The sequence below is a fragment of the Stegostoma tigrinum genome, chromosome 3 (assembly GCF_030684315.1).
Source record: "Stegostoma tigrinum isolate sSteTig4 chromosome 3, sSteTig4.hap1, whole genome shotgun sequence".
Taxonomy (NCBI): Eukaryota; Metazoa; Chordata; class Chondrichthyes; order Orectolobiformes; family Stegostomatidae; genus Stegostoma; species Stegostoma tigrinum.
The window spans coordinates 35,140,301-35,428,658 of record NC_081356.1 but is presented as its reverse complement, the minus strand read 5'-3'; the positions used below and the strand labels follow the sequence as shown (position 1 = coordinate 35,428,658).

The window sequence follows — 288,358 nt, the reverse complement described above, 5'->3', positions numbered from 1 at the left end:
TGAGACGGACCTAAGGGGCAACTTTTTCACGCAGAGGGCAGTGCATATATGGAACGAGCTGTAAGAGGAAGTGGTGGAGGCGGGTATGATTACAACATTTAAAATGTATCTGGCTGGGTATATTGAATAAAAAGGGCTCAGAGGGATATGAGCAAAATGCTGGCAAATGGGACTAGATTTGTATAGGATATCTGGTCAGCATGGACAAGTTGGGCCGAAGGGTCTGTTTCCATGCTGTATATCTCTGAGTCTATCTCAGACCAATCTTAATGGGCTTGCTTGAAGCATGATGCTCTGCTGGAAGCTCGGTATTCATTGAAACTGAATAGCTTAATGTCATCCCAAACACAGAAGCACCTCTGAATAAAATATTTGTATATATTAGTGAGTTGTTATAAACATATGATGGCTTTTTCAATACCATGTTACACACATTGCAATTTCATATGTTTCAAGGGATACAACAAAACATTGTGACATTAGGTAATGGTAGCAAGCACATATCACAACTCCCCTAGAGAATGAGGAGAGAGGTTATGAGGGTTTCTTTATGCTTCAGGTTGTTGGATCATGAAGTTCTTTGCTCACATTTGAAGCTGGCACCATACAGACTCGTGGCTGCAGAGTGTTTAACTCTGCGCAGTGGATGTCAGAAATAGCACTGTCCAGCAATGACATCTTAACGGGCACCAAACACACTAAAAAAAAGATACATGCATGAAAACAACAGCTTATTGGTAAGAAACAAATGAGTTGTTGTATGATGTTGTGAATAGTAGGCATTCTTGCACTTACAAGGTTCCCTTTGTCTATTCCATTTACATGATTTTACTTCTTTTTAAGAAGTGAATAGCTCTGCAATTAAATAAAATTTAACATGGTGAGTGAATGGCTATCGACAAGGGAGATTTGTGGATTCAGAAGTTCCAACAGCATTTGGCAATACACAATACTTACTTTGGGCTTAGGTTGTCAACTCGACTAAGAAATATTCCTGGATGTTTCAGAAGTGACCTCTTACCTTCAAAACACCTGGCCATCGTACTCCCACAAGTCACCAAAAAAAAAATGCAGCTTCAAGCAGAACATCTATGTATGCCAATTAGAAAGCAAATAGACACTTTGGCTGGCATTTTATTGGGGTCTAAACAATGTGGCAAGAAATATAGCAGAATCATGTGAAAAGGCTAACAATGTTTATCTTGATATTGGAGAAAAACTCACTGTATTTTTTAACCACATTCTGGGCACAGAGGCATGCTTTTTTTGAGGCAATGGTGAGTTCCCTATTAAGAGGACTTATTGTATTATAACCTGATTAACTCTACAACTCCTATCATTAATGTGTAGCTTTCTATTGTGCTATCTGCCATGAGAAAGCTAGGCATCAAAAATTCTTGACATGGAAGTCAAATCAGGTCCATGACAATTTCAGCTCATCTCCTGCTCCACAGGACACTGGGCACCAACATCTCAGGACATGCTCCATGGGCACTAACTGCCCACATTCCACGTTGGTTAATATTAACATCCAACAATGTGCCACTACTTACATGCAATGGTAGTAGTTGTATTCAATATACAGGATGCAGTACACAACAACTGATCAAACATCCATCAAGAAGAAAATCACAATCTCCCCATCTAAATCAATAAAGGCAGCAGATGCGAGGAAACACCACCAGCTGCAAGTTCCCCTCAAAGCAACACACCATTCTAACTTGTAACTATACCTTCACTCCAGAACTGAAGATCTCCCATTCAAGCACCACCATTATTCAACCAATAAATTGACTGCAGTGGTACAAGGAAGCAGCTCACCTTCTCAAATGCCACTAGGGAGGGGCAACAAGGGCTGGACTGGCTCAAAATAATTATATCTAAACCTAATCTGTTGAAGAATTAAAAAAGAAATCCAAGAAGTCATCAGTCACGCTTATAAAACTGTCGGTCCTGTATTGATCCTAAAGAGATTGTGACATCTTACAGTTTGTGTTGCATGTTTCGCAAGAAATGTTTCTGCTGATTTATTTCTTTTGTTGGCTAGTTGAATGAATCAATTAGCATCAACAGATGAGATGAAATGTTGGTGTATTAGGATGTTGCCTGCAGGACACCCTTTCAAATATTCCTTCTATGTCTATATAATCATGCCTTTCAAAATCTGAGAATCGGGATTGCAAAGGTTGGGACACAATGGTGCATACTTGTGCCTTTCAGTGCTGATAAACCATAGTTTGTTGTGTCATGGGGATTCTTTTGGCAGAAGGCCATCAATCACAACATATCACAAAGATTACAACTTCATATGGCCTAAAATGCCTCTACTTATTCACCATCAATAACAGGTGTGTGCATGTGCCTGATTCTCTGAGTCTATCTTTTGTGTCCCTAGATGTGACAAATTGTCTAATTCTAGAAGTCTCTGCTCCCACATCTTCAGCACATAGTTGGGAGTATTTTCCTTTACAAGACAATTGTGAGACCACTGGATTTTGGAACTTATATGTTTGCACATGCGTGTAGAACTGTTATTTTGATAGCGCTATCTCCCTCAAACACATGCTAGCAGTAAGTCTGCAAAATTTCACTGTCACTGGACCCAAAATGTTAACTCTGGTTTGTCCTTCACAGATGCTGCCAGAGCTGCTGAGATTTTCCAGCAATTCCAGCAATTGGACTCAATAATGTGTTCGATAAATTTAGATTGTAACCTCTTCCACCACTTTGTTTCCTTTGTCTTTACTTCTTGCACCCTGCCTTTTTTGTTTAACCATTTCTGCACTTTTGACTGCCAAGTTATTATGGGTCCTGCCATTCCCACCTTCCTAGGCAGATTTTCTGCTTCATTGCTTGTCTAGTGAACACTCATTGTGGTCTTACACCATGAAACATTTTGTCATCCCACTATCCCCTCTATCATAGCCCTTTTGTTTTCTTTTATGACTGATTTTTCTCTAGCAAGTTTTGAGAAGATTTGTAGCTCAGGTTGAGGTTCTAGATGTGAGTTTGCTCGCTGAGCTGGAAGGTTAGTTTTCAGACGTTTCGTTACCATTCTAGGTAACATCATCAGTGAGCCTCCGACGAAGCACTGGTGTTATGTCCCGCTTTCTATATATCTGGTTAGGTTTCCTTGGGTTGGTGATGTCATTTCCTGCGTTGGTGATGGCATTTCCTGTTCTTTTTCTCAGAGGGTGGTAGATTGGTTCCAAATCAATGTGTTTGTTGATGGACTTCCGGTTGGAATGCCATGCTTCTAGGAATACTCGTGCGTGTCTCTCTTTGGCTTGTCCTAGGATGGATGTGTTGTCCCAATCAAAGTGCTGTCCTTCCTCATCTGTATGTCAGGATACGAGTGATAGTGGGTCATGTCGTTTTGTGGCTAGTTGATGTTCATTTCTCCTGGTGGCTAGTTTTCTGCCTGTTTGTCCAATGTACCGTTTGTCACAGTTCTTGCAAGGTATTTTGTAGATGACGTTCGTTTTGTTTGTTGTCTTTATAGGGTCTTTTAAGTACATTAGCTGCTGTTTTAGTATGTTGATGGGTTTGTGGACTACCCTGATGCCAAGAGGTCCGAGTAGTCTGGCAGTCTGATTTTCCTCTAGTTTTCTATGATGGCTAATTTGTAGGCGGAGCCTACAATCAGTCACCACTTTGACAGAGATTAAAGACAACCCCAGTAAGATTTGATTCTAAATGCCAGCGCAGTTGGATTAATAAGATTGTCCAAATACCACGTAGAGCCAATGTATCATTTTATACACAGGATGACTGTGCACAAGGCTTCAATGATTCCTCCTCCACAATATTAACAGCAAGTGATGTTTATCATTTTTCAGCAATGGTGATGGTGAGATTAATGGTCATCCCTTTCTAGGTATAAAATCTAAATGTTATTCACTTTTTGGTCCTTTTTTTTGCCAAATGAATGACGCTTGCTATTATTATGTGAAACATCCAAAACTTTGGGAAGAGAAACCATGTAAGCTGAGATGTACTGGGAGTTGTTGGAGAATTTTTGACTCTTGCTATAACATTCCATTTTAATTTACCTGTCCAACAAATTCATCCGCTCACTTAGTTTCTCTTTCTATCATTGCATTCATTAAAGGCATTTCCTCAACCTTTCCAGGAAAATAAATAGTTCCTCCGCCTTCTGGTGACACCCCCACATGACCATCCTTTTTTAACGGATCTATGATTGTGTTCCAACAGACAAGAAGTGAGCCTGATCCAGTCATCTCTCAATGAATTATCCAGTAGAGGGCAAAAGAGTTCCAAGAACATTCACTATTAGATTAAAAGCAAGTTTATAAACCCAGCATTGCTATAGAATTCACATCAGACCGGCAGACCATTCATACAATGTCCATCAGTAGGCTAAAGACCGTTTTGAGGCTAGAGAATCTGAGTACATTGTCACCAGCTGGAATAACATTACCATTTGATACATGTTTTTATTTTTTTTTAGTTTATTTTTGCATTCTCATTGATAAGAGGGCATTTCTGCGAATTTGATTTTCATTTGATGACACGATCATCTCAAGACATGTTTAACTGATTATGCCTTTCTGAACTACATTGGTACACTCTTAAATATGAGTTGTTATTGTTAGTTGAGCAAAGACAGGTCATCCAGCCCACCAAATTTTGAATGGTATAAATTGTGAAATTCAAGAAGAAAGGAAGGTTAGGCGTAATTCTGATAGGGTGAGTTAAGTTAAAGTAGGCCAGGAACAGAAACACCAGCACCAGTGTATTGACTGTGTAGTTATCATAGTATACATTCCATAAATAAGACTAATCAGACTTCTTGAAAATAGGCACTGGATTTAAAATTTGCTGCAAGGAGTCCAGTGACTATCCCTGTAGTTTCCCCTTGACCAAAAAGTCAAGCTAGTTGACATATTATCTCAACATCCATCACAAAGAGAGCCGTTTACAATTCAAGCAGCCCTTGGATAACATAATGGACCCTTTTAAAAGGTGTGGCAATTTAAAGGTTTAGAGGCTAAAAGATGAACAGGAGACTGGAAGCATCTAGGAAGGGAACTTGGCATAATTTGTTTTGTGGGACATAGTTTCATCAAGAGTTAACTTAGCAGCCATCTTTGTTCATTTTGCGCAGGACTATTTTAAAATAGAACAGCAAGGCCTCTGATACAAAATCAGAGAGACAGTTATTAGCTCAAGAGAGAAAGGCTTTTGGAATTCAACAACAGTTCTGCCAAAAGAGTCTAGACTGTGTACAAGTGCCATAACTGTTTAACCAGTGAGGAACAAGAAAATATTACTCTCTCACAAAGTCTGCTGTACCTCTATAAGCAATTCCCCCTGTGCATAAACTATTTAAATATGGAAGGGATCAATGTTGCTGAATTCTGACTTCATATGTGCAATCCCTCCGTTACCAGAAGGAGAATCTAGAAACAAGTAATAGGGCTTCAATTAAAAAAAGGGCTGATTTTTACTTTTACAGATAATGGGAACTGCAGATGCTGGAGAATATAAGATGACAAAGTGTGGAGCCGGATGAACACAGCAGGCCAAACAGCATCTTAGGAGCACAAAAGCTGACGCTTCAGGCCTAGGCCCTTCATCAGAGCTCTGATGAAGGGTCTAGGCCCAAAACATCAGCTTTTGCACTCCTAAGATGTTGCTTGGCCTGCTGTGTTCATCCAGCTCCACACTTTGTCATCTTGATTTTACTTTTAGCTTAGTATCAACTTCTAATCTTTGTTTCTGTATTTTAGCTAATAATTGCACAGTAATATTTAGTTAGCATATTTATAGCAGTAGGAATATCAGAGATCAATCTTTAATCATGCCTAAAGTTAAAGCTTTGCTGCTGGTTATTATTGCGTTAGAATGCTCAATCATAACTAAAAGGGGCAAGATAAGCTAAAATAAATTGACAGTTCACTAACCATGCTTTAAATGTACATGGCATGGTCACAACAGTCAGTGATTTCAATTTCCATCTCAACACGTTATATTCTCTCTCCTCTAAACGTACTGCCTTCTTATCCACTTTATACCTTTTTGTCCATTTCGATTCTCCAACCCACATTCACAGCCACTCCCTTAATGGTGCCATCTCTCACGCTCCAGCTACACATTTCAATAAAGCCAACTTTGTTTATTTGCTCCTAACACTCATCTCACACACATTGTCCTTGCACCAAACTCCACTCCTCCCCAAACAGACCTTTATCTGGACATCAATGCAAAAGGTCATCCTAACAGTTCACTTACTACAACACTTCCAAAATTCCAACTCCTGTCCTTTTGGCCATCACAGAATTCAGTGCATTTTTGTGGCTCCCAATCAGTTCAAACATCAGCCATTCACCAATATGATCCTCATTTCAGCTCCATTAAGTCAAAAGAAAGTAGATTTGAATGGGTATTGCAGATAACAGGTTTAAACGTTCACTGTCAGATCTGGATGGACTACATAAAGCAGCCCAGATTCTGTTATCATCTTCCAGCACGACTCACAATTCTAATATCCCCTGGAACATAAACAAAACACCAATTCCATTTGTCCACTGAAAACCATCTGAAAATCCCAATCTCTATGTCTTCATTTCCAACAATTGCCACAAAAAATGAGACCATCCAATCAACTGTCTCAGTTTCTACCTTACCCTTGTCTGCAGGGGGCCAAAATACTTCAAAAAAAACTCATCCACTCTAGTCCTGCATTCTCATCTTTATCTAGTTTTTCTCTTATTTCCTTTACGCCCTTTCTGAGCTCACCCTGTTCATGATACAATTTCCACTTCCTGCTTCCTCAAGCATATTCCCATTAAATTGCTGACCACCCATCAATCTTCCTGGTTTTAACGCCAATCTGCCTATATATACAAAGTATTTATTTGGCGCATAGAATTCTTGGTCCAAGACCCTGTGAGTATAAATTTCTTCAGTTATTTTGCTCCATCATACCCAAGATATTTCTGCATGTAAATGCATACAGTGTTAGGGGTGAAGTTCCTTGATGTTGATTAGGTTCATGAGGAATTGTAGTTGTTGCAGTTAAACATTTACAGTTTTAAGCCAACAAACCCACACAAGAAAGGCAGTTATACTGACTGTCACCAACAAACATGACTGAGGCAAGCAAGTGTGACTGAACTCAAAATTGAGCTCAAATCAAAAGGCCATCCTTTATGGTTGTGTTCTTGTCACATGAAAGCATTTGGTATCTGAGTTGTACGCACTCCTCATCTTGATGAAAGGTCAATGAGCTGAGCGTTTTAACTCATTTTATGTTTCTAAGTGTGAACCCTGGCAGATGTGCAAGAGTCAGTACCACTGCAGTGCCAGTAGTGCTGGTAGCTGCAATGGAGTGAGTGACATTGATTGTACATGAGCGACGTGATGGCGATGCCGAGCACCTGACCTCCTATGTGACTGCCCTGTGTATGGCAATCTTACAATGATAATGCATAGTCATAGGGATATGATGCAATGATTGGACAGTATTACATGCCCTAGATTAGCACAGCTGATCATTCACACTGGCACTGGAATCAGGTTCTCTTGAGCTGACCATAGGCACTGATCTACCTCTTCTATCCATCTCGCCTTCGTCAATCGGGATGGCCTCCTGTAGCCATGCCAAGGGAAAAGGACTTCTCTTGTGCATAGCTTTTGGGAGAACCTCTCAGGAAGCATTGCCGAAGCACAGCACCTCTTTTTGCTAGATTTCTGGTGTATCCAGGGGTGGGTAGGGTGATGAGCAGAGGTTGAAAAATGCTCCTGGGATGCATAAAGTGAAGAGCTAACCAGAAGCACTTTAAATATGTCACAAGGATGCTGGAACCTGAAGATCCTGGCAGGTTTTAGAACTTGCTGCCCACAAAATCTGATCTTTTAACTGTGCTTGCATGTGTAGTGAGTTGAGAAGAATCTTAGCATGTTAAGAAACCTGGTCTGTTCCCGAGAGGAAGCCTGTCTGCTTTTACTCTAGATCCCATCTTGACTCTTCTGCCAATTTTCCTAGTTTTTCCTTGTCAACATTGTCCAATTCCCTCATGATTTGGAACACCTCGATCAAATCTTCTCTCAACATCATCTTCCCTGAAGAGGACAACTGCATGTAACTAACAACCCTCAAATCATAAATTCCATTCTTATAAATCTTTTTTGGCCCTTTTCCCAATGCCATTTCATCCTTTCTAAATTGTGGCGCTTAGAATGCAACACAAAATGGCAGTTGAGGTTCAAGCAGATTAATTAATGCCCAGTCAAGGAATAATGACCAACTCATACTACACAATACAAGCTTCAACATTCAATCATGAAGGAACACATATCACACTAGGTCATGAAATATTAGCCTCAATTCATCAATAAAATCCTGCTTGAACCAAGTTCCCACCTTGCAAAAATTGTTGTCATTTAATTCCCACTTCACTCCGTGATGCAGCCTGTTCTCAAATGACGATCCCTAATGTGGAGTTTAGTGGAGGTACAGATGGGTCTCAGACATATGCCATGACGTAACTGTGACCTCAGTAGCATTGATAAAGGCTCTACCAGAGGATTGAAACTACAGCACCTCTAGACAGAAATGTCTGCTTCCATATCATCGTGTACGTATTGTTAATTCCTGTTTGAAGAAACATCTTGAGGTGTAGCTTGAGCTTAACTGAAGAATAAATGGAACATTACCAATAAACCTAAACATGAAGCATGTAATGTGCATATCAAATTTAATATTTAATGTATCTCTTCCTTTAAATAGCATTAGAAAGTATGAACAATTTAAAAAATAGTACACAATCAAGTTTTACTGTCTATTTTACAACGATTCGCCTGCCTATATTTTTTTCCATTTCATTAGAAACTCCCATGCCTGAGTGTAACCATACTATTTACCACTGGTGGAGCCATAAGACCTCCTTTAAGCGAGGCTGTTTGTTGCATTTTGACAAGTTCGAGCATGTGGCTTTTATTATAAAAGTAGCTTTAGGAATTTATAGGTTAAACAAATTCAGAGGAAATGCATTCAGAGGTAATATTTTATATTTACAAGTGTACTGTTGAATGTACAAGGCTGTTGTTTATTGCTTTCCACCACAATCATACTCTTCTAAAATTAGTTTCTGACACACTGAAGGATCAGATAGAACCACTTCCCTTTGGCTCACATGCACAGGAGGAGGCCACGTGGTCTCTTGAGTCTGGTCATCATTCAAGAAGATCATAGCTGGTCTCCATCTCCATTCAAACCAGTTACCCTTGACTAATAGGTTTAACATAGACAATTGCAATGACATACTTTTTTGAAATGGCTCAAGTTAGTCAGTGTAAGTCTGCTGAGAAAGGATCATAGGTGAATTAAGAAAAGCTGAGTTTATGAAAGAACTGAAAATAGTAACATTTAATGACAATTACAAAGGTTTAACTGTCTGAATGATTGTAATCATGTAAGACCTCCCAACACACACACACACGCGCTCGCGCGCACACACACACACACACTTGCACACGCACACACACACACAGCCAAGGCAGGGGTTACTCTTGTGCTAAATGCTTAGGCTCATGTGGCCATGTTTTTATTTCTTTCCCATCACTGGTTGTGATGAGGTTCTGTGTGCTATGTTTTTCTCGTTGTGGTGGAATGGGCATGAAGAAGAAATTGGTGGCGTTACTGAAGAACTGTGTAAAAAACATTAGAATCAAAGCAAAATAGGAAAAATATTGATCAAGGCTCAGGACTTTTTGCCAAAGCCTGCAAAGTAATTTTTAACATATATGCTGGAACTGTGAGAATATTGTTGGCTCATTGTTATATTTAGTATGTCTTCTTCACTCTGGTATTGAAGGAGATAAGTTGGGGAGACCACGTCCCAGATAGCTTTCTGTATTTAATCAGATATGGTCTTGAAGAAGGGGTGCAAAGAACATATAATTGGTGATGGCTTCAATCAATTAAGTGTCTGAAACCAGGTATTACCTTGTTGGGCACCAGCACAGCAAGGAAGGAATATAAAGAAGAGACTTGATACAAAACTCACTGCTGCAGACAAGTTTGGAAAGATTGGTCACTTGTTCCAGATGATGCGCCAGCATTGACCACCTCAGACTTGCACTGGCCCGCAGGATTTCTAAGCAAGCTTTATTGCTCAGCATTTTAATCAAGGTGTACCAAGTTAAGTAGAACCATGCCCTTAAGACACCAGAAGGGAATTTATACTTAATCCTACCTTGCTCAATTTGAATGCAACAGTTAACATATTTTTGTTAAAATGGATCAGATAGAAAATTAGGACAAGTATTAACTAATGCTTGAAGAATAGACAAGAGTGGAGGCAAACTCCAAACATTGTGCTGAGGGTTTTTATGTCGCACCAGTAATTACACTATTCATAAAGTGTTCGATGCTTCAAACAAATAAAGTAAATTCCATGTCCTTCTTTACCCATCATAAAGAAATTTATCATATCTCCCAAAGTGTACACATAATGGGATCAACCATTCAACTGTCAGAGTTGGCTGTGGCTCTTCCTCAGATCTGCTTTGAAAAGTAGCGGCCCAATGAAGCGCTTTGTGAGAGTGGTTAACCAGTGAAAGGTTGAGTTTGAAGCAAAATTCCTGGAGTCATTAAAGAAACAATTGGATGCCATTATACTTTACTATCTTGTAGGAAGGATGATTATGATGAGCTGAATGACCATCCTGATCTATGCTTATCTGTAGTCTGAAACTGTCAACCAGTGATGCTCTTATAGGGAACAGGAGCTTTTTCTCAATGATGCATTAAGATCTGAATAGAAATGAATATAAAAGTGCACTTTACAAATTTCTAAAACTTAGACTATTAAGCTATGGAGATTTAAATTATTGAGGAAGAACAGGACTGCATGAATATTCAGGTGGTGGCTGTATACAACCCAGAGAAGCCTGATTCACTGGTTACCTGTACCTTGTATAGTATGTAATGGTTGAATTTCTTGCTGGTTTTGCAACCTTAATTTTGCACCACCCAAATTCACACCTACAGCAGGACATCTGTTAGTGCAATCTTCCCAGAGGAAGACTCATACATGGTGGTGACTGTACTTGTCATTAATAATCAAGTAATCCTGCCTCAGAGCTGGAGAAAATCAATTCAGGTCCCTATTCACTGATGAGAATTTTCCAGTGGATTTAAGTATACCAGGGAGCCATGCTAATGCAGATCTCTGCTATTTTCCAGCTCCACCAACTCCAGATGAATCCCTTCCCCCCAACCTTCCTCTACCATTATCATCAAGCCCTACAGTGCAAGGCTCAGAATATTATATCCATAGTTTTGTTTCACAATCTTTCCTTTAGAATCTGAAATGTGGACGCATACTATAAAGATTAATAAACTTTATCAGAAAACATATTAATTCAAGTTTTCAAATGATACAAGTCAGATTGGACGAAGAAGGGTCACTAGACTTGACTCTGCTTTTGCTCCACAGAAACTACCAAACCTGCTGAGGTTCTCCACCAATTTCTGCTTTTGTCTGTTTCACACATCTTGGAAATGAGTCAATTAATTTCTGTAAGGGTTCCTGGGCCTGACGATACATGGCTCCTGCTTAATGTGATGGTCTCCTGGCCAATGTCCTCCTTTTCATTGGAAGACTGCTGTCATTCACCTAGCTCCTCAGCCTCCATAAAATTCCCTCTATGCCTGCTTCAGTTGTGCAAAAGTTAGCATGCCAGAAATATGCACACACTGTATCTGGAGTGTTCGGCAGGACCCTGCCACAATGATTCAAGCAACTGAAACTCATCCTGTGGAGCCTGCCATTTGTCCCATGATAGCCCTGATGGACAAAGTCAGAAGTCATATGACACCAGGTTTTAATCCAATAGGTTTGTTTGGAATCATGAACATTTGAGTGTACCCCTTTGTCAGGTGAAGTGAGAAAGAAGCACATAGAAAAAATTTATAGGCAGAGCCACCCAAGGGCAGAGAGATCAAAAGATCATACAAATGGTGTGAGTGAAGTGTTGAATAAAAAGTCTCATAACGGAGTTGGCCATTGATAAAGTGAAACAATCTTTACAATGAATTCAGCACATTATAATATGATACTAAAATGATGTGTGTGTTGTCTGTAGCATCCACCACCTGGGGAGAAGCCAGTTGGAGAATTCCATTGGCCATGCAGTAATGCTGACCTTGTCACGGGGAAAAGAGATGAAGTGGTGTGACTTTCCATAAATTGCAATTGTAACATTCTTGACACTTCTGAAGGTTGAGGATTGGGAGATCCACAGAGGACTTCAATGGATCCTTAACAGAAATTAAGTGCTGCTGTTACCTTGACATCAGCAGGAATGAGATGGCCAGTGATTCCTTCAGAGTGGAAGTCCAGCTGCAGCAGGAGATACAATTCTGCTGTGGTGTCCTGGGACAACTTCAGTCTGTGCCTTCACTGAGCTTCAGTCATCTAGAGAATAGGATAATGAGAATGATAGAGTCAAACTGTCTGAATCCTTTTCCGGGACCTTGTACTATGGCTTTTCTCTCTGAAGGCTGTGGTGTGTTGTTCCTGGACCTTCTAACACCTTTGTTACCACTGCCTTCTTCTGCAATGTTTGCACATGGCTACAACCATGCTGACTGCACCTGCCATTGTTAGATCATTTAAGGATGGATGTACTGATCCTGTATGGCAAATATTGGAAATAGATTAGCTTCTCAGTGACATGACTCTTGAGCACTCATAACAAATAGAAATGAGGGTTTAACAAAGGTTTCATTATACTAACAGGCAAAGCAGATGACATGGCACACTATAGCATGGATGTTTCCCAGATTGTGATGCTTCTACATGGACTTCTGACTTATTTCACCTTAAGGCAGATGTATGTAGCACAAACCATGTGGACAACAACATTTGGAAATTATAACTGTTCCATTGGTCAATGATTGAGCCGCGCATGCAAGAGTAATTTGATGACAGATGTGTGTTATAGAACATAGAACATTACAGCACAGTACAGGCTCTTCAGCCCTCGATGATGTGCTGACCTGTCATACCGATCTCAAGCCCATCTAACCTACACTATTCCATATACGTCCATATGCTTATCCAATGATGACTTAAATGTACCTAAAGTTGGCGAATCTACTACCGTTGCAGGCAAAGCATTCCATTCCCTTACTACTCTCTGAGTAAAGAAACTACCTCTGACATCTGTCCTATATCTTTCACCCCTCAATTTAAAGCTATGCCCCCTCGTGCTCGCCATCACCATCCTAGGAAAAAGGCCCTCCCTATCCACACTATCTAACCCTCTGATTATTTTATATGTTTCAATTAAGTCACCTCTCAACCTTCCTCTCTCTAATGAAAACAGCCTCAAGTCCCTTAGCCTTTCCTCGTAAGACCTTCCCTCCATACCAGGCAACATCCTAGTAAATCTCCTCTGCACCCTTTCCAAAGCTTCCACATCCTTCTTATAATGCGGTGACCAGAACTGTACACAATACTCCAAGTGCGGCCGCACCAGAGTTTTGTGCAGCTTCACCATAACCTCTTGGTTCCGGAACTCGATCCCTCTATTTATAGAAGCTAAAACACTGTATGCCTTCTTAACAGCCCTGTCAACCTGGGTGGCAACTTTCAAGGATCTGTGTACATGGACACCGAGATCTCTCTGCTCATCTACACTACCAAGAATCTTACCATTAGCCCAGTACTTTGCCTTCCGGTTACTCCTACCAAAATGCATCACCTCACACTTGTCTGTATAAATCTCCATTTGCCACCTCTCAGCCCAGCTCTGCAGCTTATCTATGTCTCTCTGCAACCTACAGCATCCTTCATCACTATCCACAACTCCACCGACCTTAGTGTCGTCTGCAAATTTACTAACCCATCCTTCTACGCCCTCATCCAGGTCATTTATAAAAATGACAAACAGCAGTGGACCCAACACCGACCCTTGCGGTACACCACGAGTAACTGGTCTCCAGGATGAACATTTCCCATCAACTACCACCCTCTGTCTTCTTTCAGCAAGCCAATTTCCGATCCAAACTGCTATATCTCTCACAATTCCATTCCTCCGCATTTTGTACAATAACCTATTGTGGGGAACCTTATCGAACGCCTTGCTGAAATCCATATACACCACATCAACCGGTTTACTCTCATCTACCTGTTTGGTCACCTGATTAATTCAGTTGTCTCTTGAAGGCCACACTGTGAAAAAAAAGTGTATCCTGCTCTTGCAGATGAAACAAAAAGAACTTATTCCACCTACTATGAAGAGTGCAGGCAGACATTTTTCATTCTTTTTAAGCAATTGAGATCTAGGTCGAAGAAAGCACTTTACCTGGCTCAAGCTACTGTGAGTGAAGGGTCGGCTTTGCCTGTTAGTCACAATTACCTCCATTGCCCCTGGCTTTTCATGTTTCATTTTATGTTACTATATCTGATAACGACTCTATTAGAGTGTTGGAACTAGAGCACCTCTAGACAGAAATGTTTGCTGCCATATTGTTATGTACATTTTGTTAATAATCCCTGTTTGAAGAAACACCTCGAGGTATAGCTTGAGCTAAACTGAAGAATAAATGGAACATTACCAAAAAATGCATGACAATAAGGTACTAATTATCAGTTAGTGCGATTCAGAACTAACCATTCAAATCTTAAAAAGAAAATCAAAGATTGTTTTCTTGACAGAATTTTCATTCCCAAATTGCTCTCCATTGGTTACAAAGCTCAAGGGCTAGAAATTTCTGCCCTATACATTTCCCATTGCTGCCTCTTTTGCATTAACATAATTCTTTTGTTTTTCTACTTTTATACTAAGCAGAAACTGTAGCGCTGAAATTCTTAAACTTATTTCTTTGTCTTTCGCTTTCTGTACCAAAGATTTTGTACTTTGTACCTAAGATGGCTTTGGGGATGGCAACATAGTACGCTTTTCACTGTACTCTTATGCCCTGTACTTGAGTATAAGTGACAATGAGCTTAAATCAAATTTCTTTATAATACCTTAAAATTTTAAACATTAAATTTTGGAAGTGAACACTGTGGCCAATTTCAACTTCCAGTTCCACCTCTTGTTCCTCTTTCTCAATTTCCATTGCCTATATCTCCCCACAATCTTTGACAACTATATTTTTTATTGTGACGTGCTGTACAGTTGTCTTTCAGAGTATATATCCTAAACTGCTGACCATCAATACCCACCTTAAGTTGGGTATAATGTATAATTCTACAGCTCTGTAGTTAGAACAGAGGGGCAGTCTGATGTCAGAATGTCCAGACAGCCCCTCAGTTACCATATATATCTGAACTCTTATCTTCAAATAAAGAATCTGATTTACCAACCTTTTTCTTCTGGTTGGTAACTTTGAAAGAATATAGTAATTATTAACCTAGGTACTTTTGGAGCATTTTTGTACCCAAGTTTAAAAAAAGCCATAGGGACTACCTCAGACCAGCGACTTGAGCAATGCTTCCTTGTGAGACACCATGGTATAGTCGTAAGGGAACACCACTTTTTTGGAAGCTTTATCTCACTTATCAACTCTCAATTATTAGTAAAGTGATGGAAGGTGTTGATAACAGAGCTGTCAAACAGCAAATACAGGCCACTTATCTGCTCGCCGATGGTCAGTTTGGGTTTCATGAGTTTGACCGAGCTCCGGATCTTGTTACAACCTTGTCACAAAAATGGTCCTCACAGGGGCTGAGGACACAAATGTCTGCCACCCCACTACACACCTTGGCTATTCCTGCCCCAATATGAGACATTTTCTTCAGAAATGTGAGAAAAGGAGGGATTGAGTGAGATGAAAGTGGCTGAAGGAATTGTTAGTACTAGCTCAAGAGCAGGAGAGGTGGTGAGTTGTACCACTAATAGTTTGGTAGGAATGAGAGAGTGCCGTGAGAGCTGATTAGTAGAAATTAGTAGTAGACAGTAGCAGGTTCTCCAGCATCAGCAGTTCCTGCTATATCAGAGAAAAGTCAAATGTCCCTGAAAACTATATCTGCAGGAACAGTGTCCAACTGCAGCTCATCTCAGGATGCATGGACTGGTTGGAGTGACAGTTGGACTCATTCAGGAGCATTCTGGAGGCAGAAAGGTTTTATAAATAGCAGTTTCAGGGATGTGGTTACATTGAATGTTCAGTCAGAAAGATTGGTGACCATCAGGAGGGGCAGGGAGGCAGTACAGGACTCCACTGTGGCGATTCCTCTTTCAAACAAGTATATGGTTTTGGACACTGTTGTGGGGGTGGCCTCTCAGGGGAATACGGTAGCAGCAGTCAGGTCAGCGGCACCACGACTGGCTCTGTTGTACTGCAGGGAGGATCGAAGCATAGGTAAGTGGTAGAGATAGGGGATTATATGGCCAGGGGCACACATAGGCATTTGTGAGACTGCAAGCAAGGCTTCGGGATGATATGTTGCCTCCCTGGTGCCAGCATCAAGGATGTCTCTGAGCAGGCACAGGACACTTTGAAAGAGAGGTTGAGCAGTCTGGGGTGATAGCCCATATAGGTACTAATAACATGGGCAAGAAAAGAGATGGGGTTTTCCAAAGACAGTTTAGGGAGTTAGGTAGAAAGTTGAAAAGCAGGACCACTAGGATTGTAATCTCGGGATTACTCGCTGTGCCACATGCTGGTGAGGCCAGAAATAGTAACATATACAATTAAATTCATGGCTAAAGAACTGGTGAAGGTGAGAGAATTTCAGAAATCTGGTTCATTGGAAACTCTTCCAGGACAGAAGGGACATGAACAAGAAGGACAGGTTGCACCAAAACTGGAGGGGGATTGGTATCTTTGCAAGGAGATTGTCTTGTGCTACTCAGGAGGGTTTAAACTAGTGCAGCTGGGGGTTGGGAACCAGAGCTGTCGGTCAGCATGTGTAGTGATTGAAGTAGGAATAGATTTTATTGCCAAGTGCCCTCAAGTAAAGGAATACAGGAGGACAGTGAAAAGTGTACAAAGACACCATTCTGCAGCCCCTTCTTGTTTACAAAAAGCAGAAATAAAAAACAGCAGAAATAGATGAAACAGAGTCAAAAGAGAAGAAAAATAGACAGATTTGAAGAAAGAAAAATGTCCGGATCTTAAAGTGCCATCTCAGTAAAGGTGTATGGAATGCTCAACCTCCAATACAGTGCCCAGGCCTAGCTGTGGCATATAGTTTTTTGCCGTTTCCGCTCTCATTGCCAGGAGGAGTTGCGAACATATTGCTGATTCCGATGGTGCTGCCACTGCCTCCGGTCACAGGGGAGAGATTTGCCGCCAAAACTCCCAATCACCAGGAGGGGGCATTGTCTTATCCTTGCTGCCACTGCCTCTGACTGCAAGGAAGCTGCTGCCATTCTGCAAACAGCCTACTCTCACTGCCGATGACTCCACTGCAAAAGGCTTTAGGGAAAACTAAATGGAAAGAAGGTAAAAAAGGAAAGCAGAATGAAGCAAACTAACCCTGGGCTCAGAAGTGCAATTGAGGAGAAGGTAGAGGTTAAGTCAAGTAAGTCTATAGGAAGAAGTGGCAAGACCAGTTTAGTGAACGTAGCAGGAATGGCAGCGTGCTGTACTTATTTTAATGTGAGAATTATAACAGGTGAATCAGAGGAGCTTAGAGCCTGGTGTAGTACATGGAATGGCAGGACTCACAGCTCAAAGCTCTAGGGTTTGAATGTTTCAGATGTGATAGAGAGTGATGTAATAAGTGTCGGGGTGATGCATTACTGGTCAAGGAGAATGCTACAGCTGTGCTGAGAAAGGACATCTTCAAGGGCTTAACCAGTGAGGCCATATGAGTGGAACTCAGGAAGAAGAAATGTGCAATTGCTCTGATGGGGTTACAACATAGGCCTCCCAATAGCCAGCAGGACATAGAGGAACCAATAAGTAGGCAATTACTAAAAAATTTAAAAATAACAGTGCTGTTGTGAATGATTTTAACTTCCCCCACATTGACCAGGACTCCCATAAGGGCCAGAGGTTTAGATGGGGTAGAATTTGTTAGGTGCTTTATCTACCTAATCAGTTCTCTTCAATATCTTGAAACTTGAATTGAATTGTCTCTTGATCTTCTAAATTAATACAAACTTAGTTTGAGTAATCTCTCATCACAATTTAATGCTTGGAATCTGATACATTTCTGCTGCATTCCTTCCATGGCCAATACATACTTCCTAAAGCGTGGTGCTCCGAAGTACTCTAAGCACTTCAGGTGCGATCTAACCAGGGTTTTGTACAGTTGAACCTAACATCTAGTCCTTTGTAAGCTAATTCTCTAAATATAAAATGCAACTTCTCTTGAGACCTTTTGATTATTTCTTGAACCTGTCTATAGAATTTTGACTCATGTAATCAGCATTGGACTGAAAATAGTTTTCATGTGTGGACCTCTCTCACTTTCCATCAGTAGACTCAGGTCATGAAAAGTAAGTGTAAAGACAAATGTCACCCAGAGAATGAACACTTTCTGTTTCCAAACACATTGCTTCTGTCATCGGAAGATTTCAAGAAGACAGTCTGATTGGGTAACTCCACTGTTGAAATAAATTAAAGCTAAGGGCCTTGGCTTGAGGTTTCAGCTTTGAACCGGAGTCAGTGGAATCAGGAAAGTAAAAGAACAAGTGTGACTTTCCACTGAATAGAGGGTGTGGTTGTGTTGTAATGATTCAGGAATAGTTTCAAGTGATTATTGGAGACATCTATATTCATCTGTACTTTGTGCATTCACTTTAATATTCTCATTAGGCAAGCACTGAATTAACCAACTTTCATTAATGACCAATCGAAAAAGGCATCCATTACTAATCGTTTTTCATATACTTTTCAAGGATCATGCTTTTTTGGCAAGCTGGCATGTTGTGTACACTTAATGATAATTTTTTTTAAGAAAATCTAGCTGACTGCTTACAATGTACAAATCATCAGTCACATTTTTGTCGAAATTGGAGTCAAAGAGCATAAATGTAAGATTACACTTTGTGTAGAGCTGGCAGTGCATCAGCCCACTTGAGAGGCTGAAAGTGCACAAATTACCTCAATAACTAAAGCAATATATGATACATCCTTGATTTTGCATGACTTTATAAAGCTGGGAATAAATTACTGCTTGGACAATATTGTATGAACTTGTATATGGAGTTTAGAAGAATGAGAGGTATGTTTAATCAATGCTTTTTGGGAATAGGTCGTGAGCGAACATGCCTGACCTTTAGAGTTCAAATCCCACACACAGATATTGGGAAATGACTTCTCCCAACTCTTCAATGATAACAACCCAGAGTGAAATGCGTTTAGCCAATCTCACTTTAACTCCCTGTTATTTTAATTCAAAATAATTAAACTGCCTTGAAATTCAACAATAATAAAGGAAAAGCTAAACAGCTAATCCAAGGTGGTCAGAGATCTGCACCCAAGGTAGATTGTCTGTCATCTTGGAACGCAGGAAAGATTACAACTGTAAGGACTTTGGTGAAGTCACTTTTGGAATACTGCGCACAGTTCCAGTTACACTGCTATAGGAAGGGTATTGTTAAATTGGAGAGAGAACAGAAAATATTTACTAGGATGTTACTGGGGCTGGAAAGTTTGAGTTATAGGCAGAAGTTGGATAGGCTGGGACTTTTTTCACTGGAGTGTCGGAAGTTGAGGGGTGACCCTATAGAGGTTTATAAAATCATGACGGAAATAGATAAGGTGAACAGCAAAGGTCTTTTCCCTGGGGTAGGGAGTTCAAAATTAGGGGGCACATTTTTATGTTGAGATGAGAAATATTTAAAAGGGAGCTGAGGAGCAACTTTTTCATAAGGAGGATAGTTCATAGATGGAATGAACTGCCCGTGGAAGTAGTAGATGCAGGTACAGCTACGATACTTAAACTTACGTTTGGACAGGTACACAAATATGAAAAGGCCAAACACAGGCAAATAGGAATAGTTTAGTTTGGGAAACTTGGTTGGCATGGATGAGTTGGACCAAGTAGTCTGTTTCTGTGCTGTGTGACTCTATGGCTGTAATAATGACACAACCCAGTTCTTAATCCTGAACAATGTGACATGCATCAGGTTCTTCTTGAAAATAACATCTGTCCCCACTGAAAAAGTTAAATTCTTCCCAATACCATTAAGATATCTACTTAGCACCTGCATTAAGTGCGTCACTGAATATGCAGAAGAACTTAAGAAGCGGCATGGTGGCTCAGTGGTTAGCAGTGCAGCCTCACAGCACCAGGGACCCGGGTTCGATTCCAGCCTCGGGTAACTGTCTGTGCGGAGTTTGCACATTCTCCCCGTGTCTACGTGGGTTCCTCCAGGTGCTCCGGTTTCCTCCCACAGTCCAAAGATGTGCAGGTTAGGTGGATTGGCCATGCTAAATTGTCTGCAGTGTTCAGGGGTGTGTGAGTTATAGGGGGATGGGTCTGGGTGGGATGCTTCAAGGGGTGGTGTGGACTTGTTGGGCCGAAGGGCCTGTTTCCACACAGTAGGGAATCTAATGTAATTCTAAGCGCAGCTAAAAGAGGCCACATGGTCTCTCAGCTGTTCCACCATTCAATAAAAATATGGCTAAGCATCTGCTTCAAATGCCCTAATCTCATATGCCTTGATTCACTCTTTCCCAAAGTATCTATCAGTCTCAGTCTTGAAATACTCATTGAATGAACAACTACACTCATCTGAGGTGAAGAATTCCAAAGGTTCAAAATGAAGAAACTATTTTTTCTTTGGAGTCTGAATTGAATAGTCCCTTACTCTGGTCTAAATCTGTATTCTGCAATCAGGGAGTACAACTTCTTCAGCACATCATAGAATCCCAGAATGTGTAAACAGGTCACTCAGCCCATCTAGACCGCACCGGCCCTCCAAAGAATATTCCACCCACTACCCTATTCCTGAAACCCTGCATTTCCCTTAGCCTATATATCTAACCTGCACATCTTTGGTCTGTAGGAGGAAACTGGAACTCCCAGGAAAAGCCCACACAGTCACCCAAGGGTGGAATCAAAGCTAGATCCCTGGCACTGTGAGCTGAGCCACTATTGCACGCACCCCTCCCCCCCAACACCTTCTAAAAGTATTATATCTTTGAATGAGATCACCTCTAATTCTTCTAAACTATAGAGGAGATTCATTTTATCCAAGCTCTCTGCATGCAACAGCCCCTTTGTGCTAAGAAGTAATTCAATGTATCTCCTCCAAATTAATGGGAACAAAACTGTAGAGAGTTCAGAATGTTTTGTAAGGCAAAAGCCTGAGGTAGAAAAATTTGTGGCAGTGATCGAAGGTGTTGCTGAAGAGATAGAAATTTTTAAAAAATTTCTCTGGACTTCTTTCAAGGGCTGATAGGTGTCTTTAAGCCTCAGCTGACTGGGGAAATGGAAGAGTTTTTATTTTCCTCAGAAAGGATAAAAATGATCTTCTAAGATTCTCAAAGGAGGTGTACATCTCCAAACACTGGATTCCTCTCACACCCAACTCCCCATTGCTGGATGCTAATCATGCACTTTTGCTTACTTTTACTGGCAGCGCAATTTTCCAAAAACCAGCTCTGTTTGCTGCCCTTATTCCACCCATTGGCTAATAGGTGGGAAGTTACTGAAATCACTAGGGTTCCCACTAAAACTGGCAGCGATTAAAATATTGCTCAGAGAGATTTCAATCCAAAAGTGAATTAATTTTCCCATTTGAGTTATGGAAAGTCTACGCAACTCTAATCATAAAAGGACAGCAAGTAAAAATAGCAGATTATGAACAAGCCCAAGTGCATACATAGCCTAAAGTCATTTATATTAAAAACAACATTGTCATACTTCTCAGAATAAAGCAAAAGGGTTAAATAAGGCTTTAATACTAACAGCAGTTTAGAGTTCAAAGCTTGGCGAAGCAAATCAAGGCACTGGAGAGCAGAGGGCAATCAAGTTATTAAGGCCTTGAGCACTTGTTTTAATGATTGGTGCCAAGGATCAGCTTTGGAAGAAACCAGAAGATAGGATGGACGGATGGTTTCCAAATTACAAAAGGATTTGATAGAGTCATTTGAAGAAATTCTGGGAAAAGTGTTGTCATTGTAGGATTAGAAGCCATGCATTTAAAATCTGAAGGCAAACAGTAAGGCTGAGTACACTAGAAAGTAGTTATTTTCGAAGAGAGCAATTTCCCTCTGGCACAAAATCATAATCATGTGGTGAGTGTGCTGTCATTATGGTCCTTTAATGGAGAACTTGACCGGCGCTAAAGATGACAAGCCTTCCAAATTATAAGGACTAAGTTGGTATGTAGTTGTGTTAGAGATTGGTCATTGAAAACCACAATCTCTCAGAGATTGCTTGATTGTTTTAAAGCATTGGACAGGAATGCTCCAGACTTTATCTGAATTGGCTGCAGGAGCTCATTTTTTTTGCCAGTCCTAGGAAATAGCGGGGTTAGGAAAAGAGTGGAAGATGTGAGGTTATGTTGTCAAATGGAAGGAGAAGACCTCTTGGATCTGATATCTTCTTTAGCCTCTTTTTACATCACATCAGTGGTACTTTTTCCATTATTTAAGCTCACTAAACAGTAGGTCAGAGCTGGATTCAAGTATCCACATCTTCACATGATCCTGCAGCTGAGTGAAGTTGTCTCAATTCCTGGAGTTAATAATTACATATAATTTAATAATTATACACAAATAAGATACAAAATCTTATAAGGCTTTACAAACCAGCTATTCTATGAAGGACAACTCATTTGAAGAGGGTTATCTGTTGATAAGGACCAAATATGGATAAACATTTTTTTGTCATTGAAGCCTTTTAAAATCTCATCTATATTTTTGCAAGGCACAGAACACAGGAAACTATGGACCACAGCGGATATGTTATTACGGTCTATGACTGGGAGAATTTTAATAGCTTGAGCAGAAGGAAATTCTTCAAAATTCTGCTCCGCTCTAAATGCTCACATCATAATTACAAAGTTTTAGTTTGAGGAAAGTCCATGAGTCTCTGTGCAGCACAATGTCCCAACTTTTGGCCAAGGTAACTGTATAAAGAAGCACATCACAACATGACTGACAAATACCATCTGAGATGGAAGGGGATCATGGTTTCAATTTTTCAATGGAATATGAATTGGGCAAAAGAGTCACATTGATACCATCTGGCTAGTGATATTGTCAAAAAGGCCAGGTACGTTTTTGGTGATTGATTGAGGTACCATCGTAAATTCTGTTTCTTGAAGACATCTGCTCGTTTGTGAAGTGGAATGGGTGGGGGAATGGTTGTTGGCAACTTATATGTTGGTGATAGTTTATTGGACGCTTCCTCTACAAGCTGAAGGAAGAATATTAATGGCAATATGTATTCTGTTTCTGTCATGTGAGGGAGATGATGGAGGAGAAGTGATGGCAAGGAAGGAAATTCTCTTTTCTTCTGATGGCAAACAGGTTCCCAGATAAGTCAGCCAACAGCCACGAAGCAAATCATGCGTACCTGTAGAAAAAGCCAAAACTCTGGTCTTTCATGGTCTGGTTAAGGGTAGAGAAAAACTCAACAATGTTAGCTAGTCTGCTAACTAAGAATAAACATGAACGTATGAGTTTCAAGGCATACCTGCCTTTTCTCCCTCAACTAAATCGATGGGCCACTACTGCATACTATCCTCCTCCAGAATGTGAAATAATGACTTTGTTTCCAAAGGAGCGCTCACACCTCATTGTGCAAATGCAAGTCATTCTCTCTCACCTTGGGCTATTGCTGAAATAGGGAAATTTTATACAATACCCGATAGCAAAATCCCTGTTTAAATTTGTATTTGAACCAGCTGCTTTAGAAATAACTATACATGTTGAATCAATGGGATTGAGGGAAGACATGCAACTATTTCTTAGTTTCTATTTGGCACCAGCAGAAATAAATGTTCCTCCTTTAAATACTATTTACTGATCAGTCCTGACTCCTGGATTAATTCTTGTTCAGAACAGTCCTCTTTTCTAAAATGTGTGTAGGAGTTTTAATTATCTTGAAATTGTTTTCGATCTTCTATCCGGAAATTCCATAGCCCTGCCTGGACATGATATCTTACAGAACAGGAATACACATGATATGAACAAATGCTGCTTAACTAGTGAGATTACTTTTTAATTTTAATCAAAACCACATGCAAGGCAATTACAGTAGAAATTAACCGAAAACACTGCTTGTAGCATGGATGGAACACCATTTTTTGATTTGACCTTTAATCCAAGTGCAGATCTTGAGGAACTGAATGGCCCATTTCTATAGTGACGAGCCTGCATGTTATCTCACAATGCCATCTGGGTTGGAAAGCATGCTCTGTTTCTCCATGGGTGCAATGAGGTATCCACAAAATCACTATTTCAGGTCCCTCATTTAATGACTTAAGCATTGTTACCTGGGAACATTAAAAAAGACTTTGCTTCGTTATTTCACTAGTGGTACAATCCATAGGTGAACAACCATCCACGGGAAAGCAGTAAACAGCAATAAGACAAATTAAAAACATCAAAACCTGTTATCCTGATATTTTTCCAGCTGAGGTTTTCAAAGCTGGTGGATGTTTGCCTACACCTTGATCCCAATCTCCCAGCCTAGAGATTTGAAAGGACTAAGAACTTCCCCAGATGGCAGGAATGTGAACAGTGTAAGAAGCTTCAAGTCATAAATCATGCTGTAGAAATTATAAAATTTTTCTCCTTGTCCTTAATAGGGAAAATTCTGACATGCATTTTCCTAAATCACCTATTTCCTGTGCATGAAGAATTTTTCTGAGAAACATGATATGGCTTAAGCCTTCCTTCCCTATCTCTGTAACCTCTTTCAGCCCCTACACTCCTTGTTTTCTCTCAGAGGAACCTCTAACAGCTCATTTGTGGACAACAGATCCAAAAGATAAAAATCAAGAACAACACCAGGAATTCTTCATCGGATTCATCAGTCTCACGAAAAGTATTTGACTCAGTAAATCAGGAGACTCTTGTAGAATCCCTACAATATGGAAGCATGCCATTTGGCCCAACGAGTCCACTCCAAATCTCCAATGCATGTTATGCCCAGGCCCACCCCGCCTTCCCCAATCCTGTATCTTTCTATTTCCCATTGTCTTCAGAGCCTGTACATCCGTGGACAATATGGGCAATTTAACATGGTCAATCCACCTTACGACACCTCTTTGGACTGTAGGAGAAAATTAGAACACCTGGAGGAAACCCATGCAGACACAGGAAGAAGGTGCAAACTCCAAGCAGACAGTCGCCTGAAGATGGAATCAAACCCTGTTTGTGTGAAGCAGCAATACTAACCACTGACCCATTATGCAATGTAATCAGGAAAACTCATTAAAATCCTGCAGTTGGCACATGATGGGATGGCTACAGATGTCTTCAGCATGAAACAGTCACCTGAAAAATTCAGACTGTTGTCAGGCAAGGCTATTTTATAGCTTCAATAATATCTACAATATATCTGAAAGTGGCTGTTCACCTCAAAGATCAGCTGTTCTCTGTCATGAGTTTCAAATTCCAGATAAAAAACTGACTTCTGTTACCTCTATGCCAAAGCTAATCCACCATTGACATAACTGATCTCCAATTTGCAGATGCTTGCAGTGGCAGTACTCACTCTCCACTAAATTTCCACCAAATTTTAGAACCATCCACGACCAGCTAATGGTAAAGATGGAACTTTGTCACTGATCCCCCTTTCTAAAATTATTTCAAAGACCTATCTGTCAAGAATGAATTACTTACCAAGTGAGTCTCAATAAGAAGAAGCGCATGTCTTAACAACGACGTGTAGTTTATTGCGTGATAATAGGTGCAAGTTATATTTGATAATAAAACATATATTACCAACACTATCAAAAACCACTGGCCACATATATGAACCAAATAGGCTGGCAAGCCAGACTTCTCTCTTCATCACACATTGAAAGGCATCATCAAATTGGCTGGAATTTAATGCAGTCTCCAACATTAACCTTTTCAGATTTATTACCTTTTAAACCACCTTTAGTCTTTTCAAGTCTACATTTGAGAAACTCAGCCAGTCCTTATATGCTGTCAAATCAAAACTCATATCAACTCATGCCTAGTCAGCTAAACACTTTACCTTGACAGTACACTCCATTTGGTGTTGGCAGAACTGGTGAGAAGATGGGCATCTGGTTGCCTCTTAGTGCTATGAAATAGAACTTGCTGTCCAGATAGGGACAAAGATAAATGCCTTAACTCCATATCCAAGCACTGAGAACACATGGGAAGAGCTGGCGGAAAGGTGCTCACCACCTTTATCTTTGAGAGATGTGGGGAAGGGTGGTTGGATGATGTAGGGACTCTAGTATCCTATTACATCCAACCTGCTAACACAAACTACTCACAGGCTTCTTCAGTTTGCAATATTTTGTACAAATAGGACTTAACAGAAAAATGAGGCACAGCAAATTAGATGGATCAATTCATGCACTCATAGTATTGAGCTACAGAAATCATGGCACAGATCAAAAATAGAATTTTCAGCACTTTTATGAACCACTTAGCCAACAGTAGCTGCTATAGCATCTCTCAAATCAATTCCCACCACCACCAAGAAAGACATTGGTAACAGTTGCACAGTAAAAGAACTTAAATTCCCCTCCAAACACACACCATTCCTACTTGAAAATGTATCATCATTCTTTCACTGTTCCTTGGTTAAAATTCCTCCCTAAGATTGTTATGGGTGTGTCCAGAGAGATGCAGACATCACCTGCTTAAGGTGTGCAATAAATTTAGGGATGGGCAATAAATAATTACTTTGCCAGGAATACTCACATTTGCTAAATGAATAAAACAAACCATTAGCTTGAAGAACAGTCCACACTGCAGGGCTGCAGGAGCAGGGATAGTGAGCTGGAGTAACTGCAAGAGGAAATGTAGGGGGCAGATTTGGAGTCTGATGCTGACTAACGACAGTGCAGATATTTTCATACCTGGCACTGAATGAAAGTTATGGACAAATGATCACAGCAAACACTATGTATATTTCTATATATTATCACATAATTATCTGATTATTGGTGGTAGTTTGTGAACTGCATTTTTAGTCCATAGCTTTCTGCAATTAAAATCAAAAGTGGGAGAACTAGATTAGTTATTTCACAATAAATTGCCTTGAAGGAGTTGGAACTCACAATTTTGATTTGCGTCATATTCACTGTGGCCAACTATACTCTCACAATATGTATTAATGCTTGTATAATTTGGCACCTCTCTTAATACTATTTAATTTAGTATGTGTTGTATCTGAATACCAAAGGTATGTGGCACTCTTACTGATATAATGATTGGACTGAGATATTTTGGGTAGTTTCAGTGTTGTCAATTCTTTTTGCTGGTTTCAATCTAAGCTACTGATAATGACATGGTGAAGGATCCATACATGATGATCTTGGCAGAAGACAGGCTTGGTGTGGATGAACAATAAACAGGTTTATTATATATGACTGAAAAACATCATAAGAGCTAAATTAAAAAATGAAGAACTGCAGATGCTGGAAAAAGCAACAGAAATTGCTGGAAAAGCTCAGCGGGTCTAGCAGTATCTGTGGAGAGAAATCAACGTTAGCGTTTCAGGTCGACTGACGCTTCGTCAGACACTTTACTTGAAAACTTCATTAGAAAACATATTAATCTAAGTTTTCAGATGATATAAGTTAGGTAGGAAGAAGAAGGGTCACTCGGCTTGAAAATGTTCACACTGCTTTCTCTGCACAGATGCTGCCAGACCTGCTGAGCTTTTCCAGCAATTTGTTTTTGTTACTTAATAGCCAATTACATTACATCTGAGACATATGATGGTCTGTTGTGATACATCAGGCTTAATTTTAGGGTAAGTTTACAAAATAATAGTATTGTTATGGGGTAGGAGGTTTTAACGTAGAAGGTGTTATTCAGCCGATCGTGTCTGCAAATGAATATTATGACGAGTGCCATTCTTCCTCCTTCGCTTGGTACCCTTCCCTATCATTCCTATTCCAATAATCATCTGATGCTTTCTTGAATGCCTCAGTTGACCCTGTCTCCACCACATTTCTAGACCCGAACTGTGTGGAGAAGTCTTTTTCTCCTCACACTTCATTTGCTTCTTTTGCAAATTACTTTAAATCTATGCCCACTCATTGTCAATTCTTTCAAGGGAGGAAACAATTTCTCCAGACCTATTCTGTCTGCCCCTTCATGGTTTTGATTTTTTTTAAATCAAGTCCTCTTTCTGCTTTCTCCTCTCCAAGAAATCTGCCCCAACTCCTTCAATCTGTCATAACTGAAATTTATCATTTCCAGAAACATTCTGTAAACCTCTTCTACACCTTCTCCATTGTGTTCCCATCCTTCGTAAAGTCTCTTGCCCAGAACTGTAAACAATATTCATGCTGTTACTGGCATTTCAGCTTTACTTTCTTGCTGTTGTACTGCAAACCCTGGTTAATAAAGCTCAGGAAATGGTATGCTTTATTACTTGATCTGCTATTTTTGCTGTGGAAAAAATATGTTTTCAAACATTTAAATATTGTTGAAATATGCAAAAATAAGGGGAAACTGCATTTTATACTTCCTCCCAAGATGGAGGGAAGACTAATATTTATGACATTCTCCTTTTGTTCTGTGTGATTTTCATGCCTTTTACAAGATTATGGTTGATTTGTATCTTTTCTGTTTTTCCTTCAGGCTTTCCACACCATTTTGCATTGGTGTTGTACAGATAACACTTTTTAATGAAACATTTTTTAAATAAACAATAAAAAGTTGTTCTAATTTACTGAATGATGTTTTCATAAACCCTTCTTTTGCTTGCAATCCTTCCATGACCTGTCATCAATTTATATTGCTGCTTTCCTAATTTTCTAAACAGTGTCATGTTTTACAAAGATTTTTAGTCATAGAGTCAAAAGGCCCTTTAGCCCATCTTGTACAATCTGGTCATCAGGTGTTTATCTATTCTAATCCCATTTTCCAACACTTGGCCCATGGCCTTGTACGCTACGATGTTTCAAATACTCATCGAAATGCATCTTAAATATCTTAAAGGTTCCTGCCTCTACCACCTTATTTGGCAGTGAATTCCAGATACCTTTCATGCTCTGGGTGAAAAATGTGCCTTAAATCCCCTCCAAACTTCTGCTACTTATCTAAAACTGCAGACCCTGGTTGATAACCTCTCTACCAAGGGGAAAAGAATTCTCCCTATCTAAGATAATGGGAACTGCAGATGCTGGAGAATCCAAGATATCTTGGATTCTCCCTATCTACCATACCTTTGTCCTTAAATTATTACGTCGATCTCAGTCAGGTCTTCCCCTCAGCCTTGTCTGCTCGAAGGAAAACAACCTCAACCTATCTAGTCTCTCTTCATAGCTCAATCATTCCTGAAGAATATCATCTGCACCTTCTCCAATGCAATCACATTCTTACTAGCATGTGTCCTAACTGATCTTACATACATCTCCATCATAATCTCACAATTATTGTATTCTGTGCTTTAATTAGTAAAAGCAAGTCTCTCGTGTACCTTCTCAACCACCTTATCTACCTGTCCTGTTGCTTTCAAGGATCTATGGATGCGCAAAGCAAGTTCCCTCTGATCCTCCGAACTTCCTAGGGATCTACTTCAACATGTGCTCCCTTGTCTTGTTAGTCCTTCCAAAGTGCAACACTTCACACTTTTCTCACTGCTTTTCCCCGTATTTCTTAAACAACTATAGCAATATTAATTTGCTTAGTATAGTTATTTAAAACTTATTTTATATTGTCCAATTAGAATTCTTCTTTTAATTAAACAAAGAACTGTGGATGCTAGAAATTTGATTCAGAACCACTGAAAAAGATCACTGGACTCCAGATATCGACTGTGGTTTCTCTCCACAGATGCTGCCAGACTTGCTGATGTTCTCCAGCAATTTTTGTTTTTGTTTAGAATTTCTCCTTAAATGCCAAAATATTTTCCCTTCCATTAAGGAAATTAACTTGCATTGGGTGTCTGATAGATAGTCTGTGTTTATGATCAAGATTTTTCCCTATTTAGTTCTGGTCAGACTCTCTGTAGGATACTCAGACATTTTCTTCACAATGTTATTCAGTATTTACAGCTATTTTAGGATTTTGCAAGCAGGCTTAGTACTGCTATCAGTACTGCCGATCTTTTAACAGCTTATTGCTGCATTCACAGAAGATGATAAGCACGAGGAGTTTGTAGACATGTTCGGCAAGCTGGTGAATTTGGTTGCAAACATTTCATCACCCTACTAGGTAACATCCTAACAGCCAGGCTTCATGGGGGGGGAGGGGGGTACTGACGATGCTACTGAGCAGGGTTATGAAACTTTAGCAACCAAATCCACCAGCTCAGCAAGCATGTCTACAACCTCATCCACAACCCCAGCTACACATCTCAAAAACTTTAGATGATAAGCACTTTTGAGCAACTGAATGGGCTAACCACACTTGGTGTTGAGTGTTGAAGCTGTTGATCCGTCCCTGTTAAATATCTGTCGTTCACAATCGACCAATCTCTCTGCTGAGCCTCCTTGTATGATTCAACCTCATCAGCCAGAGGGCATTGGTCCAGAAACAAATGGTTGTCATTGGACCAGGAACCAAAACTTTGTTGATCAGCCAGTCATATGACAACCATTAGAAGACTTCATTGCACTTCCCAAGTTCATGGCAGAACCTAGACAGAAGAATGAACATAGTGAGATTACTTATATTGTTGAAAGGCAGCCATTTAACATTGACAACACTGAGGAAGTCACTGACTTCACCATATTGGTGGAAATGTTCAATCCTTTAATTTCTAAAACAGAAATCAATGCTGAGATGACAGAGATTACAGAAGTCAACGACAGAAATACAGTGGAATGAGCAGCATTTTTTTCAGTGACAACTCTGACAGAGTTTTAAAAAAGTTATCCCATCAATTGAGCAACTACAATGAGCATCCAGTATCTGTACCAGCTCTCTGTGATGTTAGTAATTATGCCTAAGCAAATGTAGTTGCAATTTACCGCGATCACACAGTAAACCTTTTTATTAAATCCAAGAACAGCATTTCTTCTGTGCGTACTGCAAGGTAGTGTATCTACTGTCAGTAATCGCGAGATAGGCCCACTACAAAGCAAAGACAAAGGAGGATTATTGACAGTGTGTGAACTTAACTCCCCCTTGTTCTGCCAGCAAATTCAAATCCATTTTATTGTTCATTGCTCTGTTGGTCTCAGACCTCCCACAATTACACTTTAAAGGCAATAGGAAGTATAATTTACAGCAGACTGTCCAAAATATAAGTTGATTTAAGTTATGAGAAAGGTAAAAGACTGCTTTAGATCGGTCTACCGGCGGAACAGGCTGGTGTATACGGGATGTTCTGAACAAATTGTTTGCTCTGGCTTCTTACAACGTTGAACTGCCGCCGGAATAATGTGCACCTTTCACCTCCTTCCTCCATGCACGGGGTTACTCCCGGTCAAACAGCTCAGCAGTGTTCAGCTTGACTGCAGCTGTTAGCGCCGAGGTTACCGGAGTGCAATGCGAAAACACAATTCTTTCCCTTCCTCCCTCCAAGAAAATACATTCACTTGGCAGAAAAATAAAGATGTTGTTTATGTTTTTAAAAAACAGTGCAATTGGTTTATGAGGACCAAAAAAATCAAATTGTGTAATCAAATGCAACAATAATGTGGTTTCTGCTCTGGTTTCAGCTTCTCTGACTTTATTAAACATCGTCTTTTGTTTTGCAAAAAAAACACTTTCCAGCCCGCAGCAATATTTTTCATTTCTCATTTTAGCCACCAGTGCCATTCCCAACCATGTTTCCTAGAACCCAGGTTGAATAGATTTTTGCAGATTATGGAGAGGTGACTAACAGAGTGAAAACCACGACAATAATAAGTTTTATAATTTACTAGAACACGTCATGGACATCCGTGGAACGTAAAATGCTAAAAATAATTAATTTGACAACAGATAGAATGAAAATAGTAATATCTGCCACAAGAATTGTGAGCTAAATTTAATGATATGTGTGGTCAATGTCTAAAGTGATCCTTTTAATATTTAAACTGAAACATGTAAATACATTCTGATTTGTTTTCTATGTTAATTAGATTGCCGGCTTTGAATTATTTTAATAAAGGTGATTTATTTTCCACTTTACAGTCGCTCAGTGTCTGAAGGCTGTGTTAGCCTTGGCGTTAACGACACTTTGTGTTGAGTGTTGAAGCCGTTCGGTCCTTGTGAAAATACTGCTGGCTGCAAAAATAAAAAAAACCTGACTTCCCACTTTAAGTGGTTTTGATGACAGATGGTGATAAAGCACAAGGCGCCAAGCACAATGGGAAAACTCGATGGCTTGCAGGCTTACTGATGAAACCTTCGAACTGAAAACCTTCATTTCTCTCCTTATGCTGAGTTTAAGTTCTGTTTCATAAACTGCATTGATTTGGCACTTCACAGCCTTATGGATGCAAAAGTGAATTCAACATATGCGAAATACTTCAAATTCCTAGCCCCAGTATTGTACGTTTTTGTGAATTTTACATTACGTCATCTACAACTCGGTTTAACTTAAAATGTCCGCTGTGAATTAAGGTGTTGTGGGTTCAAGTGGACAATGGTCATTGTCCAGCAAACGGCAAATGACACTTTGTTTTTATAAAATAAAAGCAAAATATTAGAAATCTGACATTAAAAAAACAGTAAATGCTGGAAATCACGAGGAGGTTCACCAGTATGTGGAGAGAAAAGAGTCAAGTCCATGAATTTTGTCTCCCATTATATTTTTGCCCAGTGTTTCTGCTTGCTTTCATGTTTTTGCTTTCAGTCAGAGCTGACCTTTGTTCTACTCCAATCACTTACACTGAATCAATGATTTCTCCCTTCTCCAAACAATACCACTCCCTCTGCCTTTTGTTCTATAACACCCTTTGATCTCTAGTCTCCTTTATCCTCTCATTTTGCCAGGGCCTTCCCATATTTTCCACATTTTAAACATAAAGCTCATCACATTTCCAATTCCCTTCAGTTCCAAAGAGGAGTCACATTGGATTTAAATGTTAACTCTGTTTTTCTGTGTCCACAGATGCTGCCAGATCTGTTGAGTTGCAATTAAACTTTGTGCTTTTATTTCATATCTCCACTGAAGACCGTCTACATTATCTGCAATATTACTCTTCTCCTTATAAGCCATCCATTTTCCTTCTTGCTGCTGGCAAAGTGGAAAGCTAGCAAGAAGGTATAAGGCACAACACATTCTCAATTTGCCAGACATCCTATCTCCCAATCCGTCCCCAAACGCTAGTAAAATTCAGCCCATGGTTTCAGATTGATGGCCTTTCAGAAGTACAGGGCTGCTATCCCTGGTGTTTGAGCCAATATTTATTCTTCTTACCGTTTGATCATTATCATGCTATTGCAAGTGGGTTTTGTGGTTGCAAGTTGTCTGCATTGTTTCCAACAGATGTGCTGTAATACTTGCACTCAAAACATTGACTGCAAAGTGCTTTGGAATGTCCCAAGGGTTTGAAGGGTACTACACAAATGTTTTCTTCTTTATTTGTACAGTTAACACTAATCAGAACCCGACAGTTGGAAATCTGAAATAAAAGCAGTGAATGCTGGAGCCAGTCCAGGAGGCCAACTGATATCTGGCAAGAGAACAACTAATGATTAGGGGACAAAACCATTGTCAGAATATATCTTAAAACTTTATTCTTAGTCACGGGGTACAACTAGCAAGGCTCAGCATTTATTCCCTGTTACCAGTTGTCCTTGGCAAAGTGGTAAAGAGTTCCCCTTCTTGATGAACAGCTGCAATCACTGTGGTGACGATACACACCAGTGAAACCAAAGGGTATACTCATCATGGTTGGCAACATGGCAGAATTGAAAGTTGATCTCCTGGACACTGCTGCCTGGGAGTTAAATCAGTTCTGCCATATCATATAGATTGATAGTTCACCTTTGTTTCATGTAACTGAGGAGGAAGGAGTTTAAATGGAACTGTTTTCCTTCTGCAAGGTTAGTAACTCCCTGATAAGACAGGACGAGGCAGTGGCGCTTTAAAATGTTACTAGTATTGGTGAAAAACCTCAGGCAACCAATTCCAGGAGCTTTGTTGCTCTTACAGGTAGCCAGGTGTCCTCTCACCTCAAGCCCCACCCCCATCTCCGACTTACCAACCTCTTCCTGCCCCCTTGCCCTGTCCGTCCTCTCTGGACTGACCTATCTTCTCCCTACCCTCCCCACCTACACTCACCTTTGCTGGCTCCATCCCCGCCTCTTTGATTTTTCTGTCTCCTCTCCACCTATCTTCTCCACTATCCATCTTCTATCCGCCTCCCCCTCTCTCCCCGTTTATTTCAGAACCTCCTCCCTCGCCATCATTTCTGAAGAAGGGCCTGGCCTGCTGTGTTCATCCAGCTCTACACCTTGTTATCTCTTAATCTGGTAATTGACTATTCAGCTGCCATTGTCAACATTACGGGTAACATCCACTGCAATCTTTAACTATTTGCTCTTCCAGAACAATTCAGATGCTGATTTGTACTTGTTTTAGAAAATTATCTTATTGGACTCATCTGTTAATGGTAGTCCACATGTATATTTGTTGTGTGACTATTTTTTCATATATTTTGTAACCAATAAGCTCAATCATTTTGTTTATTCAAGAAAGCTTGGTTCTTTTTAAAACATCAGTACATTTGAGACTGGGTGAAAGGTATCCACAGCGGATGGGATTCTGTACAATTAACTTTTCTGCAACCCGCCAAACAGGATGGATGAATAAGCAAGGGGAGCCAGTTTGCTCCTCCCCACCTGGGGCCTTAACATTTCCTGTCTGCAACCATATTACATAGTAAACCTTGCTTTGGGACAGGTGATAATAAAAGGGAGAAAGGATTGTCACAAATCTCAGTTTTAAAGTTAAGCCTTGAATTCTCATTCTCAGCCCATCCTTCATTGTAAATACTGTATATTCACTCGTTTGCTGCAGAGTTTATACATTATATTTGCTTCAGATCAATGCAAAGATGACACTAACTCCTAATCAATGTTCCCTGAAATTCTTTTACCACTGTGCAGCCCTTGAGATTCATGCAAGGCAACTGACTATGGAAAAGGAAGCCAAGATGTTTGCACACAGATTGGCACATGGGGAACTTCCCAGTGGTCATGTAACTTAGAGGAAATGTTGTTTCTAACCGCTTTATTTACAACCGTTTTAAAATGACTTCACAATCACAAAATAAGTCTGCCCTCATGCTAACAGATTAGCTTCCAACAGCTTTAGAGATGTAGGAACTGCAGATGCTGGAGAATCTGAGATAACAAGGTGTAGAGCGAGATGAACACAGCAGGCCAAGCAGCATCATAGGAGATAATCTTTTCTGAAGAAGGGTCTCAGCCTAAAATGTCAACTTTCCTGCTCCTCTGATGCTGCTTGGCCTGCTGTGTTCATCCAGCTCTGCACGTTGTTATCTCAGCTTCTAACAGCTTCTGTGCTGACTGATTGCTTTATCCACACCCAGGTTTAACCAATCAACTACAGTCAGCCGAAATCCATGAACAGATTCATACAATCAAACACAGAATGTCAGCTTGAAAGCATGATCACAGACTCCTCATGAAATAGGGCTCATCCTTCATAAAGTAAAAGCAGTGGCACACAAATTGTAAGGACGTATCATATGATTAGGTCTGTTGCAAACACCCTCCAAGAATAGGTTCAATGATGTGGCAGCTCTACTGGAAATAGAATCAGAAAAAGTGGAGGGATGAAATACATGTTGGTGAAAATGATGTGACAGATCATCTTAGACAAATAATGAACAGAAATAGACATTAAAGAGGAAAGATGAATTAGTTGCATGAAGATGGAAGAAGCGTTGAGCTTTCCATATGCATCTAAAAATGGTTGTGTTTTTGGGGTTTGCTCATGTGACATTTGATCATTTAATGCTCCAGCACATGCAGTTCTATCACAAATGTTATTGCATTTATCTTTGCTGAGTATTTCAGCATTTTAGCATTCCTAAGATAACAAAAAATCATGCTACAAGATTTTTATTCAAAACTGGTCAAATAATTTGGACACAAATGATTTTGAGTTACATTGCAACCTGAAAAAGGATAAGACAGGAAGGTTAAGGGAGAAAAACAGACAAGGAAGATAATTATCAGGACTACTTAATGATCACAATCATTTTACTTCTAATGTGCAATAGCAATATGAGGCTGATATACACCTTCTCTTCAGCACAGATTGAATTCTTGGTGTCAACTGAACTGTTGGGTGCTAATGAATAAACAGTGGTTATCTGGAGCAGGTGAAGGACAATGTTGTGGAAAATCACCGTAATCTCATCGCATGCATGTCCCAGGATCTATCTATTTGTAAGCATTAGTAGAATCTCAGATTAACCTCTCTTGAACTGGGAAGTTTTCACAAAAGAAAGAGTGGAACAATATTTTTCGTCAGTATTCATACAGGAAAAAGACAATGTTGTCGAGGAGAATAATGAGATACAGGATAGAGGTTCATAAGGAGGAGGTGTTAGCAATTCTGGAAGGTGTGAAAATAGATAAGCCCCCTGGGCTGGATGGGATTTATCCTAGGATTCTCTGGGACCCTAGGGAGGAGATTGCAGAGCCCCTGGCTTTGATCTTTATGTCATCATTGTCCACAGGAATAGTGCCAGAAGACTGGAGGATAGCAAATGTTGTCCCCTTATTCAAGAAGGGGAGTAGCGACAACCCTGGTAATTATAGATTAGTGAGCCCTACTTTGGTTGTGGGTAAAGGGTTGGAGAGAATTATAAGAGATAGAATTTATAATCATCTAGAAAGGAATAATTTGTTTAAGGATAGTCAACACCGTTTTGTGAAGGTCGTGCCTCACAAACCTTACTGAGTTCTTTGAGAAGGTAATCAAACATGTGGATGAGGTTAAAACAGTTGATGTGGCATATATGGATTTCAGTAAAGCATTTGGTAATGTTCCCCACAGTAGGCCATTACAGAAAATACGGAGGCATGGAATTGAGGGTGATTTAGCAGTTTAGATCAGAAATTGGCTAGCTGTGAGAAACTGTGAGAAGAGGGTGGTGGTTGATGGGAAATGTTCATCCTGGGGTTCAGTTACTGATGGTGTACCGGAAGGATCTGTTTTGGGGCCACTGCTATCTGTCATTTTTATAAATGACCTGGATGAGGGCGTAGAAGGATGGGTTAGTAAATTTGCAGATAACACTAAAGTCAGTAGAATTGTGGGTAGTGTGGAAAAATGTTGTAGGTTACAGAGGGACATAGATAAACAAAGAACAAAGAACAAAGAAACCTACAGCACAGGAACAGGCCCTTTGGCCCTCCAAGCCTGCGCCGATCAAGATCCTCTGTCTTACCTGTCATCTATTTTCTAACAGTCTGTGTCCATTTGCTCGCTGCCCATCCATGTACCTGTCCAAATATATCTTAAAAGACGCGAACGTCTACCACCTCCACTGGCAACGCGTTCCAGGTACTCACCACCCTCTGTGTAAAGAACTTTCCACGCATATCTCCCTTAAACTTTCCTCCTCTCACTTTGAACTCATGACTGCTAGTAATTGAGTCCCGCACTCTGGGAAAAAGCTTTTTGCTATCCACCCTGTCTATACCCCTCATGATTTTGTAGACCTCAATCAGGTCCCCCCCTCAATCTCCATCTTTCGAATGAAAATAATCCTAATCTACTCAGCCACCACCCTCCATACCAGGCAACATCCTGGTGAACCTCATCTTCACCCTCTCCAAAGCATCCACATCCTTTTGGTAATGTGGTGACCAGAACTGCACACAGTAATTCAAATGTGGCTGAACCAAAGTCCTGTACAACTGCAACATGACTTGCCAACTCTTGTACTCAAGACCCCGCCCAATGAAGGAAAGAATGCCATATGCCTTCTTGACCCCACCCTATTGACCTGCATTGTCACCTTCAGGGATAAGTAGACCTGAACACCCAGGTCTCTCTGTTCATCGATTTTCCCTTGGACTTTTCCATTTACTGTATAGTTAGCCCTTGAATTTGATCTTCCAAAACGCATCACCTTGCATTTGCCCGGATTGATCTCCATCTGCCATTTATCTGCCCAACTCTCCAGTCTATCTATATTCTGCTATAATCTCTGACAGTCCCCTTCACTATCAGCTACTCCACCAATCTTAGTGTCATCAGAAAGCTCTTTGGAGACAAATCAGAATTAACATTTCTGGTCCAGTGAAACTTCAATGAACTGGGCCTGAAATGTTAGCTCTGATTTCTCCCCACAGAACCTGCCAGGCCTGCCGAACTTTTTCAGCAGTTTCTGTTTGTGTTGCCAAGTGGACTTGACAGGTTCTGTAAACTAGACTGGTTAGCAAAGTTAGAGCACATGGAATACAGGGAGAACCAAAACTGACTTGAAGGTATGTTACAGAGTGTGGTGGTGGAGTGTTGCCTCTCAGACTGGAGGATTGTGACCAGTGCTGTGTCACAAGGATTGGTGCTGGGCCCACTGCTTTTTGTCATTTAGAAAAATGATCTGGAAGTGAATATAGGAGGTGTGGTTAGTAAATTTGCATATTACATCAAAATTGGTGGTGTAGTAAACATTGAAGAAGGTTACCTCAGAGTACAACAGGCTGATGGAATAGCGTGTGGAGATTAATTTAGATTAATGTAAGGTATTGCATTTTGGAAAGGCAAATCAGGGCAGGACCAATACACATAATGGTAAGGTCCTGGGGAGTACTGCTGAACAAGAGACATTGGAGTACAGGTTCATTGTTCCCTGAAGGCAGAGTCACAGGTAGACAGGAAAGAGAAGAAGGCTTTCAGTACGATTTCCTTTATTAGTCAGTGCATTGAGTATAGGAGCTGGGAGGTCATGTTGCAGCTGTACAGGGCATTGGTTGGGCAACTTTTGGAATACTGCATTCAATTCTGAACTCCCTGCTATGGGAAAGGTGTTGTGAAACTTGAAAGGCTGCAGAAAAGATTTATAAAGTTGTTGCCAGGTTTGGAGGATTTGAGCTCTAGGGAGAAGCTGAATAGACTGGGGCTGTTTTCCCTCAAGCATCGGAATATGAAATATGACCTTGTAGAAGTTTATAAAACCATGAAGGGTGTGGATGGGGTGAACAGCCAAGGTCTTTTCTCGAGGGTGCGGGAGTAAAAAAATTAGACCGTATAGGTTTAAGGTGAGATGGGAAAGATATAAAAGGGACCTAAGTGGAAACTTTTTCATTCAGAGGGTGGTGAGTATATAGAGTGAGCTCCCTGAGGAAGTGGTGGAGCCTGGTACAATTGCAACTTTTAAAAGTGATCTGGAGATGGGTTCATGAACAGGGACGGTTTAGAGGGATATGGGCCAAGTACTGGCAAATGCACCTGGGCTAATTTAGGATATCTGGTTAGATAAGTTAGACCAATGGATCTGCTTCCATGCTTTACAACTCTATGACTATGACTTTATAATTACCGTAAATCTGCGCCCTTTGGTTATCAACCTTTATGCAATTGCAATTTATCCTTACTTTCTCAAAACTTTTCATTATTTTGAGCACATCTACTGTATATCCCTTTGAATTTATTTTCTGTAAAGAGAACAATCTCAGCTTTTCATACTACACACCAAATACCCCTGATAAAGAGATCCGCAGGTGATTCAGCATTTACTTGGTATTTGCCCAAGGAGCTTTGAAAGTAGGGGGATACTGAAGTGTTTTACACTTCACCCAATCAGCATATGCTGTGTTAAGACATTTTGCAGATTTTGAAAATCATCCGATTCTATTCCCAAACAGAAAACCTACAACCGGTCCATCAAGTCGACCAGATTTTTGTTCTCTGTTTCCAACATGTATTACAGTTACAACTAAATCGTTTCAAGGAAATAAAATGCACAATTATGTTCACATTGCTGGGTTTGACAAACATCTAGAGCCTTGAAGGTATGCTATGAAGCAACTACAACCTCAGTTTTAGTCTACTCAAGAGCTGTTCCAGGCAGTCATGCTTGCTGCTGACTCAACATATACATATTTTTAATTAAAACCATTGAAGAGGTGGTCAGAGTTGTGCCTGAACATGTTTGAAGAACCAAATACCAACACGGTATATATACATTCCATTTTATTTTGTCCCAGTTGCTCAGGGGAGTATCTACGCACTTATTGGTGAATTTCTAAAGATTCCAGCCCCAGCACTATTAGGTTGAATGACTTTCCACGTGCTTCCAATCTTTTCAGTTTTTGTATCTTATTAATCATAATCAATCATATTAATCATGACCTAAAGTGGCAAGTTATAAATAAATTTTGCAGCTTTGGCTATGTTTAAGAGTGACATCCAAATCAGTTTTGTTTTGTCAAAGTAAACATCACTTCCAAATTAGCATACACTTGTCTATGCTTGCTTATGGTACTGTCAAGACTCAACTGTTTGTAGGGCTCACTCATGAATGATTATTATTCCAGTAACAAAGTGTGCAACTACATGCAATGTGATGTTTAAGTATTTTTAACAGATGCTGTGCTGTTTGATAAAGAATAAAGAGCTGTGGTTTCTCACATGACAACAAATGCATCAATACAGGTTTCCAACAGCAACAACAAACTTTTGCCAAATCTACTTTTGTTCTGTTGAGGCATCTGCTGCTACATAACACATTGGGAGCTGTTGTTCCTCTTGAATAGAGTAGCAGGCATTATTCATACCAGGCAGTGTATCAATTGTGCTCAACCAGCCCTTACTAGTTCCAAGCTTCAGGACATATCCACAGCTAGATGTAATTCAGCTACTGGAATCCATTTATTAAATAATCCAGACTGTGCTAGGAAATACAAAGCTGAAGAGGTATCATATCATACTGGCAATGCTACCAGACTTGCTGAATTTCTCCAACGTTCTCTGCATTTGTTTCAGATTTCCAACATCTGCAGTATTTTGCTTGTATTGATAGTGTGCTGAATTTGTGCAAATTTAAAAAGACAAACATCACAGCCTCTCTCCAAGAGCTCTCCGCAGTAGGCCAGCACAAGGGGCGAACATGTGGTCTCACTGCTGACTGCTATCATGCTCTGCACAGGGCTGCTGATTGCTGACATCCCCACTTCAGACTCTCAATTGCCAACCTTGCTTCGGAGGACAGGAGTTTGAGGCCGAGAGAAGGGAAGAAAAGAGGGAGAAGGAAGGAAAAGGAGAAATATTAGGAGTTGACATCCTGGGCATCTGCTCCCAATCTCTTCTGTGAGTGAGCCTCCTCAAAATCAAGATTTCTCTCCTCATACATACCTCTACCTGTAATCCCTCCAGTGTTGTTATCCTGGAACACTTGCTAAATCCTAATTCTCTAATGGATTTTGATTTAATCTGATTTGATTTATTATTGTTACATACACCAAGATACAGTGAAAAGTATTGTTTTGTGTGCTAAGCAGACAAATTATAACTTGCATAAATACATCAGGCTAATCGAACAGAATGCAGAATATAGTATTACAGCTACAGAGAAGGTGCAGAGAAAGATCAACTTTAATATATGAGGGATTTATTCATATGTCTGATCATAGCCGAGAAGAAGCTGTTCTTAAATCTGTTGATGTATGCTTTCAAACTTCTGTATCTTCTGGCTGATGGAAGAGATAGAAGAGAGTATAACCAGTTTAGGGGGTGTCTTTGATTGTGTTGGCTATTTTCCTGAGGCAGTGGGAAATGTAGACACAATCAGCGGAAGAATGGTTGGTTTTCATGATGGACTGGGCTGCCTTCACAACTCTCTGTAATTTCTTGCAGTCTTGGACAGAGCAGTTGCCATATACCACACTGTGATATATCCAGACAGGATGCCTTCCACTGTGTATCTATAAAGATTCATAAGAATCATTGCAGACATGTGAAATTTCCTTAGCCATCTGAGGAGATAGAGGCTTTGATGTGCTTTCTTGAGTGTAATGTCGATGTGGATGGACCAGGATAGATTGTTGGCAATATTTATACCTATTACACAAATTATTTTGTAATTTCCAGGAGCATTATCAGATTAGCTTTACTTTTAGAGTAATAGCCTGTCATTAGGAAAAGTTGCTTGACCATACCACATGCTCTCAGTATACCAGCTTCCTGCCTGCTTCTGAGCACAAAGGCAGCAGTTGAAACACAATGCCAGAAATGAGAGACCTGCTCAATCCTCCACGAGAATTAGGTTCTGCAAACACCAAGTTTGCAAATTCACAAAATGGGGAGCATTAATTCTTACCCCATCATCTCACTGAAATTGTAACAGTTTCAAGATTTCAAAAAAGAACCTTGTAATTGTCTGAGATTTGTGACAAGCATTTTGTAAACATTCTCTCTCTCTATCTTTTCTTCAACACTGCAGAACTTGGAAAAGCACAGCCTCCATATTGTTGTGAGCATTATGAATGAATTAGCTTTATTGTCACATACACCCGAAAGAGTGTAACAAAAAGTTTGCAAAGTTGCCACTTACAGCACCATCTCAGGTGCAAGACACCTAGATATATGTATTTAAATATTTGCTATGAAATAGAGAAAAATAAAATTTTTTAAGAAGCATAAGAATAAAATGGAAAAAAAAACTACTCAATTTTCAGTCCTTCCACCCCAGTGCGTGCCAGGCCAAGCCTCCAGACCACAAGGGGCCTTACTTCCCCATGACTGCTTCCAGTCCAGGATCGCCTCTCTGACAGGCCGTCCATCCACAAGCCCAGTAGCAAGAAAGGGGAAAATGCTGCAAGGTTCCTGAAGGGTTCACATAATGAACTGTCAGAACAAATATGTTAGTGGGTTAAAGGATACCACAAGAATGTAGCTTGAACTTTACATGGAATAAAAGTGATGTCATTAAATCCATAAGGTGTAAGTGGTATGGCTACAGCGGATCAGCATTTCTTTTATTGACTCATGGAGAATGGATGTTACCAGCTGGCTAGCATTTGTTGCCCATTCCTAGTTCCCCTTGCAAAGGTGGTGGCCAACTTTCTTCTTAAACTACTGCAGTCCATATGAGACCTTACAAGTATCATGTCTAAGTTTAGCACAACCTCTCTGCTCTTGGCACTATGCTCTACTAATAAGGCCCTGAATACTGCATGTTGTATATTATGTAGACTACACTTAGTGTTGCTGAACATTTGTTTTGGATTATAAAATAAAAATATGTTAGACGTTCGTAATCTGAAATAAAAACAAAGTTTTGCTTTTAATTTATATAAATGATTTGGATGGGAATATATGAAGCATGGCTTGTAAAGTTGTGGATGACACCAAAATCGGTGGTATAATGGACAGTGAAGGTTATTTATGAGTACAATGGGATCTTGATCAGCTGGGCCATTAGGCCGAAAAGTCGGAGATGGCATTTAGTTTAGGTAAATGCGAGGTGTTGCATTTTGTTAAGAAAAACAAGGTCAAGACTCAACAATTAATGCTAGGGCCTTGGAGAGTGTTGCCGAACAGAGAGATCGAGAATTTCAGTACATAGTTCCTTGAAGTCAGTGGTAGGCAGGAAGGCACACTTACCTTCATCAGTCAGGACACTGAGTGAGATATCTTGTTGCAGCTGTACAGGACATTAGTGAGGCCACTTTTGGAGTACTGTGTACAGTTCTGGTTGCCCTACTGTAGGAAGAATATAATGAAATTGGAAAGATTTATGCAGATTTTACTGAGATTAGAGGTTTTGAGTTATAAGAAAAGGCTGGATAGGCTGGGACATTTTTCTCCTGGAGCGTAGGAAGTTGAGGAGTGACCTTATAGAGATTTATAAAATCTTGAGGGGCAAAAATAAGGTGAATGGCAAAGGTTTTTTCCCTAGGGTGGGGGAGATTAAAACTAGACAGCATAATTTGAAGGCCAGTGGGGTAAGATTTAAAACGGACGTAGGGGCAACATTTTCACACAGAGAGCAGTGCGTGCATGGAATGAACTGCCAGAGTAAGTTGTAGACGCTGGCAGAATTACAACATTTAAAAGTCATTTGGATAGGTACATGAATAGGAAAGTTTTGGAAGCATATGGGCCAAATGCAGCAACATCAGACTAGTTTAGTTTTGGAAACCTGGTCAGCACGGACGAGTTGGTTTGAAGGATCTGTTTCTGCGCTACTTGATTATATGCCTTTGTGACATGATCTGTCGTTGGTTGTCAGGATGGTGAGTGGCTTGGAGGGGAACTTGCAGGTGGTGGTGTTCCCAATTATCTGCTGCCCTTGCCTTTCTAGATGAAGGGGTCATTGGTTTGGAAGGCGCTGTCTAAGGACCTTTGGTGAATTTTTGCATTCCAACTTGTAAATAGTACACAGTGCTGCCACTGAGTGCCTGTGGTGGATGGAATGGATACTTGCGGATGTGCCAATCAAGAGGGGTGCTTTATGCTGGATGGTGTCCATCTTCCTGAGTGTTGTTGGAGTGGCACCCATCCAGACAAATGAGGGGTATTCCATCACACTCCTGACTTGTACCTAGTAGCTGGTGGACAGACATAACAAAGTGTGGAGCTGGATGAACACAGCAGGCCAAGCAGCATCTCAGGAGCACAAGATCTGATGTTTCGGGCCTCGACCCTTCATCAGAAAAGGGGGATGAGGAGAGTATTCTGAAATAAATAGGGAGAGGGGGGAGGCGGATCAAAGATGGATAGAGGAGAAGATAGGTGGAGAGGAGGGTATAGGTGGGGAGGTAGGGAGGGGATAGGCCTGGGGAGGACAGGCAGGTCAAGGGGGTGGGATGAGTTTAGTAGGTAGGAAATGGAGGTGCAGCTTGAGGTGGGAGGAGGGGATAGGTGAGAGGAAGAACAGGTTAGGGAGGCGGGGACGAGCTGAGCTGGTTTTGGGATGCAGTGGGGGGAGGGAAGATTTTGAAGCTTGTGAAGTCGACATTGATACCATTGGGCTGCAGGGTTCCCAAGCGGAATATGAGTTGCTGTTCCTGCAACCTTCGGGGGGCATCATTATGGCACTGCAGGAGGCCCAGGATGGGCATATTGTCTAAGGAATGGGAGGGGGAGTTGAAATGGTTTGCGACTGGGAGGTGCAGTTGTTTATTGCGAACCGAGCTAAGATGTTCTGCAAAGCGGTCCCCCAGCCTCCGCTTGGATTCTCCAATGTAGAGGAAGCCACACCGGGTACAGTGGATGCAGTATACCACATTGACAGATATGCAGGTGAACATCTGCTTGATGTGGAAAGTCATCTTGGGGCCTGGAATGAGGGTGAGTGTGGAGATGTGGGGGCAAGTGTAGTACTTCCTGCGGTTGCAGGGTAAGGTGCCGGGTGTGGTGGGGTTGGAGTGGAGTGTGGAGCGGATAAGGGAGTCACGGAGAGAGTGGTCTCTCCGGAAGGCAGATAAGGGTGGGTGTGGTGGGGTTGGATTGTAGATGGTGGAAGTGTCGGAGGATGATGTGTTGAATGCGGAGGTTGGTGGGGTGGTATGTGAGGATTAGGGGGAATTCTCTTTGGCGGTTACTGCAGGAGTGGGGTGTGAGGGATGAGTTGCAGGAAATGTGGGACACTCGGTCGAGGGCGTTCTCGAACAATGCGGGGTTGGAGGTTGTGGTCCTTAAAGAACGAGGTCATCTGGGATGTGCGCGAGTGGAATGCCTCATCATGGGAGCAGATGCAGCAGAAGCGAAGGAATTGGGAATAGGGGATGGAAGTTTTGCAGGAAGGTGGGTGGGAGGAGGTGTATTCTAGGTAGCTGTGGGAGTTGGTGGGCTTGAAATGAACATTGGTTTGTAGGTGGTTGCCTGAGATGGAGACAGAGAGGCCCAGGAAAGTGAGGGATGTGTTGGAGATGGTCCAAGTGAATTTGAGGTTGGAATAGAAGGTGTTGGTGAAGTGGATGAACTGTTTGAGCTCCTCTTGGGAGCCCGAGGCGGCGCTGATACCATCATCAATGTAACAGAGGAAGAGGTGGGGTTTGGGGCCAGTGTTGGTGCGGAAGAGGGACTGTTCCACGTAACCTACAAAGAGGCAGGCATAGTTTGGGGCCATGCAGGTACCCATGGCCACCCCCTTTTTCTGTAGTAAGTGGGAGGAATCGAAAGAGAAATTGTTGAGGGTGAAGACGAGTTTGGCCAGGCTGGTGAGGGTGTCGGTGGAAGGGGACTGGTTGGGTCTGCGGGACAGGAAGAAGTGGAGGGCCATGAGGCCATCTGCATGGGGAATGCAGGTGTATAGGGACTGAACGTCCATGGTGAAAATGAAGTGTTGGGGACCGGGGAATTGGAGGTTCTGGAGGAGGTGGAGGGTATGGGCGGTGTCACTGACGTAGGTAGGGACTTCCTGGACCAAGCGGGAGAAAATGGAGTCCAGGTAGGTGGATGTGAGTTTGGTGGGGCAGGAACAGGCAGGTTTGTGGGTTTTGGGAAGGAGATAGAAGCAGGCGGTGTGAGATTGGGGAACAATGAAGTTGGAGGCTGTCGGTGGGAGGTCACGTGAGGTGATGAGGTTGTGGATGGTTTGGGAGATGATGGTTTGGTGCTCGGGGGTGGGGTCATGATCCAAGGGGGCGGTGGGAGGAGGTGTCAGAGAGTTGGCGTCTGGCCTCAGTGATGTAGAGGTCAGTGCGCCATACTACAACTGCGCCTCCCTTGTCTGCAGGTTTGGGGACAGATTTTGGGGAGTCAGAGGGTGAGTTAATTGCCGCAGTAGCCCTAGTCTCTGACCTGCTCTTTTTGCCACTCTGTGTACAAGCTGAACCTAGTTGAGTTTCTGGTCGATGGTAACCCAAACGATGCTGATAGTGGAGTATTCAGTGATGGTAACACCATTGAATGTTAACGGGCATTGGTTAGATCATCTTCTTTTGGAGATGAGCATTGCCTAGCAATTGTGTCACGCATGGTTGCCTTCATTGCTCAGTACTTTGAGTATAGGAGTTGGGATATTATATTGAGGTTTGTATGTTGAGTATATTGGTAAGACCTTTTCTGGAATATTGCGTCCAATTCTGGTTGCTCTGCTGTAGAAAGGATATCATCAAGCTGGAAAGGGTTCAGAAGAGATTCACCAAGATGTTGCTGGATACGTAAAGGTTGAGTTAAAAAGAAAGGATGGATAGGCTGGGACTTTTTTCACTGGAGTGTAGGAGGTTGACAGGTGGCCTGAAAAAGATTTATAAAATAATGAGAGGTATAGATAGAGTTGATGGTAGGTGTCTTTTCCCTAAGATGGGGAATTTCAAGGCTAGAGAGTACATTTCTAAGGTGAGAGGAGAGAGATTTAAAAAAAGACATGAGGCAAATTTTTTACACAGATGGTGGTTCACGTGCGTAATGAACTTCCCGAGGAAGTAGTGGATGCGTGTTCAATTATAATGTTTAAAAGACATTTGGATGGATACATGAATAGGAAAGGTTTGGAGTGATGTGGACCAGGCGCAGATAGGCAGGACTAGTTGGTTGGGATTATGTTCAGCATGTTCTGGTTGGACTGTTCGATCTGTTTCCTTGCTGTATGACTCAATAACAATAAATTTTGTTTGCCACTTTGTCAGTCCAAGCCTGGATATGGACAACATCTTGCTATGTTTGAACATGGACTGTTTCAGTAAGTAAGGAGTCATGAATGGTGCTGGACATTGCACATTCATCAGTGAACAGCCCCACTTCTCACCTAATGATGCAGGCAAAGCCATTGATAAAGCAGCTAAAGATGGGTAGGCCTCCAACAATCATCCTCCTGTGTGCCAAGTATTAATCCACCCAGCAGAGAGTTTCCTGCTCATTCTCATTGACTCCAATTATGCTCAGGCTCCTTGCTACCACACTCAGATAAATGCAGCCTTGATGTCAAGGGCTGGCACTCTTACCTCACCTCTGGAATTCAACTCTTTTGTCCATGTTTGAACCAAAGCTGTAACGAGGTCAGGAGCTGAGTAGTCCTGGTAGAATCCAAACTGAGCATCACTGAGCAGGTGCTGCTTGGTACCACTGTTGATGACACCTTCTGTCAATTTATTGATAATCAAGAGTAGACTAACAGGCCTGCAACTGGTGTGTTGGATTTGTCCTGTTTTTTATGTGGAAGACACACTTGGGCAATTTTCCACATGGCAGATAGATGCCACTGTTGTAACTACAGTGGAACAGTTTGGTCTGGGGAGTAGCAAGTTCTGGAATAAAAGTCATCACAGCTATTGCTGGAATGTTGTCAGGGCCCACAGCATTTGCAGCGTCCAGTACCTCCAGCCATTTGTTGATATATTGTGGAGTGAATCAGTTTGGCTGAAGACTAGTATCTGTGATGCTGGGATCAATGGAGGAGATTGAGATGGACCATCCACCCGGCACTCTGGCTGAAGATTGCTGCTAATGCTTCAGCCTTGTCTTTTGCACTGTTATGTTGGGGTCTTCCATTATTGAGGATGGGAATATTTGTGGACTGAACTCCTCTAGTGAGTTTTTCGATTGCCCATTACCCATTATTCATGACTAGATTTGGCAAGACTGCAGAGTTAAGATCTGATCCATTGGTTATGGGGTCACTTAGCCTTAGCTATCACCGCTTACACTGTTTGGCACACAAGTAGTCCTGTTTTGTAGCTTCAACAGGTTACCACATCACTTTTAGGTATGCCTGGTATTGCTCCTGGCATAGCCTCCTGCAATCTTCATTGAACCATGTTTGTTCCCTAGATAGATGGCAATGGTTGAGTGTGGGATATGCAGGGCCACAAAGCTGCAGATTGTGCTGGAGTACAATTCTGCTGCTGTTGAAGGCCCACAGCACCTCATGGGTGCCCAGTCTTGAGTTGCTAGAACTGTTTGAAGGCTATCACATTTAGCATAGTGATCGTGCCAGACAACATAACGGAGCGGATTCTCACCATGAAGACGGGATTTTTGTCTCCACAAGGACTGTGCAGTAGTCATTCTTACTGATACTGTCATGGACAATTGTATCGGCAACCAGCAGATTGGTAAGGATGAGGTAAAGTATGGTTTTCCTTCTAATTGGTTCTGTCGCCACCTTCTACAGACCCAGTATAGCAGACGTATCTTTTAGGATCAGATCAACTCAATCAGTAGTGCTGCTGCTGGCTCACTCTTAGTTTTGGACGTTAAAATACCCCACCCAGAGTACATTTGCCATCCTTGCCACCCTCAGAGCTTTTCCCAAGTGTTGTTCAACATTGACGAGTAGTGTTCAATGGAGACAGGATGGTACGTGGTAATCAGCAGAATCTTTCTTGCCCATGTTTATTCTGAAGCCATGAAAATTCTTGGGGTTTGGAGTCAATGTTGAAGACTTCCAGGGAAACTCCCTGCCCACTGTATATTGCTGTGCCACTATTTCTGCTGCGTATCTCATGCTGCTGAAACAGGACATATATAGGGTTAGTGCTGGTGGTATCTGTGATATTGTTTGGAAGGTATGATTTCATGATTATAATTCTGCCATGCCTGACTAGTTTGTGAGACAGCTCTCCCAATTTTGTCACTAGCCTCCAGATGTTGGTAAGATGGACTTTCAAGGATTGACTGGACTGTTTCTGCCGTTATTTTTTCTAATGCTTGGATCAATGCTTCATATAAACAACGAAGATCTGTAAAAACTAAGAACATCATTGCCCACCCAAGACCCTGTCTTAAAATAATAGAAATTGAGCACCTGTGTATGGTTTGTCTTTTGTCTAACCAGCTTGAGACCTGAAAGAAATTAAGAACAACCCCCAACTCAACTCACTTAAAGTTTTGAATTATGAAATTTGCACCTGTATTGAGGAATTTATAGTTGATCCATGTGAAGTAGCAAGGACCAGAGACCAGAAAAAAAAACAAGAACAATGACAATGCCCACCCCAAACCCTGCTGAAATGTTTTAAAAATTAAAAAAGGTTCTGCACCTATCCAGCTGAGTCCATTGTAATGGTATATTCCACTTGACTAAGCAGTACAAACTGGAGATCTGAAAGAACTAAGAACAATGACATTACCCACCCCAAACCCGCTTAGAATGTTTTAGATATTAAATAAGGCACTACACTTGTCCTGTTAGGTCTGGTGTACTGATTATATTCCATTTAGCTTTTTGTAAGTTGAAATGAGCTTCAACACTTCTCGAAGCAGCACAAACATAGCAGCCTAAAAAACTAAACTTTGTATTTAGTACCTTCAGGAAGACTGTCCAGCATTGTATACCCACATGGAGCAAATGCTGGATGCAGGGACAACTAAGATTGCAATCCTAAACTTCACGGCAAAGTCTCAAGAACATGTCAGCATCTCCAAGTGTCTGGTTCCACTTGAACAGTGAGGGATTGGAGATCTGGAAGCACTAGAGAAATGTTGTTTGATAATCTTATCTCCATACCCATTACATGGATGAGCGATGAGCTCTTCAATTATAAATGAACATCCATCCCCTAAAACCTCAATACACCGAATCAAATGGTTGCATGTTTAAAATTACTTGAAATTTAGTGAATATAAAGTTTAAGAGCTTGTTGAAAATTTAATCTACAAATCTAGATCAATGGGTTAAACTATTGATGAATGTTATCAATTAATTTGCTTACCAGACTGATTTTTGGGTGTCCTTTCTTTGGCAGCACATTTAAACATGGAACTATTTTGTTTTTCCGAAATTCCCAACAGAAACAGGTGACAGGCTACCACTTCTACAGCATAGCTGTGCTAGAACTATTGGATGAAGGTGAAGGTACCTGGATCAGTTGCAAATTTTATGGCTCCAAACAGTTTCTAGTTATTCCTTGGACATCTGGAAAAGATGTCTAAACTTGCAGCACAGTGGCCCAATGGTTAGCACTGCTGCCTCAAAGCACTAGGGACCCAGGTTTGATTTCACCTTCAGGTCACTGTCTGTGTGTAGTTTGCACGTTTTCCCTGTGTCTGTGTGGGTTTCCTTCAGGTGCTCTGGTTTCCTCCGACAGTCCAAAAATGTGTAGGTTAGATAGGTTGGTCATGCTAAATTGTCCATAGTGTTCAGGGATGTGTAACTTAGGTGTGTCAAATGGGGATGGGTCTGGAAGGGTCAGTGTGGACTTGTTGGGCTGAAGGGCCTGTTTCCACACTGTAGGGATTCTATGATGAGCATCTACAATGCTGGGTGGTCCATCTGGTTTCATTTCTTTCTTTGTAGTAATTGATACAGCAAAGTGGCTTGCTCAGCCATTTCAGAGGGCAGTTGAGAGTCAACCATACTACTGTTGATCTGGAGTCACATGTAGGGCAGACTAGGTGAGGATGGTAGATTTCGTTCCCTGATGGTTTTTTTCCAACAATTGACAACAGTTTCATGGTTATCAGTAGGTTCTTAATTCCAGATTATTTTTGTATTGAATTCAAATTCCACCATCTGTTGTGCCAGGATTCAGATCCAAGTCCCCAGAACATTAGCTGAGTTTCTCTAATAATACTGCTAGGCCATCAAATGCATCCTAATGGGATTGGCCAGAGATCATGTGTTTTGTGCACAAACAGCGTGTACAGGATCTCAACTGAACAGCAGCCAAGGCAGACCAGTTGGTAATGTGATTGACGTTAATGAAGTGTAAAGCCTTTGTTTCTAACTGAATCAATGAGGTTATGTTCAGTTTGACTGGATACCTTCTCCCTGGCATATGCCTAAATGAAACCGGAGAACAAAAGAACTGGAATCTTGTTTGATCACCGCAGGATTAGGAGGGTGGAAAATCCTCCTTCTCGAGGAGGTGTATCAGTTACATACTATGCATTTGTGTGGATTTTATGTTCATCATACTTCCCACGTTGCAATACTTGATCAGGGTCTCCTGCAGTGCCACAATGATGCCACCCGAAGGTTGCAGGAACAGCAACTCATATTCTGCTTGGGAACCCTGAAGCCCAATGGTATCAATGTGGACTTCACAAGCTTCAAAATCTCCTTCTCCCCCACTGCATCCCAAAACCAGCCCAACTGTCCCCTCCCCCCACTGCATCCCAAAACCAGCCCAGCTCGTCCCCGCCTCCCTAACCTGTTCTTCCTCTCACCTATCCCCTCCTCCCACCTCAAGCCGCCTACTAACCTCATCCCGCCTCCTTGACCTGTCCGTCCTCCCCGGACTGACCTATCCCCTCCTCACCTTCCCACCTATACTCTCCTCTTCAGCTATCTTCTCCTCTATCCATCTTCAGTCCGCCTCCCCCTCTCTCCCTATTTATTTCAGAACCCTCTCCCCATCCCCCTCTCTGATGAAGGGTCCAGGCCCAAAACATCAGCTTTTGTGCTCCTGAGATGCTGCTTGGCCTGCTGTGTTCATCCAGCTTCACACTTTGTCATCTCAGTTCTTCACAAACTTATTATGTGCAAATTTCTTCTCAGTAATTTGGCTCATAATTTAAGTATTACAAAATTTATTTCAAAAGATGGAGAAAATCATGACAGGAGGTAACTCCTTCCTTATCATGGACGATATATCTGAACCCAAGAGTCATGTCAGTATTCTGTATTTAAAACCTCTGCGTACAATTTACATTTGCAAATTAATAACGTTTGTAAACTAAAGAACAATCAAAATTCTCATTGACCTCACCCTACACAATTCCTCCATCATGCCTTTAAATACTGCATTGTCTCATCATCCACAGTCCCCATATCATGTAATTAAAGCCTGACTGAATTTAGCATGCAAATTGACTTTATTTTGCAATGGGATTGGGCTGATCTCTTGCAACACAATTTCCCCATTATGCAATTATACTGTAGCTGAACTCACTGGCGTAGATCTCTCAAGAAACACGATGCTCTGATTGACCAGAATAAATCATATTTAAGGTTGCAACTTACATTTTACTGCTATGTGCAAGTTGCATTGACGCTTTGAGAGAGATTCTCGATTTGAGGTTCAGTGAGATTTCTCACCTTTATCATGCCAAATATGCCTCATTTATGACCTAACCCATCCCAATAGCATCCCTCATGTTAATTCTATCTTTATTTTACCATACACTGCCCCAGAATAACTAGCCACTCAACACATATCAGTTGAAAAACTTGAATCAATGCCATTTTTAAAAGGCCATTGTGCACCCCGGGTGAGCATTGACAATCCACTCTTAACCCTTATTGGCACAGCAGCCACAAAGCCATGCTGTTCATTACACATAGCTGGCATGCTTGACACTCACTCGCACATGTTCAACCACCAGGCAATAGCGTTTACATATCCTTAGCTGGATCACATTAAAACATTTTCTCTACGTCACTAATACCCCAATGCTCCCAGTGACCCGGTGCTTATCATTGTCCAGCCAGGGAACATTTCATACAGTGAAGCAGTCAGTCAATTCCAAACATGATCTTTTATCTACAGCTAGCGAAAGTGAACACAAATAAAACCAAGAGAAGCTGGCATTCACATGACCAGGGTCTCCTGCAGTGCCACAATGATGCCACCTGAAGGTAGCAGGAACAGCAACTCATATTCTGCTTGGGAACCCTGCAGCCCAATGGTATCAACGTGGACTTCACAAGCTTCAAAATCTCCCCCTCCCCCACTGCATCCCAAAACCAGCCCACCTGTCCCCTCCCCCCACTGCATCCCAAAACGAGCCCAGCTCGTCCTCGCCTCCCTAACCTGTTCTTCCTCTCACCTATCCCCTCCACCCACCTCAAGCCGCCTACAATGCAAACCAAATGTGGCATCATGATCAGTTACTGTTTCGCATTCCATGATAGTTTTCTGCACCCAGCTCTCATCTACTTGAACCTGGTGTCAATCAGCTCCTGTCTGGCTTGTGGTGCCTGACACAGCTGCGTTCATACATAAAGAGAACTTTCTATTCGCCCAGTGTCTTTGTCCTCCCCGAAAGACTGCTCCCATTCCTCTGGCTCGTCAGCACCTACCATATTACCTTGTTTCTTGTTCCAGTTGTGCAGAGCATAGCATGCCAGGAGGATACAAGGCATTTTGTTTGGACTGTACTGGAATATTCCCCCATACTGGTACAAATAATGGAACCACTTCTTCAAATGCGCTGCTGCCTACTCCACCACAGCTCTGGTCGTAGCAAGAGCACCAAACTGTTCAAGATTTGCATTATATCAGAAAGGGGCTGCCTGCCCTCCCCCACCCACCCGCATCCCATTGCAGATCCATCTGAACCATTCCAGTTTCCATTCCATTTATTGGAGTCTATGATCATACTTGCATGACTTGTGATACTTCGATGTTCCACTCATCCTACAGCTCCCTTGAAAGTTTCACAAGTGATGGGGCACTTTTGGTCTGTGTTTGCCTCCTTGAGTCATTGCTGCTAACTTCTGTATCATTGGGATGGCAAGTTCTGGTTTGTAAGCACCAACAGCAGAGGTGGCACATTCCACCTTTGACCAACACTCACATTCACTCTGCATGAATTGTAACTGGGTGAAGAAATGTTTGCAAATGAAGTGTAGATTGAGTTTGCAAAGCTGTTCTTCATGTCTTTGCCCTTTCAATGTCCTAGCGACCAGCAGATGTGGATTACACACGTTAGTCAATCAAAGTGGCATTCCCACAGGGAAGACAATATCCTAGTAACATTCTCGCTGAACTGTTAATCCAAACACTCAGGTAATGTTCTGGAGACCTGGGTTCAAATCTCACCATGACAGATGGTGGAATTTGAATTCAACAAATGTCTGGAATTAACAGTCCAATGATGACCATGAATGTCGTTGCCGATTATCAGATAAACCTGTCTGATACACTAATCATAGAATCCCCACAGTGTGGAAATGGAACATTCAGCCCAACAAGCCCACACCAAACCTCAGGCCATCCCACCTAGACCCATTCCCATGGAACCGACCTAATCTACACATCCCTGAACACTACGGGCAATTTAGCATGGCCAATTTACCTAACCTGCATATCTTTGGATTGTGAGAAGAAACTGGAGCACCCAGAGGAAAACCACAGACACGGGGAGAATGTGTAAACTGCAGACAGATAGTCACCTGAGGGTGGAATAAACCCAGGTTGCTGGTGCTGTGAGGCAGCAGTGCTAACCACTGAGCCACCGTGCTGCCCCTAATGTCCCTTAGGGAAGGAAACTACCATCCTTACCTGATCTGGCCTACATGTGACCACGAGACCCATAACAATGTGGTTGACACTTAACTACCCTCTACGTAATTAGGGATGTGCAGTAAATGCTGCCTGGCCAGTGACACCCTCATCTCATGAATGAACAAAGAATAAAAAACACACTCTGCCCACACTGGGCATTGTCCCAACCATCCTTCAATTTCACTGGACATCTAAAGAACAGCAAGTGATGGCAGAGAACACAGATCATGATGGATACTGTCAGCACAGGCTCTACTTGGTTATCATGTACTGCCCAAGACCTCAGTGTTCCCTTTCACCTCGATCTACCCCAACACAATTCTTCCCATTTCCCTAAGGGGAGACTCAGCACATTGAACTATCCATCCAATTGTCTTCACTGCCTCTGACCCTCAAAATTACATCTTAATAACACCTGCCCTGTTCCTCTGCACTGCACCACATGGGCCACACTGGTGATTACTATCAATAACCCCCCAACATAATATAAAAATTCATTCACACAATTTAGGCCAGCATTTATTACCAATCCCTAATTGCCCAGATGGCAGCTAAGTGTCAATCACATTGGTCTGGGTCTCAAATTACATTGATGCCAGACCAGGTAAGGATGATAGTTATCTTCACTAAAGGGCATTAATGAGTCAGATAGGTTTTTTTTCCTGACAATCAATGGTTTCATGGTCATCATTTGACTCCGAATTCCAGACATCTATTGAATTCAAATTTGACCATCTGCTATGGCAGGATTTGAACTCTAATCCCCAGAACAATATCAAGGTCCCCTGATTAATAGTCTAGCAATACCACTAGGCCATCACCTCCTCTAAAGCCTACTATGCCATCTGATTGAGTTCCAAATACCTATCACAAAGAACTTGAGATCCATCCCATCACTTGCCTTGTTCCCATCTCTATACATACCTACGCTACCCCAATAACACCTGTCTCACCCAAATCTAACCTCATCTTACCCCTTGCCGTACATAAAATAACCAGCTACTGTCTGGATCTCCCAGAATGAACTGGAATCCTGGACCTGGCAATCTTTAAACACCATTGTCCATCTGGGCAAACACTGTCAGTCTGGATGCACTATTGCTCCTGACATTTATTCTACACATGACACATAGGGGGAGTTTAGAGTTCTGCTTTATGGAGTTTCTGGAGAACTGAGTAGTGCAAACGTGGCATGTCCTCTTCTCCAGCACCAGCAATGGATGCCATGAAATCTGGTCTTCCCAGCCTGGCTGAAGGTTCCAAATGGGTCGATGCTATATTAGCCATCTGAAGGAATGCACAGAAACCTAAGAAGAAATCAATGACTCTCTCCACTCTGCCAGCATAATTCTCTTTCTCTGATATCTAACGCTCACTCAATCTCTGCCACTGAATTCATATCACCAAAGCTTATGATCTATCACTCTCACTATTGCCTGCAACATCTTCCCGTTCACTCTCATTCACCCCAGTACCCTGCATGTCCTCTGCTCTGCCTCTTCACTCACTTGGGATACCTCCACAATTGAAGCAAAAGTAAAAGCTGTGCCACCCACCTTCATATCCCCTAATACCCGTCTTTCTCTCATTCCAGGACGAAAACAACTCATAATAGGGGGGAAAAAAGTGTCTATATGGGTGACAGGATGTCTAACATTCAGCTCTTCACCGATTACGTGGAAAAGATCCTGTCTCTGTTCTCCCCAAGCAGCTGACCAACAATGCCAAAGCCCCTTGTTGTGATATCGGATGCTTTACTGACTGTGTCAGGATTCCCTGAGTAAAGGCTATCTCCTGTGAATTGCCTGAGACATGCAGACAGTAATGACAAGCTTAGAGAAAGTAGGAACTGCCGATGCTGAAGTCACAGCTAACATAGTGTGGAGCAGGAGGCACAAAGCAGGCCACACAGCATCAGAGGAGCAGGAAAGCTGATGTTTCGAATCAGGACCCTTCTTCAGAAATAGGGGAAGGGGAAGGGAGCTCTGAAATAAATAGAGAGGAAGGTTGGGGCTGGGCAATGTAGGTGGGATGGTGGTGGGGATTGGTTAGTAAGATTGGAGGAGCAGGTAGGTGGGAGAGAATACAGACCCCCACCCCCGGCCTCATCCCATGACCAACCGTCCCTCTTTTCCCCACCTCTTTGACCTGACACAACCTGTCTATCTTCTCTCTCACCTATCTGCTCCTCCCACTTCACTGACCAATCCCCACAACTGCCTACCCGCACTCCCTATCACCATCCCACCCAACTTTACCAGCCTCACCCATCCTCTCTCTATTTATTTCAGAGGTCCCTTACCCATTCCCAATTTTGAAAGAAGAGTCCTGACCCAAAACGTCAGCTTTCCTGCTTCTCTGATGCATCGCATCGACTCCCTCCACCACCTTCAAGTTCCCCTCTGGAGGTAGGAAGGTACACATTGTGAAGCCTCTTCTAGGGATGCCTAACCTGAAGAAGATACCCTCCTCCCTCCAGACAAACCTCAGGGGATCTATCCATCTTCGATCTGCCTCCCCCTCTCTCTCTATTTATTTCAGAACCCTCTCCCCCTCCTCTTTTCCTGATGAAGAGTCTAGATCCGAAACGTCAGATTTTGTACTCCGAAGATGCCACTTGGCCTGCTGTGTTCATCCAGCTCTACACTTTGTTATCCTGACCCAAAACGTCAACTTTCCTGCTCCTCTGATGCTGCCTGGCCTGGGTGTACAATGAGAGTTGGTGTTCCATCATGAGGTACAGGAGCATGTTTTAACTTGTTTGGTGATGTGCCATGAATTTTTGGATGCCAATGTCCCACACTGCTGTTGGGTGTGTGTGTGTGTGTGTGTGTGTGTGTGTGTGTGTGTGTGTGTGTGTGTGTGTGTGTGTGTTGTTCATCCTTAGTTTATCTTGAGGAGTTGATAGTCATGAGCTGCCGACTTGAATTACTGCTGTCCATGAGTTACATGGAGACCCACAATGCTGTTAGGCAGGAAATTCCAGGAGTTTTGAAGTGATGGAATGGTAATATATTTCCAAGTCAGGATGGTGAGTGGCTTGGAGGGGAACTTGAAGGTGGTGGTGTTCCCACATATCTGCTGCCTTTGCCCTTCTAGATGGAAGTGGCCATGGGTTTGGAGAGTGGTGTCTAATTATTGTTGAATTTCTGCAGTGCGTTGTGTAGATAAAACATACTCCTGCTACTGAACATCAGTGGTGGAGGGAGTCGGTGTGATGCCAATCAAGCAGGCTGCTTTGTCCTGGAGGATGTCAATGTTGAAGTCTTGTTGGAGTTGTGCCTATCCAGACAGGTGGAAAGTAGTCCATCACATTCCTGACATTATCTTGTAGATAGTGGCCAGGCTTTGTGAGGTAAATTACTCGCCGCAGTATTCCTAATCTCTGACCTGCTGTTGTAACTATTGTGCTTATGTGATTAATCCAGTTGAGTTTCCGGTCAATGGTAACCTCCAGAATGTTGATAGCGGGAGATTTAGAGATGGCAATACCATTGAATGTCAAGGAGTGGTGGTTAGATTATCTCTTATTGGAGATGGTCATTGCCTGGCATTTGCGTAATGCAAGTGATGCTTGCCTCTTGTCAGCCCATGCCTGAATGTTGTCCAGGCACGATTGCATTTGAACAAGGACTGCTTCAGAATCTGAGAAGTAGCAAATGGTGCTGAATGATGTGCAATCATCTGCAAAATTCCCCATTTTCAACCTTATGGTGGAAGGAAGGTCATTGATGAAGCAGCTGAAGTTGTTTGGGTCTGGAACATAACCCTGAGTAACTCCTGCAGTGATGTCCTGGAGCTGAGATAATTGGCCTCAGCAACAACAATTTCATCCTTTGTGCTAAGTATGACTCCAACCATTGGAGATTTTGGCACTGATTTGCATTGATTCCAGATTTGCTGGTAAATTGTAATGCTACAGTCGCTCAAATACAGCTTTGATATCGAGGGCTGTCACTTTTACTTCACCTCTGGAATTCAACTCAGTTTTCTATGTTTGAACAAAGGCTGTAATGAGGTGAGGAGCTGAGCAACTCTGGTGGGACGCGAGCTGGACATCAGTGATCAGCTTGTTTCTAAGCAGGCGCTGCTGATTAAATAGCACTGTAGATAACATCTTCTATCACTTTACAGATGATGGAGAGTAGACTGAGGGGCTGGCAACTAGCCATATTGGATTTGTCCTGTTTTTTGTTTCCAGGACACACACAGGCATTGTTGGGTAGATGCCAGTACTGATGTTGTCCTGGAAGAGCTTGGTTAGATGTGTGGTGTGGTTGGCACATCGAGATGTTGGTGCATGCTGTCCAAAATGGAGGTCTTTTTGGAGCAAACAACGAATTGAAGTCACCAGATACCTGCTCTGACTTCCATGTAGAGAATTCTTAGCATCGAGTTTTTTTCCGGGTGGGTGGTAGGATAGGAAATTGATTATTACTGAGGTGAAGTGTGCAATTAAGTTGGATCATTAACAAGCAATAGTCAAATTGCCATTGCCTAATGACAGTCTTGCTTCAACACCCAGACCCTAGCTCAAACTTGCAGACCAGCATTCCCAATTATGATAGGCTTTGCTGGACTTGGTTGAGCCATTTGTCTTGCCATAGGACATGTTGTTTGGACACCGAGAAGAGTTGCCTAAATAAAGGGAAAGCCAATCTTTTCCCACCAATGCTTCTGGCATTAATAAACCTATTCTGTCCCAAAGACAGGGGCCAGCTTGATATAAATGAAAACATTATTGTCAAGTGTTTGTCAAATTATTTGCCAGTTATAAAGGACAGTAATAGCTTTTTTGATTAGATTAAAAGTTTGATGATTAAAATTTGTGGTGCTTGGCATTGTTGCTGAAGGTGGTTAGCTCTTATCTTGTTTGTGGGATAGTGTGTCTGAAATACAAAACCACACAGTGGAAAAAGTTTCATTTCCCTGTCATGTGCGCCTGTGGTCTGTTCTGTTACCATTTGATGTCTAAACGTAGTCATCAGCAGTTAGCCTACATGTGTTTCATCCATGTAAACACATTTTTTGCTGACGCCTTGCATAAGAATAGGGGAAATGTAAATTCTTGCAACCGGGAGCATTGGGAAGGGTTTGAGATTGAACCAGGATGACGTGCTTGTTAACAAACACTTGCCACATCTGACTGCACTTGTTGTCATTGACTTAAACTTACTTCTGAACAATTATCTTTCAGATCAGTATTCATCAATACAGATTTGTGATATTTTTTGTGGGCTTCTTCCTGCTGTGTCAATTGTCACAATCTCGCACCGTCACCCAAATCCATGCGACAGTTCAAAATGAGTGGAAATCATCTGATGATGAATCTCCCCAGAAGTCCTCTAAATCCACTACTATATCTTCAACATACAATTTCTGGAATCTGGTGGAAACACAATCGATGCCATTTTTCCTGAGCTAGTAGGAACTGCTGATGCTGGAGAATCTGAGATAACACGGTGTGAAGCTGGATGAACACAGCAGGCCAAGCAGCATCAGAAGAGCAGGAAAGTTTGATGTTTCGGGTCGGGACCCTTCTTCAGAAATGGAGGAGGCGAAGGGGATTATGAAATAAATAAAGAGACAGGGGGAGGCGGATAGAAGATGGATAAAGGAGAAGATAGATGGAGAGGAGACAGACAGGTCAAAGAGACGGGGTTAGAGCCAGTGAAGGTAAATGTAGGTGGGGAGTTAGGGAGGGGATAGGTCAGTCCAAGGAAGATGGACAAGTCAAGGGGGTCGGATGAGGTTAGCGGGTAGGAGATGGGGGTGGGGCTTAAGGTGGGAGGAATGGTTAGGGAGGTGGGGACTAGCTGGGCTGGTTTTGGCATGTGGTTGGGGGAGGGGAGATTTTGAAGCTTGTTAAGTCCACATTGATACCCTTGGGCTGCAGGGTTCCCAAATGAAATATGAGATGCTGTTCCTCCACTCACCCACCTTTCTGTAAAAGGGCCATTCCCGATTCCAAATTCCTTTACCTCTGCCGCATTTGGTCCCAAAATGAGGCATTCCACTCCCAAACATCCCAGATGTCCTCTTTTTTCAAAAACCACAACTTCTCCTCCACAGTGATCGAAAATGCCTTCGACTGTGTCTCCGACATTTCCCTCAACTCACCCCTCACACTCCCTACCCGCAATAATAACCAAAACAGAATCCTCCTTGTCCTCATGTACCACCCCACCAACCTCCAAATCCATTGCATCATCCTCTGACATTTCCACCAGCTGCAATCTGACCCCATTACCAAACATATTTTCCCTCCCCGCCCTTATGTGCTTTCTGGAGGGACCACTCTCTCTGTGACTCCCTTGTCCACTCCACATTCCCCTCCAGCCTCACCACCCCCAGCACCTTTCCCTGCAACTGAAGCAAGTACTACACCTGCCCCTATACCTCCCCTCTTACCCCCATCCCAGGCCCGAAGAAGACTTCTCACATCAAACAGATGTTCACCTGCACATCTGTTAATGTGATATACTGTTTCCGCTGTCCCCGTTGTGGCCTCCTCTGCATTGGGGAAACCAAACGGAGTCTTGGGGACCGCATTACGGAACACCTGTGCTCAGTTCGCAACAACCAACTGCACCTCCCAGCTGCAAACAATTTCAACTCCCCCTCCCACTCCTCGGACGACATGTCTATCCTGGGAATCCTGCATTGCCACAATGACACCATCCAAAAGATGCAGGAACAGCATCTCATATTTCGCTTGGGAACCCTGCAGTCCAAGGCTATCAATGTGGGCTTCACAAGCTTCAAAATCTCTCCTCCCCTGACCACATGCCAAAGCCAGCCCAGCTAGTCCCCGCCTCCCTAACCATTCCTCCCACTTCAAGCCCCACCTCCATCTCCTACTCACTAACCTCATCCCGTCCCCTTGACCTGTCCCTCCTCCCTGGGTTGACTTTTCCCCTGCCTAACTCCCCACCTATATTCACCTTCACTAGTACTAACCCCACCTCTTTGACCTGTCTGTCTCCTCTCACCGTTTCGTCTCCTTTATCCATCTTCTACCTGCCTCCCCATCTCTCCCTATTTCAGAATCCCCTTCCCCTCCTCCATTTCTGAAGAAGGGTCCTGACCTGAAACATCAAACTTTCCTGCTCTTCTGATGCTGCTTGGCCTGCTGTGTTCATCCAGCTTCACACCATTTTTCCTGAAGCAATTCTTAATATGGTTAAGCAACTTATTAATCATCAACACAATGAGTTGTCAAATGTGAGAAACAAGACAAAATTTTCACTTCTAGAACTCTACTTTATTTGTACAATCCTACTTAACCCTGTAAGAGTCTTTACAATAGTGCGGTGTTGATTGTGTGACATTTATGACCATGTTTTATCTTTTAAATGACTTCAAACAGCAGGTATATTGTGTAGCCTTTTAAGACTCTTACATTTCATAAAATTGGTCAATTTTATATACCAGTAAGAAACAATCTAGCCCACAATTTAATTCCATCAGGTAGTTGAATAATGTATATAAAGGTGTGAATATGTTTTATAGTTTAATATGTGCCATATAAGTTGTTCATTTGCTAAATGGCATGTTCAACCGGCTCCAAATCTATATTTTCAAACAGTTTAAAGTATGAAAGCGTTGAAGGTAATTAGGGCTCATTTTGCGCGCTCATAAGTTACGAAATCCTGATCATTGAAGCTGCCTTTCTTTTACTCTGAAAGTGAGAGATAAAGGTAAGTTATTTTATATCTTTTTTTCCTTTACATATTTTGATACCTCTGGTGTTGTCACACCTTGTCTTTGTTACAAGACCCACGGGCAGTGTGTTCCCAAATTCCATTGCTCTTCTTACCACGGCGAGAAAATACAGGACAGACATTTGTGAAGGATCATTGTGTGGTTCGAATATCTCAAATTCTGGAAGAAGGATCAAGGGATAAATTCTGCAACTGGTGCTTCTAGGGAGGGTCAATGCTTGCAAAATTGTGCAAGTTGAAAATCTGCCACTCATTGTGAAATAACATTAGAGCCTGCAAATTTTCAAACTTCTTCTCTCACTAGTTCCTTGAAGTGGAGAGGATTTCACCATCAAATTCAGGAATCTGCACAGGGGTCTTTTAACAGGGGAAGACTGTCAACTTACAGATATAACATAGTTCAAATTGAAAGAGGACTCTCTCCCATTCTTTCTGCCTGCTATAGTCATATCAGCAGTGTTTTCACTGCTGATGAGGAGTCTATTTGGCCATATTATGAATGCACTTCATGAGGCTAGCAAATCCTGAAGCGGGTCTCTAACGCAAGGCTTCTCTCTCAGATGTAAAGATGTTCTCTGACTAAGCCATGAGACCTCCCTGCTTTGATTTAAATAGTCATGCCTTCCTCATTTTTTTTCATCTTTCCCAACAGAAACCAAGTAAATAATTCATGCAAGATAAATCAATAACTTGTGAACGTATAGAATAGGATGATGAGCAAATTCACTTTGTTCAAAGAATATGACTAATCTTCAAGTAATGATTGAAAATAAAGAATGCACCATATTTTCCTGCTTTAGTAGACAAGTTTACACAAGAAGAATAATGAATGGCCTGGTTAGACTGGATGTTGGGAAGCTGTTCTCATTTGTTGGAGAGACTAGGACCCAAGGGCACAAATTTAGAGTAAGGGGAAGACCTTTTAGAACAGAGATACGGAGAAATTTCTTCAGCTAGAGAGTGGTGAATCTATGGAATTCACTGCCACAGAAGGCTGTGGAGGCTAGGTCATTGAGTACATTGAAGACTCAGGTAGATAGGTTCTTGATTATCAAGGGGATCAAGGGTTATGGGGAGAAGCGGGAGAATGGAGTTGTCAAACTTATCAGCCATGATTGAATGGCGGAGCAGACTCGATCAGCCGAATTGCCGAATTTCTGCTCCTATGTCTCATGGTCTTATAAGACTTCTATGTTCCTCCTGCATTTAATGTGCGTGAAGGCCTTCTTTAATAACCTTATTGACTATGCAGTATCATATTTTTAAAAAATCGAACGCCAAATTTGTGTCCCAGTGCATGTGATATCTCCCTTCCAAAATAATTCCACGGAGACTGCTATCCTATCACTAAGTCACCCTTTATTTACACATGGAAAGTCCTTGACACTGTTCCAGCTCCCTCAGAGCCAGCAGTCAATGTGCCAGTATGTCTGATAGTCTTCTTTTTATCTGTCAATCAGGACTCTCCGATTGGACCAGATTTACAGCCCCCATCAGGGAACTCATATTCTATGAGTCCCACCTGGCTGACCTCATTACAGTCACCACACCCTTGTTCCTCTGAGTCTGAGGGCATAGACAGGCTGGTTCTTTTCCTTGTAGCGCCTCCTGGGGTATTTTAGCACCGGGTCAGGTTCCTCCAACTCTGTGTTAGATACAAGTGATGTGTAAAGCGCAGAAGCCTGCCTCTTGTGTCTGGAGCATCTCGGGAGAAATTGCCTTTGCTGCCAGAAGGAGAGAGTGAATGATGCAGCAAGATCTGCAACATCCATGTCACATTCAGAGGTCTCTTCAGCGCTTGATGGAGAGGAGGAGTCCACAGGTTCCGAGAGCCTTTCCATTGGTCCCAAGGAACAGGGCAAATTTTACTCCTGCACCATCTGTGAGTTCGCAGCTTTCATACGATCCACATGCTTGCTTAGGACCATCACTCCCACCCAAACTTTATGCAACATTAGTCCTGACCTGTCACCCATGCAAGGCCATTTTTCTTGTTCTTACACCAAACTTCATCCCCTGTAGTGAACTGTCTCTCTCACTTGGCAGAGTCTGGCATCCAACACTGGCATTGCTGATTGCCAATTCACCACCCCCTCCCCCATCCAGGTCTGGGAAGATCAGATTTAACATAGTGCAGAGCCTTGTCCCCATTAGCAATTCTGCTGGAGTTATCCCCGTAGTTGCATGATAGTCCTACAACCAAATCAAACCACGACAGTTTGGCATCTAGTAAAGCTGTAGGCTATTTCTTTAAACCTGTCTTCAAAGATTGGACTGTAAATTTCTGTCAGGCCATTGGATGATGGATGATATGTATCTGTTCTTATATGTCAAATCCGATTTGATTGTTGGAAATAGTCAAATTCCCTGCTGGTAAGTGACAACCCATTATCTGTGACCAACATTTCCAGAAGCCTGTGTATTGCAACTGATGTGTACAGTTTTTCTGTTCCCGTGTTTGACAAATTAACTCTAAATACTTCGAAACACTTTGAGTTCGTGTCTACAATGACTAAGAGCCTTGAGCCCATGAAAGGCTGATATGTAACTATGGTCAGGGTTTACCCAGCCATTCCCATGAAAGTGGGGGAGCAGCTGGCTGTAAATTTTGTCCTTATTGACACTCTGGACACTGCCCACCAATGTGGATATGTCTGCATCTAAATCTGGCCTTCAGACATACTACCTTGCCAACATTTTCATTTTGGAGACCTCTGGATGATGATTCAGCCAGTATCTGGTACGAACTTTGCTTGGACACTTACACTTGCTGCTCAGAATAATGTGCCATCTGAAATAACTCCACAGAAGTCGATATCCCATCACCAAGTTACCCTTTATTTACATGTGAAGAATCATTGACACTGATCCAGCTCCCTCAGAGTCGGCTCTCAGAGTGAACAGGATGTCTGAAAGTCCTCTTTTTATCTGTCAGCTAGGGATCCCTGATTGGACCAAATTAACAGACCCAATCAGGCGGATTTCATTACAATCACTACACGGGGAAAGTGCCACACTCTGTTCTCTGCTACCTTACACATACCTGTGTCCCTGCACCCACCTCCCACCAATGCTTATCCTCTGACAAACCCATTGTTGCATGCAACATCTTCCCTCACTCTCTCTAGTTACCCCCAATACTCAACACCACAAAACTTACATGCTCTGCTTATTGCCTCCTTCCACCCTGGGAACACCTCAACACATTTTCCCTACAAGCACCAATGCCAGCGACCATTCCACCCACCAATGTGCCCTCTAAGCTGCTGCAAGATTCCTCTCAGGCTCTGTACAGGTCAATTTTACTGCCATATGCAGATCTCAGAGATCTCTATGATTGAAAAAATAATAGAGGGAGCACTGCTCCCCTTTTGTCTGACTTATTTGGTATCTTTATGTCATGACACATAAAGACATTCCATAATAGGTGAAGGTGTCATACAACAGATGGGGAGGTCCCAGATATCTGTGTCCTCATCCCTTCTGTGGAAAGGATATTTGGCCTGGCAGGAGAAGAAGGGGGCTGCTCCTGTGGGGATGTGAAGATATCTCCTCTGAATGGCCATGTTAATAAAACTTGTCATCACACCCTAATGGACCCTTAATTAGGCATCTAATACCACTGCTGATCAAGTTGCAATGTCTTCTCCCTCTTATGTCTTACAGATTCACCCATTGCCAAACTTCCCTTCCTTCTACAGCTAAACATCTCTCTCATCCCATTTATCATCAATAATACTTGGTTCTACATCTCCTATGGCCCTATATTTTTCTTAGTGCTCTGTATTTATAAAATTCTTTTAGAGTTTACGCTACAGGCTAGGATTTCTTCAAGTATCTTCTTAGACCTTCAAATATATTTCTTTTTTAAGAACTCTTGTTAATGTTTCCAAGCCTCACATGATTTTTCTTTTCTTTGACCTATGATTTATTGTATACTGTTTTCTCATCTACATTTTCATTTCCATTTACAGCTCAGGCAATAGACTTCAGATATTGTTGCACCACCTCCACAGCTTGTGGGAAAATTCCTAATTAGGACCCTAATCAATGTTTCCCATTGTTTAAGCATCATCTTCACTGCCAGATCATTTTTCCATTTTATCTAGGTTTGTTCCTTTTAATCTAACTAAATTAAGCATTTTTTTGTCTTGGTTTCTCAGTCAAATTTCTCCTTGACTGTTCCTTTTCCACTTTAATAGTATTATTTTGATTATAGTTTTCCACTTTGACATGGCAAGTGTTTCATGCCATTTCCTAAAATGAGATCCAGTATTACCTATTTTCTTGTTGGCATGCAAGGATACTGATTTAAATAGCAAGATCAGACTCACTATAGAAATAACTTTCCTTCTTTAGTATTAATTTTAAGTAGATAATAAATGCATTACCTTGATTTCTTTATCAGCTTAAAATCTTTATCATTGTAATTTCTACTTAGCCTTGAATATTTTTATCCTGAAAACAGATGAAAGCTGTGCTGTCAATCTGCCATGAGGTGTGAAGAACTGAATGTAAAAACACTCCAGTTCAAGTTTAAACATTCCTGTTTTAATATTTAACTTTTTACTTGGAAATGGCTGTTTTCACCATTGGTAAAGGTTCCAACAATGAAATGTATTACTTTTTACATGCTTTGGCCACAGTTAGAATAATAGGTGAACTTGAACATGCTGCATTGTGAGTTCAATACCGGTTGAATTTAGTAATCAGAAAGTCTGTGGAACAAGCTAATCTTTTATTATGGTTAGTGAACTTGGCCTTCAGCCCCTCAAGCTTGATGCACTGGTCAACAAGATTGCAGCTGATTTGATCTCCAGATTGCCAATTGTACCTCATAGAGTCATACAGCTTTGGGGATGTATGGCATGGAAACAGACACTTCTGCCCAACTGGCCCATGTCAACAAGATATTCAAAACTAATCCAGTCCCATTTACCAGCATTGGGCCCACATCCCACGAAATCCTCCCTATTCAAGTACCCATAATTGCACCAGCCTTCACCACTTCCTCTGGCACCTCATTCCATACACACATCACCCTCTGCGTGAAAAAGTTGGCACTTAGGTCACTTTTAAATCTTTCCCCTCCCAATTTAAAACTATTCCTTCTAGTTTTAGATTCACCTACCCTGAGGAAATGACCTTGCCTATTCACTGTATACCTTGTCCCTCATGATTTTATAAACCTCTATAAGGTCACCCCTCACCTTTGATACTCTGGGGAAAACAGCCCCAGCCTATTCAGCCTCTCCCTATCGCTCAAGCCACCCAAAGCTGGCAGCATCTTTGGAAATCTTTGCTGAACTCTTTCAAGTTTCACAACATCCTTCCGATAGCAGGGAGACCAGAATTGGATGTGGTATAACCAAAAGCGACCTAACTAATGTCCCGTACAGCTGCAACATGACCTCCTAACTCCTGTATTCAATGCACTGAGCAATGAATGCGAGCATACCAAATGCCTACTTCAGTGCCCTGTCTATCTGAGACTCCACTTTCAATGAACTATGAACCCACACCATAAGGTCTCTTTGGTCTCAACTCTCGCCATCATCTTACGATTAAGTGTATAAATCCTGTCCTGATCTGCCTTACCAAAATGCAACACCTCACATTTATCAAAATTAAACTCCATCCGGCACTTCTCAGTTGATTCACCTATCTGATCAAGGTCCCATTGTACTCTAAGGTAACCTTCTTCACTGTCCACTACACCACCAATTTTGGTGTCATCTGCAAGCTTAGTAACCATTTCTCCTAAATTTATATCCAAACCATTTATATAAATGACAAAAAGCAATGGACCTACCACTGAGCCTCGCGACACATTGCTGGTCACAGGCCTCCAGTCTGAAAATCACTCCTCCACTACCACTCTCTGTCTCCTATCTTCAGGCCAATTTTGTATCCAAATGGATAGCTCTTCCATGTGAACTAATCTTGCTGACCAGTCTACCATGCAGAACCTTATCAAACGTCTTACTGAAGTCCATATAGAAAACATCCACCGTTCTGCCACCATCAGTCTTCTGCATCACTTTCTCAAAAAACTCAATCAACTCAAAATGTTATCAACCTGATAACATTTGTCAAGAATCAACTGATCACTGTCTTAAAAAAATATTCAGCATATCTACCTCCATTGCTCTGAATGAGCCATACTTTAATTTTAGAAACACAAATACATTATATATATAATATATATTATATATATATAATGTAAAATACAGAAACTTGACATATAAAGAAGTTATGGGTTTGTTAAAATCGGGAGTATGGATAACACTCTTGAGTTATTTCATGTAAAACTACCCCTACTGGAATGACACCAGTAATGTGGATAAAACTGAAACAGCTGAGAATGTTTTCCTTCAACCAGAAAGGAGAAAGGAAGATTAGTTGGTGATGTGTTCAAGAAGATAAGGAGTTATTACAATGCGCACATAGAGAAATTGTTTCCATTGGCAGAATGATTGCTAAGCTTGAGCACAGTCATTGAAGATAATTGGCAAAATTTAACTAGTGGGGAGCAGAGAAGACTTCTTTTGACACAAAGAGTTGCTGTGATTTGGAATTGAGGGCCGTAAAGATGATGTACAAAAATTAAAATTGCAAATATCCTTTTAAGGGAAAACTTAGTAGGGCTGCAGGGGATGAGCAGGAACTAATTCAATAGCTCTCAGGCAGTAAGCATATGTATTCTCAGCCAAATTGACTACTTCTGTGCTGCACGGTTCTATGGATTAAGAATATTATAGGAATAGGACATATTGATTCAGGAGCATTCACAGGATAGGGCATGCTTTGTTAACATGGTCACTCTCTAATTTTGGAAATAGGATGCTGGTGTTCGCAACATGATGTGTCTACAGTCTAAAGAGGCCTGCACATAGAATTTTATTCCGATGTATACAGCACAAGCCAGGCAGTGCAAATACAGTAGAATATTCTAACTAAAGTAGGATTATTGAGACATTCTCTCACACAGCCCCAACCCCCATAGGACGTAGGGAAGGCAACATTGCATCTAAAAGAATGTTGGCAAATGCTTACATTTAAAGCTGAGAGGAAATCAACTCCAAGTCTTCAAGTAGCTTCCTCGTGAAGACCTTGGATTATAGGTCATAGAATCCCTACAATGTGGAAACAAGCCCTTCGGCCCAACAAGTCCACACTGACCCTCAGACATCATACACAGACCCATCCCTCTATAACCCACTTAAACTCCACATCCCTGAATGCCACTGGCAATTTAGTACGGCCAATCTACCCAGCCTGCACATCTTTGGACTGTGGGAGGAAACCACAGCACCCTGAGGAAACCCACGCAGTCACTCAAAGGTGGAATCGAACCCGGGTTCCTGCTGCTGTGAGGCAGTAGTGCAAACCACTGAGCCACCGTGCTGCCATCTTTGAGAATTGTATTTAACCTATACTATCTAAGTATCTTCTTAATGCAGTCACCCTTGAAGAGTCTCATATGATTCACAACTAGAGCATGTGTGCTCAGGCGCAGAACAAAACATTTTTCCACCCACAATGGGCATGGCTGTAGCCATTTTTCAATGAAGAAGGAAGGCAAAACAGGTCACACTTTGCAAACTGAGTCACTGCCTCAGTCTGGTCATTTAGGTGACCCCCCCACAAACTCTTTCACTCAATTCTTCCTTACACTTCCTGTTGACACCATCAGTCCTCAGCTTCCACATGTTGCCACTTGACTCTTTTGTGTAAATCTTCATCACCCTATATTACTGCTGAGCATCTGGCTGTGTTAGTGCATGAAGAAGCTCAGGTAAAGATCAATCAATGACCTCAACTAATTTGTGATGCTCATTCTTTTTCTCCTCATCTGCATTTTCTTGCAAATTTTGTTGATTTTAGCTGATTCTTTTCAATGATCACAGGACTGTGATCCACTCCTGAAAATCTTGTGGAATCTGTGATAACACAAGGAATTATAAGATTTCTGGCCACCACATCACTGACTTGAGTCCGTGGTTTATGCCTGGTGAGCCATAAAATTGTCCAATGTATTTTTCCCAGGACGCTTTCCCAAAGGGAGTACACAGTGCGGATCTGGAGGAACACAGTAGGCCAGGCAGCATCAGAGGAGCAGGAAAGTTGACATGTCGGATCGGCACCAGGGAAACTGAAATAACTAGTCTTCTGTCATGTACTGGCATGTCATCTATGATTGTGAAAGCCTCCCATTATTGATCTTTCCCTATGTTTCTCTGCATACTTTGATCTATTGTTAAGTTCTTTCATTGTTCAGCAGCTGACCATCTGTATGAGTATCTTTTAAAGCCATAAGGTGGTCTAAACTGCAAATATCCAGAACTGCTCCTGTGGCCACGAGAATTCTCACAGTTGTTACCTGTTGCATGATATAGCTGAATTGAATTCAATTTTCACCCACAGATCACTATTTTGTATATTTTATGATGGCAACTGCTATATTCTTTGTTTGGGGTAGCTTGCTGTCACCAAGTGAGCCTTAATGAGAAAATGTAGATTATTGCATGACAGCAATCAGTAACAACTTACATTAGTAAGATCAATGTTGCTGCAAGGAAACCTGCCCAGTCTTCATTCAACAAGTTCCTAAGCCATTTTGAGTTAGCCCACCCAAGTCGATATGATGTAAAGAAACTGCCTGGAGGTTAATACTAATTATTAATATTAATAATCTGGAATATTAATTTTTTTCAGAACTACTACCTTATACAGCTGGTGCTTCCTCTAGCCGGAAACCACAACACACAGTCTCAGAATATGGAATAGGTCATTTGGGCCTGAAATTTGGAGGGATTTTTTAATCAGGAATGGAGAAATTTTGGAATTACCCATCCAGGAGGGCTATGGAAGTTCAGTCATTGAGTACCAACAGATTTCAATGGATATGGAGAAAGCAGGAGGAAATCAGTTACGATCTAATTGAAAGGTGGAGCAGATTTGTAAGGCAGAAAGGTCTGCTCCTGTTTGCTTTGCTCATATTTTCTTACTTACCTGACACAGCTGGTTCTTCATAGGAAGCAGAAAGTACATCCAGCTGTGATGCTCTTTCACAAACAAAACACATTCATGTAAAAATTCAACAATAGGTATATGTACAGATTAAAGTTTGAGAGGTACAAGCATACAAATTAAGCAGCAATATGTGCTGTTCAGCCCTCTAGAGCCTGCTCTATCATGCAGTAAGGTCATGGCTGATCTGATTTTCACTTCAAAATTGCTTTCCTGCTAAAACTGATTACCTTTCTCTTCTTGCTGAACAAGAAGGGGAAGTATTGGCTTCATGGCATTTTCACTGGACTGTTAATCCAGAAACTCGCCAATCTTCTGGGGGTGGAGGTGGTGGGGGAGGGGGGGGTGGTTCGAGCTTCAATCCTGCCACAGTATAGGTGGAATTTGAATTAAGATTAACAAATCTGGAATGAAGTGTTTAATCATGACAATTAATCCATTGCTTTTTGGTAGGAGAAACCCATCTGGTTCAACAATGTCCTTCAGGGAAGGAAAACTGCCATCCTTACCCGATCTATGTATATGTAATTTCAGACTCTTAACTGCCTTCTGGGCAATTAGGGACGGGCAATCCCATAAATGAATGAAAAAAAAATTTCAGACTCTCCTTAAAATTATTCAAAGGCTCTGCCTGCACCACCTTTTCGGGAAGAGAGTTCTAAAGACTCACAGCCTTCCAAGAAAGAAAAAAAATCACTTCATCTCTGTTTTATATGGGTGACCCTTTATTTTTAAATATGCCATTTGGATTCTAGATTTTCTCATGAGAAGAAACATTCTCTTAACACCTATCCTGTCAAGACCCCTCAGGAAGAAAAATTTCAGAAGTTATTGAACGGTAGAGTTAGGTTATATTTATGGCTCTGAAACATGTGGAGGTTTGTAATTGTTAAAAATTGTGAATATGTTTATCCTCAGAGGCATGATTCCAGAATTGACCAGGACAAATTATCTGCTTCAGTTTCTTTCTGACTTAATAATTTGAAACAAGTTGCAGGCTTAAAAATGCAGACTCCTGTGACAAGTTCCATTACAAAAAAGTTTTGTTTACAAGTGTTGTTGATGCAGATAAATCTTAATGGGAAGTCATTAACATCTCAGGGAGAAAAATGTGACATGTATAGAGCATAGAACATTACAGCACAGTATAGGCCCTTCGGCCCTCGATGTTGTGCCGACCTGCCATACCAATCTGAAGCCCATCTAACCTACACTATTCCATGCACGTCCATGTATATTAAACAAGGTTTGATCAAGGATCCCGCTGGTTAAGATTGAGAGTTATTGACCAACACAGTCAACTATTGTCCTTAAATTTAGGAATAAGAGTAGACATTCAGCCTCTTGACAAACAAATAATATAAAAACAGAAGTTAACAATTTTTCAGATATACAAAACGGAAGGAAGTGACCGAAGTGAACAAGGGCTCATTAGAAAATGGAGCTGGGAGATTATAATGGGGATCTAGTCGGAAAAAAAAGCCTTCACAGCAGAAGACACCATTAACAGTCCAAAAACATGAAATATTCAATTCGCAAAATAGGGGAGGAAATAATTACAATAACCATCACTTGAGAAAAATTATTAGGGAAACTAATGAGTTAAAGGCTGAAAAGTCTCCTGGACTTGATTGGTTGCAACCTAGGATATTAAAGGAAGTAGTTATTGAGACAGTGGATGCACTGGTAGTAATCTTCTAAGAATGCTTACATGTAAAAAATTCCCAGAAGATGGAAAACTGCTAAAGTAACACCTTTATTTAAAAATGGAGGGAACCAAAAGACAACAGGAACTTTGGGCCAGAGATAATGGGAACTGCAGATGCTGGAGAATCCAAGGTAACAAAGTGTGAAGCTGGATGAACACAGCAGGCCAAGCAGCATCTCAGGGGCACAAAAGCTGACGTTTCAGGCCTAGACCCTTCATTGCCCATTAGCTTAACATGGGAAAATGAGTATTAGAGTATTATAAAAGGTGTAATGGCAGAGCATTTTGAGAAACATAACAAAGTCAATCAGACTAAGCATGGTTTTATGAAGGAGAAATCATGCCTAGCAAATTTATTAAAATTTTTTGAGGAGGAAGAAAGAAAGATTGATAAAGGGAATCAATGGATTTCCAAAAGGCATTTAATAAGGTACCAATAAATCAAGCTCCTGAATAAGATAGAAGCCCACAGTTTTTGAGGTATGCACCAAGGCACCTTAGACAGCACCTTCCAAACCCATGACCAGTACCAATTAAAGAGTAAGCACAGCAAAGTACATGAGACAGCTGCAAGCTTCCTTCCATGGTACTCACTGTCCTGATTCGGAAGAAGAATCACTGTCATTACAGTGTTGTTGCAACAAAATCATGAAACTCTCTCCCTAAAATCCTTGCGGCTATACCAATATCAAATATACTGCAGTGACTTTCTGAGTGGCAGCTAGTGACAATAAATACTGGCTTGGCCAGCAAAGCCCGCAGCCCATGAGTGAATAAAAAAGTGATACAATTATCGATATTTTTGGTTTGTTTAATTTAGTTAACTTTAAAGGGGAACGCCAAGAGAACTTGGATTCATGATAGGTATAGGTTTCAACTTCGTGTTTCTGATCACTATTCACCAAAACATGGGTACTTTAGGTGGGTTCTAGATCATTATCAGATATGATACTCCAAATAGGTGGTCAACACTATTAATAAAACGTATTTCATAACATTGTTATTAAAGTACATTTTCAGTCTGATTAACATAATGAAAACTAAATGCATGTGATGGTGAATGCAGTACTTGGGTTATTGGGCAGTAGTTGAGGGTACGGTGGTGCAGTACTGAGGTTTGAGGAGACAGTTTTTAATGTGGAGAGATGAAGATGTCCCAAAGTTTGTGCCTTTCTGCTTGTGGTCTCTATCACAATCTTGTTAGTCACTTGTATAAGTGGTCTCATGCCTTTTGCATTTGGGTGATCTTTTGTGGTCTAATATTTAACCAGTGCATCCAGGAGTAGAATCTGATAGCGATCCATGAGGAACCCTTCTAATATGGACCAAAGTCTTTTTGAGCATGCCCCATCCAATTTCTTTGACAATTATATCATAGAATCGCTATAGTGCGGAAAGAGGCCATTGGCCCATTGAGTCTGCACTTGGAGCAGCGTGATGGCTCAGTCATTAGCACCGCTATCTCACAGCTTCATGGATCTGGGTTCGATTTCAGCTTCACTGCTTTTAGGGAGAGAGTTTTGGAATTTTGTTGCAGCGACACTGTAGTGACAATGATATATACTTCCGAATCAGGACAGTGAGTACCTGTGTGGAGTTTGCACATTCTCCCTGTGTCTGTGCAGGTTTCCTTTGGGTGCTCCAGTTTTCTCCCACAATCCAAAGATGTGCAGATTAGGTGAATTGGCCATGCTAAATTGCCCAGACTGTCCAGGGATGCGTAAGGTAGGTGAATTAGCCATGTGAAATGCTGGGTTTCTGGTACAGGATGGAATGCTCTTTGAAGAGTCTATGTGGATGTATTGGGCTGAATGGCCTGTTTCCACACTGCAGGGATTCTATGACCTATGATCGTCTGAAGAATATTCCACCCAGACTCAATTCCATCCCTGTAACCTCAATGTGTTTTTTTTTAAACCATGGCTACCCCACCTAACCTGTGCACCCCAGGGAACTACAGGACAATTTTTCCTTTAGCATGGCCAATCCACCTAACCAACATATCTTTGGACTGTGGGAGGAATTTGGAGCACCAAGAAGAAACACCCGCAGACATGGGGAGAACATGCAAAATCAACACAGACAGTTGCCCAAAGTTGCAATTGAACCCAGGTCCATGGCTTTGAGGCAGCAGTGCTAATCACTGTGCCAGTGTGTCACCAATGGATTGAGAAAATATTTGGTTAAATGAGATGTGAAACAAATGTTCAGCCATTTAGTTTCACAAAAAAAACCCCAGAACAGGTTATAATCAAAATTTCTTTGTTTGATTAGCAAGTCATGTTTCATGGACAAATAAAAAATAACACAATGAAAGCTGACATAACCTGTGATACACGTATCTCGTGAAAGGATGAAACAAAACACTGTACTTCCCTGCATGATTGCATTATGATGCTTGAGAGAAACAATAGCTTCGGTTTTACATTTTTGAGAAAGCAGTTTATCAGGCCAAGAGCCTCTTTGTGGGCAGACAACAAGAGAAAAAGGATTTCAAATTATTGGGAAGGATCTCACCAACTTAGTTTTTAAATACAGGCAGTGATCCCATTTTGCTGTGAGTATCACCTGCTAGTGAGCTCTTCCCAGAATTAGCATTAAGACGATACATCCAAGAACTCTATTCGTTAGGGATAGCAGCCAAGCAGGAGAGCCAAACAGTGCATAATATTGTAGGCAGCCAGCAATCCCACCAGGCCAGGGGGCACTACAATGGAGGAATAAATTAGGGAGCTGGCATTTGAAAATGGAGGTACCCTTGGAAGATCATTGGTAGTAGGAATGTGTCCGTCACTGCCAGCCCATCATTTTGAAGAGGAACCACAGGGTGAGGTGTAGGTTGCAATAGTTCAATCTGCTATTGGTAAGATAACAGGGGTGTGACCAGTCTGCTGGAGCAGAGCACCTCACCTCTCTCAATCTGCCTTCAGTAAGATCACTCGGAGGCTGGAATGTAGCAGATACTTGACTGATGAGCACCTTTCTGAAACTCTCCACTCCCACTACCTCTAAAAGCACATCGAACGGGCTGATAAGATCCAGTAAAAGGGAAGGAATGCATATTTTCAAAGTCACATGGTGCACCTAGTAAAGTCAGGGGAAGAAGGTAGTTAAACAGAAAGATGGTGAAGTAGCCAGAGCTGTCTTGGTCTACAAGGGATATCATAACAATGGAGAGGCTAAGTGAGATGCAATATCAAGGAAAATGCACCAGGGAAGGATGGTAAATTTAAGTTAAGGACAAAATTAGTTCAGAATAAAATAGCAGCTTTGTCAAAGGGGAGCAGCCAAAGAGAATTAAGGTGTAAATTAGGATTAGCAAGGATGAATGCTTATTTGAGACAACGTAAGGCAAAATGGAGGGCAGTGTGATAGCTTTGTTGATCTGAGTCATAAAAACATAAAGTGAGAACACACCATAAATTATCAGTAAATGGTGGAACAGGGAGGAGAATATAACTGAAAACTGGGGCAAAGGCCAAGGTACCCTGATGCATGAGGTGTAGGAAAAACAAAATATGAAAAGGCTGAGATTTCCTCGATTTAACTGACAGAGCAACATGTTTACAATCCTGCACAATCAGCATTCTAGCCAACAAAATGAGGCATGTGCTTGAATTACTCTTTCACTTTGCTATAGGCAGAAATTGTTCCAGATTTTAGAACTGAATATGAAATGTGAGTAAAAGTGTGAAGGAAGTATGTGGGAGCTTTAACAATATAGGAACTTAGGGGAAAAGTCAGAAACAGGAGGAGTCTTCAACTCCTCAAGCCTGTTCAACTATTCAATGATTTCTTGAGTGATCTTAACCCTCTTTCCCCATCTTAGCTATTAACATTGTCTAACAAAAATATGCAATTATTTTTACATAAGTTAATGATTCTGAAATAGTTAACTTTGAAGCTGCATAAAGCCTCAACCCGACCTGATGTCACACAGTCTCTGGGTGTATAAGAAATAGTCAAGCACTGATGAAAAGAAATGTTCATATCTGATGCTCAGTAGTCTTTATAGATATATCTAACCAGACTACGTTGTTTGTATCAATTGATATCAATGAGCATGTACCCTTTTCCTTTAAGACTAAGTAGTTATTTGACCTCTTCAGCTGCTTATTAAATAGATCAATGATTCAGCAAAGACAGGAGGATTGGTGGCAGGACTGTACCCCAACCAAAGCCCAGCAGTAGTTAGTGAGATGTACAATAAATCTGTTTCAAAAATATTCAATTTACTTAGACTTTCATAGGGGATAGAGTTTCATTCCTCTTCATGTAGAAAAGTGCATTTTGCGTCACCCCGAAAAAGTCTAGCCCAAATTTTAAGGTAAAATCCTTTGTTCTTGACATCTCCATAAAGCAATTTCAACTCCTTTCTTGTCCAATGGTGAAGACTGTCAATGAATCTCTAGTTGTTTGTGGTTTGTTTTGCTTCATTGGTATGAATACTTCTAGTTCCATTGCTTTATGTTTATTATCATAAGGCACTTGCCACCCTAAATATTTTGCTCATACAATAACTTTCAAAAACTTTGTTTACTGAAGTACTTTAGGATGATACTACTTCCAGTATGCTTTAAGAGAACTTTGTGGTTAGTATGCCTTGGGCTGTTTGTCCCTTCATAGATGTTATACTCTCTTGGTTCCCTAAGGCATTGGGTGTCCCCACTTCTGAAGGACGGTCTGTCTTATTAGGTTGCTACTGTTCTGTGTCCCTAGCACACCAAATCCATCATTATCCTAGAGTAAAACTTCACTGTCTTCAGTAGTGCAACACTCTTTACTTACACTGAGTCCCATACGTTACTTGTTGCAGCTTATGCACCATACTGTGCCTGCTCCATTACATTCTTCTTCCTAGATTCTGTTCAGGTCTCTTCTAAAGTCAGAGTATCATCATCATTTACATCATCATCATCAAATGTTATTAGTCCTGCTTCTTTGAAGATGCCCTAGGAATTACTAAATTAAGTTCTGAAGAAGAATCATAAAGGACTCAAAACATTAACTCGATTACTCTCTCCGCCGACTTATTGAATTTCTCCATTTTTATTTCAGGAGCTATTAAATGCTAGACCTGCACTGGAAATATAATGACTGTGTTTCTCACAAACTCCATCAATATAAATCTCAGATCAGAGAGAGCTTGAGAACTAAGAATTCTGTCATTACTGAGTGATCAACTTGTTTGCCAGAACTAAACTTCAAATTAAAGTGCTAGATAGCATAATGCTGGCTCATATGTCCCCCAGGATCTCATTGAAATTCAGAATAGGCTCCAGGAGCGAAATGGCATGCTTCCTGTTCAAAGAAATTGAAGCACAATGACATGGTATTGATACTTGACTTTCTACTTGTTGACACTGTACAAGATGACCTGACCAGTTTGACAATTCCTTTGGGATGAGTACAAGATAAAGTGTGCAGCACCAAATCTGGCCATGCAACCCAACTAGTTAATGCTTGTGTTTATGCTCCAAAGGAGGCTTTTCTAACACTTGTGAGCTAACGTCATCAACACCTAAATTACTAGTAACGTTAACTCTATTTCTCTCTCCACAGTTGCAGCCAGACCTGCTGGGTTTCACTAGCTTTCTCCTGTATGTGTTTATCCAGCTTCTTCAGAAGTATGTCTACTGCTTCAACCACTCCATTATAATGTGTGTTCCACATCCATATTCTAAACATCCTCTGGGGAAAGACATTCTCCCCCAATTACCTATTGGATTTCCTAGTGACTGCTTTATATCTATGGTCATTTGCTTCTTCAACTACAACTGAAAACATCTCAATAAAATCTTAAAGTCATTCAGCACAGAAACAGATCCGTCAGTCCAAACTGTCCATGCCGAACTTAATCCAAAACTAATCTAGTCCCATCTGCTGGCTCCTGGCTTATATCCCTCCAAACCTTTCCTATTCATGTAATTATCCAAATGTTTTTTTAAACATTGCAATTGTACCCACATCCATGACTTCCTCAGCAAGTTCACTCCACACGCAAAACATTTGCTTCTCATGTCTTTTTTAAATTTTTCTCCCCTCACCTTAAAAACCTGCCTGTGGTCTTAAAATCCCACATCTCAGGGAAAAGACAAGTACCATTAACTCTATCTATACCCCTCACTATTTTATAAACATCTATAAAGTCGCTTCTCAACCTCCTGCACTCCAGTGAAAAAAGCCCCAGTCTATCAAGCCTTCATAACTCAAACCTTCCATACCTGGCACCTTCCATACCTGGCACCATCCTGGTAAATCTCTTCTGAACTGTCTCCAGCTTAATAATATCCTTCCTATGACTGGGTGACCAGAACTGGACACAATATTCCAGAAGAGGCCTCATCAATATCCTGTACAACATTAACGTAACTTCCCAACTCCTATACGGAAAGGACTGAGTAAAGATGGCAAGCTTGCCAAATGCCTTTTAACTCAATATTCAAAGTACCTGCACCCCTAGGTTCCACTGTTCTACAACACTACCCAAAGCCCTACCATTAATTGTATAAATCCTACCCTTGTTTGTTGTACCAAAAGCAATACTTTGCATTTATGCGGATTGAACTCCATCTGTCATTTTCAGCCCATTGACTCATTTGATCAAGATCCTTCTGTAATCTTAGAAAGCCTTCTTTATTGTCTGCTCTGCCACAAATTTTGTTGTCATCTGCAAACTTATTAGCCATGCCCACGATATTCACATCCAAATCATTTATCATAAATGACAAACAAAAGAGAACCCAGAACCGATTCCTGTGCAACACCACTGGTGACAGGCTTCCAGTCTGAAAAGCAACCCTCCATCACCACTCGCTGTCTTCTGCCATTAAGTCAGCTATGTATTCAATTGGCAAGCTCACCCTGAATCCCAAATCACCTAAATTTACTCGTAAATCTACATGCAGAACCTTGTCGAAGGATTTACTAAAATCCGAGTCAACAAGATAACTTCCTCAAAAAACTCAATCAAGTTTGTGAGACATGATTTTCCTTGCACAAAACCATGCTGACTATGCCTAATCAATTTTGCCTCTCTAAATGTCCATAAGCCTTACTTATATAATCTCCTCCAACAATTTACCCACAACTGAAGTCAGACTCACATGAATTTAGTTCCTACGTTTCTCCTTACAACCTTCCTTAAACAAAGGTACAATGTTAGCTACCCTCCAGTCATCAGGTGTCTCACCTCTAGTTATAGATGATGCAAATATTTCTGCAAGGGCTCTTGCAATTTCCTCCCTTATATCCCACAATGTTCTGGATTACATTAGATCAGGTCCCAGAGATTGATCCACCTTTATATTCTCTAAGACCTCCTAAACTTCCTCTTCTGTTAACTGATTTTGAAATCTGCATTTTTTGGATTCCAATTCTTTCTTCATATAAAAAAACTGACACAAAATATTTATTTAGCATCTCTCCCACCTCCCTGGGTTTCAACACAGCAACAACCTCCTTGATCTTTAAGGGGCCCTACCCTCTCTCTAGTTACCCTCTTGCTTTTAAAGTCTCTGTAGAATCTCTTTTGATTATCCTTAACCTTACTTGCCAATGTTATCTCATATCTCCTCTTTGCCTTCCTGACTTCTTCCTTAAGAATGCTCCTACACTCTTTATGTTCATTAAGAAATTCAACTGAATGAAGTTGTTTACCTCTAAAATAAGATTCTCTTTAATTCTTGACTAGGTCAGAAATCACACAACACCAAGTTATAGCCCAACAAGTTTATTTGAAGACACCAAAATTAAGAACTGCATTCATTCGAAAGATTGATAATTTGAATGGTGACTGGTTGGTAGGAAGCACAGTGGCCTCTCTCCTTGCTCCACTTCTATTAGTTTCAGACAAAATTTGCAACAGCTTGGTCTTGGAAAGGTCAAGTTGGTTGAGGTTCAACAGCCCACAGGTGAAAACATACCGAAGAACATGGCTTTTAGCTGTTTTCATTCAGAGGGAACTGGCCACTTGGTTCAGGCAATCAGTTTTCAAACACCAATGACATGGGGTAGAAAAGTTTAGATTGAAGCTAATCTCTATGCAAAGACTTCATAAACAGTGTTATGCATCTCTGCTTCATCTGTTTTATAGAACTGCTTTTGCAGATGGCACAAAGGTCAAAGAGTCCATTTTGGTATTTCCTCTATACTGGAAACCAAACCATTAAAGGAGCAAACAATGTAAGGAAAAGGAAGCTGAGGGAGACCAACTCTGTGCAAGGAAAATTCTCCCTCTCTCATAGATACATCGGGATGGTGTTCAGTTGGGAGCGTGGAAAGTCTAAGCTCTTATCTGACAATCTAGACAAAGGAAACACTTCGTGGAAGTTTGCTGCATGCTTTGGAATGTTTTGCATTTGTATATAAATAATATTGAGACCTGTGCTCTCCTAGATCAAAAGTGTTGAGCTTTTGGCAGAACAACACAAGGTTGCACATTGAGAACACAGCATTCCAACAACTGAAGGCTGACAAATACAAATTTGGAAGGCACGTGGTGAGATGAGAAAACCAAAGAGATTTGTTAATATGATGATCATACTGACATGCAACCATGAGGTTCATCTATGGTCCAAAATGAAATCAACAGCTTCCCCTTCATTCATTGTACAGTGTTGCTCTTCTTAACAATAACAATGTCACCTGCAAATTTTAATCAAATCTTTAAGCACAAATTCACAGCAGCAGCTCCTGGCTATCTCCCAATACGCTGTGGTAGGATCCATGGGTGGACTAACATTGATGGGACGACTGCAATAAGAAATCAATGGATGTAAAACCACAAAGCTAGCTGCCACAGCGATATTACAGTGGAGTTCCTCAGAACAGATCGGCTTTTGCTCACATCCAGACTCCAAACATTCATCCTACAGATCTGGGAGAAGAAAAGAACACTACACCTTCCTCCAAACCATATGTCCTCATTCCGATCTGCAACCACTATCAGCACAGCGCTCGTCCACGCCATCTGCTTTTCATTCCTTCACCTTCCTCTCTCTTTCTCTCTGTTCTCATTTTCTTTCTTTTATCACTTACCTCTTGTTGAAGATCGCGCTCATGGCAACAGCGGTAGGGAGTGGGCCTGGCAGAGCAGACTCGTGCCAGCTGTGTCAGAGGCGGGTTTGCTCTCCCAGTGGCTTCTGCATCTTCAAGGCAATCCTGAGCACCGACTCACAGCTGCTGCAGTGAAGCCTGGTTTGGGTTCCAGGCGGCATCTGTGTCTGGTGCAGATTCATGGAGGTGGTGTCTAGGGCAACTTTGGGCCCAGTACGAGACCCAACTGCATCAGCAGTGGCTGCATTGGCGAGGTGGACCCTGAAGCGGACTCATGCCAGTGGAATTGAATTCAGACCAGTGCAGTACCCACTGGCATCAGTAGCATCGCATTGGGGAGGTCCATCAAGGGCTCGAGATGGTACTGAAGACTGGCAACGGTCATTTCAGTGGTGGCAGCTCGGCAAAGGGAACTCATGCCTGGCCACCAAGTCCATGACAGAGCACTTAACAAGGACTGTAAAGTTGGACGCATTTTGTTTATTTCTTCATCTTACTGCCTTTGTATTCTAAGTTTTGATTTATTCTTCTGTGTTTTAAGATGGCATCAGAGTGTGGTGACACTACACAACACTTTCCACTGTATTTTGTAACATAATACACGTGACAGTAAAATAAAACAAATCAACCACAACTCACCCAATTTCAGGAATGTAACTGTCTTCAAGAAAATGTTTAGATTATGTTGCGGAATCAATCAAGGTATGTTTCAATTATGTATAGCAGGGAAAATCGTGATATATAGTCTCCTGAATTGTTTATTCCCTGTTGTGGACGAAATCTTGTGAGAGATGTTGTGGGACTTCAGACCTCCCAGAAGTATGTCTAATATGGTCTTTGTTGCGAGATAAAATGAAGAAAATTTTGAAAACTAACAGCAGGATTGCTTTATGAACATTCCCTCTAAGCTATGAGGTTGTGCACAGATGCTGTAGTTCCATAGATCTGCCAATCCACATGGATCCCAAAGGACTGCACAGCTGGAAAGAAAACTAAAGGGAATGCTGGTCTTCACTGCAGTCATTGGCCTGTCAAAAATGGTTGACTAATTAAATCAAAGGATTTTTGGATTGTGTTCTAAAGTTATGTTTTTCAGATATTCGTGAAATTTTATCACAATCCTGCAAGTGCTTCATGATATGGCTACTATGTCTAAGCAGGAAAGTAGATCTGATATACTCACTTTCAAAATCTGGACTGAAGTCAACTAAGCCTGTGTGATGGCTATAATACTCATTTCTTTTTTATTGTCTAATCAATCTGTCCAGTTATGCTACCATTTACAATCTACCTGATAGTGGATCAGTGCAAACCCACATCAACCCACAAACCCATTTGGTCAGCCCAATCTTCCATCTCCCATTTACGTTGCTCTAAAAACACTCAAACTCAGCACAACCTAGGACAAAGCAGTCTACTTGATTGGCACCCCGTCCGAGGCCTTTAATGTGCACTTTCTCCATCATCAATTCACAGCAGCAGCAGTCTGTGCCATTTAGTAAGTTGCACTGCAGCAACGTGCCAAATCTACTTAAAAGCACCTTCCAAACCCATGGCCTCTACTACAATGGAGCAAATTTTTTGAGGGTGCATACATGAGGATCAATGGTCGTCACAACATCGTGGGCTGAAGGGCCTGTTCTGTGCTGTACTGTTCTATGTTCTATGTTCTATGTTCTAACACAACCACTTATAAATTTCCCTCCAACCCACACACCAGCCAGACTTGGAACAGTATTACGCTTCTTTCACTGTCACTTGATCAAATTCTTGAAATGCCCTTCCTGACAGCAATATAGAATTACAGATTCCCACAATGTAGATGGAGACCATCGGCACTGACTCTATGAAGAGCATCCCACCCTATCCCTGTAACTCTGCATTTACCACAGCTAATCCACTTAGCCTGCACCCTATGGGGTAATTTAAAACAGCCAATCCACCTAACCTGCTCATCTTTGGACTGTGGGAGGAAACCCACGCAGATACAGGGAGAACTTGCAAACTTCACACAGACAGTTGCCCAAGGGTGGAATCAAACCTTGGTCCCTGGTGCTGTGAGGTACAGGTATTGACCATTGTGCCACCCCTGTGTATCTAGATGACATGGGCTATACTGGATCAAGGAAGATATTTCTCACCGCATTCTTGAGAGCAATTGGGGTAGGCCAATAAATACTGGTCTACTCAGTGATATGCACATCTCATGAATTAATAAAAAAAAGTACATAAGGAGCCTTTTGGAAGTTGATACACATACTAATTGCTTTACTCTCATTGACAATCTCTGTTACCTGACTAAACAACATGATCAAGTTAATTACACTCAATTTGCTCTAGATTTTCTTTCTCACTATTCCTTTAATAACCCAAAGAACTCCGACTAGGTCTATTCTTTTATTGGATCCTCATAGAATGTATCATGTCTGAACTCTTGCGTAAAGACAATCCTTCTTCCAATACGGTTTTGCAGCCAGTTTTAGATTTCATTTTACATTAATTCAGACAAGAAATGTTCTCTGTTTGCAGATATAAGGACATATGGAGAGGATAACAAGAAGGCAAGTTAGGCCAATCTGGAGCATGCTTATCAGTTCTTCTACAGCATAGCTGATATGATCCCTCACCTTATTCATAGATCACAGAATCCCTACAGTGCGGAAACAGACCCTTCAGCCCAACAAGTCCACACTGAAACTCAGAGCATACCAATGAGGCAGACTCATTCCCCTGTAAATCAATTAATTTACACATTCCTAAACACTTTGGGCAATTTAGCATGGCCAATTCACCTAGCCTGCACATCTTTGGACTGTGGGAGGAAACCCACCCAGACACAGGGAGAATGTACAAACTCTACACAGACAGTTACCTGAGAGTGGAATTGAATCCAGGTCCATGGCATTGTGAGCAGCAGTGCTAATCACTGTACCACCATGCCACCCCATCCATTGTGATGCCCCTTTCACAGCTGAGTTGGAGGCAGCCTGCTAACTGCTATATCCTGGTAACGGTAATGACCTGTGATGGGTGTCCATGAGGGCTGAGACCTTAACAGTACTTCAGGTTTATCTGCAGGTTTGGAGTTCTTTCTCTTCCAGATACAAAAAGTAGAGTTCTTTTGAGTATCTCCACCACTCTACGGATAGGGCAATTCCAATCGCTTCCCTCCCATCCCCTGAGAGCACAAAGTCTTTTACATTAACTGATGCCCTCGTCTACTTCTGAGAATGGTTTGTCTGACTATGGCAACACCAGCCAGGGGAAAGATCTTTCCTTCCTCCACCTGCAGTGCCCATCCACTTTCTTCCTTCATCACTGAGACTGTGTCTCTGTTCTCTGCAATGTAGCAAAAGCAAACATCATTCTATTTTCTCTCACCTCATTCAACACAGCCACTCTCTCTGAAATCATTCTTGTGAGTATTGACCAGAAAACCTGACTGAAAGGTTTACATATTCTAGGTTATTGAGACGAGGATGAGGCGTACACATTGATTATGGTACAACAGAATAAAAATGGGTCAATGTAAAACCAGCATTGCATTCTGATGGGGGTAGAGTCCACTCCTTTCACTTCACCCAAGCAGGTCAGCACCTAATGTTGCAATGAGATGATAGCAAATTTTGTTTTTGAGAGTAAACTTCTATGCCATGCAAGTTAATGTAGAGAACACCACATAAATTGAATAAAGACCTGTTCATTCATGTGCCCTCAAACACTTGCTTTTTTCCTTTCCCTACCATTACATCTAGGTGGTGCTCTCAGAATCATAGAATCTCTACAGTGTGGAAGCAGACCGTTTGGCCCATCGAGTCCATACTACCTCTCCAAAGAGCATCATACCCAGACCCATTATATTCCTGCAACCCTGCATTTCCCATTGCTAACCTACCTATCCTAGTTACTATAGGTGATTTGGTTTGGTCAATCCACCTGCCTGCGCATCTTTGGACTGTGGGAGGAAACCCATGCAAACATGGTGAGAATGTGCAAACTCCACCCAGACAGTTGCCTGAGGGTGGAATCAAACCCAGGTCCCTGGCACCTTGTGGCAGCACTGCGAGGCAGCACTGCTAATCATTGTACCACTATGCCACCCCATCCATTGTGATGCCCCTTTTATAGCTGAGCTGAACTGCTATGTCCTGGTAACAGTAATGACTATGATGGGTGTCCATGAGGGCTTCAGCCAGGGAGTCAAGTGTATGTGCACCCTCTTTAGCCTGACTTGATAGAGGCAATTACATCTCTAACAGAGGGTAAGTGGAAAGGCAGGGGATCTCTGGAGTGCAACAAGATAAATTCTCAAGATTGCCAGGCTGGTGCTTCTCCTCTCAGGGGATATCGAATGGTACCTTCCTGATCCTTCAGGAGAAAGGGCACCATGAGAGAGGTCAAAATGGCTTGACTATCTCTTGCCTTGGCCTGCATCCATGGCTCCAGCAATGGAATGCAAGTCTGAGCACATATCTACCAATTTCTACGCTGTCCAATTGGACCTGAACCTTCAAGGAGGCCACCAACCTTTCCACGGAGGTAGCCAAGTACTTGCATGTCAGAGCAATCACAGGAAAAAAAACTTGGACTATCTCCTCCATCTTTCACTCTAATCTCATGAGAGTTCCTGCCATAACCATTTGATATTCCCTGCCTCTTTCTGCATGGCCTATATCTTGTTTACTGCACAGGTTAGGCCGGGGCTTTTCTGCCGTAGTCTTCTAGGTGACAGGTCTGAGCGTTGCATCCTTTCCAGGTCCAGGTTATTGTCATAATGTTCCCACCTAGAATGCACATCCCATCCCAAGGTGAATGTCTCTTTGCTAGTGGAGGATTCAAGTGAACGGCATGCTGGGTCCTCCCCTGAGGGTTGAGAAATGTCATTCTCCCAGATGATGGTGGCAATGATGAAGAAGCTAAAGACTGATTAGCAGGGGGGAGGGTGAGCTGTGACCAGGCAATTTCCTTTTGTTTACGTTCCTTTAGTTGCCAGAACCTGGAGTGAAGAGATAGAACTGGTTGATAAGTCCACACAGCCTCTGTGTGGATTGTCTATGCAATCCCCCAAACTATCTAATTTCTGACAACTGCTCGCTGATGCACCCTCATTGGCATTCCATAAGAGTCCTATCTTCCTAGTGGCACAGAGAACAGTCCTGGTCATCCCCTGCCAAATCTCTTGTCAGCTGCTTGAAACGGTTGAGGTTTTGTATACCTGGCACCCCTCTGTAGATATGGGTTCTCTGCCCTCTACTTTGGGCTCTTTTCTCTTGCAGGCAAAGAGGAGACTGAATATCACTGCAATGTATTCATGGGCATTTTACAAGATTATGGAAGCATGCCAGTTCCTTAGCACTTCCCAGCATGTATAAGATATTCACTGCCTAGGAACCAGGGGAACAGTGACCGCATGAAGTGACTTGCACCCATTCTGTGTGGTACTGAGGCTTGCGCCTGATTGCACTATTTGACATCTCTGCACAGACACTGACACTCACAGATTGAGTGATGCCCCGATTTGTTTGCAGAGACTAGATAATATGACATCCCCTTGTTCACTACAGGAAACCATCCATCCTCTTCCTGCACCAAATCCAGTTTCTTTTATTAGGTGCATGGGTTCTGTCCTGTGCTGCTGGTCTGGAGGACATCCTGCTTCCAATGACAAGGAAAAGCACATTCTCCTGCTTCCTAGTACTGCCTAGAGTGGAACCTGTGGTGTGGACTTGCTAACCCACAGAGTCAGCTTTCTGTTTGGTTCGTAGACATCTCCAGGGGTTTGGGAACAACCAACCTCAGCTGAGTGTTTCCTCCTGGATTGGAGTGAGTGAATGCTCACTCATATGCCCCTCGACATGACACTGGTCCTTTGACCCAAGAATGTCCCAGCGTGAGGGCAATAAGATTCAGTATTCCACTGGCACAGAAATGCCCAAGAGTCCATATTGAGGTGAGAACTAGGTGGTAATATGGGAAAACCAGACCTGTCTCCAAATGAGACACTCACTTCCCACACCTACCTCTGACTTGGACTCCACAAGGGGAGATGCTACACAATGTGCATGCAATCTCCCAGCAGCTCTCCCCACCAAAACAGTGTTTGTAACCCCTTAGAAAATGAGCTGCCCACCCACTTTATGAACCGTACCGGGCTTCAGCCCTTCAGATAGCAAAGGACGACAGTAAAGTAGGGAAAGGAAATAATTTATGTAAAAAAAACACGCAGCTCCGTCTATTTACAAGCTTTTGGTGCTTTTCTTTTCTTCGCAACAGTATCATTTCTTAGCATTTCCTGGATGTTAGACGGTAAACCATGGCACTATCAGAGATGTTTAATCTCTCCCTCACTGTCACGCACCCTGAATCCCAAACAGTTTCTAGCAAGGGATGTTGTTTGCTCTGTTAACTCAGTAGCACACCCCCATTTTTATCTCTGCTTCTCCCCGTGCTTCCTGGCGCCGATAGCGACATGTTATAGTTCAGCGACAAGCGAGAGAAAGCGAGGCGTGCATTTGACCGATAGTAACCTCGAGATTTCCATCAGCTGTATAAGAGCTACTGGAGGTTAAAAAAAACCTTCTCATACTTCCAACACGCACACAGAGACAACACCGAGCGCACAACCTGAAGTATTTTGCATGCTTTCTACTCTTTTACGAAAACTTGAGCCCCTTCACTGACAATTTACTGTCTTGAACAAAAACAGGTAAGGGAGCAGCATTTTTAATGTTTACAGTTTTCAGTGAAGTTTCCCGTTGGGTTGAAATGCACGCGGAGCTTGATCTTTTGTGTCTTAACATTAAATTCAGGGGGCGTAAACAGAATTGAATGTTCCCTTTAGGATTAAAATCTGTACTTTAATCTCCCTGTTTTACATGATGTAGATTTTTTTTAACGCATGGAAATGTCCTTATAGCTCTGTTTCATTTTTACTTATCGATATTTTGCCCACACACCTTTCTTTTATCCTTCTCCTTGAAATATATCTTAGTCGCAGGATACATTTTCTATAGATACAAAAGGTATCTTTTTAATCAGTTAGAGTGGAATGGACCATTATGAAGTGACTTAGGATCCTGAGAACGGGCAACTAATTTATCCCCTTAATATGAAGTGTATCCGGACCGGACCGAGTAGTTCCTTTCACTGCTACGCGTGCCTGTTTTTTCCTCTCGTTTCCCAGTCGGAGAGAGGGGCAATGCAATTAAGGGACTGAAAGTCAGGTCAAGTGGAGGGAAATCTCCTGACATCTTGACCGAGCTTTCCATAAAGCAGTGATGAGGCTAGCAACAAATAAGTTAAGGTTTTATGTTTCATTTAACCTTTTATGTTTCATTTAGAGAAAATAAAACGGATTCTGTTGAAGATAACTGGACTCAAATTAACCTATCTTTTATTTTATCCAAGGTCCTTTGTCTCCATTTGTCTTTCTGTAAGTGTGCTGCACACGTAATTAAGTGTGGCATGAAGGAAGAATTGGGGAGCTTCACTTTTAGAGTGTGTGTGTCAAACATGGATTTCATATCAGCTCACTCCTTTGAACAACATCAGTCTGCTATGATTTAATAATTAAATTCTTTGCGGGTTTTCGCACTTTTATGTCCCCCAGTCCCATCCATGACGAGAAACCAAGTTACTAATTTATATATACATAAGCGGGGTCGCTTCTTCGACTGTGTTGTCAAAGTACATAGAGGGCGACAGAGAGGGGGAGAAGGAAGGAGCTATAGTTGCAGGTGTTAGTGAAGCAATAGCAGTACCGAGAGCTGAGTTTTCTGTTCCCCATTGTATTGGGTGCCTACACACCACTAAAGTTTTACATCTTGGATGTATATCATTTTTGTCATTTAACATGTGAAAATTTCCTTGCGGTAGAGTATTTATCATTAAAAAAAGAACGTTGTGTATTTGAAATTAGAAAAGTTGTATAAAAAAAACTGACCACCAAAGTAACTGTAAAACTGGAAACAAAAATTGAATGTTCTAAGCATAATCTCAAAAAGTAATATAATTCATTTTCAATGATATAAAAAACATTTCAATTATTAAATATATTCTAAAAAGAAACTTGCATTTATACAGTGTCTTTCTCAACCTCACAATGTCACAAAGTGCTTTCAAGTAAATGAACCTTTTGAACTGTTGTCAGAGCTATAATGCAGGAAACTAATTTACAATCCAAATTATAGTCCGTAACACCAGTAAAGTTTGAGGGATAAATTTTGGTCATGCTCCTCTATTTGATAATGCCACGGAATCTTTTACATTGTTGTGAGAGAACAGAGGCGGCCTCAGTTTAGCATTTCATCAAAAAAATGGATTATATGTATTTGTGAGTAATATATGTATTATAAACTTGTGTTTATAAAATGCAGCATACACTGTCACTGAGGCTATTGAGCCGTTTGTGTGTGTGCTTTCTGTTTGAAAGAGCTAGTCAATTCTTTCCTGATAGCCCTGCAAATCTTTCCAAGTAATTATCCAACTTTCTTTTGCAAGTTACTGTTGAATCTGCTTTCAGAAAATGGAAAATCATAAGACAGGGTCAGGATAGGGTTAGGGATGGAGGTGGGGGTAGATATACAGTATGTCAGCACTCAGTAGGCAATAGAAGATTCCATCAAGTTAGTAAAGCACATGACAGAACCATATCTGATAAATTCCCAGGCCTTGATATAGATTGTGTACGGCTACATTAAATGCATCCTCATTCAACTAGAGTCGGTTTTTATTAATACCGTTTGTGATTTGCGCTATAGTTAAGAATGCTAAATTGGATACAATGGAAATCTAGTTAAGAGTAAGGGAACTTCAAACCTGCAGGTGCTGCTAGACCTGAAGACCTTTACCCCAGGAGGGTCTTAAAGAAATGGTACTATATTAAGTCCCCTTGACTTGAATATTTAACAACTCACTGAAACATGGATTGCCCTCATGGTTTGGAGGGACCCGAATGTAATGCCAAAAAATGAAAATGGTCACAAGTCAGGAGTTGGAAATTGGTGGAACATTATTTTCAGTTATTAAAATGTTGCTTGGGATGGTGATTAGAGATGTCCTGTCTGATAATCTGGACAGAGCTGGTGTTCAAGACTCCCAACCTGTTTCCCAGAGAGGAAGGTCATATTGCACCAACTGGATTAAAGTTTCTTGTTGGAGTTGTCAAAATAGTGGATGGAGTTGTCCAGGTCATCAAAGTTATATATTTGGCTTTCTAGAAAGATGACTTCACAATCAAGACTCTAGTCGGTTAGGAAGACTAATTTTTAATTGGATAGAGAATTCTGTTTCAGGTAATACAGGGTTATTTGTAATATAACTGGTTCTACATGGATACCAGTTAATAATGAAGCCTAACGGGACTGTTCCTGTTCCCAGTAATTAAAATGAATGAGCTGAAGATGCTTTGGGATATGTTGATTGTTTTAGAACCCTTGATGAGGAGAAAGATTTGATTGAGACATGATGCGTTAAATTCATAATTTATCAACAGCGTTCATTTATAAAATATTTCAAAATATTTACTGTTTTACAGCAACATTGTCAAGCAAAATTTTACACTGAGTCCGTAAGGGGTTATATTAGGACACGTGAGCAAAGTTTGATAGAAGGGGGATGTTTTAAGGAGTATGTTAAGGAGAAGGATTCCAAAGTGTAGGGTTTTGGCTGTTTTTGGCACAGCAGTCAATGGTTGAACAATGAAAACCAGACATGTGAATGAGACTAGATTTAGAGGAGCACAATGAATTTAGAATACTTAAGGGCTAGAGTAGGAAACGGTGATAAGTAGTAGTCATAAATTCTAGGATCTGTTACAGAGGTGAGTCACCAATATCTACTGATCTCTTGTTTGGATTGTGCCCTATCTGTGCATCAAGTCTCAATTAAATCTGTACATTAATTGCAGAAAGACAACCTACCTTAATTGGTGTATGTATTCTAAAAAGAACCATATGTTTTTGGTCAAACAGAAGGCCACATTGTGAGTATGGTGAGCACTTTTCATACTTGTGTCATAAATTGAGGCCTTGCAGATAATTTTGAAGGTGTACTACAACATTCAAACTAATATTAAAAGCCTTTATGTATCACAATAAGTTTAGGAAATGTTTTTAGTGCAGGAGGAAAAGACTTGATTTGAAAGCATTTAAAATGGTGAAATGACCATGTCTCTGTGGGCAGACAATTTAAATGAGATGGTTTACGGAAAACGAGCAGTCATCCATATAGAGAGCATAGGGATTCATCTGGGTAAAATGCCAGAAGAGTTTTGTTTACACGCAGGGTTATCGACATTGGGAAGAAACTACTGGATTGTGTGGTGAGTGTAGATTTGCTGGAACAGTTTAAAAAAACTGGATGATTTCCTTAATGTGGCTATTTCTGTTGTGTATGAATGCTAATTGGGGTGTTTGTGTTTCGTGCAATTTTCTTTGCTGGTTTTGATTGCCTGAGGGTGCAGTTCACAGTCTCAAAGAAGACTTCGCCTCCTATGTTGGCATAGAGTTCTGTTATCTATTTTTTTCACCTCTCTCGCGAGATTAGAAGAATATTAGCTCGTGGGATCACTGAAGAGTCATAGTACATTGTTGCATGGTGATTACATGATAATCAAGAACCAGGTAACCTTCTCTGGCTGCCTTTTTCTTTGTTGGGATGCATGTTTTCATACTTAAACTTTTGCCGCAATTTAGAAGAAAATTCTTTGGACAAGAAAATCAAAATGCGTTTTCAGAATAATTTATCCGCTTATTAATGAATAATTCCAGTAATTCAGTCATGTCATTAGAAACCTGTGCAATCATTTCCAAGCAACATTTTCAGAACAAAAAATGTATATGGTACCTTGTTTTATGTAGTTTTAACCTATTTTAATCAGATAAAGGCACAATGGTCCAAATGGCTCCTTTGGTACTGTATCTGTCTATGATTTTGTTTCTGTTGATGACAACAGGCATACTGGAAAACAACAGTAGGGTGTTTCTGTTATGTTCAGACTATTAGTTATGGCATAGTCAGTGCATTGAATTTATGGAGTGATAATCAACAGATGAATAGGAGGAAATAATATTTTTTAGCAGAAATACTAACAAGTTCAGAGATAGTAGGAACTGCCGATGCTGGAGAATCCAAGATAACAAGGTGTAGAGCTGGATGAATACAGCAGGCCAAGCAGCATCAGAGGAGCAGGAACCAGACCTTAAACCGCTCCCCCCCCCCCACCCCCGACACACACACACACACACACGCCTGAAGTGCAATTTTTGCAACAGTAATCCTGCACTGTCGGAGATATTCACGCAGGATGTTTCAGGCCTAGACCCTTTTTCAGAAAGGTAGTTGGTCATGTTATGTTACCAATCTATACTCAGCAAGGTGCCGCCATCAGCTCATGGATTAGCTAGGAGGTTAATCAGTTTTTGATGTTATCTATTGAGATCACCAGCGGGACCTTCTTGGGACACACTTGGGATGAGCAAAGGGAATGTGTGAACAGAGAAATAGGCATGAGGACAATCTGAGAAGTTTTTTTTAAAAACATGGCATCCTTAACTTTGAGTAGCAGCATGGAGCACAAAGCACTCATTTGAGGATAAACTGTCTGAAGTGATTGGTGTAGTCTGAAGGTTGCATTCAATTGTGTGTGTGTGTGTGTGTGTGTGATTTTATTCATACATTTTTGTTATGTTAGATTACTTTAATTTGTAAGTCTGCGAATCATGTAAGTAGACTATAATTTACAAGAGATAAATGAACAGCTTTGTCTGCAAGTGATTGTTGCATAATTGAAAGTTGATACCACAGCCGGTTTGCCAAGAAATTTATGCTTGGATCAGGATTTCGGTAGGTTTCATGAACAAAACAGTGCTAGCATGTTTGCAGATCATTATACTGTAGCCCATTGCATCATTTGTTCTTTCACTTCCCATAAGACCATTGCCTCTCTATCCTAAATAACTTTACACAAAACAGGATGATTTGTTTGAAATAGACTGACCAACATTTCATATTATGAAAATGAGGGATAGCATTTGAGGAACATTTTATGATTAGATCAGAATGTTAAATGATAGCAGTGTCTTTGTACACAGTGTTTGATCTAATACAAGAAAGTAATGTGTCTGGTACATGAAATGCTATACCTGTTCAATCTCTGATTGTGTTTGTATTATTGAATAATGAATTTTGGTAAAACCTAGTATTTATAGAGCACTTTGACATCACAAAGTGTTTTATAAATTAAATTAAGTACTTATTGAAAAGCACTTACTGCCTTATAGGATACGTGGCAACAAGTTCCCACTAATATCAATCATAACAGATAACCTGTTTTAGAGATGATGGGAACAACTCCTCAGCTCATCTTAAAAATAATGCCATGAGATTGTTTATAGGCAGACAGACCTCTTTCTAATGCCTCATCCAAACATGGCCTCTCCAATACTGCAGCACTTATCCAGTGCTGTGCTGGAGCATCTGCTTAGATTGCTAAAAAACTCCAGAAGGCTTTGAAAAACATTAGTCTGTGACACTACTTCTATGCTGCTTTCCCAGCGAGGATAGGAGTTCTCGCTAAGGAAATTGCAGGCTTATGGTATATCTCCTATTGTCATAGCGGCAGAAGAATTCTGCTCCATGATGCCATGGATGCGCACTTAGAGCGGGATGATCAGTGTGCACCCCTGGTGACTATAGACACAGCGATGTTTGAGGCTGTGATAATGAGAACTGCAGATGCTGGAGAATCCAAAATAATAAAATGTGAGGCTGGATGAACACAGCAGGCCCAGCAGCATCTCAGGAGCACAAAAGCTGACGTTTCGGGCCCAGACCCTTCATCAGAGAGGGGGATGGGGTGAGGGTTCTGGAATAAATAGGGAGAGAGGGGGAGGCGGACCGAAGATGGAGAGAAAAGAAGATAGGTGGAGAGGAGAGTATAGGTGGGGAGGTAGGGAGGGGATAGGTCAGTCCAGGGAAGACGGACAGGTCAAGGAGGTGGGATGAGGTTAGTAGGTAGGAGATGGAGGTGCGGCTTGGGGTGGGAGGAAGGGATGGGTGAGAGGAAGAACAGGTTAGGGAGGCAGAGACAGGTTGGACTGGTTTTGGGATGCAGTGGGTGGAGGGGAAGAGCTGGGCTGGTTGTGTGGTGCAGTGGGGGGAGGGGACAAACTGGGCTGGTTTTGGGATGCGGTGGGGGAAGGGGAGATTTTGAAGCTGGTGAAGTCCACATTGATACCATTGGGCTGCAGGGTTCCCAAGCGGAATATGAGTTGCTGTTGAGGCTACTGAGTTAAGGCATTTGTGTTGAACGTTATTGGGTGTGATATTTATGAAGCGTGTTAACTTTTTTTTCATTAATTGAACACGCTGCTCAAACCAGCCAAATTGTGCCATTTGTTATTTCATCTGACAAGTGCTATCATGATGAAAATGAGACTGGGCTCCTCTCCATGCCCAATTAAAAAAGATATTTTCATGAATATAGTTCAGCGAGAAGTAATTGCTTTTTGTTTCAATGTTGCTGATATTTTATTGCACAAGCAAAAGCACTGTTGTAAAGACAAGCAACCTCTTTGTTTAATAAAATAGCTTTAGTCAAGTGTTTCAAGGGGGAATACAGGTCACATGATGTTTTTGTGATTGCAAAGTTGTTTAAAATGCAGAGGCACTCTAATTTATGACAAATTGACACTCATGTGAATGACTATTTCAGTTGTCACCTTTGAAGAATAATTATCATTACAGTTAAAGCTTTTCTGTCTAGTTGTATTGCACATGGTGCTAAGAGTTAACTCGGAGACCAATTTAAGATTAAAATAACACAAAGAACCATGGATGCTGGAACTCAGAAACAAAAACAGGAATTGCAGGAAAAAAATCAACAGGTCTGGCAGCATCTGTGGAGACAAAGCAGAGTTAGGGTTTTGGATTATTTTCCCTTTCATCAAGTTTGTTTCTTGAGTCTTAATCAGTGAAGAACCAAAAGCTTTGCGTCTTGCCTTTGTTTTTAGCAATATTTAAGGTAGGTGTGAAAAGGACACGTAAAAGTCCTGCAGTCCTCTCATTTTTGAGAGAGTTAACCAGTGTTGGACCATTAGACATAATAGCTTGTTTGTAGTATTAGATTGGAGACAAATTGACACTGAATGTTTGATTTTAGAAAAATGTGCAGATGCTGGAAATCAGAAACAAAATTTGAAATTGCTGGAAAAACTCAGTAGGCCTGGCAGCATCTGTAGAGAGAAAGCAGAATTAATGTTTTAGGTCCAGTGACCCTTCTTCAGAGCTGAGTCTTTGATCCCTGTAAGATTGTGTGGTGCCATCTTCTAGATAATATCCCAAAAGTCAATGTCCAAACGTGTTACACTATTTTCTGAATTACTATAACTTCTGAAACAGTGAAATCAGCTTGCTGTTGCTGGGCTTTCTTGCTGTCTGCAACCAACCTCTCCTCTCCTACCTGTATTTTGGAGTAGATCTTTTGGGTGCAAATCAGCAATTTATTTATCTATTACAACAAATACCAAAGCACGAGGACTTTTATTTCACTTGACTCATTTAATAATGAGAAACACGTAGTCGTCAGGATTAGCAGAATTGTGACTGCAGTGAAAAAAGGAGAAAAGGCTCATCAGATTATTAGCCAGTCACAGAGACAGCATTGGCAGAAAGTAGGATGGATGAGTGGTATAAAGTGCTGTAATCAGTTTGCAGTTTCCTCTGGAGATATGGGTTAATGTCGCACTTCAGTTTTTTAGGTCATCACATATATGAAGCTATTTAATGAGACATAATTGCACTAAACAAGAGAAAAGACTTGAAGGGTTTACTGCTACTCCAGAAGGGATTCGGAAAGGGAGAGGAAATTATTAATTATAAATACACAAAAAACAGAGAAGAAAGGTTGATTGTGCTCCATACATACACTTGTTGTTGAATTTGTGTTATAAAACAAGAATGACCTGAACAGACACTTTCCAGAGAGGGGGTCACTGCATTGATGTTCGTTAGGGACCTTGATTAGTTTTATGTTTCCTCTCCAACTCTTGAGTCAAAGCACTTTGCCATTCTAACTTAGACCCACAGATAGGTTAGTTATTGCTCCGGTGTCTACAAATTACATCTCCATGGTGTATGGACATAAAGCTTTATTTAAAAAGTGGTAAGGTCGGACTGTAACAATGTCATTTTGTTCTCTAATGTTCTCAACAAATGTGATAGATGTAAACTCATTCTTCATGAAACCACCAATAGTGCTGTTCTGTAAAAACCATGTAGACAGTTATGCAGTACAGCTTCTAACTTCCTGCAAACAGCCAACAGCAGAGCAAATTGAAAAGTGCAGACCACCGACTCAAAGGCATAAAACTTGAGTGGGAAAGGAGTGTCCTTCTCCTCCTTGATAGTAGGAACTGCTGATGATGGAGAATTGGAGATAACAGAGTGTAGAGCTGGATGAACACAGCAGGCCAAGCAGCATCATAGGAGCAGAAAAGCTGACGTTTCGGGCCTGACCCTTCTTCTCCTTCTCCCCGCTGTCTTTTTTCCTCAGTGCTCTCATGTACGTTAAAAATAAGGTCCCATTGTGAATGGCATCTTTCCAGTACCTTTCTGCAAATGTCCATTCTCCGTGCCCAATTCCTGATGGTGACACACACAGTGGGATTTATTGCTTTCCTTGGGCCAGTCCCCTCTGCATACACGCATAGGCACTTTCCAGAAAGGGATCACTGCATTGATGTTCATTCAGAACCTTGGTTAATTTTATATTTCCTCTCCAACTCTGGAAGACAGTGGGAATAGCTGATAATATTCACCATTCCCACATTGCAGCTAATCTAACAAAAATGAGGTTAAATCTGGAGTTTTCTTGGTCTGTCAGACTAAGCAGTGCAAGTATGCCATTGGGCCAGCAAATATAACCATTATTTTCTTGCTGAGTTTGTCTTAACAAAAGCAGTTTGCTATCATGTAGAGATGAGTGAAGCAAAATAATAAAGGGAAGAGTTGCATTTTTGGGGTGCTTTTTGTGACCCCTAGTGTCTCAAGGCACTTTACAGATATGAATTGCTTCTGTAACATCATCAGCAAACTAATATTGGAGATGCAACAGCCAATTTTCACACAGTAACTTCTGACAAGCTGCTATGTTATAATGGTCAGATAGTTTGTATTGTGTCTTATTGATTGCAGGGTAAATGCTTGCCATGACACTAGGGATAATGCGCCTGGTCTCCTTCGTGGCATTGGTATGGAATCTCATCCACTTGAACAGACATGTTGGAGCCATCTGATTTAGAAACTAATCCAAATGATGGTACATCCAATAGTGCAGCACTATCTCAGTAATCCACTGGAATTTAAGTTTTAATTTTTATGCTTAAACCCTGCGATGCGCTCATAACCCAAAAATCCTGCAGCGAGATCGCTGCCAAGCAAGCCATTGCTGAGACTAATGATTATTAGATCTTACTTACTTACTCGTTATCATTCAAAAATTGAATTCTAATCAAGTCTCAAAAGTGATTTCATTTGAGTCATGCCATGAACTGTGTATGCGAGTGGGAACACAACAGGCTCTTGGAAATCCAGCTGATTCCTGAGACTGGCCCAAGTGGGAATTTTACTAGTTCCTCAAAAACCTGAGGCAAATACTGCTCACTTATGATGTTATGGTTAATAGCAGTTAAACGAGGAAAATACTCACACAAACAAGGTCATTTGAACTGATCATTAAAAGATGAGACAACAAGTAGATAACAACTGTGTCCAATTTTGGGCCGCACACCTCAGGAAGGACATACTAGCCCTGGAGCGTGTCCAGCAGAGATTCACACGCATGATCCCTGGAACGGTAGGTTTAACGTATGATGAACGGCTAAGGATCCTGGGATTGTACTCATTAGAGTTTAGAAGGTTGAGGGGAGATCTAATAGAAACTTACAAGATAATGTATGGTTTAGAGGGGTTGGACGCTAGGAAGTTGTTTTCATTAGGGGGGGAGACTAGGACCCATGGGCACAGCCTTAGAATTAGAGGGGGTAAATTTAAAACGGAAATGAGACATTTCTTCAGCCAGAGAGTGGTGGGCTTGTGGAATTCATTGCCGCAGAGTGCAGTGGAGGCCGGGACGTTGGATACCTTCAAGGCAGAGATCGACAAATTCTTGATCTCAAAAGGAATCAAGGGCTATGGGGAGGGTGCAGGGAAGTGGTGTTGAAATGCTCATCAACCATGATTTAAATGGCGGCGTGGACTTGATGGGCCAAATGGCCTTACTTCCACTCCTATGTCTCATGGTCTTATAGATATATCCATTTTAAAATCTCTTTTTGGGTGCCCATATGATCGTCTCTGTGAATTTGTTTAGTCAACATCAGAAATACTGTGCATGGCGTAGTGACAACTAGGGACTAGGGACAACTGGCTATCTGTGGTGCCTGAAGCTCCTGTACACTTACAACGTTTTTATTGATCCTGAGCTCCATGCTTTTACGAAGCACATTAAATTGAGTTTGTGGTGAAAGGCATGATGAAAGTGGAGCAGCAGTACGGTCTGATAATGTGTGCAAGGTATGTGTCCATTCTGTGCTAGACAATGATGCATTTACTCTGTGATCTGTTTTAAGTGATAGGGCTATAGTAGTAATTCATTGGAGAGAGAAAAGACATTTATAAATGAAGTCAGATTTCTGAGCTGATGATTTGAATTCCTTAGGGTGGATAATTGCTGAAATCACTTTTATTAAAACTTATTCTGCTTTGACATAACTGATCTTTTGTCTCAAATTGAAGTTCACTGCTCACTTCACATTTCGTCTATTCAATTGTGGATCATTATCTAAATAATGTCTTCAGATTAGTTAGTCTTGTTGGAGCCTGTTGACTGTGAAACCATCTAAATTCCCTTCCTCTTTCTCCCCTTCTCACAAGTTCATTTTTTCAGTTTCAATCTTGGGGTCTGTAAAGGCAACAGCAGAATGGGGCACGGTTTGTTTGTTGGAAGTTGGTTGATGGTACAGGAAGTGGTTTGGCACTCTTTCACAGAAATTACTCGTGTGTCAGTATTCAGCCAAGTGAGAGATCAGGATCCGGTGATTAAAATTCAATTGATTGGGCCTTTTCTTCCCCTCTATCATATGGGTTGAAAGAGGGATCAGTTGAAAGGTCCCATCTAAGACTTTGCTGCGGAAAATGATTCATTCTTAGCCAAACCATATTCTGAAGGGAATAAATTATGTAGGGAGTGTTTTCAAAGTGCAAGGGCACCCAGATGACATCAGGAACCATGAGGAGACTGTTTGATTACATTATACTTGAGTACTGGGAAATGCTTGGAGCTGATTTTGTTGATTTATCACATGTCTTTTGAAGCACACTATTTGCCATTGAGTTGGGGTTAGCAGGATATCAGGCAAGATTTGAAGTGGTCAGCCTTGCACTCCCGTGCAGAGGTATTGCTGTTAAGCCAAGACTCTGACAGTCTTCTCAGGTGCATGGAAAAATTATCATGTGACCTTATTCAAAGAAAACCAAAGGACTTCTCCCAGTGACCAGCGTAGCATTATTTGTAACAAAGAAGACATGTTTTATTCTGGTTGAATTTCCGTCAGGGTGCAATTCTACATGATTCTCTATACGGCAGTTTTGAATACAAGTTTCAGCAATCCATAATCTACCTTTTGAAAATGATAGTATTACACATATAGATAAGGTTGCTTTTTTACGTGGAAAGGTTCCAACTGTTAGCATTGAGATGAAATTGTTGCTTTCCTGTCATCTGTGTATTCAGTGTTACTGGACTGGAAATTTGCTGAAATTTGCAGCGAAATTCTTGGAAATTTGTGGCATTCACGATAGGAAAAGTTGATCTATAGTTTGGAAGATTGTTTTCACAGTCCAATATTGGTGCTTATTATTGTTAACAGAATGTTATTTATCTTTTGTATCAGAATTCAGTACATATTGTGGTCTTTAAATACGCTTTCCTTCCCAATCATTTGGGACAGAGATGAGTGGTTAACTAAACAGTGATTTTTTTTATTATTCAATTCGATGTACTCATTCCTGATTATATTCCTATTATCAGTTTCAGGGAGATGAGAATTAAGCAAAGTTCGCATAGACATCAGGTTGTATTGTTTAATTCCAATCAGGAGATAATATTTCTACTGTGTTGTCAAACACACAGGTAACTTATCAGAGCCATGTGATAGTGCCAGAGTCCAGAGTCTAGGACACATCTAAAGTTAACATTAAAGTTAAAGATTTGTTTCAATGTAAACGTAGTTATTACCCAAAAAAAGCATAGCATCAGCGTGCAGTGTTGATTTTTACATTCATCTTGTACTTCCATAGAATGGAAATTGTGCTTAGTGCATGACAGACAACAGTTTTAAGAATTTAATATCAACTGTTCAAGGCTAAAATGACATTTTATTTAAACTCTAATGAATGCTTACCTTCTTGATCCTGAACAGTTTGTTTTTCTAAAGCTATCGCTGTGTGAACTGGACCTAAGTTGCACAAATGGGTCAATAAGAATACCTGAGTGATCTTCTTTAAACCAACAAATCTGTACTCCGGCAGGAGCTGGGACAATCAGGAAAAAAGGTGCTGTGCAACGTGCTGCTGTGCGCAGAACTAGCTGACCTCATGAGACAACTTCCTCACTTGTAAAATGTCCTGACACCACTGGGACGTTGGTCATCATGTGTCAAAGACACATCTTTATGTGCCACCAGTTAAGGATGTTTATCGTGCGTACAAATTAGGTGCAGCAGTAGGCCTTCCATCTCCTTGAACTTACCGTACTATTTAATAAAACAATGGTGATTTTGGCCTCTGCTCAACTTCCTGTCTACTCCCTAAACCTGCTAACTGTATTACCAATCAAGAATCTGCTCAAAAATCTTCAATGACTCTGCCTCCATTGCGCTCTTTGGGACATTATTCCATAGACTAATGGCCCTTTGAGAGTAGAAATTACTCTTCATCTCCATCTAAGCCCCTATTTTTGAATTTTGTCTCATTGTTCTATTCCCCATTAAAGGGATATATTTAACATATATTGTAAAACTGATATTGTGTATAACTATGCAGTGTATTACATTGTTGTATCCTGGCATTGTACTCATGTAAGGCAGTAATGTCTGGGGAAAATCTGGACAGACCATCAATGTGTAAACTGCCTTACTAGACCGGAAGAGTTAGCAAGGAACCCTGATGCCCAAGTGCAGCCAACATCCTACTTTCAACTGGGTGGTGTCACTACCGAAGAAGGCTTGCTATAATCAACAGCAGGAGCTTTGAATTCACCATGTTGCAGTGTCATTGCTGTTGATACGTTTTCCAGCCAAAATAATCATAGCATCTCCAACATTTAACATCTCCCTTTGAGTTTCAATGGTGTTACCATCACAGAATCCCTGACTGTCAACATCCTGGGCATTACCATTGATCATAAACTGAATTGGGCCAGCTACAAAACTACTGTGGCTCTGAAAGCAGTAATTCAGTGGTGAGTAATTCATCTTTTTCACAAAGCCTGTCCACCATCATCAAGGCGTAACAGGAATTTGAAGGAATATTTCCCTCTTGTCTGGTTGGTTGAAGGTCCGATCTACAGCACTTGTGAAGGTTGACACCATGCAGGACAAAGCAACCCGCTAGATTGTCATTCCATCCACCACCTTCAACATTCGCTACTGTCTCCATCTATATAGTGGCAGCAATGTTTACCATCTAAAAGGTACACTGCAGTATCACACCAAGGCTCCCTTGACAGCACCTTCTAACTGCACAACCTCTGCACCTAGATGGATAGAGCAGCAGATGCATGGGAATATCACTATCTCCAAGTCCCTCTCCAAGCCTCTGAACATCCAGACTTGGAAATATATCACCATTCCTTTAGTGTTGCTGGGTCAAATTCCTGGAATTCCCTTCTTAACAGTACTGCAGGTGAACACTTACCATATGGACAGAACCTGTTCAAAATACACATAGAATGTGAACAGTGGGTGAAGCAGGCTATTTGGCCCATTGACCTCCCAAAGAGCATCCCACCAAGACCTACCCGAAACTATAAGCCTGCATTTACATCTTTGCACTGTGGGAAGAAACCAGAACACCTGGAGGAAACCCACGCAGACACTGGGAGAATGTGCAAACTCCACACAGACAGTCGACTTAGGCTGGAATTGAACCCAGGTTCCTGGCACAGTGAGGCAGCAGTGCTAACCACTGAGCTACCCCACTGATGTCGTAAGGGCAATTAGGGATGGGATTAGAACTAAATGCTGACGGTACCAATGACGCCCACATCCCATAAATAAATAAGCCAGGAAAATAACCCTCACATTATTACATTTGTTTGCAAAGCATCTGAGTATCCAAATGGTAACTTTGGTAAAGATGATTTCTGATTTGTTTTAAGTGGACTCTGTACTTTTGTATATCACGAGTCTAAATACAAACCCACGAACTTGTATGTTGCAATACTTTCACTTCAACCCTTCAATCAACTCTGCAACTTGTTCAGCAAGGTCCATTTCATGTTCAAGGATTTTGATATGGGTCTTTATCAGGGACTTTTTTATCGCAAGACTTACAATGCTGGGGGTCTGAGCACTAAAAGATCACAGTGTACTCCTTTCTATGTGAAATTCTATATAGCTTTAGGACTCTTTGGTAAAGACAGCCTTTCCCAGCCCTCCTTTTACAGCTTTGCATCAACAAACTTGAACTTGATAATCTCTTTGAACAGAGATAATAGGAACTGCAGATGCTGGAGAATCCGAGATAATTAGGTATGGAGCTGGATGAACACAGCAGGCCAAGCAGCATCCTAGGAGCAGGAAAGCTGACTCTTCAGGAAGGGTCTAGGCCTGAAATGTCAGCTTTCCTGCTCCTAAGATGCTGCTTGGCCTGCTGTGTTGATCCAGCTCCACACCTTGTAATCTCTTTGAACAACTGTGTTTCTTGTTCATGGTCACCTATGAATTGCACACACTGCACAATTCAGCTAAGGAATGTCCGTTTGTTTAATTGAGCAAATGAAAAAGGGAGTTAACTTTCATAACAAAGATGGCAGGGAGTGAAAGTGAGCGGATAACAAAGCTTATTAGAAGGATCAGATATATTTGAATATATTAAAGTTTATGTCACTGGTTTTTTAGAATAAATGTTGGATCAAGATTAGGCCATTCAGCCCCTCATAGGAGAATTGAGCTAGCATTCGGCAAGTGGGCACCATGAGAGTGTGGTATTTAGTTAAAAGGTGAATTTGGGATGATAATTGGGGGAAATACACAAAATTGTGTGGAGAAAACCTTTCATGAAAATTGATGATATCGACGGCTATGATGTGGTAAGATCAGTTTATATCATTCTCTCTGTACAAAAATGCTTCCTGATTTCCTTCCTGAATCAGCTTGTTTAAAAAATGAAATCTTTCATTCCTTCCTCATTAAGAGCAACATTGTTGTGTGATGTGTCACAGCTCATATGCAATGTACCATTAAGAGGCATGCTCATGATATCATAACGTATGACTTGGTGGTGTAAAGGTCTTAATTTCCATTTTATTGAGTCCTCTTGCAGCATGAGACAGTGAGGAAAGCCTGCTACAGTTTACATCTGAATTGCTTAGCTGTATCTTGGACACTCAGATGCCTCTGATTGCAAATATATAGATACTATGTGCTATTACAAAAGTCTATCGAATTCTTCAGTAACACGTCACTCATGTCTCATTCTTATGTTACACAAGTTAACAAAAGTTTCAATTTATAAAGTATAAGTACGCTGGTAAAAGGTAAAAGACTCTTCTATAGCAAATTAGGACGGCCGATGAACAACTGTGGCCTTTTGGAAACCAATTATCCCAATTATCTCATCAAACACACTGTATAACAATATTTTTGATGCCTGAAAGGGCTTGCAAGTTTCATCAACAAAATTGGTTAAGTGGATTATATTAATAAGTGCATTTCCCGAGATGGAGAGAAACAGAAAGCCCAATCTGATATGAATCCAACTGTGGCCTGGTAGAAACACTTAACATCAGTAATGTTAACTGAGTGATCAAAATACCTTGTATTTAATCTGTGTCAATGCTTATTGATATCATTTTCCACATTTCGTCAATGACATTTGAAAGAATTGCACAAGTGTCAGCAAAACTTGCTGATTTCCAAAAATCATTGGAATTGGGTGGAAAAATGTTTTTGCTTGTCAAATTGGCCATCTTGCATTTTCCTGAGAATATTTTTACAGATCATTATTGGTCACCAAATGCCAGTTGGTTAATCCAATTAAAACAGGAATTGACATACTCATGTGTCACATCTAAAACCTTCCATCACATATTACATTTAGGCAAGGTGTAGTAGCAGAGGCTTTGCTGGCATGCTCGTGCACATTTGTGAAATGACTGAAAGCAGTTAGAATGGTTGCTGCATTTGCAAGGATTATGAAGACAGGACGACAAATCGAGTGGAACACACTGGATTAGGATTTCCAATGGAAGAATAAGTTGTTGTGATGTCTTTGAAGAGTGGTGTACAATTACTCAGATTAAGGAGGCCATCAGAGACATGATAACAGCATAGGACTCAGAGCAGGTACAGAACATTTGACACTTCAAACCTGCCCTGCCATTCAAAAAAGTCATTGCTGTTCTGATTATGGTTTCACCACCACTTTCCTGTCTTCCCACACAATCCTTGGCTTGTTTGTATATCAAGCATGTATCCAACTTAGTCTTCAATAACCCAGCATCCACTGCTCTCTAGGAAAAGGAATTTCAACGAGTAATGACCCTCAAAGAGACAAAAAACATCTTGTCCTAGAGTCATTCAGCACAGGAACAGACCCTTCATTCCAATTTATCTGTGCTGACCTGACATTACATTCCAATCTGACCTAGTCTCATTTACCAGTATTTATGGATCTCATGCAGAGACAAACAAGCTGAGTAACCACCAGTAGTATAGTTCTAGCATTTGGATACAGATATAGCATACCGTTAGCAAGAGAATTACTGGGCAAATCTACCAGAAGAACAAAATAAATCAAAGGTACTTTCCTCTCCGAAGTGAATCTAAATATTGGGTTGCCAAAATGGTGGAAGACAACTGATTTGTATTTAACCAGAAGCTCCTCTGGACAGTCATCATGCTTTCAGACTTCGCATGAAAATGATAGTTAGCAACCTACCAAACCATATGTAGGCTGTGATTGGCATTGCATACTAATAAGACATTTTTTAAGGTGGGATTTTATGTGGATGGTGGTGGATTTGACACCTGGTGGCAAAATTAGAAACCCAATCTCTGGGTACCGGGTTGAGATAAAGGCCCTAATTCTGATTGGGGATCTTGGGTCATTTGATCTCACCAAGGTTTTTTAGTACTGTGCTGCCATGTGTGGGGGCAGATATCATTTGACATTACCTTCCAAGCCCACCTCATCTACAATCCAGAAGGATGAGGGTATAAGATACATGGGAACACCACAACTTACAAGTTCATCTCCAAGTTGCATATCAACCTGACCTCTTGCTGTTCATTCATTGTTACTGAATCAAAATCCTTGTCCTAATGTTGTATATCTCATGGACATCTCCGGATCATCTTCTTAGGAACAGTTAGTGATGGGCAACATTGATGATTTACCCCAGTGATTCCTGTCAAAAGGTGAATTTTAAAACATCTATCACAGTTGTGTATACATTTCAGAAGTAATGTATACTTATGTATACATTAGTATACATAAGTTATCAGCATTTGACTATAAAGGCATATAGGACATGGAAAGCAATAAATGCTAGAGATAACAAGATACAGAGCTGGATAAACACAGTAGGTCAAGCAACATCAGAGGAGCAGGACAGCTGATGTTTCGGGCCTAGACCCTTAACCTATCTGCAGTTCCTACTATCTCTGGAACTAAACGCTAGCCTTTCATTAAGAATGACAATAAAATTTTACTTTTCAAATTAGCTAGTAAAACTTGTTTGCTTTTACATTGACCAGAGCTTAAGAATCTAATAAAGCAGATTTCATTTCAGCGTGTATACACATCAGGATCTATTGATTTCTGCTAACGTTTAGGCACAGAGTGTCACAGTGTTCTACAGCGTGGAAGCAGACCCTTCAATCCAACTTGTCCACACCAACCAGATATCCTAAACTGATCTAGTCCCATTTGTCAGCATTTGGCCCGCAAATCGTTTCTATTCATGTACAGATCCAGGTGCCTTTTAAATGTTGTAAGTGTATCAGTCTCCACCACGTCCTCTGACAGCTTGTTCCATATATGCACCACCTTCTATATGAAAAAAAATTGACCCTCACATCCCTTTTAAATGTTTCCCCTCTCACCTTAAACCCGTATCCTCTATTTCTGGGCTCTCGTACCTTGGGGAAAAAAAAATAGGTATTCACCCTATCAAAGCCCGTCGTGATTTTATAAACTTTTATAAACCTCAGACTCTGATGTTTTGGGGAAAATACCCCCAGCCTAATCAGCCTCTCCCAACAGCTCAACCATCCAATCCCAGCAACAGCCTTGTAAATGTTTTCTGAGCTCTTTGAAGTTTAACTATATTAATGCAGAACTAACTTGATGACTCAATCTAACCCTTGCATACATTTTAATTGAAAATGTTGCTGTTTACGACTCATTTATTTTGTAAGGTTAGAAGGAATATTGCTGGACTTATAAAAGTTAGGAGAGCTTCAGTCACATTTTGAAATGACCTCCTGTTCTTTTCTTGTTCTTTCAGTTCATGACGAGAAGCAGCCTCTCTGCTCAATCAAGTGAAGGTGCTCTGAGAATATGGCTAGTTTCTGGGTGCAGCTGGGATTGCTGCTGTGGAAGAATTTTACATACAGGCGGAGACAGACAGTAAGTACTTTTTATTTTAAAGCTTTAATTAACATGAGTGGGTCAACAGAATGGAAGGAGAGACCTTATAAATGTTGTTTGTTGCAAACAAACATTCACGCAATGATGGATTGAAAAAGAAACCTTCTTGTCCCTTCAACCAGGCCTGAAATCAATCAATGTACTCCTTGAATTATTCACTCCCAGGTAGCCCAGGTAGAAACAATGCAATCTCCTGGGTATGGTGAAAAAACAGTGACAATCCTAGGGTCTCAACCCAAGATATCAGCTCTGCTGCTCCTCTGATGCTGCATGTCCTGCTGTGTTCATCCAGCTTCACACCATTTTTGTCTCCCAATCCCAGGTGGATTTGGGACAAAGGAATCTGTGGAATTCCATTCTAGGCCCTTTCAGAAGTTGAAGCTCATCCAGGAAATTGAACTGGTCTCGATAATTCCATCTGATACTGCCTCTTATAAGAGTTGATCTCTGCCGCAGTCAGGCCCAGTGCATTCCAAGGATTAAAGTTATGGTGATAAATAGGAGGGTCTGTTAAAATAAATCTGCATTTTATCAGACTGTTCCCATTTGGTTCATTGCATTGAAATCAAAGAATCACAAAATCGTAGAATGCTTGCAACCACACAAGGAGACTATTCACTCTACCATGTGCATACAGGCTGTGCAGATACTAGCTGTGCAGCTCACTAACTGACTATTTGCACTGGCCCTGTGAAACTGATTCCAGCCCACTCCCTTGACTGTAGTGACCCTGACCACACCTAGTGGGTGACTGACCATGCTCAAGCCCCTGAACCATGTGTGAATGATGCCCTTGACAGTTTGTACCAGGATTCCCAGACTGACCTACCTGACTTAATGGGAAATCTACGCCCCAGTTACTTTAAGGCTTAGCTATTTGAAGCACATTTAGTGTGTTTAAGTTGCAGCCTGCTAGCACATGGTGTAGGTGTGAGATTGACTGATGACTGCTGATAACTTTGACATGTTGCCTAGCTTTGCATCTGCACTGAGCAGCAAGGCAAGACAGATGTACTGTGAGTCTTTAAGGTGTGGTTAAGGATTGAAAAGACAGCAAAGACAGGGATACTGTGAGCGTTGTAGTAGGCACAAAGTGATTGAGTGCTAGGAGAGTGAGCAAGCATTCCTGAGTTGCAGCCTGGTTGCGTACATCATTATTCTGAGTTTTATTGTGTGTTATGGCCACTGAGCCAAGACTTGTGGTCTCCACAGGAGCTTCTGGAACCTCTTACATGAAATCCTGTCACTCTGAGGGAATCAGAAACCTGAAAAGGATCATGTGCACAGTTGGCCTTGGTACATAAATGAGCAGTGCGTCCGTCACCATTATATATCCTGGCAGATTTTCCTGATGATCAATCACCCATTTAACACATCTGACCATATTATATGTCAATCCCCTCTCTCAAATGCATGGATTTAAAATTCTGCTCTGCTGTTCAAAAATTAAAAGTCACCATCATCTTACCAGACCATGGTGGTGCTGTCCCATTGAGGAGACAACTGGTGATGGTTTAACTTGAGAGTCACCATACCACAGGCCAGATTGCGAAGAAGAATCTTCACAGTAACCTCAGTCAGTGAAGGAACTGAAACCACGCTATAGGTATCACTCTGCATCACAAACCAGCTGTCCAGCCAACTGAGCTAACCGACCCGTCAAGAATTAACATTAGTGAAAGAAACATTCTTATTCATGGAATTATTTCCATGCATGCAACACTCCAAAAACAGCTTGCTGAGGAGGGCAGTGGTGCTTCTTTGTGAAATTCACAGACATTGGTGATTGCTGTGTATGCTGCAATGGGATTTATTCCTGTTACAATCAGGAATACAAGCTATCATCAGCATTCTGTTCAGCTGAGGAATGAAATGACAAAGTCAAGCCAAATCCTTCAACTCTGTACCAACAACAGGAGTAACTTTAAACTCCAGTTACCATTCATTACACTTTGGTGAATTATGTCACATTTTTCTTCCTGAAGCCAACATTATGGGTAAATTATTGATATTGTCAAATTGTCTGAAATGTAGTTGGTTAGCTATAATTATCCTCACATTATGATCCACATGTGGAGTGAGAGTGGGGAATGAATGCTAGGGGGTGACTAACAGACCAAATAAGTTGCTTGGTGGCCTGCCAATCAGCTTATTAAGAGCTAACTGGCAAAGAAAAGTTGCCTTATTGCAGTTCTCAAAACTCAAGCATTTGTGGTCCTGTCACTGAAATGTCCATGCTCCCAATTCCTGTAAACTTGTGCCAGATTCAGGAGCAGGAATGCTCTGTACAGCTGCCCGCACATGAAATGGAAACCAAGCAGCCCTTTCGAAATTCAGTTGTTTCCATGCAAAGTTGTGATTTTCAAAAATGCAGAACTAAAAGAAAGTTGTGACTGGCCTTTGTTCTCTGATTGCATTTTTCTTCTTGCTCTTTTGAAGTTATTTTGCCCATCAAATTGTCTTCCTTCCCACCCTTTCCTATATCGTACATGCTGTCCATTTTTTCTGACACACTTTATGGCACTGATTCTGTGAAAATCTTGGATATAGCCTTAAAGGGAGAAAAATACATCTCATTTCAGGCTGTACTGTAACCACCAGCCCTTCCTCGTGATGATTAACATCTACTTTCCCCATATGAGAGAATCCAAAATTAATACTGTGCAGCCCATTCTGTTAAAAACTCTAAACTTGACTTTTAAAACTTCTCATCTTGTCTATTTTGCCTATCATCTTCAGTCTATGACCTCTGACTCCTGTGTTTCAGCCCATGGAACATTTTCCTTTAATTATTCTATTAAAATTCTTCATGATTTCATAAATCTTTATCTCCTCTGCTCTAAGGAGTATATTATTTTCACTAAGTTAGCCCCACTCCCAATATCCTACAACAAAAGACAGAATAATGTAATTGGATTGTTTAGTCTAACACAAGGAAACTCCATGTTTTTGCATGTAGTACTTGCCATTGTGAATTGTGTACATTGTGAGATCATACAAGGAATTGGATGCAATGTAGCAAGATATTCTTAGTGCTGTAGGCCCCCATAGAGGTACATTTCCCTTTTGTGTAAATTCCAGGAATGATTATTCTACTAAATACAAATACAAGTAATTTGTAATGCTGGAAAACACTACTTTTAAGGATGACCACTCTCCTCCTCGAAAGTGTTTGGTACCAGCTTGCCATATTTGTATTTAAACTCTTCACTTTGAAGTTGTTTAAACTTCATATTAAAACCCAAAAGCCCCACTTGATCTAGGAACATTTCTGCCTGTTTAACAAGTGTATCATTCTCAGTAACCCCTCATAAGAATCAGATTATAAGCATTGCCTGTTGTGCACTGAATAAGCTACTGCATGTGTTGCATCAAACCTCAATTTTCATAACAACTGCAAAAGAAGGAAAGATCTTTTACATGAAAAATCTTCTCAATAGCTTCTACCTCTCTGTCTTCCTTTTGTACTCCCCCACCCCGCGACTCTCTCCACCACCCTTCCCTCTGGCTCTCTCCCAGATCCCAGATATCCCACCACCCTCAGTTTCAATCTCTTTCCTTTGTCTCACCATTCAACACTAACCCTGAAATCAGCACAAGTGTGATTTGAAGCAGCAAACAGTGCACACGTGGCAATGTCAGCAAATGCAGTCAATGGGATATTCAAATCTGCACTACTTCTAGTTTCTGCTTGAATCAGTATGGATCCTTCATCCAAGCTTTGCTTGTCCCCTTCACACGGATTTCAGATTCCCTGAATAAGCTATTATGCTTCTTCAAACTATTTACTGCAAGTTACAGTCAAAACCCACAGAAGATCTCTGACTGGGTGTTAATGGAATGAATGACAAGTATCATTTGTTCACTGCTAACCACAGAATCAGGACTATTGCACGCATCGATTGAGTTCCCTCTAACTTTACTTTCTGAATGATTGTCTAGGGACTTGATGTGTACAAGTTACCAGTTTGCAACATGCACCATCAGAACTGTCACAAAGATAGGAACACTGATTTAAAGCTGACATCTACGGCATAGTGCTACCTAATGCCATCATGCAAGTGAGATGGGGAGCAGGTCAAACAACAAGAAATTAAATTAAACCACTAATAACCCAATTGACCTTAGTGGAATTCTCACCTTGGATTTGTTTCAGAACACAACAAAGTTAAAAACAATCTATTTTACTTGTAGCAGAATTGTACAGTCAGCTCTCAGATGGCCTTTTGAGTTCAGGTCTGACTGTTTATAATGGATAGAATATCATATTATAACTTCGGATGTTTTTGTTTGCTATTTTAGGAGCAAGAGCAAATTATTATCTGTTGAAATTCAGTTATTATTGCTGATCGATATTGCACTTAGAGATGTTATTTCGTTCTATGTAGAGAGGAATTAAAGGAGATTTGAATGTTCAATCAGATTTGCTAAATGTTACAAAAAACTACTTCACTTAGAATTGAATAGAATTATGTACAAGACACAGGGTAGTGTTGGAGAAAAATGTTGGGCATAACATATTTAATTTTATAATTGTATGTAACTATTTTAAGGGCACACATTCTTCACTTCATGCAATGAATAAGAGGTAGAGTAACATAGCATCAGAACGGACAACTGCTCATATATTGTTGGTACTCCTTGTCTTTGTTTCCTGGTTGCTGTCATTCATAAAAATAAACTTGTAAACAAGTGCAATTTCAGTTGAAAAATAATATGATTGTATATTTGATTCACTGATTAGTATTCTTGATATAATTGTGAGTAGGTAGATTATTGCATTATTACTACATAATACTTTCTGGTTTTTTCAATCAGTTTTTTTTATTAGGATCCTGTTTTGTTCACACCCAATCTATTACTTAATTTTTATTTTCTAAAATGGCAAAGTAGCAGATTTCAAAGGTTTTTCTTCTCATTTGCTTTAATTCTTCCAAAGACCTGCCATATTTAATCTTCATCAGATTTGCAATGGAGTACCATTTATCAAAATTTCACTGAGCCCACTAGCCAGTTGTCCGAATCAACTGACCCTCTAGGTGCGACCTATGTGCATAATATTACATATCACGTCTTGATATGAATTGATATTTATATCTTAGATTGAGCCATCTTCAGTTGCTTCACCAATGACCTTCCCTCCTTGTATGAGGTCAGAGGTGGGCATGTTTGCTGATGATTGCACCATTTGTGACTCCTCAGATATTGAAGCTTGCTGTGTGCAAAACGACCTGGACAACATCAGGACATGGTCTGACAAGTGGCAAGTAGCATTAATGCCAAATAAATTCAGGCAATGTATCAGAGATAATGGGAACTGCAGATGCTGGAGAATTCCAAGATAATAAAATGTGAGGCTGGATAAACACAGCAGGCCAAGCAGCATCTCAGCTTTTGTGCTCCTGAGATGCTGCTTGGCCTGCTGTGTTCATCCAGCCTCACATTTTATTATCTTTAAATGCAGGCAATGGTCATTTTCAGCAAGGGAAAATCCAACCATCACCTAATGACATTCAGTGGCAATGCCATTTCTGAATACACCATTATCAGCATCCAGGCGTTACCATTGACCAGAAATTGAACTGGACCTATCAGTATATGCACTGTGGCATGGGGGAATTTGGGAATTTTGTAGTGAATAACTTACCTCCTACTTCCTCAAAGCTTGTCTCCTGCATGTAAGTTTGCTCGCTGAGCTGGAAGGCTCGTTTTCAGACGTTTCATCACCATTCTAGGTAACATCATCAGTGAGCCTCCGGTGAAGCACTAGTGTTATGTCCTGCTTTCTATTTATCTGTTTAGGTTTCCTGGGGTTGGTGATGTCATTTCCTGTGTTGGTGATTTCATTTCCTGTTCTTTTTCTCAGAGGGTGGTAGATGGGCTCCAAATCAATGTGTTTGTTGATGGAGTTCTGGTTGGAATGCCATGCTTCTAGGAATTCTCGTGCATGTCTCTGTTTGGCTTGTCCTAGGATGGATGTGTTGTCCCAATCAAAGTGGTGTCCTTCCTCATCTGTATGTAAGGATACTAGTGATAATGGGTCATGTCTTTTTGTGGCTAGTTGATGTTCATGTAACCTGGTGGCTAGCTTTCTGCCTGTTTGTCCAATGTAGTATTTCAAAGAGAGCTGGATATATATTTGAAAGCAATGAATTTGGAGGATTGGACCAGCCATGCAGCTTTTTGGGGAATTAGTACAGAGACAATGGGCCGCGTCACCTCCTTCTGTAACATCCTATGATTCTGTGTACTGCAATAACTCATCAAGGCTTCAGTGACAGCATCTTTCAAACCCACAAAATGCACCACCTAGTTCAGGGCATACATAGAAGCACCACTGCCTGTGAGTTCCCATCCAAGCTGTTCATCATCTTCAACTCGGAAATATATTGCCATTTTTTTAATGTCACTGAGTGTGAAACTCCTTCTATAGTGGCATTTTTGACCCTCCTGCACCACATTGATTGCAGTGGTTCAGGAAGATGGCTCAACATCATCTTTTGAAAGTCAATTAGCTATGGGCATTAAATGCTGGCGTAATCAGTGACGCCATCGACATTAAAAAAAATACAATACTGGATTTGATGAATAGTTCAATGAACTTCCATGAATCATATTAAGAACGAAGGCTATTTTTAAGAGGAAGAGCATTGTGCAATAGAGGCAGAGAGTCATTGAGATGTACAGCACGGAAACAGAGCCTTTGGCCCAACTCATCCATGTTGATCAGATGTTCTAAACAAATCTAGTCTCATTCCCCAGTATTTGGCCCATATCCACCTAAACCCTTCCAGTTCATATACCCAACCAGAAGCATTTTAAATATTGTAATTGTACAGGGATTCTCATATAATAAATGTACCAACAACTCAAATTGGCTATCATGCGATTGACGAATGGGCAACGGTCTTTGTAAAGTGCGAACTTTGTGTTGGCTGTAATGCGATTCCAATGTCGACATCAGATGATTGGTTTGCAGGCTTTGTCCTGAGCTTGCGCTGAAAGAGTCATGAAAGAAGAAAAATGGCAAAGCAGAAAAAGCTGGATGTCTTTTTTTTAAGCCAACCCCCGAGAAGCAGTCAGAAGACAATGAACCATAGATATCCACTTCTGGATTAACTATACTTCACCCTAATCCTACAACCACAACTGCACCTTAAGGTGATGATGATGATGATGATGACAACCCTCAGGCCATGTATTAATGACAGAGGTACCTTTGAACCTCCTACCTTATCAAGTCATCTTGACATTTTATTCAAGGTGATAAATTTACTGTTATTTCATTATTACATGTGAATTAAATGTTTCTTCATCCTGTGCTATCCTTTGTGTTAAGCTTTTGAGAGATTTTTGAGTCATCTTGAGGAATTTATTTTTGTTGGTCTGCCCCAATCGCCACCCACTTTCCCAAGGCCCCATTATTTCTGTAGTGTGATTGTCTCTCACATGTTACTTCACAGGAATACATCAGTCGCTTTATAGCTGAAGCCCCTGTACCAGCCTCCACCACTTCTTCTGGCAGCTCATTCCATACACGCGCCACCCTCTGTGTGGAAAAAATTGCCCTGTAGGTCCCCTTTGAATCTTTCCCCTTTAGCTTTTAACTAATGCCCTTTACTTTAGAGTCACCCCTCCCAGGGAAAAGATCTTGTCTATTTACCCCTTCCTCGCCCCTCATTATTTTATAAATCTCTAAAAGGTCACCCCGCGGATGTTAAAGTATTCTCAAACTGACTACCTCAAATAAAGCACATTTGTGAAAGTGCGATTATATATTAAATCCTAATTAAAACCATAATGCATTAATCATAATGTCTCCAAAGGAACGCAATCTAGAACTGATTTCAAAATAGATGAGATGTTACTCGTTGTTACTTCAAGGAAATGCTGCCCTTTGGTTCTGGCCTGCTTGAGCAAGAACAAAGCAGTAAAATTGGCCTATATGTCTCTCAGGTGAAGTGTGAGAGTGACAATCTTTGACTTTTTTGCTCCTCCACAGTGGGACCAGTTGAAAACGTTTGCACATGGAAGAATGGTTTGAGTCCATTGTGTTGGCATTCTTCACTAAATTGCAAATTCTCAAATGTTCAAGCTCATGTGAAGTCTCGGTGCTTGGAAGAAATACTTTGTGAACTGTTGCCTCCCATGGGATCATCTCTAAGCAAGGCTTGTTCCCTTCAGAAGTTGACATGTAGGGAGAACAGCTCCCCACATGTCAACTTCTGAAGGGGACAACCCTTGCTTAGAGATGGTGGGAAAGGAGGGAAAATAGTATAATGTTTGTTAAGTAATTGCATAAGAAATTATGGTGAAAATGTTGCACAAGGGGTTTTGAAGAAACCATCTCTTCTACGGTTGTAATATTTGTCTCTTTTTTTCAGTTTCAGCTGCTGATAGAGGTGGCGTGGCCTCTCTTTCTGTTCTTCATATTGATCTCTGTGCGACTCTCCTATCCTCCATATGAGCAGCATGAGTGTGAGTATTAATCCCATTTTACTGCCTTGGCTGCTTGAATATTTTAAATCTGTGCTCTACAAGAACAGCTTGTTTACTTGTCGTACTCCAGTCGTGTGTTTTTCAATATTATTAAAACTTTTAACCTTAAGAAATGACACAGAAGCCGTGAATCCTCTAATGCCATCTCGTGGGATAATATTTGAGCAGTTTTTTGTCTTGTATTGTTATCTCCCTGTGAAATCAAATGGCAGTCGACAGGCACAATGCTGTTGCTACATGAAATCTGTTTCGGCTCCTGGTACGGATTGCAATAGAAAAATAATTTTCAGTTGTAACCGAATGGTTTTGGCTAAGAATTACCAAAATCTTTTTGGCCAGCAGATAACTGAAAGGAAAACTAATTTGATGTTAGCTTCTTCCCTTTAAGAAGGCAATGGCATAAGCTGTGCTTACCGCTGTTGTCACTATTCCTCAGGTAGAAATATCTGTACGAAGAGAGAGAGGTGTTGCCATAGCTGTAATGTCACTGACGAGGAATTCAGGTTCCCAGGCTATTCTTCTGGAGACACTGGTTCAAGTCCCATCGTGGCAGATTCACAAGGAAAACTTGGAAATTAAAAACTATCCTAATAATGGCAACGTAACCATTGTTGATGTGTAAAACCCTGTCTGGCCCACATTTAATTATTGACCATAGGCAATGTAGTTGAGTCTTAACTACCCCCTCCGAGCAACTAAGAATTTACAGTATGCGCTGGCCTAGCTAATGATGTCCACATCCCATGAAAAATGAGAGAAAGGGAATGTGGGATACAACACATGACATCACACGAGGAGACGTGCACCATGACCCAGCCATTTTCTGGTCTTTGATATGCTGTGTAAGGTCAAATCCTGAACAGTTTCAATGAGCCTTGAATTGGGTCAGAATGAACTTGGCCACCAGATTTTTGGCACCTTTGAGCTCTGATCATGATATGCTATCATGTGATTGTTCTATAAAGGACTGTGCAGGCACTTAACATCTAGCATAATTATACTTTTATGTCCAAAGGAACAATTTCCTTGTGAAAATTATTGTGTGGCTGACAACATATCCTCTTACTTTATAATTACTAGCTGTTGCTGACTTGATAGTTCTTGAGGTTAGACAGAAGCAATCAAACTCTTAATGGGACTTAAACCTGTTGGTACATAGAAATAGTTGTCCTGTTCAAGAAATAAGTAACACATTCCTATCACTTCCCATCTCGTTGTATTCACCCTCTAACGTGGTTACTTTTCCTGAGGTGAATGTTTTGTGATTTCAGTATCCATTTACTGGGGTATATTGGATACTGTAGAATCCATTTGTTGGAGTAAGAATTAACAAGGGGAAGAAGATACCAGTAGCGGTAGTCTGTAGGAATTGTTCTGTAGGACAGAGAATAAATAGGAGGTAATAAGACACGTAATAAAAAAGGCAATGTATCAATTTTTGGTGATTTTAATGCTCAAGTAAATTGGGAAAATCAAATAGGCAGAGGTAGCCATGAGGAAGGATTCATAATGTACATCTGGGATAGTTTCATGGAATGACATTTTGAGAGCCAACCAGGGATTGGACTGTTTGGTAAGGGTTATCGTAATGTGAGAAATTTTTTTAAAGTCTATACAAGGCACTAGTCAGATCACAGCTGGATTACTGAGAACAGTTTTCATTCTATCATCTCATGAAACAATAGTAGCATTGGAGGCAGTACAGAGATGGTTCATTAAATTGATCCCAGTGTGGGGGGATTTTCTTGTGAAGAAAACTTGTGTAGATTGGGTCTGTATTCATTGAAGTTTAGAAGAGTGAGTATGTGAAATGTGTGTGATTCTTGGGGGGTTTGATATGGTAAAAGCAGACACATTGTTTCTCCCTTGTGGAAAGTCTAGGAACAGAGGGCATAATCTCAGAGTAAGGAGTGACCTCTTTGAAGACAGAGGTGTGGAGGATTATTTTTTCTTTCTCAGGAAGTGGTTAGTCAGTGAAATTCTTTACTGCAGAGTACTGTTGAATGTGGGCCATTAAGTGCATTCAAGGCTGAGATTGTCAGGCTTTTAATTAATAAAGAAATTAAGGGTTATGGTGATAAGGTTATGATGATTTATTAGATCAGCCATGATGTTATTGAATGGCGGGGGGGATGTGATGCATCAAATGGTCTATTTTTGCTTCTATATCTTATGATCATCTTATGTCTTATATGGAACACTTTATTAATAAATTTTCCTGAGGAGAATTTGCTCCACTTGGGAGTAAATTCATATCAAAGTGGTGGATTTATTACCATGGCCTATTCTTTTGAGTGGTACCAAACAGTTCTTCTTTTCTCCCACTCCTCTCTGTAATAATGAATTTAATTCAAATTGGCCTTATAATCTTGTCACCAGTTCACGATGCAAGCATCTCAAACACTAGCAGTAACATCAAGCCAAGCTTATGGATTGAGCACGGCTATTGGTAGTTAGGGAGGTAGCAGAGAGGAAAGATCTGTCCCAGTTGCAGAGGATCTGGCTGATTTACTTCTGGCATCCACAAGGGACTTTGTCCTATGCAGACACAAAACTACGTCATTAAATTTAGTTGCTTCACTTTCCTCACTGCCTCCTCTCTGAAACAAAGCTTGTTAATACAATATTTATTTGTGGATTAGAGATTTTAGCAACCAAACTTTTAGTCCCTTCATTTAGCTTAGATTGGCAATGAGGGATAATCAAGATTTCATATTTGGCTACTCTGAGGGATTGTATAACAATGGCACCGTTGAGTCAACTTGATCTTATTTCATTCTTCTTTTTAAATTTTGAACTGCTTTTAACCCGAAGCCCATACTGACATCATTGGCTCTTGATGCATATGAGCTTGGTGAAGTTTGATTCTAGACCAGACAAGAATATAATGTGTGTAGGTGCATGTCATTGCATTTATCTGTACTCTAATGACCTATTTAGCATTAAGAATTAACTGTACCAGGGAACGCAGGAAAGTACTGTAGCAGGAGAATAAATTGTTCTTGGGTGGGGTTGCAGGCTGCTTCATTTCTGAAGCAGAGTCGCTGGACTTGAAACATTGACTCTGCTTTCTCTCTGCAAATGCTGCCAGACTTTCTGAGTTTTTAAAGCAATATCTGTTTTTGTTTTAGACCTTCAGCATCTACAGTTCTTTGTTTTATTTTAGCAGGATGATTGGCTGCTGTCTCAGTTCAATACTATTCCTGTGATTTTTTTGCCGTGTCTTCTGAAAATCCAACCTGAAGTCAACCATAACTTGGTTGGTAACACAACTTTCAGCTTTGAGTTAGGGAACTGTGGGTTAAACAGCTTTTCCAGAGACTCGAACATGAAGTCTAGGACAAGACTCCATTATTGTACACTATTGACTCTCCATTATTGTACACTATTGACTCTGGGCTACACTGTCACAGGAAGTGTTTTTTTTGATGAGATGATAAATTGCTGTTATGGTTACTCACACATGCACAAAAAAACCATGGCAGGATTTTGACAGAAGTTTGTAGATTCAGGTTCTATTTGAGGTACTTAAGCATAACATCTAGTCTGATGATCGAACATAGCACTAAAGAAGTGCTGCACCTTCAGAGGGGTCATCTTTTAGATGAAATATTAAATTAAACCCCAGCCTAACTCTTACATGGACATAAAGGATTCAAATGAGGTACCTTGGAGCAAAGCAGGTGAATAGTTTTGTGTCATGGTCAATACTTATTTTTGAGCTAAAATTTCATATGCTGTGATTATTGACACATTGCTGTTCCTGACACTGTGTTATATGCATATTGATCTGTATTTTGACATTACAACATTTTTGAATGTAATTGACTCACTGCAAAATCCTTTGGTATGTTCTAAGGTTGTGAAAGGGGTGATACAAAGGCAAGACTTTCTTTCTCAGTTAACATGTTTAGCTATTGCATGGGAACTGGCTACATGAAGCATCTGGTACTTGTCTTGCGTAGAAAACAGTGACTTAATTATTGTTTTGCTAAGTCAGTATTTCTACTTCATTTTAGATTGGGGCAGATGTGGTATGTAATATAATGATTCTGTCTTTATACCTTGTTCTCAGCACTGTGAAATCCGTGATATGAGTTTGATCTAGGTCTGAATTTATCAAAACAAACTGATGTGGTACAGATTACAAAGACGTAACTGATAGCCGATCTCAGCTACAAACTAGCGGTTATCAGAAACTGGCTAGGCAGACAGGAACATCTTATTTTAAACATCTTGCACCTCAATTCAGCATAATCACATCCCTTAGGAGAAAAACACAATTTTAAACTATCTGACATTTAAAAACCTGGACAAAGTGATTGTAGTTGTATGCCTTCCAGCGACACAGTGGTTACGTTAAAGGTCAAGACCATAAGACATAGGAGTGGAAGTAAGGCCATTTGGTCCATCGAGTCTACTCCGCCATTTTAATCATGGCTGATGGGCATTTCAACTCCACTTCCCTGCACTCTCCCTGGAGCCCTTGATTCCTTGTGAGATCAAGAATTTGTCGATCTCTGCCTTGAAGGCATCTAACGTCCCGGCCTCCACTGCACTCTGCGGCAATGAATTCCACAAGCCCACCACTCTCTGGCTAAAGAAATGTCGCCTCATTTCAGTTTTAAATTTACCCCCTCTAATTTTAAGGCTGTGCCCATGAATCCCAGTCTCCCCGCCTAATGGAAACAACTTCCCAGCACCCACCCTTTCTAAACCATACATTATCTTCTAAGTTTCTATTAGATCTCCCCTCAACCTTCAAAACTCTAATGAATACAATCCCAGGATCCTTAGCCGGTCATCGTACATTAAACCTACCATTCCAGGGATCATCCGTGTGAATCTCCGCTGGACACGCTCCAGTGCCAGTATGTCCTTCCTGAGTTGTGGGGCCCAAAATTGGACACAGTATTCTAAATGGGACCTAACTAGACCTTTATCATGTCTCAGAAGCACATCGCTGCTTTTATATTCCAACGCTCTTGAGATTAACAGCAGAGTTACTTCTCAATAATTGAATGATCCGAGTCACCAATAATTTCTCACTTTATCTCAAAGTTGAACTGATAATGATAAACTATTGGCAAGGGCTCAGTGACACAGTATAAATCTTCTCAAAAAGTTTTAAAAATTCAGTCAGATGTATCTGTATGAAGATAGCCTGATTTGCAAATATTGCAATTATTATTATATTGAGAGCCATGTCAGCCATGCATATGCTGGTGTAAATTGAAGATGGATTGAGTTAAACGTTGAAGTGAATAACTGCTGACATGTGGGTGTTTACAAGGACTTTCTTTCAATGAGCACCAGCCTTTCAAAAGTGTCATTTATTTCCAGCGGATAGTAGGAACTGCAGATGCTGGAGAATCTGAGATAACAAGGTGTAGAGCTGGATTAACACAGCAAGTCAAGCAGCATCAGAGGAGCAGGAAGGCTGATGTTTCGGGCCTAGACCCTTCTTCAGAAATGGGAGAGGGGAAGGGAGTTTTGAAATAAATAGGGAGACAGGGGGAGGCGGATAGAAGATGGATAGAGGAGAAGATAGGTGGAGAGGAGACAGACAGGTCAAAGAGGCAGGGATGGAGCCAGTAAAGGTGAGTGTAGGTGGGGAATTAGGGAGGAGATAGGCCAGTGCGGGGAGGACGGACAGGTCAAGGGGGAGGATTGAGGCTAGTAGGTGGGAGATAGGGCTGGGCTTGTGGTCGGAGGAGGGAACAGGTGGGAGGAAGGACAGGTTAGGGAGGCGGGGACAAGCTGGGCTGGATTTGGGATGCGGTAGGGGGAGGGGAGATTTTGAAGCCTGTGAAGTCCACATTGATATAATTGGGCTGCAGGGTTCGGAAGCGGAATATGAGCTGCTGTTCTTGCAACCTTTGGGTGGCATCATTATGGCACTGTAGGAGGCCCAGGATGGACATGTTGTCTGAAGAATGGAAGAGGGAGTTGAAATGGTTCACGACTGGGAGGTGCAGCTGTTTAGAGTGAACCCAGCGTAGGTGTTCTGTTGGTTTCCCCAATGTAGAGGAGGCCACAATGGGAACAGCAGATGCAATATACCACATTGGCGGATGTACAGGTACTCGATGTGGAAAGTCTTCATGAGGCCTGGGAAGGGAGTGACGGGTGATGTGTAGGGGCAGGTCTAGCACTTTCTGTGGTTGCAGGGAAAAGTGCCAGGTGTAGTGGGGCTGGAGGGGAGTGTGGAGTTGACAGGGAAGTCCCAGAGAGAGTGGTCCCTCTGGAAGGCAGATGAGGGTGGGGAGGGAAAAATGTCTTTGGTGGTGGGGTCGGATTGCAGATGGTGGAAGTGTCGGAGGATGATGCGTCGTATCCGGAGGTTGGTGGGGTGGTATGTGAGGATTCTGTTTTGGTTGTTATTGCGGGGAAGGGCTGTGATGGATGAGTTGTGGGAAATGTGGGAGACACGGTCGAGAGCGGTTCTCAATCACTGAAGTGGGGAAGTTGCGGTCCTTGAAAAACGAGGACATCTGAGATGCACGGGAGTGGAATACCTCATCCTGGGAGCAGATACGGTGGAGTCAAAGGAATTGGGAATAGGAGATGGCATTTTTGCAGGAAGATGGGAGGGAGGAGGTATATTCTAGGTAGCTGTGGGAGTCAGCGGGCTTGAAATGGATGTAAGTTTCTGAGTGGTTGCCAGAGATGGAAACAAAGAGGTCCAGGATGGAGAGAGAGGTATTAGAGATGATCCAGGTGAACCGAAGGTTGGGGTGCCTCCACAGCCAGCAACTGCAGAGGAGGCAATACCACCCAGCCCTGCCGAGTTTTCACCATCTTCCCCATTCCAGACCCTCCCCCCCCCCAGCTTACTGAGGACAAACGGTCAGTCCTCAGTAAAGGGCTCACCTTTGTCCCCATCCATCCATATGTCAACAAATATCGGTCACGCTTGGACATTGAACAGTTTTTCCGCCACCTCTGCCTCCACGCTTACTTCTTTAACCGTGAGCCTAACCCTCGCCCAACTGACCCCTTCCCCTGCATCCAACCCACCCCCTCCTGCTGGACACCACCCCAAGGCCTCCTACCCTCCCTCGACCTCTTCATCTCCAACTGCTGTCGAGACATCAATTGCCTCAACCTCTCCACCCCTCTCACCCACTCCAACCTCTCTCCCACAGAAAGTGCAGCCCTCTACTCCCTCCGCTCCAATCCCAACCTCACTACAAAAGCCGCGGACAAGGGAGAACAAGCTGACCAATTCCCACAGCTACCTAGAATATACCTCCTCCCACCCATCTTCCTGCAAAAATGCCATCCCCATTCCCAATTCCTTTGCCTCCGCCACATCTACTCCCAGGATGAAGCATTCCACTCCCGTACATCTCAGATGTCCTCGTTTTTCAAGGACTGCAACATTCCCCCCCCCCGCCTCAGTGGTCAAGAATGCCCTCGACCACGTCTCCCACATTTCCTGTCACTCATCCTTCACATCCCCTCCCCACAATAGCAGCCAAAACAGAATCCTCTTAGACTTAGAAAACTTCTTGTATCTAAAGCTGCATGAGGGGAGCAAAGCGTGTGCTTTTTCTGGAATGGCTGATTACCCTTGACCCAGATATTTTAGTTTGAGAGGTGTCACTCTACATCAAACATAGCCTTCTGGGAGTTTTTACAGTTCTCATTACCTGCCATTGGCATATTGGAAGGTTGATATTCAACCTGTTAGGCTGTCTAATGAATACGCCTTCTAAGGCACCAAGTCTTGGATGAGGACTTGAACTTAGGTTGTTTGACTTAGTAAGGGGCACTTCCACTATGTCACAAGATGTCCTAGCTCAATAATTGCTTTCATAGAAAATGCAGCAGAGAAATGGTCAGTTTGACTCTGGTAGCCTGTTGGCATTTCTCATTCATGTGAACAGAAGTTCCAATCTCCTATCTAATGAGGTGTAATATTCCTTTCTCTACTTTACCTTCAAATAACTGTCAAATCGCCATGCACTCCACTCTTGCTGAAAATATAGTTAGAGCCTCCACCAACATCACCACGCAGTGCCATATGGTCATTTAAGGCAATCAGCAAAAGATCCAGGGTAAGATGAGTTGAACATTTCCCCTGTGAGCTGTGATGATCAGGAACACGTGACTTGAAAGGGGGTGGGAATCATATTGAGTCAGAACTTTGTAAAGGAAGTTGAATACATATTTAAAGATAGATCATGCAGGGCAATGGGATATTGAATCTGTTAAGTAGCACTTTTATTGAGCTGACACAACATCATGATGTCAAAAGGTTTCTTCTGTACTGTTGTAATCAGTAATCGAAGTTAACATTTTGCCAATCTGAAGAAAACGGGAATATGGGAGTCGTTGTAGAAATGTCAGCAGTGGTGTGGAAGCTGCCACTGCCTAATAGATAACAAGGTGTAGAGCTGGATGAACGCAGCAGGCCAAGCAGCATCAGAGGAGCAGGAAAGCTGACGCTTTGGGCCTAGACCCAAAACATCAACTTTCCTGCTCCTCTGATGTTGCTTGGCTGCAGTCTTCATCCAGCTCTACACCTTGTTATCTCAGATTCGCTTGCATCTGCAGTTCCTACTATCACTGCCCAATAGATTATAGTCAGGCAAGTTGAAAGATTATTTCCACGGCTTTGAAATTATGCTGGAAATAGGGTGCTGGGAATTGCTGCACAAAAGGATCAATGTCCATTTAGTTCACCTTCTGCAACATTATCGTGGCTTGATTCAGTGATTGTGGAATTATTGACTAATCTTAGCAATTATTTTCTGTCAGATAGTTCACAGCAGATCTACACATGAGGCAAAGTAGCCCCCAATTGCAGACACCTTTGGGAACTTGAGGCCCAAAGTTACCTTTGCTTCTTATGCAATCTACACTTAGCATTCAACACCGGGATCATATGGTGGGCATTGTCTTAGGATGGCATGTAGGCAAAAGCATACTCATCCTGTTAATATTAATGGATTCAAATGAACTTACATTCAAATGAATTCTGCACAAAGTAAATAAGAGACTGCAATATCTTCTTTCTTCTGTCTTCTTCAGGCCACTTCCCAAACAAAGCAATGCCATCTGCTGGGACTCTGCCGTGGATTCAAGGCATTATTTGTAATGCAAACAACCCCTGTTTTCGCTATCCAACACCGGGTGAATCCCCAGGAGTGATTGGAAATTTTGATAAATCGATGTGAGTAAATTATTGTATTAGTCCATTGAGTTGCTCTTGGTTATACAGCATGGTATTTAGTGCATGCCATTGAAAGCCAATAGGTCTGAACATTAATGTGCTCTGAATAATCAGCAGCTTTTCTGCTTAATAAACATGCACTAAAACTAACACAACTGCGTAAGCAGGATAGCGACCCTGAAAGAACCCTTCCAGTGGGTACATAGCTGTGGCTGGTTGAGAGCTTGTTTAGCAACACAGAAGGAACTTAGATGAACATGAAACTTGTTCACAGGCTTAGTGATAATATATTACTTAATTGTGTGTTCTGTAAAGGTCTCTTACTTTGACATTTTACAGTTAAAATAATCTCATCAAGAACATGGATATTCTAAGGTGGATTATATCAGGAAAAGTAACATGTCTCTTTTGAGTAATTGAGCTGCATAACTCAGTATCACCATAAAATCAAGTTGCATGTCCTGTGCAGTTACCCATTTAAAGCAGTAATTTAATTGATTATGAATGAAGAAAATCGTGCATGTATGTTTTCAGAAACTCTACACTGTGATAATGGAGATTTGAGCAGAAAGTCGAGAATTGGAATAGGGTGAGAACGTAAAGGTTGGAAATGTGTTAGAGAAACTTGTGCTGCTGATCTGGGCTCGAAATTTTCACTCTTCCCACAATGTGTTAATTTGGTATCAGTTTATAGATGCCTGCTATTACTGCAATCACTTGGACACAATCATAATGTTTCATGGAATTGGGCTGACTTCAAAGCAGTTTAAAAATGGTGGATGGGATTTCATCATTTGAATCTGCAACATTCAGATATTACCAATGAGGTTGCAGAAGAAATGACTTATTTCAGCCACATTTGGATGTCAGTCAAGCAAAATAAACTCTCCAACAGGTTATCAAAACAGAAACACTGCTGAACCAGGCAACTGTCCTGGATCCTTGGAATTCAGCCAAACTTTCATAATGAGGGCATCTGGGAAGAGATTCAGCAGAAGTAGTTGCTTGGAAATTTGGGTATTAATAGTCATTATGAGTTAGTTTACCGTGATGATCTTTGTCAACGGTTGAATATTTATTTGGATTGGATTAAGATGTGCGAAGGCACTAGAGCTCTTGTTCCTGATACTGTGATTGCACTCTGACAATATTGTTGTAGATCTCACAGTGTTTTACAATGAAGATTTCTGAATGGGTTTTGTTTTTGTTCCCATCATTTCAATACTTGACAATGTTATTGCATGGATCATTACTTCTGTACTTACTACATGCCAACTAAAAGGACACCAGGAACGATTTGCAGGAGGTGAGGGGATGTGAACGGTTAGGGCTAGAGGACATAGCTCCATTTAATACAACAAAAATTCTCAGCGTTCCAAGGTGGGCCTTCTAACCAGCCCAATCCCCTTGCCACTCCAGCGTCTGCTTCTGGGATCAGCAGGCATGATGCAATCATGTCCCTATTAATTGCTATGTGCTGGATCTTGTTATTCAAAGATTTTGCTTTTTTTTTAAATGAGGTAAAGTGGTCAGTATGACTAAATTATGGTTCCGATCTATTGTAGCTCAAAGACAAGATTTGAATTTAGGGTCAGTTAAGTTGTATCAGAACGTGTTCTGACTTCATGTAAGAATATTTGAATGTATGAGGTAAACCAAAATTTAGCATACTTAGAAATTCTTGTTGGAGCATCTGCCTTGACTTGGTTACAATCTATCAGTGCTATTACTGGTGCTTTCTTTATAGGAAGCAAACACCACACTAGGCAATAGATTTTTGTTTTTGTATTAGTCTTTCTGACTCTGTAATTTCCATTCTTTGCAGAATCTCCCGTCTGTTTTATGATGCCAAGAAAATTCTTCTGTACAGCCAAACGGATGGCAACGTGGGATCCTTTCACAACCTGTTCGAAGCTCTAAAGAAATTCAGCAATTCAACTTCAGGTGTGTGCTTAATAATTATTCCTTCCTATTTGACTTAATCAACATTTTATTCTAATTTGCCTGCATTTGTCAATACCAACAGCATGTTGTATTTGCATAATGTCTCATGTTAACAGATCCCAAGGTGCAGGTACTCACAGGAATTTAACCAAGCAAAATTGGACAATGAATCAAATAATGAGACGTCAGGAGAAGGATGCAAAAACTAAGTCATGGCGGTGGTTTTAAGGGTCAATGTCAAAAAGAAGAAAGTTAGAGAAACAAAGAGATTTAGGAAGCAGTTTGAAAGTTGAATACCAGGCAGCTTGTATGGTTTTGATTTTAAGTTTACATTTTCTTTCATTTCCCTGTTTTTTTTACTATCTAGTTCTGTTTGGGCCATGCACCATCCTGTAGCTGTGAGTACAGAATGATAACCTCCACATTACCTTGGCCTAGGATATTCTGTAATCTGTAATGTCTGGTGGGAGGGTCCAGAGTTTGAGTTGACCTTTGACTTTTCATTACCTCTGCCTGGTGAACAACCTAGAGTTTATTAGTATCTCTCCAGTTGAGCCCAATAAAGAGCGATAACATTCCAGGTGAAGAACCATTGCTGTAAACCTGTATCCTGTTCTCTGGCGTCCAGAATCATCTGGTTGCACTGGTTAAATCTGGATCACTCTGCCTCATTTTTAATGGAAGTTAATTTGGGTATTGTTACAAAATAGTCCCAGGTGCCATACTGTGTCACTAGGAGGTTGCTTATCTGGTGAGTAGAAACACTATTATTGCCAACTCTTAAATCCGTAATATCAAACCTTCTTTAAATCACAGAAAGACGTCATTCAGCCATTGTGTTCCAGTCAACTCTCTTGTCCAGCTGTAAGTCACAACTGAGGTGATGTCATTTCTGAAGGCCTCAGAACAAAGAACAGGACAGCACAGTACAAGCCCTTTGGCCCACAATGTTGTGCCGACCTATTATCCTACTAAGATCAATCTACTGTGCATACCCTACATTTTACTATCCTCCATGTGCCTATCCAAGAGTTGTTTAAAATCCTCGAAAGTATCTGATTCCACTACCACTGCCGGCAGAGTATTTCACATGCCCACCACTCTGTGTGTGAAGAACCTGCCTCTGACATCTCCCCTGTACATTCCTCCAATCACCTTAAAATATTGTCCCCTCGTTATAGTCATTTCTGCCCTGGGAAAAAGTCTCTGACTATCCACTCTGTCTATGCCTGTCATCATCTTGTAAACCTCTGTCAAGTCACCTCTCATCCTTCTTCGCTCCAATGAAAAAAGCCCTAATTCCCTCAACCTTTCCTCATAAGACCCGCCCTACAGTCCAGGCAGTATCCTGGTAAATCTCCTCTGCACCCTCTCTAAAGCTTCCACACCTTCCCTGTAATGAGATGATCAGAACTGAACACAATATTCCAACTGAGATCTAACCAGGGTTTTATAGAGCTGCAGCATACCCTCACGGCTCTTAAACTCAATTCCGCTACCAATGAAGGCCAATGCAGCATACCGCTTTTTTACAACCCTATCAACTTGGGTTCTAACTTTGAGGGGATCTCTGAATGTGGACTCCAAGAGCCTTCTGTTCCTCCACATTGTCAAGAATCCTGCCATTAACCCCATATTCTGCATTCAGATTCGACCTTCCAAAATGAATCTCATCAAATGATTTCCCACCTCCAAATGATCCATATCCACAGTCCTGCCATTGGTTGACTGTCTTGTCCCTCACCTCAGAACACTGCTTCCCAAACCAATTCAAAACCTTTAGAGAATTTCCATGATCTGATTGGATAATGGTGAAATGGCCTCATTTGCCCCATTTCCCATTTTTCTAACCAAATTGAGGGTGCACTGGTAGTGTGCTTCCATTTGAGCTAAATAGTTCAGGGTCAAGCCCCACTTGCCTTACAATTGTATTATTTCTCACCTGAACTGGTTGATTAAAACTATTGAAAAACAATTCATAAAGAAAATTGATCAAAGGAACTGAAAAAAAACATTTTAGAGACACCAGTGATTAATTTTTTTCATCATTCTTCAGCTGGTGCTGTGTTCTAGAAATGAACTTTTTATTTTTTGGAGACTGCAGATCTATCCTTGAAAATTGCCAACCCTGCATGGTCTCCCTGCCTATTGAAATTTGAAAAGAAGGGGGAGGCCTCTGCCAGACACAAGAACGTTAAAATTAGGAGCAGGAACAGGCCATTCTTTGCCTCGAGCCTGTGCTTCTATTCCACAACTTCATGACTGTTGCCTCAACTCCACTTTCTTCCTTGTTCCTCCCACCCTCAAGTCTTAACTCCCTCGACTCTCATACTACACTGCAGTGAGGTAAGAAAATCTGTTATCAGCTTTGAATAGAAAGCCAGACTGTGCATAATGTGAAGCTTCAGGGAACGTTTGTGCACAACCATTTTCAACATATGGCTAAACGCTCCAATCACACAAGATTGTAGTAGTCAGATTTTGTACTGTTTGTCACATCAAAGAATTATTTTCTTGTAAAAAACCAAAAGAACTGGGGACTGTAGATGAGAATCAGAAACAGAAATTACTTGAAAAACTCTGCAGGTCAGGCAGCATCTGTTAAGAGAAATCAAAGTTAATGTTTCAGTCTGGTCACTCCTCCTCAAAACTGATGGTAGCTAGGAAATTTTCTGAAGAAGGGTCTAGGCCCGAAACATCAGCCTTCCTGCTCCTATGATGCTGCTTGGCCTGCTGTGTTCATCCAGTTCTACACCTTATTATCTATGGTAGCTAGGAAAATATTCATTTACATGAAGAAGATAGGGTGGAAGGGAGGGGTAAGGAGTAAACAGTAGGTAGGGATTGAGCCCAAAGAGAGAGAAGAACAGTTGGACAGACAAAGGGGTTGACAACAATCTTGCTGGGAGGATGAATAATTGTTAATAGAGACTGTTAGTGACTAACAATAGGTAGTGTGTAATGGCAGACTGTGCAAGAACAAAGCCTGGACTGTGTGGTAGGGGTTAGGATTTTGGGGAGTTTAGGCCCTAAGATTATTCAACTTGATATTGAGTCCAGAGCACTGAAGGTTCCCCAAGTGGAAAATGAAGCATTGTTCTTCCAGCTTGCGCTGAGATCCACTGCAGCACTACAGCACGATAGAGACAGAAATGTTGGCCAGGGAACAGGATGGTGTGTTAAAGTGACAGGCAACGGGGACCACAGGGTCTTTTTTGCGGGTAGAACGTAGATGTCCTGCAAAGCGGTCACCCATTCTGTCCCCAATGTAGACAGACCACCTTATGAGCACCATATGCGGTAGACTAGATTGTGAGAAGTTTAGGTAAAATGCTCCTTCACCTGGAAGGTATGTTTCAGCCCTTGGAAGCAGAGGATGGAGGAGGTAAATGTGTTACACCTTCTGTGTTTGAAGGGTAGGTGCCATGGGGCTGTGGGAGGGTGGTCAAGAGTGAAGGAAGAGTTGATCAGGGTGTCCCAGAAGGAACAGTCCCTGTGGAAGGCAGACAAGGGAAGGAACGGGACTTGTGGTGGAATCTCACTGAAGGTGATGGAAATGGCAGCTAATAATCTTCTGGATGTGGATGCTGGTGAGATGGCAGGTAAGGACAAGGGAAACCCTATCACTGTTGCAGGAGGGAGGCGAATGGGTGAGGGCAGAAGTGTTGGAGATGGGTCAGATGTGGTTGAGGGCCCTGTCGACCACGGTCCTGGGGAATTCTTGGCTGAGGAAGAAGCTGGGCATTTTGGAGGCTCCCTTGTCAAATTTGGCCTGATTGAAACATATATGACAGAGATGAAGGAGCTGGAAGAGTGGAATGGAGTCTTTATAAGAAACCAGGTGAGAAGATGTGTAGTCCAGGCAGCTGTGGGAGTTAGTGGGTTTATAGTGCCACTGATATATAATTATTTTCTTGTGGATATAATGATTTTCTTGTGTTCAGAGCCACCAAACAGTTAATCTTTTATTCCCCTGAAGTAATGCTTCTCAATCTTAAGACAACAAAGTGACACAGTTACAGAGTTTCAATTTTATTCAGGGAACTTTAGCCTGTTTAGGAATTTTTTTTGGATTTTGGCAATCGCAATGCAGTCTGATGGTTGGGATTAAGGGGTGAGGTCAATAAAGAACAGAGAGAATGTCAACCAGTGATTATCATGGGAATGAAAGAATGTGTTTATTTGATTTTGCTGTTTATTTGTGCAAATGCCAAATGGACTTGATCAGTTGTACAAGACGAAAAGTAGATGAAGAAGAGGAGGATAACACAGTGGCTCAGTAGTTACGCTGCTGCCCCAAAGCACTGGGGACCTGGGTTTGATTCCAACCCTGGACAACTGCCTGTGTGGAGTTTGCACATTTTCCCTGTGTCTGTGCATGTTTCCTCTGGGTGCTCTAGTTTCCTCCCACTGTGGGTTGGCCATACTAACTTGCCCATAGTGTCCAGGGATGTGTAGGTCAGGTGGATTAGCCATGGGAAATACAGGGTTACTGGGATGGAGTTGGTCTAGGTGGGATGATCTTCAGAAGGTTAGTGTGGACTTGATGGGGTAAATGGCCTGCTTCCATTCTGTAGGGATTTGGAGTTGTATGCTTCTGTGAATGCTGTATGACAATCCTCTTGTTTATCATCACAGAATGCATGATTGGATTGAATCATCAGATCAGTTCCTAATCCATGCTAAGGTTATTGATCTCTCCTAGCTTCAGGAACATCATAACTGGTTTCAACATTTTCTCCTTGAAAGGCAAGATCAGTTTTTTAAGCATTGTAAGTTGAGGTGGATACATTGGCCTGAACACTGTGGGGAGTTTTTATTTGAATTCTTCAAGGGCACATGCATAATACCGAAAGAATTGATTGGGCATAGGCTCATCAGCTACTAACCTGCGCAACTCACTGCCAGTTTTATGCCCATATATATATAGATATATATTATCAGTTTCCAGCTGTGGTTTCCTTCAGAAAGTGATAGGAGCAGATGGAATAAAAATCAACAATATTCTGCCCACAATGTCAACTACTAAGTCATGACCTGGTACATTGTGAGTTCCCACCTATGCGCACATTCTTCTCTTGATGAAGACTTAGGGTAGGTTTTAATTGCTGAACCATGCCTGCTGCTGAACAAAATGGCAGTTTTGGGTATTGCGCAGAAATTCCAGCCTTCCTAATTTCATTGTCCATTTAAATTAATGGAGAGTGATTGACCAATCAATAGTGGAAGTTAAGAACACCACATCGAGCCAACATGGTTCCAAAACTAACTGATAGCCTTACTTATCTCTTCCCAATGACCTTGTCCTTAAACCGTTTGCTGATTTGAGAGAGAAAGTTTGGGAAGTACACAGTGGCATGATTTTCATACACATCCAACTGCATCTGTTTCGTAACATTCAGTGTCAAATAAAGTACAGGATCCATGCGTTTAGTGGAGTTCACTCCAAAGTACTGTTGATCCAACTCAGATTTGAGGAGCTAGCCTCCAGGAAAATGCTGTGTTGTGAGTTCTGTTATCTTGAGTTTATGATTTCAGGACAGTAAACATAACAGTACAGAATAAATGCTGACCAGCCAGCAATGCCCACGTCTCATGAGCGAATTAAAAAAAAATCTGCTTTTGTGCCAAAAATAACACATTGGGCTACACTGTACTGTGCTGTTCACAAGCAAAGATTTTAATTCTGAATCTTTATCAGGAACACTGTGAATGAGTCATTGTAATTAAGAGCTTTGATTTCTCCCATGTCCTCCCTGACAACCAGTGGTAGGGTCTGACCTGCACCAGAGTGTGTAGTGCAATTGCCAGCCAGAGTCTAATTTCATCAGTCAGACTCCAGTTGGCATGCTGATTGGAGCTTGAACGTCTTCAGGAAGAGAAAGCATTTACTTTGAAGCCAGGTGGAGAGCATGAATCAGAGGAGCAGGAAAGTTGATGTATCGGGTTGAGACCCTTCTTCAGAAATGGGGGAGGGGAAGGGGATTCTGAAATAAATAGGGAGAGTGCGGGAGGCGGATAGAAGATGGATAAAGGAGAAGATAGGGTGAGAGGAGACAGACAGGTCAAAGAGGCTGGGTTAGAGCCAGTAAAGGTGAATGTAGGTGGGGACGGGATAGATCAGTCCAGTGAAGATAGACAAATCAAGGAGGCGGGATGAGGTTAGTGGGTAGGAGATGAGGGTGGGGCATGAGGTGGGAGGAACAGTTAGGGATACAGGGACTAGCTGGGCTGGTTTTGGGATGTGGTCCAGGGAGGGGAGATTTTGAAGCTTGTGAAGCCCACATTGATAGCCTTGGGCTTCAGGGTACCCAAGCGAAATATGAGATGCTGTTCCTGCATCTTTCGGGTGGCGTCAATGTGGCAATGCCGGAGGCCCAGGTTGGATATGCCGTCCAAGGAGTGGGAGTTGGGGGGTGTGCAGTGGAATTGCAATGGTTCGCGACTGGTACATGTAGTTATTTGTTGCGAACTGAACGTAGGTGTTCTACAAAGTGGTCCCCAAGCCTCCGCTTGGTTTCCCCAATGTGGAGGAGGTCACAACGGAAACAGCGGATACAGTACACATTAACAGATGTAACAAGAGGGACCACTGTCTCCATGACTCTCTTGTCCCCTCCACACTCCCCTCCAGCCCCACCACACCTGGCATGTTTCCCTGCAACTGAAGCAAGTCCTACACCTGCCCCTATACCTCCCCCCTTATCCCCATCCCAGGCCCTAAGAAGACCTTCCACATCAAACAGATGTTCACCTACACATCTGTTAATGCGATATACTGTATCCACCATTCCTGTTGTGGCCTGCTCTACATCGGGGAAACCAAGCAGAGGCTTGGGGTCCGCTTCGCAGAACACCTACACTCCGTTCGCAACAAACAATTACACCTCCCAGTTGCGAACCGTTTCAACTCCCCCTCCCACTCCTTGGACGGCATATCCATCCTGGGCCTCCTGCATTGCAACTTTGACGCCACCCGAAAGACGCAGGAACAGCATCTCATATGTCGCTTGGGAACCCTGCAGCCCAAGTCTATCGATGTGGGCTTCACAAGCTTCAAAATCTCCCCTCCCCCAACCACATCCCAAAACCAGCCCAGCTCGTCTCTGCCTCCCTAACCTTTCTTCCATCCTCAAGCCCCACCTCATCCTGCCTCCTTGCCCTGTCCATCCTTCCTGTAACGACATATCCCCTCCCTAAATCACCACCTACATTCACCTTCACTGGCTCTAACCCCGCCTCTTTGGCCTGTCTGTCTCCTCCTACCCCATCTTCTCCTTTATCCATCTTCTGTCTGTCTCCCCCGACTCCCTATTTATTTCAGAATCCCCTTCCCCTCTCGCATTTCTGAAGAAGGGCCTCAACCCGAAACGTTCAACTTTCCTGCTCCTCTGATGCTGCTTGGCCTGCTGTGTTCATCCAGCTTCACACCGTGTTATCTCAGAATTCTCCAGCATTGGCAGTTCCGACTATCTCGAAGAGCATGAATGTTCCTCTGAGCCCCATGAGAACGGTCTCAGCCTTTTCATACCAATGATTCAATACTTGTGAGAGTATATCTTATGTCTCACATCAATGCAGAAATGACATTACTTTTTACCTGTGTAACAAGTTTTTATTTAGCGTGCTTTAAAATGTCTGCTTCGGCTCTGCCTCTAGTAACTTCTGCGGTATCAGTTTTTGTTGCTTGGAGTCCACATCGTGCTTAACTAATCAAGTATAGTGAGCCTAGTACAATGCCCCTATAATCAAATACAGAACAATTGAGCACAGCATCTGCCTTTTCTTCCCACAAGGATCTTCCAAAAAGCCAACACTCTCCCCACCTTTACTTGGACAAATGAACAATTGCCATTCAGTTTTTTTTTACCGCTGTGTAGTCACACTGTGTCCTCTTGCTGTCTTCCGCATTTAATTGAGGGCTGGGAATAAAAAGTCCCTGAGTCTGAAGTTCTTCCCAGCATTTCTTACTTGCCCTTATTTCACCTCTGAGAAGTAACTGCTTCACGTTACAACTTAGTGTTACAGTCTAAAGGAAATTTACAGTTACTTTGCAAATTAAGTTTCCTCACCTTGCAAACTAAACTGTGACCATAGTCACAAATAACATTTTGAGGTAAGCATGTTACACGGGAGAATTTGAATGTCCATAAAATCAACATGTAGGGCTTTTTCAGATCAGCGTTGCCAGAACTCTTATCCATTGTGCTGACAATAAAGGGATGAAAACAAAAATGCTAGAGTTCATAATGGGTCAGGCACCATCCTTTTGAGTTCAGCAATGAGGAAGAGTCATCTAGACTCAAAATGTTAGCTTGCTTTCTCTCCATGGATGGTGCCTGACCCACTGTGATCTCCAGGATTTTTGTTTTCAGTTCAGATTCCAGCATCTGCAGTAATTTGCTCCTGATAGTAAAAGGGCTGCAGTTGAAAACTTTGTTCCAGCACTATTTGACTAGATCCTTATCCTGAGGGTCACCTTTGAAATTTATTCAAGCAAAACACTGCAGAAAAGGTGGTAGGAGAACCAAATTGGAAAGAAATTTCTGAGCATGTTCTTAATGAATGATTTTAAGTTTATTATAAATACCACTGGGTGTAACGTGGGCACATCTTGCACTCTAAAATTTCTTTTCTGCAAACGTGAATGCATGTCTCCTCTCACTATGAACACAGACTTTAAAAACATAAACTTTTTTTTAAACAATTGACAGTTGTTTAGTTGACCTTACACAGTGCCCCTTTGTTGATTTATCTTGGATAACAAAGACTGGAAACTGTAGAGCTATGAACAAAACATTGGGCAGAGGAGTGAAAGCATTAGGCTTGTGCATGAAGCATGAGTTTGGAAATAAGTGTCATCTCCCCGATGATGCAGCCTTGATATCTAAACCTTATGGACTGCATTATTAGGGGGTCCTAAAGTACTTTTTACCCCTTGAATTTTAAATTTAAATTTATTTGTGGTGCAAAAGTAAGCGGTGCAAACCTTCCCCAATAAATCAATAATTCTGCAGCTGCATTTTACTGGAGACTTTGCAGAATGATATCAAAGATGCTGAAGGCACTTCATTTCATTATTTCTGAAGTGAGGTGCTATATAAATGGATGCTGCCTTAGTCCCAGCAGCACAGTAGTTAGTCTCCAGCATACCTGATCAACTTTTACCTATGATTCTTAGTCTGTGTCACTTGATTATGGTGACAGAAAAATCAAGTTCTATTTTTATTGCATAAGATTGCAAGAATTGTGCCAGGGTCTGGAATTGAATTCTAGTGATCAAGTAGCCTCATTGCTGACTGCAAGTGAACAAGAATCTAACTTTGTTTTACCATTTTTGTGAATGTATACTTTCAAACAAGCACCTTTCAGAAACTTCTATTTTGTTGGTTCTTTGTGGGAAAGCTTTGACCTATACCAATGTGCCTGAGGTCAATCCAGCCCCACAGAGCCAGTGACCCTGCTAAAATAGGACACCTACAACAAGCAAAAATGTTTCATGTTTCTAACTCCTACTATAGATTATCGTATCTCCTGTCGGTTCTGACGTGCTGAACGAGGGGATCAATGTACAGTAAGCAAGAACACGGCTTTGCCTTGCTATAAATATAAAATGTTTATAATCTGTTTGTGTGGAATTTTGTGCATAATTTTTAACAGCTGTAAGATTTCAACTGAGTTCATGTCGATAGTAATATTGAAACCATGTTAAAATTTTCAATTCTCTGGCCAGTAATAACCACTAGTGAGACTAGCAGCTATTGCCCCATCCTGATCTGCTCTTGAAACATTGTTCGGGAGCTACAACAGCTTTCTGCTCCTAAGTGAGCCTTTCTTACTTAAGATAAAAGATATATCCTGTCCTCGTTTGTTTTACCAAAATGCAATACCTTGTATTTATCCAGATTAAACACACAGCGACTGATTGATTTCTTCCTGCTACTAACCATATACCGTACCATAGACCTGCTGTTGCATTTTTCTCAACTTCCCTGTTGGCTTTCTGTGGTTCTGATATGCCTCAAAGTCCACCACTCCTATCGCTGCTGAGAATATGTCCCCACATAGGCTTCAGATTCCGTGGCTGGTATTTTCTTTTTCCTGGGACAATATGCATTGGCAGTTACCATAGGCCCTAGTCATCTGCCTCTCTTTCCATGTATCTGGTCAACGTTGTCACCTTGTATAAATATGAGGTCCATAGTCTAATGGGTGAACGGCATTACACTTGATTAACATACCTAATATTTGAGGGATGGTAAGGAGAACCAAAAGGCTTGAGTTATCAGGAGAAGCTGGATAGAGTGGTGTGTGCGTGGAATGTGATGCCAGCAGTGTTAGTGGAGTTGTATACTTTAGAGACTTTTAAGCAACTCTTGGATAGGCGCATGGAGGATACTAAAATGTAGGGTATGCAGGGTAGATTTATCTTAGTAGGGTAATAGGTCGGCACAGCATCGTGCGCCGAGGGGCCTAGACTGTGCTCTGCTGTTCTATGTTCTATGTTCTATGTTCTATGCTTTATGTTCTACGGTCTATGTTCCACAGGCTGGGACTATTTTCCCTGGAGTGTAGGAGACTGAGGGGTGAGCTGGTTGAGTTCTATAAAATCACGAGAAGCATAGATAAGGTAAATAGCCAGTAGCTTTTCCCCAACGTAGGGGAGTCTAAAATTAAGGGGCACAGGTTTAAGGTGAGAGGGGAGGGGGGAGAGATACAAAAATGACTAGGGCATTTTTCACACAGAGGGTGGTGAGTGCCTGGAATGAGCTGCCAGAGGTAATGGTGGAGAGGAGTACAAATTTGTCATTTAAGAAATGTTTAGACAGGTACATGGATGGGATAGATGTGGAGGCATATGGACCAAACACAGGAAAATGGATCTAGTTTAATTGTGAAAACTGGATGGCATGGGTGAGTTGGGCTGAAGGGCCTGTTTCCATGCTGTAAACATCTATGACTCTATAACTGATCCCATTTTTATTTATAACTGGGCTTGAAAGTAAAGTTTGAAGCTTTTCAAAAGACCTCAAGAAGTCTTACCCGGCGAGAATTCTGCTGACACTTTGGAAGAGTAGAAATTAAAGGATTCACAGCATAGCTTAGGAACTACCACAGATCCTCCCTTGACCTGTGGGAGCGCTTTGGAGGATCTACCCATTAATTAAGGGAGGTAATGTGGAACTGTATAAAAAGTAGGTTAGGTCACATCAAGACTATTGTTTGAAGTTCTGAAATCCAAATTTTAGAAGGCATGTGATAATATTGGAGAGGATACAAAGGAGATTTACCAGGATGTTGCCTGGGTTGGCAAGTTATGGAGAGAGGTCGGATACACTGGAGTTATTTTCCTTTGAGCAGAGGAGATTGACAGGGGATATGACTTGACCAATAATCACCTAGCTGATTATTTTGTAAACATTGCAAACATTGTTATTTTGCAACGTGGTTTCTGGATCATAGATGAATGGTCATTGGAAAATATTGTTTTGAATTAGTGTTTGTGGTGGTGAGACTTTTTGGCATGTTAGATATTGGAATCTGAGTTTCAGCCTCTATTCTCATGCCCAACCTTCCCTCGTATCTATGTTGGGATAAGGAAATCCAAATAAATAGAAGATAGTGAAAGCATTTAGTAAATGATGCAACTTCTGTGTATTCAGAAGCAGATTTAACATTTCAGTTTGATGACCTCTCCTTAGAGTTGGAAGATGCTAATGAGTGATAGTATTGAAATGAATTTATGTTCTGGGGTAGAAAGTCAGGTTTAAAGAGAGAACAAATGTGAAATAGGGGAGATACGGGGGAGAAGAGAAGTGAGTAGGTGACAAACAAGATGCTGTGGTAATAGAAGATAACAAAGTGTGGAGCTGGATGAACACAGCAGGCCAAGCAGCACCTCAGGAGCACAAAAGCTGACGTTTCGGGCCTAGACCCTTCCTGCTGCTTTCATCCAGCTCCACACTTTGTTATCTTAGATTCTCCAGCATCTGCAGTTCCCATTATCACTGCTGTGGTAATAGGACAAGTTAAAACAAGCAAAAGATGTTTACTGAATGCTGTATGTTGGTGGATGACACTAGAATGGAAGATAAGAAATTTCGTCCAATTATCCTCCATGGGCAAAGAAGTGCACAAAGAGGATCAGGGAACAATGATGGAAAAAGCCGTGATAGTCATTACCTCTCAGCACAGTCTAACGGGTCTTAGACAGGTTCTGCTATTACGCTCATTGGGTTGTTGTTGGCAAAGTACTCACCAGCATTTACCCGTTACTCTTCTTTATCTGTTTGTGGTTCATGAACACAGCTTTTAAACTCTTAATAATTGAGCAATATTGGGGGCTGGCAGTAAGTTACAACATACTGAACGAGGGGAAATAAGTAATAGGAGATTTACCTAATTGAATGAATCAGTTAACATCAAAATAGATTTGAGTTTTACAATGTTGAGTTTTACAAACTTTTAGTTTAATCTGCATTTTTAGTTGCAGGGTGTCAGTAGTTGGTATTTATAATAGTGACAGTAAGTTGCAGTTCACTCTGGAAACTGAGTTGCATTTTCTACATGTACGTTGTTGTCTGGAGTTATGGATACTGGTGATAGGGGCTCCAATGTTCTTTCAACATACCACTGACCAGGAATCTCTCTGTTCTCGCTGCCTGCTGTTGACCTCTGTTGGGAGGATTTGGTGGTTGATAATCAACCTGTTTATGTGGAATATGAATACGGGTTCTTTAGCTGTAAAGTCTCGGAGTGGGAGTCTAAACCCAGAGATTCTGGCTCAGAGATATGAACACTACCCACTGCACTATGAGATGTCTATATTTAATGTTGATCGCAGTGTATTAATGCAGTGTTTAATGGATTTACTGAAGAGGTGATGCTTCTTTGCCACAACCCAGTCTCTTGTATGTCAGCTTGTAAATGACGACTGCAATATGCTTCATTATGAAGGCCTGTAATAACTTAATAATTTTCAAAATATATATGCTTTTAATGAAAGTCTGGAGTACTAAGGTGTCTTTTTGATTAATAGCGTTCATTGTCATTTGTCATGTAACATGGAGGTGAATTTTAGTTCCCAGTGCCTTCATCCTGGTGTTAGGCAGGTCCCTAAGAGGATTTTGAGGAGGTGGTCAAATCAGACACTGCTTCCAGGAGCTCATCTAATGAAGAGCCATAGGTTGGCTTTGCAACCAGAAAGGCCAGTTTGGGTGCCTGAGTCTCTGGCTGGCCAGCAGCCCCATGGCTCTGAAAGATAGTCAAACTTGAAATGTTAACCTTGTTTCTCTCTGCAGATGCCACCCGAGATCTGCTGAGTTTCTCTAGCATTCTCTTTATTTGCCTCATCAGAAATGGTAGTCACAGCAACAGTAGGCGGGGAAATACAAGAGTGCCTCGAGATGTAGATGTCTGAAGACTTATAAACGACGCAAAGTACTAAGTGGACACAGTTGCCAAGTGGAACCCCTCCACAGAATATTATGTGCTTAAAGCTGTGGCTGTCCATAGCCCAGAGAATCACACTGGCCTCACCACCCAAATGCCTCCCTTTATTTTTCCAAGGGGTTGCCATCATTTTATCCACTGGCTCCAACCCACAGCTGTGGTCCTTTTGATTACATGTGACACATGTCATGAGTTGCGAATTTAATAGACTTACTTAACTATCCGCTATTATCAGACTTCCTAAAAAAATAGGTTATAGGTAGGTCCATGCAGCAGACTGCCACGCCAGCCAGTTGTAAGAATTGCCAGTGCACCCATCTACAAACCAATCTTCTCCATGCGCGAAAGTGGTGCTCATGGAGTATACTGAATTGACAGTGCAGAGCCTCATACATGTATTTCTCATCACACCTCAAGTGTACTACACACTGAATATTATGTTGGTATCCTTTGGCTGTTTGTTCTGGAATTATGTCAGTGAACAACATATAATTGAAAATAACTTGCAAATGCCAACTGTTAGCCTGGGAGAAATATTGTGTGCAATGGGATCGGTTCCTTTTCAGAGTGTGTAGATTGACCCTGTCAATGTGAACCTTAATCATAAAGAACTGTGCATTTTGTTTCAAATTTAGAAGGTGGCAATTTGAATTTTGAATTAATGAAGTCATGCTGGAATTAACATTGGTTGAAAACTGCACTTTAAGTTGAGTGTTTCTGTCTGATTCATGATAGCAAAGTAATTAGTTAACTTGGCTCCAGGGCTCAACGTTTAGACTGTTATGTTTTCATTTTGTTTAATGCTGGTTCTGCTCGCTTGAAGTTGCATCTCTCCTGGACCAGAATAAAAATAAACAACTTTTATACATATACATTTTGATCATCTCTTTGACGAGCCAAACAAAGAGACTTAGGGGTGCATAGTCCCGTGAAAGAGGAGTCACAGGTAGACAGCCTAATGAAGAAGGTGTTGGCATGCTTGCCTTCATTGGTCAGATCATTGAGTATAGGATTTGGTACGTGATGTTGCAGCTAAATAGGACACTGGTGAGGCCACTTCTGGAATACTGTGCATAATTCTGGTCACATTTGTCCAGGAAGGAAGTTGTTAAACTTGAGAGGGTACAGAAAAGATTTACAAGGATGTTGCAGGGGTTGAAGGATTTGACCTGTAGGGAGAGGCTGAATAGTTTGGGGCTCTTTTTCGTGGTCCTTTGGAGACTGAGGGACACCTTTATAAAGGTTTCTAAAATCATGAGGGGCATTTTATAGAGTGAAAAGTCAAGGTCTTTTCCCATAGCTGGGGGAATCCAAAACTAGACAGCATAGGTTTTAAGGTGAGAGGAGAAAGGTTGAAACAGGACCTGAGGAACACAGAGTGTGGTGAGTGAATGGAATGAGCTGCCAAAGGAAGTGGTGGACGCTGGTACAAATACAACATTTCAAAGGCATCTGATTGGGTATATGAATAGGCAAGTTTCAGACAGATATGGGCCAAGTGCTGACAAATGGGACTAGGTCAGATTGAGATATCTAGTAGGCACGGACCAGTTGGCTATTTGCGTGCTGTGTGATTAAATGACTCTATGACTCAAAACATCTTACAACCAATGAAATATAATAATTGGTCAAAGTCATCTGTTTTTATGTGATTCCTCGCTTGCTTGTTGAAAAGATTGTGGGCCCCTCGAGCTAACTCCTCAGAGCAAGGTTTGTTGTGGATTCCTCCAAGTAGACAATTTAGAGGGCAACACTTTTTTTCTGAAGTCCAATGTCTCTGCAATGTCGTGCACAAGAGTTGCTGGCTAATTAGAAGCGGGAGCTCTTGTACTTGCTGAAGGGAAATGTGTGGCTGTTACCAGAAAGATGACCATGATGATGAGCACTAAGGTATCATGTTCACTAATGTCCTTTAGGGAAGGAAAGTTGCCATCCTTACCCAGTCTCGTCTACCTGTGACTCCAGACCCACAGCAATGTGGTTGACTCTCAACTGCCCTCTGGGCAATTAGATTGGGCAAAAAATATTGGCCTGGCCAGTGATGTCCACTTCCTGTGAATGAATAAAAAAAAAGGAGATATTGTTCTGAGGGGTGGTGACAGGGGCTTTTTGGGTTTAGGGAGGCAGCAATAGCTCTTCCAAAAGATATCATCTGTGACAAGACATGTACTGTGGGATGCTGGAGATCTGAAATAAAAATGAAAAGAGCTGGAGAAATTCAGCAGATTTAGCACACCGGGGAGAGAGATACAGAGTTAATGTTTCAAGTCAGTTGACTCTTCAAAAATCTTTACACTTTTTTCCATCTTTGACAACATTGAATTCCCTTAGTACTGCACTGCACTGGTTAGTTAACCCTCTGCTTCTGGATGCAGTCCAAGGAAAACCTTCTGGCATGTTTGTGTCCTCAATTTGTAAAGACCTAGGTGACTGGGAGGGAAGGAAGAAGAAAAAATAACCAAAACAAAATTTGTTCCATTGAAAAATCCAAAGTATTGAGCAAAGATTGCTGGGTTTTGAGAGAATTGGAACAGTTATAAATTACACGTCAGCAAGTGGATTCTCTGAATGCTTGGAGATCACAACAACATGAGTTGGAACACTCCATGTGTATTAGTATGTTAGATTCTGGAATGATGTTCAGCACTGCTACATGCAAACATTCACCAAGCATCCCTGAGACTTTATTACAATTTATTTCTCCCAACTAAATTCACTCTATTCACAATGAAAGGAATATCTTTTGCTGCACCTTTGTCTGGGTGCATTCCATCGCCTCTGTGTTCTGTTAAGTGTTTCTATACGAACAAGAGCAGGACACTCAGCCCTTCAAGGCCTGCTTCGCCATTCAGTAAAATCATGGCATATCATTTTTAAGTTGAACTGTACATTCCTGCTCACCCCTGACAATCTTTCACTCCCTTTGATAATCATTTACAAGTCTTCAATGAGCTACAGCCTGAACACTTGCATTGTGACAATGCTGATTGCAGTTTTTTCTAATGGCAGTCACATTTCTTTTGTCTATTGTGTGGACTGAAAGCAAGCAAATTTTTAAAAGCATTGACAACTAGTCAAAGTATAAAACCGCGGAACCTATGCAACAATTCAACTTTATTTGCCGTATGTTAACCCTGCGTTTATGACTCTTCAGCAAACACAGCCTCTACGTGGGCACAACACAAACCCGCATAGATAACACAGTGTGGAGTTGGAGGAGCACAGCAGGCCAGGCAGCATCAGAGGAGCAGGAAAGTCGGCGTTTCGGGTTGAGACCATGGGTCTTTGATGCTGCCTGGCTTGCTGTGCTCCTCCAGCTCCAAACTGTGTTATCTCTGAATCCAGCATCGGCAGTTCTTGCTATCTCTGACAAACTTGCATAGAATGCCCCAAACTTTCCAGAAGATGACCTACTGGGATTTTCAAGAGCGCTGTATCTCAGAAACAAAACTGCATTTCCAAAGGTCCTATTTATTTCAAGAGGACTGGATCACAAAAAGAGGGAACTGATGCTCCAGTTGTTCAGAAACCTCATCATATCCCACCTGGAGTACTGAATTCAGTCATTTACCAATAAATACTCTCATGTTTTATTAATGTTAGTTCCGCTGTTTCGAAGTGTGTGTGTTTGAGTCCATTCTTATTGGGTCCTTAACTCATCCCAAAACTGTATTGTACCTCAAGTTGGGAACATTGACTCTGGTGTCAATGCAGATTCATCAAATTGATACTGGCCTGAGAAAGGTTCACTTAGGATATGAAGGATTGGGCAGTGAATTGGCCAATGTAAAAAGTATTCCATGGAGGAGATGTATAAATGTTCCTTCGTCTTGGTTTTTTTGAGCCTCTCTGGTTTTTAGTGGTGGACGATACACCACTATAACGTATCTACAGAAGACACACTGTTGTGATAAAAATGATGTTTATTACATGATAGCAGTAAATACAACTGCATTTCATCAGACATAATTGCTCGGCGTTTAGGGAGTTGGTACAGATACACTGCTCCCTCTGAAAGCAATAGTAGAACCCCTTGTCTCCACCCACAGACTCAGAGTAACATTATTAGAATGGGTGATGCCAATGTAACATGAGCCACTGCTTTGTGTAAACATTGTAGTACTTTAATATTTTAGCCTGAAAAATAAACCGTAATATAGCTTTTAAACTTGGTTGTGGTCTCTGAGCTCCATCTTAGAGACGTGAGATAAGAATTCAGGTCAACACTCCAGTGAAATACCAAGAGAGTATCGCACTGTCAGAGGTGCTGTACTTTTTATAAGATGTTAAAACATGAGCCCATCAATTATCTCAAGTGAATTTACAATACCTCACTGCAGAAGAGGATTTCACCTGCTAGTTTAGCTAATAGTTTTGGTTAGTCAACAATCATTAGAACAGCAAAACTGATCATTATTGTGTAACTGTTTGTTGGAACTTGCTATGAGCAAGTTGGATGCTGAAACTCCTACAACAGTGACTACATTTCAAAAGAACTTCACTGGCTTAAAAGTGCCTATAATTATTGTTGTCACAATCTAGATAGAGAAAGGTGAACTGATGCGACTGGTGGTTATTGTGAGGAAGAAGATGTGGAGGCTGAAATCTGCAGCAGTTCTGGGGTTTATTGGAAGAGAGCATTCCTCTGATAATAAGCTGGTTTGCTCAGAACTTTCTGCTCCTGATCCATTCACACTGGGAAATTTTCATCATGTGGCAACATGAGGTCCAATGCAAATGATTTTTCATATTGTCTGGGAGTCATCATTTTCAGTTTTTTTGCAGTGCGATCCTGGAGGTTTCTTTCAAGACAATTTTGGAGTAAAATATATCCTGGCAAGTTTATGACCAGCTGCATACACCTCAAATATATATTCTGTAAATCCCCAAAATATTCCTACCAACTTGAAACAATCTTTGAATACAAATAGTTAAACGGTTAGAAACTCAACTTAATGTTCGCATATTCAATGGTGAGGTCAGTGGAAAAGACGGGAAAATAGATAGAAATTAGATCATTCTTCTTTTCAGTAATAATTTATACAGTTTTGGTTTAGAAAGTAAAATCCATGAAGCAATAGTAAGTTTTTGAGTTATAATCTTGCTGGGCTTTAAAGTAAACTCTACACTTTTTCACAGTAGCTAAACAGCATTAAAAACTTGCACTTATATCAGGCCTTTAGTATAATAAAATTAAAATAATGAATAAATATTTGAAATAAATAATACTTTGGCCTCCTATGCCATTTACTTCAATTTCTTTGGAATATAAGGATGATCCCTGGTTTTCTGACTGACCTCAGATTCCATCTGGAGCTGTGTTACCGCAGAAAATCGGAACATCAACTGCAAGTTCCACACTTGCTCAATGAATTAATTAAAGATTATTTGGCAGTATACAGAGAATGTGTAATGTAGTCATGCTGTATCTTCATAATAGCAGTGTTTCATTGCTAGTTCTCACACTGGACTGGATTTTATGAAAGGGTGAATGTACTATTAAATATACAAACTTTAAGATGCCTTTCCCTAGGCAGTAATGGGGTTCTCAAACATGCTGAGGGACAGACTTAGGCCTCAGTGGATAGGAAGTCCCCTCCCTGATTAGCTGATGGTCAATCTGAATGGCTAGCAATTTTTGCAGTCCCAGCAGTGCCAGAACTCAGAATGCGTTTCTGGGAACTCAAATGTCATCCATGAAGCCCAGTTATGAGAATCAGAGGTGGTTATGTCCTGGGCTTCTAGGGCAGGACAGGGTTAGTCACCAAAGGGAGGGGTTAGCTGTGAGGGAGGTGAGGATTTTGGAGGCCATGCAGTGTGTAACGAAGATGGCATGGTGGTACCCCCATTGTACATATAGGCCTGTGCCAATTAATGTGCCTCCCCACTTCTCTCTCTACCACAAACAAAAACAGAAATTGCTGGAAAAACTCAGCAGGTCTGGCAGAGAAGTGGAGAGAAGTTAGACTTAACATTTCAGGTCCAGTGACCCTTCTTTCCACTCTATTACTCACTCTCACACATCGCTTGACAGGAAATGAGGCTGGCCAAACATTGATCCCATCCTGCATCCCATCAAAGAATAATTTAAACATTTGCTTGCTCATTTTTGGAATCACAGAGCATATGGCCAAATGAAATATTGTAGTGGTCGAGCTCTTCATGGTTTGTGCAAGGGTTCAGCTCCATAGGTCCAAATGACCTTTTCAAGTTTTACACTTTACTCTGAAATCCACAGACATCCATTTTCAAGTTATCTACAAGACAATACTCTCTGCAGTATTTGGAAATGGTTCAAAGTTGGATTGGTTACACTTGCAAGTTGTACAGAATATCTGACTTCCTTGATGGCTTCTTCAGACCTGGATTCCTAAAAAATCAACCTCGAGAGGCCGGAATACTGTACTGTGGTTATTAATGCTGCAGTTTATCCCATCCTCCAGCAAGTGAGGCAAGATCCACTGCCCTTTCAAGATAAACACAGCACCCTTTTCTGGTTCCATTTCACTCAAACATTGTCAGAATGTTATCTTTTGGAACACAGTTATGCACAGTTGTATAATCAGCGTGCCCATATTTTTAGGGCTGAGCTCACAGAGGTTGAGGACAACTGTAAAGGTTACTGATTGTACTTGCTATAACATATGTTTGTTGCATGTGCTGTCAATGAGCACATGATGTCAGCTGACTCTTGTGTTCAGCACAAAAGGATGCTTGCTTTATCAGTGTTTTGTTAGAATAAGGGAAACTTGCCATACAGAGGAGGACATTTAGTCCATTTTTTTCTGACCTGTTGACATGGTAAACAGCAGTAGAGTTGCAAGGACAATCATTTGTAAGCAACATAAAATTGACTGTTTAGACTATTCTTCCTGGGAACGTATTTTCTTTGAAAGCACAGTTGTGTTTAGATCCGCATCCCCATATGTATTTTTGCCTCTCTTTAAGTTCCTCATCCTCAAGGACTTTTCAAAATGCTTTGTGGAGTGTTCCAGAAAAAGAGATTTGGTATCCATGCTTTCTGGCTAACTCTAGGCAGGAGACACAATCTCAAGAACACCAAATATCAAAGTAAGCAACAATTTGCACTTGCATTGTTAACTCCTATGCAATTTTGCATTTTTGAATCTGTCCTGAAGAATGCAAGATGAAAAGTATTTCTCTATTTAGCAATGATGAAGTTCTGTACTACCAAGTGCATATTTACAAAATGTTCCAGCTATGCAAGTAAAATTCAATGACCCATCTGTCTATGCTGGTGAATCAGCAAACGTTAAATCACCCAGGGGTTACTTGACTTGAAAGTTAATTTCCTAATCGTAAAAAAGAATGTTAGAAATCTACCTTTCCTTAACCACCAAAGTAGATATAAACTAACTGTTAATCTGATTTGAGTTTTGGGAGATTGCTAGCACAGGGTGGCTAGTATTCAGAGATATGTTGATGTGGTAAATTGCAATAGAGTTGCAAAGACAAACATTTGTAAGCAACATACTATTGGCTTTTCAGACTGTTCTTTCTGGGAATGTCTTTCCTCTGTCAGTGACACTAGATAGATGTAAGATATTATTTGCTCTTTCATTGATGACTTCAACAAACTGGAGAGATTTATATTTCAGACCTTTGTTATCAGATGACCATATAGCTTGTGTGTATTTTTCAATGCAACTGATCTGGCACAGAATTCCCACAGATGGGACTGTGAGATAAATGCATTTTGGAAAGGCAAATCAGGGCAGGATTTATACACTTAATGGTAGGGTCCTGGGCAACGTTGCCAAACAAAGAGACCTTATGGTGCAGGTTCATAGTTCCTTGAAGATGGAATGGTGGGTAGACAGAGTAGTGAAGATGTTTGGTATGCTTTCCTTTATTGGTCAGAACATTGACTATTTGAGTTTGGATGTCATGTTGCAGCCATACAGGACATTGTTTAGGCCATTTTTGGAATACTGCATTCAGTTCTGGTCTCCCTGTTGCAGGAAAAATGTTGTTGAACTTGAAAAGGTGCAAAGGTTTACAAGGATGTTGCTGGGAATGGAGGGTTTGAGTGATAGGGAGAGGCTGAATAAGTGGGGCTCTATTTCTTGGAGTTTTGGAGATTGAAGGGTGACATTATAGAGGTTTATAAAATCATGAGGGGCATGGATATGGTGAATAACCAAAGTCTTTTTCCTGGGGTGGGGGAAGTCCAAAACTAGAGGGCATAGGTTTAAAGCGAGAGGCAAAATGGGACCTAGGAAGCAACTTTTTCAGACAGAGGTGATGCATGTATAGAATGAGCTGTCAGAGGAAGTGGTGGAGGCTGGAATAATTACAACATTTAAAAGGCATCTGGATGGGTATATGAATAGGAAGGCCTTAGAGGTATATGAGCCAAATACTGGCGGACGGGACTGAATTAATTTAGGATTTCTCGTCAGCATGGACAATTTGGACCAAAAAATCTGTTTCCATGCTGTACCAGTCTATGACTCTATGAATCAGAAAATCAGATGAGGGAATCATGTACTTCTCATTCACATGTACTGTCAAGATGCAAATGGAACAGAGGAAAAGGACAAAAGGAGTGAAAATGGGAGACATTAATTAACAAAATGGATGATGGTGCAAAGCAAAAGAAATGAAAATGGGACAAGTATGGTAATATAGGCAAGTAGATGATGTAAATGATTGGAGCAGTGAGGGAGTGAAATGCGGGAAATGTGATCAAAGCCATGTCTCAGGACTGTGGTGGAGGAAAGGGAGCCAGGCCTTAAGTAGAAAAATAAGCTGCCAGTTAGTTCAGTTGGCTGGATAGCTGGTTAATAATGGAGAGGATCACCAACAGTGCAGGTTCAACTTCCACGCTAGCTGAGGTCATCATGAAAGGTTCTGCCCTCTCACCCTCACGTGAGACGTGGTGACCCTTAGATTAAACTCACCCTTGGTTGTGTCTCCCTAATGAGGGTGTAGTCTTCTGGGGGCCAATGGCGAATTTTGTAATGGAATCCAGCCAGGGCAGAAACAATGGGCAAGTTCTCGCTTCTTACGAAGCATAGTGGGTTGCTTTAGTGAGTAACAAAGATATGCAAACTCGTGGAAAAACGGACGAGGCAATAGCATTCAAATTTCTTGTGATCATAAGCATGGCTTTTGTTTTGTATGTTAATCCCTGAAGGAAGCTTCAACACTGGTTTGAACATACAAACAGTTAATGGTTCAACGATTTTCTGCTTGCTCGCACGGGAGCAGCAGTTCGGATAACAAAAGAATAATCCAGTTGCCTGGCAGAAAATTGAAGTGACTCCGATCACAACAGAGGCTCCCTCCAAGCAAAGGACAAAGCTGGCGTGTAATCCAATAGCCGCGAATGTAGGCTGGAGAGCAATGACCGATAATAACCTCCTGCCTCCGTCGTGCAGCCTGGCGGAATGAGCAGTGTTGCTTTTTTTTTCAATTAGCTGAACTGCGAAACCTATGAGTGTTGCCAAACCGTGCACTTACCAACAGCACAAAAGAAGTGCTGACTGGCTGAAGAAACCGTGTTCTAGTCATATGCTATATATATGGTGCTATTATACTTTTTCATAAATTATTCGGAACTGGAATGGCTGGATTTGATTATAAGACACATTTTTCTCTTTACCCTAAGTCTCGATTTCCTTCATTCTATCTTAGGTGGCTATTCCTTCAGTACCTCGGTCCTAAGATCTGAAATTCCCTCTTTATACACCAGTCAACCAGCCTGTCACCCGTCAGTATCAAAATTTCCCTGATGAGGACACAGGCACAGTTAGTGTTAAAAAAACATTCGGATAGGTACATGAACACGGAAGGCTTGGAGTAATATGGGCCAGGAGCAGGCGGGTGGGACTAATTGTGTTTGGGATAACTTGAACTGGAGTCTGTCTCTGTGCTGTGTGACAATCTAATGAGGTGCCTTGAAAATTGTTTGACTACATAAAGGTGCTATGCAAATGCACATCCTCGCTATTACGACTGTTAAAAATGAGCGCTGTGACGCCCTTTCAATTTACCAGAAGCAGATAAGGAAGTTTTTTTTAATCATGACTTCGTGTTATGTGCACGCCAGCTGCCATATGTCTGAGAGTTACGATGTTACTCTCCTGTGTTGTATCCTGTCTGATATTCTCCAACTAGCACTCTGGCAGGCAAAACACGGTGTGATGATTTTGTTCTGAGGTAATCTAATACCCCTGTATTATCAAGGATGCAAGAAATGCACAATAGGCAGCTAGCTGGCCAGACGCTCTTTGTATTTCCAGAGCATTTAGTGAAATGCTTCGCCCACTGATAATTTGAATATTTTGAAGCAACGCAATCAAAGGACGGTAGTGCATATAAAAATGCGCGAAAAATAATATGGGGCATTCCAATTTCGGAAGTTTGAGACTATGTTCAAAGGCAGGAATATGCAATGTTCTCGATAAAAGTAGCTCGAACCCTCGAGCGTGTACAGGCTTTGAGGTTACTATCGGTCAATTACAAGTCAAGACAAGTTACTGGAATACCGCTTACGCGTGGCTCCTCTGAATATTAACTTGATTCTGATTCAGCCCAGAGTCGGACTTAGCGTGTGAACTATATTAACCCTGCAAAATTATTCAGTACATGCGCACTTATCTCACTGGTTGGCATTGTGTCCCGATTTTTTTATGCATAGTTCTTCATTTGGTGGAAATCGAGCCGCGTTAGAGTACAGAGGAATGTGTTTTGTTTTAAAAACGTGCCAGGTTTTGTTTTAATTTTGATCAATTGCTGTGACCAAAGACTAAGAATTGGGTAAGGTGCAAATGTTTGTTGGAGAGAGGGAAACAGTGAACAGCTGCACAGTATTTTGCTAATGTTGAAGACCTTCTCCACCCGAGTGTAGCACAGTGGAATTACACTTGTGGGAAACTTACCTCATTCTCCTCCAAAACCACCTTTCTCCCCCACCTTAGTGATGGCCTGACCGCCAAAGCTCTTTAAAATATTGGGAAAAATTGAAAGAAGGCATTCTTATTTTAAAGTGCATTAGTTTTCCATTGCCTATATGCACTGTTCTTGTTCGAAAGAATCCGTAATTGAAGGCTGTTGTAGTGTTGTATCCCCACCTGGAGGCATGGGTTCAAGCCCTGCTTGTCCCAGAAGTATGTAATAATATCTCTGAACAAGTATATAGGAAAATATTTGGATCTGAAAGTCTGCGGTCAATTCCCACCTGCTATAGTGGTGTGTGATAATATGTACCACCTTTCATTGGACAACAAGCTGTCTTTCTGATCATTAATTGGCTGCCTTCGTGTGAAATCATAATGAAGGTGACTGTCCATGTGGGCTTCTGATCCCCAATTCAGCCTGCAGCTGGAATTCTAAATGAAAACCCAATTCTAAGTTATAAACTAAGTTGCAATTTTAGCAGTGATTTAGGTTGGTATAAACTGCTTATGGAACCATATTACATTGACAGAGAACATGCCCCTACTGTCTCCCTGAAAGAACTGTGAATTAACTCCACACCCCTGCACTTTAGCCAGAGTCATGCAATTTTCTTCTAATCTGTATTAAATCCACTCCTCTTACCTTTCCAGTTACCTTTTCATTTGAAACATTAATTGCCAAAAGCAGTTCATCTGCTTTTGAGAGTTTTTTTTATTTTGTGATGGTGTATGACCAGGGCAACAGTAGAACTCAATTATGCTTGAACTGTGTCATGGGACCTTGTTTTCATGTCATCCTGAACAGGCAGCTTAGTTCACAATCTCTTCTGAAGAATAATGCAAATCATGTGCCATGATCCCCCAAAATGTGCACATAAACAACTGACTGAAAACACAGCCTCCAAAGACAAGAAGCAAACTTGCTGTTATTGAGACAAGCTGCATCATTCAGCAAGCATTTCGCTATTGACCATAGATTTTTTTGATGGATGTATGATGCTAACATGTGTTGTTTCTAATTTCTGGTCCAGCTGAAGTTATTTAGTTGCTCACAATGTCATTTCTTGTACGCAGATCTCAGGGTCCGGGATTTCTTGGTCGAGAATGAGACATTGTCAGAATTTCTGTATCAGAACATGTCATTTGATCATGATACAGTGGAACAGATCCTGGATGCTAATGTAGATTTTGGAAAGGTAAGTAAGTAGGCACCAGTGTGGTATAATAATCGAAGCACAGGGTCTTGATCTTCCAACAGTTAGGAAAGCTTGCATATGTTTGCACTTCCTGATGGTTCATTCCTATTATCAATTTCCGATGCTCACAATTAAAATGGAAAATACTGATGTAGATTTGTCATTCAGTATTTGCAGCCTCCAGCAAGTGAAGGTGCAATGGTAGAATTACAATGGGAAGAACTCAAAGTTCACCACAAGCAGAAGAATTTATACACATAGTATGTGTACAGGAACACATTGGAGGGGATAGCAACTAATTTATTCACGTGTAATATGGACACAAAATATAATATTTCAGCAGTAGGCCAGATTATGCAGCACCAACTGTATAGGTACCATTCATGGTTGCACACATACTGCAAGCATTAAGCTATTTCAATATGCTATTTTGATACTTAACACCGAAAGAACTCCTTTTCAAAATTAGTCACTTATCATTTGGCCATTAATTGACTCAGGATACTTCACTGGTCCCTTGTGGCCACAAGTAGCATCTTTCTGAGGTGCAAGAGGGCTGCTATGCAATTCGCCCTGATTGCAACCTCCTGGGTCAAAAGCCTAGCTATCACCACACCCATTCTCCAATTGTACCATGATCCCACTTCAAAAATTTAACCAAATGCCAGTGCTCAGAGAAATGGCTAGAAACTGACTTCTGAGGAAGGACATATGGTGGCTTGACAGGGCTGGCAGCTTCAGTAGAAGTGAAGTCGTCTAGATATGAAAAGCAAGTAGTGTTAATGTAGTGGCAAGTCTATATGTAACAGCCACAATATTTCTTTCCTCAGTTTGAGGTTGAGTCACTTGAAGATTTGGAAACTGAAATGCATGCATTATTTTTTGGTAAGCGTATCAAGTGTTATAGTGGGATAGATGGAATTAATATAAGGATCAACAATTATCTAATTAAATAGCATTTCAGGCTTGAGGGGCTGATTGGACAACTCCCAGTTTAAAGGTTTGACTAGGTTAATCTATTCATTACATTTTACTTACTCCTCAATCCTCCAGACATGTTTCTCCCATTTTGGTTTAAGATGGACCAGAATGATTATGTAAATATTAATAGCTGTGATCCTTACTTATCGCCTAACCTATTGCTCAATGTTTCTTCCCACTTCAAACATGTTGCATCCAAGTTCATCTGGTATAGTGATTATAGCCCAGATTTATTTGTATTTTCCAAACATTTATGTAAATCACATTACAGGTGTTTCGAATGAGCTGCTTCCTTGTCCATTTAACTGCCTGCATTTTCTTTTTTAAGATTTACTAAAAGACATGAAAAATTTTTGAAAATTTTTACCTAAAATGTGAGTGTCAATGACTAGACCAACATTTATGACACAAATTGAAGTTCCCTCAAATATGATGCTGAGCTGCCTTCCTCAATAGGTGGAGTCTTTGAAAATACATCTGCAATGCTGTTTGATGTAGGAAATTGGACTTCATGACAATGAAGCAGTAGTGTTTAAGTTCCAGGTTAGGATGGTGTGGAGTCTGGAGGGGATCTTTCAGGTGCTGTTCCTGTACATCTGCCGTCATAGGCAGAAGAATTTGTAGGTTTGGGAGGTGCTTTTGAAAACATGTGAGTATAAACAGGTTTTGAACTCTCATATGCACCCTTAGTACAACACAAGAGAAAGATCTTACATTTATACAGTGCCTTTCACAACTGCAGCCCATCATGAAATACTTGGCAGCAGATTAAGTATTGTTTAAAGTATAATTTGTGCAGAATCCGGTCCCAAATCAGTACATTTTTGCCATTCGGTTGGTTGAAAGAAAAATTATGGCCACGATATGCCCATTATTCTTTCCATAAACTGCTCCAGAATCTTCTGTGAGAAGATAAATACGGAAATCTTTCAACGTTTCACCTGAGAAGCAGCCTCTCTGGCTGTGGAGGTCTATCCCAATCTGCACTGAAGCATCAGCATGTTTTCAACACCCAATACTGAATAGAAAAGTATACGATCAGTGCTGGTTAAATGTATAAAATATTTGCCACCTGAAATGTTAGATTCATTCCATTCTATATTCCTCTTTCTATCAAAATACTACGGGAGTATGAAGTCTACTCCAGTAAAATAGACAAGAATCAAGTCCTTGCTTGGATTAATTATGAGTTTATCTGATGTGGACATTTTTTAAACTTGTTTTTTGGTGAGTAACGTTAAGCCTGTAATCTAATTTTCAAGGTTAGAGTAGCAGTTGTCTACTTTTGAAACCAGCGTTCTTGATCTATGGTGTCATTTCAACCCGCTTGATGAGGTTGTAATAACCTCGTAACCAACACACATGTAATTTGTGTAATTATTACGTTTTAAAATTTGACCTAGTGCAATTTGCTTCAGGCAGTTGTGATTGGTTTTTACAAATTGTGTGAAAGCTAACTTGTGAGTAGAAATATTTATAGTACAATACATTTCAGTTTGATAGCACATTCTATTTGGCTGTTCATTTAGTCATTACAAATTTAAAAGATGACTCTCTTTTACTCTGTTCGGATATTAAAGGCTGGTGAGTGAATTTGTGGTACAAATCATCGCTGAACTGATTAAATTCAGGGATAGGTTAAATTTCTGTTCTTCGATTCCTAATAATGCAATTTTATTTCACTTATTGTTAAAACTACTTTGCATTCTTTTTATCTTGCTAACCTGACTTTATTGCACAGAACACCTATCACAATGATATTGTAAAGGCATAAATCACAAGTGATTAAAACGTTCTGTGCACCTCCAACACAGCATTCATTCCTTTGTGTCTCATTAATTTCAGATCATTACAGAGGGGCAAGGATTGCGGCTGAAGGACCTTTGCAATGGCCCAAAACTCAAGGACTTTATTATTATTGGAGATCGCTCCACAGCCATTCACGCTCAGTCTCTTATTTGTACCTTATCTGATGCGGAACTTAAAAAAGTTGAACTAACATTCTTTTCCAACCTGGATATTTTAAAGTTAATGCAAGTAAGTTCGGTCATTGAATTCATATCAATGTGTGGCAAACACAAACTGGACATTATATTGGTAGGAACCACTGAGCTTAGCATTCCCTAGTCATTATGGGACAGGAGGAGGCCATTAGCCATATCGAATCCACATCAATTCCCTCTGAGGCAATCAACTCAGACCCTATAGCCCTACAAGTTTATTCAAGTACCTGATTGATTTATCTTTGGCAATCATTAAGCACTTTTGCTCCCACCACCCTTCCAGGCTTTTAACATGTGCTCAATAAAAGGTGCCTTCCTCACAATCTGCTTTCATCTCTTCCTCAAAACCTTAAGTCTGAGTCCCCTGGTCTTTGTTCTCCTGGGAGCTTATGGTACAATCTCAGCTTTTCCAACCATGTTATCAAGGTACTCAGAACTATTCTGGTGAATTACTCTGCCAAGCACCCTTACGTTCTTCCTAAATTGTTGTGCTCAGATCTGGGCACAATTCTGTCACTGTGGGCTGATCTTGCCACACATGTCTTGTGCTAATTTTCATCTGCCTAATGTCAACCAACCACTATCTTCTTGCGATTGTTGAGATGGACAGAAGTGTGGAATTCTGCAACACCAAAATCCCACCCGACTTGCGCTTCACAGAAATTTAAAGAACAAGTAAAACTTGATTGTGACATGTACTATCTGACTCATAATGTATATTTCAAAATAGAACTCCAATACATTTCTTTCCACATTTTACTAGTTTAACTCTCTGGATTAAAACTTAATTGTGGAGTGGGGGAAATCATTCATAGATGAGGAGACACTACCTAAAATAGCTGAAAACGTTTAAATGATACAAAGATTTCAAGATTCACTCAGATTGACCAAGACAGCTGCACATTAGAGCTTTCATGGCTACCCCTTGAGATTAGTGGATCAGTAAGAGAACTGCCACTTACCTCATGGTGGTGTTTTTAAAGAGAAATAAATCAATGCATGGCAACTATGGTTCAGTTAAAAAAAATCTTACCTTTGAAATACTGTGAGTTCAGTTTCCATCCTAAGAGCTTAAGTGCGAGATCAAGGCAGATCCTCTAGTGTAGTACCGTGGGTGTCTATGTCATCTTTTAGATGAGATCTTAACCAAGGTCCATACTGTCTTTGTCAGTACTTTGCAAGGTAGTTCTTTCTGGATAATATTTATTCCTCCACCTAATCTCATGTGCTGCTGGAGATGAACTCCCTATTTATCAGTTTTCTTTACAATCCGTGCTAACATCTTGTGTCTAGGATCTTCTGTGTTCTGGATTTATTGAAATTACTGAACTTTGAAATAGTTGTTCAAACAGAGATATGTAGTGTCTAGCAGTGGAAAAGAAGTAGCATAAAATGGCTGCTAAGCCTATATTGGCATGTAATCAGTGACAGAACTTCTAGTTTTACTGCTGAATGCTCCAGGACAGCTCAGAATTAACGGCCATTACTGCTTCAGAATCAAAACACTGCAGATGTTCGATATCTGGAATAAAATAAAATTGAAAATGCTCAGCAAGTCTGCCATCATCTGTGAAGAGAGAAAATCTTTTAGGTCAATAGTCTTTTGTGCAGTACTGTTTGACCTGCTGATTGTTTTTCAACTTTTGTATTTCTTAAGTGGCGTCTAAACAACATCGCCAGATTTCAAAAATTGTCTTTAAAAGTCTGTGTATTCACACACTCTTAAAATTCATGAATATTTCCCCCAGCTACAACACTTAATAGTCAAATGCTGAAGCAATATGTTTGTGCTGCTAAAGAGATAACACTACAAATGATAGTCCAGTATAGAGTGTACATCACCTGTTCAATCTTGTTTTCTGTGAATTGTTATGCAGCGTCATTTGTTACAGTATTCAGGTGTTGTGAATAGAATTATTCCAATTTTAATGGAATACTGTTGAAGATAATACTTCACCAGTTTTATGTTCTTTTCAGCACTGAAGCTCACTTAAATTTCAGACTATTCCTGTTGCAAAAATGGACCAGCTTTGTTTAATAATCAAACATGAAGCAGAACATTTTGAAGCAAACTTAGTATGTGGGGAATCCACAAGATTGCACATAATGTGTTTTTACATCCCCCTGATATTACCGTCTTCTGTCGACAGTATAGTGTGAAACTGGCTTGTCTGAATATCCAACATCACACTTATACCCTTGGGTTTAAAGGTTAAATGTAAACCCTGAAATTTTTTGATGTGTGCGCGCATCTGTATTGACTCTGTCTCTCTCTCTCTGTCTCTGGTTTACAGAAAGGATTGATCACTAATCCTAAAGAAGCATTGGAAGTAACTGAAGCCTTGGATGACGTTATGCAAAATCTCATGATTCTAGCCAAAGAGGTGTGATAGCCTTTCAAAGTTAAATTATAATTGCAATATTTAGATCATGTTAGAAAGGCTTGATGTCTGTTTCCATGGATCCATGTTTTACCTAGAGTGTTCCTTTTGCAAATGGGCCTCTTTCTCAAAACTGGCAGCATATGGGAGGACACATCTATTAGCTTGATAACTTCAAGATGCTGATGTTTGATTCTCAAAGCTCTTACTTTTTTGGGTGAATTTCTTGAAAAATTAATACTAACATAGTCATTGCTGAGGAGCGGAATCTTTATCCAGATATCCTTCCTTGGTTTAGCATGAAGGCCTCCAAGAGTGCAGTCAGTCACTGACAGATGTGGACTAAAGCACTCTGTTAAGCCACCCCAAACAATATGCTTTGACTCATCTCAGAAGAGCACTTGACTTTTTATTTCCCCTAACACTGGATCTATCTCAGTCAGCCTTCCAATTCAGTGGTCAATATTAGCAGCTGTATATTATGGACTGACCTTCCTATTCCAAACTGCATCGACATTGTCCAGCCTCACTCAAAGGTAATCCTTTACTGTAGAAAGAGCTCATTTTTATTCCATTAATTACAACAAAGGTTGAGAAGTGACCAAGAAAGGGATTACAGGTATCAGCTGTGTTCAGTCAGTTTAAGCACCACTCTGGTGACTTAGGCACTGGAAATTTCAGCTCTAATCCAACACTTAAGGGAGGACTGCACTGCCAAAGATGACTGTGTTAAACCTAACTGTGCCTGTTCACTCAGGGAAACATGAAAGTTCCTCTGAAACTATTTTGTAAAAGATTTACCTCTTCTGAACTGGCTAATATGTGCCATTGAATCCTTACAGTGTGGAAGCAGGCCATTCAGCCCGTTGAATCCACACTTATCCTCTGAAGAGCATTCCACATAGACCCAACACCCTTCTCATCCCTGTAACTCAGCATTTCCCATTGCTCACCTACTTAGCACATCCCTGGACGCTAAGGTAGTTTAGCCTGGCTAATCCAACTACCATGCACATCTTTGGTCTGTGTGAGGAAACCAAAGCACCCATAAGAAACCTGTGCAGAAATAGGGAGAATGTGCAAACTCCTCACAAACAGTTGCCCAAGGGTGGAATCAAACCCAGGTCCTTAGCACTGTGAGGCAGCAGTGTTAACCACTGAGCCACCATTTGACCCTCAATCAACATCACTGAAGCTGAGGACCTGGTTGTTGTCATTGTCATTATTATTATGTCATATTTCCAAAGTAATTAATTGCTAAAAGTTAATTTGGGATGTCCTTAAATCAATAAAACTATTAGATAAACGCAGATGTGCAATGTGTACTGCATGTCAAGAATGTAGCATAGTTTGTATTCAAATTCTTCTGAAAGTTTCCCAGGTATTGTCGCTGTTTGCTACAAGTGTTGGAACACAATATTGCAATGCAAGCTCTGTCACATTTAGAAAAGTTGACTTCTATGGAACAGATTGCATTGAGGGCAGATTTTACTTTGAACTTTACAGCACAGTGGTAAACTATTTGACCTATCTGATCAAAGTTTTGCACCATCTTCTGATCACCCTGCTTATTTTCAGGGTATTAACATACCCTTCAATTTCTTCCTCCCTCATACTTAACTAACTTCACTTTAAATGCCTTTACGTTACTTGCCTCAAGCACTCCATTATTGTATCAAAGGCCTTACTGCAATCACTCCTGTTATTCTAGCCTGTGTTGTTTTGGGAAACTACCTTCTTAACTCATTGTTTCCCCATTCCAATTGCTTCTCTTTGTCTCCTCCTGAGTATGTCATCAACTCCCTCAATTAACATCTCAAAAACAGATCATCCAGTCATTGGCCTACTGCTGTTTTTGAGAGAGATAATGGGAACTGCAGATGCTGGAGAATCCAAGATAATAAAATGTGAGGCTGGATGAACACAGCAGGCCAAGCAGCATCTCAGGAGCACAAAAGCTGACGTTTCGGGCCTAGACCCTTCATCAGAGAGGGGGATGGGGTGAGGGTTCTGGAATAAATAGGGAGAGAGGGGGAGGCGGACCGAAGATGGAGAGAAAAGAAGATAGGTGAAGAAAGTATAGGTGGGGAGGTAGGGAGGGGATAGGTCAGTCCAGGGAAGATGGACAGGTCAAGGAGGTGGGATGAGGTTAGTAGGTAGATGGGGGTGCGGCTTGGGGTGGGAGGAAGGGATGGGTGAGAGGAAGAACAAGTTAGGGAGGCAGAGACAGGTTGGACTGGTTTTGGGATGCAGTGGGTGGAGGGGAAGAGCTGGGCTGGTTGTGTGGTGCAGTGGGGGGAGGGGACGAACTGGGCTGGTTTAGGGATGCGGTGGGGGAAGGGGAGATTTTGAAACTGGTGAAGTCCACATTGATACCATTAGGCTGCAGGGTTCCCAGGCGGAATATGAGTTGCTGTTCCTGCAACCTTCGGGTGGCATCATTGTGGCACATGTCATTTAAAGAATGGGAGGGGGAGTGGAAATGGTTTGCGACTGGGAGGTGCAGTTGTTTGTGGCGGACTGAGCGGAGGTGGTCTGCAAAGCGGTCCCCAAGCCTCCGCTTGGTTTCCCCAATGTAGAGGAAGCCACACCGGGTACAGTGGATGCAGTATACCACATTGGCAGATGTGCAGGTGAACCTCTGCTTAATGTGGAATGTCATCTTGGGGCCTGGGATAGGGGTGAGGGAGGAGGTGTGGGGGCAAGTGTAGCATTTCCTGCGGTTGCAGGGGAAGGTGCCGTGTGTGGTGGGGTTGGAGGGCAGTGTCGAGCAAACAGGGGAGTCACAGAGAGAGTGGTCTCTCCAGAAAGCAGACAGGGGTGGGGATGGAAAAATGTCTTGTGTTGTGGGGTCGGATTGTAGATGGCGGAAGTGTCAGAGGATGATGCGTTGTATCCGGAGGTTGGTGGGGTGGTGTGTGAGAACGAGGGGGATCCTCTTTTGGCGGTTGTGGTGGGGGCGGGGTGTGAGGGATGTGTTGCGGGAAATGCGGGAGACGCGGTCAAGGGTGTTCTCGATCACTGTGGGGGGAAATTTGCGGTCCTTGAAGAACTTGGACATCTGGGATGTGCGGGAGTGGAATGTCTTGTCGTGGGAGCAGATGCGGCGGAGGCGGAGGAATTGGGAATAGGGGATGGAATTTTTGCAGGAGGGTGGGTGGGAGGAGGTGTATTCTAGGTAGCTGTGGGAGTCGGTGGGCTTGAAATGGACATCAGTTACAAGCTGGTTGCCTGAGATGGAGACTGAGAGGTCCAGGAAGGTGAGGGATCTGCTGGAGATGGCCCAGGTGAACTGAAGGTTGGGGTGGAAGGTGTTGGTGAAGTGGATGAACTGTTCGAGCTCCTCTGGGGAGCAAGAGGCGGCGCCGATACAGTCATCAATGTACTGGAGGAAGAGGTGGGGTTTGGGGCCTGTGTAGGTGCGGAAGAGGGACTGTTCCACGTAACCTACAAAGAGGCAGGCATAGCTGGGGCCCATGCGGGTGCCCATGGCCACCCCCTTAGTCTGTAGGAAGTGGGAGAAGTCAAAAGAGAAGTTGTTGAGGGTGAGGACGAGTTCGGCTAGGCAGATGAGGGTGTTGGTGGAGGGGGACTGGTCGGGCCTGCGGGACAGGAAGAAGCGGAGGGCCTTGAGGCCATCTTCATGTGGAATGCAGGTGTATAGGGACTGGACGTCCATGGTGAAGATGAGCTGTTGGGGGCCAGGGAATTGGAAGTCCTGGTGGAGGTGGAGGGCGTGGGTGGTGTCACAGACGTAGGTAGGGAGTTCCTGGACCAAAGGGGAGAAAATGGAGTCCAGATAGCTGGAGATGAGTTCGGTGGGGCAGGAGCAGGCTGAGACGTTGGGTCGACCATGGCAGTCAGGTTTGTGGATTTTGGGAAGGAGATAGAAACGGACCGTGCGGGGTTGGGGAACAATGAGGTTGGAGGCTGTGGGTGGGAGGTCCCCTTTTCCTGGACCAAAGGGGAGAAAATGTTTCCTGGACCAAAGGGGAGAAAAACACATCCCTCACACCCCGCCCCCGCCACAACCGCCAAAAGAGGATCCCCCTCGTTCTCACACACCACCCCACCAACCTCCGGATACAACGCATCATCCTCCGACACTTCCGCCATCTACAATCCGACCCCACCACCCAAGACATTTTTCTATCCCCACCCCTGTCTGCTTTCCGGAGAGACCACTCTCTCCGTGACTCCCTTGTTCGTTCCACACTGCCTCCAACCCCACCACACCCGGCACCTTCCCCTGCAACTGCAGGAAATGCTACACTTGCCCCCACACCTCCTCCCTCACCCCTATCCCAGGCCCCAAGATGACGTTCCACATTAAGCAGAGGTTCACCTGCACATCTGCCAATGTGGTATACTGCATCCACTGTACCTGGTGTGGCGTCCTCTACATTGGGGAAACCAAGCGGAGGCTTGGGGACCGCTTTGCAGACCACCTCCGCTCAGTCCGCAACAAACAACTGCACCTCACAGTCGCAAACCATTTCCACTCCCCCTCCCATTCTTTAGATGACATGTGCCACAATGATGCCACCCGAAGGTTGCAGGAACAGCAACTCATATTCCGCCTGGGAACCCTGCAGCCTAATGTAATCAATGTGGACTTCACCAGTTTCAAAATCTCCCCTTCCCCCACCGCATCCCTAAACCAGCCCAGTTCATCCCCTCCCCCCACTGCACCACACAACCAGCCCAGCTCTTCCCCTCCACCCACTGCATCCCAAAACCAGTCCCACCTGTCTCTGCCTCCCTAACTTGTTCTTCCTCTCACCCATCCCTTCCTCCCACCCCAAGCCGCACCCCCATCTACCTACTAACCTCATCCCATCTCCTTGACCTGTCCGTCTTCCCTGGACTGACCTATCCCCTCCCTACCTCCCCACCTATACTCTCTCCACCTATCTTCTTTACTCTCCATCTTCGGTCCGCCTCCCCCTCTCTCCCTATTTATTCCAGAACCCTCACCCCATCCCCCTCTCTGATGAAGGGTCTAGGCCCAAAACGTCAGCTTTTGTGCTCCTGAGATGCTGCTTGGCCTGCTGTGTTCATCCAGCCTCACATTCTATTATGCTGTTTTTGAGATCTTGCTGTGCATGCATTGACTGCTGCATTTCCTCCATGACACTTGAGAAGTACTTCATTCATTGCCCAGTTTATTGGGACTTCCTAAGATGGTGAAGATGAGTTGTATAAATACTAATGAAGTCCAGTTGAAATACAATTTTCCCCACAGCTTCCCATGTTTCTTTAACAATGGGCATTCAAAGACTAATTAAATGTTAGATCCAGTCTTGTCCTCATCCTATTCGTCAATCCAGAACATCCAGCAGATAAGAGTGGATCATGAACTGATAGATGGCAACATGGATGATTTCCCTTATCCATCCCTTCCCCTTCAATTTTTGCTGACAAGTCGGAATCAAACTTGCAGAACATCCTCCTCTGTAGAGACTATTTAGTTTCCTGCATAAATCCAGAGGCCTCCTTCAATTTTATTTTCAAAATGAACTTCACAAGCTCAAAACAAAACAGCCCACTGGCACCTGCAAGGTCAACTTGATTAAAGCTTGCTTGTAAGCCTGTGTTGAAAATAATGATTTGCTGTACAAAGGAAAAATGCAAAGAGATGTGATAAAACAAATGCCATCAGAAATGTTGCTTTAGTGCAGACTAAATATGCAAACTGATCAACATGTGCGACTTAGCCTAAATTGCTGTGGTATGGCAGGTGTTAACTTGCAACTTACTGAGCAAGTGGTTTGCCAAGTAAGCTACAATTTCATCAAATGTACAACAAAAAAACAAGTTATTGAGCCCAGCTGGTCTTATCCAGTGTTTAGGCGCACATGAGCCTCCCTCCCTCTCAGCATATTCTCCTTTTCCGTTTCTGTCTCATGTGTTTATCTGGCTATCCCTTAAATACCCGTATGTGAGTGCATCCTAAACTTTTTTCTTACTGTCACCCCAGTTTGAGGCTTGCAAATTTTTGTGATTCCTCGGTCAGACCTGTGTGAGTAAGGGATCGGGGTTGAGTTGGAGGCAGAGGAGGGGTGGAAAGACCTGTGAAAGTGGGGGTGAGAGATCAGAGCTATGCCATAACGATTGAAGCCTTTGAGGTCCCAATTCCCAAATTTCAGCTCACAGCCCCAGCAAAGTCCTGACAAGACTTTGGAAAGTCATGCTTTATGCTATTAAGAGATAACAGAGTGCAGAACTGGATGAACACAGCAGGCTAAACAGCATCCCAGAAGCACAAAAGCTGACACTTCAGGCCTAGACCCTTCATCAGAAAAATCTTGCTCTGATAAAGGGTCCAGTTCCGAAGTGTCAGGCTTTGTGCTCCTGGGATGCTGCTCGGCCTGCTGTGTTCATCCAGCTCCACACTTTGTTATCTCGGATTCTCCAGCATCTGCAGTTCCCATTATCTCTTAATGCTATTAACTTCCTTGTGGTAGCGAGCTTAACATTCTTCTCTCTTCTGGGCTAAGAAGTTACTGGATTTAGCAGTGACTAACCAGTATAATGCACATAATGTTAAGCCTCACCCTCAATAAGTGGAAACATCTCTCTATGTCTATCCTTCAAACTCTCACGCTCTCAAAGACTGTTTATACCCCTTCTCCTTTCTACTGTCTTGTGTTTTGTTTACTCTTTTTCATGTACTTTGGCGCACACTGTCCACTAAATCTGACATGATAGAGAGCATAAATTCAGTCACGTCTGCAGCTACTCTTTATGTGATTTTCTGTTTCATGTGAATAGTGACCATTATGCAAGGAACTCCTTTCTCTTGAATGCAAGATTTATAAACATATAAATGAATTGCGTAGGAGTCATTTTTTGTCAAATGAACTGTAGTAACCCCAGTCTTTGTGAGAGACTGATGAGCCACTCGAGGTTAGTTGTGGTTTCATGTTTCACAGCATGATCCAACATCCTCTTTTCTGGTTCGAGCCAGAGTAACCAATTAAGAACATACAAAGTAAACTGCTTGCAGAACCAAGTTCTCAACAATTGCAGCAGAATTGAGATTTGTATTTTAAGAAATATATCTTTACATGCAGTGCTTAAGTCTCAGAGTACAGAAATAGGCTCACATTATAAAGAGGCTGGGGCATCAAGTTACTTTTCCTGTTGAAGCACTTAGGCTTGGCTGCTTTGTCTGTCAAAATATAATTGAAACCATGTGACACCGAATTTGCTGATGTGGCCAAGTCATCCAAGTACCCACTGCTGAAAGGAACTTGCATTTTGCTTGGACTGTGGCTAGATAGACCAGGTAAATACAGTTTGTATTTTTTTGAAGCATAGTAACATAAACTGCCATTGGACAAAGCAGAGAATGTTGGAGAACAGTGTTAAAGCTTCAGGCGAATGATCCGTCTGTTATCAATTCTGATGAAAGGTTATTGACCTGAAGTGTCAAGTCCGTTTCTCTCTCCACATGTGCTACCTGTTACCTGATCAACATTTCCCAGCATTTTCGGAATTTTTCGTTATTTTGGATCAGCAAAACGCACGTATTTTCCTTTTGCTGAACTTTGGTGAATGGGTCATGAGGCCAATTCAATCCCGTCTACAAGTAATTGTCAGCTTTTAGAATAGCTTGAGATTCAGATATTTGCTTGGCTGTGTATAAGTACATTGAAGTAAGACTGTAATGGTTCTTTAACGTGAGGAAGATTTAATGGATGGCTAGTTCATTGTGGACTGTTCAAGTTTCAGAGCATTCTGATTCCAGGAATAGTAACCATTATCTTTATTTTGTTGCCCATAATAAGAGATGGTGAGAGACGAAGCGAGGTCTGTTTTTAAAAAATGAGGAGAAACTTTTCACAGTTTGCATGTTTCTCACTCACTGATGGAATACTTACAGCTCATTTCCTCAACTATAAACAAAATAAAACTTTAGGCGAATGAGAATGCAGCTGCATCATCTATTTTTTTAAAATTTGTTCGCAGAATGTGAGCATTGCTGATGGGGTTGGCATTTGTTACTAGCCCTAATTATCCCTAAGACTGTGGTCACGAGCTGCCTTTTGAATTACTGCAGTCCCTGGATGGCAGGGACAATGCTGTTTGGAAGGGAATTCTAGCACTTTCACCCAGTAACAGTGAAGGAACAGTGATCTTGTTCCAAATCAGGATGACGTGTAGTTTGGAGGGGAACTTGCAAGTGGTGGTGTTCCCTTGCATCTGCTGCCCTTGTCCTTGTAGGTGGCAGAGCTCACAGAGTTGGGAGGTGATCATACTGTAGATTTTGAATGGTCTGTGAAATGTCCCATTTGTAGCCTCCTGTCACTGGTGTGTTCCACAGCCACTGGCTAGGAAGCCCATGGCTAGTTGCCAGGTGTGAGACAGGTGTACAAAATATTAAGAAGGTCTTGAGGCAGCAAGTTTCTCATGTTCCTGACTTCACTTGGTCTCCTGTTTTCATTATCGGTAACTGTCGTTTCATTCATCATTTTATTTGGGATTGTGTCCGAAAGAGACTGCGGCAGACTTAACTATTTATAACTGTGACCTTTTCTTGAATATAGTCTTCAAACTCTTTACAGGATGAGGCTTTACAGGAATTTTCTGGATTGAACCATCTCCCAGTAGCTCTAGCAGTCACATGATTTTGCATTACTGAGGGTTGGCATGTTTACATATTTAACATTAACTATTCACATTAAATTTCCTTCCAAGTTTCTGACTGTATTCAATATGCTACTTGCATGTTCCTACAGTTCTTCAGCTAACTTGCCTGCACTCTCCCCACCACTTCATAAATATTGGAGCTGGAGTGTTACAGTGAGGGATACTCTGTCTCAGTTTTCATACTGTAATACCTCGAGTCCACTCCATGTTGTAAAATTTCTACCAAACCTTGTTATATTAAGGGCAGCAATGAGAGTGAGAAAACTTATTTGATATCACTGACACTTTATATAACCAGAATCCTCTGGAACTTGCAACATTCTGCGTTGATGTTGGTCAAGCATTCCGACCAATCTGTCATTCATAAAAACCACATTGCAATGGTCTCTCTGATTCTAGCGTAAATGAACTTATGCACAGCCAGACACCTAATGATGGTCAGAATACATTAAAATTGCAAGACAATGAGTGTAATTCAAAAGTGAAACTTTTTTTGGATATATCATTTCAGACATGCTTGTGGATTTGTGTGTAGAAGCAGTAATATCTTGTTGCAATTGTACAGGGCCTTGATGAGACCACACCTGGAGTACTGTGTTGTTTTGGGTTCCTTTTCTGAGGAGGGGCATTCTGTATATAGAAGGAGGGCAACAAAGGTTTACCAGACTGACTTATGAAGAGAGATTGCATTGATTAGGACTACATTCAGTGGAGTTTAGAAGAATGAGGGGGTTCTCAAAAAAGCCTCTAAAGTTCCAACAGGATGAGATAGGGTAAATTCAGGAAGAATTTTCTAAATGACCTGAGAGTACAGAACCAGGGGGTCACAGTCTAAACAGACAGTCTAAGTTATTTAAGACTGAGATGAGTAGAAATCCTTTCACTGAGAGAGTGGTGAGCCTGTGGAATTATCTGCCACACAAAGCAATTGGGGCTAATGAATTGAGTGGTTTAAGAAAGGAGTTAGATATAGTTCTTAGGGATAAAGAGATCAAAGCATATAGGGGGAAAGTGGGGACAGGGTATTGAGTTGAATGTTCAATCATGATGAAAGGTGCTGACATAACCTGTGTGCGTGGTTATACAAAAGAAAATTAAAGGGACTGGACACTGGAAACAAACAGGCCAAATACAACAACTAAATTTTAAGGGAATATTAAAAGGGAACATTAATCATCAAGATATCATTTCCAGAACTTCATAATTACAATTTCCATTCTCGTGTCCAACCCTGAAATGGTGTTTCCCCTGCCCATCTCCCTAACCCATTCTCACACTAAAGCACCTGCACTTTAAGAAAGCAGTGCAGCCACATATGAGCATATCTTAAAGGAACCGCTTATGTATGCAGTCTTTCGGGTCTGTGCATAAAAGCGTTTTGGAATGTTGCTTGGCCTTGCACCCATGCCACTCATAAGGAAAGTTGATTGTCTCCCCCGTCCCACGTCCTTTTCAAGAGCTTCCTAACAAGCCATCTACTTGAACAGTCTTTATGTCCGAGTCATGTCTGGTGGTATCTGACTCTGCTGCTACATGGTGTCATAGAGACGATCAGCATGGAAACAGACCTTTTGGTCTAACTCATCCATGCTGACCAGACACCCTAGACAAATCTAGTCCCATTTACCAACATTTGGCCCATATCCCTCCAGACCCTTCTATTCATATGCCCATCTAGATGCTTTTTAGTTGTTGTAATTGTACCAACCTCCACCATTTCCTCTGGCAGCTCATTCCACAAGCACCACCCTCTGCGAAAAAAAAAGTTGCCCTTTAGGTCCCTCTCACCTTAAACATATGCCCTCTAGTTTTTGACCCCCCCACTCCGGGGAGATGACCTTGTCTATTTATGCCCGTCATAAATATCAGCCTCCAACGCTCCAGGGAAAATAGCCTCAGTCTATTCAGTCTCTCCCTGTAGCAACATCATTGTGAATCTTTTCTGAGCCCTTTCAAGTTTCACAATGTCCTGTTGATAGCAGGGAAACCATGATTGCAATATATTGGCAAAATGTTATTGATCTTCACATTAACTGGTTGTTCACTTCAACATGATCATGCTATGTTAGCCATGGGATGGTATTCTTACCTCTGAGTTGCAGGGTTCTAAGTACAAATTGGCTAGCTGTTCAGTGACATGCTGCTTTGTTGGAAGTGCCAAAGTCTCGTTTCCAATCTCAGGTCAATAAAAAAGCTCCCATGGCATCATATGTAGATGTACAGATAAATTATTCCTGATGTCTCAGCCAATAATTATCCCACAGTCAACATTTGCAATCCCGATCAACTGGCTATTGCAAGTTTTGGGAATATACTGTGTGCAAAGTAGCCGCTGTATTGCCCACATTTACAGCAGTGATTTCCTGGGAAAAAAAAATATTATTTTATCTCATTAGCTGTCCAGTGGTCACAAACAGACCTATATAAGTGCCCAGTTCGTCCCCTCCCCCCACTGCACCACACAGCCAGCCCAGCTCTTCCCCTCCACCCACTGCATCCCAAAACCAGTCCGACCTGTCTCTGCCTCCCTAACTTGTTCTTCCTCTCACCCATCCCTTCCTCCCACCCCAAGCCGCACCTCCATCTCCTACCTACTAACCTCATCCCACCTCCTTGACCTGTCCGTCTTCCCTGGACTGACCTATCCCCTCCCTACCTCCCCACCTATACTCTCCTCTCCACCTATCTTCTTTTCTCTCCATCTTCGGTCCGCCTCCCCCTCTATCCCTATTTATTCCAGTTCCCTCTCCCCATCCCCCTCTCTGATGAAGGGTCTATGCCCGAAACGTCAGCTTTTGTGCTCCTGAGATGCTGCTGGGCCTGCTGTGTTCATCCAGCCTCACATTTTATTATCCTATATAAGTGCAAGTTGTTTTTGCAAATTTCTCATGAATTTTCATTGTCTGATCTGTATTGATCTTTCTCATTACATTAGGCTTACAGTGATTTAAAATACCCCTATGTACAGTTGGTCAGAAAACTCTGTTCTCTCATTGCTAGGTAGAGGAAGGTACTAGAGAAGTACCAGAGTAATGAAACATATTGTTTTGTTGTCTCCTCTTCCCTCTTTGTGCAGCTAATGGAAGTGAAGAGTTGGACTGACATGCGAAGAGAGGTATTGTTACTGTCCAATGACAGTATGACAGGGTCACCCCAAGAGCTGTACCAGGCTGTGTCGAGAATTGTGTGTGGTCATCCCGAAGGCGGTGGATTAAAAATCAAATCCCTGAATTGGTATGAGGACAACAACTACAAGTATCTTTTGGGTAGAAATGGCACGGATGACGATACAGCGCACTATGACAACTCAACAAGTGAGTATCCATGCTTGACAGTCGCTACTCAAGTTAAAAATGCCTTGATCACTGCTGACAGCAATCCAGGAGTGAAACTGTGGAGATACTTTAAAAAAAGTGCACTTGTTTCACTTTTGCTTTCAGTATTTTTTTTTCTGAAAACATTGGTGATGGGAGAAAAAGACTCTGTGACTCTATCGAATGGTTGAAGATAAGTGGGCAGCGATGAGACCCCAGGAGTGTCTCCAATCGGAGTTGGTGACAATAGTTAGAAAGGGTTGGAAGAGATTTTTTATTTCTCAGCTGTAAGCATTTGTTTGTATGCAGTGAACATTTGCAGGGGTAGTGGGTGTTACCTATATGTTTTCATTTCTCCTATAACACAGGACCACTGAATAAGTTAGAGAATTTTTACTTGTTTTAACTTTTTAACTGTGGAATACTTTGCCATGATCCAAATCTAAAGGCAGAATCTGTTCTCCATTTCCTGCTTAACCTCTGACCTGTTTCCTGCCAAACTTCTATCACAGGGAAGCAAATTACTGTGAGTGACTGATGGAAACCAAAAGAACTGGGATGCTGAGGAAGGTTCACCAGACCCGAAACATAAACTCTGTTTTTTCCTTCGCAGATGCTGCCAGACCTGCTGAAATTACTGATGGAACTTGCATTGATGCAGCGTCCAGATATCAGACTTTTGTTATCTGTTGTATTTAAGATGCAATATCTGTCAGGACAGCTGTGTTGCATCCGTACTTCACAAATGTGTTGGCATGTCTGTAAATACATGGATTATTTTAGTGGAATGTTAAATCTGATTGTGTACGTCAGTTTGCAGCCTACCTCTCTCAAAAACTAATGCTTTTCTCAAGCAATCTCTGTTGGGGCAATTGGTGATGCTTTGATTGCAGGCATTGTGTGCAGTCAAGAACTATTTGCAAAATAAAACAATGCGTAGGTTCAGACCCGCAGCCACAACCGCTGACAGCTGATTCTTTCTGCTGAGCCGTAGTGATTTGGATGAGATAATAAACTGAGGGCCCTGCTGCTCAGCTATCACAGATGGACCTTAGAAATCACATGCTATTGTTCCCAAGAGGAACAGGAAAGTTCTCCTCAGTACACTAGCCAAAGGTTATCCCCTGACTTAAATAAATTATAAACCGACGATCTGCTTACTATCACAGTGCCCTTTCTGGGTTGGGTCAGGGTTGGAGGGGGGGGGATGCTTCCTGACCAGTGCCTTTTTTAAATTACAAAAATACTTAGTTGACTTTAAATGTTTAAGATCACATAAGGCACAAAGCATAGTTGACAAATCTTTTATCATATCTTCTCTATTTCACTCACAAACTTTCAGGGAGAAAATATTTCAGTGGAATAATTTGAGGATCTTTTAACTTAAAAGCGTGTTTTCCTTTCAAGCACCGTACTGCAATGACCTGATGAGGAACTTGGAATCCAATCCCATTTCTAAAATGATCTGGAGGGCTATGAAACCATTGCTGGTTGGTAAAGTGCTGTACACTCCTGATACCCCAGTGACGCGAAGAATTGTTCAGGAGGTAAGCAGGCCGAAATATTTGGGAATACCTTTTTCTCAATCTACACCTTTGTCTCTTCTGATTTCTTCCTTTTGAATTGTACATCCTCTTGCAGATAGAAGGTATAACATTTCATTTTAGATCACTGATGAAATACGAACTCAGTTGTACCAGGCAACTGTGAGAGACTAATCATGTAAGGACTTAGAATTATTTGCCCCAGCAGGGATGAAAAGGAAGTTCAGCTTTCACTTGGATGTGATCCATCTCATATCAACAGTTTTACTTATCCTGTACCTGTCCCCCTCACGCTGTGATAATTTGTCATTTTCATTGTATTAATCTCTTTAGTTTCATTGTCAGTGTCTTAGGCAACATCTCTAAATACATTGATGTAATAAGGACTGTGGGAATGGAGTCTCATTTGGGGTTGATAGCCGTGTAGTTGGAGACCAGCCATGGTCTAATTAGAAGCAGGTGAGAATTGAGGGGCAGAATGGCCTGTTCTGTTCCCATATTACTAATCTGAATGGGATGCCCAAAAATCATTAGTTACATTCACTGCTTTGAAACTAACCCAGCTTTGAGGCATCCAGTCATTGGTGCCTGACCTCAACATCCAGGATGTTATAGCCATTAAAACCATCGCTATAACCATTAGGTGAACATTAGTTTGGTTGACTGGATTGCTGATTTGTGATGGCAACACAACATTCATAGTGTTCAATTCCCATATTAACTGCAGTCATCATTGAAATCTTGTCTCTCACCTGAGATGTGGTGACCCGTAGTGTCTCTGAGAATGCAGCCCTATTATTCTGTGGGACTGTGGTGACCTTTATATGTCACATGTATTTTATGTATAGATAACACAGTGTGAAGCTAGATGAACACAGCAGGCCAGGCAGCATCAGAGGAGCAGGAAAGCTGACATTTCGGGTCAGGACCGTTCTTCTGAAGAAGGGTCCCAACTCGAAATGCCAGCTTTCCTGCTCCTCTGCTGCAGCCTGGCCTGCTGTGTTCCTCCAACTTCACACTGTGTTATCTCTGACTCCAGGATTGGCAGTTCTTACTATCATTTTTTTAATGTATGTTGTTCCTTTCTCATATATTTTTCCATTAACGTTCTGCTGTTTGTATCCATTACCTCTGGCACTGTTTTCAGGACAATTTCAAGAAAATGTTGCTCCACCTAATCTGTTACCAATCTGTTTGCTGTCATTGAATCTCAATGGTTTGTTTAATTTATTTCAGGTTAATGAAACCTTTCAAGAGTTGAGTATCTTCAGAGAGATTGGAGAGATGTGGAAAGAGGTGGGACCAAAGGTCTGGGAATTTATGGAAAGAAGTCAGGCAATGGATTTGATTCGAGTAAGTACATTGGTGATTGGGTTAAATCTTAAATTCCAACCTGTCGTCATTACATCTCACATTGTTGGTTAATGACGTGTGTAAACAAAATTGGCCATTTTTATGTTCACAGTCTTTGTCCAATGCACTTTTTGGGTTTTCCCTTCTTTGTCTTTGGGGACGAATATCTGATTGTGAAGGATATCAGTTAGAATCCAACCCTGCCCTCAGCAGCCATCCACACTTCTCAAGAGGGAAGATTCTTTGATTTGCAATTTGTGCTCCTCACAGAAAAATGAGTTCTTGTGAATGAAGCTAGGAGGAAAATGTCCGTAATCTATTTCAGCACAACCAAGAAAAATCAATAATGCAGCAAGATTATCTATCAGACAGTATGAGACTACAACAGGTCTTTTGTCTTTATAATTACTAAGTGAACCACCGTTCTGCTATTAACATTAATGAATACAAATATGAAACAAATAATTGTGTTAATTTTCTGATAGTCCAGTGTGTAGTACAAAAGTACATGTTCACTGAGCACTGGTGGCAATATTAGCCAATCCAAGGACATGTTTGAACTTTGGTTTTATTATCTAATGGCTGCCAGCTGGATAAGGTTCTATTCATTCAACACTTGAACTCAGGAAACGTGATGCAACGCTCAATGAAATGCAATGAAATTGAACATTCAGTACATGTTTAATTTTAACAATTTGTACAAGTGTCCTCAATTGCAAAATAATAGTGTTCTTGGCTGTCATGAACTGAGAGATGTAGCTGATCATACAGGAAGTACAACTGCAATCTTGATGTCTCAGTCAAGAGTAGGTTTATTATTGTTTAATTATTAGCCTGCACATCCAGTGGACCATTTTATATTTGTCTTCATTACGAAGCACACCTAAAGTGTAAACAAAATACTGAAACAGAAAGAGATAATGTTTCAGTTATGAAGCCAATCATTCAGTACCTTTGGAGAGAACAGCTTTGTTTTTATTGATGGACTATTTGACAGAAAATCCCCTGTTTCAGATAGAGAGGGAGAGAGGAGGTATTGAAAACAAAACAACTTAACTGTAAAACAAAGGAGAAAAATGCTAACTCTGTTTTGTGCACATGCATCCTGCTTGTTGCCTCTCTTGTTCCCTACCTTGCTACTACTCATTCTGTCTGAAATTCCCACTGGTGAGTCTGTTGTGTCCCGATTTTCCTGGAGCCTCTCGCTGTCTAACATTCTGGCTCGTGATGCTCTCCCACTGGCTGACCCTCCCACGGGCTGACCCTCCCACGGGCTATCCCTCCCACTCCCCGTGACCTTCTGTTGAACTCATGCTACAAGTGAGGGTTCTGAATATGAGTGGTGAGAGGCAGGAGGCAACTTAGGGAATGAGAGCAGCTCTGAGTTAGAGTGTAGTGGAGGTAAGCCAAAAGTGAGAGGGATAGTGAACAGGAGGGTCAGTGAGCTGAGGGTTGGAGTGTAGTTGGGAGTTAGGAAGTGAGAAGGAACCATTTGGCAATGGCACTCATCAATACAATATAAAATGACATGATTTAAAATGGTGCAAATTAAAGTTGAGGCTTATTGAAAAATGAATAGCTCCTTAATCTGTCAAATAAAATCTAACCATGGTCAATATTTCCTACATAGCTGATTGATTCTTCTGATTGGCCCCTAAGTGTATCTGTTCAAACTGTATTTAGTCAAAGCCTGGTTATTTTTATAAATGGACTTCAATCTCAAGCCTAGATTAAAAAAAAACAAAAGAACTGTGGATGCTTAAATCAGGAACAAAAACAGAAGTTGCTGGCAAAGCTCAGCAAGTCTGGCAGCATCTGTGAAGAAAAATTAGAGTTAACACTTCAGATGCTGCCGAGCTGCTGAGCTTTTCCAGCAGTTTCTGGATTTGTTCAACCTCAAGCCTGTTCAACATTCAATTAATTTATATCTGATGCATTGCTCAACTCCCATTCCTCCATTTTGGTTCCCTAACCCTTAATCTTGATATTTTCCAATGACCTAGCTCAACACGCAAAGTAGATTAAAGATATGAACAGTCTGCTCCTTCCTTTTTGCTATGATCATGGTTGATTGAACATTTAAATGCTGTTTACCACACTATTCGCTTGACTCTTTAAGCTATTGTTATCGGAAATCTATCTAATTGTACTGTAATGATATTCAAAGACTCAGCTTCCATAGCTCTCTGGGGTAGAGAATTTCAAAGATTCACAAACCCTGAATAAAAGAATTTCTCCTTGATTTGCTCCTAAACAGCATCCCATTTATTTTTAAGTCATGCTGTCTGGTTCCAGACTCTCCAACCAGAGGAAACCTCTTATCTGCATCTGTCCTGTCTATCTTTTTAAATATTTTGTAGGTTTTCATTAAGATCATGTCTCATTCTTCAAAACTCTGGAGAATACTGAAGCCCAGTTTGCTCAATCTCACTTTACCGCACAGTTCTGCTATCTGGGAACAATTCTGGTGAATGTTCATTGCACTCCCTCTATGACAATAATATCTTTCCTGAGCTAAGGAGACCAAAACTGCTTCAGATGTGGCCTAACCAAGCTGCTATGCAATTGAAACATGACTCCTGTTCTCAAATCCACTTATGATAAAGGCTCCCATTTTATTAGCTTTCCTAACAGCTTCCTGTACCTGCGTGTTCACCTACAGTGACTTAAGGACAAGGACACCGAGATCCCTTTGCACATGTCACTCCCTAATCTCCCACCACCGTTTTCACGATGCCAAGATTTTGAATTGCAATGAGAAAGAAGATCTCAAGTTGGATCATTGAGTTAGTTGAGCTCCACCACGTTTGTGGGAATGGACAGTGCAGTTCCTGTGGTGTGGAAGTAGGTCATTTGACCCATCGAGTCCACACTGATCCTCCAAAGAACATCCCACCCAGACCCAGCTCTGTGCCCTATTCCTGTAACCATGCACCTCCCATGGTTAATGCATCTAACCTGCACGTCCCTGGGTGCTGTGGGCAATTTAGCATGACCAGTCCACCTAACTTGCACTTGCTTGGACTGTGGGAAGAAACCGGAGCACCTGAAAGAAACTCAGGCAGACACATGGAGAATGTGCAATCTCCACAAGAACAGTTACCCGAGGCTGGAACTGAACCTGTGTCCCTAGTGCTGTGAGGCAACAGTGCAAACCACTGAACCCCTGTGTTCTGTAGGTAATGAGAGAAAAGTACATCCAGAATGTGCTGAAAAGTAGACCTGTTGGACCGGTATGCGATTGTTCCTGCAATGCAACAGCACTTCATGAGATGAAGTGTGAAGAATTGAGAATCAAACAAAGTAACAGAAGATTTTTTTTGAGAAATTTGGCCAAAGGGGAGAGATAAAAATTTTTGAACATGCACCTAACCAATGATTTGGCATTGCCTGAAAGGGTATTTGAGGCAGGTTCAGCATGAACTTCCAAAAGAGCAATGGGTAAATAAGTGAAAAAGGGAAGGTTTGAAAAGCTGTGGAGAAAGGGAGTGAGATAAATTAGATCCATCTTGCAGAGAGCAACCATATGCATGATGTGTGAATGGTCTGCTTCTATGCTGTCTGATTCTTTAGTGTGTTTGTGCGAAAGAGAGATGGGGTGAGGATATGAGATGGAAAGAAACTTTGTATCTAAGATTACCAGATATAGTGGTATCTCTCCCCCACCCCCCAATAATGGGCTGTGGAATCAATGTCACCATAGGAAAGTGTATTTTCTGGCTGTTGGCTATAGTAACGATATCAAATGTTTTTATGCAATTTCTGTTCTCTGCAGAGCCTACTAAAGAAACATGTTACAGCAAAGTATGTTGATTCAAAGTTAGAAGGAACCTCTTGGACAGCCGCTGACCTTTCCAGGTTTCTTGCTAAATATCCAGAAGAGGTTCAACATCCTAACAAGTCTACGTACACCTGGAGAGAGGTTTACAATGAGACTGAACAGGCGATTCAGACAATTTCACTCGCTATGGAGGTCAGTCTTAATTAGCTTCAGCGTGGTTATTCAGACCAATTGCCCTATTTGTTAGAAACTTGTCGTACAGCACGTAGCGATAGATTGATACTGTTAGCTTTGCGGATAGAATGTCTGCCTCACAGGCAGCAAGTGGGGGCTTGTTTGACAGTCAACCTTTAAGTGCCATCAAGGTTCATTCCATGAGGAGTGAGGCTGTCTCCAGAAGAGGAGGCTGTGAATCATCTTCTCTAGAAAAGTGAAAGGCTCAATGGTGACTCAAAAGAGATTTTCAAGATTCCGAAAGGGTTCAATAGATCTGTAGTGAAGGGAAGCAAAACTAGATATATTACATATTGGATAATCCCAACAGGGAATTCTGAAGAGACTTCTCTTCCCAACTTGAATGGGGAACTCATCACCAGATCAGCTAATTGGGATAAATAGTATTTCAGGAGAAGTCAGATATGTACATGATGGTGAAAAGAGTAGATGACACATTTAGAGGATGAAAGACATGTGGAGGCTAATGCAAATATTGCCAGGAAGGAAAGGCTGGACAGAATGGCCTTTTCCATGCTACTTAATTCTAGGTGCAGATCTAAGAATGGACAATCAAACTTTCAAATTTCTGGGCTGTAACCAATTTTGTGACCATAGACAGGTTTTAAGATGATTATAAAAGAATGAACAGGAATAGTGGAGTGAACATAACCGATGACTTCAGAAAAGAATTATGAGGGCATTTGTTCAAAATTTACCATCAAGGTTATACTGATAACATGCTCATTGGATTGCTCTACAAAGAGCTGACAGGGATCCAATGGGCTGAATGACGTTTTTTGCGTGCTGTGACAACTCTGTGACTCTTATGATTGGCTGCATCATCTTGGCTGACCATGCTTGATGATATTACTATGCATTATTGATTGTATCATGTTTCTAACCCAAGTGCGTAAAGTGGGATAAATTAGAAGCTGTGTCCACTGAGGAGAAACTGATAAACAAATCAATGGAGCTGCTGGATGAAAGGAAATTCTGGGCAGGAATTGTCTTTCTGGACTTTGATTCAAACAGTACGAAACCATCAGAGCATGTCAAGTACAAAATTCGGATGGACATAGACAACGTGGAGAGAACAAACAAGATCATGGACGGGTAATACAAACAGCAAGATATTAAAGTCTGCTCAGAGATAGTAAGAACTGCAGATGCTGGTGTCAGTGATAACACTGTGGAGCTGAACACAGCAGGCCAGGCAGCAGCAGAGGAGCAGGGTCCTGATCCGATAGGTCAACTTTCCTGCTCCTCTGAAGCTGCCTGGCCTGCTGTGTTCCTCCAGCTCCACACTGTGTTATCTCTATAATAAAACTTGCCGTGCTTTATGCATAGAAGAATCTGTGTCAATGACTTTGTTCATTGCTTCATCAAAGCCTGTTGCTCAGAGTTACACTTAGCTCTATTTTGGGCTTATCTTAAAGGTATTGGGATCCTGGTCCTCGTGCTGACCCATTTGAAGACCTCCGTTATATTTGGGGTGGTTTCTCGTACCTCCAGGATATACTAGAGCATGCAATCATCCGCACTGTAACTGGGAGGAAAGAGAAAACTGGCGTGTACATTCAGCAAATGCCGTACCCCTGCTATGTGGATGACCTGTAAGTTTAAAGACGTCAACGTCCAGCAGATACTTTTGTTTTCTTCCAGATCTTATGCCATAGCAGTGCCCTTGCTGAAGAAGGGTTTAGGTAGCCTGATTTCATTCTCCACTTAAGATCATCTGTGCTCCCATTTTTTGACTCCTGGCAAGTTCCCATCCTCTATCAGTCCTGTGCTCAAAGGGTCAAGCAATGACCTGGCAGCTCCTGGTTATGCAATGCCTCAAATTTAAAATTCTCATGCTTATTTCTGCAACTTGGCCATTTTGTCTCAATAATGTCCTCTAACTCCACAATCATCCGAGATATCTGCAATCTTCCAATTCAGGCCTCAGTACATCCCAAGTTTTGGTCTCCCTTGTATTAAGATTTGTGCCTTGAAGTCCAAAGGTTCCAACCTTTAAAATTGCTTCTTTCTACTTCTTCTTGCTTTTCTTTATGTCATTTATTATAATCTGTGACTTTGACCAAGTTTTTGGTTCTGTTTTACCAAATCAAACACTGTTAGTAAAACACATAGATGTGTGTTGGAGGCAACATGCATTAAGCCCACAAAGTATGCAAATCTCTGCACCTGAGGCTCAGACCAAGAGTTTGAAGCTTTTGTTGCTTTCATCCAATTTAGCAGACCAAAAGGAAATGTTGTGTCCATGGTTGAAGAGTTCCAAAGCACTCAAAACAAAACGAATGATCTCTTTCTGTTGGTTAGGTTTCTACGCGTTCTGAGCCAGTCACTACCTCTTTTCACCACTCTGGCCTGGATCTACTCTGTTGCTGTGATAATTAAAGGGATAGTGTATGAGAAAGAAGCACGTCTCAAGGAGACCATGAGGATTATGGGTCTGAGTAGTGGCACGCTGTGGCTCAGCTGGTTCATCAGCAGTTTAATCCCTCTTCTCGTCAGTGCTGCCTTGCTGGTGATAATTCTAAAGGTAAGCGGCTCTTTTCTGAATTGTTGTTAAAGTGGCCCTGCGTCACCTATGGTCATAGCTTCCCCAGTCTGAAAGTTCTGCAATTCCACTAATGCCAGTAAACATTTGCAGGAGATTGGAAATAATGATGCTGTTCCTGTGCTGTCATCATGATCTTGGCAATATCTGCATTCAACCCTGTAAAAGTGCATTTTTCTAATTGATGCTGAAGAGAGACATTTGGTAGATTTGAAGAGTTCCCAGGGGTTTCTCAGTGCATTCGCAAAAATTATTTTGAGGAAAAAAATGCCACAGACTGTCTTTGTCAAATCCAAGTATTTGGCAAATTAAACAAATTTTCCTCACTGCACAGGAAGCAATTTTATAGAAAGGCACAAAACAATTCACAAAATTGAAAATACAACAACTTAAGAAATAGGAGCAAGAACGGTCCTTCAGCTCATCAGACCTGATGAATCATTCACTGTTATTGTAGATGATCTAATTGTGGCCTTAACTCATCTTCTGCCTGTTGCTCACCCAATGCCTCGTAAACTTTAATTCCATTGGTGGACAAAAATGCAAACTATTTATGATCTCAGAATGCTGAAAAGAACTTTGCAACCAGTACCCTAATTCTAAACTTAATGAAATACTTTTGTGCAGTGGTCCTGATGAAAATTCAAAAATGTGGTAGCTGTAGACGCTCCACTGACTGAAATTCGAAAATGGACAGATGATCTGTTTTTTGATGTTGGTTGAAGGAAAAAAAAATTGGCTTGAACAACTGTGATAGCTCTTCTCCACTTGTTGAAATAATGTTAGAAAGCTTCTGCGTCAGTTTAAAATCTCTCATGAGCTGTGGCACCTCTGGAACTGCAATACGACTTTGATGCTGCACTGAGATGTCAGACTGGGTTTTGTGCTCTAGTTTCTAGGTGTGAAAAAGCCATCACTTTCAGACTTAGGTGAGAGCGCTACCACAGCAGTCTTACCAAAAAGGCCCATTTGATTCCGTTAACCCATATGTGAATGTAAAGATGACTTAACTAATGTTTGCTTCAGTGATTTGCTGCACTTGTCTCATAACTCTGCCACCTGTGTTAACGTCAGATCCTAACTAAAAATCATATAACTTTGCAGTTTACGTAAATATATGTGTCTTTTAAGTCTGCAATCAGTTTAAGTAAATGTGTGTCTTTTAAACCTGCAATCAGTTTGAGCTGGGGCTAGCCTTCATTATATATGCAATGATACAGTTTGTGATGCAGACTTCACTTCAGTATCATATAGAATTTAGTTTCACCACAGCCTCTTCAGGAACAGTTCTAATTTAGGTTTAATTGGATTAATGCTTTTCTAAAGTTGAATTTGATGATGGTTTCTCCTCCTTGTTCTTTCAGGAAGGGAACATATTGCCATACAGCAACCCCATTGCTGTCTTCACATTCCTTGCTGTTTTTGGTGTAGTCACCATCTTACAATGCTTTTTGATCAGCACCATGTTCTCAAAGGCTAACCTGGCAGCAGCCTGTGGAGGGATCATCTACTTTACCCTGTACCTTCCTTACGTGCTCTGTATGGCTTGGCAGGAGTATACAACCTACTCGGTCAAAATCATTGCTGTAAGTCGGATGCTTAGCACCCAAATTTGTGTCTTGCTTACAAAATCGTCAGTTTGTGAAGGCCCTGGGAAACAATTTTCCAACTTGCTCACTTAGGTTTCTGCATCAAGCACGCTGTAATCGAGAGAAGTAAGGACACAAAGCGAGGAGTAAAGTTCCACCAACGACTAGTGTTTGAGTTTATGGGCAATGTCCACTGTTAAATTCTGCATCCCCATGTTACCTTTGTCCAAAATTATTCACTGTTAGCCTCAATGAAAAATAGACAGCGCACGATGTGATAAATTATAATGAGCACACCTATAAATGGTATGCAGCGTGTTATTCCATGACAGTACAGCCATGAAATCTTATTTTTCCCTTTTGTATCAATCTATCTTTATTGAGCATGTCAGCACAAAGCTAATTTTCTTCATGGCATTGCTTGGTTTCTCAATAAAGTGTCACGAGTCCTTGTCCAAGTTAAACACTAAGTGCAGCTGCAATACAGTATACCTTCTGAGTGCTCAGCGTAAACTTTAATTATAATTCCTAAAACAGGGCATAAAGGACTGTGCTGGTCTTGAAACTAAACATAAAGAGGACTTGACGGTATAATATATCTTTCTGATTTTAAGATGCCCGTATGTGCTTCACAACCAATAATCAGATTTTGAAGCGTAGTTGTTTCTGTATTGTGGAAATTTACCTACCTGGTTTGCACACATCAAATGCCAACAGACAGACCAGATGGTGACTAGATAACTTGTATCTTTGTAACATAGATTGAAGGATAAATATTGACAATAAGATATTTTATATTCATCTGAGAGGGCAAGTAGGGCCTCTCTTTAAGTTCTCATCATGGTTTTACTGATAATGTGACATTCCCACAGCTCAGGACTTCACTGAAGTATCAGATTCAAACTATATGCTCAAGTTGCTGCAGTGTGTTTGCACTGTGACCTTCATATTATATTTTTGAGCTTTTCCTGGTAATTGTAGTTGTACCCAATGTAGATGCCATTCAGCCAGGAAATCCTGACTGCTACATCCATGGCGATAAATGTAATTACCACGTACACATGCTGGATAGTAATTGTGGACTTCCTCTGCTAGCCCTTCTCAGTTCTTTTGCCATGTTGTATTTCACAGAGCCTGCTCTCTCCAGTCGCCTTTGGCTTTGGTTTTGACTACTTTGCCCAATTCGAAGAGCAAGGAATTGGAGTCCAGTGGTATAACCTCTTCTCGAGTCCCTCGAAAGGTGATGAGTACAACATCACCACATCCATCATCCTTATGATCGTTGACACATTTCTCTACGGAGTTCTGACTTGGTACATTGAGGCAGTATTTCCAGGTAGGGATAAGTTATTTTAGGATGAACAATCATACCATCCCACAAAACAATGAGGTGCAGAAATTTCTACTCTCCAAATATTTTGTAACCTTTACTGAGTTGTTCAAGGAAGTGTATATGTTCCCAGACGATTTTATAGTACAAGAATATGGAGTGTTTAACGGTGCCACTGTATCACCCAATTAATTGGAAATGGGGAGGGCTTTCAGAAGGATTCAAAACCAACAGAGCTTAATTTACGGCAAGCAGCATCTATTTTTAAACAATTCGGTAGAGTCACTACGAACCGCAGCAAGCTGAACTTACATCTCCCGAAAAAGCAGGATTATTTCTTTACCTAAGAATGGTGAGAGCAGTGAGAGCTGCATGCCGTAAATTATCTACATAAAATCAATTCCAATAACTTGAACAGTGCCAATTTCCATGTGCTATTGACTGGGCAATTACTCATCATTATATTCTGAACAATTCTTGCCCTATTGCTTTGCAGCCTTCAAAATAATAGAGCTGTACACAGATTGAGATATGGCAGCAACGTGATAATGTTACTTAACTAGCAATCAGAGATCTGATTTAATAACCAACAGATAAGCCTGTGTTCATAAAATTTAATGTCTTTACCTTGTTTGGCTTACATGTGACCCTTCTCTGTCCTCTGAAATAACCTATCAAGTCATTCGGTTATAACAAGAAGGCATCTCTATATCGATTGATCGATTGCTATTAATTCAATGACCTGTTAAGTTTCCCTTCCAATTTTCATTTCAACAACATGCAAATGCAAAATTGTTTAATTTTCTTACAAAAACTAGTGAAGTGCAACTTTGCTCTAGTCCTACAGCTCACTGATCACAGCATAAATTAAAAGTACTTTTCCCACTTAATAAGGTGACTAATTAAATACCCGATGCAATAATTAGTTAACATGCACGGTGTGCAGAGTTTAGCTTTCTGAAGAAAAAACATTTTGATGAATGACTATTCTTGAAGACAAGAGAATAAAGCATAAAATATGCCCGAAGTCTGTAACCCTGATGATCTAGCACATGTAAGCAAGTCAATTATGTGGAGCAAAGCCAGTAGTTAGCACTGGTCATGTGAAGCTTTAGGAAGCTTTATTCACAAAAAAGCTCTAATGTTCACAGTAAACTTCCAATGGCCACTTCGAAAGAAACCACTCCCACTCTGTCTCTGCAAAACTTGAAATGTGTTCCTTTTTCATCAATGCTTAAAACATCAGTCCTCAAAGTTATACTAAAGATACAACAACTTCATAATATGAACACTCTGTAAAGGGCTGATGAACCTTTACTGAGAATTGTGTTTCTCTAGACAACTCAGAAAACTATGCTTTGTGGAGGCAAAATTATATTCAGTGTACACAATAACACTCTAATATGATAAACAATTCACATAAGAATGCCATGTGAATTTTAACTGGTCTACAATAGGAATGAACAAAGTTGAATTTGCTGTGGGAGACCAGTGTGTGTATTCCTTTAATAGCAATTCTCTGTATACTATTTGTCAAACAGGTCAATATGGCATTCCAAAGCCATGGTATTTTCCTTTTACCAAATCCTATTGGTGTGGAGACACAGTTCAGAACATTAGGCAGACTCCATCTGCTCAGAATGCGAATTCACAGAGTAAGTGCGGAACCTTTTCCTATGAAAGGAAAGATGTATCTGTGCGGTTATTTTTTGATTCCTTCCAAACTTAGTCTTTTTAAAATATTTCACTCAGAGAATTTACTTTGATCAGTGACAAAATAAATGATGTGGCTAAAAATACATTAGGAAATGTTTTTGGAATGTTGAAGTCTGATGCTACTTATTCAACCTCAGATATTGTGACCTCAACAGAGCATACTCTGTCATCTGGGTTTCAGACAATCCCCAGGTCCCAGTAAGCATCATCTGGATCTGTCAGAACAAAAGTCTTATAAAAAGTACAATAATTTCATTTTGTTTCACACTGTTCATTTGTTGCAGAATTTTGGACCTACTTCTCGAAGTTTAATAAAGTCTAAATTACATAAAAGCAGGTGAATGCCCAGTAGGTTAGATAGCACATTGGATATTCCAACCTGGGGATAGAAAACAGGAGGTGAGATTATTTCTAGCTGCTAAATCTGCCCCCCCCCCACCATAGAAACATTTATTCATTCATTGGGATTTTTATCTGGTACATTCTTAAAGTGTTGCAATGGTGGGAAGCCTTAAGATATTGAAGAACTACTTTGTTAAGCACTTGAAATGCTATAGCAAAACTATGGCCCAAGTGACAAAAGTGGGATACACAAGCTGGATGTTCGATGTCTGGCTCACACACAGTGGGCTGAAGGACACATTCAGTGCCCAATTACCCTTCCCATCTCAGCTACACTTTTTTTCACCCTCATTCATCTGGCAGAATGTACAGACATTTGAAAACACCTATGAAGAGATTCAAGAACAGCTTCTTCCTTACTGTTATCAGACTTTTGAATGGACCTCCCATACAATAGAGGTGATCTTTCCCTGCACCTTCTTTCTAGCTGTAACATATTCTGCATTCCCTCTACCACCCTGATGTACTTGTGGAGGCAATGATTTGCCTGAATAGAAGACAGACAATGCTTTCTACTATATTTCAATTTGTGACAATAATTAAGCAAATGAATTAAAGTTTGTGCATGAACTGTTGAAACTGGTGGGAAAATTGGAATTACCTTGAGAGGAGTAACAGGCTGTGATGAAAGCTAAGGAAGTGAGAGGAGACTTGGATTCAGCAGCCCACCACGGGTGGTGCACAGCGAATAGCTCGTGCTATGTGGTGTGCTCACCTGTACCCACAAAAAGAAGGAAGGCCTCTCTGCTTTGCTGCAGTACTGGCCGACCAACCATTCACCAGGCCCCTCCCTGCACCTGTCTGAACTGGTTCCCGTCTGTGTGGGAAACTAGAGGCCTGGTTTTCCGCCCCTTCCTACCTCCACCTTCAGCCAGTGAATGTTGAAATCTGGCTCAGTTGAGTGCTGTTTTATGAGAATTCTGTGGAAGCTGTCTGATATGCTGAGTATTTATTCAGGGTTCTTGAGTCCCGAGTTTTTTTCTTTGTCTGGTCAGCATTAGGTGGGATCAATTTTGGGGCAATGATAAGGACTTTTGCATGGCCTCTGACATCTTTTTCTCTCCTTTTTAGTCTGTGTGGAAGAGGAGCCAAGTCACCTCAAACTTGGTGTCTCTATTCAAAACCTGGTCAAGATTTACCGCAATGGCAAGAAGCTGGCGGTTGATGGACTCAGTCTCAGCTTTTACGAAGGGCAGATCACATCTTTCCTAGGACATAATGGAGCTGGCAAAACCACAACTATGTAAGGGTTCTGTGCAAAGAACAAAAACAAGCCAGTTGTTTTATGTGCGGAACATGATTAAAAGCAGTTCTTGGGTTCTCTGTGTTTTTGTATACAGCACCGTAACATGTCACAAAATCTTCTCAGAGGTTTGGATTTTGGCTTTTTGTTGCTTACTATATGAAGAAGGTGTTTGGTATGCTTGTCTTTGTTGGTCAGTGCATTGAGTATAGGAGTTGAGAGGTCATGTTGCAGATATACAGGACATTGTTTAGGCCACTTTTGGAATACTGTGTTCAATTCTGATCTCCCTCTTTTAGGAAAGATGTTGTAAAACTTGATATGGTTCAGAAAAGATTTACAAAGATATTGCCAGGGTTTTTCATGCAGAGGGTGCTGCGTGTATGGTATAAGCTGCCGGACGAGGTGGTGGGGGATGGTAAAATTACAACATTTAAAAGGCACCTGGATGGGTATATGAATAGGAAGGGTTTAGAGAGATTTGCGCTAAACGCTGGCAAATGGGACTAGAATATCTGGCCAACATGAACGAGTTGGACTGAAGGATCTGTTTCCGTGCTGTATAACTTTGTGACTCTGTGAGGGATAGCAAGTTGACAGCCCACTATCCAATGTTCACAACTTTTCTTGTTGCTTGAAATCCTCTTTTTGGAAAAGTGTCTGCAATAAGTGTGAATTCAAATAATAAATATAAGTACATGGGGGAATAACGTGGTTCCTACACCAATCCTTGAGTTATATGTACATTTCAAGTCTGTTGTGGACTTTGTGAAGAGCAACTCTTTGTGTCAAACCATGATTTTATATAAGTTGCATTATAATCGCCAACTTGCATTGCAGGTCAATATTGACAGGATTGTTTCCGCCAACTTCTGGGACTGCTTATATTCTGGGAAAAGATATCTGTTCCGACCTTGATTCTATTCGGCAAAGCCTGGGTGTGTGCCCACAGCACAATGTCCTTTTTGATATGTAAGTGCAATTGTGAAGTTCTGTTGATTAATCTTGATCAGCTTGTTCCTTAATAGAGATGTTCCCTTTTGCAATATATAATGTATATGAACGCTATCAAAAGTGCAGATTTTCAAAAGTAGCTCATCACTGAATACACCTGAGAGCTTGAGCTGAATTTTCTATTTACTTTATAAATTGTGATCACATTTGGATGCCCCCTAAGCAACACGCTGGAAATTTTTTCTATTCTCTATTCGACCAGTATTGCTGGTGGAAACCAGTGGCTGTAAAAACAGGTGCCAGTGAATAATATCTGGTAAGAATGAGAGAATATTGGCCAGCTTATTGATAAAACCCAAAAATAATGCCTCACTTGCATATGGTGACTCATTGTAAGTCACAAGACTACACTGCATGGTGTGTGATAATTTTCGTAAATTGCTGAATTATTAAAATTGCAAGAAAGCGAATGAATTGCATTAAATCACATGGATCATGAGGTTTTCAGAGCTGTTTCTTAGTCTGTTCTGATCCCAAATAGGATGGCAGGAGAGTGTAATCTGTACTCTTGGCTAATGATTCTGCTTCTGATGACAGTTCAATGACTCATGCTTATATAGACAGAGCCAGACTTGTGTGTGGCTTCCTCAGTCTTTGAGCAATTATCTAAAACTGACACGTCTAACAGAATGAAATAATGACATCTTCACTGAGGGAAACTGGCACTGTGAAACAGAGAGCATGTGAGCTTTCATTTGAATTGTGAACAAAAGTTGTGGGGGTAGACAGTGCCAGAACCAATTGAACTCAACCTCCACAGGGCAATTTATCATAATCTCTACCCCACCCAGGAGCATTCCCAGATCCTTGGAGATAGTCAGATATTTATAAAATCTTAAGCTACTTCATCTGCACCATTTATCACTGGCCTGCTTAGACCCTTTTTCCTCCGGCCTTATTTTCTTGCTCCAAGCACTGGAACCATTTAAGTTTCCATTCAACACCAGTGCATCAATTGTTCAGGATAATATGGCTGTAACAACAACAAGGTTAGCAATCGGAACAAAAACAGAAGTTGTCGGAAAAGCTCAGCAGGTCTGGCAGCAGCTGTGAAGAAAAAAGTCTGAGTTAACATTTCGAGTCTAGTGAGCCTTCCCCAGGACTGATTTACAGCATCCGCACTTTCGGGTTTTTATCACGTTAGAAATAGGGAGGCCTATACTCAATGCTCATGCAGCTGGGTGATCCATTGGGTCTGGTTCTTGAAATGGAGGGCCAACCAGTCTTGCAAGCTGAAACCCAAATGACAGGAAAGCAACTACATCAAAATGCTTCATTTTACAACTTTGTTTCCTTGTTAGCTCCTTTTGTTAACTCTTGTCACCTCTGATTAGGTGGCCTGCAGTTGCTGGTGATCTCAAGCAAGAAGGTGGAAAGTCATCTTGTTTTCTTGTAGAATTTGTGCTAAATACTGCTGGCTATTGTGACATTGGTAAAACTCATTAGTATCTTTGTTTATTTTTGCCACCCCTCAGATAAAAATGTGAGGCTTTAGATTTTCAATTTGCGAGCTCATTTGTGCATCACAAGGGTTCAGAGAGCTAAACCTAATAATAATTTCAAAATGTAATCTCTGGCTCCCCAGCAGTGTCTGTTCCTGGTTTTAACCTTCTATTTATTGACATGATTCAGAATAAACATTTGGGTACACTCGTAACAAAGACTGTCCTGAATTTCTAAGGCTTACTGTGGAGGAACATGTCTGGTTTTACGCACGACTAAAGGGATTGTCAAGGAGTGAGGTGAAGGCAGAGGTGGAACAGATGGTCTTGGATGTGGGGCTACCCAACAAGCGTAAAGAAACAACCAACAAGCTTTCAGGTAAGTTATTCTTCTGTACTGGATGAGGATATCGAATTATTCTAGTCTAATTGTTTAATTAACTACTTGGTAACTCTTTATTTGGCTTTTTATCAAATTCTGTCTTGCCTTTTTTAAGATGTCACTTCAAACCTACCGCTTTGACCAAATTCTTGCTCACCTCTCCTAATATCTTCTAATGTAGCTTAGTGTCAAATTTTGCTGTGAATCGCATTGGCATTTTTACAACACTACAAGCGACACATGAAACAGAGCTGTTGTCAATAATATTATTAATATTGCCTTTTATTAGTTTGAACTTTTCTCCCCATGTCTCTTCTCACTACTAATTATCAAGCAACATTGCAGATAAAGGACAAAAACGAAATTGCTGGAGAGGCACAGCAGGTCTGACAGCATCTGTGAAGGAAAAAACAGAGTTAACGTTTTGGGTCCAGTGACCCTTCCTCAGAACCAAAACGTTGATTCTGTTTTTCCCTTCACAGATACTGCCAGACCTGCCTCTCCAGCAATTTTTTTTTTGTTCCTGATTTACAGCATCCATAGTTCTTTCGGCTTTTATTGCAGATAAAGAAACTGGATGACACTTAGCATCTTATATACCTCAATTAGGCTACCTTATAGCAGCTTCTTTTTCAAACTAAAGAGCCAGAATCTCTTCAGTCTATCCTCATAACCTGACACTTTGGCTGTCTCATCGCATTGTTTTGCATTGTCTCCCGTGTGTCAAGCTCTCTCTTGTTTAGCAGTAACCAGAACTGGACGCGGTACTTAAGGTATGGTTTAACCAGAGCATTGTACGGATCGGTCACTAGCATTATAACTGTGTGATTCAACATTTCTGTTGGCTTTGTCAGCTGTTTTTCTGCAGAGACAGGGATTAATGTATCCATTAAATCTTTTTAACATTCCACCCGATGTCAACACCACCTCACGAAACATGCGTGCTACTTATTTGTTCCTTGGTGTAACATTTTACACTCGTCTGCTTTCAGATAAATTAAATATAGTTCCTATGCAGCTTTGATAAATTTCACTTATCCTTCCTGGTTTAATAATATTTTTAAGCGCAACCAATTTGCATCGTTTCAGATTCTAAACTGTGAATGTAATTATAAACAATAGTGATCCCAGCACTAAAGCCAGGAACAGTCAAATATGTTCTCTTGACCCTCTTAAACGTTTCTGTATACCCTTTTTAATCATGCTTTTATCTGATGCCATTTTTTTACCTTGGCTGCAGCTGTTTTCTTGGAGAAGGAGGGAGATTGATAGGGCAAAACGTAAGTTTGCATTACCATCTGTTGGGGAATTTAGAACCACGATCCAGAAATGTAGGATTGTTGCCCATAGATGCAGTTGGGAATTTAGGAGAATTTTCTTTGTAATGAGAGTGGTTCCAATTTGGTAACGGTTACAACATGCAGTAGGTGAGGGCAATATCAGAGATTCATTTGTTAGAAAGTTGGATAATTACATTAGGAAAAAGGGAATGGAAGGATACATTATAAAGTAGGGTGAAGAAGCTTCAGATGGAACAGCAATGAAAAGGATGGTACGGATGTTAATTGATTAGTTATCCAGTGATTTGGACTAACAGTCTGCAGAAGACGTGAGTTGAAATCTTACCGTGGTACCTGGAAGGACTAAATTCAAATTAAATATAAGGTTGGTATTGGTGATGATGATCATGAGACCACTGAATTATTATAAAACCCATTTATTCATTCCTTCAGGAAAGGAAATCTACCAGCTTTGATCTGCCTAGCTTATATGTGTTTAGATGCCACAGGCACACATGGTAAACTTGAACAGCCCTCTGAAATGAGTCACTCTGTTGTCAAGAAGGTAGCTCACTCTCACCACTCTGAGGGCAATTAGGGATGAATAAAAAGGCTCCCCTTAGCCATGGATACATGTGTACTGTAATTAATGAAGAAAATAAACATTGGTATGGACTAGTTAGCTTGTCGAATCTTTCCTGTGCTGTAAATTCTATACAATTATATGACAATTGAATAATAATTGTCTGTTGTGGGAAATTTTATCAGATGCTTTCAGGAAAGCTTGCACATATAATTTAGCACTTACCTCAATGTAAATGAGTTGACCCTGAAACAAGTAAAATACATTAGTCATGCAGTATATATCCTCATTCAAAGTTGTGTAGATAGCTATTTACCATAGTGTTGTATATTGTTGCATATTACAGCAGCATGCAAGCAGTCACTGAAAGATTCTCTGTGAGCGAACCTTCCTCTGGTTATCCTTCTTGACTGATGGAATTCAAAATGCCAGTCGCTGTATTTTCGTTCACTTGTCAGGGAACTATTTTATACTTGTGTTGACTTCTTTTGATCACATTCGTGATGAGAAGATATACCAGTACAACTCCATTTTACATCTCTACAGTGATTCCGATGGGAGCTGGAGTTTAGTTGAGAGTTCCAGTGCATGGCTTGTGTGATCTCTGTCTCAATATGCTAGCCAGAACTATGTGCCAACTCAAATCCAGCTGCCAGTTTTATTGCGTGTGTAGAATCTGCAGCCATGAGATTACACAGTTATTAGTTGCTGAATTACTCACAGTGCTGACTGCTAGTGCCCTTCACAAGGGTTACTAAAGTTCAGTGGCAAAAAGGAAAAAGACAGACAGCTTTCATATTTTCTTTTTTTTTAATCATTTTCCTCTTGGTCAAAGTGCTTCATCTATATTTGTGGCCAGATTGTGGCAGGTGGTTTATATTGTACAATTTTGGTCATTCTAACACATTGCACTTTATTTATTTTGAAATCTTTTTTCTCTGGCAGCCAATTTTCTCGTTTTTCTGAAAACAGCGGTTCCCAAATAAGATAGAGTTGAATGGCTTTAGTTCAGGGACTTGAAAGCACAACGGCCAATATGTGTGGCCTAGATATCTGGAGATTTGAGTTCACAGTCTATCAATACAACTGGGGATTTGATTTTGGTTAATTGAGTAAATCTGGAATAAAAGGCTCATGGCCTTAGTGGTGACCATGAAACTACCAAGTTATAGTAAAATGTCATTTCCCTTTAGGGAAGGAGACTGGCTGAACTTATCTGGTCTGGTCTACATGTTACGCTGAATTCAACAGTAATGGTGGATTTCTTCCGTACTCCGGTTTCCTCCCACAGTCCAAAGATGTGCCAGCTAGGTGAATTGGCCATGCTAAATTGCCCATAGTGTTCAAGGGTGCGTGGGTTATAGGGGAATGGGTCTGGGTGGGATGCTTCAAGGGATGGTGTGTACCTGTTGGGCCGAAGGGCCTGTTTCCACACTGTAGGGAATCTAATCTAATCCTTAACTTGTATTTGAAATGATCTAGTGAGCTACTAGCTGTATTCAGGATGGAGACTGAGCTCCCATTACTCAAGGACAAATGGAATGGCAACGAACAGTTGCTTTTCAAGTGATGGTGTCCTAGCAATGTATCATTTAAAGAAATTGAGGGTGGCTTCTGTTAATGAATCATTTAAAAGCTGCATGAAGTAGGAAAACAGAAACCAGTACTTTTATTTGATACATGATTTATATGGAGAATACAATGTTACCTATATTTATGTCCTCCCTAACCTACTGCATGGTTCTCAGAAATTTCTCTTTACGTGTGTTGCGATACTCATTCAATCAATACCCTCCATCTATATTTCCCTAACCTTAACCGTGCTACTAACAGACCATTAACACACCATTAATAACTGTTACCATTCCCAAGTGTCTGTGCTTCCTGTGTGAGCTTCTACAGTGATTGTCAGTGGACTATTTAGGAGGCAGGAGAAGAATAATTCTCTGCTGACATCCACGTAATGTAGGAGTTACTTTGACAGCAAACTGTAACAGGAGCCTTGAGGAAATTTTTTTAAAAAAACCTTCTCTAACCAAGGACATTAAGCCATGTGCATCGCGATTTTTGCTGTCTTGGCTCAAGTCAGTGAAATCACTGCACAAGAGATATTACAGCACAGTCACGGTATTTATATCTCACACAATTGCCTTACCAATTTCAGCTCACTCTACAAAATAACTATTTCTTTTTCCGTCTTATATATCCGCCTTCCCCTTAAATGCATTTACTCTATTCTGCCTCAATCACTCCAGTTCTTCCGAATACTACATTTCCCACCACTCAGAGTAGCAATCATATACTTGTAACCAGTAATTTTGGACACTTCACAAGTGGAAATGTTGGGATTTGAACTATTTTGTGGTCATTGATTTTCAGCTAGCTTACTAAATAGGTCAGCAGGGAATTTGGGAATGTGAGGGGAGTTATGATGTTCAGACGGAGACTTAAAGAATGGAACATTTTTGTATTGGTGCCAGCCATTGTCAACTATTTTCAATGTTTTGACCTGGTATATTGCAACTAAGTATTAGTTGAACAGAACATTTCAGCTAGAGTGCTATAGAGATAGAATTCCACAATTTAATTTCTGTGGTGAGATAATTTTGCAAATGTAAATCGTAGCTCTCCCTGGATTTGTCGGTCAAGATGAAAACATAGGAGCTATTTGTCTGAAAATTGCTCACTTCCAAGGATGTCCCACTCTCTTGGCAGGTAAAATAAGAATTTGGAGTGCAACTTTGTTGCTTCAGTCTTGGTCTGTTTTTATAATGTGACAGCATTTCCCCTTAGCCGTTCTTTCATGTAAACATTTGTAAAAAAGGCAAGGCTCACAGGGTAGCATCCCCCATTTAAAATCTCAACAGTGGTCCCTCAGTAACCCCCAGTGCCCCCATCCTTCTGTGAAGCCAGGACTTAATTCTGTTCAAAGTATGGCTGAGGAGTATACAAAAGGTCACTTCTTCCATGACTATTGCTTTCTGCGTTTGTCATTGGAAATATGGCAGAATTTCAAATTTCCCATTTTGGAATGTTTCTTTGGTTGCAGTGGCTGCATATTTTATTTTGGGTCAAACCCTGTTCCCCCAACTCACTAACTGAGACAGGTATGCCAGTAGCACCAAATCAAACTGTCTGTCATGCACATTATCCTCAAGTGAAATTTTCAATGAGATTAGGAGCACAAAGTTGGAATAGATAGCTGTCCCACCCTCTGCCTTTGATCCTTGCTCATGAAGCCAATTGAGGAATGAGTAACTCAACTATTTTTCTTTATTTGTAAAATCTTGGATTGTTATTGTCTTCAGATTCAGATATCCAATCGCTTCAGATATTGCTTATCTGCTACTTATCTTTAAGTTGAAATTTATGTTTTAATGTTGTTTGATTTAAAAGGTGGAATGCAACGTAAACTTTCAGTGGCCCTTGCATTTGTTGGTGGCTCAAAAGTTGTCATCTTGGATGAACCAACTGCTGGAGTTGACCCATATTCTCGCCGTGGGATATGGGATTTGCTGCTGAAATATCGGCAAGGTAAGATTATGGTGTGGCCTGGAATGTCATAGTGGCACATCATAAAGGAACGTTTATATTTTGTGAACAGCATGACCTTCATCACCCTTTTGCCATGATAGTGGTGCCTCACTTTTGCAACAAGAATAGAAGCAACAGGACCAGAGATGAAGAATGTTGGGTGCCTGATGTCAGTGTCACTGGACAAGTAACTCAGAGTCTAGGCTAATGGTTCTGAAGACATGGGTTTGAATCCCGGGGTAGATGGTGAATTCATAACAAGACTCTGGAATTAGAAAGAAGCTAGCCTAAGTATAGCCCGTAAACCAAAAAACTATTGTTGATGTTCATTGAAAAAAGAACTGGTTCACTAATGTCAATTAGGGAGGAAATCTGGCATCCTTACCTGGTCTGACTTACATGTAACTCCAGACTTTTGATTGCCCTCTGGGCAATTAGGGATAGGCAATAACTGCTGGCCTAGCCAACGATGTCCACATCCCATGAACGTACAGTAAAGGATTTTTTAAAAAACGTCCCATAGAGCCTTTGAATGAAGCAACTTCTCTTCATCTGAGTCCCAAAATGATTAGCCTGATACTGTAGCCTTGTGTTTTGGATTCCCTGACAAGAGGAAACAATCATTCAGCAACTACCAATATCAAATCCCTTCCAAATCCTGCATGTTTCATTGAAGTCATCTCTCGTTATTCTAAACTCCAGAGCAAATAGACTCACCTTGTTTAGCTTCTGATCTTAGGACAAACCCACTCATCACAGAGACCTAGTCAGTGAATTGCTAATGTAAATATATCCTACCTTAGATTGTGAAGATGTTGCAAAATCCCCATGCTTTAATGTTCGATAAAATGGAACTTATGTAAGCAAAATCCCGTGGACCAAATGTAGTTGTGTGGACTTAAATAAATTGATTATCAGATTCCTTAGTTTAATAAAAGAGTGAGAAATCTACTGACGATTTTTTTTGGTGGGAGAGTAATGTTGGTAGACTTGGAGCCGCAAGATGTGCATTCCAGAGATTTTGCAGAGATGCCAGCATTAAAATTTCAGATGTCCCTCTAATACCTTAACAAGTATTAGGGCTGCCGTCTTTTGGATCAAATGATAAACCAAGGCCCCAGCTGCTTTCTTAGCTGGTCATAAAAGTTCCCACGCCTTTGTTCCAAACAGCATAAATAGTATTTTCACTGCTCTGGACAATATTTATTCTATGTCAGCAGTGCTTAAAATGCAGGTTGTCTGGCTATTGTTACAGTGCTGTTTTTGAAAGTTTGCTGAGCACATGCTGGTCATGGAGACTTCATCACTGTAAATGCTTTGTAACATCCTGAAATCATGAAAGCACCTGTATAAATATAAGCCTTTCTCTCAAAAGCTCCTGCTGCATAACACCCAAGTTCTAAGTTATGATTAATCTAATTAATCCTCCTGCTTGAGTTCTGTTAATCTTTCACTGGTCTTCTATAAAAAATCAGTAGGATTGGGCTGATAGATTCAAAAATTGGCATCGCTGAAGTAAGCAGTATCAGTCCTCATGGTGTAAGGAAGCCTCAAAATGGTTAAAATGCAGTTGAAATCAGAACCCACATTTACATTTCAAACAAAGGATTATTGTACACAAACCACTTAATATACTACGCTTGCAAGCCAAGAAATAAGGACATGCTTTTACACTTAACTTGAGTATGGTTCAAATCAAATTTCAATGCAATTATTTGCTTACAGTGGCATAGCAGATAATGTGTAATGATCTTGTAGGAAAATTGCACCCTTCGAACAGACATATTTAATACACTGTTACTGAGTAAGGATCCAAAGTTGCTTACAGTCATAACTTAACAATGTCTTTTAAATCTGTGGATTTATACATGGTGATTTCTGGTAAGCAATGTTATATTCTGGTGGGGAGATATGTAAGTTAGTTTTCCTTCCCAGGTCGGACGATTATCCTCTCTACACATCATATGGATGAGGCGGATATGCTGGGAGACCGGATTGCCATTATTTCTAATGGCAAGCTATGCTGTTGTGGATCATCACTGTACCTAAAGAACCAATTAGGAACAGGTTACTACCTCACTCTGGTCAAGAAAGATTTGGAGCCATCTCTCAGTTCCTGTCGAAACAGCAGCAGCACCATGTCCTACTTAAAAAAGGCAAGTATTAATTACATAAGATAAAAGACACAAATAGGCCATTTGGTCCAGCCGGTCTATGCCAATATTCATAATTTACTGCTCCTTCTCTATCAGTACGAAATTCTTAATCCTTCTCCCTCTTAAGCTGCTTTACCCTTTCCTTAAAGTATTCACTTTGGACAATCCTGCAGTAGCAATTTCTCCATTCTCTGCACTCTCTGGGTGAAGACCTTTCTTCTGAATTCATTACTGGATTTATGGTGACTATCTTATGTCAATAACCCGTAGCTTTGCTCTTTCCTACATGTGGAAATATTTTCTCCATGTCTGCTTAAGCTTTTCACAGTTTTTAAAACTCACCAATAGGGTACTCACTCAGCTTTCTCATTCAAACGGAAACGAGATCCACAGGAACATGTCCTCCCCTAATATGTATACCCCTCCCTGCCTGTTATCATTCTTGTAAGTATTTTTTCACCCTCTCCAGGGCCTGTGTGTCTTTTCTATAGCATAGTGATTAGCATGGTAAATGTGCTTCAAGTGATTACTGCTGTCTTCCAGTTACATCATTGGACTAATGGGCATCTACTCTGTTGGTCTCATTCACAGGAGGACAGTGTTTCTCAAAGCAGCTCTGATGCTGGGCTTGGCAGTGATCAAGAAAGTGATACCATCACAATAGGTAAACAAAATCTAATAAAGACCAAGTACACCAGCTTAGAATGAGCAACTCAAATCCGCCAGAGTCGAATTAGTGTAAGGTTATGTTTGGTGTTATTTATTGGCCGCATTGCTTCCTTGTTTTGTCTCTGGAGAATATGCTTGATACAGGTCAGACATTTCCTCACAGGGAGAAAGAGAGAGAGAGGGAGGAACAGGTTGCTGAGACCTTCCGAGTCAGCCTAGTTTGTTGAATGGAATTAATGGAGTGGGGCAAATAATTGCTTGCTTAAAGATATGTTAGGTGTGGTTGCTCCTCCTCCTAGTTACACAACACCACACCTGGTGCCAGCTGCCTCCTGACCCATCACCTGAAACCAAAGGAAATGTTCCTTTGAGGGATTTTTAAAACAGTGTTAATGATAGTGCAATCAGCATTATCCAGGTTATATGCATCAGTCGCATCAGATGGCTCATTAATGTGATCTTGCTTTTACTGTCCATTTTCCAGATGTTTCAGCCATTTCCAATCTCATCTTAAAACACATTCCAAAGGCTCGCTTGGTTGAAGATATTGGCCATGAACTGACCTACGTGCTGCCTTATGAGGCAGCTAAAGACGGGGCTTTTGTGGAACTTTTTCATGAGATTGATGACAGGCTTTCTGACCTTGGAATTTCCAGTTATGGAATCTCCGACACCACCCTGGAAGAAGTAAGATATTGGGTTTCATGTTTTGCTTCTCCCCAAAGACCTGCTCCTCAATCAGTGAACGCTCGTATAGACTGTGTCTAATTGTTGTGTCTTTTGTCAATGTGCAGAAAATGGTGAGGGTAGGGTGTCCTTGGATAGACCATTTGTTAAATTGGTTTGGAATTTGGAGCTATGCAGAATGCTTGATCACATCTGATCCAAAATTGGGTGTTGAGTTTACTGATTTCAGCCTGGGAGATCATAGTTTGTGCTTTGAGAAAACCTCAAAACTGTCTGCCATTGTGTCCACTCCAAATAGTCAGCCTGTATCATTAATTGAGTGTTTGCTTGAGGACTAGACTGCATCATGATAACCTCATGGTCCACTATCCTGACAAAACTTGTTGACACATGAAGACCAATCACTTGGTGAGGAAACAGAAAGTCAGTAAGTGCCTCAAGTTAGGGCTGCAGTTTGAGTTCTGAGGAAATATGCAGAGGATATTCAAGGGTTGTCTTATTCCAAGAAAGGATATAGTACTGAGTCAATATCCTTGAATAATACTAATTTATTTGAAAATGCCTTTAACAAGTCTTAAAAGTAAAAATATTCTGAATTTGCAGCATGAACAGAGGGCATCCACAGAGGAATACAGTATACCAGAAAACCTCATCCCTGAATCAACTCAGCATGATTAATCTTTAGCACATTATAACTAAAGTGAAAACATTTTGCAGGCCCATGAGATATACCATGTATCCCACCAGTGGTGGAGATCATTGCTTATCCTATCTATGAGTGGACCTCTGTTGGGTTACAGCATTCCTTTTGTTAGGAAGGAGAGATTCTGTTTGAGTGTTTGACAGAATTCTTCCAACATGTGAAGCACTGGAAGATTTAAAATGGTGGATTTATGGGGTTAGTTTTACCGTGGTGATTCACTGCCAATGACACCGATTATGTTATTTCTTACCTGATTGCTTTCTCTTTGTTCTCACTTTCAATGAACACTAATTCCAAGTTCAAAATACTGCAGTATGGAAGTCAGTGTTGCTGCAGAGGGAAAATTTGCTCAACTCAATCATGCCGCTAGAACTAAGCAGAGCCTGAGATTTTGCAGTAAGCCTGCAGATTCTGAGTTGGTCCATAAATTGTCATATCTATATCTTTATTATCATGCTTATAGTTCTTTCTGATAAATTGTAAATGAGCACAGACCTTTTACTTCTTTGTCATTTTTATTTGTAGATTTTCCTTAAGGTTGCCGAGGATAATGGAGTGGATGCTGAAACCTCAGGTAACCTGATCTGGACTCTGCATTTTGTAATCTGATGTGCCAGGTTTTAACTTCCAGAATTGTATATTATGCATCTGTATTCCTGTAAATATCAATATGCCTTATTTTCTAAGATTAGGTGTAAATCATTATTTCACATGTGCTCTGTCTGAAGGCCAGTCCTTGGCTAGCTCATTTTCCGCTGATGCTGCATCCTAAGCAGATTCCTTGCTAGATTTGCGTCAGTGGCGCTTCCCCAGTGCCTTCCACTCACCAGAGCATGTCCCAGACCCACCTCAGTTAGAGCAGGGATCAAACACGTGCTCTTGATGTTATTCTGAATCACATGTGAACCATGCAGCCAACTTAGAAAAGTTAGCACATCAGTTTTCCCCAATATTATTCCCAGTGACATTGAGAATGAACGTTCATCATAATGTGCACTTCTGTTAAGTCCTTAAATGGGTTCTAAACAAGGAAGCAAACATTCGTGAACCACTCAGTCACGTTTATCAGGATCAATGTGTTGGTTCTTGATGGTTTAAAGTTGATCTAAATGGTAAATCTGATTTCACTTCAGATGGCATGATTCCAGCTTGCCGAAATCGCAGATCGAGATTTGTGGACAGACAGAGTTGCTTGAGACCGTTTACTGATGATGCTGCTGATGTTAATGACTCAGATGGTGATCCCGGTAAGTAGGGAGATGGAAAATGATGCATGTTGTTGTCTGCAAATCTGCCGGTGACTCATTATATACTGAGATGCAAAATAAGCTTAGAAGCAACCAGTTAGCCCTCTAGCCTGTTTCATCATTCAATAAGATCATAGATGGCTTGATTGAGATCTCAACTTCACATTCTCACCTACTTCCAATAACAGTTGACTCCCAGAATTATTTAGATCCTGACCCAATGAAAGGGCTGACCTTGCCCCAACTTCCTGTGCTGATTTTGAGTACAGGGCACTAGAACTGATGTTAACTGTAGCGTTGAGATTTCCCACTGGTCTCTTGACTATGGAGCAAATGGGTTATATTGGGCATGCGGATAGGAACATCAAAAGGAAATTGGACCTCAATGGCAGCAGTATTATTTCAGGGGAATTTACAGTTTAAATCCAGTCATAGAGTCCTACAGCACAGAGACAGGCCTTTTGGCTCAAACTGGTCCATGCTGACCAAAATGTCCATCCACGCTAACCCCATTTCCCTGTATTTTGTCTATATCCTTCTATGCCTCTCCCATCCGTGTATTCATCCAAATGCTTTTTAAATGTTGTTGATGTATCTGCATTGACCACTTCTGCTGGCATCTCATTACATATGCGTTCAATCCTTTGTGTAAAAAAAGTTGCCCCTTAGGTTCCCATGTATTCTTTGCTCTCTCACCTTAAATGGATGCCCACTAGCCCTTATTTCCCCAACGCTGGGAAAAAGACTGAGTGCATTTACCCTATCCATGCCTTTCATGATCTTATATGCATCAATAAGAGCCCCCCCCACCTCAGTCTCCTACGCTGTAAAGAAAAAAGTCTGACCTTGTCCAGCCTCTTCCTATAAGTCAGTCCCTTGAGACCTAGCAACATCCTTGTAATTTTTTCTGCACTCTTCCCAGTTTATTGACATACTTCTTATAGCGATGTGACCAAAACTGAACACAATACTCTCAGTGTGCCTCACCAGTGTGCTGTACAATTGCAACACAACCTCCTAACTTCTATACTCGATACCCTGACCGATGAAGACCGGTCTGCCAAAAGCTGCCTTCACTGTCCTATCTACCTCTGGCTCCACTTAAGAGAACCTTGCACCTGAACTCCAAGGTTCCTGTGTTCCACTACACTCCTTAAGGACCTACCATTCACCATAAAACTCCTACCTTGATTTGACTTTCCAAAATGCAACACTTCACACTTATATATATTAAACGCTTGTTGCCATTTCTTGGCCCACTTCCCCAGCTGATCAAAATCCTGCTCCAGTTTTTGATAACCTTCCCCACTGTGCACGATACCACCTATTTCAGTGTCATCCAAAAACTTACTAAACATGCCTTTTACGTTCTCATCCAAATCATTGATATAGATAACAAACAGCAATGGGCCCAGCACCAATCCCTGAGGTACACCACTAGTCACAGGCCTCCAATCCGACAAGCATCCTTCCACTATTACTCTCTGCTTCCTACCGTCAAGCCAATTGTGCATCTAATTTGCCAACTCTCCCTGGATTCCATGTGATCGAATGTTCCAGGGCAGCCTACTGCATGGAACCTTATCAAAGGCCTTACTGAAATTCAGATGGGCAATGTCTGCCACCCTACCCTCATCAACCTTCCGAGCCATTTCATCAAAGAACTCTGAACACGTTTGTGAGGCGTAATCTCCCATGCACGAAGCCATGCGGCCTACTCCTAATCAAACCCTGTCTTTCCAAATACACGTATATCTCATCCCTCGGAAACTTCTCAAGTAACTTACTTACCACTGATGTTAGGCTTGCTAGTCTGTAGTTCCCAGGATTTTCTTCACAGCCCGTCTTGAATAAGGTCAGGAACTCAAAAGCAAAATACTTCAGATACTGGAAGTCTAATATAAGAACAGCAAAACAAGCTGGAAAACCAAGGTCAGGCAGCATCTGTGGAGTGAAACAGAATTAACAGTTCAAGTTGATCACTTTCCATTGGAACTTGCTTATCACAAATTGACTGCTCTACCTCACCTCACTGTTGTGAAGCACTTTAATATGTTCTGAGACTGTGAAAAGCACCATGCATGTAATTGTTTATCAGATATACTTACATACCCTGTATTTTGTTAATGTTGAATCATTGAGTTACATGGTGAATGATAAGCCCCCACACATGAATGATTTTATATTGACCGCAGTGTGCTGTTAAAGAAGTATAACGAGTGAAAATGATTGTTTTGTTTGCAGAGGCCCGCGAAACGGACTTTCTGAGTGGAATGGATGGGAAAGGCTCTTACTCAGTAAGAGGCTGGAATCTTTTTCGGCAGCAATTTGTGGCATTGTTTTGGAAGAGGTTGATTTATGCAAAACGCAGCAGGAAAGGAATTTTTGCTCAGGTGAGCCTCGTATTGTCATAGGAACTGATGACAGAACAGATACAGTGGACCATACTGTATCACTGTGAACAGTGGGATCGGAGCACTTACTGGGTCTGGGTATGACTAAAGGAACTGGGTGAGCTTGTTACATATAACAGTGGCAAGTCTGAAAATGAGTTGATATCAGAGAGTATCAAACTGGGCAATTGAAATTGCAAAACTTTGTAAGTCTTACAAGCATTTCTAAGTAACTCCCTTTCAACATTGCCCAGCTGAAGTAATTGCACAGAGGCTGATATCCTGGTGCCTAGTCACCCTTTATTTACTTGTGCACAGTAGGGCTAGCCAGCTCGGAGTCAGGCCCCTAAACTGAGGAGACTGTGAATCTCCTGTTTATATCTGTCAGCTGGGGCTCCCTGATAGGCCCAGGTTAATAAGGATCGAGGATCACATTGTCAAGAATCACATATCAAGGATCTCGTAGTCAATAAGATTCACTTGGTTCCAGCTATTTTCTTTTTGCCGACTTCTGCCTCTACCCTCAAATTTCAGAATTTACATGCTGATCACCTTTTCTGGCTTCTTTGAATAGAATTAAGAAATTTAGGTGACATTGATGCTATTGTTCAATTGAATTAGTTTGAGATTGTCAAATTGCAGATGCTTCATTCGTATACTTGTTAAATTCCATCAACATTTTCACAATTAGAATACAATTTATAGGGTGCATGAGACCAGGGCAGAGGCATAGTTTGAGTGAGAAACTGATTAAGCTTGGCTGCACTTTTACCCTCTGTTCAAGGCCATTTATATACTCCAGGGCAAAATCATTTAACACTCTTAGATGCTATTCACATCTGCATTACCAGAAGTTCTGCTTTCATTGAGACCTTTTTAAAGTAGAAATATCTCTTTCTGTCTCACTGTAAATGGAACTGGAATCTTTATAACAACCTACAGCATTAATCCATTCAATTCATCTCCATTCAATATGATTCGATAATGCATAATCATGCAACCTGGTTTTTGTACAAGTCTGAAAGAATTCTGTCTGCTTTCCTGTCTTACAGATCGTGCTGCCTGCTGTGTTTGTGTGTATTGCACTGGTGTTCAGTCTGATTGTGCCTCCATTTGGAAAATATCCCAGTTTAGAACTGCATCCCTGGATGTATGACGAGCAGTATACTTTCATTAGGTATGTCTTCTATTGTGCGTTGTTTGCAACTCATTACAGTAGAGCAAGGTGATCATTAGAGGGAGACCAAGAGGAGCTCTTGCCAGGGTCACTGCCACTCAATTTAGAAAATAATTGATGGCTGTGGTGAAGGCGGACAATGACTCATCAAACAAAATACCATTTGTAAATTTCTGAGTGCAGTTAAGTTCTCCTTTGTGGTTCCAACTTTGTTTACTCATGGAAGCGTTTCCATAATGCTGTTTAAAAACACTTAAATCCATGCAGTATCCATTTACATTCAGCCAGATATCTGCCCAATTAATCACTTTGGACTATCTATATCGCCTAATTGTATTGAACTTTGTGAATTTGTGCATTTGCAATAGAAGATCAGATTGGTAAGGTGTGCTTAGAGGGAAGAGTTAACTGGCCACGCCGGTGGACTGCATGGGCATCAACCCCTCTACTACTTAACTGACACTTATTGAAGATCTGGGATGTTTTAATTCCTGAGATTAGTTTACATTCAACCAACCAGCCAAAAATCGTGAGGTGGCAGAGTCCAGACATAGCCTATAAGGCTTAGGAAGGCACTTGTGCTCCTCGTCTCCATACAACACTTACTTTAATTCTTAGCCTTTTTATTTCGTCTGCTTCTTGCTTGGTGGGTCTCACTGCACAGGGTGCCTGTGGAAGGTGAGCTGATCCTTCAGTTAAAATACCATTGTAGAAACATTATAGCACCTTAAATTAGAATGTATTATAAGTCAGATTCCTCAGCGACAGAAGGACAATGAGCAGTAAAGTTGAGGAAAGTGGAGGACTTGTTACTGGTTAAAGGAAGACGCACAAGATGCTTCACCAGTGCCATGGATGTAAACTGTCTCTCCTGATAATTAGACATGAACTGAATTAGTACAGTGACCAAGTCAATAATGGATACACAGCACCCTGATCCATGCATTTTTAAAACTGACCTCCTACCAACCAAACAGAGGAAGAGGCTTGACAAAAAGGTCTCAAGAAATAGCGTGACAACCATTTAAAAAAGAATAAGGTAGAATTTGATGATATCTTGTTGACTGATGCTACAACTTGATTCAAGACTATTAATCTTTCTGTATAACCTCTTCACAGTAATGATGCCCCTGGAAACAAGAACGCAGAAAAACTGCTTGACTCTCTTGTTAATAAACCAGGGTTCGGCACACGGTGTATGAAAGGAAACCCCATTCTGTGAGTACACTGTAGATCTTGATTTAATGCATCCTGAACAGATATAATGGACATCATGTGTCTGTACTGAATACTATTATTGATAAACCGTTACAGACATGTGTTTAACTCTGTTATTGAAGATCCTGTGTTGTGGTCATTTTCAACTAAATCTCATTCCTACCACAGCATTCTTTGAAACCTACGGTCTTATGAAAATTACCTAGATTCTGTTACGCTTGCAATGGATTGGAACATCATAGATGTAACATCTCTTTTAAGTAAGAAAGGAAATGAGAAGCAGGAAATCGTAGACCAGTTTGTTTAACATACATCATGGGCAATGTTCTCTCTAAGGTGTGTGCACATGCATAGCTCTGAGGTTCGTCGGAGGTCCTACGTATGCCAATTGGTGAGCTAGCACACTAATCTCTGATTTCAAGCTGTGCACAGACTTTGGTCATGGGGAAATTGCTAACATCTATTTTTCAGGATGCAGGTACAAAACCTTTATAAATTCTTAGTAACAAACAGAGTCAACATGATTTTCTGAAAGGGACAGTGTATTAGATAAATTTATTAGAGTACTTTGAAGATGATTGACAGTCAGGATTAATAGGTTATTTTCAAGTTGACAAAATGTAAAAAGTACAGTGTTACAGGGATCTGTGATGCTGTTTGAACTATTAGATTCCATACAATGTGAAAACAGGTCCTTCGGCCCAACAAGTCCACACTTCCCCATGCAGCATCCCACCCAGACCCATCCCTCTATAACCCACAAACCCCTGAACACTATGGGCAAATTAGTATGGCCAATCTACCTAGCCTGCACGTTTTTGAACTGTGGGAAGAAACCAGAGCACCCGGAGGAAACCCACACAGACACAGGGAGAACGTGCACACTCCACACAGACAGTCACCCAAGGCTGGAATCAAACCCAAGTCCCTGGTGCTGTGAGGCTGCAGTGCTAACCACTGAGCCAAAATGATCTATGTCAAATATCTTGGATACAGGAATGAACCAAAGCACAGCCAAATTTCCTGCTGATAAAATGACAGGAAATTAAATTGTTAGGAAGGTACAAAGAGTCTGCATAGGAATTGAAAGAGGTTGAGCAACAAATTTAGCAAATGGATATAATGCGGGAAAATGTGAGGTTGCCCATTCTTCGACAAGAAGACTAGAAGTGTAGAATATTATTTAAATGGAGACATGCTGCAGAATGCTGAAGTAATGAACGATCCTGGTGTCCTTACACAGGAATCACAAAAAAAGTTGGCATTGCAACATCCAGCAAGTAATTAGGAAGGCAAACGCAATGTTGACCTTTATGGCAATAAGTTTGGAGCATAAAAGTGCGGAGACATTATTACAATTATACCTAGAATATTGTGCATAGTTTTCATTAGAACTAGCTCAAAAAGTAATTCAATAAGCTTATTCCTGGGATGGAATGATTGTTTTATAAGGAAAGCCTGAGAAGATTAAGCAAGGAAATTTTGGAATAATACAAGGTCAGCGTATTGAAACACATAAGATTCTGAGGAAACTTGGCAGGGTAATTGCTGGGGGATGTTTCATCTCAGGAGAGTCTAGAGGTTGAGTATAGTTTTGTAAAAAAAAAATCTCCCAATTTAGATAGAAATTAGGGGACATTTCCTCTCTTAGACGGCTGTTAATATTTGGAATTCTCCACTGCAGAGACCAGTGGAAATTGGCTCATGGAATATTGTTGAGCTGCATTGCCCATATTTTTGATAACAAGGGAGTCAAGGGGGAGCAAATTACTGCAGATGCTAGAATCTGTACTGAAAACAACAAATGCTAGAGACCACAGCGGGTCAGGTGCCATCCATGGAGAGATAGTCATCTAGACTCAAAATGTTAGCTTATGCTGTCTCCATGGAAGCTGCCTGACCCACTATGATCTCCAGCATTTGTTGTTTTCAGGGGATCAAAAGTGCTGGAAGATAGAGAAGGAAGTGGGGTTAAGGGCACAATTAAATCAGCAATGATCTTGTTGAATGATGGGACAGTTCAATGGGCCAAATGACATAGTCTTGCTCCTATTTCTTATGATCCTATGATTATGAAGCTAAAGTGTTTGCTCAAAGAGAAAATTTTCCATGAGCTCAGTCGGAACCACTGTCAGGAAATCTGTCAAGGACAGGAGCATCTAGCTTTAATATTAGTATTAGATTCCGGACATTACTGAGCATAAATAATGTAATCAGGAAGCCTCGTGCCAGTGACCCTGAGATTTGTAACAGGAAGTCACTACGAACTCTCCTGTATAAATGATCACATTCTCATTATCAAAATTCCTGTTGTGCCATTGTTTTGTACTTCCCAGAGTCATTCAGCCTACTGTCTGTGTGTAAATCATTCCACACAAAGCTTCCAAATTAAATCTTAGTCCTCTCCCAAACTGGGAAGAACAATTGCAAGTGATCCCATCATTTCACAGGAGCTGTCATGCAGATCAGTGGACACAAAACTGTGATATACAATTGAGTCTCATTCCCTGACGGTTGTCCCATCTCCACTGACGCGTCTTCAAGTATGTCAACCTGAGCCAAGTAGTTGGAGTTGGTGCATGTGTTTGCTCATAAATCAACCATTTCATCCCAGGAATCAGCTTCATGAACTACTGTCTGAACTCTCAATGTAAACTGTGACTGCCCTGAAGCCCCTTTGAAATGACAAGCTTGCCCAGGAAGACTGAACAGGCTCAGATTCTTTCCTTTAATGTTTTCATTGCATCATTGCCTTCAGTTGCGTCGACTATAAGCGCCTTCTCCTTAAGTCTTGAAATGCCTCTCTCAATATCCTCCTTTAAGACATTGCTTTAAATATATATCTTCAACAAAGCTTTTGGGTATTACTCATATCTCATTGTGGGGTTTGGTATCAAAGTATGTTTGAAAATGTGCCTTGGGACAGTTTTGTTACATTGAAATTGCAGTATCACAGAGCAAATGGGTGTTGTTTCACAGTTTTCCATAATAAAGTCATTTTTGTCAGATTCACTTAAATAGTGTTATATGTTTTAAAAATGGGAAATGAAGATTAATAGTTGTGTCATGTGTTTTTACTCATTTTAGAGATAATCCCTGTGAGCCTGCAGCAGGGGAATGGATGACGCCATCTGTTTCGAATTCTGTCATGGATGTCTTTTTCAAAGGGAATTGGACAATGGATAATCCTTCACCATCCTGTCGATGTAGTGATAACACTATAAAGAAGATGCTCCCTGACTGCCCTGCAGCTGCTGGTGGACTTCCGCCTCCTCAGGTCTGAGAATGAACCACTTTATTTATAAACTGTAATAGGATGAATGCATGACAGGTACTTTTAGAACAATTGTAATTGAAACGCAGGGATTGAGTTGACGACCAGAAAACCCCTCAGTTCCATTTAAACATAATGAATGATGTGTCTCCAAATGAACAGTCCCTAATAATCAGCTAATTTTCACCTATTGTACATTATTTTGATGTTACTGGGTCAGGCAAGAGTGCCTGAACTTGCACAGTTAAACTATTCAGAATAATGTACTGGTTGTAATGAGGTCAGCCACGTGAACCTCATAGAATATGAGTTCCCTGATTGGGGCCATTAATCTGGTCTGACCAGGAAGCCCTGGTTGACAGATGGGGGTGTCAGAGTTTTGCTCACTCTGGGAGCTGGTTTTAATGGAGCTGAATCAGTGAGAAGGATTCTCCACATATAAATAGAGGATGTCTTAGTGGTAGGATACTGGCCTCTGGAGTTATTTTAAGTAATATTAATGAAAAGGACAGGAACATTTTAATAAGAAAAGTCTGTCACTAAAAACACAAGGTCTTGCTGTTTCATGTGTTAAATAAGGAATCTGAAATATTTTGCATCAATTGTGCCATGTGACGATACAATAGCTTTAAAAGATATATTTTATCCTAGTTTCTCTTTTAAAGAAAGGCTAAGACAGAGTGATCTGCTCAAAGTCAGTAAAGTAAACAGCTTTTGGGGCCTTGGGGCATTTTAAAACCTGAAACAATAGAAGCAACCAGTTGGGGTGTGTGGTCAAGCTCCCACAGAGCCAGGATTTTTAGTTTTAGCCTTCTGCAGTTGCTGGCATCTTGAAGCTGGATGTGGAAGCTCTTATTCCTCTCTCTATTACAACTGAAAGCTGGGCCCTCTTGTTGCTGCTAGAATTGCATGTGAGACAAACCAATTTTACTGAATTTACCTGAGCCAAGGATGTATTTGTGGGATACTATATTGGAACAGTCAATTAGTAGTAATTTGTATATTTTGTAGACATATTATTTTGTTAAGCATTTTGATAGAGATACAGTTAAGCCAATTCTTTTATTTATACTTTGTCTGTATTTTAATTATAGTGTAAAAATAACGTATATTTGCTTAAAATCAAGTAACTTGACCATTTGAATTGCATCAGGAATGCATGCCAAACTCTTATGTTTAAAATAAGAAAAATATAAGGTCCAGGCTGTCTTGTTAATATATTTTGAGAGGATTTGGTTGGGCCCATAACAGCCATTGGATTTGTTGCACTGATGTGCTGGTGCTAAAATCATATCTAATATTATTTCCAATGTGAATGCTCCCCTAGATGTTTTTATGTAATTGCAGCTAACAAGGACGGATGAAATGACTGCACTGTTAGTAGCGTTGCCTTTTGGATGAAATGTCAACCTGAGGCATGTCTGCCTTCTCAGATTGATATAAAATGTCCCATGACACTATTTCTATGAAGAGCAATGGAATTATCCCACAGTAACATGGACAATATTGATCCCTCAATCAACATCACTCTCACCAAAAAAAAGTTATCTGATCTTTACTACATTACTGTTTGTGGTATCCTGCTGTGCACAAAGTGATTCCATGTATATCAGTGATTATATTTATAAAAAACATTAATTTGCTGTAAAACACTTTGGAATGTCCAGTGGCTGTTGAAATGCTAGATGTTAATTTTGTACTTCTTTGCTCTTCGTTCTGTATTGGGATATTGGCATTACTGGCAAGACTATCATTCGTTTCCCATTCCTAACTGCCCTTGAATATATTGGCATCATAGACCATTTTGGAGGGCAATTGAGTATCAATCTCACTGTCATGGGTCTGAGACGCAACTAGGCCATATTAAGTTGGGACAGAGATTTCTTTCTTTGAAGCACAATAGTGAACCACGTGAGGTTTTGAGACAATCAGCAATGGTTTCATAGTCACCATTATTGAAAATTGCATTTCTAATTCCAAATTTATCAAGTTTATTTAGCATGGTGAGATTTGAGTCCATGTTTTTAGCACTTTAATCCTAGGCCTTTGGATTTTTACTCCAATGATATTACCATGACACGGTTACCTTAACAAGCAGCTTGTTTTAATTTTGGGATCAGGGCTTTGGTTATGTTTAAAATGGAGTGAGAAAGGAAAGTGAAATATAATGCTTTCAAAAGGAACATGTATTGAATCAGCATTTTTGAAAAGATAACCAATTATTTTCCTCCTTTATAGATAAAGTTGAACTCTACAGACATCCTCCAGAACCTGTCAGGCAGAAATGTGTCCGATTACCTTGTGAAAACCTATGCACAAATCATTGGGCGAAGGTAATCTGAACATCATTTAAGCTCAAATTGTTGTCAACTACACAATATCGTTGGAAAGGGTTACATAAGATAAAGACAAAAAGAAGGGAACTGGGTTTTCAGTTGAGAGTGTTCTTCATTTAATTTGTGTTTGACTTCATCTGTCAAGCGTTCAGCTCTCTATTTTTGGTTTCTTTCAACAGTTTAAAGAACAAAATGTGGGTGAATGAATTCAGGTATGTTAATAAGTCATTAACATTGTTTTGGTTCTCGACTGGTACTGTTTTCAGAATTTACAGAATAATTTTGTGGGATTAAAGCAAATTCAACTTTGAACCAATCATGTAGCATGGTAATAACTGGACTCACATGAGTGTGTCCTTATGTGCCTTGACTTTCACGTGTCCTAAAATCAGGTTGTGCAAAACGCCATCATGCAGGATGTCTATGAAAGTACTTGTGTGTATTATCATTGTCCAGAACAGATACATCAAAATATACAGAACTGATGCATCACTTGTGCAATGTGTTTTATGAAATACTTGAAAAGAGGAAAGCAATAATTTAGGTTTAAGTCGTTGAAATTCAAAAATAATGAAAGCCTCAGTTAATAAATTAAAATAAATGGCACTAACAGAAGGACTGGGTGAAACTTTTCTGTGCTACCATCGAAATTACCCCTGTACAAGGTTATTGGGAAAGTTTTTTTTGATTCTTTCATCAGAAGTGGACATCACCAGCAAGGCCAGGATTTGTTTCCCATTCCTAATTGCTATTGAACGATTTCCAAGCTTAATTAAGAGGGTACCAGCTGATGTGGTGAGATTTGAGCCCATATCTCCACAGTTTCATGGGTTCTAATCCAGTGAGATTGCCACTATATAGATAGTTCCCCTTTAACGCTATAGTTGCTTCCTTGTGTGACCTCATGCTGTAAAAAAATCACATTCTAGGGAAATCACCATAGAAAATTGCTGTACCTGTAGAGCAGAAAGTTTGTTATCCAAACAGTGTCCACTATTCATCAATTGCATTACAGCCAATTTGCATTAATGAAACACATATTATAGCAGAACTAGCTATACTAATGTCTCCCCAGAGTGCCAGCTGATGAAATTTCAGGATCATGTTGTGCCATGTAGCACAGTGATCCTATAGCCTGTTATAACAGAAGTTACTTCTGCAGCTACAAGAACCCCAGTGATTTTTTTTTGTCTTGATCTCTAGGTATGGAGGATTTTCACTTGGGGGAGAAAGCTCTCAGTTGCTGCTACCACAGGAAGAAATCACTCAAGCCATACTCCATTTAAAAGAGGCACTTGCATTGACGCAGGTCAGTACTGCAATTTTGAGTTTCATGATATAGTTTTGTACAGTCTTGTTAAAAGCAAACAACAAATCAAATGTGTTTGATCAGCCTAATCCAGTACTACAAACAGTCATGTAATTCTGAGTTAAGTTTTACTTGGTCTTTAGTCAGCTGAAACAAAGTTCTACACTACCTAGTAATGTGATCCGTAGTTTCCTAGAAAAAAAGGATATCAGATATTATCTGAGTTAATTACCCCTAACCCTGGTCAGAGTCACCACAGCTTTCTCTCTCTCTGCTTCTTTCCATGCTACAGACTCACAGTTGGGAATGGAGAGGAGAGCTAAACTGCATGCTGTCTCTATTAGTGTAGTAAAGTTCACCTCAATTGTACAAACTGTATGGACCAAATACAATACTTTTATTAATTCGCAGACTGTAGGCATTGTTGGCAAGACCAATGGTTATTGCCCATCCCTCATTTCCCTGAGATCTGATGTAAACGTGGTTTACTAGGCCATGTCAGGAGACTGATACGTGAAAACAGTTCAAGAAGGCCCATCACTCCCATCTCAAGACATCAACAGATAGTCAAAATTTCAACCTTATCACTGATGCAGACAATCTGAGTTAAATTAGAAATAACTGCCTGGTTTACTTTGTTTAACTCAAAACATCACTGCCCCTTGACATTTCTCCTGTAAAGCAATTTTCCTACCTGCCACCCAGAGGAGAAAGGCTGAAAATGGAATATGATTACCTGAAAGTTTCCCTCCCAAGTTGCATACCATTTTCACTTGGAACTGTATCACAATTTCTTCATTATCGTTGTGTCCAATTCCTGAAACTCCCTCTTGTCCAGTACTGTGCATGTCATCACAGGATTGAAGTGGCTTAAGAAAATGGCTCATCACCACCTATTCAAGTGCAATTAGGGATGGGCATTAAATCAAGCTCAGCTAGTGACACCCAACTGCTTTTAACAAGAGAAATGAGGAAAACTATATGGGAAATGTACAGTACAACACTGTCACATTTGTATTATTGGGGAATTAAAATGGTGTGATTGTGTCAATGCTACCTGTTCTTTCAATAGTATTCCTGTGGCTAAACTGTTATTACCAGAAGTATTAAATTCAAGAAGAGAACCTTATTGAATGTTAAACCTTATCGACGACTTAATTACACAAACTGGCGTCTTCTCAGAACCAGATGCTGATCACCCTTTGTGTCTGAGATTTTTAATGTCATTCAGATCTCCATCATAAATAGCTTTGTAACCCCAGCACAGAGCTGCTGTTACTATATAGTTACACGACATTGGCGTTGTGTCAATGTGTCACTCTGGATATGAGCTCCATTTACTTCTGTTTCCCATTGTTAGGCAAACCTGGTTGAATTTATTTATTTACACATTTAAGATGTGTTTAAAGTTAACTTTTCATCCTCAGGGGAGTGCTTCTGACCGTTTTATGAGCCAGCTCTTGAAATTTATGTCAGGATTAGACACAAAAGATAATGTTAAGGTAAGACTTAAGCTTTTGGAACTCTATAAGTGCCGGGCATTGTAAAATCCAATGATCCTTCCCCAATCTGTTATGATCTCTTTAAACATTTTCTGACTCAAAAGCTGAAACACACATACCAACAAATTCAAGAACAGCTTCTTCCCCACCAAATATATATCTCAAATTTTAAATTTAATGTTGATTTTGCTCTTTATGCACCCTCCCTGCAGACGTAAGATGGTATTTTCCTCACTCTGTCCTATTACCCTAATGCATTTTGTATGGTATGATCTGCCTGTACTGCATACAAAACAAAATGTTTTTACTATACCCAGGTACATCTGACAATAGTAAGTCGATTCAAATCAAACTAATAATTCCTTGCTTTTGAAGAGGGAGGCAGAGGGCATCATTGGAGTTCAGAATAAACCCATTTGGGTATTGTTTCATTTTAACTGGATGTGCTTTTGTGCTCAGGAAGTCAACTGATGTGCGTAATAGAGAGCACAGTTGTAATTTTTATAACCAGCATCATTAGCCATTCTTACTGGACAATGAAATAAAGTCATCTTTTATTATGTGATAATAACTCTAGCAGAACCACCTGTTCTACACAAGTGTCCGACACAGTTGATAGCTTTATGGTTCAAGTGAGATTGCCAGTCTACCTGTATCAGGGGTTTGTTGAGGTAGGGAGGGAGGAATTACTTCCACAATCAGAGGGTCCAGATTTAAACTCACTGCTGGAGGATGTTGTTGGAGATGATGAGAATTTTTAATGTGATAAATGATTATGCATGCACCACCTGAAAGGATATTTAAAGCAGATTTAATAGTTACGTTCAAAAATTTCAACATCACTATCAGATCATATTACTGAAAATAGCATTGAAAAACACAATCATATCAGGTACCACATGGCTGATTTTAACTGGTCCCATTGGGGTAAGAATATGCAGCAATAGTGTTGCTCTATTACATCTCTCCTCTGCCCTGCCCCGCCCCACCCTAGCCCACCCCAATTATCCTGTACATTTACTTCAGCAATAAAAATCAACCCTCACAATTGTTGGATCTCAGCGTTTAACAAACATGTCGCTAGTACAGACAGAAGATTTTTTGCTTCTATTGGTGAACTATTTAGAGCATAGAATTACATTGGATTCGAGAGCATGGAGATTTGGTGGCTCTTGGCGGTGGTGGTGGTAGTGTTTATGCTTCACACGTGTCGCCATCCTCCCGCCTTCATCTCGAATGGGAGTCAACTTTAACTCCATCCCATTGCCTATCTGCGCCCTGCCAATCTGTGTCAGTATGGGAATTTTGTCTTGCCCTGTTTATTTGTTCTTTCCAGCGAACTATTCATTTTTCCCATTATCCTTAATTGGTGTTGTACGACCTAGAGATCAAACAATCTCAAATACATTTCTTTGACACACTGTTTGCATTGTACAGCTAACGTGAGTACCCCAAGGATAGAGTTATTCAGAATCACTTGTGAATACTAGGAAATATTTGTGTGAATGGTTGTCAGGCAAGGGTAAAACTGGGGTGAACTGTGATTATTCAGCCACACATACCAAATAATCTAACTAAATTTGGCTGTTAACTTGAAGCATGCAGATTGGACACTTGAATGCAACATTGAAAGCAGACTGGAGTCCATGGAACTGCAACATATCAAGATCATTGACTTCAGAAAAGGGAATAAAATGGGCAAAGGACCATAATAGAAATTAAATCACGCATGAGTGAATAGACTATTAAGCTTTAGTACACAAGAAACTGAGCTATCACATAGTCTGGACTGGAGGTAAAGCAAAGAGTCAACTTATACTGCAGTTACAGAAAACCTGTGTCATTAATGGTGATGTTTCACACTGACACTTGGTTTGTGTAATTTAGATTTGGTTCAACAACAAAGGCTGGCATGCCATCGGAGCCTTCCTGAATGTCATGAACAATGCTATTCTTCGGAATCGGTTAGGGGAAGATGAAGATCCCAGTGCATATGGAATCACCGCCATCAATCATCCTCTCAATTTGACCAAAGAGCAGATCTCTGAGGTGGCTCTGTAAGTACCAACTTCATGTCTCTCACTCGTTATATTATTTTAAAATACATTACATGCCTATGAATAAAATGTTGGAATGATTTCTTTCGCATTTTTTTTTGAGTAACAGTTAATTTTATAATGTGCTGTGGATTTGCTTTCACTAAAAACTCCTTATGACTCCCAGTGATATGCATTTTATTTTATTCTTTGTGAACATTGCCAGATAGTAACATTTAATTCCTATCAATGCTGCATCCTTAACCATTGCAGTACATGGTGATGGTTGGTCCACAGTGCTGTTCGGTAGGAAGGTCCAAGATTTTGATTCCCTGTAATTTGAGGGTGTGTTTGAACCATGGGACCTTGCTGCTGAAGGAGCTGGATTGAGACTTCTGAAATGCAGTTCAAATGAAATCCTTAGGGCTGGAAATGAAAGGAGACATTGCTGACAATTTCAGTGCCAGACTCATTCCCAGTTCAGTGGAAAAACAATAAGGAACAAACCCACTCAGCCTCCCAGCTCCCTCACTACAGATTTTGTTCACAATGTACTATTTTTTCCTGCTGTCCGCAAGACAGTGAAGGGAATCCCAGTTGTGAAGCTGTTAAGTCTATGACCCAATAATGCCCGCTTATGCCATCTGCAGAGACTCTTGGGAACCCAGTCTGCATGAGTTTTTGTCTGCTTTGCAAGGATAGAATTTACTTCAAAGACAGACGTCAAATGCAAAACAAAATGATAGAGTTGGAGCCACGAGGATAATAAAGCAGCATCATTGTTTACACAGACCCACATATTGTGACTTTTGTGTTTGAAAGTTAAGATGTTTGAGTAAATATTTTGTCAAATTTGACATGGCTGGGTGGATAATGTATCCCACGGTGCTGACTTACGTATAAATTTGATTGTATGTTACACTGACTATTTACCAGGAAGAAATGAACCTTTAAACTTCAGTCAGGTTGATAGGGAAGTTTGCTGATGTTCATTGTTAAGTAGCTGAATCTCAGTTTGACAGATCAAGTACAGATATAGTTAAGGGTAAATATGGAGCAAAGGGGCCATTCTTTCCATTCATCGGTTGTGAGATACAATAGGTTGCGTTATAAACATGGACAGAATTTTACAGGCTGTTGCTGGTGGGTTTACAGGCAGGGGTCCCATAAAATCCACCAGTTGAACCTACCCATTCGTGACATATGGTGACTTAAGAGCCGCCTTCTGTCTGATCGTAATTTTGAAGCTGGTAAGTGGGAGTCATGGACAAGGTTGAAGGGGGGGGCCATAGATGTGGGACCTGCTGAGGCCTCAGGAACAAAAAGGGGAGGCTGTGGTAACCTAAACACTGGTGCCATCTCCTCATGGAGGTCTGCTCCAAGAACTGCGTCCTTCAGATCTCCCCACAATTCCCTTGGCCTTTCAAATGTGGTCACCACCAGCTGACCACCTCCTCACCAAACTCTCCACTACCTCTCCTGGCACTGGGGCCTGACACTTCCTGCCCCAAGCTGTCAGGCGCTCAGGTTTACTTGTGACCTTCAATCCCTGGTGTTTAGAATCTGGTCCAGTCTGGAGTCCCAGTAGTGACCATGATTCCTCTTGCTGGGACAACAGAGCCGCTAGTCAATCAGATTAATAAAATGTGAGGCTGGATGAACACAGCAGGCCCAGCAGCATCTCAGGAGCACAAAAGCTGACGTTTCGGGCCTGGACCCTTCATCAGAGAGGGGGATGGGGTGAGGGTTCTGGAATAAATAGGGAGAGAGGGGGAGGCAGACCGAAGATGGAGAGAAAAGAAGATAGGTGGAGTGGAGAGTATAGGTGGGGAGGTAGGGAGGGGAAAGGTCAGTCCAGGGAAGACGGACAGGTCAAGGAGGAGGGATGAGGTTAGTAGGTAGGAGATGGAGGTGCAGCTTGGGGTGGGAGGAAGGGATGGGTGAGAGGAAGAACAGGTTAGGGAGGCAGAGACAGGTTGGACTGGTTTTGGGATGCATTAGGTGGAGGGGAAGAGCTGGGCTGGTTGTGTGATGCAGTGGGGGGAGGGAACGAACTGGGCTGGTTTTGGGATGCGGTGGGGGAAGGGATTAGTCAGCAGCGCTGAAGCAGGTGAAAGCCTCACATCCAGCTAGCTACAGTACAATGGCTCCAGGGCTGCTTGCTGCAGGCATGTCTCCTTGTTGGTTTTCTTAATGGTTGAGGCAGGATATCCAGCCATCCAGACAAACCCTGCTGTCCCACTCCTGCATGTTCAGACATTGCTGTCTGCTTCTTGAACAGAACCATTTGATCATCTGATTCTAACATTCTGACTGTATATTGCAGGATGACCACTTCCGTGGACGTTCTGGTTTCCATCTGTGTGATCTTTGCCATGTCCTTTGTGCCGGCAAGTTTTGTTGTTTTCCTGATTCAGGAACGGGTCACCAAAGCCAAGCATATGCAGTTCATCAGCGGAGTGAAACCGGCCATGTATTGGCTCGCTAACTACGTATGGGATATGGTGAGTAGGGAGCCTCCTCATAAAAGCTTTGTAAGTGTTTTCTACCAAGAAGCGTAGTGCAGCGACAATTGGGCGTATACTTGAAAAGAGAAGCCTTCCAGAACACTGGAGCTAACTCGGGCATGATTGGCTGAGTGGCCTCCTAATGCACTTGTGAGGGTTCAGTGGGGGTGAACCCCTTGTCCACATTATAATTGTCACTTCCTTGGGAGATGATGGCCTAATGGTATTATCACAAGATTGTTACTCTGGAATGTTCTGATGAAGCTTCACCAGACTCAAAACATTAACTCTCCTTTCTTCCCACTGGCAGACCTGCTGTGTTTTGCCAGCATTTTCTGCTTTTGTAATGTCCTGAGGATCTGCATTTGAATTCTGTCACGTCAGATGATGGAAGTTCATTTAATTTTGAAAATATCTGGAATTAAGAGTTTAATGATGACCAGGAAACTACAATTGATTTTCAGAAAAACCCATCTGGCCTATTATTCCTTTAGGGCAGGAAAGGGACTGTCCTTACTGGTCTGGTGGACATGTCACTCCAGACCCACAGCAATGTGGGTGACTCACATCTATCTTCTGGGAAATTAAAGATGGGCAATAAATGCTGGCCCAGCCAGCAACACCCTCATCCCATGAATGAATAGAGAAAAGAAATTAATGTTCTGTAGAAATATAGGCCTACAGGCTGTCGTAGAGACGTAGAATTGTTCAGCACAGAAACAGGCCCTTAGCTCCAACTCCTGTTGACCAAATATCCTCAATTAATCTCATCCCATTTGCTAGCATTTGCTCCTATTCCTCTAAACTCTTCCGATTCATGTACCCATCCACATGCCTCTGGCAGCTGATTCCATATGCGCACCTCAATGAATAAAATTATTCGGATTCGTATTATGACAATGAATAGTTAATCCACCAATCGAAGTATTGTGATGCACAAGTACCATACGCTATGTACCAGTCTTTATGTCCCTGAATCAACTCCCTTAAGTGACTTTCTGGGGAATGAACAAAGTGTCTTTTTGTACAGGCAGATGTAACTCAACCACTTTGCTGTGGGTCTGGAATGACATGTACACCAGACCAGTGAAAATGGGAACTGCAGATGCTGCAGAATCGAAGATAATAAAATGTGAGGCTGGATGAACACAGCAGGCCCAGCAGCATCTCAGGAGCACAAAAGCTGACGTTCCCAGTTCGTCCCCTCCCCCAACTGCACCACACCACCAGCCCAGCTCTTCCCCTCCACCCACTGCATCCCAAAACCAGTCCAGCCTGTCTCTGCCTCCCTAACCTGTTCTTCCTCTCACCCATCCCTTCCTCCCACCCCAAGCCGCACCTCCATCTCCTACCTACTAACCTCATCCCACCTCCTTGACCTGTCTGTCTTCCCTGGACTGACCTATCCCCTCCCTACCTCCCCACCTATACTCTCCTCTCCACCTATCTTCTTTTCTCTCCATCTTTGGTCCGCCTCCCCCTCTCTCCCTATTTATTCCAGAACCCTCACCCCATCCCCCTCTCTGATGAAGGGTCTAGGTCCGAAACGTCAGCTTTTGTGCTCCTGAGATGCTGCTGGACCTGCTGTGTTCATCCAGCCTCACATTTTATTATCTTGTACACCAGTCCAGTAAGGACATCCACTTTCCCTCCCTAAAGGACATTAATAGGCCGGATGGGTTTTTCTGAAAATCAATTGTAGTTTCCTGCTCATCATTAAACTCTTAATTCCAGATATTTTCAAAATTAAATTGAAATTCCACCATCTGACATGACAGAATTCTGAAAAGGGGTCCTGACCCAAAACGTCAACTTTCCTGCTCCTCTGATGCTTCCTGGCCTGCTGTGTTCTGTTAGCACGCCATGTGTTATCTGTGACTCCAGCATCTTCAGTTCTTGCTATCTCATGGTGCACACTCTGTTCCTTTTGTTCGTCGTGATTCGCAGTTCTCACCTCATGAATGAACTATGATTTATTTGCTTGGTGAAAGCTGCTTAAGTATTTCAGAAGTTAGAGAAGAGCCATCATCCAAACCTTTGTCTTGCAACCCCTCTAGTTCAAATGGCAGTTGCCCCTTAGGTTAACACAATCTTTTGCGTTTTGCTTCACGCTTTTGCAAAGCTTTCTGCCATGGCTGAAGTACTTATACAGCACACTGGTGTCCTCTAGTGTTGGGAATCAAGTGGTGTCAAGTCTCAAACTCCTGAATACTTCATGTTAGATCAGGAACTAACGTAATTCACTTAGACATTATTTGTGATTGCACTAGAAACATACTTGTGAATATTTTCTTTCTTTGAAGTTTGCATCAAAATGCTGACTGTATTCTTTGCAAAGATTATAATTTGATTAGCAGAGTAAATGCATGGTTTATTACATGTACTGACAAAAGGAATTATTGTTCCTAAAACTGAGGCTCCCAGGACCTAATATACTTCATTTCTGGATACATTTCTGGCTTTCAGAGCATTTTCAGCTGGACATTTATAAAGAAGTGGAGGTGGTTCCGAGCTGAATGTCTCAAACTCCATCCTTCAACAATGAGTGGCATGGTGGATCAGCGGTTAGCACTGCTGCCTCACAGCATCAGTGTCCTGGGTTTGATTTTCACCCTTGGGTGACTGTCTGTGTGGAGTTTGTATGCTCTCGCTGTGTCTGTGCAGACACGGGGTTTCCTCTGGGTGCTCTGGTTTCCTCCCACAGTCCAAAGGTGTGCAGGTTAGGCAGCTTGGCCATGCTAAATTGTCCATCGTGTCCAGGTGGGTTAGCTGTGGGAATTGCACAATCACAGGGGGATGGGATTACATCACGGTAGGATGCTCTTTGGAGGGTCAGTGTGGATTTGATGAACTGAACGGCCTGCTTCCAAGCTGTAGGAATTCTATAAATATCTGAGATAACATATTAGATTTAACTGTGCATCAACCCAGAGGTGTATTTAAGATTGGTGATCTTGGGCCCTTTTTTTTGTCATCTCCCAAAGAGAATTGATTCAGTGTACGAATGTTTATTCCAACTGTGTCCCCTACCCAATGTTTCAGATGATTTCTTGTTGAGTTGCTTTTATTTGGCAGTATATATCTGCTGCTGAGATGTTCTGTCACTGAGATCATTAGCTGATACCAAGCACAACCAGCTTCCTTCACAGCAGGTATGAATCCAGCAACTCCGAGCTTTCCCCAGTTCTCAGCGACTTTAATTTTGCTGGTCCTTTTTGATGATATAGTTAAATGTTGTCCCATGATAGGCCAGTCACTCTCATCTGCTCTTTTGAGTTCAGCTCTTTAGTCCATGCTTGGACCAAGGCTACAATGAAGTCAGGAGACCAGTGGTCTGATAAAATTCAAACTGAGCAAGTTCTTGCTGAGTGTCACTTGACAGTACTATTGATGACTTCTTCCATTGTTTTGCTGATTGTTGAGCCTAGACCTGAATTTTGATTCTGTTTCCTTGCAGTGCAACTATGTGGTTCCTGCCACTCTGGTCATTATTATTTTCGTCTGTTTTCAACAAAAGTCATACGTGTCTTCCTCGAATTTGCCTGTGTTGGCACTGCTTCTCTTCCTGTATGGGTAAGTCCATACCTTATTTGATATTGTGCTTGTTTACAGTTCTATTCTATTGGCAGGTTGGAACAAAATGGCTGTAAAGCTTCAAAGTGCACACTTCTATTTGTTGGTCACTCTCAATGGTAGATCTCTGTTTGGGGAAGGATTTTGAGCTTGTAATCACATTAGCACCAGGATCCATCAGGTCCAACATTTGCCCTACAGTTTCTCTGGGAATTATACTTGAATTGAGTCTGTGTGGAGTTTACAAATTCTTCCCATGTCTGCTTAAGTTTCCTCCAGGTACTCTGGCTTCCTCCCACAATCCAAAGATGTGCATGTTAAGTGGATTAGCCGTGGGAAATGCAGGGTTGCAGGGATAGGGTAGAGGTATAAGTTTGGATAGGATGCTCTTTGGAGGGTGGGTGTGGATTTGCTGGAAACTTGCTTCCTCGCTGTTGGAATTCTATGATTCTATGAAGAACACCTGTGAGAAAAGCACCACAGCCAGACTGGTAAAGTATCTGGAAATCCATCCCAAAGAAACACAACTTTCCTTCACCTCGTCAACATTTATGTGACAACTGCAGTGTAGGGATATCACAGCTCCACTCAAGCTCCTTGCTGTCTGGCTGTTTTCTTTGGGTTCTTACCCTTGTGTTTAAAATTCAGTAATAGGGACAATGGCAGCACAGGAAATCACAAATATTGGCAAATCTAATAAATTATTGCATCTTCAGTGTTTCAACAGCCATACAAGATATATCCAACTTTCAGACTGCAGTACATGGTCCCCAGTGTTGTTTGATGGAAAGGAACACAAATATAACACTATTCAGATTCTCAGCTTGAATTATGTTAAACGTAGAATTTACTGCAATGTAAGCAAATGTGGCAGCCACCTAATCCACAGCAAAACCCAGAAACAGAATTAAGAGAAATAACTAGTAATAAGTGTTGGCCTGGAAACCAAAGAACTCGCTGTTCTTTTTCCAATTATGCTTTGAGACCTTTCGCATCCAAAGGACAACAGCAATCATGCACTTCTCTCAGTACATCCTAGGTTTTGTGTTTGAGTCTTCACATAGAGGATTGAACCCACCACTTGAGACACAAGCAGAGCCAAGATGATATGGTTCACTCTCTTGATCATGTGACCACTGTGCTTGTAACCAGAGTCTGTTTCTCCTTCCAGATGGTCCATCACACCTTTGATGTACCCAGCATCATTTGTGTTCAGGATCCCCAGCACTGCCTATGTGATACTAACCAGTGTGAATTTGTTCATTGGTATTAATGGCAGCGTGGCAACCTTCGTATTGGAGCTGTTTAGCAACAATGTAAGTTCATAACATTGAGTTGTGAATCAAATACAAAATGGGATCTGGCCAAATTGCTGACTGACTGCTTACTTTTAAGAGGACAATTGCTTGAGATGATCAGAAAAAATGTATCTATTGGCAATCACGTGCAATTTAATGATTGCAGAAACTGATATCAGATTTGGCTAAGCCCATTGAGGTAAGTTGCCAGATAAGGATTTGTGGGTGTAATGTAAATTCTATCCCAAATTAGAAATGGCACTGACAAGTATTTCATTATTCATCACCTGAGCAAATTATATTGAGGGTAATATAACACATTGGCTGTTTATAGGTATTATAATGTAACGTTAGTGGGATCGGTGACGTACACATGGTTAAAACCGTAAGACATAGGTGCGCAAGTACACCGAGCAGTCCACTGAGCCTGCTGCACTATTCATTGTGATCAAACTAATCTGATGATCATTAATTCCCTAGGGAGGGGATTTTAAGGCTGGGGAGCATACTTCTAAGGTGAGAGGAGAAAGATTTGAAAAAGACATAAGGGGCAACTTTTTTTTACACAGAATGGTTCATGTGTACCCTGAGGAAGTGTTAGATGCAGGTATGGTTAAAAGGCATTTTGAGTATGTATATGAATAAGAAATGTTTGGAGGAATATGGGCCATGTGTAGGCAGTGGGACTAATTTAATTTGGGACTATGGTTGGCATGGGCTGTTTGGACCAAAGGGTCTGTTTCCATTCTGTACTCTATGGCTTTATGATTCTACTTTCCTGCCTTGATACCGTACCCTTGATTTACTTACTGATTAAAAATATCTATCTCAGCCTTGAACATGGTTAACAACCCAGCCTGTGCAGCCCTGTGTAGAAAGAATTCCACGGATTCACTACCCTCTGAGAGAATCTTACTTAGTTTAAAAAGTAGAATAGAAATTCATAGAATAATTCTCGGTTCACAATCCATGGAGCTCGCAGTTGGTTTAACAGAATGTTGAGGGAGCAATATTGAAATTAGTTGATTGTGATTTGTGGCAGTGGTTATGAGGACTGCAGAAGGAAATAGCCAGGGTCAAAGATGATCAAGCCCACTTCATAATGCCGTTGGATGTAGAAACAGGAGTAGACCACTCAGTCTATTGTGTCCGCTCTGCCAAAAAGTGCTGAAGTTCCAATTCACCTGCGGGTGTCTTCCGCTCAGCTGTCCGAAATTTAGCAACAAATGCAACAAAACAAACTTTGACCCGACTGAGATGTGATTTCATGATCAAAGTCCAGAGTGATAATCATTACGCTGTGGAAGTTTCTAACTTCTCACCTCCAAGAGCAGCCAATTATGGATAGAATGACACAGGATGTAGCCTAAAGGTTGTTTTGAGCCTGGTATTTTTCATTGAACAAACAGGCCCATGGTCATACACAGATAATGAAATGTGAGGCTGGATGAACACAGCAGGCCAAGCAGCATCTCAGGAGCACAAAAGCTGACGTTTCGGGCCTAGACCCTTCATCAGAGAGGGGGATGTGGAGAGGGAACTGGAATAAATAGGGAGAGAGGGGGAGGCGGACCGAAGATGGAGAGTAAAGAAGATAGGTGGAGAGAGTATAGGTGGGGAGGTAGGGAGGGGATAGGTCAGTCCAGGGAAGACGGACAGGTCAAGGAGGTGGGATGAGGTTAGTAGGTAGCTGGGGGTGCGGCTTGGGGTGGGAGGAAGGGATGGGTGAGAGGAAGAACAGGTTAGGAAGGCACAGACAGGTTGGACTGGTTTTGGGATGCAGTGGGTGGGGGGGGAAGAGCTGGGCTGGTTGTGTGGTGCAGTGGGGGGAGGGGACGAACTGGGCTGGTTTAGGGATGCAGTTGTGGAAGGGGAGATTTTGAAACTGGTGAAGTCCACATTGATACCATTAGGCTGCAGGGTTCCCAGGCGGAATATGAGTTGCTGTTCCTGCAAACCAAGCGGAGGCTTGGAGACCGCTTTGCAGAACACCTCCGCTCAGTTCGCAACAAACAACTGCACCTCCCAGCCGCAAACCATTTCCACTCCCCCTCCCATTCTTTAGATGACATGTCCGTCATGGGCCTCCTGCAGTGCCACAATGATGCCACCCGAAGGTTGCAGGAACAGCAACTCATATTCCGCCTGGGAACCCTGCAGCCTAATGGTATCAGTGTGGACTTCACCAGTTTCAAAATCTCCCCTTCCACATCTGCATCCCTAAACCAGCCCAGTTCGTCCCCTCCCCCCACTGCACCACATAACCAGCCCAGCTCTTCCCCCCCACCCACTGCATCCCAAAACCAGTCCAACCTGTCTCTGCCTCCCTAACCGGTTCTTCCTCTCACCCATCCCTTCCTCCCACCCCAAGCCGCACACCCATCTACCTACTAACCTCATCCCACCTCCTTGACCTGTCCATCTTCCCTGGACTGACCTATCCCCTCCCTACCTCCCCACCTATACTCTCTCCACCTACCTTCTTTACACTCCATCTTCGGTCCGCCTCCCCCTCTCTCCCTATTTATTCCAGTTCCCTCTCCACATCCCCCTCTCTGATGAAGGGTCTAGGCCCGAAACGTCAGATTTTGTGCTCCTGAGATGCTGCTTGGCCTGCTGTGTTCATCCAGCCTCACATTTTATTATCTTGGAATTCTCCAGCATCTGCAGTTCCCATTATCCATGGTCATACACACATTGGATCCAAGCGAGTGCTGTTTGATTCGGTTGCTGTTCAATTTGACAATTACACGTCACTCATTCTGCAATTCCCTACCAATACAAGATCATTGCTTTAAATCTGATTGATTAAACATTGCTTTGGGTTTACGGAGACCTGACAAGTGTGTGCTGGTTTTGTCTGTCTGTAGAAAAAGTGCCTAGCGGATCCTTCAGCTGGAATTTCTAAGACATTGGCTTTGAAGGGAGTACAGTGTAGATTTATTAGAATGATACCTATAGTCCAAAAGTTATACTCTGAGAGATTAAACAATCTGGTATTGTATTTCCTAGGATTTCAAATATTAAGGAGTAACTTAGTCAAGGGTTTAATATAATAAAAGGAACTGACAGGGAGACAGAGACAGTTTCTGTGAGGTGGAACATCCACTATTGGGGAGCACAAATAAAAACATTAGAATCAGAGGTTTTCTGCAGTGAAATTAGGAAACATCTACATACAAAGGGTGGTACAAGTTGTGAGAGTCAGTGGTCAGCACTGCTGCCTCACAGTGCCAGGGACCTGGGGTTCGATTTTGCCCTTGGATGATTCTCTGTGTGGAATTTGCATATTCTCCACCCCCCTGCATTTGTCTTAGTTTCCTCCGGGTGCTCTGGTTTCCTCCCACAGTTCGGAGATGTGCAGATTAGGTGGTTTGGCCATGCTGAAGTTGCCCATAGTGCCCAGGGACGTGCAGGCTAGGTAGATTAGCTATGGAAAATATCGCGCATACAAGTATAGGGTAGGCACATAGGTCTGAGGAACGGTGTGGATTCGGTGGGCCAAACGGCTTGCTTACACTCTGTAATTATTCTCCGATTCTATGAAATTTGGAACTAACTTGCTGAAATGAAAATGAATACTAGATAATTTTACTTTTGAGATTGATGGACTTTTGTTACCTAAAATTATTAAGGGATTGGTTGGGGGATGTTGGAATCAGGTACACAGTCAGAGCACAGATCAGCCTTGACTTTATTTAAAGATGAACAATTCTTAAAGGGCAGACTGACCTCTTTCCGTTCCTGTGTTGCTATGTTCTGGCACAGCAAATTAATTGGCAATGATAATTACTTACAACCTGCTGAAATTAAACTTTTGTTCTACAATTCTTAAAACCTGTAAGCAGGTTCTTTCTTGTTTTGTTGCAGAAATTGAACAGCATTAACGAAGTCCTGAAATCTGTATTCCTCATCTTTCCCCACTTCTGTTTGGGCCGTGGGTTGATTGACATGGTGAAAAATCAGGCCATGGCAGATGCTTTAGAGCGATTTGGTATGTAATAATTTTTGGTTTGTCATTTAACTTCTGAATTCCGAGTGCAATTTGTTTTGAGAAAATCTTTGTATTGTTGTTTTTGCACTAATGCACCTATTTTCAGTTTTGGCTTAACATCAAAGATGAGATTATTTAAGTTACAGAACGTAATATACATCTAAACTGATGTGACCTAGCGTAATTGGTATCCAATTAACCTTATTGCAATAGGGAATGTTGCAGACTTGATATTTAATGTTGTTTTAATTCTTGGATCACAGGTGGTGAGTTTAAAATCTGTCAAGCCCAGACGTTTCATTCTGGGTAGGATTTGTATCTGTGCAGCTTAAAACAAAGCAGAGAGCAAAACATCTGCACCTTGGTCATATCAGCAAATGACCCTGACAAGCTTTCACCCAAATCTCAATTTGAAGCTTTTTTTTTATCTTTAGTGTCTGCAATTCAGACTAACTTGTTGTTGAACTGATGAGATGCTCTAGGAGAATGAAGGGATTTCCCTTTTCCCTGCACTTGGTAAACTAGCATTCTGTTGGTATCATGAAGAGAAAAAGGGCAAAGTCCCATTACATGGGGTTTTCATCCTTCTTTGCACCATGCTGAAGCTTTTCAATTTACATCACGTCCAAGATTCCCTATATTGTAGAGTGAGAATACACATCTCTAACAAGCACAATCCAAACATTCCCATTAAAATGAAATTGTTGTAGTAGGGCGATGTTGCCCTGCATTCTTTCCTTACTTTTCACTGATTTGTGTTGGATGGCTCAATGAACCAGGAGAGCCTGTTTTCTTAGTGTGATTTGTTTCTTACTGTAGTGTTTAATTGTTCTGTGACCCATTATATGTCTGTTCATTGTGTTTGACTGATTGAGATTGGGTGTGGCCTAAGTAAAAGTAAGTTGCAGAGAGTAAAACTATTCATTGTTGTGGTTTTGGAGTGCACTTCATGAAGTCTCTCTTTCTGTAGGCGAGAATCATTTTGTCTCCCCGCTTTCCTGGGATCTGGTAGGAAGGAACCTGTTTGCTATGGCTGTGGAAGGAGTGGTTTTCTTCTTCATCACTGTCCTGATTCAGTACAGATTCTTTATAAAACCAAGGTACATGATACTAGAATCTAATAAGGTTAATCAAAGAAGGGTGGGAGGAGACATGTGTTGAGCGTAAATATCAACATTGGGTCAAATGACTTGTTTCTGTGCTGTAAAATCCACTGTCATTCTATCCAATGTCATTCTTCATATGTTGCAATAATACAGCACTTTATCCCCTCTTTTCAGTGCTGCTTAATAAACTGTTGCAGACGGAATGGTTACATTTACTGTCAATTAACTTTATGAACCTGAGTTACCCGAACACTGCAGCACATTAATAATTGAATTCATTTAGTGCCCTAATACACTATACCTCTTTTTAATATTCCCATTCGATTAAAAGATGATTAACATGCATTGTTGCGCATGGTATTAATGCATGTGTAAGAAATTTAATGTATTTTTATGTCCTGTATCCAGACACACATCTGTAAAACTTCCAGTACTAACTGATGAAGATGAGGATGTGGCCAAGGAAAGGCAGAGGGTCTTGAGCGGTGGATGTCAAAATGACATTCTGGAACTGAAAAGTCTGACAAAAGTGAGTTCTGAATAGTACTTTTGATGAGTGAAGTAATGCTGGGCTGACTCTGTCTTGCTGTTTTCGTATGATGTGTTGTACCACATTAATATACATGCTTCTATTAAAGATTTACAGGATGAAACGGAAACCTGCTGTGGACAGACTTTGTGTTGGGATCCCACCAGGAGAGGTAAGGAGGATTGAGAGATGCACCTTATGGAATCATTGAATGGGACAACACTGAGGACAGTCATTTGAACTGTCGATCCTACACCTTATCATTTGCCTGTGGCCCTTCAAATTAGTTACCTTTAAGTTCAGGTTGTAATGTCATTTTGAAAGTTCCTTCAGCATCTGATACATCCACCTGTCGGGTATCATGGTTCTGATCCCAATAACCTAATGGAGGCCATTACTAGAGTCAGTTAAAACATTATTATATACAGTCCCTGGTGCAAGAGTAAAGAGCAGAGTAAACCCCATAAAATTAATGAAAATCTTCAATGTAGGATACTTTCCAATTAAGATTCACTGTATCATAAAGATTCAAGAACATCAACATGACAACTTTATATCATAAACTAACACACTAAACAAAAGTGGCCTTTGAGTGGTAATATTTTTATTCTGACACAATTTGTAACAAAAGACAATTATCAGTGCTGCCTGAATTAGGTTTTATCTTACTGACAGACATTCTGTGAGAAAAGGTCTCCATCATCGTTTGGGAGTTGTTCTGATGTACTCCAGAAATACTTCCACAGAGAAAATGGTAAATCCAAAATCTATAAAGAGACATTTTAAAAAAAAAATTGAAATTATTTGACTTATCCTGACCTCTCGATGTCCCAAAGCACTTTGCTGCCAGTGATGTATCTTTGAAAAATAGTCACTGTTGTAATGTAGAAACATTGTGGCCAAATTGTACAAAATAAGACCTCACCAAAGCCAATATGATCATGGCCAGATCATTCAATTTGGTTTGAGGGATAGTGTTATAAAGCATTGATCTTTATTTTTCTCCTTGGGAGAGGCAGGAAGTTCATTAAGCAATCACCTGCACAATTTGGGACATTGTGTTAAAAGACTGATGGATAGATTAGGAGCCAGGAATTGTGATTGAGTTATTTAATGGGTGCCCTTTTTGTCCGATCTTCAGTTTTTTTGTGTGAAGAAAGTACAAATTTCTGATGCCTCTCCTCTTCCAGTGCTTTGGGCTTCTCGGGGTGAATGGTGCTGGGAAAACAACCACCTTCAAAATGTTGACTGGAGATAGTTATGTGACAGGAGGAGAAGCTTTTCTTAATGGCTACAGGTAAGAGAGTGAATGGTTCATCATATCCATGTGCACTCAGATATTTTCAGTCTTATTTTCATTGGTATAGAAACATAGAAAATAGGAGTAGGAGTACGTCATTCAACTAGTTCAAGCTTGCATCATCATTCATAATGATCCTAGCTGATCATCCAACTCAGTAGCCTGCTCCCACTTTTCCCTCATATTCTTTTGATCTGTTTAACCCCATGTGCTTTATGCAGCTCATTCTTAAAATTCCACAATGTTTTGGCTTTGACTGCTTTCTGTGGTTGTAAGTTCCACAGGCTCATCACGCTCTAGGTGAAGAATTTTCTCCTCATCTCAGTCCTAAATGGTTTACTTCGTTTTGTCAGCCTTTCCTCTCCTGTCATTGGGAATATGCTTTCTACGTTTACCCTATCTAGTTCTTTTAGAATTTTATAGGGTTTTATGAGATTGCCCCTCATTCTTCTGAACTCCAGTGAATATAATCCTGACTGATTCAACCTCTCCTCAAACGTCAGTCCTGCCATTTCAGGAATCAGTCTGGTAAAACTTTGCTGTGCTCCACCAACAACTGAAGAAAGATGTTTTCCTAAAAAGACCAACGTTGCACACAGTATTCCAATGTGGCCTCACCAAGGCCCTGTATAATTGCAGCAAGACATCCTTGATCCTATACTCAACTCCTTTTTCTATGAAGGACAACATTGATTTGCCTTCTTAGCTGCCTGCTGCTTCTTCAGTGACTATTGCACAAGGACACCAAAGTGTCATTGCACATTCCCTTCTGACAATTTATAGCCATTCAGATAATAAACCACCTTGCTGTTTTTGTTCCCAAAGTAGACAACCTCATTTTATCCACATCATACTGCACCTGCTATGCATTGCCAACTCACTTACCAAATCACACTGAAGTATTTCTGCTTCCTCCTCACAGCTTGCCCTCACCCAATTTGTCATCTGCAAGTTTGGAGATGTTACATTTAGCTCCCTTATCTAAATCATTATTATGAATCATGAATAGCTGGGGTCCAGCACTAATCCCTGTGATACTCCCACTAGTCTCTGCCTGTCATTCGGAAAAAGGCTCATTTATTCTTTCTGTTCCCTGCCTGCCAACCAGTTTTCTCTTCAGTTCTGTGGAAGGGTCACCGGACCCGAAATGTTAACTCTGTTTTCTTCTTCACAGATGCTGCCAGACCCGCTGAGCTTTTCCAGCAATTTTGTTTTTGTTCCAGTTTTCTCTTTATCTCTGTATACAATGCATAAATTGTGTAAAGAGATGAGTAGAAAACTGGTTGTCTCGTGAGTATTAATTCTGCACAATAATGTCTTATAGGGGACATTGTCAAAAGCCTTCTGAAGCTCCAAGTAAACTGCATCCCACTGGTTCCCACGATGAACTATACACATTGGATGCTTGAAGAATTCCAGTAGATTTTTAAAACATGATTTCCCTTTTGTAAATCTATGTTGACTCTGTCCAATCCTACAACTGTTTTGCAAGTGCTCAGTTATCAAACGTTTATAATGGATGCTAACATTTTCCTTACTACTGATTTCAGGCTGACAGGCCTGTAATTCCTGAAGTTTTTCACTCTGCCTCCCTTTTTAAATAGAGGACTTACATTAGCTACCCTGTAATCTGTAAGAACTGTTCCAGAGTCTGTAGAATTTTGGAAGATGACCATCAATGCATCCACTATCTCTTGAGGCCCCTTCCTTAAGTACTTTGGGATTGTCTGGCCCTGGGGATTTATTGGCTTTCAATCCCATCAGTTCCTCCCTCTCGCTAAACCCTGTTTTTTTTTGCCATTTCTGGAATGTGACAGCTAATTCAGAACTAAACATGAACAGGAAAGTACAGGATGAGGTCACTGATGCAGCAGTTGCTAAGGAGGAAAGTTGTCACTTCAATTTTTCGGTTGTACGTGCGAGACAAATTTAAATAGCCGAAGCTCTGTATAAAACTAAGGAGATAACTGCCTCAAGCGTCAGTTCTTAGCAATGCATTTCCAATTATAATGGAGGCACTTATTTACCATTGGACATGAGATATGAATGGATTGCAATTAAACTACCTACCACATCTCAGATCCTGCTTATGTCAGTAGTACCTTGAAACAGGATCAGCCAAGAGTCAAACACATCTGAGGGGAGAACAGCAGTGTCAGTGATACCTCAGACTCCTTAATAGAACCCCATGGTTTTAAACAGTGCTGAGGTTGCTGAATGGGATTATCCTCACAATATCTGCCTACAAGCCAGACTGGATATTTGTAATATTGACTTTCATATATTAGAAACTATTTCTCTTATCCTGGCAAACTATATCCAAAGAATTGTTCTGTTTTCTCTTAGATTTTCCAAATTAAGAAAGATCCAGAGTGAATCTAGACTTGCAGCTGAAAGTTCAAAGAGGTTTCACTAAGATAAAATGTTGGTTTGGTCTTCTTTCTGCAGCATTTTATCCAACATACAAGAGGTCCACCAGAACATGGGTTACTGTCCTCAGTTTGATGCCATTAACGAGCTTCTCACTGGCCGGGAACATCTGGAGCTGTATGGACTCCTGCGAGGAATTCCTGAGAAAGAGATCTGCAAGGTAAAACGGATAGCATAAAACACAGAAACAGTCTAAGCCACGTCCTTCCAGTAACTCATTCTATCTGATCTTAAAGCAGCGTATTTGAATGTATATTGTGTAAGGGCAAGGGAAAAATGTTTTCCTTTTATCCTTCCTCACCTTTCCCTTTCCACGCTAAAGAATATGATCACTTGTGTACATTTGCATTCTTCTTTGTTGCAATAAATATCTGTTGGGTGTTCAAACTTTCAGAAGGGCCAGCTGAGGCAACCTCATTATGAAATGCTTCTACACCATGGAAACAAGTCATGGTCCAGGCTTGTATATATGTTCCACACAAGCCTCCTCCTTATCTCATCTCATCATTCTATTTCTTTTCTTTTCTCCACATGAACCCAGTTAGATTTTCTTTAAAGTAATCCTGGCTGGTTGCCTCAACCATTCCATAGAGTCGTGATTTTCATGTTCTAGCTACTAACTACAAACTCCACACATCCACATTTCTGAGCTGAATAGCAAATAGAAAGAAACATCAAAACCTAATTTGAGTTGGAGACACAGACTAGCGGTGGAGCCGCTCATCCTACTTGTGATCAACTAACTACGTCCAGACCAATGCTTCAAACTGAAAGGACTGTCTATATGACCTGTGCTTCTTACTTTGTTGAGACATGGCCTCATTCTATTTTTCAAATCCCTACATGCCCATCCGAGCCAGAACCCTTAGAACTCTATGCTCGTCCAATTGTGACCTTTTGAGTATTCTTCATTTCACCATCCAACAAGGTGTACAGGCTACATAAGGTATCAGAGAGCATGCATATAGTGCCTTTAATGTTGAAAAATAATCCAAGATGCTTCACAGATGTGTAGTCAAAATGTTGATACCAATTCAGTATAGGAGATGTTGGGCAGATGAATATATTTTTAAAAGATAGCTGTCTTTAACACTGAAATATAGCAAGAAATAGTTCCAGAATATGTGGTCTTAATAGCTGAATGTGATGAATCTAGAGGCGAGACAAAGGACTGACCAGAGGTCACAGTCAAATGAAGAATGAATGGAAGCAGGCAGGGTTGTGGGGCTGATGGATATCACAGAGAGAAGGAACTAAGAAAAGCTTTTAAGTTTGAGGCCTTAAGGTCTCTGGGAGCCAGCGTTGGCCAACAAGGACAGGGCTAATAGATGAGCAGGATATAGGAGAGGATGGCAGAGATCTAGATTCGCTGATGGTTACCAAGTTTGGAGGTTGAGAAGCTATCCAGTAAACCTTGGAAAAATTAAGGCTAGGGTAATAAATTAAGGCTGGGATTTCAGCAGCAAACAGACTGAAATTGAGGTAGAATCTGACAATGTCAGCAAGGCAGAATCAGAAGACTTTGAGAATGACGTGTGGATGAAAACTCAGAAGAGGGTGAAAAAAAATTGAGATTGCGGCAGTAATTAGTAATTTAAGCAAAACTGCACTCTAGAACTGTTCACATTTTTTTTGTGCGGTATCGCTTCTCTTTGTGTGCATTGACAGTATTCCTTTCCATCAGGTTGCCGAATGGGGAATCCAAAAGCTGGGAATTATTCGATACGCAGATAAAAGGGCTGGAAACTACAGTGGTGGGAACAAACGCAAACTCTCTACTGCTATGGCTCTGCTTGGGGGTCCTCCTGTGCTATTTCTGGTGAGTGTTTGACATGCAGTGCATATACTCTGAATAGCTGGCAAATTCTTGCATTGAATTTGGATTGAATGAGTGAAAGAGGAGTATGGCAAGAAAAAGAAAACACACTGTACGTCATTGTTAATAAAAGCAAGTGTGGTAGAGTCACCGGGCCTCTTGTGCAATCAAATAAATCATTCCATCAAAGTGGCATGATAGACCAAATGGTCTCCTCATTCCACATTTTATCCTTGTACTTTATTGTGTAAGTGAGGTTGGTGTTTAATGTGATGTGTGCCAGTGTTTTCTGGCTTTTGTAGGCAGGTGAATTTGTGCATCAATTCTTCTATTACTCTGCCATTACTGAAACACAAGCAGCAGATCCATTCGGAAAGGAATTCTGCCATCATCACCTGATTTGGCCTACTTGTGACTCAGGTTGAATTTTAAATGCCCACTGAAATCACCTAGCAACTTGTGTATCTATAAATGCCAAAAGGAAAGGGAAAGAAACTGGATAAATCACTGGAAATGATCAGGACAAACCCAGTCCTGCAAAGTCCTCCTTATTAACATTTGGGAGCTGGTGCTAAAATCGGGAGATATTGCCAAAATTGTCTCACGGACTAGTAGAGCAACAGCCTGACATAGTCATACCTGTTAATGTCTCAGATAACATCATCACCATCTCTGAGTATATCCTGTCCTGCTGACAGGACAGACCCAGCAGAGGTGACAACATAGTGGTATACAGTCCGGAGCTGCCCTAGGAGTCCTCAGTTTGACTGTGGATACTATGAAGTCTCATGGCACCAGGTCAAGTATGAGCAAGCAAATCTCCTGCTAAATACCACATACCTGCCCTCAATCCCACACTTCAGCTTATGAATCACTACTCCTCCATGTTGAACAACTCATGGAGGAAGCACTGAGAGGGTCAAGGGACAGAAAATATCTTGGTGGGAATTTGAATATCCACAGCAAAGAGTGGCTTAGAACAACTAGTACTTGTTAAGTCCTAAAGAACATAGCTGCTAAACTGGGTCTATGGCAGGTGGTGAGGTACCAATAAGAGTGAAAAACACACTTTGCTTTAATTTGTTCAGACTGCCTGCCACAGGTGAATCTGTCCTGACAGTATTGGTAAGAGTGGCCAACATACAGTTTTTACGGAGATGAAAATTCCACCTTTACATTTGAGAAATACTTGCATTATGTTGTATGGCCTTGCCACTGTGCCAAATGGGATAGAATTCAAACAGATCCATCAGCTCAAGTCTGGGAATCCATAAGGCTCTGTGGTCCATCAGCAGCTGCAGAATTGTCTTCAAACACAATCAGTAACCTCATGGCCCAGCACATCCCCCACTGTACCATTACAATCACCATCAAGCTAGAGGATCAAACCTGGTTCAATGAAGGGTACAGGAAAGCATTCCAGGGGCAGCAGCAGGTATACCTAAATATGAGGTATTAACCTGGCAAGGCGACAGCACAGAACTACTTGCATGCCATTCAGCATAGCAGAATATAATAGAGCTGATGGTTGCACAACCAAGGGTTTTTGTCTAAGCTCTTCATTCCTGCTGCATCCAGATATGAATAGTGGTGGACATTAAGCAACTCACTGCAGGTCAAAGCTTTGCATATAGCCCCATCATCAGTGAAGGGGAAGCCCAACAGATCAGCCTTATTATATTTTGTACTGATGTATTTGCAACGATCTTCAGCCAGACGTGCTGAGTGGATGATCCATGTTAGCCTTTTAGAGGTCCCCAACATCACAGATTCCTGTTTTCAGCCTTTTCAATTCACTACATGTGATATCAAGAAATGGCTGGAGAGACTAGGTACTGCAAAAGCTGTAGACCCAGACAGCATTCCAGCATTGTACTGAAAGCTTGTGCCAGAATTTGCCACATCGAAACCAAATTTTTCCAGTATAGCTGATATCTGTGCAACAATCTGGAAAATTTACCAATACATCCTGCATTCAAAAATTGACAAATCCAACCCAGCCAGTTACCAACCTATCAGTCTCCTCTTGAAGATGAGGAAATGATGGAAGGACTCCTCAGTGACTCACAGTTTGGGTTCCACCAGCTCTTGACCTCTTTACAGCTTTGGTTCGAACGTGGTCAAAACAGCTGAACTCCAGAGGTAGGGTGAGTGTGACAGTCCTTCACATCAAGGCAGCATTTGACTGAGTGTGGCATCAAGGAGCCCCAGCTAAATTGGAGTCAATGGGAAATATCCTTCCTGGTGGGCATCATATCTGGCACATAGGAAGATGGTTGTGATTGTTGGAGGTCAGCCACCTCAGCTCCAGGATATCTCTGCAAGTGTTCCTCAGGCTAGTGTCCTCAAGCCACCTCTTTCATCAATGATCTTGACTGCATTATAAGATCAGAAGTGGGGATGTTCGCCAAAGATTGCACAATGTTCAGCACCATTCGCAACTCCTCTTATACTGAAGCAATTTGTGCACAAATGTAGAATGACCTAGATAATATTTGGCCTTCAGCTGACACATAGCAGGTAATATTCACAAGTGCCAGGCATTGGATGTCACCAAAAAGAGAGAATCTTACTATCATCCATTGACACTCAACGGCATTAACATCACTGAATCCTCAACTAATATCCTAGGGAAGCTACCAATGCCCAGAAACTGAACTGGACTAACCAATTAAATACAGTAACTACTAAAGCAGTCTGAGACTAGAAATTCTGTGATAGGTAACTCACCTACTGACTCCCCAAATCCCATGTCACTCCCCATCTTCTACAAGTCACAAGTCAGGAGTGTTATTGGTTAATTCACACTTTTCCTGGATGTGTGCATCTCCACTAACAATCAGGATGCTTGACACCATCCAGAAAAGTGGCAATCTATCTGATTGGCACGCTACCCACAGCCAGTCACTCCAATACAGACGTTCGGTAGTGTAGTGTGTACCATCTACAAGATGCACTGCTGAAATTCACAAAGCGACCTTAGATAAGACCTCCCCAACCCACGGCTACAAATATCTAGAAGGCCAAGGACAGCAGGTACATGGGAACACCCTTTTCTCCAAGTTCCCCTGCAAGTCACTCACCATTCTAAGTTGGAAATTTATCGCCTTCCTTCAGTGTTGTAAGTCAAAATCCTAGAATTCTCTCTCCATCAGAATTCTGGACTACATCACGTAGACCACAGTGTTTCAAGAAGACAGCTCAACAGCATCTTCTCATGGGTCATTAGGGACGAGCAATAAATGCTGGCCTACCTAGCATTCCTCTTCGACTGAAGAAGTCATATCGGGCCTAAAACATTAACCCTGTTTTTATTCCATAAATGCTGCCAGACCTTCTGAGTTTCCTAGCACTTTCTGCTTTTTATTATCTACCATCCTTACACTGCCTGTGGCTGATTGTGTCTTTAGACACAAAGCAGTATGGATAACTTTAACTAAGCTGTTAAATTGTCTAACAAACCACTCTTAGAAATAAAAGTGTACTGTGCTCTTGACATGGGCACCAATTGTCACATATATTTGATTTTCTGAAATCAGCATCTCATGCATTTTAAGTATTTGTAGCCGTCAGTGAATTATTATTTTGCTGAATATCCTCAGTCAATATCCAATTTAAGATAACAAATGCTTTGTTCACTGTTTTAAATAGTATGCCTTTTGTTTTCAAAAACTATATTCAGGATGAACCCACAACAGGAATGGACCCAAAGGCTCGGAGATTTCTGTGGAACACAATTCTTAGTATTGTAAAAGAAGGGAGATCAGTGGTCTTGACATCACATAGGTAGGTGCATGGAAAATGCGAGAGGTTTTGTCTAGCCTGTGAACTCGTTTTGGTAGAAATGTTTGTCTTATGTCCTGGTTACACCGATGTGCAACCCCTGTTCTTGCAGTGGACACTTTGGCATCAATCCATGGCTGTCCATTGTATCCTCATGGCCAAGTTCCAGGAGATAATGGGCAATGAAGAGCGGGCAGAGAGTAAAATTGCATATTTGGGGAGGATGCCAGACCATGAAGGTGATAGACACTATGAAATTTTGTTTCACACTCACTTTTTTTTTCAATAACTGAATGTGGCACTGTCTAATTGGATTCTGTTTGCAGTGTTATGTATAAATATTATTACCCAGAATGAAACAATTAAGGATATGCATTCACAGTCCTGTTGCAAAGAAATACATGAGTTTCCAGTCATAAAAAGTCACATCTTACAAGGCAGTGATGCAATAAAAACATTGTTTTATATGTGCCAATCTCTCCACTCAAAGTCTGGAGCATTGAGACTTGTAGAACTTCAGTCTTTTTTTTTCAGATACTTTCTCAAGGTTTATCATTGATACTGATGCCAGCAGGAGAAATATTTTAATGCAGGAAGGACCAAATTTATTGCTTTGTAAAGCAGAGACTAGAATTTATGTCAGGGAAATAGGGAATATTCAGAATGGTGAAGAAATGCTTGAATGAGATGCTTGAACTTGCCAAAATAATCTGCTAAGTAGAGTTTGTTGTAACTGGCAGACATGGTAATGGCTAATGGTTAGTACCATTGGTATAATCTCCTGTTTACAGCCCAGAAAAGGCCATTTGGCCCAACTAATCTACGCTGGTGTTATATACTCTACAAAGGCCTCCTCCCATGTTAATTCTTTTAATCTATGAGCATATCTTCCAGTTCTATTCTCCCTCATGTTTGTCCATCTTTCTCTTGAATGCTCAGCCTGCACACAGGCTCAGTGAAGTTGTGCCAGTGATTGGATTTCTAGTTATTTCCCATTATCGTAGTATTAATTTTAGTAAAAATACTGAAAAAACAATACAATAAATAGAACCACTCTCAGACACTGTAAATATTCAGAATGAAACACTGCCTTTTAATTATGATAATGAAGTGGTGTTGATTCAGAGCAAACACTATAGAGCACTTCTGATTGATTATAAATCTGCATTTTACTTTCTAATGTTCAATTCTTCAACAGTGTTGAATTCTTCTCCTGGGAGTGGGTGGGTAGGTTATTTACTAACAAAGTGGCTCAATAAACAGCTACAATATTTGCCGTTTCCCCATTACTTTGTGGGTTTCTTTGAGACCCATGTTGGGTGTACTAAATGGGTTTGATTTAATTGAAAGTACACCACTCAGAAACATCAGCTATGTAGATATTAACCCCCTTGTCCTTTTACAAATTGCCCTGCAAAATTTAGCTTTCACGTGAGTATATAAAGAAATGCAGGCCTGGTTAGCTCAGTTGGCCAGATGAGTAGCATGTGGATCAGATAGCAATAAGAAGGATCAATCCCGTTCTAGTTGAGGTAATCTCTGGTCCTGCCTCCTCGTCCTACCCATGGTAAAAATAATGTCACTGAGGTGGTTTGGAAAACAATTACTGAGATGAAGATACAGTAATGTGTGTTGACATTTTTATGTGTGCATACAATGCATAAAAGACATTACACAAACATATTGACATAAACATTTGTAATTTTAATCTGTCCATCATTGGGGACTGTGCCATCTTACCTGTCTTCTGTCTTTTAAGATGCTTCTTAAAACTCTGCCAACCTTGAACCAAGTTTTTGATAGTCTGCCCAAATATCTCCTTATATTGGTCAGTGTCAATTTTCTCTTCATAGTACTCCAGTAAAAGACTTTAAGATGTATTGTTCTGTTAATTTTTTTTTATACAAACACAACTTGTTTCTTTATATCCAAAGATACTGTCTAGCCGAATTAGGTCTCTAGCAGATAGATGGAAACCTTCAGCAGGCATCAGATTGGGTGCCAATCTTTGTCATTCATAAATTCACTTCCGAACTTCCTTTACAAAACTTTGAAAATAATTAAAACGATAGCCTGGTACAAAATCAAGAATCAGATTAGTTCTGAGGGAGAAAAACTTGTGACCTTTAGTGTCTGTTCCCTTACAGCATGGAAGAATGTGAAGCTCTGTGCACTCGAATGGCCATAATGGTAAATGGCAAATTTCGATGTCTGGGCAGTGTGCAGCACCTCAAAAACAGGTAAGAGTACACAGAAGCAACCCATGCCTACTAGCCGTGAAGCTGTCTACGTCTCAGAGAGGGAACTCTTTCTCCTGCTGATGTTTATCCAAAGTGCCACTTGTCTCTCAGTTGGGAAGGGTGGCTTATCAGAGTATGGGAAATGTGATGTGTAAGCAGGAAACACTGTAAATGCTCATCAGGTTAGACAGCACCTTTTGAGAGGAAAACAGACTTTCAGGTGTAAGACTTTTCATCAGACTGATTGTATTAGAAAACAAACGTAACTTAATGTTTCTAAAAAGTAGAATTATAGACAGTAAATTTTATGGTCTCCTGCCATTGTATTTGAAGGTAGGGGAACAGGGAGTCTTGTAAAATAAAATGGTTGACCTGCCAACCCTTTGCCCAATCACTCCCAATCTGTCTACCATGTTAAGGCTGGTGGGCTCTGCTTCTGCGGCTGATTTTGGGTAAAGAGGTGGGTTGGGGTTCCTTGTGTTCATTAAGAACAACAACACTCACCAAAGATCAAATCCCAACTTTACCTCTGCCCTATGTCCATGCTGGGCTCTGCCAGACCGGCCTGACCAAAATCCCGACACTTACCTTAAGTCTGGCATCCATTGTTTTATTGTGGATTTTGTGCAGTTTCAGCATGGCCACTGGGTGATTCTGGCACTGCTGAGACAACAATTAATCAGATTGATTGGCGGTTAGCTTTCTCCGGTGGGACTTCCTCCAATCCACAGGCCAAAGTCCAAAATCTGATCCAATGTAGACACACCATTGTCTTGGGGCAGCCAGGTTCCTGGCCATTGTTGTATCAGCAATCAGGGTGAGGGTCATGTGGGCATACTTTGATCTACGCTAAATCTCAACTTCTGGAGTGTTGGAATTTAATTTATTAAGCACCTTAACAACAACAGCTCATGAAATGTTTTCAGTTAGACTCAGCTCTGACCTGAAAAACTCACTGATTTCATTTCCAGGTCTCCTAATAAGGAACATTTATGTGGAGATGCCTTAAAATGATAACAGGAAAAATAGAACCACTTTTCAGTGTGAAATGTCGTTGCCTCTACATACAGTCAAATGTTTTTCTTGTAACATGGTTTATTCAATATAGTGAAATAGATGGTTCCCAAAAAAATGGAATCAACAAGTTGCCCTAGAAGATGTATCAGAAGCATTATTACATGAGATGTGCAAGATGGCAGCAGAATAGGGCTCCTGAGCTGGAGTTCGTCTGCTCCGTCCATTTCTTTTCTTCTTTTTGCCTCCCTTCATTTTTGTTTTCCTTTCTACTTACCTGCTGTCTTCAGACAGCTTTGGTGGCAGGTTGAACCAACATGGATATGAGGTGAAGCTCAGCATGGCCTTTGTACATTTTTCACTGTACTCATGTAAGCCTGTACTTCTGATGAAGATTTTCCATCCAAGAAAATGTAAGTGTTCCTGGAAGTGGTGAGGTGCTGCAAAATTCATTAAAAAAGTACCATCATACTGCAACATGGTGGTAATAGGATTTTGAGACTGGAAGATTAAAATGTAAAATCAGTGTCAGATATAGCAATGATAGAAAGCAGAGTGAAGATCTTTCTCTTCCCTGCCCTAACAATGGGCCTTGCCTCAGACCACAGTAGCATCCCAGGTTCTTAGGTCTAGGCTGTAACCCAGGGCACTGTCTCATGATATTGTTTTAATGGGAGTCACCATTTGTGCATAGGCTTCAGACAGGGAGCATTCACAAAAATGTGTTCAAATGGTAAATCATAAAGATAGTTGTGCAAATTGGACTGATGTACTCTATTGTAATCAATGCATTAAAAACAGTTTATTTTTATTTCGGCAGATTTGGAGATGGGTATACGATAATTGTGAGGATAGCTGGTCCAAACCCAGACCTGAGCCCCGTGGAGCAGTTTTTTAAGCGGGCTTTTCCTGGCAGCATTCTCAAGGAGAAGCACCGCAACATGCTGCAGTATCAGCTGCCATCCTATCAATCCTCCTTATCAAGGATCTTCAGTATTCTCTCCAGCAACAAGGAGAAGCTTCAAATTGAAGACTACTCTGTTTCACAAACCACACTAGACCAAGTAAGTGACTGGTTCATTAAACCTTAAGGCAATTCCCGATGTATATTGGTGGGCAGGGATTAAAATTATATTTAAAATTCTCACCCTTGTTTTCACTTGCCTCTGCCTGTCTACCTCTGTATCTTCCTGTAGCCTCAAACTCTTTGAGATATCGCTGCTTCTCTTGACCACCTCCGATTTACTCATGTCACCATTAGTGGCTATGCTGTTGCTGTCTAGGTCCTAAACTCTAGAAGACCTTTGCCCTCTTTAAAACCTACCTCTTTGACCAAGATACTGGTCATCTCCTGTAAAGTCTCCTTGCATATCTTGGTATCATACTTTTAGTGTGGTCCTGTAAAGTACCTTTCTGGATATTTTTATTATATTGAAGGAACTCTACTGTTGCCTCTGTTCTCCAGCATTCATTATATATTTGTTTGCAGGTTTTTGTAAATTTTGCCAAGGACCAAAGTGATGATGACCTCTCGAAGGACACGTCAGTTCATAGAAATGAAACTGTCTTAGATGTTGCACTCCTGAATACATTTTTACATGACAACAGTGTGAAGGAAAGCTGTGTGTGAGTTGACAAACTGAACTTCAGACTGAAAAGCAGCTTTGCTTCGTTCAGAATGGAAACTTCTCGAGGAGAAGGAAGAGAAAAACTGGACACTCTACTCATGCCATTCAATGCAATCCAATGCAACAATTCCATTATCTGGTGACAAAGTGGTGCCTCTGTTGGTTGCGGATTAGTATTAGAGGTTAAGTGTAAAACTTGAATATAGTTGGTATTTCAACATGACTTGTGAAACTCTAGGGCTCTATTCAATTACCATAAGTTATCATTTAACATTAGCGATGTGACAATCGTGCAGTTATTGATTAGCCATGGCCAGTAATTGAGTTAAGAAATCAATAACTGATAAATATATGTGTGTCAACACACTGTCCTGACTTACGTTGTGTTTGAAATATCTATCACATCTATCACATTCTGGTGCTTTCAGAATATATAACCAAAGTCTGGGCACATTTAATAATTACTGTGTGTGACTTCATAATTTTTGAAAAAAAATTAATAAAGTAACATATTTATTTACTGATTGCAGGTGTAACCGGCTTAAAAAGGAAGTGTTTACATAAGTATTGTACCCCAACTTATAAAGTGAATCTCTACATTTTCATCGGCGCTAGAGTTTTCTAATAGTCATGTTTAAAGCTCTATTTTGGCCGTTTCATTCCAAGCACTTTATACAGATGGTTCTGGAACATGCATTTTTTTTATTTTTAAACTGAAATATCAATTATCATTATTAAAGCTAACAAAAATAATTGATAAAGCTTGATGACTAAAGGCTTGACATGTAAAAATTGGTCATTTTTCCTACAAAAATGTTGCGATACCAAAAAAAACAATGTTTTTGTGACAACATGATTGCGTAAATGCATTTGTATATTGTTTTAAGTTTCTCATGTGTTTGTTGTGTCAATAACCCCATTTCAGACACAACACACCAATCTATCTTCCTCACTCTCCAGAAAGGGATGCAGTTGTCTTTTGAACTCATTGATAAAGTTGTTATCATGTGTTTACCTGTTAAATTATTCTTCAAGGAGGAACCAATTTTAAAAAGCATGCTTCAGTTATTTAGGAATTTGTTCAAATCTCAAGCACAACAGTGTTTAGGGTATTGCAACTCTAAAAGGATATATTGGCCTTGGAGAGTCTGGATACTACAGAGTTGAGAACTAGAGGACATTGTTTCAAGATGAATGGTGAAATGGAATTAAAGAAGGTATAAAGAAAATACTTTTTTGTTTTCACATAGTAAGTGGAATGCACTATCCAAAACCATGGTGTAGGCAGATTTAATCATAACTTTCAAATGGAAATTGACTAATTTAAAAAAACTTGCAGGCAATGGGGGAAAGGCAGAAGATTGGAATGTGCCAAGTTTCACATATAGAGAGCTGACACAGTTACTGTGGATCAGTTGGTGTCCTTCTGTGCTATTTGCCTGCTATAACTTCGACTTTAAAAGATTGTTATAGTCTGCATAAATGTGGCTTAGGACAAAGCCCTCTGCCTGCAGAAACAAGGACAAGGGACCATCAGCTTAAAATAATGTTGAGTCATGAACTATTTTCTTAATCATCTGCCATTTATTCCTAAATGTACTTGCTGCTAAAACTCCTCTCCCAGTTTACTCCAGCTGGCAGTGGCCTTATTTGTTTGTAATTTGCATATTCAAGCTTAGCACATTTGTTACTGACACAAGTCCCTCCCTCAAACTGAATGCCATGCTTTGGTTACTAGCATCCAGCAACTACCTCTCGTTGCAGCAGAAGCACTACACCAGCCCTGCCATCGCTCCTGCATTTGATTGAATTTATAAATTAGTTACTCCAGGTTCTCAGCTGTTGGCAAATTAATGATGTTTTGCTTTGATAAAATAAAGTGCACAAGTGTCAATTTTATCCTTAAATAGCTATTTTCCAAAGGGGAAAAAAGAACACCGGATATCTAAACACAGAATATATTTTACTTTTATTTTAAAAGCTAGAAGTATTCACCAATCCTGCACTCAGGTCATAGTGTGGTTAATGGCATCCCTCCATTGTAGGTCCAAATACAGGTTGGATTCTTGATCTAGGCTTTTTGTCCTTTACCCCTTCACTGCTTGCTCTGGAACTTCTTGCAGTAAAACCTTGTTAAAGCCCCTCTGTCCCCCTTTTGCATTGAATTACTGTTTTGCACTAAATTTCCAGCATTATACTCACTCGGCCTTCATCTCACTTCAGTAAAGTCTCTTGCACGCTGAATGTGTGGTGAGGGAGTCGGCTTTCTTAAATGGATCTGTTCAGATACACACCTTAGTGATAGTTTTAGATTAGATTCCCTACAGTGTGGAAACAGGCCCTTTGGCCCAACAAGTCCACACCGCCTCTTAGAGAATCCCACCCAGACCCATCCCCCTATAAACCACACACCCCTGAACACTATGGGCAATTTAGCATGGCCAATCCACCTAGCCTGCATATCTTTGGACTGTGGGAGGAAACCGGAGCACCTGGAGGAAACCCACACAGGCACGGGGAGAATGTGCAAACTCCACACAGACAGTCGCCCGAGGCTGGAATTGAACCTGGGTCCCTGGTGCTGTGAGGCTGCAGTGCTAACCACCGAGCCACCGTGCCGCCCCTAGTGATCAACACTTCACACAAACAAAGGAATTCAGGTGTTGAATTCTAGCTGCCACAATCCGGCAGCTACTTTCTTTGATCCTCCTTAAGAACTTCTGAAGAAAGAACACTGAACTTGAAATGTTAACTGTTTTCTCTCCCCAGATATTGCCAGACTTGAGTTTCTCCTGCAATTTCTGTTCTTGTTTGTTTCAGATCTCCTGCAGCTGTTTGTTATGTTTCAGCAACTTTCTTCAATTAGACAATTTAAATTACTTACGAATCTGACTTTATCACTAACTCATGGGTACCCGCATGGGCCCAAGCTATGCCTGCCTCTTTGTAGGTTACGTCGAACAGTCCCTCTTCCGCACCTACACAGACCCCAAATCCCACCTCTTCCTCTGTTACATTGATACTGTATCGGCGCCGCCTCTTGCTCCCCAGAGGAGCTCGAACAGTTCATCCACTTCACCAACACCTTCCACCCCAACCTCAAGTTCACCTGGGCCATCTCCAACACATCCCTCACCTTCCTGGACCTCTCAGTCTCCATCTCAGGCAACCAGCTAGAAACTGATGTCCATTTCAAGCCCACTGACTCCCACAGCTACCTAAAATACACCTCCTTCCACCCACCCTCCTGCAAAAATTCCATCCCCTATTCCCAATTCTTCCACCTCTCCTGCATCTGTTCCCAGGATGAGGCATTCCACTCCCGCACATCCCAGATGTCCACGTTTTTCAAGGACTGCAACTTTCCCCCCACAGTGGTCGAGAACCCCTTGACCACGTCTCCCACATTTCCCACAACACATCCCTCACACCCCACCACCGCCCCAAGAGGATCCCGCTCATTCTCACATACCACCCCACCAATCTCTGGATACAACACATCAAACTCCAACACTTCCGCCATCTACAATCCGACCCCACCACCCAAGACATTTTTCCATCCCCACCCTTGTCTGCCTTCCGGAGAGATCACTCTCTCCGTAACTCCCTTGTCCGCTCCACACTCCCCTCCAATCCCACCACACCTGGCATCTTTCCCTGCAACCGCAGGAAGTGCTACACTTACCCCCACACCTCTTCCATCACCCCCATCCCAGGCCCCAAGATGACTTTCCATATTGGGCAGATGTTTACCTGCACATCTACCAATGTGGTATACTGTATCCATTGTACCCGGTGTGGCCTCCTCTACATTGAGGAAACCAAGCGGAGGCTTGGGGACCGCTTTGCCGAATACCTCCGCTCGGTTCGCAATAAACAACTGCACCTCCCAGTCGCGAACCATTTTAACTCCCCTTCCCATTCCTCAGATGACATGTCCATCATGGGCCTCCTGCAGTGCCACAATGATGCCACCCGAAGGTTGCAGGAACAGCAACTCATATTCTGCTTGGGAACCCTGCAGCCCACTGGTATCAATTTGGACTTCACAAGCTTCAAAATCTCCCCTTCCCCCACTGCATCCCAAAACCAGCCCAGCTCGCCCCCTCCCCCCACTGCATCCCAAAACCAGCCCAGCCTGTCTCCGCCTCCCTAACCTGTTCTTCCTCTCACCCATCCCTTCCTCCCACCTCAAGCCGCACCTCCATTTCCTACCTACTAACCTCATCCTGCCTCCTTGACCTGTCCGTCTTCCCTGGACTGACCTATCCCCTCCCTGCCTCCCCACCTATACTCTCCTCTCCACCTATCTTCTTTTCGCTCCATCTTCGTTCCACCTCCCCCTTTCTCCCTATTTATTCCAGAACCCTCTCCCCATCCCCCTCTCTGATGAAGGGTCTAGGCCTGAAACATCAGCTTTTGTGCTCCTGAGATGCTGCTGGGCCTGCTGTGTTCCTCCAGCTCCACACTGGTTTCTCTGACTTCAGTGTCTACAGTTTTTGCTGTCACCAATGGATAGGAGATTTGGAGGTGCCATTTTAGAAATAGGACATTAAACCCTGACAGTAGCTTCCCTCTCTGTTGAACAGAGAAAATCACATTCAAAGAAGAGCAGGGGAAGTCTCAGTATCCTGGCTAATGTTTAGTCCTCAAGTAACATTTCAGACTGAATTAATTGACCAGTCTCTCAGTTGTCCACCGTGTTGCATAATAACACAGGACAGATTTTAAAAATGTGCCTACAATGTCCTGATAGCCAGTATGGAGGTGCTGTTCTGAATTCACGTATTTGTTCAATTGGCCTTTACAGGTTTCTCAGACGTCACGAACACAATCTAACATTCTAAATTATCACCCATACTTTCAAAGCTCTTCATGGCTTCATCTTTCATCTGTTCTATCCTTATAATTTACCAAGACTTCCAAATCTGCACTCCTGCAGATTAGCATCACTGCTCAAATTTGAATTGTAATTAAACTGTTAGGCCCAAAATTATGGAATTCCCTCTCTTAACCTACTTACAGTATCTTATCCATAACCTCAAATTTTGTCTGATAATGCTCTGGGATGTACATTGAGATATTTAATGAAATTAAAGGCACAATATAAAAGCAAGTTGTTGATTATACCTGGATTAAGGAAGACAATGACATTGGTTGATCGCATCTGATGTTGTGTATTTATCAACTTTACTAATGAATACACATATCTTTCCTTTCATACAACACATTCACATTAAAAACCATATCACAGAAGTGTGCTGCAGAATAAATGGATGAAATAACTTTGTGCTAAAAGTGGGGAGTTCTTTCCAGGGGAAGTTCACATTAGGAGATCATGACAATTTTGGATATTCCTCAAAGGTGAAACGATGTTGAGAGAAAATCTCAAAATTGAGAGAAAACATTGATTCTTTGGCACATGCTCCTGAGAGGAAGCATGAGCTCATACATTATTTTTGATGTTGTATAGTAATGGTAGTGACTGTGGCCAATGACGGACAAGGTTCAGTTTTTACTGGATAACACTAGCGCTCTTTAATGGTGTGCAGTGGTGTCACTGGTTGAGTTCTGGAGCTCAACTCTTTGCAGCTGTTAGTTCTTTCAGTTAAGTAAGAATGGATGTCTACTTAGCGAACTGATGGAAGACTGTTCAGGCTCTCTTGGCTGTGATCCAAGTCACAAGTGCCTCAAGTCCTCTGCAGAGTCATTCCATACTAAAAATGTTGCACAATGACTCAACCACATTCAGCAAATTAATGATGGTTGAATACACAAATATCTTATGGGGAACTGTCCTCTGTGTCAATGACCTGCTTTATGTCAATACCACCACTACAGGGACACCTACAAGTGAAACATGAAGATGGTGGATATCTACGTAAATAATTGGGAGGCAGTGACTAGCGGCTATTACAGCTAGAGGCTTACTTTTTGAACCAGTGAGGAAAAATGGGTCAGCTGAAAGAAAAGGGGATTGCGAGTAAATAGAGGCCATAGAATTCTCTATCGTCTCAGCCTGTTGTCTTTATCTGCTGCAAACACAGCAGAGATAGCCATCCTTGGGGGGATCCAGAGCCAAACAAGGTAATACAAGAGTTTCCTACAAGATGCAAACTGCCGTTTCACAAAAGAGAGTACAAAATTGTCAGCCTAGTCAGCCCATTGCAGGCCCCACAGGTGCCTCAACTCGCAGTACGCACCCATCGTCTAATAACCATAAGTTTGGTACCCCATTGTATGTGGGAAATTAATTGTCTCTTAGAATTTTTTCCAATAGTTTCCCTCCCATTTTATTATGGTCACTATAGTCCCCTGGGTTTATCCTTACTTCTCTTCTTGAAAAATAGTATTTCAGCTGTTCTCCAATGCTCTGGCACCTCTCCTGTGTCCAAAAGCATTTGAAAATTGACAATGAGGCCCTTGCAATCTCCTCCCTTTGAACAGCTCATCTGGGCCCAATCATTTGTCTAATTTTAACCATGCTAAAAAAAACCTCTCATTCTCAACTGGTCACTTCTTCAGTAATAATTAGGCCTCTTCCATGATAACTATACCTATATTGTTCTCTGTCGTGAATACAGTGTAAGGTATAATTTAAAACCTCACCTATGTCTTCCAACTCCACCCAGTTTTGTCAGTTGGCTCCCTAATGGGACCCACTCTTTCCCTGGTTATCCGTTAGCCCCTAACATACTTTAAAAATGCCTTTAGATTTTTCTTTATTTACCCACCAAAGATTTCTGATGCCCTCTCTTCATTTTGCAAACTTTAAAAAAAAAACCCCCCTCCTATATTTTCTATACGCCCTTACAGCTTCAGAAGCCCTCGGTTTCTAACTCAAACCTCCCTTTATTTCCTTCTCCAGTCGTGTATACACCATGACATCCAAGTAATGTTTGGTCTCACACTTCACTTTTAAAGGAACATGTTGACCTGACACTTGCACTACTTCTTGAAACATGCACACTGCTCTCATAGAATTCGTAGAGTGTGGAAGTAAGTCATTCAGCCCATCTAGTCCACATCTACCCCATCATTGCATTTCCCATGGCTAATCCACCCAGCCTGCATATCCCTGGACACTATGGGCAATTTAACATGGTGAATCGGCCTAACGTGCACATCTTTGGACTGCGAAAGGAAATCAGAGCACCCAAAGGAAACCCATGCAAACACAGGGAGTACATGCAAAATCCACATAGTCACCTGAGGCTGGAATTAAACGTGATTCCCTAGTGCTGTGAGGCAGCAGTGCTAACCACTGAGCCACTGATGTAGAATTTCCTGCAAGTAGCTGCTCCCAGCCCACTTTGGCCAAATGTAGTGTTTAAAAATAAAATATAGGTCTTTCCCTCATTTACAACTCTTGCTTCTGGTTCGTCTTTGTGCTTTTTCATAACTATCTTAAATCTTGTTGTGTTATGGTTGCCCTCACTGAAATGATACCTATACCAATTGTCTGGCTTTGTTCCCTAAAATTAGGCTCAGCCTGAATGGAAGAAATCACCACTGACTCTCTTTGAAAGCCCTTAATTGTTTAATGACAAATTATCAGTTAAATAACATTTTGGAGAACATTAAAAGATAATCAGAAAAAAAACTTTTCCCAAATCAATAGCTACATATTTTTGTGGCATTATTTCAGAATCTGAAAAATCTTGATGAAGTAATTAACATGGTACTCACAGGCTTAAAATGTAAATGTGAATGTTTGGATGGACAATATTATAAAATATGCAAATACTAAAGGCTTTAACAGTGATGCAATGTTTGCTCTCAATTATGGAATATAGTTTGGGTACCATTTGACATTAACAGTGGAGTTGACCCAAAGTTCAGTCATTAGTTCCGCTGAAAAAGCCCAAGTTCATCATCAGAACAAAATTTAGTATTTTTCCTTTCGGCAGTAAAGTGCACTTTCAGTTGTAACATGAATTGCAATGAGAAAGAAGGGCACATCTCTTCAAACTTAATTACATCCGTCAAGATGTGAGACGTTAGGGTCTGGACTGGAATTGGCCATATCTGGTCCCAGTGCTCTTTAGTTTTGTCTACCCGCAAGATAATGAATAGACTTTCCTGTTAGAAACTTCACCTGGCCTGATCGTGCCAACAAATCTCAAATACTGGAGCAAAAATAGGAACTAGAAGATCAAATTTCATCAGCTGTTGTCATCAGGATGCCAAGTCCAAGCTTACTGTGCTGTTACTGAAAACAATCTGTTTCTACATTGGATTGAGGCTGCAGAGCTAGTGACAGCTTTAGACAATAATTATTACCCAACTTAAACAAGCAAAAACAACTCAGGCATGCATCAAATTTTACTGGTAAACTTCATGGGCCACATTAAAGAGAAAATTTACTTTTCTCAGTTTTGTATTACATCATGATTGTCTGGAGTACTGTGTACATTATTGGTCTCTCTAAGGTTGAACGTAAACGCGTTGGAAGCAGTTTAGGGGAAGAGGAAGAGCCTAAGACGAGGAGATATGCCCAAAAATTAGAGCCAGGAGTTAATTTAAAGAACACTTCTTAAATGTAGGTTGTAGAGGAAGTTTGGAACTAGACTAATACTCCTCTGGAATAGGCAGGTTGAGACGAGGTCAAATAGGCTAGGCTTATATCCAGTGGAGTACAGAACAGCAAGAAGCAACTTGATTAAAACATACAAGATCCTGAGCAGTCCTATCAGGGTGGGTGGAGAAAAAACATTTTCTCTTGAGGGAGAATCCAGAATTAGGGGTCACTGCTAAAATAAAAGCGGACACCCATTTAAGACAGGAATGGGAATTTTTTTTATTTCCCCACACTAGAGGGTCAAGACTCTTTTGTTAACCAAACACATCAGGGGATGTTGGACAAAGATGACAGATATGGAATCAAGTCTCAGGTCATCCATGCTCTTACTGATTTTGTTTATTATAATCTCTCTTCCTGAAAAAGTGGTGGAAGCAGTTTCTTTGAGTATTTCAAGACAGTGATTTTACATAGAAATGGACTCTTTAATCCCCACAGGTTCTTGGTAAGGTCTAGGATTTTTATTTTTAAATTCTTCATGGGATGTAGACGTTTCTGGCCACACTAGCATTTGTTACCCCATCCCGAATTATCCAGAGGCGTTAACAGACAACACATTTGCTGTGGCTCTCAAGGCCAGACCAGCAGATGGACTGATTAGTGAACCTGACAATGCACATTACACTATCACCATTAGGAACATTATTTTATTCCAAATTTAGTTGAATTTTTTTTGAATTGGTGCGTTTGAGTTATAAGGAGAGGATGAATAGGATAGGGCTTTTTTGCCTCGGAAATAGGAGCTGGCAGAATTAACTCATCGCTGTTTATAAAGTCATAAAGATGTAAATAAGGTGAGTAGCAAAGGTCTTTTCCCTAGAGTAGGAGAGTCCAAAACTAGATGGTACAGTTTTAAGGTGTGGGGAAAAATATTTAAAAAAGGGAACTGAGGTGCAACTTTTTCCACACAGAGGGTGGTTCGTCATGTGGAATGAGCTGTCACAGGAAGTGGCAGGTGTAGGTATGATTACTACATTTAACAGACATTTGGATAGGTACATGAATAGGAAAGATTTAGAGGGATATGAGCCAACTACAGGCAAATGGGACTAATTAAGTTTGGGAAATCTATTCAGCATGGACTAGTTGGACCGAAGGGTCAGTTTCGTGCTGTGTGACTTTAATTCAAATTTCCCCATCTGTCATGGTGGGATTTGAATCCAAGTTCCCAGAAACATTAACCTATACTATGGAGTACTTGCCTCATGACACTGCCCTTATGTCACCAGCTCTGCTAACTAGGTATGTGAAGTAATCAGATCAGCTATCTTATTGAATTGCAGAGCAGTATCAACACCTACTTCATGTCATTGCATATATCCAATACTCAATTATGTATTTTGGGTCCAATGACCTTTCTTCACAACCCCTTGCCATGAAGAAGCGTCACTGGACCTGAAACATTAACTCTCCTTTCTCCCCGCACACAGTGCTGAGGATCTGCAGCAATTTCTGTTTTTGTTCAGATTTCCAACATGCACGGTTCTTTGCTTTTGGTGCTTTTCCACAGGTTTTCTTCTGCTTAGGTTTTTTTCTAAATTTCTACACCCCCATCTCCCCTCAAATAAAATCTTCAACCTGCAAGTATTTGTAAGCTTGCTGAGGTCAGTATTGCCATCAGATTAGGAACACTGATCCAACAAATTATCAAGAACATCTACCAATATTTATGAAGTAACATTATGCCTAAAAGGGAACAATTTCTACAACATTCTATGTTGTACAATTTACTTATGATAGCATTGTGTGATTTAGCACCCTAGGTCGTGACCAGAACTAAGTGATTAGATGATTTGTTCATTAATCAGGCCCAGAGATACCAGGGCATGACTCTGAGTATCCATCTTTGTCCCAATGCCTTTGGTTAACAACAGAAAACTACTAATTTCTTTCAACTAGCTACTGACCTAGAATCAACTGCAGAATTTGCAGTAGAGAGTTCCAAGTCCTTGCTGCAATTTGCATGTGGAAATGTTCCTAATTTCACTCCTTAAAAAGGGTACAGTTCTAATATTCAGGTGCAATCCCTAGTCCTTGGCTTCCAAACTCATGTAAATAGGGTAGAAAGAAACTTTCTACACTTTTGTTGTCTTGGAAACTGAAATCCAAATCATGTGTTATGTTTCCAAATCCCATGAAATGCAACAATAATCATGTATTATTGCTTCTTATGATTAAACCTAGGTATCCATTCTAAATTCATGTAAAATGCCAACCACATACATGTTGTGCAATACTAGGCTTCAACACGTGCTATTGTTACTCATACAGCCATTTTCAAATTAATTGTTATCATTATTAGTTTAAATGACTTTTACCAACAGTTAATCTATTAGTTAGTCACAGTGAGTCCATTACTGTCAGTCAAACTTACTCTGCCACGTAATCTTTCAGTCACATCAGCAAGTATAGAGCCCTAACCCTTAGACAGGGCATATCTTAATGAAGTGTATTGTGTGTAATTAAAATAATACATTAGATGGAAAACACAAATCTGCAGAACAGTTTGTACCATAGCAGAAGAGAAGAATCCAGCATGACAACATTGAGTTTTCCAGCTACAAACTTTGCTTAAAAAAATGCTCTAAAATTCAGTAATACATGGTAAGGTATTCCTCATTCACACACTTTAATCTATACTCTTGTTCTTAGAAAAACATACCACTCAGTTCCTTTTCTCCTGAAATTGAAATTTGCTTGCGTGTCAAAGTACTACTTACTTAAAAAAAAGAACAGCAGATGCTGTAAATCAGAGACAAAAATAGAAATGGATGGAAAAATCTAGCGGGTCTGGCTGCACATCTGGAGAGAAGATGGATCCACCGAAGCTGCCAGACTTGCTGAGCTTTTCCATCAATTTCTATTTTTGTCTCTATTTCTTACTTTTGTCTATTTTCATGAAATCTCTGAATAATTGCCAAATAAACCTGTAAGTGTAAAATTACAGGTAGTGCGCTGTCTTTTTTATCTTTCAAGTGTTAGGTCGTTCATCTCATCACAACCTATTTTGGGAGCACAGGCACAGCAAGAGACTGTTTAGCTCCTGAAGCCCATTTCAATGGCATTATGGCTGATCTGTGAGCTATGCACATGTTATAATATGTCACCAACTGAAGTTAGCCAATTCTAGAGCATACAAAAATTACTTTAAAAGAAAAACAAAGTTGATTCAGGGAGATTATCAAGAATGTTTGTCACTATTTATGAAGTAACATTAAGCCTAAAAGAGCACAATTTCCAAAATGTTTTATATTGCACAATTTACTTATGGTAGGATACAAAATCACACAATGCTAAGTGGTGACCAGAACTGAGTGACTGGGTGATACGTTCATCAATCAGGCCTGGAGACATAAATGTTTCAAACTCTGACACACTGCACACAGTTTCTGAACACATAATTTATCTTCCACTTATTACATTGTGCTGGAGGAATAAGTTTCATGGGTGACCACGCTGGTCAACTGGAAACACTCAAATCTTACCACCATCTCAAATACACTGGCTGATTAATACATTACTGTCCCTGTGTTAAGTAATCAAACTCATGAAAAAATGGAAACAAAGCACAAAAATATGCATCATTGTGATAAATTCCAAGATTTAACATCACACAACAGATTTGTGATTAATGTTTTATTCCAAGCAATTCAGCCATTAAAGTGTACAAAATAAAATTAGCTCTGGTCAGTGACCATTATCACAACGCAGCGAGGCTTGATTTCAAAGGGATCACTTGTATGACAGGCACCATTCAAAGAAAGCACAACCACCAGTGTTTAGTGTATGGAATCATTTCAGAGGTGAATATGAAGTTGGAAGTAGAAGCTTGTTAGTCTGTGTCACCAGGTATGAGGCACTATCCCTCACTGTAAAACAAAAACAAAAGAAAAAGTGCAGTAGTGTCCTGTAACATCAAAAACATATCACAGAATGTTACAACATTGGTCCAATATGATGTACATTGTGCGTCAAGCAGACACCATTAAAATGCTTGTGCTGAAACAATTATTACATCAGGAGACAGAAAAAAATTGTTTTACATATCTGAAAGTGGACCTGCTTTTCTGTTTTTCACTATTAATGTATAGAGATAACTGACAGACTCTTGTGACACTGTGGTAGTGTCTCCACATCTGAGCCAGGTGGTCTGTGGTCAAGTCCCACTGGCTCCAGAAGTGTGTGTGTGTGGCAACTGTAACTTTATGAGCTGTAACACAGATATTTGCACCAACACGTGACAAGAAGTAATTTCACTGGGAACCCGAAAGCTTAAGGAATTTTGTACAGAACCTTATTATCAAGGGCTCACACAGGGTTATTAAAGTCTATTTAACATATCAAGTGATCACTGCAAACACATGTGGACAGATTGGTGGGGGTTCCGCAAAGCACACTCTCAGTCTGCAAATGGGTGCCCAGAGTGCAGTGTTGACCACATTGTGAGCAGACAATACAGCAGACTAGATTGAAAGAAGGGCATATGACTCGCTGTTTCACCTGGTAAGAGGAGTTGGGGTTGAAAACAGTGGACGCAAGTGGGAGATCCAAATTCCTTTGTTTCCCTTATAGCTGTTCTGATAAATGCAACCTGCAACAGCAGCGCTTCAGAGATGCCTTTGTTTGTTCTCTCAAGTCTCTCTCATTCGCTACAACATCCACCATAGAACTTATGCATTTTACACCATCTTGCTTTAGATGACAGCCTCCCTTAAAACCAACCACCCAGTGGTTTTCCTCGAAGACATCAGACCAAGTAGGCTGCGTAAATTCATACCAGAAAAGGGGACAGCGGCTGATTGATGCTCTGTTTGGGTTCTGCCAGGGCCACTCGGCTCCTGGCTTTTTCTTTTAAAACAGAGTTTGGTTCAAACATGGACTAAAGAGCTGAATTCCAGGCGGGAATGTGACTATTCTTGACATCAAGGCCACATGTGACAGAGTGGGACATCAAAGAGAGATAGCAAAACTGGAATCATTATGAAGTGGGGAAAATGCTCTGCTAGTTGGAATCATGTCACACAAAAGGAGCTGTAGATGTTGGAAGTCAGTCATCTCAACTCCAAAATGTCACCGGATCTCCTCAGGGGAGTTTCTGGGGCTTAACCATCTTTAGCTGCTTCAAATGACTTTCTCTCATCAGGGCAGAAGTGGCGATGTTCACTAATGAACTGCACAACGATTCGCAAAAATCGTGACCTCCTATACCAAGGAAGTGCATGATACAAGACACAGGCTCGGTCTGACTTGTGGCAAGTCACATTCACATCACACAACTGACAGATAGTCATGATTGTCTCTAACAAGAATCGCCTCTATCAAGATCCTACTGTCCAGAAAATGAATGGACTAGCAATATAAATAAAGGTGACTATAAGAGCAAGTCAAAGGCTAGTAATCCTGTAGCAACTCACCTCCTGACTCCCCAATGCTTATCCACCACCTGCAGTATACAACTTGGGAATCTGATGGAACACTCCCCATTTTTCTGGATGGGTGCAGCTCTAACAGTACTCAAGAAGCCTGACGCCACCCAGCCCAAAGCAGACAAATGGCTGGAAACGGACTGGCAACCATTCACTCCCTCCACCACTGATGCTCGGGAGCAGCAGTGTGAACTACTAAAAGGCGCAATGGAGAAATTCACCAAGGGTCCTTAGAACGTATCTTCCAAACTCATGACCACTTCCCTCTAGGAAGACAGCGGCAGCAGAAATATGGCAGCACAACATCTGCAAGACGCTCACCATCATGACTGAGAAACATATTGCCATCCCTCAAGTCTTGCTTGGTCGAAAAGCCTGGAACTCCAGCCCAAAGACCACTATAAGCATACCTACACCAAATGCACTGCAGTGGTTCAAGAATGCAACTCACCAAGATTTTCACAAGGGCAATTAGGGATGGGCAATAAATGCTAGCCCAGCCAGCAGCATCAATATCCCGGAATTAATTTTTTTAAAAAAAATCAACTCTACCAGAAGCATACCACACCATGAGAAGCCCCCATAAATAAAGACAACTTTAAAAGCATGTAACTGAAATGACCAGACTCAGCAAGCAATCCATTCCCATATTCTCATAAAAAGGCCTTACCTGCTGCCACCACTCTAACATCTTCATGTGACCTGTGCCTTCCGGACGCTCGATGATCCCCATCTTCGTGCCACCAGAGGACATGGACTGTGAAAGCACAGCAGCAAATTAGAACAACTTCCTGTCCAGGTGATGAAGCGGTACAAGTACTGAAGAAGAGAATTTGAAACTGAGCTAACATTGGGTGCTGAGGGACTATGGGTAGTGTTTGAAATGTCTATTCAAAGTTATGGTATGAGATTTTTTAAATTTTTGTTTTTAAAATCTGTGCACTGCAAGGAGAAAAAAAAACTGTTTTGAAAGGAGGCATTTACCAGGATGGCTACTTACCTTCAGAGTCAGGAATTCAAGACCTGTTGTGCACTCTATTTTTGTGGCTATGCATTCCTGCCACGTGCAGACCATCAGCAGCCAAGGAATTGTTTACAAACAAAGGTGTTTTGGCTCTCCGTTAACTCAGCAGGTTTGAAGTGGAAACAAGTTACAAGTTACAGACGTGCAGTGAGAAAGACACTGAAGTATGTGCTAGAGATAATACGAACTGCAGATGCTGAAGAATCAGAGATAACAAGGTGTGGAGCTGTATGAACACAGCAGGCCAAGCAGCATCTTAGGAGCAGGAAAGCTGATGTTTCAGGCCTAGACCCTTCATCAGAAAAGCTGATTTCCATCAGATCTCTGATGAAGAGTCTAGGCCCGAAATGTCAGCTTTCCTGCTCGGCCTGCTGCGTTCATCCAGCTCCACACCTTGTTATCTTGAAGTATGTGCTGTTGTATTACCCAGCAGTAACTGCCTATTCTCCACAGTAGAATAACTCAGTTTAAACTTGAGGAAAAATGGTTACCTTTCCTGCAGCAGTTACTATAAATTGTGACCATTAAATTGATAAGTCAGACACAATCTACAAGACTCTTTGCCTCTTTGAACATTCTGAACATCTAGGGCCTAGCTAGCTGAAGGAAGATCATCTCAACATCAGAATTGGGAAACAAGAACCACTGAGCTGATTTTCCAGATTTTTTTTTTATCTTCACCAATAATCTTATTTTCCCTGTTCATCTGTGTCTGTGTAACTAGAAGTTTATAAACAGGTTAAAGTTTTAGCACCTCAATGTTACACACCAATGGTTTACAACCGTATACCTGCACAAACACCTCATTAGTTGTAATAAATAAGAATTATCTTTCGTTATAGAATTGTGGTCTGTGCTCTCAAATCAACTTTGGTGTAAAAGTCAAGTAAACTGGGGTATGGTTCAGAGTGAATGGGAACTGCAGATGCTGGAGAATCCAAGATAATAAAATGTGAGGCTGGATGAACACAGCAGGCCAAGCAGCATCTCAGGAGCACAGAGTGGCCTTTTTCTAAAAAAGGGAAAGTAACGTTTAGTAATACTGGAAATACTGGGGCTCTAATTACAGCGCATTACATAAGTGAGCTGTAATATTATTTATCAGACTTATCTTTCATGTGCATACAATCTGGTGGCATTCAACTTCCTTCATCATCAGTTGCAAGGACCTGTCACAAGCAAGATCAACATTCTAAAATCAGCCTTCTACAGGTAGAGTTCAATTGCAGAACACAATGCTTCCTGAAACAGCTACTTTTGTGCTTACTGTAATGCACAACTTGCTAGGATACTGATGTTCCCACACGGATCTGGGTCCAGGGCGTGATCAGACAATCAGAACTGTTATAATGCAAAGGAGGCCATTGAGCCCAGTCTGCGCCAGTTCGGAGCATTCTAACTTATTGCCAATCACCTGCCTTCACACCGTAGTCCTGCACATTACTTAAATAATCACCAAATCATCTAATATCCTCCTCAATGCTTTGATTGAACCTATTTCCACCACACTTCCATGTAGCATGCACTCCGAACCCAAACCGCCAGCTCTGTGATTTAGTTTATTTAACTTCACATTTGCTTCTCTTGCAAAACGCTTTAAAACTGCATTGCCTGGTTCTCCATCCTATTATGAGCAGGAACAGTTCATCCCCATTTACTCTGTTCAGATTTCATGATTTTGTAAGCTTCCATCAAATTTCCTTTCAAAAGGAAAACATTATCAACTTCTCCAATCTATTGTCAGAACTGAAATTTCTCAATAAACCAGTTCTGCACTTTCTCCAATGCATTCACATCCTTTCTATAGTGTGGTGTTCACAATGGTACACAATACTCCAGATGATGCTTAACTGGTCTCCTCTACAAATTCATTATAACTCTTCTGCCCTCATAGTTTATACTCTATTAATGAAACTTAGAATACTGTATGTTTTATTAACAGCTGTCTCCACCTGTCCTACCATCTTTAATGACATGTTACATACACACCCAGATCTTTATGCTCCTGCTCACCCTTTAGAATAATACATTATATTTTATACTCTCTTGCTTTCTCCCCATTTTCTTTGTATTAAAAATAAATGTGTCACCTCAGACTTTTCCCACATGGAATTTCATGCACCACTTATCCACTCATTCTACCAACTTGTCAATACCCTTTTGAAGGGTATACGATGTTCTCTTTAGTTTATAATTCGCCCAAACTTTAGAAAATCAGTACACATTGAAATAGTCCCCAGTGTATCATGATATACATCATTCTTATATGTCAAGAAAAGCAAGGATACCAATACTGGTTCCTAGGAACTTCTTTCCAAACTTTCTTCCAATCTGAAAAGTACCCATTAACCGATTCTGTTCTCACTTCACCCAGTCCACATATTTCCCAATGTTTCTTTTGTTGGACTGGACACATAATCCGGTCTGAAATTCTCTTGAACTTAATCTAGGAACGCTGGTCTCTCATTGCCCCTAACACTACCAATCTGTAGGTTATCACTAGGATTGCTCTGACATGCAGATTTGTTCCTCTATAGTCTTCCCACTAGCTGAAGAATTTATACTATACCAAGCAATGTAATTGCAAGCTTTTTACTCGTTGAACCCTCTGAAACATCCACTTTCTCCAGTACTACAATGATCTCCTTCACCAAAAGTGACAATCCACTCCATTTTTTTCCTATCCTGTATTGTCAGAACACATTGTAATCAGGGATACTTAATAATCTAACTTGCTTTTCCTCATGTCAGATGTTCATTATCATCACATCATAATCCCAACTGGCAATCTGTGGTTGTAATGTCCCGATCTTATTAACCCTGTGCATTCACATTAATGCAGCATAATCCTGATTTAGATTTCATTACTTTCTATGCAACTCAGACTCCACTTACTAATTTACTTTTCTCTATTCCAGTAGTCAGTCTCTCCAAATCCTGTGCGCATTCAGACATTACATTCAAATATGGTCTCTTGCTTCCCACACCCCTGTTGAGTTACCTTAACCCTTTCTAAATAGTAAAAGAAAAAAGCTCCTGCAAGGAACACAGTCCTGGCTCTGCTCTGCTGTTCAAACAGAACAGAAGAACCTTGAAGCTGCTAGTTTTGTGCTGCTTTAACACCATAGGCAATTAATTCTGATAGAGTGTCAACTTCCATGCCTTTCTACTTCAATACAAGTTATTTCATTAACATTAAAATCCCACTGATGGTAAAGCCTTTAACCACCCTTTCCAAGATCTTGGTATTTCTCTTCAACCACTCATAACAGCCTCCTCAAAAACCTCCCTTCCATCGCATCTTTCTTCCAAATGCCTTTCCCTCACTAAACCATGTTTAGACAGTGTTTTGCTGTACCAGAGGGTTAATCGAAATTGCTGCTGAACTTCAGAGCTTGATCTTGCGCTCAGAGTGTTAGAGTGCAGCGCAATGTTAAACATTGAATAATTTGGTACTCAGAGTCACCTCTTTGCCTTGCCTGTGAAAGTCCGGGTCTGACTCAATTACACTCAGATGAATCTTGGTTTCAGCGAAATCTCACATTGAAAACATTAAGTATTACATAAAGTACGTATGACAGAAATGATGGACCTAATATTTGGGAATACACGAACATATATCAAATAAATCACTTTCAAAATGAATAATTATGCAGAATTACTCCATTACAGATAATAGTCTTAAGCTTAAAACTTAGGTCTTACCTTTGTTGAGCTGGCCAAACTCACTGTGGAATACCCCAATTAGTGTGCAATAGCCCACATTGCTGTGCGCACTGACTGCTTTCTGGAAGGCTTTCCCCCATACAACAGGTCCACCTGGTACCATTTGATAAGTGACCAGCTCATATATGCCTATTTGGAATTAGGTACATTAAAAAAGAGAAAGGAAGCCATTTAATAAGTGCAAACAACGTATTTACAGAGAAATTTAGGGCACAGAAACAAAATACCAGAACAATGTGTGTACGTGCTCTTTTCTACAAAGGATTACAAAAACAACCTTGGGTCCGTATCTAGACAATTAAAATGTCTGATCAAGATGATGCTGAACTTTTACAAGACTCTAATTAGGTTACAGTGAGATATTGATGGAGAATCATACATTATCAGCACTCACCAATGAAAGGCATATCCTTTGTAGAACCTTAGTTTGAAATCCAAGAAAACCAAACAATGTACACTGATGCTGATGCATGTGTCAAGAGTTCAGTTTATCAAATAAAATCTTGTCTAATTAAGAACAATTGTATTACACAGATGTAAGAAAAATAAGAGTTTAATAGCTGGTATTCCAGATCATACAAGACCCAGGCAGTGACCACCTCCAACAAGAGAGAATCACATTATTTCCCCTTGACAATCAATGACACTGCCATTTCCAAATCCACTCCCATCTATAACTTGTGAGTTATTGTTGACCAGTAAAAACTGAACCAGCCATATATATACTGTGGCTACAACAGCAGGTCCAAGGTGTGGAATTCCTAGCCTCCAAATGCCTGCCTACCATCTACAAAGCTCAAGTCAGGTCAGGGATGGAATATTTTCTATTTGCCTGGATGAGTGCAGTTCAAACAACACTTGCAGTTTGATGCCATCCAGGACAAAGCAGCCCACTAGACTGGCACCCTATCGACTATTCACACTCTTCACCACTATGGCAAGAGTATGTGCTATCCACAGTACGCACCAGCATAACTCACCAAGGCTCCTCCAATAGCATCTTCCAAGCCAATGATCTTAATCTATAAGAACAAGGACAAGGGCAGCAGATACATAGGAAAAACACTGCTGACAAAATCCAAACCCCTCCCCCCCCCCCACCCCGGCCAAGCCACTAAATATCCTGACTCAGAACTATAATCATCATTCCTTCAGTGTCGCTGGGTCAAATGCTGGAACTCCTTTCCTGATCAGAACTGAGTGGCTCTACACTCCAAAGACTGCAACAATTTAAAGCTAGTTCACTACCAACTTCCCAAGGGTATTTAAGGATGGACAATAAGTGCTGACCTAGCTTACACCCAGATCATGGAAGCAGATAAAACTAACTTGGAGATAAGCTTGGACATAGAATTCAAGTAAGCATCAAGATCTGACTCACTGGTTATACAAGGGGTATCACAACATGCTTTATCTGACGCTGCTGATTCAAAAGGAAACTCCGCTGTACATCATACAAGTTGACAACCACAATGGTTGGTTGGCAATGGTCTATTGGTTTCAGCATAAAGTGAGGTGACACAGACAATAAACCAAAGCTGAGTTATGGTGGATCGTGTTCTAATATGAACAGAATCACAGAATCCCGACAGTGTGGAAGTGGGCCATTCGACCCATCGAATCCACACTGACCCTACTAAGAGCATCCCATCCAGACCCACGCTCTCTACATTATCCCTGTAACCCTGTAGAACCCATGGCTATTTCACCTAGCCTGCACATCATGGGCAATTTAGCACAGCCAATCCACCTAATCCGCACATCTTTGGACTGTGGGAGGAAACTGGAGCACCCGGAGAAAACCCATGCAGACACTGGAAGAATGTGCAAAGTGAATAAGAGCTATTTTGTAGAATCAAGTATTACATCTGTATATGAATACAGCTAGTTTCAGTTTAACACAGAACTATTTAACGTTGTTACACTTCAACACTGTTATCAAAATAGTGTAAATATATCTGTTTAGCATTGTCAGTTTAACTTTAATATGGTTTACCACAAACTTCCACCGTTATTCACATACTGTGGCAACCCTATTCACGAGGATTCCCACCTTGTTCCTTCCTTTACCTTCAATCCCTCCTCCTGTGCTGCCAAAACCTCCTCTGCGTTCCCATCTTTAGCAATGAAATTGTCCTTCAGCTACGCACCTCGTTCCTGGCTTCCATCGTGATCTTGCACAGAAATTCTGGGCACCATCTAGTGGTAGAGATTAGTTGCTGCCTGCATTGATCAACCTTTGCCACTAGATGGTGACCCGCTGAATTGAAAAGGATCTACTGACATTGCATTGCATTTCCCTTTAGTGATTTCATTTTGCAAGTTATTTAAAGTAGGAATACACAGTGCTACAAATTTTTGACACAGTATTTTGACCTGTGATTGTATTTATTTTCTGATCGGGAAATGTTCAAACGAATCCGAATCTAATTTTAGCAATAATTCCTATGGGAACCTACAAATGTCTTAGAGTTTTACTCAAAGTCATAGTTTTCAGAATTACAACCATAACCTACAGTGAAGGTTTGCTGTAATGCATTTGGATATTACAATAATCCACACAATGGTACTTGTAGTTCTTGGAAAACACATTACACCGAGCCACATAAACAAATAGTGCAAAGAATATACAGTTTCGTTTTTCTCGAAAGTCGCTGTGTACAACATCTTAAATTCATATAATCACGTTTGCACAAACAAAATGATCACTATAATCAACTTGAGACACGAGACAGATACTTCATACTGCTTTATTTCCAACCTTTGATCAATTACCATTTGTTGATATCGACTGTTCAAATACACGATTTTAATTGCTAGCTGTCTCATTGACTGTTGGCATTTTACAAAAAAAAGGCTGGAGATCCAAATGAACTTTCTGGTGGAAGTGGTTGCATTGTTGGGTGCCAACCTTCAACACTGCGAATGGAACAGCACGGACGGGTAAAGACAGAAGTTAGATGATTATGCTTGCCTTTTTTCGGTGGTTTGCCCAACTCCGCCCAGGGCACCATGTAGACAATCTCACTGGTCTGACTGAGCAGCATCGGCAGCATTTTTGAGATATAATTTTGTTGCCAGTCTTTATTGTTTGCCAGGGCTTCTCGGACTGCTGATCGCTCCTTGTAACTGCCTAAGGAAAAGATGATCTGAAATAGTCCAGCATTCATGTGTGTTAATAGTACAAGCCTTAGACACTGCAAGTGGAGGGGTCTGTATATTAAATATTACAAATAATCACATTAAATATGACAACCATAAAGTGATCTAAACAAAGTGCAGCAGACACACATATGCTTACTCCCCCAGCTCCTAATTTGCAGACCCATGTAAACGGTGGTGTGGCTCCTGAAAACACCATTTTTGACTCGAGAAATAGGCATTGCAATGTATTTCCAAACTATTTACTACTAAATGACTTGGAAGACAAGAACAGGAATAAACCACTCTGTCCCTCAAGCCAGCTGCACCAATTCTGTTTCAGCATTAGCCGTGATTGGGTTGCACGCTGGTCTCTGAATAACAGGGCTCTTGGGGTGATAAATTATACCAGGGATTCAGCACAAAAAGAGTGACATTCAAGAAAGCGCACCAAGGTAGCACTGTAGTTCATGATCTTGAGATGCTGTTTTTCAGAAAAGACATTAAAGTCCCTCTGACATGCCCATGAAGAACAGAATGCCAGAGTTCCCTATTAACACCTTCAGGATAAGGCCTCAGCAGAGTGGAAGGCTGGGAAACACGTGTGCCCATTTCCTGCGACATTCTACACAACAATGCATTCTGCCATTGCTCTCTTAGGGCCATTTCTCCTCCTGAGTAGAGAGTAAAACAGGCTATTTGAATAAGAATATCTTTGGTATTCTTTTCCTACCATATTTCCAAATATGAAAGACTTCATTCAGACACCCAATTCCCACTGACCAGTACCCAACTAGTTCAGATTGGGCAGTACGTAGGTGAATATTATCACTTGTAAGCTTCATAAAGTCAGCCACCTTCCCCGGCTGTATGACGTAACTGCGAAATTCATAAAAAGTGCCGCTGAGCTGATTGCTGCCTCTGGAAGTACCTATTGATCTCTGGAAGAGAGAGAGAGAACAGAAGATTGAACATCAACATGGATAAATCCCATTTTATTTTCTGCAACAGACCTTCACGTCACATTAGCTTCCTATCCATTAAAACAGGAGATGGTGGTGAAGTGGTAACGTTGCTAGACTAATTTCCCAGAGACCCAAACTAACCATGGCAGCTGATGGAATTAAACTCAATGAATAAAATCTGCAATTGAATGTGAAACCATCATCAATTGTCATAAAAACCGACCTGGCTCACTAGTGCCCATTAGGGCAGGAAATGTGCCTTCCATCTGTACATGAAGCAACACTCATGCTGAACTGTGTAATATACATACAGCTGACTTACATCATGATATCTCCAACATGCGCACACACACACAAGTGTACTGCTCCGAAAGGGCCTTTAAGTCAATTCAGCTTCACAGTACCTTAATACCTCTATTTAAAAAAAACTTTATGCCATCCAGGATAAAGCAGCATGCTTGACTGGCACTACATCACTCCCTCCACCACTAACACTCAGTAGCAGCAGTGTGCACCATCTACAAGATGCACTGCAGAAATTCACCACAGATCCTCAGACAGCACTTTCCAAACCAACGACCACTTCCATCTAGAAGGAAAAGGACAGTAGATTCATGGGAACACCACCACTTGCAAGTTCCCCTTCAAGCCAGTCACCATCCTGACTTGGAAATATATTATTGTCCCTTCACTGTTGCTGGGTCAAATTCCTGGAATTCTCTTCCTAACCAAATTTTGGGTCTACCTCCAGCACATGGACTGCAGCAATTCAAAAAGGCAGCTCACCATCACTTTCTCAAGGGCAACTTGGGACAGCAACAAATGCTGGCCAGCCACTGATGTCCACACTCCACGAATGCATTTTTTAAAAACGGACACTTTATATCATTTGTGTGCAGCTTTGCAGAAGATATATTCTATTCTTAGTTTTAATAAGCAGATGTAGCTCAAAAGGGTATGCGTAGATGATTTCATAGTTATTAGTCAATCAAGTCAGCTCATGCTGCTGATTTAGTGCACGTTTTATCAAAAAGGCAACGCCAGGGAAACACTAAAGTTTGAGATTCAGTCTTGACAATTAACAATGACTATTCAATCAATATTGTTATGGACTAGACCAAACCTCATTCAAATATATGAGGCAGATAGCCTAGAACCTAACTTTTAACTTGTTTAAAGGCAAGTGTAAAGGTGCTGTATTCTAGATGTAATTTGATTTGTCACAGAATTCGGCTTTAGGCAAAACACATTTTACTCTTACACCCAAATAAAATACCAATAAAAAAAAGAGTTGTTATGATTTTAACTCGATTAGAAAATTTAACAGAAAAGTAGATTGTTTAACTACTAAATAGCAACTGCTCCAATATAGTAACATTCCATAAACACACCTTTGTCAAAGGCGAATTCAGTAAAATACAGATTGTCTCACATATGATGTTTCGCCAGTCCAGGAGTAAAGAATATGAAGAGAAAATTCTGCCAGAGAGAGAAAGGGTTCACACTTTTTGCTGTAGTCTAAAGAGATGTATGGCAGCTTCTACAACCAACTTCAAAAACCACAACAGCCTGAAATCTAAACTAAAACCCTGGTTTTGACCGAGCCTGGCTCCACTCCTTCAGGCTGCTTCTACTGTTCTAACTTTCAAAAACACACAAGTTCTCAAAGCTGTATACGTTACCGGATTTATAGAGACAACTCGACACCTCTGACTCTAAACCTCTCTTCAAAAAAAAAGGACAAAATACTCCTCTTAAAGCCATAGGATTGTTACACACCAAAGTTGTTCAGAAATACAATTTCATCTCCATCCCAATTATGATACCGTAACTGAGTACATGACATTATATTTTTATTATTGGAGAATCTGGGTTCTTGCACTGGTGTTGCTGGCTTAGCATTTAAGGATTGCCAGTTTTGACAAATTTCCTGAATAATCCACGATACTATACTACTAATGCCTTTGTATGATATTACAGTGAAGCATATGGCAGCCTGACAAGTTCAAATAATTGAACTTATGACTCTTTAGAAACCTGCTGCAATTCCTGTGGTCTAGGCACAGAGTGCCGTGGCAGTGGGAATTCTAGGATTTTGCCCCAGTGAGAGAAGTGTAGTTTAATTAACAGAGAGTTGCTAAAACATTACGTAGTTTTTAAATAACTCGATTTGAGTTTTTCTGATAAAATAAAGGATGGCCAACAAAAGCAATGTGGTTTTATAGTGAATATAAGCTTCCAAAATGTTTTTAACTGAACAGCCACGAACCTATCAGGAGAACTAAAGCTATTAGAATAAAACCCAAAGTGACAGCATAGATAGAAACTGGCTGAGTAACAGAATATAGAAAACAACCATTTGTTACTTTCTGAACTGGAGAAAGGTATACAGTGGGGTGCCCTAGGGGTTGAAACAGGAACATTAATTTAGTATGTATCAAGAAAATCAATGGCCTTAGGCTTAGGTGTACAAGGCCTAATTCCAAACTTTGCAGATGATACAAAACTTTAATAATATTCTGATCTGTGGAAAGCATAGTGATAAACCACCAGGGAGCACTCAAGGGGCAGATGAAATTAAACACAAAGCATGAAGTGGCAGAGTTTGATTTGAAGAACAAGGTCAAGCTACAGAAAATAAAGGAAACTACTTTAAAATTGGTGTAGAAATACACAGACCTGAGTATCTGAGCGTAAATCCCAAAATAAGCGAAGCTGTTTCTGCAGACAGCTAGCATGGGCACATGGGCTGAAGGCGTCCCAATGTACTGCCACTGCTCTATATACTACAGAGGTGGGGAGGTGATGGCCTAGTGATATTGCCGCTGACCTGTTAATTCAGAGACCCAGATGACGTTCTGGGGACCCAGGTCTGAATCCTGCCATAGCAGATGGTGGGATCTAAGTTCAATAGAATATCTGGAGTTAAGAATCTAATGATGACCATGAATCCATTGTCGGGAAAAATCCATTTGCTTCACTATTGCCCTCTAGGGAAGGAAACTGCCATCCTTACCTGGTCTGGTCTACATGTGACTCCAAACCCACAGAAGTGTGGTTGACTCTTAGCTGCTTTCTGGGCAATTAGGGATGGGCAATAAGTACTGCCTAGCCAGCTATGCCCCCATCCCATGAATGAACAAAGGAAAAAAAAGTCAATTCACTTTATGTATCCTACGTCCATGAATTATCATCTGTGCCTCAGTTGGTAGCACTCCTCAAGAAAGTAATCCAGATTGACACTCTCCTGTGGTACTCAGGGAATTCCACACCACTGGATGTGCTATTTTCCAATATGATAGTAAAAATTGCTCCACAAGGTCCTATGGCACTGTTTCCAAAAGTAGGGGAGTTATCCAGTGTCCTGATAAGTATGCAACCCAAAAACAGACACGATTATTGAAGAATTCTCTGTAATTACAAAATAAGTAGTAAAATGTATACCTCAGTCAACATGGCTTTCTGCATGGGAAATCACATCTCATTAACTTAATTGAATGTTCTAAAGTAACATAGAGGATTGACAAGGACAGCGCAGTGGACGTGATCTGTATGGTCTTCAATAAGGCATTTGACAAGGTTCCTCATGGGAGGCTGGTTAGCAAGGTTGGATCACATGAAATTCAAGGAGAACTCGCCATTTGGATACAGAACTGGGTCCCACGTAGAAGACAGATGGTGGTGGTGGAGGGTTGCTTTTCAGACCGGAGGCTGGTGAACAGTGGCGTGCCACAAGGATCTGTGCAGGGTCCACTGCTTTTCGTCATTTTATAGAAATGATTTGGATGTGAACATTGGAGGTGTGGTTAATAAGTTTGAAGATGACACCAAAATTGGAGGTGTCATAGACTGCAAAGGAGGTTACTTCAGAGTAAAATGGGATCTTGATCAGATGGGCCAATGGGCTGAGAAGTGGCAGAGAGGGTTTAATTTAGATGAATGTGAGGTGCTGCATTTTGGGAAGGCAATTCAGGGCAGGACTTATTCACTTAATGGTAAGGTCCTGTGGAGTGTTGCTGAACAAAGAGACCTTGAAGTCTAAGTTCATAGTTCCCTGAAAGTGGAATCACAGGTAGACAGGATAGTGAAGGTGGTGTTTGGTATGCTTGTCTTTATTGGGCAGTGTATTGAGTATTGGAGTTGGGAAGTTATATTGCGACTGTACAGGACATTGGTTAGGCCATTATTGGATTACTGCATGCAATTCTGATCGCCCTGCTACAGGAAGGATGTTGTGGAACATGATCGGGTTCAGGAAAGATCTACAAGGATGTTGCCAGGGTTACAGGGTTTGAGCTGTGGAGAGAGGCTAAATAGACTGTGGCTATTTTCACTGGAGCGTCGGAGGCCGAGGGTGGCCTTACAGAGGTTTGTATAATCATGAGGGGCATGGATAGGGCAAATAGGCAAGGTCTTTTCCCCAGGGTGTGGGAGTCCAAAACTAGAGGGTGCAAGTTTAAGGTGAGAGAGGAAAGTTTTAAAAAGGAACCTAAGGGGCAACTTTCTCATGCAGAGGGTGGTGTGTGCCTGGAACGAGCGGCCAGAGGAAATAGTGCAGGCTGGTATAATTACAACATTTAAAAGGCATCTGGATGGGTATATGAATAGGAAGGGTTTAGAGGGATATTAGCCAAATGCTGACAAATGGGACTGGATTAATTTAGGATATCTGATCAGCACAGACAAGTAGACCACAGGTCTGTTTCCGTGCTGTACAACCCTTTGGCTCATTCAGTTTTAATTTTATTTTATATGGAGCAAAATAAATAACTGGAATTTTTCTTTTTGTTAATTCATTCATGGGATGTGGGCATCTCTGGTTAGGCCAGCATTTATTGCCCAGAGGGCAGATAAGAGTCTACCACACTGCAGTGGGTCTGGAGCCACACATAGTCCAGACTTGGTGAGGATGGTAGCTTCCTTCCCTCATGGGCATTAGTGAACAAGATGGGTTTGTCCAACAATCAGCAATGGATTCATTGTCATCATTAGACTCTGAATTCCACATTTTTTTTTAAATTGAATTCAAATTCCACCATCTGGCCAAGCCGAGATTCAAACCAGGTCCCCAGAACAATGTCTAGGTCTCTGGATTAACAGTCCAGCGATAAAACAAATAGGCCATCACCTCACCTTGAATTAGAGAACAGAATCCATACAGTATGGAAGCAGGCCATTAGGCCCATCGAGTTCACACCAGCCCAACCCCCTATCCTGTCACTGCATTTCCCTTGGTTAACCCATCGAACACGATGAGCCAATCCACCTAACCTGTACATCTATGGACCGTGGGAGGGAGACAGAGCACCCGGAGGAATCCCACACAGACACGGGGAGAATGTGCAAACTCCACAGAGACAGCCATCCGAGGCTGGAAGTGAACCTGGATCCCTGGTGCCGAGAAGCAGGAGTGCTAACCACTCGCCCATTTATGCCAAACTATGGACAGTGGAAAAATTTAACATCACACAAATATAACATGTTTCCACGGCCAAAGATGTTTTTCTGTAATTTTAGTTTATTGGGTTGTTAAAATATAAATATGTTTCAAATTACAAAGCTTTCCTTAGGATGTTTTAACAGAGGTGCTGCGTTGTAAAATGGGAAAAAGAAAGTTTAATCACTTAAGTGAGTACTCTATTGCCACATTTAACAGCATTTGTAAGTTTCAAAAGGGGTAACGACTGTGAATACTGACAGTTTTGCCACAAAATAGGATTTGTCATCATTTCTGGGACCTTAAGTACATTGGCTATTGTTTTGCATTACCAGAGTGACCACATTTTCTTCCTTCTTTGCTGAGATGTGGGTGTCACTGACAAGGCGAGAATTTGCTGCCCATCCCCAATTGCTATAATGTAAGTGGTTAATTAAGGCATTAAAATTGACACAGGGCAAAGCCCAGAGAAGGTAAAAATGCCCAGGGAGTGGAAAAAAAGACAGGAAATAAAATGCCTGCGAACAAGTGGAAATGACAAGAGAAGCGAAAAACAACCTCAATAACCATATCAGAGTGCTTTGAACTTGTGAAAGGGCTGAAATCAAGCAGGTTAGTGGCAGTGAAGGTTTACCAGATACACAGCTGCATCCAGATTAGCAGAATAACCCCACACAGAACAAGTCACTATTACTCTTGAAGCTATCGGTGTAGTGCAAATGACACATTATTGATGTAGGCCACTAACAAGAAAACAGTGTCATAATATCTCCATTTGTCAGCTTTTGATAACCTTCGCAGCCTTAGAAGAAATCCATTTACTGTAAGGGTGAAATTCAACTGATATGCTCAAAGGCGAGGACAAGAGTGTATATTTGTTCATAAGTTATTGACATTGATCAGCTGAAAGTTATCAACATGGAACCCTGAATGGCAACTTAATTTGGGATCACCGTGTGGACAAAGTGTTTGACGAGATGTTATTGGATTCTTTAATGCTATCAAAGTCCACACAACTGGCCAGACAGGCTGAGGTGAGGAAACAAAAAAGTGACTTTATTCAAGGTCACACTGGGGAAAAATGATAGACTTGCAGTTTATGGGTCAATGAAGTGCAAGGACATCTACACAGTGGTCAAGAAAGCACAAAGAGCATTGTTTTGCAAATTCCAGACCAGGAGTACCTGATCAGAATTCTGCAGGTTATTAAAGGATTGAGGAAGTCTACTCCTCTCAGTTGTACAGTGGTGAAGAGAAAAGGCTTTGCAGCTTACAGGTCCAAAACTGAAAATAATCACTTTAGTCAACCTGAGGATTTCATGCGACAGGATAATTTCCCTGGATTTTGATTAACTGTAAAAGTGATGGTATCGGAGAACTGATGGGATTTTTTTTTGATTAGATTCCCCGCAGTGTGGAAACAAGCCCTTCGGCCCAACAAGTCCACACAGCCCCTTGAAGCATCCCACACAGACCCATCCCCCTATAATCAATAGCCTGAACACTACAGGCAATTTAGCATGGCCAATCCACCTTTTCTTCCATTGGTATTTGAAATCTTTTAAACTGTGTTACATATGGATTAGTTTTATTTTTCTTTTGTATAACAATGTCCTGTTTTAATGTTAAATGTGTTTATGTTTCAACAAAAGGCCACCAGGTTAATAAAAAAGAATATGATCAAGCCAGATATTATTTTGGGACGTGACTTGTCCAATGGTAACATCAGTAGGGATGAAAACAATTGTCACGAGAGAAAACAATTACAAACACTGTCTCCTCTTTGCAGGAGAAGCAGCAAAACCAAACTTGCAAAAAGCATGACAAAACACTACAGGCTTCAACTGAAAATTAAGAAAACAGTTGAAAACTAGATTGGAAAGCCTGAAATCACTACAACACATATTTCTGCGAGTTACGGACTGATTTTTGGAAGGGCGGCTAGGGGGAAGTACCTCCAACTGGGAGGCAGGAAGGTGTAAATAAAGTGTTAGAGACTTGGGAGAAGGTGTGGTGTAAAGGGTAAATTGCAAATACGTAAATGAGAGTAGTGTTGTATGAGATCACATGATAGGACTCTGGACAATGAAGCTTCGATGTTAAGTGTAGTGTTAATGTCACGATAATATAATCGTTGCTTTAAAACCAGGGACTTTAATGGGCTAAATTGTTTGTAAAAAAGTGGCCAAATGCTAGGTATCCTTAAAGTGATAAGAGGCAGCCAAGCAGAAATTAACATAAATAGCTGTTTGACTATGCATAAGAGGTTGGAGGTCATAGGATGTCATTGCAAGTGTTGTCAGGTATAAGTGGACTGTCTCGCCTGCATACCAATAAACCCCAGCCACGCCCTTTCCAAATTCCGTTATAAATAGCGCTGATCCATATTTTCATAAAACTAAAAGGATTTCTCATCACCTGAAGAAAAACTGCCCTTAACTCTTGCAGAATTGGGTATAACAATAGCTAGATTGAGATTTCGTAGCAAGCAATATGATAGCTGATATATAGTAGACCTTCCCGGGTCAACTCTTTCAAGGGGGCAGAAAGATGACTACTGATGCTAATAAATCTGCAAGATGAAAAAGAGACTGACTGGTCTTAGAGCATACCTGAAAAAGCCAGTTGAAAGCTGAAAGAAGAACAACAGCAAGAAATGTTAATTCTACTTGTGTGAAGCTGTTTCATCTGTAATTGCAAGATTTATATTTTATTTGCAATTATTATTAAAACTCAATAAGCCTCTTAGTTTCTCTATAAATCAAGAGGAAATTAATTGGAATCAATATAGATTTTGGTTTTTGCCTCCAAAAAAACTTTTATTTCATTGACTAAGCTTTTTGGAAATTTCTAGGATCAATGAGACCATTGTATAACAAATTACATTTTGGACTTTGTGTAGTGATTTTGATGAATATTGTACTGTAGATTTTCAATCTCAAGACTTGCCTTTTAATGTGTTAAAATTACAATTGGGCTGCAACCAGAGTCTCAAAACTCTTTAATTGTTCTCTTATTCAGTTTTAGCATGCATGTGTTCATTTTTCTCTTGCTTAGAGCTAATCCCAAAAAGCTGAACACAGAAGAGATGGACAGAAATGAGTTGAGTGCAAGGTTTCTATCTATTTTCAATTTAATATCTTTGCTGAGCTTTAGTCTTGTGAGAAGATGCTGCTCAAATAAGCCACACGTAAGCAAGCGCTGGCATGCTTAAAGTAGTAAAGAAAAACTGAATACTACAAGAAAGACGTCCAAGTTAAAGCAACCATATTTTTATTGAAATCAGGTTATATTAGTTACTTATAAAAAGAGCCAACCAATTGCTGAAAATATGAAGCAAAAATGGACAATAGTAGAAATACACTATGGGCAGAACTGGAGGAAGCCCGAGATCTAATCATGCTAATACATCTGCAAGACGAAAAGGAAACTGACTGATCTTAGAGAAGACTAGAAAGAGAAGACGCGGTTTAAGAATAAGAGGTATCCCTTTTACGATAGAGATGAGAAGAATTATTTCATTTCTCCCACAGGATTTTTTGGCTGGTAGCTTTCTCTTAGCTAGAAGGCAGTGGAGGCCTTCAGACTTTCTTGATATAATATCATGTACAAGTTGGGGACCCAGTGACTTCCCTCCTCAGCCCTGATTAAATCCAAGATGGACAGGCTTCCTGCAGCATTTCCAATCGAGGTCATAAAGTGAGCAATTAATGTCTCATCGTACCCCACTGGTATTTGACCAGCAGCAGACGTAGCAGTCACCATTTTGGAAGCCAAAAGGAAGCTAGGTGTTTTTTTTTGCCTGAAGGCTCCAGAGGGAAATTCTGCTTGTCAGGCATTTAGTTCCTTATCAAGGAGCCCCACTTCGAGAATGGTTGTCCACTGACAGCTGGTACCTGCCATTTACTTCAAACCCACATGCACGCTCTTCACTGTTTCTTCAGCTTTTGCTGGCAAAGCCAGATTATAAATCTCAAAATCTTAACCCATGAAGTACTGAGGCATACTCCTGAAAACTCAATGACACTGGGTCGGACAGAATGAAGGTCAATTGGAACCCGAGAGCACCGCTGTATGGAGAGCTACTGTTGAGTAAAAGAAACCAAGGTCAGCCTGCAGATGTTACAAAAACCTGCTTAAGAGAAATTAGAAGTGGTGTGGTATGGAGGAGAGGATTGGCAAAACTATTTTGGGCAGGAGTGAAAAGAACAGCGTGGTCATTCTGGGAGACTTTAGCTTCCCTAACATTGACTGGAAATGCTATAACTCTAGTACGTCGGATGGATCAGTTTTTGTCCAATGTGTGCAGGAGGGTTTCCTGACTCAGTATGTCGAAGGGCCGACAAGAGTGGAGGCCACACTGGATCTGGTACTTGATAATGAACCAGGCCAGGTGTTTGATTTAGTGGTTCGTGAGCACTTTGGAGAGAGTGACCATAATTCCGTTATGTTTACTTTAGCAATGGAAAGTGATAGGGACATGCCACAGGGCAAGAGTTATACATGGGGGAAGGGCAATTATATTGTGATTAGGCAAGACTTAGGAGGCATAGAATGGGTTAGCAAAATGCAGGGGATGGGGACAATCGAAATCCGGGGCTGGTTTAAGGAACAGATATTGCGTGCCCTTGATAAGTATGTCCCTGTCAGGCAGGGAGGAAGTGATAAGGTAAGGGAACCGTGGTTTACTAAAGAAATTGTACCCCTTGTTAAGCGGAAGATGGGGGCTTATGTGACAAAGAGACGAGATGGTTCAGATGAGGCGATGGAGAGTTACAGATTAGCTAGGAAGGATTTAAAGAGAGAGTTAAGAAGAGCGAGGAGGGGACATGAGTAGACATTGGCAGGTACAATAAAGGAGAACCCTAAAGCTTTCTATAGATATGTGAGGAATAAGAGGGTGACTAGGGTAGGAATAGGGCTAGTCAAAGACAGAAGTGGGAAGTTGTGTGTGGACCCTGTGGAGATTGGAGAGGTGCTAAATGATTATTTCTCATCTGTTTTCACTGAGGAACAGGAGAATATTGTAGAGGGGATGACTGAGTTACGGGCTACTAGAATTGAAAGCATTAAGGTTAGTAAGGAGGAGGTGTTATCACTTCAAGGCATGAAGGTAGATAAATCCCCTGGGCCAGATGGGATTTTTCCGACAATTGTCTGGGAAGCTAGCGAGGAGGTGGCGGATCCTTTAGCCTTGATCTTTAAGTCCTCATTGTCTACAGGTTTAGTAGAAGTGGACTGGAGGATTGCAAATATTGTGCCCTTGTTCAAGAAGGGCAGTAGGGATGACCCAGGTAATTATAGACCTGTGAACCTTACGTCTGTTGTAGGAAAAATTTTGGAAAGGATTGTAAGAGATAGGATTCATAATCATCTAGCAAGCAACAATTTGGTTGGAGATAGTCAGCATGGATTCGCCAAGGGCAGGTCGTGTCTCACAAACCTCATTGAGTTTTTTAAGAAGTTGACCAAGCATGTGGATGAGGGTGGGGCAGTTGACGTGGTGTACATGGACTTCAGTAAAGCCTTTGATAAGGTTCCACATGGTAGGCTATTGGAGAAAATACAGAGGAATGGGATTGAGGGAGATTTAGCAGTTTGGATTAGAAACCAGCTTTCTGTAAGAAGGCAACGAGTGGTGGTTGATGGAAAATATTCACCCTGGAGTCCGATTACTAGTGGTGTGCCTCAAGGATCTGTTTTGGGACCACTGCTGTTTATCACTTTTATAAATGACTTGGACGCAGGCATTGGTGGATAGGTTAGTAAGTTTGCAGATGACACTAAAGTCGGTGGAGGGGTGGACAGTGTGGAAGAATGTTGCAGGTTGCAGGGAGACTTGGATAAACTGCAGAATTGGGCCGAAAGGTGGCAAATGGAGTTTAATATGGATAAACGTGAGGTGATTCACTTTGGAAGGAATAACAGGAAGGCAGAATACCGGGTCAATGGAAAGATTCTTGGTAGTGTAGATTTGCGGAGGGATCTTGGTGTCCATGTGCATAGATCCCTGAAAGTTGCCACCCTGGTTGATAGTGCTGTTAAGAAGGCTTACGGTGTTGTAGGTTTTATTGGCAGAGGGATTGAGTTCCGGAGCCGTGATGTCATGCCGCAACTGTACAAAACGCTAGCGCGGCCTCATTTGGAATATTGCGTGCAGTTCTGGTCGCCCCATTACAGGAAGGATGTGGAAGCATTGGAAAAGGTGCAGAGGAGAATTACCAGGATGTTGCCTGCTCTGGAGTGCAGGCCCTATGAAGAAAGGCTGAGGGACTTGGGTCTGTTCTCATTGGAGAGAAGGAGGATAAGAGGGGATTTAATAGAGACATACAAGATGATCGGAGGATTAGATAGGGTCGACAGTGAGAGTCTTTTTCCAAGGATGATGGTCTTCAGCTTGTACAAGGGGGCATAGCTACAAATTGAGGGGTGATAGATTTAAGACAGATGTCACAGGCAGGTTCTTTACTCAGAGTGGTAAGGGTGTGCAACGCCCTGCCTGCCAATGTAATGAACTCAGCCACATTAGGGGCATTTAAACAGTCCTTGGATAAGCATATGGATAATGATGGGATAGTGTAGGGGGAGGGGCTTAGATTAGTTCACAGGTCGGCACAACATCGAGGGCCGAAGGGCCTGTTGTGCGCTGCATTGTTCTATGTTCTATATCGTCTGAAGAAATGAAAATAGCAGTCCACCTGAAGAAATATGAGAAGGCATTCACATTCTATTTTGACTTATACATGTTGGAAAATGGTTGGTGTTGGGAGATGCAACCTCACCAAGATAAGATGGAGTAGACATTCAAGCATGTATTCCAAAGAGCTGTGTTTGGCATACACAGGAATGAAACTAAGGATACAGCAGTGAACATAGACTGGGGATTCTGTCTGTCTCAAGAAGAAAACACAACCAGTAAAAAATATTGATTAGAGAGACAAAAAAGAAACAATCGGGATACAAAAAAGACTCAAAGATAATGGCAACTTTCACTGTTACCAATGATACTATACATCAACTAACCCATCATGGTCACAGGTTAAAACCTTGCGATTTAAAGATACCCTAAGGATTCTAAATTGTATTTTTTTTAAACCTTTCATACTGGACACTATTCCTTTTTAACATTGTTATGTGCAAATGTGAGCATGTAGCTGACCATGAGGGCCCTCATGATTTCAGAGGCTCTGTGCTTTGTATTGCATCTTGAATATTATTCCTCAATACTAGCAGATAATAAATTTGTTTTCACCCAAGAAATCTTTGAAATGGGTATCAATTGCTGCTGGTAGAAACAGATCACTACATTTTAACTGGTCAAAGATATAAGCCGATGGAAGAAGAACTTAAAACTTCAAAACACTCGCGTTGACGTACCCCTCCTTACTGGCGATTACATTAAACCTTGCTATGTAAATAGAAGATTGTTTAGAGTCAGAAAGGTCGACACCACAGAAAAAGGCCCTTTGGTCTACTCAGTCTGCACCAATCAAAAGCAATGACCTAACCATCCTAAGCCCATTTTCCAGCACTTGGCCCATGGCCTTGAATGCCTTGGCATCACAAGTATATATCTAAATTCAACTCCTCCTGTCAAATGAAAACTGTTCCCACATTATATTCTTATCTGCCAGGCCTCTAACTGCTTATTCAACCCGTCCATATCCGTCTGCTCCTTCAACACGTCCCCCACACACGGTTTCTCACCTATCTTTGTGTTGATGCAAAGATAACTAATATGCCTTCAGAACCAGTGGTTACCAAAAGCCTAATAATAAAATGTGAGGCTGGATGAACACAGCAGGCCAAGCAGCATCTCAGGAGCACAAAAGCTGACGTTTCGGGCCAAGACCTCTGATGAAGGGTCTAGGCCCGAAACGTCAGCTTTTGTGCTCCTGAGATGCTGCTTGGCCTGCTGTGTTCATCCAGCCTCACATTTTATTATCTTGGAATCTCCAGCATCTGCAGTTCCCATTATCTCTGTTACCAAAAGCCTAGCGTCCATCAGTCTCTGTTGATCCTGACCAAAAGGACAGCCTCTCTCATGATCCACTACAACGATTAAAGACATATACAACTTAAAGATGTACTGCAGTAACTCACTGAAGTTCCTCCAACAGCACCTTCCAAATCTGTGACCGCAGGTTGTCAAAATAGGACATCTATCTAAATGGACAAAGGCAGATGTATTGGAACACCACTGCCTGCAAATTCCCCTCCAAGCTGCAAGGCATTCTGGGTTGAAACTATCATCAGCATTTCCTTATTGTTGCTGGGACAAAATCCTTAAACTCCCTTCTTAACAGCATTGAGTGTCCTTACATGCCAAGGCCTATAGAAGTTCAAGATGACAACTCACTGTGACCTTTTCCAAAGCATCAAATGCTGGTTTCGTGAGCAACACCCAGCTCCAAAAGAACAAATTAAAAAAAATTATGTCCCTGAAATAAATAGCTTGGTACGCCATTTGAGAAGACAATTAAGATTCAACCATATTGTTGAACTCCATGCCAAAATAAAGAAAGAGATTTCTCTGCCTAATCACAGCAGGTGACAATGGTTATGGCTGTCACTACTGAAAGTTTATTTAATGTTCTATTTTTCAAATATAAATTCCATCAGCTCCTGTGATGGGATTTGAACTTGTATTCCCAGATGATTAGCCTGGGTGCTGGATTATTAGTCCAGTGTCATTACTACTGCACCAGCAACTTCTCTTCCACTGGTTACAAAGTACTTCTGGTAGCATCCCTATCCCTGAATCAGGGGGCCCAGTTCAAGTTGCTATGAGAAAATAGGCTAAAGAAACTGCTAGAAAAACTCAGCAGGTCTGGCATTGTCTGTGGAGAGAAAGCAGAATTAATAATTTGGGTCCAGTGTACAGTTCTTCAGGACAGAAGGGTCAGCAGACCTGAAATGTTAACTCTTTCTCTCCACAGATGCTGCCAGATCTGCTGAGGCTTTCCAGCACTTTCTGATTTTGTTTCCGATTTCCAGCATCTGCAGTTCTTTCTTTTTGTTTTGTTTAATCATACAGGTTTTATTTACTTTAATTTGCTCAATTGTTATACTTTTCCATTTCAAATTACCAGTTCTCTTTAAAGCTGACGCAATCAACTTTCCATCCGTCTAAAACTTTAAATTCTTTCAACATCGGTGCCATGTTAAAAATTATGAGAGATATTTTGCATCATATTTTGATCCAATAGTATCTGCAACTGAAAAGCCAGTTTGCCTCATAAGTTTCGATCAGTTGATCACAACTCAATGGTCCTGACGGTAGTGTCTTTTGTGTGCAAGGTATTCTTCTGACACACTCCCCTACCAAGGGCCTACATTCCAGTGAGACTGGTCTGGTTTCACAGCTCCAGCACCATTGCTGACGTGCTTCACTACATGCAACTTGGAGTAACTTTTACTGAGCCTACAAATAATTCTGTCCATTTCACAAATCATCTACCCCAATTTTAAAGGGAAACGTTTCGCCTGCCTCGGGAAAGCACGTCAATATTATACGAAATTCCGAAGGCAAAGTTTTCTATTAAGCCAATTTAAGTCTCGAGGTCAAAATAACCAGGGACTCGAACCCCTTACTGAAAATAAATCCTTTGTTTCAGTTGTTCCGTTTTCCTTACCTGCTGTCCCATGCTACTAGGGTAGGACAGAGACCTTGGAGCTGCTGCATAGCTTCTGTTCAACGCACTCCTGAGAATATACATGGCCACGGGACACGGACAACAGGAGCTGGAACGCTGCAACAATACAATCGAACGTCCGGACAATTACTTGGAACTCAGCGATTGCCACAGTACGTTCCAAACGGATAACCGGACACCGACCAGGTCAAACCACACTTCATTCAGCCCACCCCAGCCTCGTACGGTAGCCGCGCTAGTTCAGGATACCAAATGCACATTATTGCACCCTCTTGTGGATTTCAGACCCTTTCCATGTTACAATCGGTCGTGCATTTTTTTTTGCGTGTGCACGACTTTTTGTAGTCCGGGAGGATTTCATGCTGGGAAAAAAATGACATTACCTGGGAAGAGTTGCAATTAGCTTTGTCTCTTTTCCGTTGTGACTCTAGAAGTTAAATAATACAACTGGTGTTGCGGAAATCTAAAACATAAGCACAGACGGTTACAAACACTCAACAGGTCACAATAAAATTGCGGAAGAGAAATATGGTTAGCATTCCTGGTCGACGTGAGATGGACACCTTTTAACCCCCCCACCAACCATGTTTGGAGCACCAAAAATGCCCAAATTTTCCGCCGGCCAGACGGTTGTTATTCCAGTGAACATGGGAAGGGAGGTGGGAACCTTGCACAATCCCCTTTGTAACACACTCGAAGAGAATACCTGGGAGCTGGAAGATTCCACTGGGCAATTCTACACCCAATCTCCTCATTCCTTAATTACAGTTGACTGTCTTTGCCTGCTGCTGGGCATGCAGTGCCCTTGCCCCACTCTATACTTGACCCTTCAACCACACTGCACTACCACTGGTCATGCTTCCCCTTCCCATGCTCTGCACCCAAAACTGAGTCACCCCACCAGTGGACATGCTAACTCCTTCCTTCCAAACTTGGTAACCGTTTGCAACTACATCTCTCCCACCTGGCACCCAACCCACTGTCATCCTCTCCCCATCCATCTGGAACCTTACCACCCAACTCCTGCAGCACTCTTCGCTCCACCAATATACTTACCTGGCACCCTATCCCCATCACATCTGGTAGCCTGCCCCCCCTAGTGTCTTAATATCATACTTACTTTTTGTACTTATCATTTGATGGCAGCTGTCAATGGTTGTCTGGACCTTTAAATTTCAGCATATACCAGCTGACTGCTGCTGTGAAGTGGGCTGTGGTTTGCATCCCCTGATAGCTGTGCTCCATGAGAGAACAGTCGTAATGGACGTACAATTCTGCATTTCCGAAGGGCACTGACAGGAATCCCTTGTCAGAAATGTAAAGCTCCATCCTTTCATCAAAAAGAAGGAACAGAGTAGCAATCTGTGTGAGATTGCCACTCCTCGGAAAATCTTGCTCTCTCTTCCCTTCATGTTAAACAACGACAAAACTGAACAAACCTTTCAGATGATTCAAGATGGTGGCAGCAGGGTGGGAAGTGTTTGAGCTCTGTGCCTGTACACTCCCGCTCACCTACTTTGTTCCTTACTTTTTCTTTGTTTTGTTTCTTCATTTTTTATTTCCTTTTGTATCAAAGTGCACCTTAATTTCTTTTCTGGGGCTGTGGTGGAGGAAGGTTGTTTGCGAGGGCTTGTTGCAGCAGTGGCAGTGTGGTGGATCTGGATGCCCACTCCTCGTGGCTGTAGTGGCTACGGCTTTATCGAAGGCTTCATCGTCATTGGGCCTAGTCCATTCCTCCTGGTGGCAAAGTGGTAGTTTCAGCAGTGGCTATAGTGGTGGTGGCATGGTGGTTCCAGTTCATTCCTCGTGGCTATGGCAGCAATGTGGTGACTGAAGTAGCAATAGCTTGAGCAATGGCTTCAGCATTGGCAACTTAGTGGTCTGATCTGTCCATCCTTGCTATGCAGGGCTTTGGTTGTGGCAGCGTGATGGATCCAGTCTGGAAATCCTTTGCTTTGGCGACCACAGGGGCGGGGTCCTGAAGCCATATCATATACCTAGATCGCCAGAGGGAACAAAAGATTAATTTTGTCCTAACTTTGTTTCAATTTTAAAAAATTATTTCTGTAATTAAAATGGCACCAAATTGTGACGACTTAGAAGTAGAACCCCTACAGTGTGGAAACAGGCCTTTTGGCCCAACAGGTCCACAGCAAACCTCAGAGCATCTCACCCAGACCCCTATAACCCACCTAATCTACACCTCCCTGAGCACTATGGGCAACTTTGCATGGTCAATCCACCCAACCTGTACATCTTTGGACTGTGGGAGGAAACTGGAGCAAACCCACACAGACGTGGGGAGAATGTGCAAACTCCACACAGACAGTTGCCTGAGGCTGGAATTGAACCCAGGTCCCTGGCACTGTGAGGTAGCAGTGCTAACCACTGTACCACCCTGACTTATATACATCTCACTGTATTTCCATAAATATAAGGGACAATAAATTGCAATTCTATGCTAGTCCATTCTATTTTCATTCAATATTCTTTATTCAATGCTCATTGAGTGACAGTGTCATTTACAGAAAAAGGTAATTTTTGTTCTGTCTGCAAGCTTAACCCTGAGCATCAAGTCAACAGTCATTTTATTTGTATGCCCTATTCCCATTCTGACCTCTCCATCATCAGCCTGCTACACTGTGCAAATAAATGTGATGCTCAACCATGCCAACATTGCCAATGGGGTGTTTGCTGATGATTGCACAATGTTCAGCATAATTTGTGACGCCTCAGAAACTGAAGCAAATCATGACCAAATGAGGCAAGACTTAGACAAAATCCAAGTATGGGCTGATAAGTAGCAAACAACATTTGTGCCACTTAAATGCTATGCAATGACCATCTCCAGCAAGAAAAATGTAACCATTGCCCCTTTACATTCAATGACATTACTATTACTGAATACCATGGTCAACATCCCAAAGGATACCCTAGACCAGAAACTGAATTGGACTAACCATATTAATATTGTGGTCAGAAGCAAGGAGTTGTCGTAACCCAATTCTGGACTTTACAAAATAAACACTGAAAGAATTGCGGATGCTGTAAATCAGAAACAGAACCAGAAGATAATGGAAAAGCTCAGCGGGTCTGACAGCATCTGTGAAGAAAACAACAGTCTTAACATTTTGGGTCCAGTGACCATTCCCTTGGAAGGAACGGTCACCAGATCCAAAACATTAACTCCAATTTTTTTCTTTACAGATACTGCCAAACTTGCTGGGCTTTTCCAGCAACTTCTGTTTTTGTTCAAGACTTTACAAAACTGGTCCTTCATGTACAAAGCACAAGTCAGGAATGTGAAGAAGTACTCCCACTTTCCTGTATGGATGCAGTTCTAACAGAACTCATGAAAATTGACACCAACCAAGACAAAGCAGCTCATTTGATTGGTACCACATCCACAAACATTCAATCCTGCAACCACCAATGCTCGGTGAAAGCAGTATGTACCAACCTCAAGATGCACTGCAGAAATTCACCAAGTCTTGTTAGACAGCACCCTCCAAATCTATGACCACCATCATCTAAAAGGACAAGGGCAGCATATCCATTAGAACACCATCACATGCAAGCTCCCCTCCAAGCCACTCACCATCCTGACTTAGAAATATATTGCTGTTCCTTCAGTATCACCAGGTCAAAAGCCTGTAACATCTCCCTGATAGCATTGTGGGTCTATTTACAGCAAATGGGTTGCAAAGGTTGAAGAAGTCAGCTCACTACCACTTTTTGAAGGGCAACTATAGAATGGCCAATAAATGCTGGCCCAGCTGGGATGCCCAGGTGAGATGAATGAATAAAAAAAGAGCTTGAGGAATAGAATACCATAGTTCGATTACATGCTTTATGGCCTTCCTGATTCGATACAGTTTTGGATCATAACCTCTGTTTCATCTTGCTCAGTTACAACTCTTTGAAAACCTCGCCCCTATTTTCCCCAAGAAAACATACGGCACAGAAAGAGGCTATTCAACACATTTTGTCTGCATTGGCTGAATAAACTACTTACACATTCTAATCTTATTTTTGAGCCTTACAAGTTATAGCACTTCGGGTGGAGACACAGATTCAGTTTAAATGAGTGGAAGATTTCCACATGAACCACCAAATTGGGCAACATGTTCTCCTGCCCTCTGGGTAAAAAACATTTATCTGCATGTCTCCTCGAATTCTTCAACCAATTGCCTTAAATGTGTGGCCTCTGGTAATTAATTTCTCTGCTAAAAGATAACAATCTTTCCTGCCCACCCTATCCAAGCCCCTCATTGTATTGTCCACCTAATTAAATAGTCTTTTGTTGTGAGGAAATCTACACTAGCCTATCTGATCTTTCCTCATAACTGCAATTTTCATGGCTTGGTAACATTCTTGTAAATCTCCTCTTTTCTCTTCAGAACAATTAAGTCCCTCCAATAATGTAATCACCAAAACTGCCTAGTTGTTTAAGCAATATCTCACATAATTCTGGCTTTTCCTATTATTATTTCCTATTACCTTGCAACACCATCCTTATTGTCATCTAAACTACCTTTTCTTACAATCTTTTATGTTAATGATAATGTCCTAACAATCTCTCATCGGGGATTGATTAACTTTGTAGGTTACATTACTTCAAACAATAAAACATATTACAAGTTAACAATCAGATATTACAGCAAACCAACTGTGTGCAGCTTTGCAGGCTTACAGAAGACTAGCTGCCAAATGGTTAAAATATTGTATTCCCACAGCACATGAAGTACTTAGGGTCAAAGAGATATACAGCATGGAAATAGACCCTTCATTTCAACTCGTCCATGCCAACCAGATATCCGAAATAAGAATAGCCCCTTTTACCAGCACTTGGCCCACATCCCGCTGAACCCTTCCAATTCATGTACCCACCCAGGTGCCCTTTAAAAGTTGTAATTGTACCAGCCTTCACCACTTCCTTTGGTAGCTTGTTTCATATACGCATCATCTTCTGCATGAAAAAGTTGCCACTAAGATCTGTTTTCAATCTTTATCCTCTCACCTTAAACCTACGCCCTCTAGTTTTAGACTCCTCTACCCCAGGGAAAAGACCTTGTCTATTTACCCTACCCATGTTACTCATGATTTTATAAAGCTCTTTCTGATCACCCCTCAGCCTCCAACGGCCCAGGGAAAATAGCCCCAGTCTACACAGTTTCTCTATAGCTGAAACCCTCTAATCCTGGCAACATCCTTGTAAACCTTTTCTGAACCCTTTCAAGTTTTACAACATCCTTCCTACAGCAGGGAAACCAGAATTGCATATAGTTTTCCAAAAGTGGCCTAACCAATGTCCTGTCCAACCCCAAGACCTCCCAACTCCTACAATCCATACACTGACCAATCAAATCAAGCATACAAGATTATTTCTTCACTGTCTGTCGACCTGTGACTCCACTTTCACGGAACTACGAGCCTGCAATCTGAGGTCTCTTTGTTCTGCGACACTCACCAGAACCCTACCGTAAGGTGTACAAGTCCTGTACTGATTTGACTTTCCAAAATGCAGCACCTCATATTTGTCTAAATCAAACACCATCTGCTACTCCTCAGCCCATCCGATCAAGATCCTGTTGTACTCTGACGTAATCTTCTTTGCTGTCTACTACACCTCCAATTTTGGTGTCATCTGCAAACAACTAACCATGCCTCCTCTGTTCACATCCAAACCATTGATATAATTAGCAAAAAGCAATGGACCCAGCACTGATCCTTGTGGCACATTGCTGGTCACTGGTCTCCAGTCTGAAAAATAACCCTCTGTCACTACTCTCTGTCTTCTACCTTCAAGCAGTTATGCATCCAAATAGTTAGTTCTCCCTGTATTCTGTGTGATCTAACCTTGCTAACCTGTCTACCGTGACGAATCTTGTTGATTGCATTACTAAATTCCATTAAGATTATGTTCTTCACTCTGCCCTCATCAATTCTCTTCATTACTTCTTCAAAAAACTCAGTTAAGGTAGTAACACAATTTTCCGCACACAAATCCATGTTGACTATCCCTAATCAGTCCTTGCCTTTCCAAACACATGTAAATCCTGTTCCTCAGGATTCCCTCCAACAGCTCGCCCACCTCCGATACCAGGCTCACCGGTTTATAGGTTCCCTGGCTTTTCCTTACCACCCTTTCTTAAATAATGCCACTACGTTAGCCAACCTCCAGTCTTCCGGCATCTCACATGTGGCTGTTGATGATGCAGATATCTCAGCAAGTAGCCCAGCAATCACTTCCCACAGAGTTTTAGGTTACACCTAATTATGTCCGGGGGATTTATCCACCTTTATAAATTTTATTCAACACACCCTCCGTTGTAATATGGACATTTTTCAAGATGTTGTGATTTATTTCCCCACGTTCTAGATCTTCTATATCCTTCACCACAATAAACACTGATGCAAAATAGCCGTTTAGTGTCTCGCTCATCTCTTATGGTTCCACATTCCACACATAAATGGTCTTGCTGATCTTTAAGAGAATCTATTCACTCCCTAGTTGTGCTTTTCTCCTGAATGGTAGAATTTTTTTGCCAAAGCTACCTCATTTCCCCATCTTGCCATCCTGATTTCTATCTCAAGTATTATACTCCTACTCCTATAACACTCTTCTAGGGGCTCGCTCGATCTCTGCTGTCAGTACCTGATATGTGTTTCCTCCTTATTCTTACCAAAAACCTCAATTTCTAGAGTCATCCAGTATTCCTAACACCCAGCAGCCTTGCCCTTCACGCTAACAGAAGCGCACTGTCTCTGGATAACAAAGTGTGAAGTTGGATGAACACAGCAGGCCAAGCAGCATCTCAGGAGCACTAAAGCTGATGTTTCAGGCCTAGACCCTTCATCAGAGAGGAGGATGGGGAGAGGGCTCTGAAATAAATAAGGAGAGAGGGGGAGGCGGACCGAAGATGGATAGAGGAGAAGATAGGTGGAGAGGAGAGTATAGGTGGGGAGGTGGGGAGGGGATAGGTCAGTCCGGGGAGGATGGACAGGTCAAGGAGGCGGGATGAGGTTAGTAGGTGGGAAATGGAGGTGCGGCTTGAGGTGGGAGGAGGGGATAGGTGAGAGGAAGAACAGGTTAGGGAGACGGGGACGAGCTGGGCTGGTTTTGGGACGTAGTGGGGGGACGGGACAAGCTGAGCTGGTTTTGGGATGCAGTGGGGGAGGGGAGATTTTGAAGCTTGTGAAGTCCACATTGATACCCTGGGGCTGCAGGATTCCCAAGCAGAATATGAGTTGCTGTTCCTGCAACCTATGGTGGCATCATTGTGCACCGGATTGACCTATCCCCTCCCCACCTATGCTCTCCTCTCCACCTATCTTCTCCTCTATCCATCTTCGGTCCGCCTGCCCCTCTCTCCTTATTTATTTCAGAACCCTCTCCCCATCCC

General features: G+C 41.3%; 2 protein-coding genes across 5 annotated transcripts; one reads left to right on the top strand and one right to left on the bottom strand.

Moving 5' to 3' along the window:
- Positions 1-89,202: 89,202 nt before the first annotated feature.
- LOC125450708 (phospholipid-transporting ATPase ABCA1-like) lies at positions 89,203-248,318 on the top strand. 3 transcript variants are annotated; one of them, XM_059644422.1, is made up of 50 exons: positions 89,203-89,339; positions 108,426-108,547; positions 116,953-117,046; positions 126,107-126,248; positions 128,074-128,192; positions 153,644-153,765; positions 156,592-156,783; positions 159,044-159,133; positions 170,862-171,099; positions 172,507-172,646; positions 173,880-173,996; positions 177,772-177,969; positions 178,901-179,106; positions 179,430-179,606; positions 180,316-180,538; positions 181,921-182,142; positions 183,277-183,481; positions 185,017-185,130; positions 186,665-186,836; positions 187,677-187,808; positions 189,532-189,671; positions 194,934-195,071; positions 197,007-197,227; positions 197,819-197,891; positions 198,381-198,583; positions 199,812-199,860; positions 200,420-200,533; positions 202,778-202,926; positions 203,979-204,103; positions 205,223-205,321; positions 208,409-208,598; positions 210,834-210,928; positions 211,111-211,143; positions 212,135-212,240; positions 213,668-213,742; positions 215,630-215,799; positions 218,105-218,282; positions 221,743-221,858; positions 223,030-223,174; positions 227,027-227,150; positions 228,121-228,250; positions 228,665-228,785; positions 228,895-228,957; positions 229,976-230,082; positions 232,534-232,675; positions 234,200-234,334; positions 238,014-238,117; positions 240,262-240,354; positions 242,189-242,432; positions 242,858-248,317. In XM_059644422.1, exons 2-50 carry the CDS (start codon positions 108,479-108,481, stop codon positions 242,996-242,998), a joined length of 6,795 nt encoding a protein of 2,264 aa, XP_059500405.1. In that variant the 5' UTR covers positions 89,203-89,339; positions 108,426-108,478; the 3' UTR covers positions 242,999-248,317. The 3 variants fall into 3 exon arrangements, with proteins under 3 accessions (XP_059500405.1, XP_059500408.1, XP_059500416.1); XM_059644425.1 differs by lacking the exons at positions 89,203-89,339; positions 108,426-108,547; positions 116,953-117,046; positions 126,107-126,248; positions 128,074-128,192 and adding an exon at positions 137,745-137,766 and having other exon boundaries at positions 242,858-248,318; XM_059644433.1 differs by lacking the exons at positions 89,203-89,339; positions 108,426-108,547; positions 116,953-117,046; positions 126,107-126,248; positions 128,074-128,192 and adding an exon at positions 152,326-152,429 and having other exon boundaries at positions 242,858-248,318.
- Positions 248,319-255,198: 6,880 nt separating this feature from the next.
- On the bottom strand, positions 255,199-281,207 carry nipsnap3a (nipsnap homolog 3A (C. elegans)). Of its 2 annotated transcripts, none has more exons than XM_048527142.2 (6): positions 280,932-281,207; positions 265,752-265,835; positions 264,728-264,902; positions 261,733-261,882; positions 257,674-257,760; positions 255,199-255,446 (listed from the first exon to the last, which is right to left on the bottom strand). In XM_048527142.2, the coding sequence occupies exons 1-6, from the start codon at positions 281,013-281,015 to the stop codon at positions 255,370-255,372; spliced, it is 657 nt and encodes a 218-aa protein (XP_048383099.1). In that variant the 5' UTR covers positions 281,016-281,207; the 3' UTR covers positions 255,199-255,369. The 2 variants fall into 2 exon arrangements, with proteins under 2 accessions (XP_048383099.1, XP_048383098.1); XM_048527141.2 differs by having other exon boundaries at positions 264,728-264,886; positions 265,628-265,835; positions 280,932-281,206.
- Between the last annotated feature and the right edge of the window lie 7,151 nt (positions 281,208-288,358).

Excerpts from the sequence above, each read along its gene's own strand:
- LOC125450708 (XM_059644422.1), top strand. The coding sequence starts at position 108,479 with ATGGCTAGTTTCTGGGTGCAGCTGGGATTGCTGCTGTGGAAGAATTTT. Across the intron at positions 156,784-159,043 it reads ATATTTTAAAGTTAATGCAA|AAAGGATTGATCACTAATCC; the intron begins GTAAGTTCGGTC and ends TCTGGTTTACAG. Across the intron at positions 210,929-211,110 it reads GCACAAATCATTGGGCGAAG|TTTAAAGAACAAAATGTGGG; the intron begins GTAATCTGAACA and ends TTCTTTCAACAG.
- nipsnap3a (XM_048527141.2), bottom strand. The coding sequence starts at position 281,015 with ATGTATATTCTCAGGAGTGCGTTGAACAGAAGCTATGCAGCAGCTCCA. Across the intron at positions 265,836-280,931 it reads CTAGTAGCATGGGACAGCAG|AGATCAATAGGTACTTCCAG; the intron begins GTAAGGAAAACG and ends TCTCTCTTCCAG. Across the intron at positions 257,761-261,732 it reads GTTTGGCCAGCTCAACAAAG|TCCATGTCCTCTGGTGGCAC; the intron begins GTAAGACCTAAG and ends GTGCTTTCACAG.